At 40.6% G+C, this 243,793-nt stretch overlaps 1 protein-coding gene and 1 non-coding gene across 7 annotated transcripts; both read left to right on the top strand.

The window, feature by feature from the left end:
• The first annotated feature begins 252 nt into the window (after nt 1-252).
• COL12A1 (collagen type XII alpha 1 chain) lies at nt 253-170,884 on the top strand. Of its 6 annotated transcripts, none has more exons than XM_061623145.1 (64): nt 253-632; nt 7,083-7,190; nt 17,628-17,744; nt 21,622-21,765; nt 24,792-24,851; nt 25,971-26,234; nt 27,580-27,744; nt 28,654-28,827; nt 28,941-29,231; nt 31,222-31,824; nt 34,427-34,699; nt 36,828-37,100; nt 38,053-38,325; nt 56,202-56,471; nt 57,846-58,112; nt 60,556-60,748; nt 61,588-61,709; nt 64,717-64,866; nt 64,941-65,060; nt 65,909-66,073; nt 66,214-66,360; nt 67,446-67,588; nt 71,485-71,614; nt 73,021-73,160; nt 73,982-74,111; nt 79,924-80,063; nt 81,478-81,610; nt 81,714-81,737; nt 85,815-85,957; nt 87,132-87,261; nt 89,488-89,627; nt 90,908-91,037; nt 91,889-92,031; nt 94,096-94,225; nt 95,855-95,997; nt 99,187-99,316; nt 100,731-100,850; nt 101,960-102,106; nt 102,475-102,591; nt 106,206-106,352; nt 107,581-107,655; nt 108,091-108,230; nt 110,718-110,841; nt 111,571-111,714; nt 115,832-115,996; nt 122,535-122,573; nt 122,687-122,825; nt 124,570-124,712; nt 127,237-127,346; nt 141,489-141,638; nt 145,369-145,446; nt 146,876-146,962; nt 147,605-147,658; nt 148,689-148,784; nt 150,520-150,573; nt 151,639-151,692; nt 153,247-153,300; nt 156,517-156,588; nt 164,046-164,081; nt 164,190-164,259; nt 165,208-165,396; nt 165,657-165,725; nt 166,642-166,812; nt 169,801-170,884. In XM_061623145.1, the coding sequence occupies exons 2-64, from the start codon at nt 7,118-7,120 to the stop codon at nt 169,980-169,982; spliced, it is 9,099 nt and encodes a 3,032-aa protein (XP_061479129.1). In that variant the 5' UTR covers nt 253-632; nt 7,083-7,117; the 3' UTR covers nt 169,983-170,884. The 6 variants fall into 6 exon arrangements, with proteins under 6 accessions (XP_061479129.1, XP_061479123.1, XP_061479127.1 ...); XM_061623139.1 differs by lacking the exon at nt 169,801-170,884 and adding an exon at nt 168,084-168,600; XM_061623143.1 differs by lacking the exon at nt 169,801-170,884 and adding an exon at nt 167,208-168,600.
• A 45,639-nt stretch (nt 170,885-216,523) lies between these two features.
• TRNAA-UGC (transfer RNA alanine (anticodon UGC)) lies at nt 216,524-216,595 on the top strand. The gene has a single exon. It is a non-coding gene; the product is annotated as a tRNA-Ala (tRNA).
• The last annotated feature ends 27,198 nt before the right edge of the window (nt 216,596-243,793 follow it).

The following is a 243,793-nucleotide window of genomic DNA, read 5'->3' as shown; positions in this document are numbered from 1 at the left end:
TGCCTCAGCCAAGCGCCTGCCGCGCCGGCTGCTGCTTGGCTCCGGAGTAGAGGAGCCCAGAGAGCTATGTGTGTTCTTGGCTAGGCGGCCACTGCCCCCTCACGGCTTTCTCTATTCCCCCCTCCCCCCCTCCCCCCCTCCCTTCCTCTCCTCTGTCCTGCTAGCTCTTCTGCGGCGGACTGTTTGTTGCGCTCGCCGGGACTCCTCATGCCTCAGGAATGCTGAGAGGTATGCGCAACTTTCCAGAAGGCGAGCTGCCTCTTTCCCTAGCCCTGCTGGAGAGGAGAAAGGAGCACATAGATCATCCCGTGGCAGCCTTCCACCTTTCCCGCCGTCGTTTCGTAACCGCTTACAAGAGACAAGTTGAGGATTGGGAACAGCCCTCTATTAAGTAGCAAGACTGGGGAGAGGCTCTTCCCACTTGGAGAAAGCAAGGCTTCCCTGACAGAACGACCCCTCGCGACGGCAGTCTCACCAGCCATCCTAGGCGTCTCCTCTCGCGGCCGCTACTGCTACTGGCCGCACCCTTCTCCAAGGTGCCTTGGACCTCTTTCAGCTGCTGCCTCCTTCCTTAGTCCTCCAGCTGCGGGGCGCCGGCTCAGCCTCGGTTCCCGGTAGTCCTGCCGTCAAAGGTCTGTGCGCGCGGTGGAGAGGGAATCCTTTCCTTCTGCAGGCAAATCCCTTACAGCCTGGCTGCCAAGCACAAGGCCGGCTGCGATGATAGATATTGTGCACTTAGTTCTCTCTCTCTCCCTCTCCCTCCTCTCCCTCCCTCTCTCTCTCTCTCTGTGACCGAGCTAGCGAGGGCTCTCTGTGGTTAGCATCCTAAGTGCAGAAGCTTGAACTGGAACCTTGGATTTTATTAGCTGCGGAGCGTGAAATGCTGAAATCTTTGGTGGAATCGGATTTGATAATCGGAAATTATTGTTGAGGATTTATTTTGTCTGCTCCCCCGTGCAATCTATAAAAGAACAGACAATTTTGAGGGTGGAAGAAATAAACACCAGCGTGGCATCCGACGGCTTCTTACCAGGGCGTATCTCGTTCTGTTGCTTCTGCAGTTAAAATAGTGTGGCTGCGGAAAGCCTGCACAGAAATAATTTTTATTTTTTCTTTGCTGTCTTAATTTCCTTTGGCGATTGCGTGTAATCAAAGAAGAATTTAAAACAAAAGTGGGCATGGTTTGACACTGGAGTTCTTCAAACGTGATTAATCTTCCCCTCTCCATTTTATTATGCTGAGCGGTTGGGGTGGGTATATCCATGATCACTATTGTACAACTCTATCCATACTGGCTTGGCGTCGGAAGCGCTTTCCTTCCCCCCTCCCCTCCTCCCTTCCCCTTTTCTGACTGTGCAACAGCTCCATATATGTAAGTTTCTCTTCATTTCCAGTCGTTTAGTTGATAGGAAAAATGCTCACGTTTGCTCATTTCAGAGAGTTCTGACTCTTTTTTTGTGTGCCTTGGAGCTATGCATTGCCGTGCAAGCGGAACCTTTTGTTTTCATTGTCTGCGAAATGATTTTCTGGCCGGAATCAACGCGTCTGACAGATCTGCCTTTTTGTCTGGGTGACAGTGCAAATAAAACAAAATAAAACAAATCCAGTGTTTCTTCGCCGCTGTCAAGTAAAGAAAGACAACTCATAAATTGTGCAGCTGAAAGCAGAAAAGTCAGTGAAACTGTTGCTAAGGAATCAGATAAGCGTTTTGCCAAATTAAAAACAAAAACATTTTTGAAGGGTGTTGATGGTGGGAATTCCAGTTTGAAAGTAGCAGGGAGGGGGGAAAGCCCCCAAATATATTTCTAACCGCGCAGCTCGAGGTTGTTGGTTTTTTTTGCAGGGTGGCGCTGCTGCTTCTGCTCGAAAGGTGGCGCTCTTAACTCAGACAAAACATGCCAGACACAAGCAGCGTCTTTCCCCGTCGTCTTTAAAGTACCCTGCTTTAAATGTCTGTTTTAAGCAAACGTGCCGAGGCGTGGACGCATTTCAAGAACGTTCGTTCTTGCCCGCGCCTCAAGATTGGGGCGCTTGAGAGGAGAACGTAAATGTGCATATGTATGTATGGGTGTAGGCAGGCTGCGATTAAAAAAATTGCTCTCGTGGCTGACGGTTTTGATATCAAAGCAAGATGTATGTATTTTTGTGTAAAAAAAACCCAGTTCGTTATACGGCAGTCAGACGTGTGTATGTGTGTGTGCCTGCGCGTGCTTCGGTTGAGTGTCAGCTCTTGGGCAGGAACTAGGAAGGTATTGTCGAGTCTTGTCAGTTTCGTATGGTAATTAAAGATCCCTTCTCTCTGTGTGTTTAAAAAACCCCATAGCACATAACTATTTCTTCCCTTGAGCTGTTAGTCGCCTAATGATTTATGCCAACTGTTTTGCTTTGTGGCAGCGCTTTGCAGTGATTAAAGTCTATTGCTTATACTTGAGCATTTCTTTCTCTCTGGATCTTATCAGTCATGCAGAAGCTGGGTGTTTTTTTTTTTTAAAAAATCAAAATCTAAAGCACTTTTACACGGGAGACTAACTTCTCCCCTCTTAATTAGAGATATTCAAGAACCTGGTAGTCTAGGCTTTGGTACCCTTTCAAGTTTAATTCCTCCCCCCCCTTTTATTAGCTTCCTTGTATTATCAGAGTGAAGAGGACACTGGGAAGTCTTAAAAAGCTGGTTCAAAACTTCACAAGACCACTGAAATTAATTAGGTTTGCCTATCATGACAATGAACTTTGGCTGAAGGCCCACAATTCAGTGCACAATTAGGAATACCACCAGCTTGATCCAATAAATGGGACTTATTCCCAAATAAGTGTGCATTGGTTTGCAGCATTAATCACTGGGAATTAAGAGTGCCTAAATCTGTGATGGATCTTGGCCAAAAAGTCTTGAGCAAGTAGATTACTTAAAAGCACCCGCATAACTTTTCTGAATAGGTACTAAGATCTTCTTGATGCCAAAAGGTATCTTTTACCACTACCACTGCTTTTTATCATGTATAAAATTGTAAAATATTCTAGGTGCTGCCCAGTCTAGATTAGATTGATAAATCAGGGACTGACAATGAAAAGGGATGATAAAAATAAAAACAAATTTTTGTCGGTGTACAGTATGGGTTGCTTTGGTGCAGAATTTTGAGTTCTGCGGACTGTATAAATTACGGAAATGTAATATTTACATAGATTTTTTTTGCTTTGAATATGTGTTTGAATATGTCACATGAGGAAGAGCAACAAAGTATGATCCTATTAAGCCTTTCTCCCCCCCTTCCATCAATTTAGATTTTACCTGACCATGGGACCCACACTTCCATGTTTATAATTAATGCCAAAAGAACAAAAAAACAACAACCCCCTTTCTTTTGTTAAAAGTGAAACCTGAGGTTTTTAAGGCTTCTGAATTCTATGCCCTGTAACTAAATTCCACACATTTCTTGTGCTTGCTTGGAATGCACCCAGACCGCTGCCTTTACAATGAGTAGTGCTAATTAATAAGTTGTTTCAGAACAGTTCAAAGAAATTCAGTAGAATTACACCAGACTAGGTGGTTTGTAGATTTGCAGCCAAGTATGCATATTTCTAGACTGTTGTCCACCTGCGTTTTAGAGTTCTCCTCTCTCTGAGTGTCTGTGAACAAAATGATCTGGCTACATCAGAGGGTACTAGATGTAGGCGTCAGGTTTCAGTGGTATGTTACATCCTCTTGTGTATAATTTGTTTCAGACCTTATTGAAGGTGGGGGACAGGACTGAGGAGCCACATATTTGTAGGCAGAGTGTTTTTATTACAGTTTCCAAACTACCTCAAGACTTCTAAAGTCATCCTTAACTAAGTGTTTCAACAGTTGTGAAAAAGGAGAAATCACAGCTGAAAGAGTCACTGGAGTTGATTCAGTGAAAAGAGGGAAGGGCTCAATAGAGAAGGAACTTCTAAATTAGATATCACTAGAGCTCAGTGCTGGCTGGCTTCTGCTTTTCCTTTGGGACGGGTGGGAAGGAGGATGAGGATGGAATCCCCCACCACTTCCGCGATCTATTATTTCACACATGCCACTTGAGGTGCTTTTGACTATCTCTTCTGTTGTTGATGTGTATGTGTGAAAGGCAAAAATGCAGCTTTAAATACCCTTTTAAAAGTCAGTTTTTAAAAAAATCTATAGATGGCCACAACAGGAACTTGGATTAACAATTGCATTTCAACTTTCCTGGGATACTTATGTCAACTGCAAAGCACATTACAAAAGAAAAGAGAAAAGAAAAAAAGTTGTGTTCACCTGGGAATGACTGTTAACATGTCTCCCATTTAATAGCGTCTTTGGTCACTCTCTTTTAGCAAGGGTTGCATTTTAAAAGTTAGAAATTTTTGCCACTATTCTTATGACTCTGTAACAATGAACTCCACTGCAACCATTCTAGGTGGCAAAGCTTTTGGAAGGGAGGGAAAAGGAAAAACAAACACCCTGCTGTGAGGTACCCCTGCCCCTGAAGAATATACTCCCCTCCACACATACACACTGCTCCCTAAAGGATACTGAAAGGATAGGGAACCTTTTTCTGTTAAGGGTTGCATTTTCCTGGGAGTAATCTGTTGGGGGGCTTGGTTGGGGTGGCAGAGCCAAAACTGGGTGGAGCCCCCCTCCATCTTCCCATGACCTACTGGGCTGCCAGGGAGGGGACGCACGCACGGACGCACGCACGCACGCACGCACGCACGCACACACACACACACACACACACAGTTTTTCCTCTTCTATCACTCAATCTGTTTTGGCTTTCCCCATTTTTTCCCCTCCCACACTCCTTCTCTCCTCCTAGCTCTCCCCTCCTGCCTGAAATCTGGCCCTGGAGCTATAGGTTGCTAGCCTCTGATCTATCTAGTGCATCCATCAATCATTCATCATGTAGCTTGAAACCAATTCAGTTAACTGTCTGCAGACCTTCTTCCTTCTGTCCCCCTCCAGGTATCCAGACATTTTAAACACTTCGTTTTGTTTATTTTACTTATTTATTTATTTATTAAATTTATAACCAGCCCTTCCTCCCAGTAGGAGCTCAGGGTGGTTTATAAAAGACTGTGCATATCAAGCATTGTATAAGTAAAACTGACTTGAATTCTTTCCTTGTATACAAGGCAATTACTTTGTCCTGGGGCCTATTTAAATGCCCAAAAAATCTGCATCCACTGCTTTTTGCAGATCCTTTTAATTTGGACCATTTACTTGACGTTTTACCCAACACATGTGCATTCTACTGCTTTTGCCTTTAACTCCGGATTAAATGGATGCTACAAAACCTAGCATTTTCTTTTAAAATCTGCACCTGCTTCTACCGTGTATTACCTTCTAAGCGCCTTTTCTGGCTGCGCAATTTCTTTACCATAAGATCCTCCCCTTTCTCCGCCCCTTTCCCTGTCTTGGAGCATCATTTTGTTTCCTGCGGTTGATGAAGCAACTTCCGGTTGCTCTTGCCTTTCTTTCTCCCGTTTACTCCTGCTTCCCCCCCAATACATTTCCTCCCCCGCTCCTTTAAACAAAATCACATTCCCCACCCCTTCATTGAGGGTAGCAGGGCTGGAGCTCGTAAAATTCCTTCCTCGGAGCTGTGGTTTTGGTGCTGTTGTTTACATCTAGCGTGTGTGTGTGCGAGAGAGAGTGTGTGAGGAAGTGTGTGTGTGGAGGACCTCTTCTGCCTCGTAGCATCCCTCCGCTCCCCCCCAAAGCTGGATCTCTCCCCCCCCCGGGCTGATGCATGTGCCCTTTCCGCAGCCACGGCCAGAGGAGGCTGGCAAAGGCACCGCTGGGGTAATTTATAAGCGCCCAAAAGTGCAGGGGAAAGGTGAGCTGCCTTGGCGTCTCATCCCAGCATCTGCTCCACTCACGGAGAGTGATAATATTAAACGGTCAATGCTTCCTTTAGTAGCTGCTTTTAATGTGTCTCTAAAGATAATTGTTTGGGGTTTTTTATGTTTCCCAGAACGCATGCTGAGGCTTGTCCTGGGGTGCCAAAGGCACACCAATCTCACGCTGGAACAGCCTAACAGCCACAGATGGGAGTGATTCCCTTTCTTTCAAGCGCCTATTCCTTCATTTAGGGAAACACCACCCCTTCCCCACCTCTGCAGTTAACATGCTAATGTGTGGACGCGGCAACAAGGAAATGCTGATAGCAATAAATGCACACGTGTGTGAATGCTACAAAGAAAAAAGTCAATTTATTCGTAATGAGGGCGGAAGTATGTGAACTGTCAAAATCAATTGCGATGGAAAAAGCAGCATTTTTAATGTGGATCTGGGGTCCCATGTAAACAAGCCCCTGGTTTTGGCAGATGTGGTGGAGTTGGCAAGTGAAGTGGAAGGGCAAAGAGTTTTTTCCCCAATGCAAACTGCAAGCGTGGGACCCCAGTCTGGATCAGAACGGCAAGAGGGGGTAAACGGACCACCTACCCCTTCAGAATTATAAGAAAAAAGAACATAAGAAGAGCCCTGTTGGTTCAGACCAAAGGCCCATCTAATCCAGTATCCTGTTTTCACAGTGGTTAACCAGATGCCTGGGGGAAGCCAGCAAGCAGGGCATGCATGCAATAGCCCTGTCCCCATGTGCGATTCCCACATCTGGCATTCAGAGACATATATAACCATCATGGGTCAGCACCCCTGCCTGACATTTTTTTGGAAATACCCTGTACTTAAGGACACAGATACATAGCTAATGTATGCTCTAGTTTGACTCTGAATCCAAGACTAGTCAGCAAGGTGCTATGGACAGCATGCAGCGATATCTGGGATGGGTGGGTGGGGAACATGATGTGAACAGTGGTAACATGCATGAAACAGTGGAAGATTCCCAACTAATAATTAAAGCAATTTTAAATGGAGATATGATTCATGTATTTGTCTCCTGTTTAACATTGGGTTTTTAATATATATTTGGCCCTTGATGGGAAGAAACTGTGGTGCAAATAGTAGCTTAATGCAAAAATAGCTCTAGAGCTTCTCCAATGTGACATGATTTTGTCCTCTCCTCTCCATCCACTTACAATAATAAAGTAAATCTATGCTGATTCTCTGCCTCTTTTTCTTCTCATAGATTCATTCATGTGGTTGTGATCCAGACCAACAGCAATGAAGATAAGGCTCTCTGCAGTAGTTGCTGCCCTGGGTGCAGCTCTTTTCCTCTGCTCGACAGAGGCTGAAGGTAAGGCATTCCTTCCTTTACTCCTTGAAAGTGATGGTGCAGAATTTAACAAGGCAACAATTTCTCTCTGAATGTAACTTCTTCCCCATGCACTTTTTCCTTTCCTTCCCTCCCTTCCCTTCCTTTTTGTGGTTTGTTTACTTCCAGAGAGCAACTCCAGCTGAGTAGCTCTGCTGTCCTTCCTCTTTGTTGTCTTTCTAGTGTGCTGTCCACACTGGATGTCCCTTGCAACCAGAAGCTGGTGTCTGTCCTCCTGTGACCTCCTTTTCTCCTTCCCTCTCTGTTGGAGGCTGAAACTCAGGGAAAAGGAGGACACCTGCGCCAACTTGAATCTTCTCCTTAATAAGCAGGAGAAACCCTGGAGCATTCACACATGCCCTCTAGATGCTTAATTGCCTTGCTTTGTACTGTGAATACATGATAGACACATGCACTGTTTTCCCCCCTTCTTTTTGAAAAAACCCTCTTTATAAAATAAAACACTCCAACAAAATCTGGCTGCCTTTGTATTTTGTTTAGAATGGGGGTGGGTGGGAGGAGGAGGAGGAGGAGGAGGACAGCCTTCCTGAAAGAGGTAATCATGAGGGACAGGGCAGAAAAAGAGCAGACCCTATGGTGTACACGTGACTGTCCTATCATTCCTTCTCAGACAGAGACTGGCCCTCAGCAAGGCTGACCAAGCCATTTTGCCATCTGAGACAAGGCAGGAGGTTCCACCATTTTGCCCACAATGCCAGCAATAGCTATTGACTGCAGGTGCTGCAGAGAAGCCCAAGTCTCATGAGGCCTAACCAAAGAGCCAGGCCAGGCAGCTGCTAGCACCAGGAGCTCACATAGCATGGAAGTGTCTGGAAAGGGTCATGCTTACTCTGGTGGTCTAGCAGGGTCTTGGGCATGTGAAGTGGTGTGTGTCTCATTATGCTGCACCTTCCAAACTGCCACAAGGAAGTTGACCCTGACCCTCAGTCTGTGTTGTCAGATTTGTAGTCTGGAATCTTTGTGCCAGAGAGTTAGGATTCTCGGTTCTAGTGTAGAATGTGTGCTCATAAGTGAGAAAGATACTCTCTAGCCTGTGATTTCCCTTTCTCATTTCAAGCAGCATTGAGTGACCCCTAGCATATCTGTTGTCCCAGGGGTGCCTAACCTGTGGCCCTCCAGATTATGGGAATTGTATTCAAACCACATTTGGAGAGCCACTGGTTCCCCATCCCAATGCTATCACCACACCTAAAGTACATTAAATGGGTGAAGAGTTTTCCCTTCTCTGCTGTCACCATTAAACACCCCCCCAATACTCTACTTTTCTCCAGTGGCAACGCCAGAGCAAGGCAGCCCATATCCAGCTAAACTAGGAATAGAGAACCTGTGGCTCTCCACGTTTTTTCTGGACTCCAGCTCCCATCAGCCCTAGCTACATGTCCAATTATCAGAGATATGGAATAACAGCTGGAGGGTCACAGGTTTTTCACCCCTGGTCTCAATGAAGGGGGGGAAGCCCCCACCCCACACTTTGCTGCTGTGGAGGAGGAGATATTCAGCTAAAGCAGCCTTTTCCAACCTTTGGGTCCCCAGAAGTTGCTGGATTACAGTTCCCATAATTCCTGTCCATTGGCCATGCTGACTGGGGCTGATGGGAGTTGTAGTCCAACAACATCTGGGGACCCAATGGTTGGGAAAAGCTGAGCTAAAGCATATGCTCAGCAAACCACATCTGGTCAGGGAAATAGAAAGAGCAGAGAAAATCTCTTCTCTCTGCATCTATCACATTCTTAAGAATGTAAGAAGGGTCCTGCTGGATCAGGCCAATGGCCCATCTAGTCCAGCATCCTGTTCTCACAGTGGCCAGCCATATGCATGGGGGAAGCCTGCAAGAAGGACCAGAGTGCAACAGCACTCTCTTCTCCTGGGGTTTCCAGCAAGTGGTATTCATGTGGCCTCTGACAGTGGAAGTAGAACATAGCCATCATGGTCACTGCACTCAAGCTCTTCTTTAAAACTTGTTAACCACAACAGAGATGCTGCCAAGGCTAGTGTCCTCCTGAGCAGCACCAAATGTTAATGTATTTGCATGTGAGACTGCAAATGCAATCTGGTAACTTGAATGGACCCTCTTGATTCTTGTATGCATATGAGGATCTTTGTTCATCCATCCTTAATCAACAGAGCTCAGGAAGGAAGCTACACACTATTGCTGCTCCATCCATAGGGAGGTGGTAGCTAATTCCTCCACCTTACAGGATGGCAGAAAATAAATATATCCAGTGTCCACCCCTTTTTCTCAACAGGTGTCACTTCCCTTCCTTTTATCCACCTGTATGAATTCTACACGCGGGGGGAGAGGGGACCGGCAAATCCCACTTACCTCAGCTACTTTTCATGTTTGCTGGTTTAGGGTGACAATCAAGTATTTTGAGTCACAATGTACAGTACACTTTTTGTGTGTGGGAGCATTCTCCTGGTAACTTGTAATGTTGATGTAAGAGTGCCAGAAGTGTTGAGGAAAGTGCCAGGCATTCACTTATTTGGTTCTATGTGAAAATTTCAGCAGGTTTTAACTGGACAGGTAAACATAGTCAAGAAGTCTGATATTGGAGTTGTGTCATATTGTGACACATGTTTTACTTTTTCTTTTTAAAAATGTTTATTATTTATTACATTTATATCCCGCCTTTCTTTCATCATAGAACCCAAGGTGGCATACATGTGGTTCCTTGGTGGTCTTCCATCAAGGCACTAACCAGACCCAGACCTGATTAGCTTCAGCAAGGTGGTGGCCTCATGTTCCTTCAGACCATAGCCTGGGACTGACACATGTTTTTCTGACTATCAGGTTGCATAGCAAATATTTTTCATATGATGAAGTTCACTTTGATGCTATTATCCCCACCACCATTGCCATCACTGTGGATTTGGGTTGGATCAGTCTTTTCCAGGACCTGACACTGTCCTGACTGCAATTTGCTATATCCAGGTTCAATTCAGTTTTCGAAGCTATACATCTGCTAAAATTCTAGTCCATTCTTTGGTTATCTCTCATATTGACAATTGCACCCTTCTTCCTTGCAACATTTCAGTGCCCTCGCCATTATCCAAAAGTCTGTTGCCTCTGATTTCTCCCTAGTATTAGATTTTGTTTTCCTGTAAGCACATTGGGGCATGTACCTATCCTTTTGTTCTGTGTGCTTATGCTATAAAATACTAAGTTTGTTGATGGTGCTCAATAAATGATGACATAAATGAAGTTTCTAGGATGTGACCAGTAGCAATCTGTGCAGCATATTTGTCCTGGCAGTCCCCATTAGTAGTGTTTAAAGAAGGAGATACATTAGATTCTGAAGAGGCTTAGAGGAAATAGTATATATGTGTTATATTGACAAAATCTGGTGAGGGGTATGCATGCCCTCCCATGGTGGATATATTTCAAGACAACTCTTTGATATGCTGGAGCAGATTTCAGACCTTTTGCTTGCTCTGTTCATTCTTCACATTCCATGGAGGAAAGTGGCAGTCATACTATGCCACTTCCCCATTGGTTTGTTGGGGGAGGTCCTGCTGGTGACTTGGGCTCCATAACATTGTCCTGGCTACAGCTGCAGTCACAAAGTAAAGGACTGCTTGTGGGCACAGCACCACAATGATGTCATGGCATGCAAGAGTACAAAATGAATTTATGCAGCTTGGGAGCAGCATGCACCACTCTCATGGATATGCATCAAGTATGTATGAGGATAACATTTATTTGTCTTGTTCAGTTGCTTGGGAGCTTTTGGAAATCTGTATTCAAGGACAAGATGTGATTTAACTCAATGTGTTGAAACCCAAACCAAAATTCCAAACCATACATGGCCTCAAATATCTGACATGTAATGGTTGATTCTAACCAAAGGCTACAATTCCTAAATTACTGACCACAGAAGTCAGTGAGACTGGTCCAGAGCAAGTGGCTTGAGTAAAAAAACAACAAAAATTGCATTCAGATCTGATTAGTACTTTTCAGCTTCTAGCTAGCTCCTGTTTTTATTAGAGATTGCAACAAAACCAAACATTTGGTATCCCATAAACAACACTGACATTTGAATTTTTGCCTGCTATAGTCTTACACTGGTTTAAAAGCAATTTCCCCCCCAAGGAAACCTAGAAGCTGTAGTTCTTTAGGGAAAACTATGATTGTTAATGAGTTTAAAACTGATAGAAGCTTGTTCAGATATACAGTACCTCCTAGAAGCCCAAAGCATTGTAATTTGTTAAAAGGTGTAACTCCTCCCAGCCAAACCCAGATCAGTTTACTTGTTTCTATAAGGCAGTGATTTTGAAATGTTTTCAGCACCCCTCTACCCCCTCATTCTAAAATTATATTGCCTTCTCTTGCCTGCAACATAGATCCAACAATGGATTCTACAGGTAAGCATGAAGATATCCTTCTGTGCAGTTGTGTGCCTTTTGGTACACACGATGATCTCTAGATTGGGTTCTGATCTGGTAGAAGGGCACTAAATAGCATATTTCTCTCCCCCTCCTAAAGCCAGAGAAAAGTCCATAAGAAGGAAGCAGCAGCTTTTTATGAACTCTCTTCTTTCCAGATCACTTTGGGATGATAGGAGGGTGGAGTTATTCCCATGAAATCTGATGACTATCAGTGAGGCCCCTCTGCCAGGGTTTGGTTTCTATATGTAGGAATATTTTCTCTCTCCATGTAGGAGTATTCCATCATGTGAGTTTTCAACTGAAGCATGTAATGGTATACCCCAGATACCGGTCCAGCTCTCAATGAGATGTTAAACCTAAGAAAAGCCCTTTCAGTTATCTGCCATGTGAACATAATCAAACAGAAGAACAGAGTGGGCCTCTGCCTACTGCCCACTGTTATGGCTCTACCTCCCCTCAAGCTATCTGTGCTTTTTTTGGGGGGGGGATATCTGAAGATACACGTAGTGTGTAGGCTCACTCTGTGATATAGAACTCTGTTTGTATGGAGAAGAGAACCTGAAGGGGGTTACAGAATATCGGGAGCAGCGGAGGGCAGTGTGATGGGGCAGAGGCGCTTACCTGACCACTTGGCAGATGAATAGTTGCTGCTTACCAGGAGAGGGTGATATCAGGGTGGTGCAAATGCACTGGTGGAGCCAATCTGGTGCTGTTCCCAATGTATTTGCACCACACCACCCTCCCTGCCACTTTGCCTCTTCCCCTCTCCTTCTTGATAAGAAGCAGCGACTCACCTGCCAGGAGGTCAGGTAAGTGCCTCTGGCCCACCACACAGTCTGCTGCTGATAAGGAATGGGCTCTCACTCACTCACCTGCTCATGCACTCTCTCTCTCTAGGAAATATGAAAAAATTTTGTACATTGCCCTCTGGGGAGGTATTCATACAATAGAACTTAAACTTAGCACTGGTATTTATTATTCAAAATATATAGTCTTTTGAGTATTATAGGGAAGAAATTCTGTCTAGTGACTTGAAAAGCTCCTCATTTCTGCTGAACTATCCTCTTTTCTTCACTTTCATTTTACTTGCAAAATATATTGTCAAAATATCTTAGTACCACATACCCTTTTTTAGTTAGTTCTTCCCTCAGATACTGGGAAGAAAAACTTGGTAGCTTTCCCAAAAGATTTCCACCTACAATCCCTGGCTTAACTGGATTTTTTCTTCATGTTCTGCTTTGTTTGTTCTTACTTCTCTTTTTATTCTTTTTGTTTACAGGATTCCTTACAATATATTGCATTCTTTACAATTATACATCTTTAATCTACTACCCATGGATTGTGCTATGTTGTCAGCTATGACTCTGCCACTCTGAGCTCCTGCTGGAAGGGCGGGATATAAATCAAATAATAAATCAAATAATTAATAAATCTAGCTCTTAGTTGTATGCAATTATCTTGCTATTTTTTCTTCTGATAGTTTTCATTAGTTTTTATTCGTTTGTCTTCATTCATGAAATGCAGGATGAAAACATCCTTCAAGCGAAAGTGACTATTAGTAGTCCAAAATCCAAACCACGTTGACTTGAATATATGTTGATTTAGGATTTCAAGTACTTAGAATCTGCTAATGAAATGACTGTCCCTTATATTTATCTCATAGCCAACTAGATTTGCTGTAGGCAGCAGGATAACTGTGAACATTCCTCACCCCTCCCCATAAAACCAGCCACCGACAGTGTGTATGTGTGCAATTTTGAGAAGACTAGTGATGCTTGAGGAGGGAGATTTTAACACATTCCCCGGTATCATTTTCCTGATCAAAAACTGCCTCTGTAGGCTGCTAATCCTACTGGGGAACAAAAATATCCAGGTACCTAGCACCTATGAAGGCAGGGCAGTTTTGTTCAGGAAAATAACATGGGGAGAAAGATTAACTTCCATCACTTAGTACCACTGCCCCAATTAAATATTTTTTATTTTTTTTAAGAAAAATTGTATTTATGTTCTTACATTTGTATCCTGCCTGTATTCCATCATGGAATCCAAGGTGATAACTTATCCCCAGGCAGTTTCCCATTCAGGCCCTGTCCTGATCTAGATCTTCTGAGCTTCTGCTAGGATGTGGCCTCATGTACCTTCAGACTTGGCTTAATGAACACCCCTGAGGTGGCTGTTTTAAGGGGGGGAAAGCATAGATCACTGGCATCACATCTGATCTGTTCCTCATTTTTTACTCTAAGAAGTTCAGGGTAACTTTATGTAAGGCTATTATTAGAGCAACAGTGAGGTATGGTAGGCTGAAAAACAGTAACTTGGCCAAGCCTACTAAGGGCAGCTATACCTGTAATATGTAATTGCTGTATGTGCTGCTGTGTGGGCTGCATACATGGCAAATTACCTCTTCTTTATTACTTCAGCATTATGAAAGAATAGGTTTAAAACGAACACACACACAACAATGGACATAATCCACAGAACATTTCTTTTGTGGCATAGAACAGTGCTTGGCAGCTTGAATCCAGCCTTCTTTTAAGTATTGCTTTTCTATCATTAGATATTCACAGGGACTTCTTATTAACCAAATTCTGTAAAAATGCTATCTGTGGATTTATTTTTCTTGGATACGAAACCCAAAATTATATTGTATTCCTCATCTTAACTAGTCAGCATATGTTTATAGTGCAAACAGTTGTGTAAATTCAATATATAGAGACTATCGATTGCTTATCTTTATTTTGGTGGGAGAAATATTGGGGAAATAATATAATTCACATCCCTGTTCTTAGCTTGAACCACAATACCTTCAGTGGTATAGGATAATTTGTGAGGGGACTGAAACTGCAATCCTATACACACTTGGGAATAAGTCTCATTGAACTCTGTAGGATTAACTTGCATAGGATTGCATTGTGGGCTCTTTCAACATATTTTAAAGTCTTGTATAGATATCTGAGTACAAACAGTCACACACTCAGGAAGGGCTCAGAAGACTCATCACAATGAGAAACGCATAATCTAAATTGGCCTAGGGGGTAATGTTTTATTAGTATAACTTTTATTTTCTTTCAATATTTTGAACCCTGCTTTCATTAATAGTCCATGTTACTGAGATTAAAAGATAGGTTGGGATCCAAAAAATTTATTTATGCATGATGAAGAGCTTGTGCATGTCTATTAGGCTTCAGAAAAACAAAAGCAGACCACCTATGCCATATCAGAAACTGCTTTAGAAACACCCCTGTGTTACAAAAGTGGCTTGCTATATGATGCATAGGGGAATGCTGTTTGAGAAATACAAACTCTAAAGCCTTTTTGGCTGCACAGAAATAGTTGCATGGTTCTTTGAATCTGGCCAGAGGCTACAAAACTATCCTTTTATGAGAAACTAGTAGGTACTAGATTCATTGGCAAGTCTGAAGTCAAAAACAGTTTGTTCTTTGTGTAAATTGCAGAAGTATAGGTTGCATTCCTATCAGTCTTTAACTTGGAAGCAAGTGCTATTGAACTTGGTTATTGAACTTGGATTTTCTTTGGAATAAACACATGTATGATCAGGTTGTTTACTGTGGCCAGTCATGCATCAAGTCCCAATTACTGGCCTCCAGTACATTTTCTATTGACTCTTATAGAAATAAATAGTGCTTGTGCTGTTGAATTTGGTGCAGATAACCAGATAATCTTATATGAGCGTTACATTCGAACTATATTTTCTTAAAGATGCCAAGTGCCACATCTGGGTCTTCATAAAGCAAATTACAATCCTTTAAAATGCTAAAGACTTTTCCCCACAGTTAGTTTTTTCAGTTTATCTGGAATCCGGTCATTTGGATATCATCAAGGTGGGCTGCTGCTGTCCTTCAGCAGTTACAGCCTAAGGCCTCTGCTGCTTCAGGTCAATTTATCTTCAAGGTTGGTGGTGCTATTTTTTCCCATGTACTGATTATTATTATTTTTAAAAAGAGCATGCTCAGGTCAGTTGTCTCTGCCTTTGCATTAAATTTGTCCTGAGCCATTGCTTTGGAAACAATATTTTATAATGGTATTCTTTAAAATGTTAATGTATTCTACTATTAACATCTATTGCATGATTTTAGTACTATATATATATATATATGTATATATGCTCAAATGTTGACTGCAGAAGTGTGACTGCCTTACATAGAATGAAGGATCAATTGTGCATGCTGATTAATATTCTAATCTCACTGCCTGTGTATGGACAATAGGAAAAAATAACATGTGTTCTAGTACTACTGTATCTATTGTAGCCACAGCACAAAGCCATATTATCCTATTTTCATTGGAAATGACCATACATTAAAAGAAATGTAATATTTATTCAAGATCTCAAGTTTACCATATACAGTTTTATCAAATTTTAATATACATTTTTAGCAGCGAATTGTAGTGTATACTGATGCACTGTGTTTGTAGTCAATGGAACTACATTGCTATAGAGAATCAGTGAATTATCTCACTGGGAGTAGTTAATATTTTGTTATTAATTGCTCAGAGGTCCACTCTTAAGTAAGAGGTATTTTTTTAAAAAAATACTAAATTAAGCAAAGATGGACATCTTCCAAGAAAACCGCAAGATATGGCTCATCTACAATGCTCGCCAAACAATCTGAAATATTAAGGAAAGTATGGCTGAATTTCATTTGCCTTTGTTAGACCTGTTTAAATAGTTATTTATAGTATACCTACCATGCACTGACAGTGAATCAGCAAAATACTGCATGACTCAGCATGAATAGCTTAACCTGAGAATATCATTATAAAATATTATTATGAAACGTCTTTGTGTAATGATCCTTGTACATGGAAGCTTTCGTCCATTGTGGGAAGCTAAACAAAAATAATAAAATTGACTTTTCATATACATACATGCATGATGCTGCAAGATAGCATATGTAAACTATTCCTTTCTGTACTGTCCCGTTCATCGTCTCATTAGCTCCTACAAGTTTATTTGCAGTCATTTGTTTGGATCATTGGTGCCCTCTTCCTTGTCCCTTCCCCATACATTCTATAAATAAATGTCTATAAATATACCTTGATGTTGTCTTTCCATAATTAACCATTGTTGTGTAAACACCATACTGGCATTTTGTGTTAAAATGCCATTGCTTAGTATGGGTACACCTGCTGCAAAGGGAACATGATAAAAATATATAAAAGTTTACACCTCAGGAATAGTATAGCAAAATGGTGTAAACAGCTAGAAGACTTTTTTTTAAAGTTACATATAGTAGTTTAAATGTGATAAAAATAATTTATAATGTGTTAACCCCTTCATTCCCAATTTTATGTATAGTCATATACAAGATAAGCCACTTGGGTGGCTTCTTGGAACTAAGGGGTTAAACTCCAAGAATAAATATATTCATTACATGTGATATAAATTGAGCACTGAACCACTCAAATCTTTATTGCATTTTCAAAGTACGCATTTCTCTTTTTTCTCTGCCAAACTTATTCTATAAAAAAAGATTCAAATGTGCAGAGACAGTCTTTAAAAAGACTGATCAATTCTTTGATGTCTTCTTGAAAGGGATATTGTGTCATTGTCAGATGATTTTGTGATGTTGTAAGCAGGTTGTGATTTGGCATGCTTTTACGAATTGCACCCAGCATGTTAAAAACATTCTTTTAATTGTTATGTGAAATGTTTGCATATGTGGTTATTATCTGTGAACTCATTGTACATGTATCCAAATGTGTTTTCTATTGTGCTTGATTTTGCTGGCCATTCTTGAATGACTTGGCAATTCAAGAAATAAATGTTCTGTGCTGTCCTCTGTAATGCGTATTCTCTTTGATGTGTTTTGTCATATTTCATCAGCTTGTATCCTTCCTTTGCCAACAGCATATCTTCATATGTGTTGGAAACAAATTTATGCAAAGACATATTTTAGCAAGCTTTGCTTAACATATTTTTAAAAATTAATAAGATATTAATTTGTTCAACATTTAAATATACTATTGTTTGGTATAAATCTTTTGCAGTTAATCCGCCGTCAGACTTGAATTTTCACATTGTAGATGAAAATACTGTTCAAATGTCATGGACAAGGCCATCTGATGCAATAGAAGGTTACAGGATAACGGTGACCCCTGCAGCTGGTAAGGTTTAGTGTTCTAATAAACCAAAACCCAAAATAATGCAGTCTTGTTTAATTGCATTCACTTTTCGTAGCTCTTTTTTTTGGTATGTCCAAATACAATATGAAAATAGATACCAGGGACATATTTAATTTTTTTAAAATGATCTCTGGTAACCACGTTCAGCATGGATCCACTGACCATTTGTGGAACATTTGATGGCGTGAGGCTGAAACAAACTACAAGCAGTAAACCAATAACAAAGCTTAGCTATAGCTTGTGGTTTGATTAGATGTAACACTAAGCCAGACCATGGCTTACTATCCAGCAGTGTGGCAGCAGCAGGATCGGGGAAGGAGTGAAGCATCCACAGTTTCAGTAGAGTGCACTAGCACACTGCATGTTCACCTTTAAATCACAGTCTAATTCCACTATGGTTTGTGATGTGTGAACCAATTCATTATGTATTATCTTGCTTTCCCTGCATAAGAATAATTCCCAAGTTCTAGCTGCTACTCCTCATGCCTATGCCTAAGCAACACCAAAATGGTCAGATGCAATGCATTTTTTAGCTGCTAGTATAAGCAGGTGTTTGTTAATCTTGCATAGTTCATTTTCTTTCTAAGTATGATGAATACAAAAAAGAAATCACGCATACAAGCTACAAGTTTCCTGGGATTTCCTGGAAACCATGGCTTCCTGGGAACTGCACCTAAGTAATATTGGGCCCACCCATGTAGCCGGCCATGCTCTCGACCTTGTGTTTGTCCTGGGAGAGGAGAGAAGTGGTCTGAAGTTGGGAGTGGTTTATGCCACTCCTGTGTCATGGTCAGATCACTACCTGGTAAATATGGACTTCTCGTTGCCATGCCCCCTCTGCAGGGGTGAAGGAATGGTCCGCCCCAGGCGCCTGATGGATCCGGATGGATTCCTGACTGCGCTAGGGGAATTGGAACCTTCTGAAGGTCGCCCGGTCGAAACCCTGGTGAAGGAGTGGAATGAGGGGATCACCAGGGCATTAGACCGGGTGGCTCCGAAACGTCCTCTCCCCCTGAATAGAACTCAGCTAGCACCATGGTATACACCACGGTTGCGTAGTCTGAGACACGAGGTGAGACGACTAGAACGCCGGTGGCGGAAATCCCGCTCCGAAGATGTCCGGACACAGGTTAGAGCAGCAGTAGCTGCCTACCAAGTGGCAATAAAGGCAGGAAAGAAGGCTTTCTTTGCTGCCTCTATTGCGTCTGTGGAGTGCTGTCCCAGGAGGCTGTTCCAGGTGGTCCGAAGCCTGGTCGGTCCAGTTGCTCAGGAACCCTTGGAACAGTCAAAGGCCTCCTGTGACTTATTAGCAAAGCACTTCGCTGATAAAATCGAACACTTACGGAGCTCGATCCCGTGCGCCGTGGATACAGTGGATGAACCAGAGTTGGCCAGTTGCATGCCGGTAAGTTGGGATCGGTTTCAGCTTCTCCCTTCTGAGGAAGTGGACAAGGTGCTTTCGTCTGTGAAGCCTACCACTTGCCTTACTGATCCTTGCCCTTCGTGCCTCCTTATGAGCTGCAGAGAGAAATTGGGCGAGGGGATCAAAGCGGTGGTAAACGCATCCTTGAAAGAGGGTGTGATGCCATCAGCCTTCAAGGAGGCAATTGTAAAGCCCATCCTAAAGAAGCCCTCCTTGGATCCCCAAGTTTTCAATAACTTCCGCCCAATTTCGAACCTACCATTTTTGGGCAAGGTCATTGAGCGAGTGGTGGCCAACCAGTTGTCAGCACACTTGGATGAAACGGATTACTTGGATCCATACCAATCGGGTTTCAGGACTGGTCACGGAACTGAAACAGCCTTGGTCGCTCTGGTAGATGATTTGAGGAGGGCATTAGATAGGGGAGAATTCACCTTTCTTGTCCTCCTCGATCTCTCAGCGGCTTTTGATACTGTTGACCACAGTATCCTTTTACTTCGCCTGGAGGGATTGGGAATTGGAGGCACTGTATTACAGTGGTTCCGTTCCTTTGTCTCCGACAGGTACCAACAGGTAGCATTGGGGGAGGAGGTTTCAGACCCTTGGCCTCTCAATTGTGGTGTGCCACAGGGTTCTATCCTCTCTCCCATGCTATTTAACATTTATATGAAGCCGCTGGGGACAATCATTAGGAGATTTGGGCTGCAGTGTCACCAATATGCGGATGACACTCAGCTCTATCTCTCGTTTAAATCTTCGCCAGAGTTGGCTGTGGAGACCTTGTCCAAGTGCCTGGAATCCGTGAGTGGATGGATGGGAAGGAACAAGCTGAAGCTAAACCCTGATAAGACCGAGGTGCTGCTCATGGGGGACAAAAGGAGGTTGGGAGATGTTGACTTGAAGTTCAGTGGGGTGAGTCTACCCCTGAAGGACCAGGTCCGCAGACTTGGGGTTGTACTTGATTCCAGGCTGTCCATGGAGGCTCAGATTTCGGCAGTGAGCCGGGCAGCCTGATATCAACTACACCTCATACGAAGGCTGCAACCCTACCTTCCTGTTCATCAGCTCCCACTGGTAGTACACGCCCTGGTCACCTCTCGTTTGGATTACTGTAATGCGCTCTACGTGGGGTTACCCTTGAAAACGGTCCGGAAATTACAACTTGTACAAAATGCGGCGGCTCGACTACTTACGAACAGTCGCCGCCGGGATCACATCACACCAGTGTTGTTCGATCTACACTGGCTTCCAGTTGTTTTCCGGGCCCAATTCAAGGTGTTGGTATTAACCTTTAAATCCCTAAACGGTTTTGGCCCAGTTTATCTTACGGAGCGCCTTCAACGCCACCAATTATGCCGCCCGACAAGATCGGCCACACAGGGCCTTCTCTTAATCCCGCCAACTAAAACAGCTAGATTGGCGGGTACTAGAGAGAGGGCATTCTCAGTGGCGGCCCCCACCCTCTGGAACTCCCTCCCACAAGATCTCCGGCACGCCTCTTCCCTAAATGTATTTCGGAAAGCCTTAAAGACCTGGCTCTTTCAACAGGCCTTCGGGATCTCCGCGGAGGGTTAATTGCCATGACTGAAATGCCTCCTGCCCTGTTTTAATATTGTTGTTCCAGCTGTATTGCTTTTATACTGTTTTTATATTGTATTACTGTATTTTATCATATTGTGTTTTAACGATTTTGTACGTCGCCTAGAGTGGCCATTGGCCAGATAGGCGACACAGAAATTAAATTTATTAAATTTATTATTATTATTAAGTTCTCTCTCACTCTCTGTGACCAAGACAATTCATTATAAGGTTCTAGATCAATGGCACCAGGATCCAGAATTAGGGGCATGTAAGGTCACTAGTGGAAGTTGACTTCCCCACTTCCTCCATGGCAGTGCCTCCCAATGTTTCATTTAGGGCCGGGAGACTTTGGTGTGGCATGGGGTGACTGAGGAGTAAAGGGAATTGGGTAGATGCACTTTCTACCAGTGTTATCTCCTGTTCACAGAACCATTTTTTGGGCACCTTCCCCTCTCCCCTCTACACATGCTTAACTCTGGATTCATCTCAGTGTCTATAGGCACTACTTTTGCAGTTTAATTCTAAACAAGCTATTCATTGACTTTAAGGTTATCTCAATCCCCCTTAGCACAGCTGTTTAGCTCTAGGCTGCCTAGTCCCTCTGTAGACAGAAGGGCCATGACAGCTCTGCCTGCACAGTCACATGCTGGTATCAGAGTAATTCCGTTTCTTGCTGCTGGATGGTGTTTAGTGTACCATGAACATATTGCTATACCTATTTCAGGAAAAGAAATGAGCATGAAGTTCCCACATTTCTTTCATGGTATAGAGACAAAAGTTCCTTTTTACTGTTTTGAATGATAATTTGCTACGATGAGATATTTATGAAACTGTTCTACATATGTTGAATTGCAGATGGAGCTACTAGAGAATTTACCCTAGCACAGAGTGCTACCCAAACATTATTAACAGATCTTATACCTGATACTGAATATGTTGTAACAATAAGTTCATATGATGACACAGAAGAGAGTATATCTGTCTCTGGACAACTTACAAGTAAGTTTGCATATTTAATCTAGATTTAATTTGGGATGGAGATAGTCACAGAGGCAGCACCAAATTCATGTGAAGTCTTCATAGGATTCTTGTTTTTACCATTTGCGTTTGACCGCAGTTTTTTTTCATTGTATCAATAAAGATTAAATATAAGCTTAAGTGGGTGAAAAAAACCCAGGATTTTGCCATGTGATGAACACCATTCTCCCATTTAGCATCCACCACAGGTTTTCTTTTCTATTTATAATCTTTCAAAAACCTGAAGGCATGTAAGAAAATTGTTACTTGCAATGAGGTTATTAAGTAAATGGAGTATATTGTTGTGCGCCTCCCCAATCTCTGAGCGGTGAGATTTCCGGGGTCCCTGCACTCATCCAGGGTTTGGTTTCCTTTGGGAAGAAGGTCAGCGGAGACTGTGGCGTCTTTATGAAATATGGTTTATTTATTTACACACATTCCAACCTGAGCTTAAGATGGAGGGGGTTCAAGGCATCAGCAGTCCAATATCTAGCTAAAACTACAAGCCTCTCCTGGGCTCCAGGGGGTGTGTGCTCTCCTGAAGAGTTTCAGTGACAAAAAGGGTCTTCCTGGCCCTTTCACCAGTTGCTGGGCAACCAATAATCCCATCATCCTACCAGGCCACTCTATTTGTTTAACAAAGGAGAGACTCATCTGACCAGCAGAGCGAGTTTCTTTCCCCCCAGGTGCAAGTCTCCAAATGAGAGGCTGGAAGGGGACCCACAGGGATCATCCATTCCAACACCCCCCAAACTCATAACACTATAAATCCACATGTATCAGTATGTTGTCTGAATCCACCCATGCTATGACTTTGTAAGGCTTTCTCCACATGCTGACTTTTGTAATAACTCTGTGCCCATCAATTCTTTTTTTTAACATTAATTTTTATTCAAATTTTCAAAAAACAAAGAGAAAAAGAACAAATTAATAACTAATACAATAAAAACTATTGACTTCCGATTTATCATAGATCAGCTATAAGTCTATAATATATAACAAACCTGTCTCTTAATAGATTATAAAATCACCTTCCTCCAGTGGTTATCTTAATTGGTATCAAATCACATTAACATCATATCATTTTATTCTTTCAACAAAAAGTCAAAGAGAAGCTTCCAATCCTTGAGATATATATCCATCAATTTTTCTCTAAATAGGCATGTCAATTAATCCATCTCTTCAAGTCTACTAAATCCAGTAATTTCAATAGCTCTTCTTCCATTATCCGTGTTGATTCCATCGTCCATCTTCCATCTTTGCGCACCCAATAATCTTGCTGTCGTAGTCATATAATAAGAGTCTGATAGGAATTTCCTTCATCATAAATATTTCCTTGCCATCAATTCCGAACGTATCACTGAGATATTGTTGCAAAGCCGCATCTCTGTTCCTCTTTTTTACAGAATGCACTAGCACATCTCTTGAAAGTTTTTCCATTGTCACAAATCTGGAATTAATTCTGTAAACTTTCTCCATTTCAAGTTCCATCAAATACTTCCAGTCCAGGAATTTTTTCGAACTGATGATATCTTTATCTCCAATCTCTTCACCAATTCCTTCAGGGACAGCGCTGAGTTCCAAACAGTAATATTTGTCTCCAGGATCCATCACAGCCATAAAATCCAAATCTTTTTCCAAGTCCATATTTAATAATTCTATTCCAATCTCCAGGGCTTGAACCTTCCCTTTAATTTTTCTTTCATCTCCTTTTATTTGTCCAGTTATATCTTTGGTCCCATCTACCTCCATTCTCGTAGAATCCTCTATTTCTGTCAGCTCCTGTCTCATTCTGCCAAATTCAATTTTCATCTCTTGTCTGCTCTGTCTCATCTCTTGTTTGATTAGCTTAATCTCATTCATTATTTTCTGAAACATATCTAGAGAGGAAATCCCTTCCTGTACATCCATGGTCTCAGCCACCTTCTTGATTGTCATTCTTAAAACCCAAAGAACAAAACACCTTCAATTTCCAATTATAGCCACTATTCCCAAGCAAAGAACAGTTTATTTCTTTTTCCAGTCACAAAGGAGTTAATCTTCCAAACCTGATGACATCAGTCCTCTAGACAGCACAAACTGCCTTATCTCTTATGTGTCCAAAAGTGCAAAACAAGTTTAGTTCACAGCATCCAAATAATTAGTGGCATAAAGAATAAGCAGATTCGTTAAAAAGAAGTAGACCAGAAAAAATAGTCCCAGACATATAAAATTCAAATATCAAATAAATCAAATTTTCTCTCTTCAAATCAGATGCCCCTCATCTGTTTATATCTTTATAATGCCCAATTCCATGCCAGCTTTTTGCAATAAAAACAAAGATAGGTTTTTTCGATTTTCTTCCTCCTAGTTCCGAGTGTAGAAGAGAAAGTTATAACTCACCCAGGAATTCTTGTGGCTAATTCCTTGACAAATCTCTTTTGCTATAACGATTTAAGCTAGATAATAATAGACAGAAGAATGCTTGCCTGTTAGAACGTTTTTCTTTGAAGAAAAAAAACAGTCTCGCTTAATCAGTTTGAGCTTGTTGTAATCCCTAGCTCCGTCTTGCTGGCTAGACCTTCATTCGTAGATGATCCTGATGAATTCCAGCCCCCAACAAACACCATGGAACTTCTGTGGATAATCTCTACGTTTCTCCCTTGCCTGGGAGAAAATTTTCCCAGTCAAAAAAAACCTTCTGACTGGTTTTAAAAACTGAAAAAGCTTCCTCTGAGACGAGAGCTCGTCCTAGAGGCAAGCACAAGCGGAGCGATCCTCCTGGGAAGTCCTGTGCCCATCAATTCTGAATTTGAGGGAGAATAACTGGATGTGAATTGCTGGAGAACTCCAACCTATTAGTAGTGGTATTATTATTATGTATTTTGGCCCTGTTTACAAGCTCACCTCCCACCACAAGGGGATTGTAGGTGTCACTCTGTAGTGGGGAAAAAGCAGTCATAAAATCCATCCTTAGATTCTGATAAGGGATACTTCCTGATCCTATGTTTTTTTTGTTGTTGTTTCAGTTCAAACAGGTGGTTTAGTGACAATAGGGGAAAAGAAAATTGAAGAAGTTCAGGTGCAAAGTAAGTAATTTTGCAATTTTTAAAATCAGTTAAAAGGATGTTAAGAGTGGAAGTCATTCCTTTCTAAGTCACCACAGACATTTATGTAGAGAGCTGTGCAAACTGTTTCCTGCTGTGGAGGCTGGTCCATTAGGGCAAGTGTGGCACTGCCCCACCAAGATCAGTCTGTCTTTAGGCAGCCCTCAGTTGCCTGCCTTACTTACAACCAATCCAGGGAGTGTACTGGCTGTTAGCCCACTATTTCTTAGTCTCAGTGTTGCCTTTGTAGAACTCAAAAGTGTGGAGAACTGAGACAAAAGCAGAATGAGTAGGTTCCACCTCTCATTTACTCTGGCTCCATCTACTGTTGGCCTCCCTGCCTTCCATCCCATCAATCCTAATGAGCACCAACCTCTAGTGGTTTTGTGCTCTTTTCTCATCATGTATTTCTGCTGGACAAGGAGTGTTCTGTCCCACCCTCCCCCTGTCCCTATCACTGTATTACAGACACGTGCGTGTATCACTCCTTGTGTTGACTGCTAGGTCTGGTAGCCAAGAAGGCCAACTCTTTTTTGGGCGGCTAGCTTTTGTTTCCCACCCTCTAGAAACCTTAAAACATGCTCATTCTTCTCTCTTCCTTTTTTGATCTGCCTTTCTCCAACTATAAACAAAAATGAGTTCAACCTGATGAGCTACCTGCCTTTGCTTTATTCAGCAAGCTTTACAACCATTTTAATTTTGGTTCAGAGGACCCTGTTAAAGTACCTATAAATGAACAAGGACTTGATTCTAACTGTGAAGTGCCAACAAATCAATTACCTTTAGTCATATCTTGTCTGTGTAGTAAGATACCTTATATATGTTACAGGTTGTATCCAGAGATCCTGTGGGTGGAGTTTCACTCATGGAACCTCCTGCTCATGGAAGGAGAGGGAAGACTATAATTGCTGATTCCTCCTATTGAAAATCTGCCCCTCCAGAACAGCATGGAAGGTGGCACAGGAGGCAGTGAAAATTGCTTTCTTTATGAGCATTGCCCACCCTTTTGTTGAAAAGCTACTCTGGATTCTAGCCTATATGTTGTGTTATTTGTGTGGGTTTATATAAATGATTATTAATTTGGTAAACATTATATTTCAGGGTGTTCCCTTAGTGCTGTTACAGATCTAATTTTTCTTGTGGATGGTTCTTGGAGTGTGGGCAGAAATAATTTTAAATATATATTGGACTTCATTATTACCCTTGTATCGGCTTTTGATATTGGAGAAGACAAGACAAGAGTTGGAGTAGTTCAATACAGTTCTGATACAAGGACTGAGTTCAACTTAAATCAGTATTTGAATAAGAGAGATCTCATTGAGGCAATACAAAGAATACCATACAAAGGAGGCAACACAATGACAGGTATGGCTTTTTATTAATAATGTAGAAAATAGGAGTGTGGACCAGCCACAAGATTCATCTTGTATCTGTAGTGTTGGGAAGCAACCTGATCTGCTTTGGATCCTCCAATTTGAGTTGTTGTTTGGTTCTGAATCAGATCTGTTAAAAATGAAGCTCAGATTCCCTCTCATTGACTATAACGAAGAATCTAGAAACTGCTATATTTCCCTTTTCACAAAAATTGATAAATTTGCATCCAAAGTAACCCCTCCAGAGTCTGTCAGGCAGACCCATCCAGGTTTTTTGTGTGTGCAGGAAACCTTTAAAATTTATTTTATTATTTTAAAAAGTGTCTAACTTTTTATTTCTGCTAGAAGTGGATTAAATTTGCAGCCATGATTGCCCCATCTGTGGGGATGAAGCCTGACAGTGTTCAGAATAATAGGTGCAGTAGTTCTTCAACAAAGGGAGACTTCATCATTTTGGTGTGGGTAAAATAGAAATAATTTCGTATTCCTTAGGGTTTTGTGAGCAATCAGATTGAAATGGATGGGAATGAGACTACTGGGAGCTTACTTAAGGAACAAGCAGGCTTATTAGCAGAGTGGAGAGGGGAGGGGAGACAACTTTAGTAAAAATATGAATACTATTGGACAGCAAGAATTCAAGGAAATGAAATCACAGGTACTCTAAAACTGAACAAAGAAGGATAAAACTTTGAACAAGCAAACTAAGACCAGGAGAAAAAACAATCGGAAAGGAATAAAAAGCAACAAATAAATACACAGATATAACCTTGGGGGTGGGGACCTCAAGAGACATTTGCATAAACCTAAGGAAAAATAAGAGTAAACAATCCAAATGAAAAACAAATAAAATAGGAGTTTCTTGTTGGATAACAGAAAGTGAATAGACTAACAATGAATGAATAAACCACACCAAAAGATTTACAACTTAACTGGAAAAATGGAAAGTGGGATGACCATAAACTGGGATGTGTGTATGTGTGTGGAAAAAACCCAGCAGAATGAAAACAAATTGATTGAAGTATTGATTTTAAATTTTGTAAGAAAACAGAAAGTGATTGGGAAGGATGACAATATCCCTCCCTCAAGTCACTGTGACTGGAGTGTGCTGTGGAAATAATCACTGTGATTGAAGTCCAGATTTGTCCACCCAAATGAAAGATTCTCCTACCCTTCTACCCCTCCCTACTCTTCCCCCTATACTCCCTCCCAACTCAAGTTCATGGTGTTTCCTGAATCAGCTTAGTTTCACTTTTAAAAAATGCAGTGGCCACTGTATTATAAATGGCAAAATGCAGTGTCATGGATTAGAAAATCACAATCCATTTTGTAAATTTTAGGCGAAGCTATAGATTATCTGATTAAGAATACGTTCACTGAATCTTCTGGAGCAAGAAAAGGCTTTCCCAAAGTGGCAATCATAATTACAGATGGAAAATCTCAAGATGAAGTAGAAATTCCTGCAAGAGAACTTCAGAGCATAGGAGTTGAAGTGTTTTCCTTGGGTATGTTAACTTTTTTTGCAGCATTTGTTTTCAGGGGGAACAATTGTGCTTGCTATAGAAATCCAACTCTCCTCCCCAGTGCAAGTTACTTTTGATTAGATTTATTTCTCTAGTCCATTGCCAACATTTAGACAGATAACCAGTAGTCCCAAACTTTGTTAGAATGTTGTATTATAGTCACCCAAATAACTTTTATGTGTGTCTTCTCTAGGGAGTTTGTCTTTGTCTAAGTGAGGAGTAGACAACCATTTTGCACCACATGCAGCAGTGGGTGGTTAATTGGGGGCGCCATGTCAGTGGGCAGGGCTGGACCTAGTAGAGGTGGCATCCCCTTGTTCTGTTTCACTTCTACCCTCTCCCACTCATGCATACAGACACACACATCCTTTCCCCTCACTTACACAGAAAGACACAGGCGCACAATCTCCCCATCCCCACTTTCATACCCACCCACCCACATACCTAAGCAAGAGCAGAGAATAACATATTTTCAACTACTGTTATGTAATCTACTGACAACTGAGACAAAAAAAACCCAGCTTTGTAGAGCTAAAACCTCCTTCTAAGCTACTGTGGACAGCAGAGCTTAAAATATCAATACAAATATTTTATAACAATATTAAAATGATGTGAAAAGACCTAGAAAAATTAAAAAGGTATTTTCCTAGCAGTGAAAGGATATCAAAGAAGCCACCAGGTAAACCTCTCTAGGGAGGTAGTTGCACAACCAGGAGTGGGAGCCACTGCTGGAAAGGTGCTCTCCCTTGTCTCCATCCTCCACATCTCATATTGTGCAGGACACATGAAGGAGGGTCTCAGCTGATTATCTTGGGTCCTGGATAGGTACAATGCAATCTGCAACATGTGTATCCTTGAGCATCGTGTTCACATATTGTTATTTTTTTTAAGGAATCAAAGCTGCTGATGCCAAAGAATTGAAGTTAATAGCGTCTCAGCCCTCACTTAAGCATGTTTTTAATGTGGCCAACTTTGACGGCATTGTGGATATACAGAATGAAATTGCCTCACAGGTGTGCTCAGGAGTTGATGAACAATTGGGTGAACTGGTCAGTGGAGAAGAAGGTGAGAAATCTTTTCAAGTTTCACAGTAACTAGACTATTTGTGTAGGTAATCAAGCACTCCTTGCTCTTGAAAAACATGTTTATAACTGATTTTTTGTTTTTAATCTTTTCAGCTATAGAGCCTGCCTCAAACCTTGTAGCTACACAAATCTCATCAAGATCCATTAGAATCACTTGGTATCCATCTCCTAGTGAAATAACTGGCTACAAGGTGGACCTCATTCCAATGATAGCTGGTGCCAAACAATATTCGTTGAGTGTAGGACCTCAAACTACTGCTTTTAATGTAAAAGATCTTTCACCAGACACAGAATACCAAATTAATGTGTATGCAATGAAAGGGCTGACTCCTAGTGAGCCAGTGACTATTATGGAAAAAACACAGCCAATAAAAGTTCAAGTGGGTAAGTTATTGGCTAGTAAAACTGTATGTGGATGTTTGAATTGAATAAAGGAAAAATGTTCCTGGAAAAAGACAGTTAAAGATATAAAAGATAAATCCATAATTTTCTTTCTTTTTTAGCTGTGTCTTTTAGATAACAGAAAAGCATTGGGGTCTGGCATTACGGGGCACAAAAATGTTTCTATTGATTTCTCCAAAATATTTAGATACAAAGAAAGGAAGAAATTGAGGACATGGGCTCATATCCTATACATATTATTATTATTTATTTAATTTGTATCCCGCCCTTCCTCCCAGCAGGAGCCCAGGGTGGGAAACAAGGCACTAAAAACACTTTAAAACATCATAAAAACAAATTTTAAAATACATTAAGACAAAACAGTGTTGAAAACATTTAAAAAACTTTTAGAAAAGGGTTAAGAACATTATTAAAAACATATTAAACAAATCTGACACAGACACAGACTGGGATAGCTCTCAACTTAAAAGGCTTGTTGAAAAAGAAAAGTCTTCAAAAGGCGCTGAAAAGATAGCAGAGACGGTGCCTGCCTAATATTCAAAGTGAGGGAATTCCACAGGGTAGGTGCTGCCACACTAAAGGTCCATTTCCTATATTGTGCAGAACGAACCTCCTGATTAGATGGTCTCTGCAGGAGGCCCTCACCTGCAGAGCGCAGTGATCGACTGGGTATGTAAGGGATAAGATGGTCTTTCAGGTATCCTGGTCTTGAGCTGTATAGGGCTTTGTACACCAAGACTAGAACCTTGGCCCGGTAGCAAATGGGCAGCCAGTGCAATTCTTTCAGTAGTGGGGTGACATGTTGGCGATACCCTGCTCCAGCGAGCTGTCTCGCTGCCGCATTTTGCATTAGCTGCAGCTTCCGGACCAACCTCAAGGGCAGCCCCACATAGAGCGCATTACAGTAATCCAGCCTGGAGGTTACCAGTGCGTGGACAACAGTGGAGTTAGTTCCACTCAACTTACTTTGGAGTTAGTTCCACTCAACAATAGGACATGAGTAAACATAATGTAGGATTGCAATACACATCTTTTACATGAAGGGTCCTTTGCCTAATCCAACAGGAATGTTGGATTTGTTCTTATGAACAACAGACCCAACAATAGCAGTCACAGCAGGAGCCACAGCAACAACAATGTATATGTCACTTTTCCAAAAGATTCAAAGTGGTTTACATATGAAAAGAAATAGTTTCAAAGTACATAATAATATTAATACAATGTTGGCAACAGCATGTGAACAGCAATAGGAAACAGTATTTTTAATCAGAATCCTGGTGGAACAGGTACATCTTGCACCCTGTCTGCATTTTGGAATAATTACAGTAAAAAAAACCAAACAGAACCCTGAGGGTTGTATCCTGCATAGTACCAAGTCTCAGTCCTGTCAGCACAAGGACTTCCACTTGTGCGACAGGACTTTGTTCTTTCTCCCTCCCCCCCGTATGCCCCCTAAATATATTCTTGGAGTTTCCCTAAACCTCTGGAGCAGATTTGGAGAGGATGGGAGCATGGAGGAGAGGGAGTGCAAGTTCCATTGCACAAGCAGAAATCCTTGTGCTGATGGGGCAAGTTAGTTGAATACTACCCAGACTTCACTTTACCACTGTCCAACTTGTCGCAAATATGTTGTGGATGATATCGCCTGCTTACAAGGTCATTATTTGGGGATTTTTTTTCCTAATCATTCTTTTTTCCACCAGAAGAACACATTTGCCCTGCCATTCCTGAAATATGAAACTTGTTTGACTGCCCTTTTGGTAGGATATATCAGCGCTAGTGTAGCTTAGTGGCTAAGAGAATGTGAATCTCTGGTTCAAATCTTGCCATCCCTGTGAACTCAGCAGGCAAGCCGCTATCTCTCAGCCTCATCACTACCCTTGAAATATGGAAGATGATTATGATATGAAGTGCTTTGAACACTCTGAAGTGCTCTATAAATTATTTTTTTAATTTTTTTTTCTTTTTACAGAATGCTCACAAGGTGTGGATGTAAAAGCTGATATTGTGTTTTTGGTTGATGGCTCCTACAGTATTGGCATCGGCAATTTTGTTAAAGTAAGAGCATTTTTGGAAGTATTAGTTAAAAGCTTTGAGATTTCACCAGAAAAAGTCCAAATAAGCCTTGTCCAGTACAGCAGGGATCCTCACACAGAGTTTACTTTGAACAAATACAACCAAATTGAAGATGTACTTCAGGCTATTCATACCTTCCCCTACAGAGGTGGATCTACAAACACAGGCAAAGCAATGACCTTTGTAAGGGAGAAAGTCTTTGTTCAAAGCAGAGGTGCAAGACCAAATGTCCCAAGGGTCATGATTCTTATTACTGATGGGAAATCATCAGATGCCTTTAAAGATCCTGCCATAAAACTGCGAAACTCAGATGTAGAAATATTCACAGTTGGTGTTAAAGATGCAGTACGGACAGAGTTGGAAGCAATTGCTACACCCCCTGCAGAAACCCATGTATACACAGTGGAAGACTTCGATGCTTTTCAAAGGATATCATTTGAGCTTACACAGTCTGTCTGCTTACGAATTGAACAGGAACTTGAAGAGATTAAGAGGAAATGTAAGTAATCCTTGTCATGCAGAATGTGTTTATTTATTTATTAAACTTGTGTACTGCTACATATTTCAACAAAAATTTCTAAAGAATCAATATAAAAATGCAATACAAAACTAAAAGTAAGTCATATACAAAACATCAAAATACAGTATCAAAATGCAACATCATTACAGTACATATCATTAGTCTCATAAATATTACAACAGCCCCCCCAAATATAATAATATAATAACCAAAATTATTCACACACACATTCATACTACAAAAACTAATCTAAATACACACCCCACAAATCCATGTTTTTCATTCACATGCCTGCCCCACAGAGCTTGGAAAAGTTACTTTTTTGAACTACAACTCCCATCAGCCCCAGCCAGCATGACCACTGGATTGGGCTGATGGGAGTTGTAGTTCAAAAAAGTAACTTTTCCAAGCTCTGCCCATTAATATATAGTGTTAGGAGTGGTGGTCTAATTTTAATGTCAAAAAGGGTTGTGCATGTGAGGGGAGCTGAAACCTCTGACTCCTTACCTTCCTGAGTTCCTTTACCCCAATTTTTTTATCTCAGTCTAATTCATTGCTATTACTGGAGCCAGTCTCTTGTAGATCAGTTCAGACAAGAGTTTGGAAGTAATTCGTTACAAGTAATGAATTACTTGTAATTCATTACTTTTTTGAGGAATGAGTGGGTAATTCCTTTACATTTTGATTGTAATAGAACTAGGAGTAATTTTATTACTTTTGTGGAGTAATTGTAATGTTTCTAGCATTATTTGGGGGCATTACGTGTGGGGAAGCAGGGTAAGTTTTCTGCTCCTCTGATTTGTGGAAGAAAATCATGTGCCTCAAACTGGGCTTCTGCACAGTGTTGCACTTCCCTCATGCTCTGTGGGTGAGTAGGAGGCAACGAGGGAGGAGGTGGAGAGTGAGACGGGATGGAGTGGAGAAAACAATTGTTTCAAAAATGTATGGTGGTGGTGAAGAATAGAGTGGAGGGAAAAAGGAGCCGGAGGGCAAGAACATGGATAAAGGAGGAGAAGGAGGTGGCAGCAGCAGAATAGAGATAAAGAACTGTGGAGGTGAAAGATGACGTGTGTGTGTGTGTGTGTGTGTGTTGTGTTTGCACCTGGCAGACAAAGTGGCCTCCACCACCCTCTCTGGCTACTGTGCTGCATTTGCAGTATTTGAACTTTTTTGCATCTTGGGAAGATGTTTGCTTGGATGAGTGTCCCTTAGTTGGTGGCAGAGCAGGGTCCGGGAGGTGGTTAAGTGAGAGAGATTATGCTTGCTGGCTGGTAGGGAGGTTGCACTTGGTTTGACGTGCAAAGATCTGAGTAGTAGTCTCTTCCTCCCTTCCCATCTCCCTTACCAGCAGAGAGACCACCATTGGTATCTTATGGATAAAAAGAATTATTCTATTACCTCTGTATGTGTGTGTTTATTTTTAATGTTGTTTTAGGCTACTTAGATGTGCAGCAGCAAAGGCCAACACCTTGTTTTATATTGTTTTACATTTTTAAATTGTGTTTTAAATTGTTTTTTAAAAAGATGTATTTTAAATTGTATTTGTTTTTAGTTACTGTAAACCGCCCAGGGAGCTTCGGCTTTGGGGCGGTATACAAGTATAATAAATAAATAAATAAAATTGTAGGCATTTTTTTAAAAGAGCAACTGAAATGTAATTGTAGTGATTACTTTTGAGAAAAAGTAATCAGTTACTTTCAGAGCAATTGTAACGGTAATTACTACTTTCTTGGGCCATGCAATTGTAACTGGAATTTATTACTTTTAAAAGTAATATTCCAAGCTCTGGTTCAGACTAGGTATTTTGTGCATGAATAATCTGTTCCAAATATGGGGCATATTTTCCAGATCTTGACCATGGTAATTTGATTGTTTTATGCTACCCCTCTCTAATCGTTAATAGTTTAGTGGAATTCATTTGGAGGATTAATATTATCTTAGCCATGCCAGAATAACAATATCAAAACAGGAGAAACTTTATGATTGTTTACATCTTCACTGCTTTCCTTCCTACCTCCTATTTGGATGAAATAATGAAAATCAGGCTAGCTTTAGTCTTACATAGTATCCTATTAATGGCAGGGCTGGATACATATAAATGAGAAGGCATACTGTGTTATTGTTAACTATTCGTGAAGGTTACAAGTAGGTATTCCCACTTTGACTATCCAACTTCATTACTGAAGACTGTAGATTCAGCAATTTTTTCCATGGAAAACCAGAAAGATGGAATTTAGTTGGAATCTCTGATCATTGTTAGAGGAAGATTATTCTTTCAGTGCTCTCTTCCACTTCCATTCTCTCTCAGCTTTAAGGCAGGGGTAGGGAGCCAGTGGGCTTTCCAAGTGTTGATTGGCTCTGTTTTCCACTAGCCACACTCATGGCCAAGGAACAGGAATGATGAGAGTTCCTGTCCAGAAACATTTGGAAGGCCACAGGTTCCCTGTAGGTAAAGCAAGACCAGTGAGACATATTCAGCATCCAATTGTCTTTATAAATGTACATATTTTTATACATATTTCTTAAATTTATAAATCTTTATGTAATAATGTTTTGCTCACTATGTATTTGTTTTCAACAGCTTACTTACCGGCAAGGAATCTGGAGTTTTCAGAAGAGACTTCTAACAGCTTCAAAGTGAGCTGGTCTCCAGCAGGTCCTAATGTTTTGTCTTACCTTGTCAAGTATAAGGTGGCTATTGGTGAAGATGAATTTATTGTTTCTGTACCAGCACCAGTTACTAACACAGTTCTTATTAATTTATTACCGCGAACCACATATGCTGTCAGTGTGATTGCAGAATATGAAGACAGTGATGGACCATCCTTGGATGGGGAACAAACAACTTTAGAAGGTATTTTTCCTATTGCCCTGCATGATTTACTCCCTCCTGAAAACCAAGACAGAGGCCTTATATATGTCTTACCATAGTGATGTGGTTGCTGTCCCTCCCCAAATGGCTCCAAGGTTTTGGTAACAACCAAGTTCCCATGGTTACATACGAAGTAGCATGTACTGAATTCACATAATAGCTATCTAAGAGAGAGCTGTGTGTGAGGACCACACAGAGAGGTTAACTATTAATAAATGAGAAAATGGAACTAATCTCTCATAGCCTTCTGGACATGAGAGAGAACTGCAGCAATAAAGAATGGATTTTTATTTAGTTTTTGTGTTCAAGATAGTATTGGAATTGGAACAGCAGTGATCATACAGTTTGTAACTTGAGTTAGTTCTGTTAGCATTAAAGCCAACTAGCCAAGAGGGTGATAGGTGGAGGTGTTGCCTAGCAGCTAGGCAGAGTGGCATGATCTTCACTGAGGTAGCACATGCTCTGATTGGCTGTGTAGTTCTGAGGGAGTTTTTCTAAGTATGTTTGATTAAATGTCTCCCTGATATATACAAGGCCTGAGGCAAAACCTCTCTGTCCTTTTCTCCTCAGCTTATACACTGTGGGGTTTTTTTTTGTTCAGTTTGCTAAGTAAAGTGTTATCAGGACTTTTCTCTTTGGACTCAGTTTGCATTACATAAGTGACTTTGCTAACAGATAGTGTATGTCCATGTATTTAATACCAGTAGCAGTTGGTGAAGGGCAAAGTGGGGCAGTATTGCATACTTGGCATGGGGAGTAAGGCATAGTATGGGTGGGGTGGTTGAGCCAATCTGCCACTCTTGCTGTTGTGCCGCCACCGTAACTGCACTGCCCCTCACTCCCTGCTCCTCCCCCTCTTGGTAAGCAGCAGCCATGCTTGGGTTGGTATTCAATGCTAGTCCCATTCAGAGTAGACTCACTGAAATTAATAGACATGGCTAACGTCTGTTCATTAATATCAGTGGGCCTCAGAGTAAGACTTAGTTGTATACTTAGCTTCTAGCATTGTATTTAACACTGCCCCACCAATCTCCACAATATAATACTCATAGAAGAAATTACTTTAGCTTAAATAGTTTGCAGTTAGAAAGTACAAGATTGCAACACATATTTACTACTTTAACAAGATATATTAAAAACCTTATCATTTGAGCTTCTTGGGTCAACTTCCCTGTGTTTTCTAGATACACAGAAAACTGGGCTCCTGCTGGGAGGAAGGGTGGGATATAAATAAAATGATAAAATGAATGAATAAATAAATAATAGATATAAGTTATCTATTGTATCTTCCTGTACTGTATACGTATCTTTCTTTGGAAATTCAGACATTCTTGTATTGTAGACCAATTTGACCTTCCTGAAGTGGCAGGACAAAGAAGGATAATTTCAAAAATAGCCCCCATATTGCAGCTGAAGCCAATTCTCGAGCATTTCCAGAGCTTAGAAAAGTTACTTTTTTAAACTACAACTCCCATCAGCCCAATCCAGTGGCCATGCTGGCTGGGGCTGATGGGAGTTGTAGTTTAAAAAAGTAACTTTTCCAAGCTTTGGCATTTCCAACGGATTAAATTTCATATTTAAGGGAAATCCCACTTGCCTCCCATATAATTTCTTTTCATTAGTCCTGCATGTTGATAATAATATTTAATACTATTGCTATATAAAGTAGGGATTTTATTGCACTAAGTTTGGTTAGAATCCCAAATGAATGTCGAGGAACATTTTCAGAATGTGCTGATCTCAGTTTTGGTAAAAGGAATAACTTAATATAGTAGTTTACCCCCCTTCCAAAAAAGATGAACTGACTAAAACTAAATTTACGTTTGCTAAAAATTGTATCCTCCCTTTCCATCAAACGGCACTCAAGGTGGCTAACAAGAATAATGTTGCTGTTTTGTATTATATAAGCTGTTTGAGTGTTATTTTTCTAGAAAAGTGAGGTATACATATTAAATCCTATCTAACAATAATGTCAGTGCAAAACAATAAAACAGCAATAAAATAGAAGTAAAAATAAGAAGTAAAATAAAATAATAAAGATAAATGTTAAAAATAATTTAAAAAAACCAGTTAAAACCAATTTCATTTATTCTTTGCTTTTTTTTTTAAGTCAGGGGACCACCACGAAACTTAAGAGTAACTGATGAGACAACGGATAGTTTTAAGGTTGGATGGTCAGCTGCTCCAGGCAATGTTCTCAGATACAGAGTTGGATATAGTCCAGTTACTGGTGGGGAAAGAAGACAAATAACAGTCTCAGCAAATGAAAGAGCAACTACACTACAGAATCTGAAACCAGATACTAGATATGAAGTCTCTGTTACAGCTGAGTACAAGTCTGGGGCTGGAAATCCATTGAGTGGACATGGAAAAACTGAAGAAGGTAGGCAGCCAATGAAATGCCTGTTGGGTCTCTTCCCACAGAGCACAGCAGCAAAGATGTGTTGACTCCAGATTTAAATGTGATGGGAAGCTATGAGAAATCCAGCTGACTCCCTGGTGCATGTATCTATGCAATGCATAGGGTTCCAAATATGTTTTAGGCATTATGCATATATTAGACCTTTCTATGTAAAACTTCATTGTGTGAAGTGGGTCTAAGCTGACACCTCCACATGGAAAAAAGAGAGTATCTAGCTACTTTTACCCCTGCAGCAAAGCCTCCCCAGAGTCCTTTTTCTAGAGCAGGAATGGGGAACATGTGGTCCTCCCAATTCTGTTGGCCTCTAACTCCCATAATTTCTTTCATGGGTCATGCTGGCTGGGGCTGATGGCAATTGGAGGTCACAGTTTCCCCATCCCTAGTCTATAGGTTGAGACAGATTAGTCTTTAGATGGGAATTTCCCACCCTGTCTCCCAGATTTCATTCCAAGAGCCAACTCTTTCCAAATGGGCAGTTGTTCTGCTTTCTCTCTGTTAAAAAGCAATCTTCAGATTTTCAGGCTGCTTTAGGACGTGTTTCTCCTGGATTGGTTGCCCACATTTAAATGCTATCCTGTGTCAATTGATTAACTTTTCTAAATGCTAGTGATTAATAGAGCCAGTGTGGTGTAGTGGTTAAGGTGTTGGACTACGACCTGGGAGACCAGGGTTCGAATCCCCACTAGCCATGAAGCTCACTGGGTGACCTTGGGCCAGTCACTGCCTCTCAGCCTCATGAAAACCCTATTCGTTGGGTCATCATAAGTCGGAATTGACTTGAAGGGAGTACATTTACATTTAGTGATTAATAGTTTACATTACACATCTTTCACAGAGGCCTTAAATATGCCAAATTATTCTTTCCAGAAAGTTCATTGTATATTTCTCTCTATATATTTTTAATCATATGCAGTTCTGGGAAGACCAAGAGATTTGAAAGTTTCTGATGCTACAACATCCTCAATGAAATTATCTTGGAATTCAGCACCTGGCAAAGTACAACGATACCTTGTAACATATACTCCAGGGACAGGAGGTGAAACTAAAGAAGTAACCTTAAGGGAAGATACTACTTCTACAATTCTTAGAGACTTGGAACCAGGCACAAGATATGATTTAGATGTGACTGCCCTGTATGCATCTGGAGCAGGGGATGCTGTTTCTGGACAAGGAGTCACTCTTGAAGGTAAAAAGAGAAGACTCTCACATGTTGCTGTTATTACTGAAGATATATTTGTGAATATATATCCCTCTTTTGCATGGTAGCAAACAATTAAACTGCAATAATAATGCTAAGGTAGAATGCAGATAGCCCAAGATTAATAATGGAAAGAAAGGAGCTGTGTTTCTGGATGGAGAATATCCCTTATAGTGTTTAAACCTAGTGGCATGATGGATTATGCTACTTGGAGACTTAGGAATGCTTTTGTGATAGCCAGTTTCTGTGGCTTCTGTGCAGGCCTTTTTATCACCATTAATGTTGACATGGTTGAGACTGGAGACATCCTTACCCTTTACCTGTATGGGGGCATGATTCTCACATTGAGTATGAAGTAGTCCTAGGTCTATTTCTGAGAAACTCCATGCTTCTTGGGGAAAAGTTGAGGCACACCTTAGGGGAAGGGGCCATAATTAGGTGAAAAGAGAAAATGCTTTATATGTATAAGGCTCCCTTCACTTAGCACTTCATATGCATCAGGCTCCTAGCATCTCTGGAAAAGAACTGGAAACCTTGGGGAGCAGCTGCCAGGAAGGATATACAAGATTGTACAAGATGAAACCATGATAAGACATAATTATGAAGGCAGTTTCGTATATTTATATTGCAGTGCTCACATCATTTTTCAGAGTAGTGTGGAAGTTCCAGGATGCAATGGGTACCCAGGTTTGGTTTCCTTTGGAAGGTGTTTGTTGGAAGTTTATGGTGCTTTTGTAATACTTGAGTTTATTTACAAATATACAGGTTGAGCACAGCTTAAACATTCCAGCAGACAGCCAGATCAACTATCCCATTTCAGCATTCACAGACAGAGGAAGGCAGTTTTTCCCACCTTGCTTCCAGAACACTCTCACGTAGCTCTCTTGGTTTTCTCTGTCATATCTCCGATTCAAGCTGTAGTTTCTATTGTTCTTTTTCACATACTTCCATATCACCCTTACCTAGGATGTGGGGGGAGGGGCAAAGATAGGCATGCCCCCCCTTCAGGTATCTCCTAACCATTCAGAAGACTTGAGGAAGATCCAGTTACTGAGAGCAGTCCAGCCAATCTCCCTAGCAAAAGGGATACTTGGGAACTTTGACATAACAGGGCTATTAAGGAAACCTCTAGCTATACTGGTGGCTCCATTAACCCTCTCCTAGAGAAACCCTGCTTGAGAGCCAGTGTGGGATAGTGGTTAGAGTGTTGGACTATGACCTGGGAAACCAGGGTTCGAATCCCTACACAGCCATGAAGCTCACTGGGTGACCTTGGGCCAGTCACTGCCTCTCAGCCTCATGAAAACCCTATTCATAGGTCGCCATAAGTGGAATCGACTTGAAGGCAGTATATTTACATTTAGAGAAACGCTTTCAAGTCTTAACAACAATTTGTTCTGCTACAATCCAAACAGAATTACTGTTGTTGGTTTTATGTCACTGATTAGCAGAGATTGGGTGGGGAGGGGAGCCATATAGCTTGGCTCTGCTTAACATTGTACTGCTTAAACAACTTTATTTCCCTTTATTTGCCATCACAGTTTTGCACTGATACTAGGGAAACACTGATTTTGATTTTTTTTCAAGTAACGTGTTACAAACAAAATGATAGCACAGCTATTTACATCATTATGGTGCGTTGTGCAGCTTACCGCACAGGATGAGAGTTCTCAGTTATGATGTTCTCAGTGTTCATTATTTCAGCAATATAATGAATGATCGTCTTACCCCTTACATACGCAGTGGATCACTGCGCTCTGCAGGTGAGGACTTCCTGCAAATACCATCTTATCAGGAGGTCCGCTCTGCATAACTTAAGAAGACAACCATTAGTGTTGTGGCACCTACCCTTTGGAATTCCCTCCTTTTAAATATTAGGTGTCATCTCGGTTATGTTTTCAACACCTGCTGAAGACCTTCGTCTTTCAACAAGCTTTTTAAGTAGAGACCTTATCCCAACTTGTGTCAGTTTTGGAATTGCTTTAAAAGATTTTTTTTACAGATTTTTAAATGATGTTTTAAAATGTTTTTGAGATGCTTTAATATATTTTTATTGTTTTGTCCTTTGTTCCCTGGGCTCTTTCTGGGAGGAAGAGCAGGATAGAAATTTAATTGATGATGATGATGATGTCAAGTGAGCTCTTCAGGTCAGAAGTGGGCCATATCGGCTAAATGAGTTATAACCTTATCTTCCATGGCCCTATGCCAGCAGGAGGAAGACTTTGCTTGCAGTGGCCTTTCTAAATGAAATGTTTCTGCTTGTGAAAGGGTGGCCTGATGTGAAAACAGAAGTGGTTGATTACAGCTCTGTCCTGTAGTAGTAACTCCAGACATCCTGCATGCCATTTATTACAAATGAACATTTTTATTCCATCATGAGCAAGTCCCTCTTTGTGTTCCCACACATTTTTTGGAGAGCCCTGCCTTAAAGAGAGTAACTTCACACAAGACAAGATTTCTTAAACAGAGGTCATGCGGGCTTGGTGACAGGTACCATCATGGTATGGGTGTCTGCATTGTACCAGAAACAAAGCAGGTACTTGGTGTATCAAAACATTGTATAATGCATTGCATACCGCATTACATGCTGGATCTGGCCAAAGACCCACCTAGTCCAGCATCCTGTTCTCATAGTGGCCAACCAGATGCCTGTGGGAAGCCCGCAAGCAGGACCTGAGCACAACAGTGCTCTCCCCACTCGTGTTTGCTAGCAACTGTTATTCAGAGACATAATGCCTATGACAGTGGAGGTAGAGCATAGCCATCATAGTTAGCAGCTGTTTGTAGTCTTATCCCCTGTGAATTTGACTAATCCTCTTTTAAAGCCATCCAAGCTGGTGACCATTACTACTTCTTATGAGAGCGAATTCCATAGTTTAACTATGTGCTGCTTACAGAGGACTGTTTCTTCTATTCCCATTTTATGGGGTAAAGTGCTATGCAGGCACACCCCTAAAGATGCTTCCACATGCCACTCCAGCTAGTGAGAGGAATGTAGAGAAACAGGAACTGTGGTAGTCAATAGAAATAAATAGATACTCATTATGAGGACAAGAATTCCAATAAAATCTGACATAGTATGTCAGAAGTTCCGAACACAATAAAATAAACACATTCCAGTAATAAAACAGCAGCAGTGTGGCCTGAGTTTCCTGTCACAGTCCTTTTCCCCCTGTATTAAAGAAGCTAGCAAAAATGTAAACTTATTTGTCCCTAATATATTCATATGCTGGGTCCAAAAAGTTTGTGCATATGCACAAAGCACTTCCATACATGCGTTGGGGTGCATAGATTTTATTTATGGGTATATCTTATCGACTGCTGTGCTGGAGGGTCCCCGACCTCTGGGGCAGCTTTTCAGATAGTACAGTGGGGTAGCTACTGTAAGGGAGAATGAGGTTGAACTCCTTCCCCACACTTTGTATTGTGCTAGATTGCTCAGAGCCATTTGGATCCTGACCTGATGATGGTACTACTACTGCTATTATTACTACAACAACATCATCATTGTCGTTGTCATTTTATTAATTTATATAGTGATCAATGCCAAAATCCTGTTTACAAAATATAAAAACCAATTACACAGTATTACATAATTAAAAATACACAGTAAAACAATCCCATTAAAATATAAACATCCATAATTAAAATATGCACTAAAACAACCCCATTAAAACAACACAGTGATGATGATGATGATGATTAAATTTATTTATACCCAAAGGGCCTCAAGGCAGCTTACAAAGAAAAATAAACACAAGTATAAAAATACATCAGTGAAAGCAATACAATTTACAAAAATTAAACTAAATAACAAATAACATTATTAAGAAAAAAATGTCCAGGAAAAAACCTCAGACTTGAAGACCTTGCTTAAAAAGACATCCATCCTTTTTCCCGCAGTGTTTTGCATCTCAGTGTCACAATTCCCAATTCCCTGAAGCCTCTCCAAACTGAAGGCGGTGGCGGCTCCATGGTCTTTTTGGTGGCGCCAGCTCCTGCAGCTTGAGTACCGATGCCTGCCAGCAGCGTGTCATGGGAGCCAGCGAGCATGAAGCTGTGGCTGGGGGTGTACACAGGGCTGCTGGGGGAGGAACGTGGCACTGTGGGCACAGGCTGCACCGCCGAGGAAGAGGAGGTGGGGTTAGTGGGGGTGGCAGCTCCCGAGAGGCAGAAGGGTGACTCTGGGCACTCGGCGGGTTCCAGCAGCCCGTCAAGTTCCACACTCCTCACTTTGAGCAGCTGCTTCTGCCTCCAGTCTCAGCACAGCTCCCTACTGCTGCCGCCCGAGTCTCTTGCCAGAAGCCCTCCAACAACGCTGCCGCCACTGCCTCCAGCTCTCCAAGTCCCGCTGGTCCTCACAGACTTGGGGCTCCGGGTGGCAGCTGTGGCTGTGGTGGACAAAATGGAGCAGGTAGAGGTGGTGGCGGCGGCTTCCTTACCCGAAGATAATCCCACTGAAGAGGAGACACAACCTGCAGCAGCGGCAGCCGCAGCCACCGCCATTCCTCCTTCCGCCATCTTTAAAACAGGAGATTCAAGCCAAGAGATCAAGGGAGTAAATAAAAAAAGTATCCTTGATGCCATAATCATTTATTCAACAAATACTGACTTAAAAACAACTTCCACATGTTAACTTTTTAATATATGCATTAATACAGATTTATAACCCTGTTGAAAAACCTTTCCTTCTCCTTCCAATCCCACAATCTTTCTTTAACTTGTTCTGTACTCATGCGTAACGTAACTATTAAGTTTTAAAGATAAAGCACACAAGTATACATCCTTCTACATATATTTGGATCTGTAAAATTTGATCATGCTTCAAGTATGTAATCAAGGGCTACTAGCCTGCCACAAAATTTTCTCTCCCCTCTCCCCACCCTGCCCTGTCTTTCAAACTTAAATCTTATGTGTTAACTTATACATTATCAAAATATAACTTGGCAATCAAATCTGTCTCTTTCAGAGGCAGAGACAATGAATTCTGTAATTTCTCCAAATTGTTTCTAAAATGTTCATCCTCTGGAATGTGTTTACTCTTCAGCTGGATAGGAAAGCTATGCAAATACGTTGTAGCTAGCTGAATGTTTGGAGCTCTTGAGAAGCTTTTGCTCCTGGACTGTTTTATGATGAAAAGTGAACAGAGCTCTGTCTGAGCACAAGAAAGAAAAAGAAAGAAAGAAAGAAAGAAAGAAAGAAAGAAAGAAAGAAAGAAAGAAAGAAAGAAAGAAAGAAAGATATATGGACTGCCAGAGGAGACAAGGCAGCATTTTTAATGGGTCATTATTACAATTTACAGCAGAAATTGAGCAGGTTCTCTCCCCAGCCACCCTGAATACTCCTAGAAGAAGCTGGCTCCTGCAGGTGTGATGAAAGAACTATAGGTTTATTGTGTGCGCGAGAACAAAGTTACAAGATGGACTTGAAAGAACAAGGGGTAGAAAGCAGAGAGTACTCTGAGAATATAAGGTTAGGATGTATTGTCATAAACGGCCAATTCTTAAAACTCTTACTGATGAGAGCTTGGTGATATAAGTAAGTGGGAAGGCCATGTGCCTTTCTTTTCAGAAGACAGTCTTCTATTTAAGGGTTGGCCAGTCCAAGTCTGGTTTAAATATAAAGAGGCATCGGGAGGTAGAGCAGGGACCTTGAAGTTGCCCACCAGCTCTTGAGACCTGGATAGCACTCTGTTAGCATGCAGGTCACCTCGGCACAGTCTTCCCTGCTATGGTGAGATATTATTTCTAAATTTGATTCTATACTTATTAGCATATGTAATTTTTTGCATGTTTGTATAATCTCTTGTCCTCTTTTTTTGACAATGCAATTCCCTTTTTTATTTTTTATGGTGATCTATAAGTGGCCAGCCTATGCATAAGAGATGCGCAGTGAGCAAAGGTGTCATTTATGGAGTTGGGAGGCCCTTGCTGTCGTTCTGCCCCACTAGGTGAGCTGCTCCTCCAGGAAGCTGCCACTGGTGCCAATGGGAACTTTCCTCTGATGCACACAGCAGCTCTGGCGGGAGCAATTTTTGTAGGGACCATGGCAGATAGGGGAAAGTGTTAACTTGCTTCTCTGTCCACAGTAGTCTACATCCTGATTTGTCCATCACACAGTTCTGTTAAAGACCATAATTCCGGGTTCTTGAGACAGGTGAAAATTACCGATGCCCACAAAATGGTTTAGAGGCAGAGCAAGACACAAAATGCTTATCCAGACTCTCTAAGTGGAGCCTTTTTCTTTTATATTACCCCTTTCCATCTCCTGTAATTTTTTCTCCCATTCTCCTTTCATACTCCACTAGTAACTTATTCCCCATCACTGCTACCTCCCCAACCAGTTTCCTTCATCCCTAATCCTTTCACAGCCATTCCTTCCTCCTTTAACAGCTTTTCTCTCTTATTCCATTCCTTTCTATTCACAGTTATTGTTTATTTATTTATTATAAATAAATAACAAAAATATTAACTTTTTATTTCACTTTCTAATTTCTGTGAACATCTCTGTTTCCCCCCCCCCCTTAGAGCCTGGTCCATTAGGGCAAGTACTGCTTTTCATTGCTTTATGGTGCCAGATCAATTTCCCATTATGGCATAGTAAGCTTTAAAAAATGAATTGGAATATTTCACCTCATAATTCTCCTTCCTATGTTCTAAACCCCCTTGGTGTTTTCCATTTGCATTTTTTTAAAAAAACAATCTGAGCCAAACTCATGGTTCAGATATAATGGTAAACACAGCAATTGTTAATGAGTGGAAATCCAGTACAGTAGGGCCCCACTTATACAGCGGGTTAGGGACCAGGCCCCTGCCGTAAAGTGGAAATCACTGTAAAGCGGAACCCATAGACCATAATGGGGCCGTCGCGCAAAAATGACGCGAAAATGTTGCAAAATGCTGCAAAATTGCAAAATCGGCTTTTAAAGGGGGAATTTCCCACCGCCGCATTAGCGGAACACTGGAATGCGAGGCGCCGGTAAGCGGGGGCCTACTGTAGATGGCTAACTATCAACTTTTCCTGAGAGCTACTGTTTTTCTAATCTGTTTTTCCCATGGAGAGGAGATGGTAAGAGCTGATCTGGAAAGAGATATTTTGTTTGCTTTGCGATATTATGTCAAATGACAAGAACATGCTGTATATTGTCTGTTAAACAGTTTAATTTAAGATGAATATAGGATTATTATTACTATTCCAATTTTGGTCTGGCAGACAGTGTAGGTGTTTTTAACTGTAATTTACATAATTCCTTGAAACATGTCAACTAACCTCTGTCTGGAAATAAGAATCTTCTGGCTCTGTCTTCAAGATATTACATGTGTTGAGTATCAAGGCCTCAGAAGAACTGATGAAAGCAGAACTTTTACGATTCAAAGTATGCCTTTCAAAGCAATTCAGCAGGACAGACATGCACAACCTTTAATATTTGTTTAGCAAACAACTGCATTAGATTCTGAACACAAATTACACTGCAGTAATTCACTGTATAGTTAATGCACAGTTTAGTCATTGTAAGTAAAAGTTAACATGGTTTGAGCCAGTTTATTCTAGGAGATTATGTGGTCTAGTTTTTAAAAATACCTTTGTTAATCTGACTTTAGAAACTCAGAATGATAAAGTTATAAGAAAACAATGTCTCTCACTATATGTAGAAGAATTCTTCCTTTTCCCTCTTAAAATTGGATAACGATTTCTCCTAATTCCAAAGGAAGAATCATCCTTCTTTTTAAATGATACAGACATATTTCTTTTTCAATAAATTGTAACAGATGCAACACTCAAAGACTCTTACTGTTTTTTCAAAGATTTCATCACGTGATGTTTTTAATTTCAGAAACGTTTGCACAGCATGTCTTTAAATAGTAGAGAGGTGTTTTTAAGAAAAAAAGTAGATAGTGTTCTCCCTCCCTCCTTCCCTCTCTGTCTCTTGATAGTGCTTTTCTGATGTTCTCAAAGTTAACTAAAAATGTTTTAGAGATTGTGCACCTCCTACAGATTGAATCAGTACCAACATAAGTGACTTTTCTTTACAATGAAGTTTTTAGAATAACATAGGAACATTATGGACATGTTTTGAGTTGCAAAGTGCTTGTACCATACAAAGAGATCCTGTGTCTGCCCAGAAGATATAGTGCTGTCTCATGCATTATTTAAATGATACATTCTTAGTTTTTTTAATACTGACATTTTCAAGAGACTTTGCCAGTTGTCAAACAATCATGTCACTTGTCCTTTCTGTGGGAATGCCATATTCCTAGGAAAAAACAAATCAGCTGAGAGGAAGTGATCCACTCTACAAAAAAGTGTAACTGGCTTCTTATAAATACATCTAGAATAGAATAGCCTATTGCATAACTGCTGGAATATTATGTTGTATGGAAATGGAGGCATTTCCATGTTACCTAAATGGCCATAACCAGCAAAATGATAATGAAGACATTCATTTTGGACCAGACTCCTCTCCTTCTATCTGTTGCACAAATATAGATTATAGGCAACCTCTACTCAACATGAGAGGTACCTATAGCTTCCAGAGGATGCACAACATCCTCTCTGTAACTTTTCCAGCTTGTGCTGTGATTGGACTAGGAGGCAGAGTGCTGACCAACCTCTGGTCCATCAGTTCAGTGCTAGGAATCAATCCTGTAATGCTCCATTGTTTCCCCTTAAGTTTCTTGTGGATACACCACAGCATCCCTTTTTAACGTCCTTGTTCCTAGAGTGAGGACAACAGTCGGAAGTGCCAGATATACAATTTCTTCTTGTTTTAATTATGTTAGGGCGATTCCTTGATTGTTGCATGTGTGGTTTAAGCAGGTTCACTAAGACAAAAGGTTATATCCGCCTAAGTCATACTCAAAGTAAACCCATTGTAATTAATGGGTTTAAGTTAGTCATGTCCATTGATTCTAGTGTATCTATTCTAAGTATGCATTAGATACAGCCCATAGTGTTAGGGAAGCTACATTATAAAAATGGATATGCAGTAAGTTAATTTGCCCAATCCATTCTAATGACAATATTTGGGGTTGTGTGTATGGAGATTAACAGTTCAATTCCTATGCATGTCATAAGTCCCACTATATTTAATGAGGCTTACTCTTAGGCCTTTAGGACTGAACCTTGAAAGAAAGAGGAGAAGCATGAGCCAGGTGGGGCTATAAGGAATGGGGTTGCAGAGAATTTTGGCAGAAGAGACAAGGAGCTGTGTAGGGAACAGAGGATGTCCTGTTGGTGGATCCATTGAGGACTTCTTTGCACATTTCTGTGGTTTCTGAGCCTTTCACAGATACTGCCTCCACATTATTCCCCCCAATGAAAACAAAGCAGAATTTCCCAAAGATGTTATATTTTCACAGATATTATGATGGTCTTGATGCCCAGAAATTGCCAGCTCCCTAATTAGTGAATATCTAATTGTTGTTGTTATGTGCCTTCAAGTTGATTACGACTTATGGCGACCCTATGAACCAGCTATCTCCAACAGCATCTGTCATGAACCACCCTGTTCAGATCTTGTAAGTTCAGGTCTGTGGCTTCCTTTATGGAATCAATCCATCTCTTGTTTGGTTGTCCTCATTTTCTCTTCCCTCTTGTTTTTCCCAGCATTATTGTCTTTTCTAGTGAATCATGTCTTCTCATTATGTGTCCAAAGTATGATAACCTCAGTTTCATCATTTTAGCTTCTAATGATAGTTCTGGTTTAATTTGTTCTAACACCCAATTATTTGTCTTTTTTGAGGTCCACTATCTGCAAAGCTCTCCTCCAACACCACATTTCAAATGAGTTGATTTTTCTCTTATCCTCTTTTTTCACTGTCCAGCTTTCACATCCATACATAGAGATAGGGAATACCATGGTCTGAATGATCCTGACTTTAGTGTTCAGTGATCAGAGCTTGGAAAAGTTACTTTTTTGAACTACAACTCCCATCAGCCCAATCTAGTGATCATGCTGGCTGGGGTTGATGGGAGCTGTAGTTCAAAAAAGTAACTTTTCCGAGCTCTGTCAGTGATGCATTTGAGGACATTTTCTAGTTCTGTCATAGCTGCCCTCCCCAGTCCTAGCCTTCTTCTGATTTCTTGACTATGGTCTCCATTTTGGTTAATGACTATGCCAAGGTATTGATAATCCTTGACAAGTTCAATGTCCTCATTGTTAACTTTAGTTACATAAATCTTCTGTCATTACTTTAGTCTTTTTCACGTTCAGCTGTAGTCCTGCTTTTGTGCTTTCCTCTTTAAGTTTTATCAGCATTCATTTCAAATCATTACTGATTTCTGCTAGTAGTATGGTATCATCTGCATTTCTTAAATTACTGATATTTCTCCCTCCAATTTTCACACCTTCTTAGTCACCGGTTAATTATACGTTGTGCCAACCCACATTTCCCCATATTAAAACAGGCTAAATGAAAGCTAATTATAATTACCTTTTCCAATTATAAGAATATAGGGAAAGGTAATTATTGGAAAAATGTAATTATTTGCTTTGGTTTAGCCTATTTTAATAGGGGGAATTTTGCATGTGGACAATATGTATCATTTATTTCAAATCAAAGGTAATTGGTAGGCTAATGAGTTTAACAGGTAAATTTGCTGTGGTTTGCTTGCAATGATTTCATAGTATTTCAAAACTGGTTTTTAATAAGTGCTCAGAAATATTTGTGGTCAGTGTGGACCATAAACAAATTATATTAGTTCTTGGAAATTAGTGGGGAAAATGCTAAGTTTACAGAACTTTTGTTGAAACCAGTAGGGTGATCTATGGTCATGTCTCAAGAGTTTTCTAGAGGGATTTAGTTCTAGTGAACATTTGAAGCTGAACTTGTTCACAAACCTATGTTTTTAGTACTAACCATTATTCTTTTAGTAATAAGAAGATGGGAGCCAAATATAGGAAAACAACTTAAAGTTATTGTTTGTGGCTCAGTACAGTCTAAGACATGGAAATGCAATTTTGGAAACATTCATATCTAGCTAGAGCTAGGCCTTTATAAAGTGCCCCAAATGGTTTCCATATCTTAGTGAACGCATGCTGCGGCAGAGCTGGAACATTAATGACTTTTTATCATATGAATAATGGACACTTGGACTGCTCCTGGAGTGATTTGACACATTAATTCAACATTAATAGTATGCCTTGGCCATTTTGCTTGCGTCGCAAAGGAATGGTTTATAATGTTGATAACACCTGTGAATTCTGTCATTTATTTATTTATTTTTGAAACATATATGCTGATGTTCTGGCAAAAATAGACCCTCAAGGCAACTTTGCCTTGAGAGAGGAGGCTGCAGGGGTGGAGGGATACATCTTTGCATTTGAGGAATGGGAAGTCCATTCATTTGGAGAAAATTCTAATATGCCTTTGCCTCAGTCTCATAGTGTATCTCAGATTTCCTAGGAACATTAAGGGCAAGGATGGAAACATCTGGCATGTTTTTAAGAAATAGCCTATATTTTGGACAATTTATAAGAATTATTGTGAAGAAAAAAATACTGGCGAATATGTTAGGAGTGTGCACTGACCACAAGATTTGGTTTGGACCCCAATTTGGTGTTTCAGAAACACCCAACCTTGATTCAGTCTTAACTGTTTCAGAGGTTATCCAGCTCATCTCAGGGTCTGAAGCTGAGTCCTAGTTCAGAAAAACAAACCTTCATGCCTCCCCTATTCACTGTTATGAGGAATTGAAAGAATGGCTACAACGTTTTCCCCCATTTTGACAGAAATGGGTAAAATTTGCAGACATAGTAGCCCCTCCTGATTGAATAAAACCTGCCAAAGTAGAGACAAACAGGTCCAGGATTTTTTGTTCTGGACATCAGTTTTTTTCAAAAACAAAATAAAAACATTCTCATAACTTTGATTTTTTTGGCAGAATTGGATTAAATTTGCAGGCGCAGTGACCCCTTCTGAAGAGATGAATCCTGCCACATTTCAGAAGGACAACTGCAGTTATATTGCTGCAAGGGCATCCACTGCAGTTTGGGATGGTTAAAAAGCATTCTTTTAATCTCCCTCTTGTTTTATGGGCAATTGTTTTGAAAATAGTATAGATCACAGCAGTACCCCTGGGTCAGAAACCTGCCAAATTACAGACAAATAAGTCAAGGTGGTTTTTTTTGTGCTTCTTCTTGTTGTTATGTGCCTTCATGTCGATTTTGACATATGGCAACCCTATGAATTAGCGACCTCCAAGAGCATCTGTCATGAACCACCCTGTTCAGATCTTATAAGTTCAGGTCTGTGGCTTCCTTTATGGAATCAATCCATCTCTTCTTTGACCTTCTTCTTCTACTCTCTTTCGTTTTTCTTAGCATTATTGTCTTTTCTAGTGAATCATGTCTTCTTATTATGTGTCCAAAGTATGATCATTTTAGCTTCTAGTGATAATTCTGGTTTAATTTGTTCTAACACTCAATTATTGGTCTTTTTCACAGTCCATGGTATGCGCAAAGCTCTCCTCCAACACCACATTTCAAATTAGTTGATTTTTCTCTTATCTGCTTTTTTCACTGTTGAACTTTCACATCCATACATAGAGATTGGGAATACCATGGTCTGAATGATCCTGACTTTAGAGTTCAGCGTCCCCAGTCCTAGCCTTCTTCTGATTTCTTGACTATTGTCTCCATTTTGGTTAATGACTGTGCCAAGGAATTGATAATCCCTGACAAGTTCAATGTCCTCATTGTCAGCTTTAAAGTTACATAAATCTTCTGTAGTCATTACTTTAGTTTTCTTGACGTTCAGCTGTAGTCCTGCTTTTGTGCTTTCCTCTTTAACTTTCATCAGCATTCATTTCAAATCATTACTGGTTTCTGCTAGTAGTATGGTATCGTCTGCATATCTTAAATTATTGATATGTCTCCCTCCAGGTTTCACGCCTCCTTCTTCTTGGTCCAATCCTGCTTTCTGTATGATATGTTCTGCATATAGATTAAACAAATAGGGTGATAAAATACACCCATGTCTCACACCCTTTCCTTTTTTGTGCTAGGTGCCTCTAAAATTGATTTTTTTGGGGTAGAGATTTGCTTCCTTCCCTGAGGTTCTGTAGGTAACAATTCTTTATGAAAATTGAATACATCATAGAAGTGTCCCTAGAAAAGTAACCTGAAAAATTTCAGAAGGATGGGTGCAGGTGCAAGGGAGCTATGATGATTTAAAAAAGGAGAGCGATTCAGGCTTGTGTTCAGTTGGCACCAAAAGCCATATAAGCTAAGACTGTGTCCAGACAGGGGTGTTATCTTGCAAACAGGCTGTTCAGATCTGAATTTTCTTTATGCATGATTGACCCATGAGGGTCCACACACTCCTGTTTTTTCAGTCACCATATTCATTGCTATGCCATTGCTTGCTATACCAGTGCCTCTTCCTGCTGTTTTCCCCAAACCTCTCCAATAGCTCTGTCTATCAGGGCTTCCCCCCTTTGCAGGAGTAGTGTGCAAAAACAGCAAGAAGCTCAGGACTGCCTTGATTTGCTTCCTCCATCTCAGGAACATGATGGGATTCCTGGATGTTTTATACTGAAGCTGAACATCACTTGGAGAAGGCTGGGAGAGAGGAATTTACAGACAGATTGGCACACACATACTTGCCCTTCTCAGAGCATTAAGTAGTCCGAAGCATTTATTTTTATTATTACAGATCTTGTGCAAATCTTCTCATAAGAGGCACAAATGGACTAGGGGTGTTGCAATAAAGGCTACCCATTAAAATGCCGTGTAATAGGCAGTCTCCCCAAAGTGCTAAGAAGCTTCCACATCTTATTAGCATGAGCAGCAATGAATTTCTGATCACAATTAAGCTGATTTGACAGGAATGAATGTCTAGGCATTAGTACAGACGCAGAAAGACTTGAATTTTTAGTATTTTCCAAGCACTGTCAGCAGAACTAGCACAAACCATAGAACAGACAAGAACAAGGTGATATATTATATCAGTATCCCTTTCCAAATTGTGATTGGAGAATCCTAGTGTATTGCCAAATGACTACCTTAACAGGCACAAGACAAGTAAGTTTGAGATTTCAACAGGCAATGAACACTTCTGGTAGTGAAGAAGTTAAACGGTTTATTAGACCAAGCTGTTTACATTGTTTGCAAGCAATAAAATGCTAAAATGAAACTAATGGCTACCAGGTCTCTGCCTTCCCCCCTTCCTGTGCTCCTGTCTTACGTTTCTCACTGGCTGGAAACCTTCCAAACAGCACAGCAAAGATTCTCTTGTCTGGGAGGAGTTATGGCTCCTTCTTTATTCAAGCTTGTCTCTCTTCAAGGCGGTGTTGAGGCTGGTGGGGGCTTTCAAGACCCCTGGAGTCTTAATTTCCCTGTTCTAGGGGTTCTTTATTTATACCCAAAAGACCCTCTGGGAGGGGGCACTTTATTCCTATTAGGTATAGATCATTATCTTCCCAGCATCTAGGTTGCTGGTTTTCCCCTCAGGTGACTTTTGTTGATCTCTCCTGACCTTGTATTCGTGATACCTTGGGCTGGGAATGTAGCTGCACTCTCAACCTTCCCTTCATAGGCATAACTACTTGTTTTGACTATCAAGAGGCTTGTTTACATAAGCAGAGTGAGAACATTTATAAACCAGTTCAGCTCACTGTCTGTCTTCAGCTTGGAAAAGTTATAAACAAGCAGAGCAGGAGTGTTAGACGAGGTGGATTGCTTTGGTTACTTAAGCAAAGTTTTCCAAACTCTGTGTTTCTGAACACAGACAGAGTGAAAAGCTTCTTTCTTAGCTTATTACAGCCAATGTCAGAAAGCCTGTGCTTTAAGCTCTGCAGCTTCCAATACAGTGCAGTTACATTGTGCAAAGCAATAAGCACCCCAATGCATCAGGGGTAGGAGGCATGAATTATGGGACAGGGCCATGCACAGACCATTTTAAGCCTCCTCATTGTACATCTAGATTCTTCCAGAAATATGTCGCAATATACCTGGTAAAATAATTCCCTCTGATTAGAAGAAAGCTTGTCAGTCACAAAATAGATCTTCCTCCCACTTTTCTCGACCTTGATGTTTTCCTTATATTCCAAGCATGGGAAGAAATGTTTCAGTTTTTGAAGATACATTGACTGCAGCATTTTTGAAATGTTTGAAGCTGTCAAGCATTTCAGGAAGTTCTCATTTTGGCTTGGACAAGCCCCAGACTCTGTCTGAAGAGTCCTGATATGATTCGTCATTTCGGATTCATCTGAATCCACTGCATACTCTTAACACATGCTTTCTTATTAAATTGCTCTTGCATGTTGAAATTAAAATCTGTCTCTTACTGTATTTATCTTGTTCGTTGTGTACTCGTACTTTTCAATGCCTGAAGTTAGGGGGTATTTCAACATAAAATCTGTTTAGGATCAGGGTTCTATTCAATGTGTTATTATCTGACTTGAAGTGCAAGTCAACTTTCTTAGGAAAGGTATCTTGTCAGCAGTTCCCAGTTATCTGAGGCTAGCATTTTCCACTTAGTCTTTGAGGCTTGCTTGGAAACACAAAGTACTATTTCATTCAACAAAAACATGATATCTTGAAAACCACAGAACATATTAGGACCTCAGAATTCATATTTTTTTAGTAATTGATATAGATGATACTTCACTGCAAATAAATCACTTTTCTATCTAGTGGTACATATCCTACTTAAGTTGATAATTGGTTTAAACATACAATCATTTTTGCAGGGTTTCCAGTATATAGGTGTAGTCATGCAGATTTCCAGACTTAATTATTGAAAATGTATTATAACTGCAGATAGTTCAATCCTGAAATCATGCTGTGGCAGAGGCTTGAAGTTAAGTAGCCAATGTAAAGTGGCTTATGTATTTATATTACATTATACTATGGAAAGAAAAGCCTTTTATATGGAGACATCTGTACATTATATCAAGACAGTTTTTCTATTTTTTTTCCATTTGGACTGCATTCATATTCTTTATTTGAACGAAAAAGCCACATTTTGAGAGCAGAAGCTTTACAGCAGAAGGTAACAAATAAAATAAAAAGATGGTGTAAGTTACTTTTGAAATCCAGCCCCTTTCAGTCTTCTAGGAAAGTTGTTCTCTTGGGGTTTGCTTTTGCTTTTTTAAAAGTTCATTTAACTCAGTTAATTCAATAGGATTTCCAGGGTGTAAATCAGGCAAAATAAACTGAACTATCAGTTTTTATCAGGGAAACTTAATATTGATTATTGCTGTGAAATTGTATACCCCTTGTGAGTATATATCACATCTAACCTTATTATAACATTTCTTCTTTATATCCTAGGGTTAATTTATACTGATTTAAATAGACCAGGTAGGAATATGAATAGTAAGAGCGGGATATGAAAATTGCATTCTAATGTCAAGTACAGTTATGATGTCTTTTTGTTCTGAAGTCCTTGCTCAAAATGCCTATCAAAAATAGCAATGTTGTAGCAGCAATTTATATAGCAATTTAACAGTATCTTGAATGGCAATGTCTGAATATTCCCCAGAAGCAGCTCATGTATAATGTATATCAGTAGTCTAATCTGGAAGTTATTAGAATTTTATTAGCTGTGACTGGGATACCTCTGTCCAGGGCAGGGTGTGTGTGTTGCAGGTGACACAACACTATAAACTGAAAGAAAACACTTCCATGCCACAGTGACCACCTGAACCTCCTGATAAAGCTATCTAGGAGCACTCCCAAGTTGTGAATCTTCTTCTTTCTAATGAAAGCAATCCAATCCGGTGCAGGTTGAACACTACCTTCCTGGGCAGCCAAACCACCAAACAGATTAATCTGTTTTATCTGGATTGATCCTCAGTAATAAGGTCTCTGGCATCTCTTGGTAGGGTTGGGAAAGATCTCTACCTGAAACCCTAGGGAAACCCTAGGGAACCCCTGTCAGTCATTGTCAATAATATTGATTTAGAAAGGTCACTGGTTCAACTTCAGCAGTTCTGAATTCACACTTTGGAAGGAAATTTAGGAATTGACCAATGGCAATAAGAGGCACAATGACTTTCCACATAACTGACAGCAGGTTTGCACATTCAGATTATTAAGTAGTAATAAAAATAAAATGGATTGTATCCAGTGCTATCCATGCGTGAATGGAATGGACTTCTGCTCATGTAACAGAACTTCACTCCTTTTCCTTCCCCCTTCAGACCCTCTGGAGCAACTTTTAGGCCTGTATGGGGGCCTGCAAAGGAGGAGAAGGGGTCTGTTTGAGCAGAGGTTCACTCACAGAACATTGGATTCCACTCATTGTGAACTGAACTATAAGCTATTTTTGAAAATGGGAACTGAATTTCAAAGTCTATGATCTTCAGAATATTTGTACTGCCAAGTTATAACTGCCGAATTTGTTTGTACTGAATAATACAGAGGATTCCTATAATTTGTATGTTCTATTTCAGAGCCATAGTTTATTGCTGGTATTGCAGTATCTGTGATAGTCACTAGATTTATACCCCTGGGGCAAAGCTTGGAAAAGTTACTATTTTGAACTACAACTCCCATCAGCCCCAGCAAGCATGGCCACTGGATTGGGCTGATGGGAGTTGTAGTTCAAAAAGTAACTTTTCCAAGCTCTGCCCTGGGGATGTATGGGGTCTGCTCTGAGATCAGTAAACAAGTTAAAATGGACTTTAATATGATATGACGCTATATTATGCATGTTCATTTAGCATGTGCAAAAGTTTTCTCTAGATTTTAGGCACCTAGAAATTGATTCCTAAAATAATGAATGCATTTTATATACATCAGTTGTATTGAGTTTCTATTTTATTTAATGATCATTTGCCTTTGCTGTTCTTGTTTTAGTGCAGCATTTATCATTTGCATCTTAAACAACATTTTCACAGTTTTTCCTTCCTTGCAGACCGTGGTTCTCCTCGTGACTTAGTGACTAGAGACATAACTGATAGTACTATTGGAGTGTCATGGACAGCAGCTCCAGGATCAGTTCATCATTATAGGATTGTATGGAAATCGCTTTATGATGATCAGTCTGGAGAGAAAACGGTTCCTGGAAATGTAATAAATTCTATACTAGAAAACCTTCAGCCTGAAACTAGATATAAGATTTCAGTCTTAGCTTCATACAGGAGTGGAGAAGGAGCTCCTCTAGAGGGAGAAGCTACAACTGAAGGTAGATAAAATATAGAATCACTTGTAACAAAGATCCCAAAGTTCTCACTTTATTATTATTATTAATGGGTGATATCCAATATTGTGTTAGCAGATGTGTTGAGACTTCCCTTTTCCATCTTCCCTCCTGCACCCCCAATCTACCTAGGTGGTTCCCCAACCCTCAAGAGCAGATTTTGGGAGTGCAAGGGGTTTGCAGGGGAGAGAAGTGGGGGGTTACATTGTGCAGGTGGACTGACAACAATGGATGTCACCCAATGCACCTACCAGTGGTAGCAGCCATACAAGGAGTAAAACAGACAGGCCCTGCCTGAACTGTGATCTGTGCATTTAATTCTTTAATAACTACTTATTAGTTATACCTTAATTCTGGGCCAATACATAATTCTGGATCTTGAACACTTTGCATTCAAGTGAGGAATATGAAATGATCAATGCTGAGTTTCAATGCAAGGAATGGAGGAAAAAGACATAAGGGTCTCAGATGAGCTCCCATAGATTTTTGTCTTAAACTTGAACTGAGCTAATACCTTTGGTTTGGTTGTGGTCATAGTTCAATGGGATTAGGAGATGGGGTGTATGTGGGCAGGGCTATCACCTTCTCTTATTGGACAGTTCTTGCATTCATGATAGCAGAGAGGTTGTTCCTTTTGCTTCCTTTCATTACCTGCCAGAAGCTACAAATTGAAAACTTCAAGTTTGTGCAGATTTTGCTGCTGCACCACCAAACATCAAAGCCATGCAGAAGAGGTTGACTTGCCCAGCAAAGCTGGGGTAATTAACAGGCTTCTTTTATTGTTTTGAATCAACCACCAGGAAACAGTATTCAGTGTGGTATAAAAACAGAAGTTTCAAACATCCTGAGAAACAGTATACCCTGTGTAAAACTAGAATTGTTTATTTAGAGCACTGAGAGAGCCATTGTTGCAGCATTTTTGTTATATATGAGTGAAAATTCTGTGGTCATAAGAAGCTCAGAAGGCATGGTCTTTCCAGAGCCAAATGCAAATATGGAGGAACACTTGGATTTTCTGAATATTGAGAGCACATCCCCCAAATTTGGGAAACTGTTGATTTTAAAGGGATATTTACCAACATTCACATGGTGAGGTGGTATAAACTAGTGCTAATCTGGGATGAAATTTTGAGGCTTTTCTAAAGCTCAGCTTACTTTCCCATCAACAGTCCTAATATTTTTTTAAACAAAAACTTTGTGAAAGGGAAGCCACACACATGTGGATGCAAGTTATAGAGGCTTGTAGTTGCAGAATTAAGATATTTTGCTGTCTTATTTTAGTGCATATTTTATAAGGACAAACTAAGTTTATATTTAAAAAACAATATGTTTGCTTCCATTTTATTTTACACTGAAAAGTGTCTCCTAGCTCCAGGACTGTGAGAGTGGATGAAGAGCAAGAGACCACAATGAGAGTTACTTGGCAGCCTGCACCTGGAAAAGTCATCAGTTATCGTGTAGTTTACCGACCCCACAGGGGAGGAAGACAAATGGTCACAAAAGTGCCACCTTCCACCACTACAGTAGTACTGAAACGCCTCCAGCCATTGACCACTTACGACATCTCTGTCATTCCTGTGTATAGAACTGGTGAAGGAAAACACAGACAAGGCGAAGGAACAACAGGTACAGATGTTGCTACACTGAATGCATGTAGAGAAGGGGGAAAATCAGCTCTGCAACATGTCTGAACATTAGTTAGGTTGCCAAAAACAATAGCTGCTAGTGTAAGAGACTGTAATATTTTGTCATCAGTTTGTGGTTTGTTTGGTTTTTTACTTATTATTCTGCTCTTAAATATGCTCCCTATCTGCTGCTGCGGTGGCACTTCTCCAACCAAGGTCATGGTAGGGCCAACCTGGTCAGATGTGGGGTAAGCCACCTGTTACCTGCAAGCCATACAAGGACCATGCTGATCCCTGTGTTAATTCTTAGTTAATCCTAATGACAGAAAGGGGGATTAGTGAAGTGGCACAGATCACACAGAACAAACAAGGAAGTGATATGGGATTCTCCTGGCACAAATTATGCAGCTTTATATTTTCTTTCAAATTACTGGTTCCTGTGTATCTCATACAGCAGTGTTGCTTTGTGGCAATTAGAAATTAGTTACTTGAATTGGTTTCTATTTTGTATTGGATGTTTGTGAGGCTCATGGTTTAATGTGAGCCAGAATTCAGCAGCAGTTAGTCCCAGGAATATTTTCACTTCCAGGGCTCAACCAAGGAATATGTATAAATTATTAATAAAGAGCAGGTTACTTTTGAATAGATTCTCCTAATATTCAACACTTACACTTCTGGAGAAAGTACGTTACACTTATTGGACAGTGCAACTTCTGCAGTGACTTGAACCCTCACATCTCTGATCTTAGCAATTAAGCAGTAGTGATACTAAGCTTCTATTTAGTCCCGTGTAAAGTAATCAAACTAAAATAAATATTTTTAGATGGCTTTCACCTTTAATTTTAAAGGTTGTGGCACAAATCATTTATAGTCATATCACAACTTGAACGATGTGAGTTTTTCTGTATTCCCATGTAGGTGAATTGTAATCGGTTGTTGGAAGTTTGGCTCAAGTCCTCCTGTTTAGGGTGACCTTATACTCATTGCAAAAAGGAAAGAGAAGAAAAGAGGATACAGATTGGCAAAAAAACATGCATATGCTAATTTTATGTATAGTTGCAAATTTAGAAATAATGACTATATTGAAGTAGATATAGAAAACATCTTACCATATCAGAGAAGAAACACCAGGTGACATATGCATGCTCAGTCTGCTGTCTGGGTGCTAATTGTTATTAGGCAACTTCAGGGTCCCTGCTCTACTTTCTTTATCTTTAAATAAAGATAAGGATTGGATAGCCTTTCAAGTAGAGGACACCTTCAAATAGAGGACTGTCTTCTGTAAAGAAGGACACATGGCCACACTACTCTTGTTAGAATAGAGAACTAGGTTTGATGCTCTTCTTTGAGGCTCCAGTTATGATCATAGGATGTTTTAATAGTGTGATCCTGTTCCAGTAACAGTGGTGTGAAAGGTAGTTATATTTATGTTTTGCTATCAGCAGTCAATGAAGTGGGCTCATATTATCTTCTCCCCTAAGATCCTGAGAATTGAGAGTTTAAAAGACAAGAATGTGCGTGTTTCATCCCCTACTAAAATCCTTGGCTTTTGCTCTTTGAGATCAGATTGCTGCCTTTTAAGTGAAAAACAACAAACTTCATATGAGATAGCATTCAAACCAGAAAATAAAATTGGCTCAGGAACGAGCATATTGTCTGCTAAACCAGTAGCATATTTTTCCAGTGCTCTGTAATCTGCATTGGCTGCACTTCTTGCTTGCTAGTTTCCAGATACAGTGTAAAATTGGTGTTGAGTGTTGGCTAGCTTTAAGGTGCTCTAAACGGCTTGGGTTTCTTGGGCTTTAGAGACTGGTTCTCTGTTCCTTTTTCTATTATTATTATTACATGTGATTTGAATTACTTCAAGAGTGAGAACAATTAAGAGTTTTGTGGCATCTTACAGATGAACAGGTGGCATAAAATTTTATGGATTAGAGCCCACTGCATCAAATGCCTAGAATGATTCACACTGAAACACATATATATAGGGAGAAGGAAATAGAACAAAATTGTAAACAGTGGGCCCGAAAGTCTGTGAAATGTAAGAGGTACAGTCTGACATTTCAATGTAAACCTAAAGTGTATACAATATAAGTATAATTTACTGTTCATAACAACTGTATGATGGTGGTAACACCAGCTCCATAGCTTTGCTATCTAATTTAACAATTGAAATGTGAAGAAATGCCTTCAATTGAAGGTGAAAAAACACATTCAGTGTGCGCATGCAAGGGTGTTTGATCCAGCAAAGGCATCTGCTAGCAGGAGAGGAGGGAGAATGATTTTTACCAATTCCACTTTGTCCTGTACGAACTGATTTTCTGGGGGTACTGGTGTAAAACATATAGGTACCATAATATATTGAAAAAATTAACCTGAAACCAGGTTTTCACTGTTGAATATAGCAAACACTTAATTTCTTGGATATTGTTTGATTGTTGCAGCTTCCCCATTTAAACCTCCCAGAAATCTGAAGACTTCTGATTCTACGATGTCAAGCTTCCGAGTAACCTGGGAGCCAGCCCCTGGGGAAGTGAAGGGTTACAAAGTAACTTTCCACCCAACTGAAGAAAACAGGCGCCTTGGAGAATTAATAGTTGGGCCATATGATAGCACAGTTGTATTGGAAGAGCTCAGGTATTGCTGCTCATAATTACCTTCCATATCAGTATTTATCAGTAGGTATTATTCATTCAAACTCACCAAAGGCAGTAAGGCAGGATAGATATATTTTAAATAAATGAATAAACAAATGAAAATACGACTCTATAGAAAAGTAAAAACCTGCTGGACCTCTAATGGTTGATGTAGTGGCTTATGTTATTGGCTGTCTTGATGGTCTAGGTTGGCTGAAAGCTATGAGATAGTTATAGATAATAGATATACACAATGCTTTTTTTGGTAAAAAAAACGAGGTGCCAGTCCTGATGCCTAGATAACAGTGCTGTGGGTGCTGGCACCCAATGGTTGCCATTGGCAACTAAAAAAGAGTTGCCAGCACTCCATACCAGTGAGTACCATCTCTCTCTCTCACACACACACACAAAAAGCCCTGGCTGTAGATAACAGATAAAGATATTCAGGTGTAATGAAAATCTCCTGCTCCAATAATACTCTTCTACCCACTTTAGTGATGTTGGGTACATGAAAAACACCTAAAAACTTATTCTGTTTAAAAATCCTTGGAAGGAATAACCACTGTAGAGTAGTGGCTAGAGCATATGGAGTAGGACCAGGAAGACCCATGTTTAAATCCTTACTGAGACAGAGAGCTTTCTTGGTGATCTTGGGCCAGTCACTATATCTAACCTACCTGTAGAGTTGCTGTGAAGATAAAATGGGTAAGGAGAGAACCATGTATTCTGCCCTGAGCTCCTTTGAGAAATGGCAGGATAATAAACAGAGTGAATGAATCTACTTAGTGAATCATCCACCCACAATATCATTTGATTTATATATGCATTTAAATTATGCAGGGCTGGCACTTCCTACAAAGTCAATGTTTTTGGAATGTTTGAAGGAGGTGAAAGTGCACCACTGATTGGAGAAGAAATGACTACCCTTTTGGATGCTACTGTAGTGCCCATTTTACCTAGAGGTAAATATGGTTTTAATGAGAAGTCTGTTTCTTATTTGGGCATTTTTGCTGTAGATACTACTTTTCAAAACTTGTACAGCAAACTGTTTTTAACACAATTAACTGATACAGTTATTTACTTACAGGAGTACTTGCATAATAAAGAGGTTGCTTTTCATGAAGACCACCCCTTGGTCTTTAGTGGCTACTTTTAAAGCCAGCCCACCCCCCGCAGTTAATATTCACCTTTATGAAAATGCTGTATGAAGGATTTTGAAATATATAATTCTATTTAACAGAATTGTAGGGTGAAAAACTTTTGGCCAGGATCCAGACAGCTACTTTAGAAGTGTCCAAGGACTTGAGTACACCCAGTGATTTGTTTTTACTTTTCTTTAAAAGACAGACATCCATAGCAATTGACATATTGCTTTTGAACATCCTTAAATTTTAAGAGGTTTACCCTATGGCAAGCGTGTGTGCACTGTTTGAAAAATGCAATTCTCAGCAAACATGGGCATCTGGAATTAGTTGTGCATTTCTTTGGATCCAAGCCTACATCTACATTTGAATGCTTGAGTTCAGCCCTAAATATGTTTACTAGAGTAAGCTCCTTACACACAGTGCAACTTCTGAGTAAACTTACATAGGATTGATCTGTACAGGAATTCACAGGCCATTATCGAAACACAACCAGGAGGTATATAATGTTGTGAGCGAAATGGAAAACAGTAGTTAACTTGTCCATATGGACAATAGGTGCTGTGCTGTACCTTTGCAAAAAAATTTCCATCAAGAGTGGGTGGGGGCAAAATAAAGATGCCTTCAAAAAAAGGGAGATGGAGGGTAGAACTTGAAATTCCTAGGGCAGGCACGTGTCCCAGGCTGAAAGGCAGTTTGTAAGAGCTCAGTGCCATTGCACATGAGTATGGGGATTTCCTAAAAAAGTTCAAAGCAAAAAAATGGACCAGACCCCATTGGGCATCTGGCTAACATGACAAGCTTTTATTTATTTATTTATTTATTGTGTTTATATACCATCCTTCTGCCAAGGTCCAAAACGCTTTACAATGTTATAATACTAAAACAAATAAATTGTATAAACCCCCACCCCTGTCCTATGTTTGTTTGTTTTGCAAGGTTCTTTTGCTCCCTCTGAAACAGGCAGAAAAATAGTGCTTCTTTCTTTTGCAAGGGAGAAAGCAGAGGGTTTGGCACAGCACCAGAAAATAATTCTCCCAAAGATACTGAGTTATTCTGGGTTCTAACGGAGGAAAGATTCCTTCTGATGATGGAAGACTCTTGGGATCTCATACAGTGGGTACAATCTAGCTAAAATGAGGTGCTTTTCAGTCCCATTGATTCTAATGGATGCACATGCTTAACTCTCTCCCATTGAAATCAGTGAGCCTTGAAAAGTGCTTAATGTTGACTGGATAATATGTCATGTTTCTGTTACTGCAATTTTCATTGTTCCTATGACCTAATTACTTTTCTTTCTTTCATTTTTAAATACATGAGGTAAAGTTGCAGCCTTTATGGAAAAACTATGCTGATAAGAATCCATATGCTACGATGTGCTTATGTACAGTACTGCATTAAAACATGTAGCCTATCTGGCATGGGTTTTAGCTGGGAGACTAAATACACAAAATTCTAAATGAGTTGATGGCATTGATTCTCCAACTTTTCAACTTAAGGCCACAGTCCAAATAGCTACATGTGTTGCTCTGCATTCACAGCAAGGCTTTCTGCAGACCCTACCCCTCTCTTCCAGAGAGTTTAGACATGCAGCATGGCATGTGGGTGGGAATGCAGCTGGGAAACTGAGAAGTCACCTGAGGTGTGCACAGTGACATAGTTTCCTCTCACACAGGACTGTTTGAATCCTGACCAGTGTTAGTAAGTGCTTGAACTTTGCTATAAACTCTACTTCATGATTTATAATTGTGTTGATTAAAGACTAGTATTGTATTTTCCATGCAGAAGAGGATCATGCTTTTAAATCCTCAGGTACCTGGAATAGTTCTATTCTTGAACCTACAGTACTGGATCAATTATATGGAACATAGATGAGATCACTCTTTCTTTCAACTCTGATGAGTGGGCCTGATTTTACTCAATGGGATTTCTTCCGTGTAAAGACCAGAAGCTATGATGGCATGAAGCCAGAAAGTTTTGCAGCTGGTAACATGATGTCCAGAGGAAAAAGGAGGAAGAGTACATTTGTTTCATTCAAATGGCTGATGCAAGGATCATTTAAATACTTGTGTCTTTCTGCTTTGTATAAATACACTGTGATTTACAATATGTGGAAAATGATTTTTATCCCATAAATGGAAGGTCCCAAATATTATTTGCTTTCTTTCTGAAGCATTTAAAACTTTCTATAAATGTTTGTGTTCGTCACTTCTGATTCTTTTGTGTGTGTTTGTGTGTTTCCGTATCTTATTCATGTTGTGCACTTTCTCTTGTAGTGTTAAATGTGCAAACATCTGCACCATCTTCATGAATTGACCATATACTTGTCATTTATCCCCACATATTAAACAAATGCACTAATTTCTGAAGATACTTGTTTAGCATTCATCATCAGGTTTTATAAATTCATTAATGAGAAGATATACAATAATGAAGTAGTCTGTGATTGGCTACCTGATTTAAGTTTTTTTATTTGTCCATGAATTTTGCTGTGAAGTTAATTCTCACTGCACTTAGGCCTAAACAAGGTAAAGTCATTAGAGAAGGAATATTCTAAAAAATCAAGTCAGTGTATGTAACAAGGGCAGTCAGTGCTTATAAACATATTAATCATAGCATATCTTTTAAAGTAAATAATAATAAATAATAACAATATTGGAAGTGCTTTCACATTATTGGTTGGACTGTGAAATACTCACTTTAAAGTTCCACTGTATATAGTCAGTTAATTAGCTTATGGGTCATGGACAATATAAAAGGGGTCAGGACAGAAAACAGCTGTTAGTTTGCTGCAACTAACATGCTTTTATTCTGATTTCTATGACAGCCATGGAATGTCAAACCAGAGCAGAAGCAGATATTGTGTTGCTGGTGGATGGCTCATGGAGTATTGGTCGACTAAATTTTAAAACAATCCGAAGCTTCATTGCTCGCATTGTTGAAGTATTTGATATTGGTCCAGACAAAGTGCAGATTGGTAAGTTTTGAAGATACTGGAATAATTTTGGGTCTTTCAGGACATTTTGTAACTAAGTGATATTTCTTCCTCAGCTCTTGCACAATATAGTGGAGATCCTAGAACAGAATGGGACCTCAATGCACATACAACCAAACAGACTTTATTGGATGCTGTCGCCAACTTGCCATATAAAGGAGGCAACACCCTAACAGGTAACATTCTGCTACTGATTTCCTCATAAGATACAGTGGAAAACACTCACAATATTATATGGTCTGGAAATATTTGCTTTGCAGATATTGTACCCTATAAATTGAAGATATTGCACCATAGAATTATCTTTATTATAATAAATATATTTATATGGTGGACAAATAAGTCTTTCCGTTTTCTCCTTGGTTTCTCTTTTGTCTCTCAGACTCTTCAAACAATTCTCCTCAGAATCTCTTCAGAACTCTTCCCCAATTTCCTCAGACAAAATCCTTTCAGTCTCCTATAGCAGACCCTAAGGGACAAAAAGGACTGTGCTCCTGGCATCCCACAGGGACCCTCACTGTATGGTGTTATCTTGTATAAATGATCTCCATACAGGAGAGTAGTCTGTGGTTATTAGGCTGAAAGTTTGGTTTTTGTCACTTCCAAAGAATAAGTACTTGTATTTTTTTTTAATTCTATGGAGAAAACATTAGCTAGGTGCCATTTTGATTTGGAAAATGGCTCAAAAGAGAGGGTTAAACACCCTACTCCTACTACTGCTCTAAACAAATTGGCACCTCTTCTCAGCTGTATTTCCATCTTTTCAAAAAGTCAATCACCAATCTCCCATGTAATATGTAATTTAGCTTAAGGGAATAGAAATTCCTTTCACTTCTGAAAAGAAGTGGTGGATGGCTTACCTCACGGTTGATAACCATGACAGCTGAACAGAAGTGACTAGATGGAGCAAAACCTATCTGAATCCTAATGAATGTACCTACCTATCCTACTTTTGGGAGGCCTATCCTCTAGGCTGGAATGAATGGCTAATAAATAATGAGTACCTGTTCTTGTGTGATTTCAGGAACAGCTTTGGATTTCATCCGAAACAAATCCTTTACAACAAAAGCTGGCATGAGGCCTGGAGCTCGCAAAATTGCTGTCCTCATCACAGATGGCAAATCACAGGATGATATAGTTGCGCCATCTCAGAACCTGAGAGATGCGGGAGTGGAGCTTTATGCTGTTGGTAAGTACCATGTGTAGAGGCAGTAAATATAGAAACTGGTTGAAAGACCAAATTGCTCATTCTTGTTTATATGAATCATAAAATAGCACCCAACAAATGCTCCTAGGTTATCTAAAATGTTTTACTTGTGATATTTTAAGGTATCAAAAATGCTGATGAAAATGAACTGAAGCAGATTGCAACAGACCCAGATGACACTCATGTTTACAATGTTGGCGATTTCACCCTCCTTGTTAATATTATTGATGACCTTACTATTAATTTGTGCAATAGTGTAAAAGGTCCAGGTATGTTTCCCTTTCCAGTTTTATTTTCAACTTTTTTTTTGCCTTTTATATGCTGTCTGTTTATTTTTCCTAAATTACTCACCTGGAACTTTGTCAAACATGGCTGCTGGAAATCAATGCGGTGTGCAGAACATCTGCGCTGTTCACCTCTGTTATGTGTAAACTTGTAATGCAGTCTTTTCACAAACTGATTGTTTTTCCTTAGGCAGAAAGTGCCTAAAAGACATCTCAAGTCTGAAGATATAATGCATATTGCACTTTGACTTATCTCAGAACAATAGTGTATTTTAAGGTCCCTTCTTGCAGTATCCTCATAGTGTGGTAGCTGTTGAAGCCCAGTTTCTTTTTGCAGCTCTCAGATAGCATCTGAAGCCCTGGGTCATGTGGGAAGTACCAATGTGGCAGCCCTTCCCACATACCAACATTACGCTACTTTCTGGTAGGGGGGTATTGCTGGGGTGAGAACAAGTCAAAGTATGGAATCCTCTCATGTGACCCAAGTTTCTGATCTTACCTTCACAATGTAGGAAGGAGATTGGCTGCACTGGTGTCTACACCACAAAGCAACATGAGAAAATGTCCTCAGGAAGGGATATCTTCCGTGGCAGTTTTAGGACAGATACTCATGAGCATCTGTTGGCATATTAATTGAACAAGATAAAGGGCAAATTCAAACATTAAAACAATTCATCCACAGAAGAACATAACATGAAATAACGTGCCCTCAGCATGTAGATTATCAGTTTTGATGATTGCAAATTGATGTTTTTTTGCTAGGAAGCTGCTACTGGCTACAGCTTCTCAGTGCATGGACTTAGGTTTACCATGGCAACTTAAGGGTGATCACCACAGATAACAATATGTATTATATTTTAGTATAAATTCTTTTATACATCTGGATCATATACATCCCAGTTCAATAGTGATAGTTATTCAGTAGTTTCAAAACTTGAGTAAAAACAATAAATGCATTATAGGAAAGAAGAGGGCATTCTATAGTAATTAAAAAACCCCAGTTCTAGTTGTTTTGCATTTCTGTTGTCTCCCAATTAAGATTTTACAACACTATTTCTTTTGAATCACAGGTGATTTGTCACTACCACCAACTAATCTAGTTACCTCTGAGGTGACACCTCGTTCCTTCAGAGTATCTTGGACTGCACCTACTGAGAGTGTTGATAGATACAGGGTTGAATATTATCCTGCTTCTGGTGGCTCATCAAAGGAGGTCAGAACTGGACACTCAATTTTATTTTTTATTTATGTTTGGGTATATTACTAGCTTCATAAATTTTGGAATCGTTTTACAAAAGCATGTTTATTATACACTGACTGTAATACTAGGTTCTAGAATGTATTAATCATAATTGTGTTTTGGAATGTTTTTAGTATGTTTTTCTTTTTCCTGTTAATTTCTTTTATGTTTGCCGCCCTGGGCTCCTTCGGGAGGAAGGGAGGGATGATAACAACCAGAGCTTGGAAAAGTTACTTTTTTTGAACTACAACTCCCATCAGCCCAATCCAGTGGCCATACTGGCTGGGGCTGATGGGAGTTGTAGTTTAAAAAAGTAACTTTTTCAAGCTCTGATAACAACAGTAGCAGCAGCAGTAAATAATAATAATAATAATACTATCCAATGATGTTGTGAATGTGTAGATCAACCTTTTCAAATTAATCATCAGAGAGAATTTCCATATGTTCTAATATCAGCTCAAACACATTGGTACTGTTCAGTGGCAACAAGTCACATAGATGACTGGGGACAGCAAGTGATAAGTGCAGGCTTTCTCAGAGATCCAGAAAGGCCCGGGTCATTTCCAGCTTTTGAGGCTCCTAGCTATATTAATTTTTTCTAAAAAAAATGACATATCAAAGCAGAATAAGGCACAAAAAAGTGAATGGTTTGTTTATACAATCAGCTGATCTGAGAGGACACATTCATCATGGTTTAATCTTGTGCCATCAGATCAGACGTATTTTTATTAATATTTATGAACATTTAAAACTATTTAATAATTTATTTATTTATTTATTTATTTCAATTTTTATACCGCCCATAGCAAAGCTCTCTGGGTGGTGTACATCAAGTAAAAACATTTTACATTCAATTTAAAACCACCTGGTCATCAAATCGACAATTTAAACATACAGCAAAAACTAAGATTAACATAATTAAACCCATTAAATAAAAGTCAAAAAGTAATTAGAAAAAGATGAACATATAACTATCTTTACAACATTAAATACAAAATACTAAAATATTAAAATACTAAGAATACTAAAAATACTAAAACGACTGGGTAAAGAGGAAGGTTTTCACCTGGCGCCGAAAGGATAGTAATGTAGGCGCCAGGCGTACCTCATCAGGAAGGGTGTTCCATAGTTCGTGGGCCGCTACCGAGAAGGCCCTCTTTCTTGTAGTCACCTTCCGGGCGTCTTTCTGAGTAGGCACCCGGAGGAGGGCCTTCGATGTTGAGCGCAGTGTACGGGTAGGTTCATATCGGGAGAGACGTTCCATCAGGTATTGCGGGCCCATGCCGTGTAAGTCTTTATAGGTTAAAACCAGCACCTTGAATCGAGCCCGGAAACATATAGGCAGCCAGTGCAAGTGGGCCAGAATCGGTGTCACATGTTCCGACCGCTTGGTCCCAGTTATTAATCTGGCCGCTGCATTCTGCACAAGCTGCAGTTTCCGAACCGTCTTCAAGGGCAGCCCCACGTATAGTGCATTGCAGTAGTCCAATTTCAAGGTTACCAGAGCATGAACAACTGAAGCAAGATGTTCCCTGTCCAGATACGGGCGTAGCTGGGCTACCAGCCTAAGTTGGTAAAAAGCACTCCGTGCCACCGAGGCCACCTGCGCCTCAAGTGACAAGGACGGGTCCAAAAGGACTCCCAAGCTGCGCACCTGCTCCTTCAGGGGGAGTGTAACCTCATCCAGAACAGGTCGAACATCCATCTGGTCAGGGGATCCATTTTCTAACAGCATCTCAGTCTTGTCTGGATTGAGCTTCAATTTGTTCACTCTCATCCAGTCCATTATCGCGGCCAAGCATCGGTTTAGCACCTTGACGGCCTCACCTGAAGAAGATGAAAAGAAGTAGAGCTGTGTATCATCAGCGTACTGATGAGAACACACTCCAAAACTCCTGATGACAGCACCCAGCGGCTTCATATAGATGTTAAAGAGCATGGGGGACAGAACTGATCCCTGCGGAACTCCATATTGGAGCGCCCAGGGTATCGAGTAGTGCTCCCCAAGCACTACTTTCTGGAGACAACCTGCCAGATAGGAGCGGAACCACTGCCAAGCAGTACCTCCAACTCCCAAATCCGCAAGCCTCCCCAGAAGGATGCCATGGTCGATGGTATCAAAAGCCGCTGAGAGATCAAGGAGAATCAACAGGGTTCCACTCCCCCTGTCTTTCTCCCGACAAAGGTCATCATACAGGGCGACCAAGGCCGTCTCCGTGCCAAAACCGGGCCTGAAACCCGATCGAAATGGATCCAGACAATCGGTCTCATCCAAGAGTGCCTGGAGCTGGGATGCAACCACCCTTTCCAGAACCTTGCCCAGGAATGGCACATTTGCTACCGGCCTATAGTTATTCAAATTATCTGGGTCCAGGGAAGATTTCTTCAAAAGTGGTCTCACCACCACCGCCTTAAGGCAGTTCGGGACTACTCCCTCACATAGTGAGGCATTAATCACTTCCCTGGCCCAGCCGGCAGTGCCATCCCTGCTAGCTTTTATTAGCCATGAGGGGCAAGGATCTAACACAGAAGTGGTTGCACAAAATCTGTGTCAGTTAACAAACAAAGGCCTGTCAGCTCAGAGTGTGTTCTGGTCCAATGTGCATCAAAACAAGTTGCGAAACATCAAATGTCAAAAAAATAACAGGTGTCTAAATCTGAGGTCCCCTTGAGCTTGAAGCACAGGCCAAACGGCCCTCCTGCCCCTCCCTCCTCAATTGGGTCTGAATAAATGTGTATATGTGAACTAGTTCTTAGACCCTTGGATACAGACATAACACAGCTGGTTACAAGTAGCTGCAGCATACGCGGTGAGGTGTTGTGCAACTTTCCTTGCTGCAGCAGGTCTACCTGTTGTCATTGGCACCAGGATGGGCTGGGGCAGTGCAGTGTTGAAGGGGGGTATGAGTGTTGAAGCATCTGCCCCTGCAGCTCCTGGTCCTTACCCTGCCCTCAACACCGCCCCATTCCTGTCCCAGCAGTCCTGGTGAGCTGTAGTGTAGCTGCAGCCAGGAACATGGCATAGCTGCAATGCCCCACCTCATGCACCATGACTGGCTACGTGGTGTAACTCTATATAAGTTTGAGCCATGTATTCTAAGAGGATGCTTCATTTGCAGGAACCAAAGTACTCTTCCTCCACCCCCCCTCCCAAATCAGTTTATAGGAATAAATAATATATTACAAACCAAGTAGTTATCATAAAGCATTTCCTAGTAAATTTTGATTATTCTTCTAAAACTTCATATGTCGATCACAGAAAAGTGTGTGTCAGTAAGCCTCAGCTCCACATGCACACCAGATTTTTCTCCTAGGTTTTCCTTTGCTGCACTTCACAGCATAGCTTTGAGTGTACCAGTTCACAGGAGGGAGTTATCCAAAGAGTTGCTCACGTTTACAGAAGTGGCTTGAACTAATCCAGTAGAATTTTGACTCCCCCGCCCTTTGAACAGTTGACTCACACTCCTATGACACATCACAAACTATTTTTAAACCCAGTGAAATTTCAGAGATAGTTTGCAATGTGGTATGGGGGATAAATGTTTGAGGGATTCCACCTCCCCCCGAAAAAGCTCCTTTGATCTCAGAGAACTTGTTTCATGGTACTTTGAATCCTGGCCAGTATACTTAGGGTTGCCAGATCAAGCAACACAGAATCCTGAGGCAAGCTTAGTGTAGAATAATGCTAAAGGCTTACTTTAACAGTGAGTTCCTTAACATTGCTGTAGATAAAATTAAATCTGTAGTACAATTGCATTACATTTTTACTAGAAGTTTCTTTTCTTGTAGTAAGGGCAAGAGCAGAAATAACAACAGCAGTGGAAAGGTTTATGTACAATTATCTCTTACCATTTCTTGTTTTTACGCAGGTGTTTGTAAGTCGTTCAGAGACTACTACAGTTCTGACTGGCCTCAAGCCTGAAACAGAGTATGTTGTGAATGTGTTTTCTGTGGTAGAAGGTATTAATAGTGAACCTCTAAAGGGCACCGAAACAACTTGTAAGTGATAATTCCAATGCAATTAAGGTATTTAATAATTCATAAGACTTGCAGATAATTTCCAAACCAACTTTTTAACAAAGTTCTGCTCCGATTGTGTGTAGGAATATGGATGGAGGAGGAGAACTCCAAGCATATAAAAGCTTCCATGAATATTGTTAAAGATAGTAATGGCCTGTTCGGTATGCATTGCCTTACTGTAAAGCAAAAGGATTCCGTGACAAGCAGAGCAGTCTCAAATAGAGGAAGCCAGCATAATTTCCACCAGCCTAAGTTTAGTGTCTGCAACTTACTGCTATTCCAAACTCAGTTCAGGAATGGGGTTACTGCAAGTTGAGCTGGTCCAAGCCTGACAGAGGAGGAAACCCCTTTAAAATAGAGTTTGACTTACACCATCCTTTTTGTTGGAATGTGTACCGCCAGGTTGTCAGGTCATGTGGCTGAGCTGAAAGAAGTTTGGAATAGGTGTTTGCCTTCCTTGCCACATGCTCCTGCCCTGTCCCCACCACACCTCTTTTTGAGGACTTATGTTGGCGTAAACTCCAGCTTAAGTTCCAGTGGTTGAGCCTCAGCTGAGCCAGGATAGCCCCAGCTGAGCTGGTTGAAGGACTTATGTCAGCATTTCTCTGACTGAGCTGGGAAGCATCTTAAAGATAAACTTACTGTCTCCAGACTGATATATAATGTAAATTCCTGGTTTTCAGGAAACCTGGTTCTTACTGACTCCAGGCGGGTATCATAAACTTTGTTAGGGGTGCACTATTGTTAATTTGAAAGAGAAATCCTCTGGCAATATCAATTTCTAAAATTCCTTAGCTCATCTATTTGATCAGGAAGTCTGTTTTTATTCCCTTCAAAGCCACAAACACCCAAAAGTTCACTGAAGGGGCTGTTTCCCAGACTTTACTGCAACTTGAGCTCCTTTAACCTACTCCATTAAGATGAACAAAATTATAGGAAACCTCTAAAATGTGTGTGTGCCCTTTTCATTCCCCAAAGATGTTCTGGAAAATGCTCATACCATGTAGTTCTTCAAAGGCAGCCTACAGATATGTTCATGTAGCAAAGGCTTACTAGAAACAGATGATAGTCCCCCACCTCCTGAGAATTAGAGGTTGCTGTTAGAATGGCCATTGCTCATAGTATTTGTCTTGCTTATTTTTGTCTTGGGTAAACAGGTCTTGCAGGTTTTTGTATTGTTCAATAACTTGTAAAATCTGTTTTTTAAAAAATACTACCTTCAGCTTCTTGGAAGCCAATTTTACATAGACAACTTAAAGCAGTTCTTGCTTCAATTCATTTTTAATATAAATGGACCAGAATGTTTAAAGACAGAGTTTGCCAAAATATAAACTATTTTGGGGAATAGCATTACATAGTCTTGCTGATGTCTGATTGTGTTACAGTACCTTTAAGTGGAGCAAAAAGCCTAAGAATAAGAGATATTACTCACAGCAGCATGAGAGTCATTTGGGAACGTGCTCCAGGGAATGTTCATAAATACATACTGAGATACAAAGCAGCTGAAGAAGCTGAAGTAAAAGAGGTAGGTGAACTTTAGCTAATGTGTGAAGATAGCTTAAGTGGAGTATTTAAACACGATCACCTACAGGAGTGCCATTAAAAAGCAATGGGAAACCTGAGCTCATAATCTGTAAGTTTAATTTCCCTCTTAAACAAATGTAGTTTCTTTGGTTTCCATGGTACTGAACCATTATATATGTGCTGTTCTCTCTCCCCCCCCCCGAAGTTAGTACTGTTAAGCAACAGGATTCTTACTGAGAATCATAGAATAGTAGAGTTGGAAGGGGCCTATAAATCCAAGTAATAGGAGAGTGATAATGACTTGTTGCAAAAGGAATAATCATGTTTTTAAATAAACAACCAGGGAGTGTGGTAAAAGATATGTAAAGCAGGGTAGCATGAGGATACCAGGCTAAATAGCTGTGAATACTGGACCACAGCAGGTTTGCTAAAGCGGGGGGGGGGAAGTACCACCAAAATTGATTATTTAGAAAAGTTCAGGGCTTTGTCCTTACAGTAACCTTTCCTAACCTGGTGTTTTTGGACAACAACTCCTGTTAGCCCCAGCCAGCACAGCCATTGATGCCTTATAGTGACTGCCTTATAGCATTGGGAAAAATCAAAGAAGATATCTTCAGGTTAACACACTTTGGTGCAGTTCATTTGTAAACAAACAGATCAGTATAAAGTTCACCATAAGTTTCCAGTGATCTTTCTCCAGCAGCAGCGGCTTTGTGAAAATTGCCCTGAACTTTCCACATATACTGTAGAAAACAAAAGTATGAAACTGATGATGCCAGGAGGAAAGTGACATTGTAATAAAGCTGTTTTGTTTATGTCTAGGTGGAAGTGGATCCATCTCAGACAAGCACGGTTCTGCCTGATCTTTTTTCCAAAACACGTTATAATGTTGAGCTTGTTGCAATATATGATGAAGGACCCTCTGTGCCAGTAGTTGCAGAAGCCACCACTTGTATGTCCACTCTATTATTTAATATTTTCTTTAAATTGTTAAACAAATGTATGATTTGAAAGTTTTGTAAAGAGCAATGTCCTAGGCACCTTAGGGTAGTTTTATTTGCCAACTATGCATATGAAAAAATATGTTTGAAGATGTTTTAATGGTGATTCCTGATGATCTTATGATCAGGCCAGGATGAAGTCTATAAGAGACTCAGGTTGCTCTGCTAGTCATCATCTTAGGTAGGAAGTTCCTGATCAGTGCAAAAGAAAAATATGAAAAGTTAACGCAGCAACTTCCACCTCCACAGCACTTGTAGCAACCACAAAATCTGAGAGCAACAAACACATTTCCAACAACCTGTACCCTCAGGAACTGTAACTACCTGAACTCCTGCTGGGATATAAATCAAATAATAAATAAATAAAAATGAATAAATACCTCATATACCAATGAGGTCACTAATTCTGAACCAGGCAGCATCCCTGACAACAGCTCCTATCAGATACACTGCCAGGAATTGCATTGTAGCAGTTGTAATGAAAAAAATGAATGTAGCAATGTTTACTGTACTTAGCATCTCTGGCCTCTTTGGCAGAGTACCAGAATTGGTGTATTGCCCACTGTAGTGGCAAAGCAGTATCATTGGCACAGCTACTCTTGATGGGAATACTGCCTTTGGGTTTCACGGGGAGAGCTGGGAAGGATGACCCTGTTCATTTGCCAGTTCATGCCATTGCCCACAGACGTGGCAGACTCACAGAACAGTAGGAAACCCACACAACATTTTGTAGGGCACAGACGGCATGGCAATTTGTAACCCTAGGCCACTTCAAGATCACATATAGTACTCATGAGGAACGGGGGAAAGAAAGCACAAAGTTGGATGTGCAACATGGGGACAGCAGAAAGACAAATCATGGCCATACCATAGATAAGGACCAGAAGCCTGAAAAGTTTAATAAATGCAGGGAAGGAGGCAAAAGGAGACAGCATGGAATTGCCCAGCTCTCAGCCCAATCTAATGATGGCGCTTGTTTCTATGACCATCCATAACTGGAAGCAATTACAAATGAAGACTTCATCACTGGCACACTCATAGGAGACAGATGTTGGTCTTAGACAAGTGCATTGCGAAATTTAAAAAGGACATTGATGTCCCTAATGTCCATTTTGCTTTGGGGACAAATGGAAGGTTGAACTGTGTGACAGGAAAAATCCATGTATTTAAAATAATGTAGTATTACTTGGGTTATGCACCCCTAATATGTATTTAAAAACCTTTTCTTTTTTGTCCATTTCCTTCATTTTTTTTGTAAGTGAAATTTCCTCATTTTTGAAGGGCTTAATATTTTGCATTTAAAGAATTCCAGTGAGAGATAATGATTAACCATCCTTCTAATGATGTGTCTCTGTGCCAGTTATTAATATAGTAAAATGCAGGCACACACACATATAAGGTAGCATTTTTTCATCATACTCAGGGCTCTGAAGGTATGCAGAAAAATATCACTCTGGGTGCTTCTTGAGGGGGGCTTAATACTGTAAATGCGTCACTGAGATAGCGCAAACAGATTGTATTTTTTTAAAAAACCTACTGGATTTCCCCTGTAAAGGGAAAATCCAGACTAAAGGCTAGGTCCAGTTTCAAGTTGGCAATGACTGTGATGTCATGTGGATGCTGCAAAAAACTTGTATGCATGAGGAGCACCAATTGCCAGTAAGCACCTATCTGGAAGTACCTTCTATAAAATGTCAAAAATCCTTTCCTGATTGGCTTTCTGCATGCACAAAGCCCTCCTGTAAGAACCAAATATTAGAACAGGAGAAAAGGGCCTCGGGGGGAGGGGGTCCTCCCCACTCCAGTAAAGAAATAAAATGACTCTCTCAGGCAGTGTAGGAAGATAGCAGGAAACACCTCTTAGATTTCAGCTAACTGTGCAGCATGCTGTGTATCCAGTTCCAAACCTCTCCTATGCAGCAGGGAGGGGGTTAGCCTTCCTCCCATCTTCTAAAGTATTCAGTTGCTCAGGGCAAACTAAAGAATGCATTCTGCATATCTGGGATCTTTTTTTCCCAAGCAGTAGTGAGTTCAATCAGCAGTGGGATTGTGACATGCAGGGATGGGAGAATTAACCCCTTCTCTCTGCACCATGTTGTTTTTGTTACGTGCCTTCAAGTCGATTACGACTTATGGCGACCCTATGAATCAACGACCTCCAATACCATCTGTCATGGACCACCCTGTTCAGATCTTGTAAGTTCCGGTCTGTGGCTTCCTTTATGGAATCGATCCATCTCTCCTTTGGCCTTCCTCTTTTTCTACTCCCTTCTGTTTTTCCCAGCATTATCGTCTTTTCTAGTGAATCATGTCTTCTTATTGTGTGTCCAAAGTATGATAACCTCAGTTTCATCATTTTAGCTTCTAGTGATAGTTCTGGTTTAATTTGTTCTAACACCTAATTATTGGACTTTTTCGCAGTCCATGGTATGCACAAAGCTCTCCTCCAACACCACATTTCAAATGAGTTGATTCTTCTCTTCCCTACTTGTTTCACTGTCGAACTTTCACACCTGGGCTCCTGCTGGGAAGAAGGGCAGGATACAAATAAAATAATAAATAAAATAAATAAATAAATCTGTACATAGAGATCAGGAATACCATGGTCTGAATGATCCTGACTTTAGTATTCAGTGATACATCTTTGCATTTGAGAACCTTTTCTAGTTCTGTCATAGCTGCCCTCCCCAGTCCTAACCTTCTTCTGATTTCTTGACTATTGTCTCCATTTTGGTTAATGATTGTGCTGAGGTATTGATAATCCTTGACGTTCAATGTTCTCGTTGTCTGCATATAGATTAAACAAGTAGGGTGATAAAATACAACCCTGTCTCACACCCTTTCCGATGGGGAACCAATCGGTTTCTCCATATTCTATCCTTACAGTAGCCTCTTGTCCAGAGTATAGGTTGCACATCAGAACAATCAGATGCTGTGGCACCCCCATTTCCTTTAAGGCATTCCATAGTTTTTCATGATCTACACAATCAAAGGCTTTGCTGTAATATATAAAGCACAGGGTGATTTCCTTCTGAAATTCCTTGGTCCATTCCATTTTCCAATGTATGTTTGCAGTATGATCTCTGGTGCCTCTTCCCTTTCTAAATCCACCTTGGATGTCTGGCATTTCTCGCTCCATATATGGTAAGAGCCTTTGTTGTAGAATCTGGAGCATAACTGTACTTGTAATGGGATATTAAGGCAATAGTTCGATAATTACTGCATTTCCTGGGATCCCCTTTCTTTGGAATTGGGATGTATATTGAATGCTTCCAGTCTGTGGGCCATTGTTTAGTTTTCCATATTTCTTGACAGATTTTTGTCAAAATTTGGACAGACTCTGCCTCAGTAGCTTGTAGCAACTCTATTGGTATGCCATCTGTTCCTGGTGATTTGTTTCTTTCAAGTATTTTAAGAGCAGCTTTCAACTCGCATTCTAAAATTCCTGGTTCTTCATCATACAGTTTCTCCATGAATGAATCTGTCATCCTTGCATCTCTTTTATAGAGTTCTTCATTTTATTGCTTCCATCTTCCTTTTATTCCATCTCAGTCAGTCAGTGTGCTCCCCTGTTGATTATTCAACATTCCTACCCTTGGTTTAAATTTCTGTGTAATTTATCTAATCTTTTGAAATAGGGCTCTTGTTCTGTCCTTTTTGTTGTCCTCTTCTATTTCTATACAATAACCATTGTAATAGTTCTCTTTGTCCCTACATACTAGTTGCTGTATTGTTGCATTTAGGGTTCTGACCGTGTTTCTATCTCCTTTTGCTTTTGCTTTCCTTCTCTCCTTAACCACTTTAAGAGTTTCTTCAGTCGTCCATTGAGGTCTTTCTCTCTTTTTAACAAGAGGTATTTTGAGAGCCAGTGTGGTGTAGTGGTTAACGTGTTGGACTATGACCTGGGAGACCAGGGTTCGAATCCCCACACAGCCATGAAGCTCACTGGGTGACCTTGGGCCAGTCACTGCCTCTTAGCCTCAGAGGAAGGCAATAGTAAACCGCCTCTGAATACCACTTACTTTGAAAACCCTATTCATAGGGTCGCCATAAGTCAGGATCGACTTGAAGTCAGTCCATTTCATTTCACTGTCTTTTTGAATTTTTTCCTGATAATGTCTCTGACTTCACTCCATAGTTCTTCTGGTTCTCTGTCAACTATGTTTAAAGCCTCAAATCTGTTCCTTATTTGATCTTTATATTCTTCTGGGATGTTATTTAAATTGCATTTTGGCATTATGACTGCTTTGTTCTTCTTTAGCTTTACTCCGCGTTTCAATATGACCAGTTCATGATCTGTACCGCAGTCTGCTCCTGGTCTTGTTTTCACAGAAAGTATGGAACTTCTCCATCTTCTGCTACCAGTTATATAATCAATTTGATTCCTATATTGACCATTGGTGATGTCCACATGTACAGTCATCTCAATAAAAAACCATATCCCCCAAAATAGCTGCTATTAATTCTGGATGGAAAATTCTATTGGTGCTAATGGAAGCTTTTCTGTAGGGACTGATTGCAGCTGCAGGATTGGGGACAACTTTTTGGGGGGACCATGATTGGAAAGGAAAGGGTTAAAACTTTCCATGGATGGTAGTTTCAATGAAAATCGCCCTGTCCCATGCCTGCTATTCGTTTTTTTTATTATTAAAACAACAGCAACACTCGTTTGGAGTTCTAAAGATTTGTTTAGTAGCACATCCAGTTCAGCAGGAGCATATTTGCTTGCAGGAATGCATACTATAGGATGTAAGCCATAATATTCACTAGTTTACTTTTTCTTTTTCCTGAAACTTTTCCATCACTGACACAAGGTTGGACTGCAGGTGGGTCATATTATATTGAATATTATAAGCAGTGCTTTTTTCATTATGGTACTCACCAGTATTTAGTACCGGCACTTCATTTTTGGCTCCCATGACAATCATTTTGTGCTGGCACCCACAGCACTTTTGTCAAGGTATGAGTACTAGCACATCCTTTTTTTTAACCCCCAAAGCACTGGTTATGAGTACTGTACAACCTAAAGCAATTTTCCAGATTTTGCAATGCAATTATCTAGCCAAGTAATGTGTTCAAAAATGAATATACAGGGGAAAATGTGCATAGAAGGACATTATGTTAGTGAAAATATATACAAAAATGCATTATATTTGGGGAAACTGCTTTGAAAATATGTGCATATTAGGTCAAATTGCATACAATAACACAGCCTTTCCCAAACTTTGGGTTCCCAGATTTTGCTGGGCTACATCTCACGTCAGTCCCAGTCAGCATGGCAAATGGTCAGTAATTATGGGAAGTGCACTCCAGCAACATCTGGGGACCCAAAGGCTGGGAAAAGCTTCAATAACACACATGTATTAGGAGAAATTCACACTAAAATGATGATGAATTTTCAGGAGGATTTTTAATGAAAAAATCACAACTGATGTGGAAATATGGAGAACTGAACTTAAGATTGAAAAAATGAGAAACTGTGAGAAACCAAAATGCTCAGATTCACCCCATCCCTTGGGCTAACAATTCTACTGCAGTAAATCTATGCTGCTGTAAACAAATTAAGGACTTTATCCTATGAGTACATGGCATGTAAGCTGTTCTTTACATTTCCCTTGTGCCCAAGACCTGAATGTCATATGCAGCTTCAGATACCTTATGCGTTGGATTACTCTGTGGATGTAACCTTGCATTTCTAGTGATTATTTTCCAGGCTTTTCCCCTTGAAAGGCAATTTCTCACTTCTTTTATTCTTCCCGATAGTACCTGTACCAGCACCACAAAATCTAAACATTGACCAGATAACCAGGACTAGTTTCAGAGGTACCTGGGACCATGGAGCACCTGATGTAGCTCTATACAGAGTAATGTGGGGGCTTTATGGTGGAACTGAAAAACTGGAGGTAGGAATTTTTCGATTCTCAGAAATTAATAACGTCAAAACTTACTTAGTATATAAAGCTGTCTGCCTGAAATATTAGGCTGATCACTGTGTTTCCCAAACTTTTGATATCTGGGGAACCAGTTTTCTTCTTCATTGAAGTCTGGAAATACATGTATCTATTTGCATATAAAAGTGTCAAATATGTTTTCTCAGTCATTTCCCAGAACAGGGTTCGTCCTTGCAACTGTAGAATAGCTGTTGCCTCCTGGCATCCCATCTTAACTTTTGACCAGTAACTGAGAGTTCAGGGGGTAGCATTGTGCTTTCTGGGCAAAGCTCCATTATAGGATCCATGATAGGCAATAGCAGATGGTGTGGTTGGGGCTGCACCACTCATTTGACCTACCTCTGGCTGAGTTAATACTGCATACTGGGAGGAAGAGGATGGGCAGGGTGGTAATGAGGTTGACATGCTGCCACAGCCAATCTGGCATCCCTGTATATGTCTTTACACCCCATTGACCTCATTGCTGTCTCGACCCTTCCTCTCTCTGTTCTGGTATGTTGTTGTGACTTAGTTGGAGGGTGATCAGGTGAGCACTGCAGGCCTACTGTGCCATCTGCTACTGATGATAGACTGCCAAAAACTCCCAGTTTGTTTTCCTTAAATGTATCTTTCATGGTGATGTCACTGGGTATATAAAAAAAGTTCATTCTCTCATGATGCTGGTCATAAAATCATGGTTGGGGAAATTAGCCCGTGCACACGTTGCATCCTGGTGCATGCACAGCTCAAGCACTCTCCATTTTACCCAGTCTTCCTCGAGTGGGGAAACAAATGACAGAGTGGCTGGTTTAATATTATGTGTGAACCAGTGCTTGTGGTTTCTTTCTCTCTGAATAGACTGCAATCAGAAACCAGGGTTTGTTCATGCATAGGCTAGTAATTTCCCCAAGGATGGTTTATGGTAAGTATTGTATCCATTGATAGAGGTGGGTGAGACCAATGCTTTATAGCAGCCTTTCCCAACCTTTGGGTCCCCAGATGTTGCTGGACTACAACTCCCATCAGCCCCATCCAGCATGGCCAATGGTCAGGAATTATGGGAACTGTAGTTCAGCAACATCTGGGGACCCAAAGGTTGGGAAAGGCTGCTTTATAGGATGGTGCCCTCTCTGCAATGAGAGGCATAGAGCGGTAGATCCATCGAACAATGTGGCTTAATTTTTCAAGTATGCTACAGCCCCTTCTTGCAACACACAGATATTTGGAAATCAGTGTGTTACATCAATTGATTATAGATGGATTTGTGTATGTAAAGAACCTAAAAGATCTGTTCCAGTCCATTTTTTAAAAAATGTTAATTTATGAATGGATTGCCTCAGTGGGTAACTTCATTCCTTTATTTTTCCATCCCTTGTCACTTCTGAAGACAATTCTAAATGGTGATGAAAATACTCTAGTTTTTGAAAATTTGACTCCAGACACACTGTATGACATCTCAGTTACTGCAATTTATCCTGATGAATCAGAGAGCGATGAACTGATTGGCAGTGAGCGCACACGTAAGAAATTCTGAAATGTATTTATGCATGAATTATAATTTGTAACAATAGTATTCAAATGAAAAGCATGTTTTTAATACTGTTTGTGCTTTTTTCTATATAGGGCCTATTGCGCCTGTAACACCAGGTAAGAGCCTGAATTCATGAATAGCACTTTATATATAAAGTGTTACCTGTTATCTTTTCGGCACTTATTGAAGATCTTCCTCTTTCAACAAGTCTTTTAAGTTAAGACCTTATCCCAGTCTGCTTCTGTGTTGGAATTGCATTTTAATATGTTTTTAAACCTTTTTTTTAAAAAAAAACAATGTGTTTTCTTAACCCTGTTTTAAGATGTCTTCAGAGCTTTTTAAAAATATGTTTTTAAAGTTGTTTTGTTTTAATGTGTTTTAAAGTCTGTTTTTATGATGTTTTAAAGTTTTTTTAGTGCTTTTGTTTGCTGCCCTGGGCTCCTGCTGGGAAGTAGGTTGGGATATAACTCAAATAATAAATAAATAAATATATTAGGATTATACAGAAACTATAAGCTAGAGCTAGACCAATCCAAGCCAGAATGCAGATAAGCCCTTGTTTCTACATAAGCAACTTAGTGGTGGCTCATAAAAGGGGAGGGGGGTAAACAGATGCAGTGGTGTCCTCCCTGCAGTAGCAGCACTTAACTTGTCAGGACAGGGATGAGGCAAAGCAGGCAGGGGGCAGAGAGGTTGAGGAAGCTCTGGGTTTGTGGCAGTAGCTCCGCAGGTGTGCATGCACTGCGGGGCTACTACCATCCTGGAGATTCCCCTGAACTCACCACTGCCACCTTGCTCCACCCTGACAAGGCACACCTCCACCACTGGGAGGATATCTGCCTTCATCCCCCTTAATGAGCCACTGCTGAAAATACTTTTGTGTGTATACGGGCTTTGCCTTTTCTAGCGACACTCTCATGCCTTGTGGGATATTGCTCTGGAGGTTTGCCTGAACTTCACCAGGCTTTTTAGAGGGCACAAGAAAGAGCTGCACTGGGACTACACCATAGGAGGGTTACTGCCACTCCCATCTCCTTTGTATTCTTAACAGTATACAGCAAATGACCTTTAGGGAGCACTGCTACATTGCACAGAAGACACAAAGCACAACAGCTATTGGTGTGGTGATCTCATCAGAACCTTAGATAGTGATCCAAGTAGTTGAATACTAGAGCTCAAGTTCAGGTGCTTGGGCTATGCACTGTATTCCACATGTGCACAAGAGATGGAACAGAGCTTGGAAAAGTTACTTTTTTGAACTACAACTCCCATCAGCCCCAGCAAACATGGCAACTGGATTGGGGTGATGGGAGTTGTAGTTCAAAAAAGTAACTTTTCCAAGCTCTGAGATGGAAGTAGCTCTAAAGCCTCCTGTAGTGCTTCCCTGAACATTAGAGTTGCAGAGACTTGTGCAAACCTCACTTGTAGTTGTTTTGTGGGTGATAATCCCTCTTCTTTATTTTTGTCAAGAACAGGATTCTGTAGTTTCTGCGGTAATTTTTTTTAACACCACAGCAGTATTTTTGGCACAGTACAATCAGCCTGCTTACTGATCCTAAGCACATTAATTTGAAAATATCTCCAGCTTTAATCAGTGGAACTTTCTTCCCCCCAAAATTTTTAGAATCAGGGTTCCAATAATCTACAGTATAATTGCACTCACCAGCTTATTTAGGTATTGTATACTGCTTTATATTTCAAGGAATCTCTAGTGGTATACACTGCAACAAAAATAAATATATATTATATAAAACAACAAATTTCACAACCAATATGACTACAACTGCTAATATTGATGATATTAAAGTTCTGCATTTCAGGTAACATAATTAAGCAATAAATCTCTCTACACAATATACATAAGTACATGAGAAAAATAAATACATACAAAAGTGAACCATATACAAACAACAAATACATCAAGATGCATCATTGGACTACAAAACTAGGCACCCTTCTTGCTGAACTTCAGGTGCATGACAGACTTTCTTATTCTAGAAGGCATTTTAAGGTCATTGTTGGGTTTTTGATGGGCTTTATGATAATTTTATTGTTTTATTCTGTATGGTTTATTTTATGTACACTGTTTAGAAATGCAAATGGTTAAGTGGTATATAACCATCCTAAATAAATAAATAAATAAAATACATTCCACTCATGCATGGGGCAGCTTTGGATGCTTACCTCTGTCTTTAAAAGAAATACTACAACAAAGGCTCTTACCATATATGGAGCGTGAAATGCCGGAGGTCCAAGCTGGATTTAGAAAGGGAAGAGGCACCAGAGATCATATCGCAAACATACGTTGGATAATGGAATGGACCAAGGAATTCCAGAAGAAAATCACCCTGTGCTTTATAGATTACAGCAAAGCTTTTGATTGTGTACTGTAGATCATGAAAAACTATGGAATGCTTTAAAAGAAATGGGGGTGTCACAGCATCTAATTGTCCTGATGCACTCTGGACAAGAGGCTACTATAATGACAGAATATGGAGAAATCAATTGGTTCCCCTTTGGAAAGGGTGTGAGACAGGGGTGTATTTTATCACCTTACTTGTTTAATCTATATGCAGAACATATCATACGGAAAGCAGGATTGGACCAAGATGAAGGAGGTGTGAAATCTGGAGGGAGACATATCAATAATGTAAGATATGCAGACAATACCATACTGCTAGCAGAAACCACTAATGATTTGAAATAAATGCTGATGAAAGTTAAAGAGGAAAGCACAAAAGCATGACTACAGCTGAACATTAAGAAGACTAAAGTAATGACAACAGATGATTTATGTAACTTTAAAGTCGACAATGAGAACATTGAACTTGTCAAGGATTATCAATACCTTGGCACAGTCATTTACCAAAATGGAGATAATAGTCAAGAAATCAGAAGAAGGCTAGGACTGCGGAAGACAGCTATGAGAGAACTAGAAAAGATCCTGAAATGCAAAGACGTATCTCTGAACATTAAAGTCAGGATCATAAAGACCATGGTATTCCCTATCTCTATGTATGGATGTGAAAGTTGGACAGTGAAAAAAGCGGATAAGAGAAAAGTCAACTCATTTGAAATGTGTTGGAGGAGAGCTTTGCAGATACCATGGACCGTGAAAAAGACAAATAATTGCATGTTAGAACAAATAATAATAATAATAAACTTTAATTTATAGGCCGCCTATCTGGCCAATGGCCACTCTAGGCGGTGTACAATAAAGCACGATAAAATACATGGTACAATATGATACAATAAAAACAATATAACCAGTACAGCACAATGCAAAATTACAATATTTAGTAGAGTTGTCAGTAATACAATTCTGAAGCTAGTTCACCTTAGAAGTCTCAAGTTCATAAAGGCCTGATGGAAAAGCCAAGTCTTCAGGCCTCGGCGAAATATATATAAGGAAGGGGCATGTCGAAGATCTATTGGGAGGGAGTTCCAAATCGTGGGGGCCGCCACAGAGAAGGCCCTCTCCCGAGTCCTCACCAACCCAATCACTTTAGTTGACGGGACTGAGAGGAGGCCCTGAGTGGCAGATCTTGTAGGGCGGCACAATTGTACAATTAAACCAGACCTATCATTAGAAGCTAGAACGATGAAACTGAGGTTATCATACTTTGGACACGTAATGAGAAAACATGCTTCACTAGAAAAGACAATAATGCTAGGAAAAACAAAAGATAGTAGAAAAAGAAGGCCAAAGAAGAGATGGATTGATTCCATAAAGGAAGCCGCAGACCTGAATTTACAAGGTCTGAACAGGGTGGTTTATAACAGATGCTCTTGGAGGTCGCTGATTCATAGGGTTGCCATAAGTCATAATCGTCTTGAAGGCACATAACAACATTTTGTGTATTTGGTAATGTTCTCCTTCCCTTAATTTATGTATAGCATTGTACAACATTTCTATTCAGTTCTCCTTTTCTTCTCATTATATAAGACATTCTCATATCATCCTGATCAGATTTTGCACTTGGATGGATTTACATTGTTCTAGGCAGGTCCCTATACATGCATAGTTATTCCACGTTTTATTTTCAATCTTTGTTTTTAAAAAAATTGAATTAATTTTCTCACTAGAGAAGTGACAGTCGCAGTATAGATTTTTCGCACAATATAGAATGACTGTTTATACATTAACTGTTAATAATTCTTTACTAAACAACTGTTTAATATTTTCATATCAGTCCCAACGAGCGGCCCACGAAACCTTCAGGTATACAATGCAACATCCAATAGCTTGACTGTCAAATGGGATCCTGCTACTGGACGAGTGCAGCGGTACAGGATTGTTTATCAACCTGAAACTGGGGATGGCCCTGAACAATCGGTAACCAAATCTGAAACTTATGTCTAGGGGGGGAAGCGTTACATTCCCAAACAAATACCTGTTTTTTTAAACATGAACTTGTCAGATCAATTTATTAGAACATTGCAGATTTTATCATTTTCCATAAAGGTATGAATATTACATCATAAAAATTGGATTTGCTGCCTGTATAAGTAGAATCCACAAGATGACCCATGGTGGTCTTTCAGATGTCATCTGGTAAACATCAGTTTCTCAAAGTATGGTACACAAGTGCAAAACCAGGAGACTTTTTTTTTTTGAGGGGAAAAAGACAAAAGGTTGCCAGGAAATGCTTTTTACTGCATATGTTATCCAAAAACTCCTTCAAATATTGCAGATGTTTTACATAGTCTTTCAAGATGTAAAAGCATTCAGGGTGTGTATAGATTGTCATATGTCACTATTGTGTACAATCTGATTGCCCATTGCAGGAATAGAATACTGGACTAGAAGGACATTTGGTCTGATCCAACAGGGCTCTTCTTATGTTCTTACTTTGCTATGTATGTTCAATAGGATTGGCCACAGCTTCTTAGTGTGTTTATATTATGTATTCATGCAGGAAGCCAGATGAATGTGTAGTCATCACAAGTTATCTTCTACAAACAGTTCATATGCCTTTCTCTATATGGAAATGCTTTTCATGCAGGAATTTTGTCATGTCTGGGCTTCATAATTGTCCAGTTGGCTACAACAGAAGTCAAACATAGAACTTTGGAGCAAATGAATATTTGAGCATTGAGATCACAGGAATTGTGGGAATCATCATGCTTTGCTGTTCCAATAATGCCAAGATTAATTTTCTTTGGAAAGCAAAATTGCCCTTAAATGCCCTTCAGTTGTAGGGTGGGGTCTGGGAGAATTGTACACAGTAAGTTACTATCTTTCTTATTTCTACATATGTAGAAATAAGAAAGATAGTCCATATAGACTTTGTCATATTAAAAACAATTCAGAATTTAATATTTGATTCTTGGGTCTAATAAATGACTTAAGTAGAGCTAGTATTTTTTTCTTCAAAACGGCAGATTATATTGTCTGGCCCATAACTAGAAAACAGAAACCTGTAATATATACAAGATGTATTATTTCAGCATCTCTGTAATCTAGCTCCCTGCTCCTTCAATTTACATTTCATTCCATTGTATTCTAGACCACAGTAGGAGTGAGGCAGAACAGTGTTGTACTCCAGAAGCTGCAACCTGATACTCCTTACAGTGTTACCGTTTCATCCATATATGCAGATGGTGAAGGAGGACAGATGACAGGCAGTGGCAAAACCAGTAAGTAAAGCTACTTTGGTTTTCTGATTTGTGAAGAGTTATGCAAGAGAAATGTTAAATCACTTATGAAGTCAGCAGGTTTTGAGTTTCTTTTGTTCAAGTCCCCACAGACATTTCTTTGTGTCCATCCCCATTTAAAAAGAAAAGAAACTTGTTCTAAAAGTGAACACATCTTCATTTTAGATAGGTAATTCTTAGCTCATAAGTTTGGAGGGGGCTTATCTTTTTTTGTTTCTTTGTGTCTACGTGAGATAGACTTTCCAGATGTGTATTTTATTGCATGAGCATTGCACAATTCTCATCTGCGGTGCAGCCTTCCAGACTTCTTTCTTCAAGGCACAGCTTTTGTCATGGGGTCCCAAAACAAGTACATTCATTGCAGTTTGGAGTGCTAAATGCATTCACACAATTGTCATGGAAACCTGTTGGCCAGTAACCTTGCTGTAATAGGTGACAGAGTTCTCACCTCAATCTTATTTTTGTATTACTTATGGAGAGGATGAATGTCCCCCTGAGCTGTGTCACTCAGACTGGGAACACTCATGGACCATGTTAAAGCCAATGAAAGAATCAACAAATACGCTCCAGCAATATATTTTATTTCACTGTCTGGAAGGACCCTTAGTGCCAACATTCTGTGACTGGTTATTTTGGATCTTTATTATTGTTTTTAGTGTTTTGTTGCTTGTTTGCCCTGGGCTTTTTCTGGGAATAAGGGTGGGATATAAATTTATAAAATAAGTAATAAATAAACATATTGTTCATTGGATTTCACCCAAAGATAATAAATTCTAGATTAGAATATTGTTTATTGCACTCAGTTTGTGTACGTATTCTTCAAAAACAATGCTTTTGATTCACTGTCACAATTATCTTTTGAAATTTTCAAATGTTGAAACATTCTGAATTAAATCCGACATGGTTGACATTGTTCACTAGAGTAAGAAAGATGAGTTTTATTAAGATAAATTTCACTTCATGGTTATCTAGAACAGAAACAACTTTTTCTTAACAGTGGTAGAGATGTGAACACATATGCTAGCCCAAAGAGTTGAAGGCAACATTGGAGGGATAGTTTAAGAGTGTAATAAAGGGCACTATATTGTTGAGAGTAGGGAAGAATGTTAGTTTCATTTTAACTCTGTCTCTCCACTATGGCATCTCATTCTGCCCCTTGGGACTCTCCTTAAGCTATTCCCTCTCCCCAGGCCATGTTTCTCACTGGCCCTGCTCCATGCCTTCCTCAAATGTTTTTGCCTGGCTGGAATGTGTCCTTGAACAATGATAATGCCTCTTGTTTGCCTGCACGGAGGGTCAGAGATATGTGTGTGCATAGAACCCTCTGATTTTTGCATGGCTAGAATGTAGCATATTGTACAAAAGTAAGAGTCTTATCCATTATTCTGCCTGCTTTTGCGTGTGGTCTGAAAAAAGTTCCCCATCCCTGCATTTTGGAGTCAGATCTATATTTTAACTTAACAAGAGCCTTGACATGTAGTTTAGGCTAAAAGAATATTGCCAGTCCCTGTTCCCTACTTATTGTTGATGGTTGTGGGCGCCTTTGCTCCAATCCTTGAAAGTGAGGTCATGAGACAAGTGGAAACTCATTTATGCTGACTGTTGGGGGTGGAAGGGCCAGAGAGCTGTCAAAACAGCTGCTCTTTCCTTCCCAAGCCTCCATGTGAGGAGGAGGAGGAGGAAGAGGAGCAGCAGCAGCAGCAGCAGCAAACTGCATTCCCTGAAACAACTTTGTTGAGCATGTTTTCAAATATTAATTTCCTTTGTATTAGAAAGCACTGGGGGCTTAGGTTGTCTGTGTAATAATCAGTTTGTTTACAAGTGAACAGCTGGAGTAAATATTGCAGAGGTTCAAAGGCCATAGCAGAGTCATAGAATCATAGAGTTGGAACAGATCTCCAAGGTCATCTAGTCCAACCCCAAGGCAATGCAGGAAATCCACTACTACAGCATCCCTGAGAAGTGGCTTTATAGCAGCATCAGTCCAGTTTCCCACACCCAGGCTGTCCTCTTTTTCAGCCCTCTTCATGCTCAGCAGGGCAGTGCAGCTTCATCTTAACACTTGTTTGTAAGCCACAACAGTGGTCTTTGGACACAGGGCTGCTTAATTATCCATCAACATTTCTTGTCACTGAACCAGACTAGATATAGTAACTTTGCACAATGATAACATTTTCAGAGCCTAACAGTGCATTCTGTGTATTTCAGAACCTCTCAACACTGTAAAGAACCTCAGAGTTTATGAACCAACTACCAGCACACTGAATGTTCGATGGGATCATGCTGAAGGGAATCCTCGTCAGTACAAGTTATTTTATGCACCAGTGGCAGGAGGTGTAGATGAACTGGTATGTATGTATGTATGTATGTATGTATGTATTTTACGTCTGTATACCTCATACCTGCTCAGAACTTGCTTCTGTTTTTTGCTAGAGGTGGCTACATCATTGGTTGGGGCAGCACTTAGGGCTGATCTGTCCCTTCAGAAAACGCACATGGTGCATCCCTCTTGGGGCTATACTACTTGAAAGTACAAGTGACAAATTCATATTTTTGAATACTGCTGTATGAGCAAAGAAAACTGGCAAGTCAAGGAGCAGGCTAGGGTACAATCCTTCTTGTTGAGACCTGGCTAGGCAGATGAAAACAGGCAATGCCCCTTTTCCTGCATGCCAGATGCGGCTTGCTGGAGCGGACAGGGCTGCTGTGCTAGCTTCCCAATGGGTGGGTCACTATTGCTTACTGGAAAGAAGAGGGGGAGGGGGGAGGTGTCAGGGAGGTCAGTGTAGGTGCAGACATGCTGAGAGGAGTGCTAGATATGTTCTGCTGGTGCATTTGTACCATGCCAACCTCCCCACTGCCTCACCCCTCCCACTCTCTCTCCCAGTAAGCAAGTGTGACCTACCTGCTCGGAAGCAAGATAGTGGCACTGCCTCACCCTGCTAGCTGCTTCTCCTGCATATAGAAATGGCATAATTCTAGAAATTCTAGGAATGCTCCTTTGAACATGAAGATCAGCCCTTATATGGTGGGAAAATATTCTAATAGAACCATTTTGATTAGGCTTCATCTTGAGTTATGTTCTGGACACTGCACTTTAAGAAGGATGCAGACAAACTGGAACAGGTTCAGAAGAGGGCAGCAAGGATGATCAGGGGACTAAAAACAAAGCCCTATGAGGAGAGACTGAAAGAACTGGGCATGTTTAGTCTTGAGAAGAGAAGACTGAGGGGAGATATGATAGCACTCTTCAAGTACTTGAAAGGTTGTCACACAGAGGAAGGCCCGGATCTCTTCTTGATCGTCCCAGAGTACAGAACACGGAATAATGGGCTCAAGTTGCAGGAAGCCAGATTTTGATTGAACATCAGGAAAAACTACCTGTTAGAGAGCGGTACATCAATGGAACCAATTACCTAGAGAGGTGGTGGGCACTCCAACACTGGAGGCCTTCAAGAGACAGCTGGACAGCCACCTGTCGGGTATGCTTTAATTTGGATTCCTGCATTGAGCAGGGGATTGGACTCCATGGCCTTATAGGCCCCTTCCAACTCTATGATTCTATGATTAATTTGTCACATGACTGATTTTCCCTCTACCTTTTTAAAAAAAAATTTAAACCCAACAGGCAACTGTCCCAGGGAATACAAATTATGCTGTTCTAAGAAATCTCCAGCCTGATACACAATATAAAGTAACTGTGATTCCTGTTTACCCAGAAGGAGATGGAGGGCGCATGTCTCATACTGGGAAAACTTGTAAGTAAAATTACATTGTTTCTTCTTCTTCTTCCTCCTCCTCCTCCTCCCCATCATCATATCATCAGCAGCAGCAGCATGAAATATTGGGTCTTTGGGCCACAATGCAGTGCTGAGCTAGGTGCATGTAAAGCCATTGATTTTCATTAGCTGAGTTAACTACACCTTATTAGGCCATTGTACAGATAGCTGAGACCAACCCTTTAGAGCCCCTTTTGTGCATATTGCCCTCTGTTGGCAGGGATGCATGGGATAGCATTCTCTGGTTCTCCTATGCTGAGTACAACGAGAACATGAACACTGATCCTTCTGAGTGATAATGGAACTGCCACTATGTTATGAGCTTTCAGTGCAATTTTAGGCATGTCTAATTAGAAGTAAGCCCCACTGTCAGTGGAGGGTGCTCTCAGATTAAATGTCTATAGGATTTTAATCTTCTATGTGCCAGCTCTATCCATGTATAATTGCAAGTAAGGGCAACTTTATTTAATGAAACTTATTTCCAAGTAACTACACATAGGACTGCATAGAAAATTACACTACAGTAGGGTCATATACTATAGTAGGGATGGGAAACCTCTGGCCCTTCAAATGTTGCTGGAGTAAACCTCTCATCATCCCTTAAACACTAGCCATACTGGCTGGAACTGATAGAATTTGGAGTCAAACAACATCTGGAGGGCCACTGGTTCCCCACTTCTGTGCAGTAACATACTTGGCATAGTCAAGTCCTGCACATTGTTCTCATCAGACTTTTGCCCCCAAGCAATTTTATATCCACTCTGTGCTGCTCTCTGACTCTAAGGAGTTATTATTTTGTCCAAAATTAACTTACTTTATTTTTGATTCAGTGGTGAGAGGAGCGCCAGGAAACATCCAAGTTTACAACCCAACAACAAACAGCCTTAATGTCCAATGGGAACCTGCACCAGGGCCAGTGCAGCAATACAGAGTTGTCTATGCTCCATTGGTTGGCACACGGCCATCAGAATCTGTAAGTAATTTAACCTCCTGGGTCTTTCCTTATATGAATTCTTGGGGATAAATGCTTCCCACAATGATTTCTGTCTGGTGAAAGAAAAGCAACCCCTGTCCTATTCCATCCTACCGTTCTGAACATCATTTTATATTTGCTCTACATATTTTAATTTAGCAGTAAACATCAGCAGAACAAAATTAGAGTATGTCATTGTTAAATGCAAGGCCAGGGTTATTTGCTGGAAGGAAGGGCGGGGTACAAACAAACAAACAAATAAATTAAATTACTAAACAGCCAGTTCTGTTTTCAGCCCTTGCTGAAAGTCAGCTTATTATGGGAAGTAAACCAATATGGCCAACTGATAGGTCCCTCAGATGACTGCTTGGCTGCACACCAAGCTATAATGTACACTGAATTTGCAGCATGGCCTGGGGTAATTTCCTCTTACATGAATTGGTGGTTAAAGAACACATTTTCACATATAAAATATTTGTACATTTTTGTCACGCATCTCACTCTTACAATATCAATGTACAGGTACTTAATGTTGAGCAGACACTCTGTCACATAGCCTTCCCCAGCCTCGTGCCCCCAGATGTTGTTGGACTACAGCTCCTACAATCCCTGAACATTGGCCATGCTAGCTGGAGCTGATGGAAATGGGAGTCCAAAACATCAGTAGGATATCATGTTGGGGACGTCTGCAAGATTTAGTATCCCAAGACAACTTCACAAATTATAGTAGCCTTGTAAAGGTTGGTTAGAAATTCTTGTGAATGATGGTGGATCCATGCAAGAGTGTGTGAAAGCAGCTTACTGATTGGATTGGCTAGAAATGTGAAGGCCTAGAAAAAATCAGAATTTTTTCCCCCCAAATCCTTTTTTGTTTTTTAAAATTGGGGGGGACTGGAAAAAATATGAAAAAACATTGGATTGGATTTGGTGGAGAGTATGCGTGGGGGAACCCATGGCCCTCCAGATGGCCCTGGGTTACAGCTCCCCTCATCCCTGACCACTGGCCATCCTGGCTGGGGCTGATGAGAGGCAGAATCCAGCAACATCTAGAGGGCTGCAGGCTCCCCCATTCCTGGTGCAGAGTGTCTCTGACCTATGTCACTGGCTTCCAAGAATGTACAGCACATGTACACTTTCCATGTGTGAAAGAACTAAATTAAAGAGGATGTCACCTCCATGGATTACTTCTGCTGAATGGAAGTGTTTTTAGCAGCTTCCACGTGGCTGCTGTAACATGAGGAACAACTTACAGATTGTATTGTAGAAGCCAAAGAGCTATATTTAGTGGGTAAATATCATTACTAATACAAATCCAGAATACACACAACCATCGAGCATAGAAAAAAGAGGTACAGCTTATGATGATTAGAATCTCTGGTCTGCCATTGAATATAGTGTGTGTGTGGGGGGGAAGCTACACCCATTCATGTACCATATTATAAGCAGTTTGGGTTGTTTGATCCAGGGGCTTACCTCTGAATAGGGATGTAATCAATGGTAAGAAATCTTCTATATGTCTCTTAGACCTGAATTGTTCCAGCAGAGTTACTTTCAGAGCTGACATCAGCACCTGGCATCTTCAGGCAGCTGCCTGCACCTCAGTGCCCTGGCAGGGCCTACTGCTGATGCTGGCCATGCCTCCACCCTGCACCAAGTGGCTGGGTCTGAAAGGCATCTGCCATTTGAATTACCCACAATGACCCCAACACAGTGGTGCTCTGGGGCATTGTGGGCAATTAAATGGCAAGCAGATCACAGTGATCCCTGTTAACTGCTGTCAGCGGCCAGCAAGAAAGCCCACTGGCAACCAGAGGGAACTTTACCAGGTGGCCATCTCCAAAGTGTCCTTAGTTAATTTAGTCAGAATAATAGAAGAATAAAGAGAAGGAGATTAAAAAAACCCTTCTCTGTTCCTTTCAGAAATTACCGAAAAAAGAAAAGGCAATTCAAGTGCAAGGAAATAGAGGAAGAGGGTGAAGAGTGCAAGAAGCTTTCTTCTCACACTGTTAAGATTAGGGTTTTTTTTAAATGTCATTTTAAACTTCAGTATTGCTTTCTTTCTAGGTTGTGGTACCAGGCAACACCCGCAATATTCTGCTAGAGCGTCTGAGTCCTGACACTCCCTATTCTGTAAGTGTTAGCGCTTTATATGCTGATGGAGAAGGAAATCCAAGTTCTGGACAGAGAAGGACATGTAAGCAGAAGATACATGTTTTATTGCTAAGCTATATTTGTGTGCTGTGAATTACCCCCATCCAAGATCTGCCACTGCTCATCAGTTGTCACTTTTCCATCTTAGACATTACTTGCAGATCATCAGTCACTATTTCCCTTTTCATGACTGTGGAATGAAGAATGCATGTGAGAGCAGGGATGTCAGCTCTGCATCCCTCTGCATGGAGAGAGCCCTCCATATATTCTAAAATATTGGTGTGCATGCATGTGTGAAGCCTGCCACTCTTTGAATACATGAGAAGGGCTTATGTCAAGAATGTTCTGAGGATATAGTTGAGACAACTCATTTATTTATTTATTATTTATTAAATTTATATCCCGCCCTTCCTCCCAGTAGGAGCCCAGGGCGGCAAACAAAAACACTAAAAACTCTCTAAAAATCATAAAAACAGACTTTAAAGTTGTAATATGGATTCAACAAGCTGTATCTAATTTATATTTTTCTTGGTTTAAGCCTATACTTTAATTAAAGCTGCAAGCCTCAAGGTGGGATAGATTGGTTTAATACTATCATTAAATCATATAAATCAGGAGTGGGGAACCTTTGGCCCTTCAGATGATACTGAACTACAGTAGGGCCCCTCTTTTCAGTGGTCTGCTTTCCGGCATTCTGCTAATACGGCGGCTTTCAATTAGAGTAAGACCCCACTCATACAGCGCTTGTTCCGCTTTTACGGCATTTTTTGGGCGTCGGGCACCATTCTATTGAATGAGTTCCGCTTTTCAGTGGGTTTCGCTTTTAGGCGGGGGTCTAGAACATAACCTGCCGTATGAGTGGGGCCCTACTGTACAACTCTAGCAAGCATGGCCAATGGCCATGTTGTACTTCAGCAACATCTGGAGGGCCAAAGGTTCCCCACACCTGATATAAATCAACACTTACAGTATATCTCTTACTGCTGGATTTTTAATATGTGTGTGTGTGAGATCACTCTGTCACTATTTCTTGTAAAACAGATTAATATGTGCAGAATTTGCTGCTGGGAGAAGAGTATAAAATTACATATTTTATTTGGACTTGTGTGTGTGTATGATTGTGCAAAATTTGGTGAATGTTGTTGACATTCATATATAAATGTCCAGAAAGGCAGTGACACAGTGGTGTATGCTGAGGTCACACAAATTTGATTGATAGCATTCATTTGTGTATGTGTGAAAACTCGATGTTCATGAATTTGTCTCCAAATGTCAGTTTTAACATGTGTGGGTCCAAATTCACCTTTTGGTTGATGCAAAGTTATCACAAGACTATTCGAAGTTAAAATAATAAATATCACTTGGCTATAAAGTACAGATAACAAGTCACACCTAGCCAATAGATTGTAGTCTCCAATTCTGTCTGTATATTTCCTTTTTTTATTTCTCTACCATTGGCCCCAACATTTCCAGAATCGACACATGCAAATTAAGATATTAGGGTCAGCTAATGGGTCTCATTGAGCTTTGTTAGGGAGCTCAGTCTGTGTATTTCGTGGCAGCAGCCTGTTGAAACAACTTTTGAAAGATACTGCAGGGCACCATACTGTAGGAGGGCTACTTTCTGGACCTTTATTGTCTAAATTCCACCTCATTTTTTTTCTTATTTTAGTGCCTCGCAGTGGGCCCAGGAACATAAGAGTCTTTGACCCTACTACAGATAGCCTTTCTGTTCAGTGGGACCATGCTGATGGGCCTGTGCAGCAATACAGAATCATATATTCTCCCACTGTTGGAGACCCCATAGATGAATATGTAAGTGTTCTAATGAAGATGTGTTAGAAATATATTACTGTTTATTTACTTCTGTTTCAGCTTCAGAGAAGGTCCCATTTATCAGGGTTTCTGCATGTTCACATTTCTAATGAACTATTTTGTTTTTGTTTTTAAGCTTGTATTTTCTTGTCTCACAGTTGTAATGGAAAATGTCACATTACCTTTTTGCCATTTGCATAGTTAAAATATAGGTATATACAACCATCCAAACCAATGGATATATAAGATGGTGTGCAGACAAAAGCTGTTTGGAGCCTTGGAGGCAGTGTTGTGTTTTACCCTCAGCGTACATAGTCTTTTTTTTTTAATCAAAGGAAGAGCTCTGATCAAACCAATTTGGCAAGCTTTAGTAATGCTGCAAACTGTTTCAAAGAAAAGACAAAATCAGTCTCCTGAAATATGACTGCTATGCATACATCTTGTGAGGTCCTGTTGGAAACTTTAGAACTATTTTAAGGGAGTTTAGTACAGGGGTGGGCTTGTGGGATCTACTTTGTCTTTATTAAAGCCCCAAGATCTACCAACCAGAGCCATCTGCAAAAGACATACATTCAGAATTACAGAATCCTGAGCCCCAGGAATTTGTTTTGAGTACCAGAACTGAGCTCAGAGTCCTTCCACAGAAAATCAATTCCTGATTACTGTGTCCCCCAGCTATCTTAATTTCAGCAGTGTAATATAGCAGGGGAGGGTCATTTTGTTTTTCTTGTTGCTACTACTAAATGAGGAGAGTCAGAAATCCTTGCTGAGCTACACTCAACAGTCTACTTTTTGGCTGCATAAGCACTCACATAATTCATGTTTTTTTTAAAAAAGACAAAATAATATATGGCTGCCTGCTCACTCACAGTGAAGCTACCCATTTAAAGAAAATTACCCCCCCCAAAAAATGTTCTTTTTTGGATGGAGTACACTCCCCCTCTCTAAATATTTTCTCAAAATATTCCTAGAAAAATAAATGCACAGATTTCTTATGCTGCCGCAGTGCTCCCCTTTTTCCTTTGGTATTTTTTGTATAGGTACCAAACCACTGAATTGGAGCTAGTGCTACCATAGCAGAAAGTGGTAAATTTTATCCTAAGCAACATATGTCTGTACAGATCTGACAGTAGCTAAGTATAATCTGGGTTTCCTTTGGTAATTTTTAACTGGGTTTAAAAACACATTCCTTTTTGGGGGGAGATATATATTTCTGTGAACCTATTTTATCCAGTTGAAGAGATCAGTAGTACAGGCAGCGAACAGTTAATTGCCATCTGTGTTTAATGACCATCACATTTCTGTCTGTTATATGTATCAGTGACGTTAGCTGACTATGTCTTTAATTTTTTATTTTATTTCTGGAGTTCTGCCAAAGTTTCTGCAATTTGCATCCAAACTTCCTTCTCCTTATTTGGCAGATTAACTTTCTGCCTGCAGAATTCTCTTAGAGTGCATAACATAGCCAAATTATTTTCCCATAGGGAGGGTGATGGCATAACTTCTCCTGACTTCTGTGGAAACATTGTTCAGCCCATAAAAACACCTCATAATTGGTCATGATTGTTACTTATTTCTGAATGATGATATATCTTTCTACATCTCGGCACTTTGCTAAAAACACATTGTACTGAAAATGGTGTTCATGAAATGTAAAATGGTTCTCTCCATTTCATTATGGGAATTACACTTACTTTGGCATAAAAGAAATTAATGATAGATCTGCCCAGAACTGTGAAGAAATAAAGATGAATTATCCAGATGACAATGTAACCATTACACTTAAATATTATTATTTGCAAAAGGTTTCTACAATTCTCAACTTTTCTGAAGCTATATCTAGTTTCTTCCATGGCTGGCTCTGGCTTACACACCTGAATCAAATGTACATCTAGTTTAGTTCTAGGAAAGAAGGTGCAGATCTAGGAAAGTGGTCTGTACATGGAAATCAACTTCATTAGTTGGTTCACATCTATTTCACCTCTGCATGGTCTTTCCGCCTTTATTCTGGTGAATATGCATATCAGTTGTAAGTCATATTCCTGATTTTCTGTACAATCCTGTTGTTTCAATCATTTTTTTCCACATAAATGAAGCATCTGTAGTTATATATATTGGAGGGTCACTGCACCATCCAAAGGAGTTTCTTTTTGTCTCCCTCTGCTTTCTAGCAGCTGCTGTTTTGTCTCCAATTCCTTCTGTAAATACACATGTACAAACAGTAGTATTTCCCCACCCCTACCCCATACACACTTTGTCCACATAGACAAATATTGGTTTTTTCTCCCACACCCACAAAGAAGACTAATGAGACACAAACATTGGAATAATGGTTGTACGGTATGTATTAATATAAGAATTTGAAGGAATTAAGTGAATTCAAAAGTATGGGCAGGTGAGGATTTTAACTAATTCTGGTAGGGATGCATCCCCCAGACTGCTGGGCATATGCTACAGCAGCTGGCTGTGGCTCCCCAGCAAAGGATTGGGAAGAAATTACTCCCTCCTTACTCATCCCCTCCAGAGTCAACTTTGATGAAGGGAGAGATAAGGGCAAACCTGCCCCCAATTCAAGAGTGGGAACAACATTCCTAGAAAGTATGGTTTTTGGTTTCCTGGATGTGCCCTGGACATATTTGGCAATATACTTGAATCTTGCCAGATGCAGCTCTTAAAAAAATCCAAGGGGTAACACACATCACCTTACCCATATTACAATGGTATTTTAAAAATATAAATATCATTAATTAATATCCTATCTATTCTGTAGACTCTAGGCAGCCTACATTGATTGGGCCAAAATTATCTGAAAATGATTTTTTTTTAATGCATAGGTTTGGATCCAGAGTTTCCCTTCATTTATGATCCTGCAGAAGCTTCTGCTGGTGAGGGGCTGGTAGTGATAGAAGTGATTTTCTCCAGTTTTCCCTTTACCCTGTGCCACCTTCCACACTCCACACTGGAGGAACCCTCCCAACCCTCTGCACAAGTTGCTCCATAATCTACCCCTTCCACCAGCAGGAGTGTCTCAAGAGTGCAACCCTGCCGATGGGAACTTTGGACCCCATGCCATTGAGTAAAAGTATATCTGCTTGTCCGTTGTTGTTTTTAACACTCCAAGTTGTACTACTACAGCTTTGAGCAGTTTATAGTACTACAGTGTTTACCTGATTTCCCCTTATGTTCTAGACTATGGTACCTGGTAGAAGAAATAATGTGTTGCTACAGCCTTTGCAGCCAGATACACCCTACAAAATTACAATTGTGGCAGTTTATGAAGATGGAGAAGGTGGACAATTGACAGGAAATGGAAAAACAGGTACATTTGCAAACAACTGAGGTGGAAATGGTCCTTAACAACAAGAGCAATAATGTCTAACAACCAAAATCAGAGTTAAGGGGGAAAGTGTATACAAAAATACAGAGTTCTTTATTCCAATAAAATAAAATAATGATCATGTATACAAACTTATTATCAGATTTTATTATTAACAATTTATTGTCAATCTTTTGTAGGCCAAATCCTGTTCAGTATATTTCAATGTATGTCAATTGCATTTCAACACAAAGGTCTTCATCAGTGGCTAAACATAAGAGCAGAGAAACTAAACATGACAAATAATTTTTTAAAAAAATAGAGAGAGAGCAGTTGTCAGGAGAAAGTAGTTAGCAGGACAAGAATTTATCAGACACAGTGTGCAGGCCACAACTCTAATGCAGTTAACACTCCAACAACTTCCAGAACCAAATGCAGCCTTTATGCACTAATTTCTGAAAGCCCTAGTACCAGTGATGATGAGCAGCTCCTTAAAGGGACAGTGCTCTTGCTTGGAGACTAACACTTGTATGGTATTCTGTGGTTTTTTGGGGTGGTGGAGTGGTTGGGTAGTATTTAATAGAAAAAAAGACTAAATGTATGTGGCATCCTGGAGGAGGGAGTTTCTAAAGCGTTGTGGGGAGGAATGTTCAGACACAAGAATGCTCTTGTGGACTGGACTGCAGCACTTACGCCATTTGGTCAGGTTTCTCCCTAGGCTAATCTGCTCTAGTCTAGGCTGTTGGTTCAGGGCCATGTAGAACTTGTAACATCGTGTTTTTAGGTCAGTATTGGAATGTGGACAGATATGGTTCTACCATCTGCTCTGTGTTGATGTAGGAATGGCTGGAAGGAGCAATACAGTCCTCCACAAGCCTTCTTTTCAGAACAAGCCCAATCTGTCCTGTGCTGAGGTTGTTGTTCTTTTAAGTTCAGTGATTAAGAAGCAGTGGTGGATAAGATGCTGTCATGGCTGATATGCGCCAAACCTTCATTTGAGGTCCTTTCTCAGTGTTCCTCAAATGTCTGATAGCTGAAGTATCTTTTTTCTGAATTAAGTCACATTTACACCTGAAATAATTTATTGTTAAGATGCCTCCCCTGGAGGAGGACGGTTCTTTAATTTTCCATGTAGGGAAAGGTTAAATGACCCAGATTTGCATTATCCATCTTCCTGTGTGAATTCTTTGAGCTTCCAGGTTCTTTGTTATTTGTTTTGTTTGCTTGCTTATTTCTCAAGGCACACCACTTGGGAACTACAGTATTTTCCTGGGCCCTTTATGAACACCTTGAGTTATTCAACCACTGGCACTGGACCTCCCTTCATCAGCTAGGAACCTAGTCTGATAGACATCATACAGACATAAACCTAAATTTATTTTTTCTCTGTTTTAACTTTATAATCCTTTTTTGTCAGTTGGACTACTTTCTCCTCGGAACATACGCATTTCAGATGAATGGTACACACGGTTCAGAGTTGCCTGGGACCCTGCACCATCTCCTGTTCTTGGGTACAAAATTGTGTACAAACCTGTAGGTAAGGCTGGGAATAGTGAGCTTAAGGTATACAAGTACTGTATACATTTAGTATTGTTTAATGTCAGTTTGTTTCAAGACCCTGGACTCCTTTGGGAGGAAAGGCAGGATACAGATGCTATTTTACTGTGCATGCATTGATATGAATGTGAAAGTGAGTCCTCTGCCAGAGCCCTTTGAGAACTCAAGCCAGTGAGAGTAGACAGTTCTAGGAGTAGCTGGCATGCTGGTTCTGTTATGCAGAACTGCCCTCCCAACACTGGGGTCATTGTGGCAGTAAGGTCAGGGCTTTGCAGGTGTACCAGTGGAGCCAATCCTTGGATGGGCTAATGGTCTGACTTGGTATAAACTAGCATCTTGGAGTCCTATTCAATAGGAGTACTAACTTGCAACCCACAGAAGACATCTGCCCCCCAACAGATTTTGAGGCCTGCCAATAGTTTGACTGTAAAAAGTTTTTTTAAAAAAACTGTTCTACTCTGATGTCCCCAAGGCTTCCCAGCTATACTGCTGAGATGTTTCTGTCTCCTGTCTCCCTGCCCTGCCCTTCAAATATTGGGTACCTCTGTTTCAGTTTACTTCATAAAAGTGCTTCTTACCTTCTGGTGTGGTGCTGTTTTAAGAAGGAGTTAGTGCTGAGGAAACTGGAGCTAAAAAACTATCCTGCAGTAGTGACCATTGGTAAGATTCCTTCCTGTTTCTGAACATTAAGACCTACTTAAGATGGTGCTGAACCAGAGGGAGAAGATGTACCTTTATAAGGGAAATGGAGGGCTTCTCTCCCCATCACAGAATTGGGCAGGAAAGACCTCCTGTTCCTCTGCAGGTTGGCAGAAGAGCAGGATGAGGCTGTCTAAATGTGTATGTATGTGTGATGAGTGTGTGGTCTGTGTGTATATGCATGCTATACATGTCGTGTGTGTGTGCGTGTATAGATGGATGCTTGTATGCAAGGGAGTGGGCATTGGCTTTTAGCAACAGGAGCAGTTAGCATGCAGTCATCAGAGGATTGACAAACCCTTAGTGCAACTCTCAGGCTAAAATGTTTAGCCATCCTGGCTATACAAGATTGCAAATGAAAATTCCTTATTTCATTCCTTTTCTTTTAAGGTACTGATGCGCCTATGGAGGTATTTGTTGGAGAGGTGACTTCATATACGTTGAGCAATCTGTCTCCTAGTACTTCCTATGATGTAAATGTTTATGCTCAGTATGATTCTGGACTCAGTGTACCACTGGTTGATCAAGGCACTACATGTAAGACAAAGTGTTCTGTGTTTTTTATTATATATCAACACAAAGGACTATCTTTTGATGTAGAAACTCTTCTGGGCTAGTAAGTGTGACAAAAAAAGCAAATATTAGCACTCCTATGGCATCCATTTTGTAATGGTGCCCACAACAGTAATGCATTTGGTTGAATGTGAATGAACCTATAAGGCCTGAGTTTGGAGAAATGTACAACATTGTACCTAAATAGTGCTTTCCCTTACTTGAATTTTAAAAATGTCACAATCATTATCTCATGACCAGTGTTGATTTTTAAAATAATTTGTCATAATTTCATAGTTTATGTTTAGTTTTTCTTATGTAGTTCATGGAACTTTTTCTTTTAATCTTTGTAGTGTACTTAAATGTGACTGACCTAAAAAGTTATAATGTGGGATGGGACACTTTCTGCATCAGATGGGCAGCTCATCGGTCAGCTTCTTCTTACAGATTAAAGCTTAATCCAGCTGATGGTAAATATATATTGGATTTTGCATTACATTTTGTAATGTAATACATCTACATCTAATATGAAGGCTGTAACGTGTTTCTGTCCAAATCTTGAACAGCAAGGCCTCTCCCTTCAACATGTCTCCTACAGACCACTAGTGCCATTTCTCAAACTTTTCATGCTTTTTCCTTGTATTCCCAGGTTGGTGTTAGTGGTTTGTGGTGGAGAGCAGGGAAATAAATAAATTCTGCATAATAAAATTAAATGCATTACCTATTAATTCTGTTAAGTATTATGAAAACATTAGGTAGAAGAACTGCAAACACCACCATATTCTCAAGTATTCCTGGTTGGCATGTTTATTTTTTTTTTATGGATCTGCCTGAAACAGACTAGACATGATTGTAGTGCCCAGCAGACTAACAGTAAAATATCTGCAGATGTCTCAAATGCTCTTAACCTTTCTAGAGAATGCACAGTTATTAGGAAATGCATCCTGTTTTAGAACTTTCCTATTGCATTGGTTAGATGAAAGGATACTTAGCATATCCCTTTGCTCCTTCCTCTGGAAATGGATAGCTCTGACGGGTAGGTTGTGTTCCTGACTAGGGATGTAGCAGATGATCTGATTAGAGCTCTTGATCAGTGAAGGACTGGAGGCAGCAGAAGGTTTGTGTTCCTCCCACTGGCCGAGAGCTCCAATCATATTATCTACTTCTGGAAAAATACAGATTCTTTGTTGAGCCTCTGAGCTCTTAAATTATGGGTTCCATTTATTTCCTTTCTATATTACCTAGATTTCCTCTATGCTGTTTGCTCTATTTGAAGTTCTGAGGTTGAGATTATGATTTTAGGTTTACCTAGACTGGGAGGGGAGAGGATTTAGCTTTTGCAAGCCCCTGTTTTTTGAAAGATAACCCACATTTTGGACAAATACCCATACCTCTCCATAAAACAATGCCGTTGTTTCATTGCACATAGAAAGTGTTATGTTTCTCTGTGTCCCTCATTTCAACATACTTTGTCCCAGATTTGACATCATTTAAATACTCTTTGGGCTCATCTATATGGTAGTTTAGTGTGTGTTTGGTGCTACTCGCATCTCCTTTTAATTTGCATGGTTCACATGACGTTACTGGCAAACGGAGGCTATCAAACAGTTGTCCCCCTGTAAATCTGTACTAACCCAATCCTCTGATAATATGAAAAGGGATGGAGAAACCATCTCAACTGCACTGCACTCCTCTTTGTAGGCACTTTGCTCAGATGCTTTTAGGTGGGTGTGTCAACCATTCCCCTCCCATGCCCACTCCCCCTCCTCCCTTCGTTCATTTTGTTTCCTGAGGGGTGAGATGGAACTTGCAGCTGCTCAGCAACAATCAGCCCCTATCTAATGTGATTGATCCCAGTGTAAATAGAAAACAGTGTGTTTGGAGCTGGAATTGAGCCCTTACTGAGGATGGTGCAAATTGAAAATGGAGGTTAAAAAAGGTGTATTTTACATGAACTAATGCTTCCGTGTGGATAAGCCCTATGTTCCTCGTGGTATAGCTCAGTAGTTGAGCAGTATGGATAACATTTTTCCCATTATTATACATCCCCCTCCTGTTTGTTGCAGAATATGAATATATAATTTTGTAACAGTTACTCCCACAGTGTCTCTGCTACAAAACCAGAAAAGTTATTTTATTCCCATTAAGAAACTCTTGGGCAGATCAAAGAAGGGGTTGAACTTAAATCTCCAGCATCACAAGCAAGCATGTTGCCTGCTAAGCATTCTTCTTCTCTGCTGTTTTGGAGACCAGTTGTTCCACACCTTTCCCCTTTCATATCCTGGTACCGCTATGCACATGCCTGCAACCCAGATGCTTTAAACCTTTTCCCAAGAGCTCTAGAAGCTAAGGACAACACTCCATTGAAGCAAATCTTATGTACTTTCGTTTTCTGCTTTCTAATATTAATTGAACACCTGCAGTGCCTTGCAGAAGTAATCAGACCCCTGACCAATGTTCTCATATTACTGAATTACAAATGGTACATTGCAATTTCATTCTGTATGATATTTTATGTTGAAACACTGAAACTCAAAATTAATTATGGTATGGTGACATTGGTTTTATGTTGGGAAATGCTTGTAAGAAACATAAAAAATGGAGACGTTGCTTGCATAAGTATTCAGTCCCCACACATTAATGTTTGGTAGAGCCACCTTTTGCTGCAATAACAGTGTTAAGTTTTTTGGGGTAGGTATGTACCAGCTTTGCACGTGGTGTTGGAGGGATTTTGGTTCATTCTTCTTGGCAGATTTGTTCCACGTCGTTTAGGTTGGTTGGATGTCGCTTGTGAAGTGCAATTTTCAAAGAGTGCCACAGATTCTCAATGGGATTGAGATCAGGACTTTGACTGGGACACTGTAGGACATTCTCTTTTTCGTTCTTGAGCCATTCCAATGTTGCTTTGGCCTTGTGCTTGGGATCATTGTCCTGCTGAAAAGTGAATTTCCTCCCAACCTTCAGTTTTTTAGTAGACTGAAGCAGGTTCTCTTGCAGTATTTCCCTGTAATTTGCTCCATCCGTTCTTCCTTCAGTTTTAACAAGATGCCCAGTCCCTGCTGATAAGAAGCATCCCCACAGCATGATGCTGCCACCACCATACTTCACCATAGGGATGGTGTGTCTTGAGACATGGGCAGTGTTAGATTTACACCACACATAGCACTTTGAGGTTTGGCCAAAAAGCTCTATTTTGGTCTCATCTGACCACAAAACCTTTTTGCACATCGCAGCTGGGGCACTCTCATGCTTTCTGGCAAACTTCAGATGTGCTTTCAGATGGTACTTTTTGAGTAATGGCTTCTTTCTTGCCACCTTCCCATACAGGCCAGTGTTATGCAGAGCTCTTGATGTGGTTGACTGGTGCACCATGACTCCACTCCCAGCCACTGAACTCTGTAGCTTCTTCAAAGTGATTGTTGGTGTCTCTGTGGCTTCTCTCACAAGTCTCCTGCTTGTTTGAGTGCTGAGTTTTGAGGGACGGCCTTTTCTTGGCAGTGCCTGGGTGGTGTGATGCAGCTTCCACTTCCTGATTATTGATCCAACTGTGCTCACTGGAATATCCAAACATGTGGATATTATTTTGTACCCCTTTCCTAATCTTTGCATTTGTATTACATTATCTCTCACTTCTGTAGAATGCTCTTTGGTCTTCATTTTTCTTCAGATCCACAGCCTGATCCTTCAACAGTGGTGTTTTTATCCTGGCAATGTGCCAGCAACTTTCATGGGTCACAGGTGGAGGCCAATGGTAAGGTAATTGTGTCCTCGATGGGGCAATTTCTTTCATCTGTGTAAACTGGGAGCTTCCACAGCACAGGGGTTGAATACTTATGCAAGCAGCATGTCTCAGTTTTTTATGTTTCTTACAAACATTTCCCAACATAAAACCAATATCACCTTACAATAATTGATTTTGAGTTTCAGGGTTTCAAAATAAAATATCATACATAATGAAATTACAATGTACCATCTGTAATTCAGTAATATGAGAACGTAGGTCAGGGTTCTGAGTACGTTTGCAAGGCACTGTATAAGGTTTTACATTTTAAGCATTTTTTCTAATTAATTTATCTATTTACAGGATCCAGAGGGCAAGAAATTACAGTGCGTGGAACAGAAACCAGTCATTGTTTCACTGGCCTTTCACCAGACACTGAATATAACGCTACCATCTTTGTTCAGACTCCAAACCTTGAGGGGCCTCCAGTGTCCACAAGAGAACGAACAGGTAGGTGACAGCAGCCGTGCTAGTAGTAAAATAATATTTTTAAAGTACATTGGAGAAATGTGGTTAAAATAATTGTGCTTGAAGATATTGTCATTCTTGAACCTATAAAAATATTGTAGTATTTTAAAGGAATAATATTTTCATCTGTTCCCCATCTGTGGGATTTCATGCATGGATTGGGCAACATATACATTTTCCATGTATTGGGAGGATCTTGGAAAACATTTGGATTCTAATCTTCACTTGCTGCTTTCAAGTCACAAAGGTTTAAAATCTTTCACGTGACAATCATAACACAATGCATGCTCCTTTAATTGAAGGCGAGGGGTTTAGACAGCAATGCACACCTATTTGAGACTAAGTCTCACTGAGCTCAGTAAACCAATACAGGATTGCACTGTTAATCTGCTTAAAATCAGCAGTCCCTTACCATTGAAATGCTAACTTTCCTGCACAATGTGTGACCCACTGAGCTAGGAAGCAGCCGACCAATCGTGTATTATTGCCAGCCAAGTGCTTGGCACTTCTTGACCTCCTGCTAGGATTTTGTAGCCCATGGTAGAATGATTAGAGTTCTGCAGCTATGGTAGGTGAATTACCAATTGTTTTGAAACATCACTTCTCTTTCTCCTATGAAAGCATATGAATACTGATAATATAAGTATGTTTTCTTAAATATTTTGCACATATTAACAAAAAGTGGAAACACACTTACTGTTCTGCTGGTTGCAGTGCATCTCCACTTCTATTTTCTGAAAATGGAGGCACATGATGCTAGTCAAACTCCACCCCTTTTTACTGTAAAGGTGGGAGCTGCTTGAGTGTGTGTGTGTGTGTATGTGTGTGTGTGTGTATATTTGTATGTTGGCAGTTGATGAAGGTGGAAGCTGAAATGTTTTGCTAATATAATAAAAACCTCTGTTTGGTTAATCACAATTACGTTTATATATATCTATATATTATATATAGATATATATAAATAAATAAAACAGCTTCAAAGAGATTTCACATCTGATGGTCAGATCAACTTGTTCCCCCTCTAGGTGTGGCTAATGGAAACACTTTGATCTGGCTACTAGTGTGTTTACAACCAAAGGTCCAATAAACTGGTCAACCGAATGAACTTTTATCAATTGAATTGCTCTGCAATAGGATGCTAGCAATGGCAACTAACAAAGTCAAGAATATTTAACATGTAAAACATTTTAATATAATATTTTTGTTTTAGTAATCAAGCCTACAGAACCACCAACTGCACCACCAACTCCTCCTCCACCACCAACAATCCCACCTGCTCGAGATGGTATGTATTTGTATATGGTTTTGTCTTATTTGTGCCATGTCTGTGAAATCAGGGCTTTGAAAGTATCATTGACTAAAAGTCCTGATGTCTTCTGTGGGGATTTATATTACTGTAATTTAGAGTGATCATAATAGCTTGTGAACAGTGAAGTAAGTTCTGTTAAAAGTGGTGTTTGACTTTCCCCCTATATTCCTTCCCTTTAAGCTTACAGCGCATTCATTTTGATGTTTGTCATTTGAGTTCTATAAACATGTTTGGTGCATTTGAGTCTCTGAATGTATTTTTCATAAATTCTAACAGGGAAAAATGCTTTTCAGATGTATTCTATATGTCACACTGAAAAGCTTGATAGATGCTGTTCTTCAAATTACCATCTCAGTGCCCTTATTGTACTCTGCCTCCTGGCTGTGTAACTGAATCCAATGTATCTTTCAGTATGCAAGGGTGCCAAAGCAGATATAGTCTTCTTGACTGATGCTTCCTGGAGTATTGGAGATGACAATTTCAACAAAGTAGTGAAATTTGTTTTTAACACGGTTGGAGCCTTTGACCTAATCAACCCTGCTGGAATTCAGGTTTGTCTATTCTTTAAATCTAATAATAAACAAAAGAAGTTGAGACTCTAAAGATTCTTGAAAGAAGCTATTAGATTCTATCCCAGCCAGAGCTATAAATGTGCTACAGTTTATAGCCCATGCTCTTAGATTCTGTCTTCATGCTTGCTCTGTGTATTGCTTCATCCTCTTCCACTTATACTTCCTTAGCAGCAGCAGCAGCAGCAGCAATAGGGGTAGTCAACATGGCACCCTCCAGATGTTTTGGTCTGCAATTCCCATTAGCTTCAGCCAGCATTCCAATAGTCAGAAATGATGGGAGTTATGGTTCTCAGCATCTGGACGGCACCATATTGACTGCCCTAGCATTAGACAATTCACTAGACATTTACTTCCACCCCCCCAACAAATGACAAAATTGGCTGGAGGCAAAAATGATTCAGACCCCTACAGAATAGTCAGAACTTTATTGTATATAGACATAGGCCTTAACAATGTATACAAAGTATTGCTTAAAAGACTCTTCTTACTGAAAGCTTTTATTAAAATGAAACATCCGTTAAAAGGCTAAACACTCGGGCCTTAAAGATAAAATTTTATAATACCGCATAATTCTTAATATGGAGAGCCCTCAACTTCCTAGCTGCCAATGTAAACTGGGCTACCGAATATGTGATATATAAATATTTGTCAGCTAAAAGTTCCACTACCATTCCTTGGGGCGTTTGATCAGAGAACATCCAAATAATATCTGACAGGAATTTTTCCCTGGGATCCACATACAAAGGACAGTACAGCAGGTAATGGATTATATCTTCAATCTGATTACACCCATAAATACAGTTCCGTTCTGTGACTGGGATTCTAAGGTATCTCCCATCGAGATATGCAGAGGGCATCTGCTGGAACCTGAGTTCTGTAAATGCCCTTCTGAGCTAGGGAAAAGTGAGAACCTCAAAATAAAGAGCTCTTGCACGATTATACTTAAATTGAGGATACCATGGAGAAAAGCATGCAACAGTAATGGCTGCTGTATCTTGAGCGGCATCATTGTCGAAAATCCAGTTCCTGAGAGCTAGTGGACTAAAATTTAAAAGGTTTTCCATGGAAAGATTGTACCCTTCGAGCTTGTCCTGACACTGCCTTGCCCTACCTCCAGATCTTAATTGCTCAAACCAGCAAAGTTTAGTAAAAGAGAGGTCCTCCATCCCATTTAGTCTATGCCAATATCTAAAATAAGAAAGGTCTATTCTTGCAGATATTGATGGGAGCCCGAGCTCAGATCTAAGGTGGGCAGATGGGTCCCTGGTGGAAGCCCCAACAACTGTCTCATAAATTTATTTTGAAGAACTTCCAGTGCATGCTTAGATGTTTGTCCCCATAATTCTGCCCCAAAAAGCATTTGGGGTACAATTTTAGCAGCATAGACCTTAAGGGTGGGACTAATTAGTTGGCTCCCTTTAGTATGGAAGAAAAGCTGACCAACAGATCTAAGCTGACCAACAGATCTAGCACACAGTAATTTGATAGCTTCTAAGTGTTGTTTCCAAGACAGTTTCTCATTAAAATGTAAACCTAGATATTTAAACGAGTGGACCTGCTCCAGAGGGAACCCATCAAGTGCCCATTTGGACTTTGGTGCCCTTTTGCCAAATGCCATAATCTTGGTTTTTGAGTAGTTGACTGTCAGCTGCTCCACTTTGCAGATCTCCCTGAATTTGGCTAACATCCTTTTAAGGCCAGTTTTGTTCAAGGATAGTAATACTAAATCATCAGCGTAAAGCAAGACTGAAATCTTGTGTGTGCCAACTGAAGGGGGGGGGGAAGAAGGAGAAGCCATTCTGGGAATGAGATCGTTGATATACACATTAAATAGGAAGAACGCTAAAACACAACCTTGTTTCACCCCTCGGTTGATATGGATAGCTTGAGACAGAGCGCCTTGTAGGCCAGTTCGCACCTGCAATAAATTATTCTGATGGAGTAGTTGTAATAACCAGGGTAATCTTTTATCAATATTACTCTTGGCCAATTTATGCCATAGGCGCTGTCTATCTATTAAATCAAACGCTGAAGCGAAATCTACAAAGGCTGCATAAATAGACTTATTTGGTCCCCTTATAGTTTTGTGAATTAAATGATGTAACACATAGGCCTGATCTGTAGGACTCCTACCCTTCCTAAAACCCACCTGTTCATCATGAACAATAGATTGATTACTATCCCATTCAAGCAGTTTACTTAGAAGATATTGTAAATAGAGTTTAGAGGCGACATCTAAAAGGCTAATAGGTCTATAATTACGAGGGTCAGCTCTGTCACCCTTCTTAAAGATGGGCACAACAATACTCGAACACCACCCTAGGGGGAGTTTGCCAGTGTACGCTGCAAAATCCTTCATTAATGATCACATTTTCTTCCTGTGTTGTTGAACAAGATTACAAAGCCAGCATCGCTGGAGTGTTCTTTCCAATAATATAAGCATTAACTTTCTCTATTCCATATCAGGTTTCCTTTGTACAATATAGTGATGATCCAAAGTCTGAGTTTAATTTGAATACATATGATGATAAGGCACCGGCACTTGGAGCACTTCAGAATATTCGGTATAGAGGAGGGAACACGAAAACAGGTAAGCAATCTTTGGGAGATTGCTCTGTGCTAAACTGAACTTTTTCTGTGTGAAAATGATGATCTCTGCACTGAACAGTCTTGGAGTTGTATCCAATGTCAGTCTTACTTGGAGTAGACTAGGGATAGGTAAAAAAATGAATTCAATTTGCATTTCAAGCTGAATCTATCAAATTCACCCTTTCCGAAACAATATGAGAACCACAACACAGCCATCCTTCAAAATTGGCACTGTTTTGAATTTTGCAATGCAGTTCATCAATCAATGTTTACAAAAATGCATATATTTGGGGACAGTGTGCATAAAAATAAATAAATGAGTGCAAATAACATACAAATATGCATTATATGATGAGAAATTGCTTGCAAAAATGTGTACATTAGTCAAAACTGCCTACAAAAATGTGTTTATTGGGAGAAATTTGCACTAAAAGGCTGCAGATTTTGTTTAAAAAAATTACAAATTGATGCATAAATGTGGAGAACAGAATTTAAGCTTTGAAAAATGAGAAACGGAGAGAACTGAACTTAACCAATCTTTCCATCTCTAGACTCACTGAAAATAATGGATTTGAGTAACTTAGACCCATTAATTTCAGTGGATCTACTTTGAATATAACTTGGTTGGATACAACCTCCTAATTTTATTCCACTGTCAATGCCTGTGTGCTGCTAAAATGGTGGATCTTTAGGTGGATCAGCCAACTGAATTCTGTTTCACGATTCACAGGCAAAGCACTTACATTTATCAAAGATAAGGTCTTAACATGGGAAAGTGGCATGAGGAAAGGAGTTCCCAAGGTACTTGTTGTTGTAACCGACGGTCGGTCACAGGATGAAGTGAGGAAAGCCGCAGCTGTCATACAACATTCTGGTAAGAAACTTTTATGTCATATAACTTAGTAGGATGATAACTCTGAAATCTTCATCAAATGTTTTTCTATGTTATATGTTATTAGGCAGACTGGAATATATGAAATATATTCAGCTGAAATAATAAGTGAGCATGGAAGAGCCAGTGAGGCTTGAACTAGTGCATGGCTTAGGACTAAGATATTTGAAGGACTGCCTATTTCCATAGGTACTTTATCCTTACGTTAAAGTTAAGTGCTTCCTGCAAGTGCCCTCACTATCTGAGGTGAGGCAGATGACTGTCAAACAGATTATTGTATCAGTCTTGACATCCAAATTGTGAAGCACTCTTCACAAAGAGATCTGCCTGGCACTTACCTTGTTGTTCATTCAGTGCCAGGTAGAGAGCTTTTTATTTTCTCCAGCTTTTACTGATGACTTTATGCTGCTTTATGATTTTGTGTCCTTCAGCTTATTTGTTTTTGCATTTACATTTTAATTGTTATATTCTTTTTTCCCTTTTTTTAAACCACACTTAGTAATTCATGGATGGTATAAAAATACAATAAATACACTAACAATAGTGCCACATTTCTTTTTCTTTGAGAAACTTTTATGACATATAGTGAACCATTTAAGGATGAATTCCTTTTACTGTAACATAACCATCCTTCTGTTTTTCATATGTGGCAGAAAGGTAATGATAGGAAAAAATGAAATGGGTGTGAGGTTGTTGGCTGGGTTGTGATTAAAGTGAAGAGAAAATGTGACCAGAGACAGAGAGTTCCAGAATGGTAGAATCCAGAGTCACAGAAGAGATAAATTTTGATATAAAATGAAAAGTCAGGGAGTTGATTGCAATAGAAGAGCCACCTAGATAGCTTATTATAGGAAATGACATGTATTTTTTTATTTTGGTAATGACATGAATTATTATTATTATTATTATTATTATTATTAAATTTATTTATACCCCGCCTTTTGACCAAAGGCCCTCAAGGCAGCTTACAAAGAAAAATAAACACAAGTATAAAAATACATCAATAAAATAGTAATAGTAAAATAGTAATTGAAGTGACCAGAAATTTTGTATAACAGCAAAGAACAGAAATGATTCATATGATTATTTGAAATAAGGATAGTATATGGTAAAAATCTATAATGCGATCGAGAACAGAGAGAGAATATTATCTGATAAAGTTTTTTTATACAAATGACTACATTGAGTGCTGTCCAACAGCACTGAAACAGAAGAGTTTCAGAAAGGAGATTAATGTTATAGCTATGTTGAGTTTGGTTGGCAATGGGGAATTCAGAGGCCTGATACAAGATACAGCAAAGTTAGAACAGCATAATAACTTTTTTAAAGCCAGCTGCTGAACATTTAAGCTATTAAGGCTGCAATCCTAGCCCTGCCAGGAGTAATCCCCATTGAATTTAATAGGACTTGCTTCTGAATAGACATCATAAGGGTTGTAAGTAATAGCAGCTTAATTATAAAGAAACCACTAGATAAAGTGGTACAAATACAAGGAAAATTGGGAGTTAAAATTAAAGTAATTTTGAGGAAAATAATAACGGATTCATTGATGAAGGGTTTTTTCCTTTCTTTTATTAACTTATATTGGCATCAACTAAGAAGTTTTATTTTTTAAAATTTGTTTTCCAATCTTCCCCTTTTCTTAAAATATTTTAATCTGCAGTGAGATTATAATCATTGCATTGTAGATTAAAGAAAGCATTCATTGTTATAGTTTAAGATATCTATAAATCTCTTTATTCAGTATCACATCTCAGTGGACTGAATCCAATGGTATCTGTACCAAAGAACAGACTTCCACTCACACAACAGGACTTCCCCTTCTCCAGGGGGATCCTCTGGAAACAATTTGGGGGAAATTCTGCAGGGGGAGAAAGAGGAAGACTTCTGCACATGCAACATTGGATTTCACCCAATGCAAATGTTGTTGTATGTGTAAGCTTTTCATATGAACATTTATTTATAAACATTTCTTCCCATCTTTCTGATGCCCATGCACCACATATTTAGTCACTTTCCCTCTTCAGGTAATATGTTTTCTTTTTCTTAAATCAAGGAAACTCAAAATGTGAACATACACACTTTACATATTTCCCTTAAGAGTTGTATGTAACTTTGTGGATTTATCTTCATATAATAGATTGTTTAGCAGCTTGTCTAGAACAACATGTAGAAATATACCTTTATTTTATTTATTTATTTATTTATTTATTTATTTATTATCATGCCCTTCCTCCCAGAAGGAGCCCAACGTGGCCAACAAATACACTAAAAACACTCTAAAACATCTTAAAAACAAACGACTTTAAAACATATTAAAACAAAACATCTTTTTAAAAAAACATTTTAAAACTTCTAAAAAAGTAATTCTAACACACATGCAGACTGAGATAAGGTCTCTACTCAAAAGGCTTGTTGAAAGAAGAAAGTCTTCAGTAGGTGCAAAAAAGATAACTGTGATGTTGCCTGTCTAATACTTAAGGGAGGGAATTCCAAAGGGTAGGTGCCACAACACTAAAGGTCCACTTCCTATGTCGTGTGGAGCGGACTTCCTGATAAGATGGTATCTGCAGGAGGCCCCTCACCTTCAGAGGGCAGTGATAGACTGGGTATATAAGGGATAAGTTGAACCTTCAGTTATCCTGGTCCCAAGCTGCATAGGGCTTTGTACACCAAAACCAGAACCTTGACCTGGTAGCTAATGGGCAGCCAGTAACATCAGCAAGGGGCTAACATGTTGGCAATACCCTGCCCCAGTGAACAGTTGCTCCACCACATTTTGCACCAGCTGCAGCTTCCGGATCAACCTCCATGGCAGCCCCACATAGAGCGCATTACAGTAATCTAACCTGGAGGTTACCAGTGTGTTGACAACAGTGGTAAGGCTATCCTGGTACAGAAAGGGCTGCAGCTGTCTTACCAGCTGAAGCTGGTAAACAGCACTCCTAGCCACTAGACTACGAACTTACTCTTTCAGAGGGAGTATGACCCTATCCAAAACAGGCAATTGACCAATTACCTGAACTTAACAACCGCCAAACCACAGTGCCTCTGTCTTGCTAGGATTCAGACTCAGTTTATTTACCCTTATTCAGCCCACCACTGAGTCCAGGCACTGGTCCAGGACTTGCATGGCCTCTCCCAATTCAGATGTTACAGAGAAATAGAGCTGGGTATTGTCAGCATACTGCTGACACCTTGCCTCAAGTCTCCTGATGACTGCTCCCAAGGGCTTCATATAGATGTTAAATAGCATTGGTACCCTGCGGCACCCCACAGCATAACTGCCAGGGGGCTGAAATGCCCTTGAGGTAGGATCTGAACCACTGTAAAACAGTGCCTGCGATACCCATCTCACCAAGTCAGCTCAGAAGGATACCATGGTCAATGGTATCAAAAGCTGCTGAAAGATCAAGAATAATAAGGTTGCATTCCCCCTGTCCTTCTCCCAATAAAGGCCATCCATGAGGATGACCAAGGCCAATGCAGTCCCATAACCAGGCCTGAACCCAGATTGGAATAGGTCAAGATAATCTGATTCATCCATGAGTACTTGCAATTACTGCACCACTACCGTCTTGGTCACCTTCCCTAAACAAGGGGTATTTGTGACTGGGTGGTAGTTGTCACAAACCACTGAATCCAGGGTGGGCTTTTTTGGAGTGATCAGATCACCACCTCTTTCAGGGTGGCTGGGACCACTCCCTCCCACAAAGACACAATGACCACAGCTTGGATCGATTTGATCATACCCCCTTGACAAGCTTTAATAAGCCAAGAAGAGCAAGGGTCAAGAGGACATGTTGCTGACCGCATAGTCAAAAGTATCTTGTCCACGTCATCAGGCCACATCAGTTAAAATTGATGCCGTGAAGCAGCAGACATTGCATTGGACACCTCATTGGGAACTATAATAGATGTGGATGGGGCATCAAGATTGCTACGGAGGTGAGCAGCTTTACCCTCAAAGCGCCTTGCAAACAATTCACAGTGGACCTGCAAAGGGTCTAAACCTGAATTTCTTGGAGTTGATGCCAACAGACTGTGACAATATGAAAAACATATAGTGATATTAACTCAATCAATATTGCATTTCCAGGTTTCAGTATCTTTGTTGTTGGTGTGGCTGATGTTGATTACCATGAACTGGCCAAAATGGCCAGCAAACCCAGTGAACGTCATGTCTTTATAGTTGATGACTTTGATGCTTTTGAAAAGATTGAGGATAACCTTATCACCTTTGTTTGTGAGACTGCTACCTCAAGTAAGTAAAATATCTCCTCTCTCCAATCTTTTCAAAATTAGTTTACATATTTGACTCTATTGTGTATCATTGTTATATCAAACATATCCTATTTAGCATGTTATTAAAGAAACAAAATATTTACACAAATATCTGCACACTTTTGATTAAAAGGGAAGGACCATGGCTCAGTACTTTACATGCAGAAGGTGCCACATTCAGTCCCTGATATACCCAGGTGGATCTTGGAATGTCCCCCATCTGAAACCCTGTAGAGCCACTGTAATTCAGTATGCACAATACTGAGCTTAATCTTCATGCATGAACCACCCCGTACAGTCCCATAACTCAATTCCCATACCCAGGGCAATTGATCCTGGCAAGGCACACCCTGTGCCTCACCTTACTAAGGCTGAGTAAACCAACAACACTGTAAGGTAGGTTGACGTCACCACCCTTTAACCTGGTCAACCAGTCTGGGCCAAGGGGAAACCCACAGTGCCAGAAATAGATCTGCCAAGGATTCCAACAGACAAGAGCCAAAGGTGCACTCCTTGTCTTGGAGGCTTAGGCAAAATATCCAAATTATATGGTAGTCTGTGGTCAAATGGCCAAAGTACTGGATTCAGGGCCACACTACTCCTGCAATGAACACACACTGGTAAATTAGAAGTAGCTTTATTAAATAAAATATTAGTGCACAGATATAGCAGCAAATTGGTTCCTTAAAACCCACACCCCTGAGGGCCAGGTAAAATACAGAGAGTTGCAGACACAGACAAAAATAACAAAACTGTTTAGCCTAGTCTAAACTTAAAAAGAGGTGAACAGCAAAATAGCTTCATGGTTCCACATCTCCCCAGAGATGTATAGCCTTGATAGCAGATGTAAAGATGGAACCCCACTCAGGTAGCATCAGCAACCCCTGAGGGACATTGGGGAACAAAGACCTAAGGTCTGATTCCTGTTCTTATGGGAAAATGCCCAGTAACAGCTAGGGATTAATTAGCCAATCAGGGGGCTTTCAGATGGTGAAATGCTTCTGGAGTTTTTGCACCTAATGGTCACATACTCCCCAACCTTCCCAGGCCTGTGGCCTTGATACCAGTCTGCTGATAAGCAGGTTTTCTTGCTTGGGCCTTCAGCTGTGGAAGTTGCAAAGTCATGCCTCTCAGAGGCCCCATCTCAGATAAGATGTCTTTCCCCAGAATTCTTTGCCTCTGAGCCATTTTAGAAATCAGGTGTTCTTGACAGACCCAGCAAAAAACAAACACACACACAAAAAACCCCACACTGGCTAACCTTTGTGTATATAATTTAGTCCCACCACTAACAGAAGGCTCTTTGATCCAGCAGAGGCTTTTGTGAGTAGGAAGGAGGGGAGATGATTTTTGCAAATTCTCCCTTTCTCCTGCACCTTCATGCCACCTCCCATGCTATTTCAAAGGATCTCCCAATCCTCAGTTGAAGATGGGAGGTACACAGGGCTGCATCAAAAATCATTTCCCTTTCAGATCATAGAAACTCCCACTTGATCAAAGAGCCTTCCACGTTTCTCTCCAAAACATGCTCATAATGAAGTGGGTGTCCAAATTTTCTTCTGGTGCAGTCTGATAGGCTACACTATAAAGGTGAAATCAGCAGACTGTCCTGTGCGTAAAACAGCTTTTTAGGTGCAGGCATGAAACAATTAGAATCCTAGTCAAAGCATCTGCAATATTATAATGGGAAGACCCAGATAATGGCTTAAATATGCATATAATGTGCTGAAAACATTTACACATGCTTAGGTATGCTAAGAAGATGCTTAAGAATTATTGAACTAGTGTATAAAGTCTGCTGTAGGTATAAGAGCCAAACAGTAAAACAGGAGTAGTTTGAAACTGCCCCCCTTTTTTCTCCTGACTAAAGCTGTAATTTTCCTGAGAAACAACTGGAATAGACAAAGCAAAGAAGTTGAGTATGGCACAACATAACAGGTCTGGGCAGACAGCCAGTGTGCCATATGGACTGTAAATATGAAGGAAGAGGAAATCCATATATGGTGAAGTTAAGCTGACTAGTTGAGAAATAAAGACTCTTTTCGAGCATCTGAGCCTGATTAGAAGTAGCAAAAAACAGATAAAACCATGGGAACACGCTTTTCCATAGAAAAGAAAGTGTATAGGAAAGCCAGGTTTCATAGTACTCAGGACCCCTTGGCTCTGTTAGTGTGTGTGTGGGGGGGTGTCGAAGAAAGCAGGAGAACTATTCATCTGTTCCATCCATAACATCTGATGGGTGATGTATCATGACATGTATTTCTGTGTCCTTTGTACTTTGGCTCTGTGATATGACTTAGAGTTTAACTCAATCCTTTGCCTATTGTAACTTGTTAAGATGTGGCTTCAGAGTCTTATACTTTGATGTTATCCAGAAATTTCTTTTATGCTGATATATATATTTCTATTTTTCTGTTTTCTGTTTCTGCAATGATGGCTAAGGCCACCTAGAATGCATAAATATGCATAAATGTATATGCACATATATGCATATAAGAATAAATAGTATATATTATAAAGACTGTTCTGCTGTCTGAAGTTTGACTCCCAAACAGAATATGTCTGGTACCTCCCAAGTGAAATAGTCCGAACTTCTTTTGCGCCTATGGAAACTCGCAACAGAAGCATCTCAGGACTATGAGAAATCAGGGTAAAAAAGCACACTTAGTCTTGTCAAAACCAGTAAATGAATAAATCAAAATTAACAACACAAAACCCAGGGTTATTAAGTAATATATCCTTATACAGACTAGGTATCTTAACACACACATATATATAGAATAGAATGACGGGAGCTCAGATAAGACTCGGAATAAAACTCAGCAATTAGGCAAACTGACAGCAGCATGACCAGTCCATTAGACTGGTAAACAACTGCATTTGTGATCTCTCTTTATTGTCTCCCATCTCTAGATCATCTGATGTGCAACAACATCATATTTCCATTCCCACAGCCTTTTCTCACAAATAAATCCCCACAGACTTGTCATAAATGTTCTCATGGGACAGTCATACACTCTCACCTTTCCATCTTTCCATTCTCATAGACATTCTATTTCATAAACAGCTTCCCAGAGGTGTATATTAATTCATAGGTGAGTTGGCACTGCAAGCCATTTGGAAAATCCTAATAAACTATTTCCTGTTCCCTTCAACTGTTTATATTTTAACTCAGACTTGTTGATTTAGAAGCTACTATCTTTGTTATACGCCCAGACATTCTGGAGGGGGAGAATGGGTTCAGGAACGCTTGTCTTTAAAAAATGCATTTTCTCCAACTCTGAAGGGGGGCAAACTTCCAAACATTCTGATTCTAAAATCTTATATAAAACATATATTATTTAAATGGGCCTACTACAACCCCCCACTTTGCACCCTGAGGAGTGTTATCAAGTCAGCAAAAACAATTATTCATTACATGAAGTCAAGCAGCTGTATCTTTGGTATAACTTGACACACGGCTCCTCTGGCAGATTCTTCATCTTTCCTATTCTCTTCAATATTTTCTGCTTCAGCCTCCACTAACACAATCCAATCCAAAAGGCTATCTTCTTCTGGATATAAATCACTGAAGGATATGATGTCATCCGGTTGCCAATGGGTTTGAGTGATCACATTGCACATAGCTGTTACCTGTGGAAATAGAGGCTGCAAGCTTCGTAATTCAGCTGTATTTATACAACACCTTCAAGGGTCCAATTAGGATTTCTTCCTAAAAATAGAGTTTCATATCCTTGTCATATCCTAATCAAATGCAAAGTTTGGGAAATTGCTTATATTGGTAATACAAGAACAACAGGGGACATGGAAACATATCAGGACAGCTTTATGTATGGCATTCATCTTTGTGAAGGAAAATCAGATGTGACTTCACACATTATTTCATAAGGGGCCCAGCCAGAATAGCAATCATGATGAAATCCTTCACTGCATATTACCATAGTAGTTAAGGACATAAAAGAATTTATGACAATCACAATTTCCCCAACATTATATAGGTATGGTTGCAGGTAGGAGATATGAGTTGCATTCTCCATGGTATGCCATACCACATTTCTTCCAAAGAGTTGAATCAACTGGACCGTGGTATTCACAACTTGATCTCTATCTTCTGGTAATTCTGTTCTGCCCAATGGAACCAATCCCCTATTATTTACAGGTAGGAGCACAGGATTCTTACTGGCAGTTAATGCTTGAATCCAGGGCCAGTTTCTTTGATGAAGCAGGTACTCTGGACATAAAAGGTACTCCTGCTGAATAAAAAAGAGACAAATTAAAGACTTGGTAAGAGTCTGACTTAATCAGGGCTCCTCCGTACTGTCTCTTTACAATGGTAAACTCTTTAATAACAACATTCGTTCAGTACCTGGTCATTTCTGTCCATTGTGGTCTCTTAAACACTCGTTTGTAGTTAATAGTCTCTTCCAACAAGCACTTCTGCATCTCTTATCCCAAACTTACTGCACAGCTGGTTAGATTTTATATCTCCAGGGCCGGTCCCAGGTTGGGCCCTGGCTGAGGGCCCCTGGAGCCACAGAAGCCTCTGAGGGGCCTCTTGATAGGGTGGGGGAGGAGTAGCACTCTTTTATCGTGAACCGAAGCAAAGTAGCTGCCTGCCCATTTGCTGGTTCCACCTACCCGTCTCTCCTGTCTTTTGCGGCTGCATGGGCTGCGCGTGCAGGATTGCCATTAACCAAGATGGTGGCCAAGATTTCCCTAAGGGGCTGAAGACTCCATCACCATCTTCGTTGATGGCAGCGATGTGCGTGCGTAGCAGCCTGCACAGCCACAAAAGACAGGAGAGATAGAGCCAGCGAATGGGCAGGTGGAAGAAGCTCCCTCCCTGTGAGAGACACGTAGTTGCACATTTGTGTGTGTGTGTGCGTGCGCCGGGGCCTGGGGCAAGCTGGTGCCGGCCCTATATTCCAGTATCCTGTTAACCAATCTCCATTTGGCATTTCAAAGACCATATATTCATTATCTGCAGACTCTCTTTCACCAGCTCTACAAAAGGCAGCTAAAAAGCCTTCTCTATCAGCAAATGCTTGTGCCATGATTGAAGTTTGTATCTTTCCAAGACTTTTTCTGTCTTGGAGTACAGGTATACATGTATAGCCTGCCTCCCAGCTCTGTCTGGCTGAGGAAACATGAGTTTTCTATACTTGGCCTAATGGTTTTTCAACCTATTAGAGCAAAATTTAGGAAATCAGATTTCACTACAGTTCATCTGACTCCTCTTTAGGTCACGTCTCCTGCTAGCGACTCCTGGCTGGCTTGCCACCTGAAATAGTTTGTAACTACTTCATTTTCACCTGTGCACAGATTCAAGTGTTCTTCACTTGTCCCTTAAGCCTAAAGCTGTATAGAGTCCTTGTATGAAGCAACCACTCTCGCCTAGACTTATGCCGTGCCTCAGCAGTAAATCTAAACAGGCAGAGTTTTAAGAGGAAACTCCCACCAGAAGCCTAGGGACAAATCAGAATAAAAAAGCATCCTTAGTCAAAACCAGTAAATGAATAAATCCAAATTAACAACGCAAAACCCAAGGTTCTTAAGTAATGCATCCTTATACAGACTAGATATCTTAACACACATATGTAGAATAGAATGACAATTTAAATCTCACACACTGTGACTCAGATAAGACTCAGAATAAAACTCAGCAATTAGGCAAACTGACAGCAGCATGGCCAGTCCATTAGACCAGTAAACAACTGCATTTGTGATCTCTCTTTATAGTCTCCCATCTCTAGATCATCTGAACTGCCACAACATCATATTTCCATTCCCACAGTCTTTTCTCATAAATAAATTCCCACAGACTTGACATAAATGTTCTCATGGACAGTCTTACAAACAATCACCTCCCCATTCTCAGTCATTCTGTTTCATAAACAGCCCCACAGAGCTTTCCAAAGATGTATATCAATTCATAGGTGAGTTGACACTGCCGGCCATTTGGAAAATCTTAATAAGGTATTTCCCATTCTCTTCAACTGTTTACATTTTAACTCAGACTTGTTGATTTAGAAGGTACTATCTTGGCTGTACACCTAGACTTCCTGGAGCGGGCGAATGGGTACAGGAACGTTTGCCTTTTAAAAATGCATTTTCTCCAACTCTGAAGGGGGGCAAACTTCCAAACACTCTGACTATAAACTTATATAAAACACATTATTTAAATGGGCCTACTACAACAGACTCAAGAAATCTTGAATGGAGTCTCCTCTATTCTCCGCCTTGACGAGACAACTGCTGTTGATAACCTGTGAGCTTAGGTGGCCTAACATTCAGCATACAAAGACTCTATGTAGACATGGAGGAAGGGGAAAAGCAAGAACCCTCAACCCTATGCATACACTGGCAAGGGGCTAGTCTTGCTGGCAACAATATATAAGCCTGTGTAGCCTCTCTTTGAAAACCTTCAAAGGAAGAGATTCTTCAGTTACCCTGTGCACCTACTAACAATAATACTGTTCTTTCATTATTTCATCTGACATGTTTTTCTTCTGTTTCAGCTTGCCCTCTCATGTACTTGGATGGGTACACTGCCCCTGGTAAGAAGTTAATATACAAATATTCTAGCCTAGTAAAGTCTTACTTCACTTTTTCTAAATTCCACCACTCTCACTTTCTCTCTCTTGTTAAAATGTTCTCCCCTATGATACAGGCTTCAGAATGCTGGAATCTTACAACTTAACAGAGAAATATTTTGCTTCGGTACCAGGAGTTTCCTTACAGTCAGGATCGTTCCCCAGTTACGTGGCGTATAGGCTTCATAAAAATGCCTTTGTCAGCCAGCCCACAATGTAAGCTGTGTTACCTTTTTTTTTTTAACTGGGGAAAGTTGCCTGCATGTGGTTACATGGAACATGTATGTGTTTGCTGTCCTGGGCTTCTTCAGCAGAAGGGAGGGATAGAAATCCAGTTCATCAATCTTGCTGGAACAAAAGGTGATACTTGCTTATTCTACAGCATGAAGAATTGTGCTCAAAAGAAAGTGCAACAGCTTTCTTAAATAATTTATTATTGTTGTTGTTTCTTAATATATTTAGCATTTCCAGCCCTGTTTTGGTTTTTTTATGCTCTACATAGGCTTTTGTTGACATGGCAATTGAAATCTGCTGTGTTGCAGTTATTTCGTTCCAAACTCAGCTTGAGGAAACTCTTAGCTACAGAGGCTATTTGATAGTTGCTGTATAGCATAGAGATACAGTTACTGTTCTGCTGGTTCCAATACATCCCCATCTCTCTTTTCTGAAAACGGGGACTCTAATCAAAACCCACTCCTTTTTACTGTAAAACCTGGTGGGATCAGCTTGAGCGTGTGTGTTTTTTTAATTCACTTCAAAGGGATTTTGCAACTGATTGACAGATCAACCCATTCCCCATCCAGGTGTGACCAATGAAAAAACTTTACTGTAGATTACTAGTGTGCTCACAGCCATATATTGCTAGCTATTACTGCTTCATTCCTAATTAGAGAGGATATTCTTTGTCCAGGCTCAACAACTCATTTGCCAATAAGAGAGGGATTCAGAAGAAGCATTAGCATTAGAAAAAGCTGTACAGTTTGGAGACACAAACTCCTAAGCCCAAGAACAACATACCAACATTCTATTTATAGTCAAGATAAAGCCACAGTTTTGAGGAGGAGCCATAGTGGCAATGGTACAAACTCTAGCATCTGCATTTCAAAAAAAGGATCTCAAAAAATAACCTCTGATTTGAGATATTAGAGAACTGCTGTCAGATTGTACTAGGTGAGAGGAACTCATAGCTTTATTTACTTCTCATGCCCTTCTGCATTGCTTTTCTTTTGAATTGCCTCCCAAAAGTTATTATTGGCCTCTTATTCCTGGCTAGTTCCTTCACAATATTTCTCCTGCCACTCTGTTCCCTCTCCATGCAAATATCACTGTTCTCACATAGCCCTTTGCCTTACCACTTTTGTTCCTCTTTTCTCTTCTGTCCTTTTTGAAAGTCTAAGGTCTGTTGCTTAATGACTTGAAGATTAGCTATCACCATTGCCTCTTAGTCCTTACAGGCTCTACAATCCAAGCAACTGTATCTGTTGGATGCTGTAATTTTAGAACAGAACACAGTTCTTATGGAAGATTTAGAATAAAATTATTTACCATTCCCCAACAGTTCAGATTTGTATCACTTTTCACTAGTATGGGAAGGAAAAACACCCAAATAGGCAAACTGAAGAATATTGGAAGATTTAAATTACCCTTTCCTCCCTTTCTGGTGAGAGCGTCTTTAAGTCTCAAATGCAAAGCAGGCATTCAAATTCGTTTTGAATCTTCTTCACTATATTAGTCTATTAGTTTCTTTAGTGGAGTGCGTGATCAGCTGCTGAGCAAGGATCTGTGTCTTTTGGATCTTGAGTGAACCACAACTTTGTTATCTTGTGAATTATCTAATGCAATTAAACAGTTAACACACTGACATTTTCCTACAGTCCTTTTGTGTGTTTTAGATGAAAAAAAATGTGATAGCTGTTTTCTTGCATTTTTGATGATCAATAATTTATGTTTTCCTTAATAGGGAAATGCATCCAGATGGATTACCAAAGGCTTACACTATCATACTTTTATTCCGACTTCTCCCGGAAACCCCCTCTGAACCGTTTGCAATTTGGCAGATAACAGACAGAAATTCCAAACCACAAGTTGGAGTTGTTCTTGATCGTAAGAATATTTTCTCCCTTATAGTTTGAATAGAATCTCTAAATGGAAATGCACAGCTAAGTTTCCATTCTTTCTTTTCCAATCCTTCAAGCTGAAAATGTTCTCAAAATATTTATTATTGTAATCCAAGAGTTGGAAATTTGGTCAGTACTAGAGATCAGCTGGGAAGAAAATTTTGAGGCAGACTGAAACTAATATGCATAATTATATGCAATTTGCATAATATTTGCATGGAGTCTGTGTTTGCAAAGCCGCAGCTGATTGTGAAATCATCTCTTTGTATGAAATCATCAAGGCAATGTTTTAGTCTGTAGCTTAAAAATAGGATATGGAAGATCATCCATTAATTTGGAGAAACAACTCACCATTATTTGTGATCTGAGATTATACTTTAAAAGCTATAGCAATGAAAATACTGCTCACAAAAGTACACCAACTGGAAGAATGTTAACTGAATGTTGTGTCAAATTTCCCCATATTAGCTTAACCAAAGGCTAGCCAGAGTTCCAATAGTATATATACTGTTTGTTGGTCAGCATTTGTGAGCAGTCAGCTAATGCCAGATGTTTCTCTAGTTCATCTTATTCTGGTGGCATGTTAAAAGAATAAGTAAATACCAGGAAGTTTTACTTTTATCTTTATACTGAGAGAACCTCCCTTTAGAGTATAACTGCCATAAATCCTGCTACTTCCATGTGGTGTCTGAGTTCAAAGGGAGGAAACTGGCAAGTTGGGAATTGCCCCTAATCTTTCATGCTCCAGGGCGGTGAGTAAACAAATATCTAAAAACCAAAATATCAGTGGTCTGCGAAAGAGAACCTCAAAAAAGAGCAAAAATGTTAAAAACCCTAAACCTCTACGATATAGGAAAATGAGATTTAATCAACTCTTTAAACTGCTAGATGGGACTTTGCCTCAGAACCTAGAATTAAAACCCACGAAGGATCCCAAAAAGGAAGTAAGGCATAAAGTAGCATGCAGCGATCCCGCCCCTCCCTGGTCCATTTTAGGTGCTTCCCCTCTATTTCCCCCTCTGCCACAACCATCCTTGGAGCAGCCCCTAGAGGTACTAGTCCAAGACCCCTGGCCTCTACCCCCGCCAACAGAACACCTATAGCAGAAAAGCCCAAAAACCACAAACTGGAACCTAGTATTGAACCGGCGTAAGCTGGTTTTAGTGAATTATCCCAAACCTGAAGGTTTCTTACCCCAACACAAGCGCAAACTCCACCTGTTAGAATCCCTGGAGGCAGCACTACCTGGCTAGTTACACACATCAAACATCATTCGTGTCGACTAATTGTTTAATAACTACATGACCGCGTGTGCAGTGGTCACCTTCAGGGACGGGACCCTCGCCAGATTGGTGTACAACAGCAGAAATGCCGTCATTGCGAGTGGGATCGCAGTCTCAAGATTCTTTGAGAATGTAGCGCCTCCACTGGCTCTGGGCCCTTCTCATCCTCCTCACAAAAAAAATGAGGGGGAAAGTGACTCCATCGCCCCAATTAACTCGACAGATCTTGACACCTCTATAGGCCTTGTCTTTCCACCCCAGGGTGGTGATGGACCTCTAATACCCCACCTGAGAAGGTGCCCTACAAAAGAGGGGTGTGGGTCACTTGAACTTGAAGAGATCCAGCTTGTAGAATCCTTTTGAGCTCTGCCCACAGCCAACCAAAACGAAATTGTGACAAAGTTGGACCTGCTTAAAACCCTAATCTTTCAGCCACTTGCAGCAAGCATTAGCACCAGGTGTTTTAATCCAGTGTGTGGTTCATTTCAAAGCATTATTTCTACTTACCTGGAGAGGTCAAGTAAGTGACTTGCATTCTGTGCCAGTGAACATTATTGTAACTTATCCATGTAACTTTTGATAATTAGGTCAAAATTAATTTAGGCCCCAAGACTTCTAATAATATACTTTACCATGTGGAATGAACATGGTGTTATCATCAAACTTTGAAATGATCCAAAAGCTTGAAACAAACTTTTAATGAGTATTTCAATTAATTATTATTAAAACTGAGTCAAGGGCAAGGGCAGATTTATAGGTACACATAGAAGTTGGGTCTCATATGGCTGAGCCCCACCCTGGGTTATTAGTATATAGCGTTAACTAGGAGGATACCTTTGAAATTTTACTACAAATAATGATTTTCCATTGTTGAATTCTAGTATTGTAGTTTGTTGTGTTGTTTCCACTCTTCATTTCTCCTACTCTCTTATTAAAGTGTAGTGGCTGTTTCATAATATAATAGTGAAGATGAACTAATAGGGCCCTCTCAAAAGGGCTGCACACAGTGTACTGTGGACCATAAATCCACCACTTGTCAAATGGGTTGTAAATATTAACAAATTAGGATCTATTAAAATGGTCCTAGTAATCCATGCTTTGCTTCTTGTGACAAATTTCATCAAATTAAACTATATGCAATGCTATTTTTCTTTCATTACAAAACTATTGATAATCAACCATCCATATCGTCAATAAAATCTCTCTCTCCCTCCCCCACCTCTGCAGCCTCCAGCAAAGTATTATCGTTCTTTAACAAGGACACAAGAGGAGAACTTCAGACAGTAACATTTGAAGGTGATGAAGTTAAGAAACTCTTTCATGGAAGTTTCCACAAGGTAAATGCTGACAAATGTGAGCAAATCGTTATGAACAAAAGTTTTTTTTAAGAACAAACAAAAGCCCTACCGCTTGGTCAGTAGATGTAGATAGATGTAATGATTTAAAAATAAATTCAAGCAAATATTCTTGAGCTCTTATTATTAATATAGATTGAATACTTACAACAGGATAACATATTGACCATGTCCAGTGCAATATGCATATTTACTTAGAAATAAATTCCATTCTTTTCAGTGGAGCTTACTTTCAAGTAAGTGACCTTAGGATTGCAGCTAAAAGGTAGTAAATGCAATTGTATGGGCCAGCTATAATTCCACAAGTAAATGTGGAATTGTATTGGTTTTCAGAAGTAGGAGACTGGACACTTCATTAGAAAGAACATTTAAAAGCTAAAGAGAGGGAACCCTCACAGCTGACCTAGACTTGCACTTATCACATAGATCCAGCACCCCATATCAAGTTTATGTCTTCTGGTTATTATGTGTAGCACAACTCAGCACATAAGTTAGTGCTATTATTCACTGATAGGCAAAAAACCTTGCGGTTTAAGAATGTACCTATAGCCAACACATATTTCTATCAAACTTTAAAAAGTAGGGAAATTAGGCAGCTATAGTGAATGCACCAGGGGAGCAGGAGACCTGACCTCCTCTCTGAGATATTGTACTGCTCTACAAATTTGCCAAAATGCAATTTGGCTTGGTCTTTCACAGTCCAATCCACTTGCTGTGTAGCTTGGAAGAATTTGGTAACATGTGCCTCTGAGCATATGGTGAGTGGTGGCAACACCTGCCATCTCCAAAGATGGAGAATTATATTTTTGTATGTTTGTTGGTGTTCTTCTTACTTTGCTTCTTTCCTGTGTTACTAATGTTTCTACAGAGAATCTAACCTAGAAAATTACATTTCTCTCATTATTCATTGTAGAAATCTGTGTCAAATGTATTTTTTATTAATTTCAAAGCCTTTTTATTGGTCGATGTCATATGATGGTGAAGACAGCCTTTTGTGTTTCAAATTGGAGGTTATGTTCTATTTCTATTTTGGGTGTATTAACAGTTGAATCTGAAACTGCAGTTTGATGTAAAATCAGACTGATTCCAATATGTTGCTACTTCAGCAATGACTCTAGCTGTTGGAAAAAAGAGGATGCATGTTTTCAGCCTGCTGTGTTTAAACCACTTTATTTAAGGCACGGTGGGCACGGTCAATTAAAAACATGGAGCACACCTATAATTTTGCTAGAATATATTTCACCTCCCACCTTTTTATCTTGTGCAAACTGAGGGAAAGGAGGGGAAAAGCAGGCCTGGTCATTTGCATGCTTATTGAGTTCAGTGGGATTTACTCCTATGCAGTCATGGTTAGGATAGGAAAAACTGACCATGGGGGAGGAGGGGGCAGGGAGAAAGGGAAGGAGCGTATTGGAGGGGGGCAAAGGGAGGGGGAGGGGAGGGCAGGTTTGATCATTTGCATGCTTATAGAGTTCAATGGTATTTACTTCCATGCAATCATGCTTAAGATAGGTAAAAATGACCATGAGGAGGAGGAAGGGGAGGAGGAATGCCCAACATAATTGGGTTCCAGCCAAACTTTCTTAAATTAATTAAAAATCAGCCAGGCATTTTTTAAACTTTTAAACTGCAGAAGATGAAGGTCAGAGTGCAGGGCAAGGTCAATAATAGGATTATAGGTACTCGGTGAACATGGCTTATTTTTAATGAACATTGCGGAATGCGAAAAATCCATGCTGGCTATAGTATACAGCCATTCTCGTGGCTGTATAATTTAATGATTTACTGTGCCCCAACTCCATATCATTGGCAACTGGTGGCATGGCAGTGGCAGGGAACCTCAGTATATCATGGTGCTGAAAGTATATCATGGTGCTGAGTACGTCATGGTTTATGCATTGAGTTCATCAAAACAATATGGTCTAGATCCACACTTAGTTATATTTAGAGTAGACCCATTGAAATCAGTGGACAAATTAGTCATGACTAACATTAGGTGAGATCCAATATAGTATAACTGGGCATCTGCTCATGCAGCAGTGATTTTCCTTTCCTTACTCCCATTGCAGCTCCTGCGCACCCCAAAATCTGTTCTGGGGATGCAGCGGGGAAAAGAGAGACAGGATTTTCTGATGCACAAAAGGATATCCATTACACAAGTGCAGGGTGTTTCTCCATTGGCCTCACTCCTTTAAAGTAAAACAAAACCTGAACAGAAAGACTGGGGTGACAGAGGACTCAGACGGGAGAGAGAATGGGAAAAGCACATTGAGGGCATTCCTGCTATAACACTGGAGCCCTCCCCCTGCTGCTACCAAGACCTTGCCACTTTGCCTGCAGCAGAGCGTGACTTGCAAAGAAGCCTCCTCTACCTCCTTTGCTCCTCCATCATCCAACCTGGCTCAGAGCTGCTACTGCTGTAGCATCCACTTTTTCCTTCCACCTTTCTGCTGGAGGGCATTTAAAGGATTAATACCATAGATTAATACCACAAGATCTGAACAGGGTGGTTCATGACAGATGCTCTTGGAGGTCACTGATTCATAGGGTCGCCATAAGTCATAGTCAACTTGGAGGCACATAACAACCATCACCATAGAGATTAGGAGGCAGCCACCCTAGCTAATCTCTTCAACACTGGTATTGAGTGAGACAGTGGCCAAGTTGAGGATATTCTCTGGGCTCAGCTTTTCATCTCTATGGTATTAACCCCTCAATTTTCCTTCCACTCTTGCAAATCAGATAAAAAAAGAAGTTAGTGGGGGGGGGGAAACACACTTCTGTCAGAATAGGATTTGGTTGGCAACAAACAGCAGATCCCATCCCACTATGACCAGTGAGAAACCCCTCTGTGCTCCTAGGCTTTCAGCCAGTGCTTCACCTGGACCACTGTTGGAGACCACTGTTGCCCCAGTGGGTGGACATAATTGGATGTCACCTTTTAGTCCCATTGATTTCAGTAGGCCTACTTTGACTAAGTGTAGATCCAAGCCTATGACTGGGGGTAGGGAAAACTACAACATATGAGACTATGACTAACCTAGTTGAGAGCACTGTTTGTTCTAAAGTGTGCATATAGACTCTGCATTCCACCTATGCAAAAGTCAATGCATTTCTATACCCATTCACACATCTCTCCATCCTCCATTCAGGCAAGCAAGAGGCATTACCACAACTCAAAGACATATTCCAGCTTGGCAAAAGCACTTTCAGACAGAGTGGAGGAGGGTGGTGAAGGGAATGGCTTGGGGAGAGAGTGTGGGGCCTAGGGACAGCCCCAAGGGCTAGATAGAGAGTTCTGTGGGGCAGTGTTCTGCGTTGGTTCCCAACCCCTAATATAGAACATCCGTACACATGGTCTTCCTTGTTTAATCTCAAATAAGGACAAGTCCATTCCCTTGCATGTATGGTTTCATGTCTCAATTGAGATGAATTGGGGCAAGCTGTTGTAGACAGAGCCTGTGTGTATATCAGAGTTCTTGTGCTTGAAGCAAACAACTGGCTCAAAGAGTAAAGCTGCATACAAACTCACCAGGGACCTCTCAAAAATGTATGTCTCTCAATACTGAGAATACATATATATTAGTCTGTGTTAGAATTGCTTGTTAATATTTTTTTATGTTTTTAACCCTTTTAAAAAATATGTTTTTAAAGCCTTTAAAAAAAATGTTTTTAACGTTTTGTTTAAATGTATTTTAAGGTTTGTTTTTATGATGTTTTAAAGTGTTTTTAGAGCTTCTATTTGCCACCCTGGGCTCCTGCTGGGAGGAAGGGTGGAATATAAATCAAATAATAAATAAATAAATATATACAAGAGTGAGGTGTGTGTGTGTGTGTGTGTGTGTGTGTGTGTGTGTGTGTGAGAGAGAGAGAGAGAGAGAGAGAGAGAGAGAGAAATAAGTGACCTGCCCAGCAAAAAAGAAAAAATTGCAACAGATTTTGAAAGGTAATTTTGTTTATTTTTAAAAAATTACCCTGTTACGAATATGCGAAACTTTTAAAAAAGTGGATTGAAACCTCTCAAAATATGAAATATTTTTGAGGTGTTCATTGAATGAGTTATGTATTTGTTCACTGAAAAAAGCTAACTTAATCTTAGCTGTTTGTGGAAATATGCCATAGTGTTAGCGGATGGATCTAGCAAGTCCCTTCAGGCAAATGTTGGCTTAGTTATACAGCAATTAAAATAATGTCAAAGAACTCGTATAGAAATATATTTTTTCTTTGTCTTGCCACTAAGTACCAAACTACATGTGATAGAAAGTTCCATGATCCTCTCTTGCAACACTTTTTTGCAAAGGAAAAGCTGCCATAGCAAGTTGAAATTGGGATCAAAGAACTGACAGAAGGGAGGAGCTCCTTAACCCTTTCCTTTTCTGCTCTTTACATGCTGAAAATTGCCCGTTGCAGCTACTATCCCACCTATGGTTGCCAGGTTCAGGGCCTGAGACTGATCCTGTATGTTTAGGAGAAGAGAAAGTCAGCCAAGTGCAGGTGTTCTTGCAACCCTGTAATGGGAAAAACCACAAGGTGGAATCCTCCCTCCTCCCTGCACAACTTTTAAAGATCCAAAAGAACTTTTGGAGGCTGGGCCTGGCAACCAAGAGGTCTTCTGTATCTTTAAAAGTTGTGCGGGGGAAAGGGAGAATTCCACCTTGTGGTTTTTCCCATTACAGGGTTGCAAGAATACCTGCACTTGGCTGACTTTCTCTTCTCCTAAACATACAGGATCAGTCTCAGGCTCTGAACCTGGCAACCCTAATCCCACCCATGGGGGAAAAGATATGGGTTCCTCGTATCTTTTCCTTTTCCAGGAGAAAAATATGGTGGGGGCTACACAAAGAACAGGAGCAGAAAGGGAGAGGGTCATGCAGCTTTCCCCCCCTCAGCCAGTCCTCAGTCTCTCACAGCTGCTTTTTGTTTTAAATAGAAGAAATCAATATAAATGCCTCTAATGTATAGTAATTTGGCTCTCATACTTTGCCTCAACGTCTAGTATTTTACTGTTAGATTATACAGCCACAACAGTGGCTGTATACTATAGACAGCATGGATTTTTCACATTCTGCATTGTTCAATTGAAAATACCCCCATGCCCTTCTAATGTTTCCCAGCTCATTTCAAAACAAAACCTCACGAAATTTATAGTCCTGAACTCATAAACGCTTGCTTAACACCCCTCTCAATCTTCATGGCGATACACAAAACAGTCAGAGAGAACAGAGAGTTCAAAGTCTAAAAAGAGAGAGAGAAACCTCAGAGCCCTTTTCTTTCTGTCAGAGTTCTCATAATCTGTTGAGATTCATTAAAAATCAGCCATGTTCACAGAGTACCTGTAATCCTGTCAATGAACTTGCCCCATACTCTGACCTTCATCTTCTGCAGTGTAAAAGATAGAAAAATGCCTGGCTGATTTTTAATTAATTTAAGAAATTTTGGCTTGAACTCAATGATAATGTCGGGCATGCTCAGTAAGAACCAATGGTCAGTGTTCTAAAAGCCAAACTCCCAGCTGCTGGGCTTGCCTAATCAGGGGGCCACACTCACGCCAGACTTTGATTTCACTTGAGATAATCATGGCTTCCCCAAGAGAATCCTGGGAAGTGTAGTTTGTGCAGGGTGCTGAGAGGAGACTCCTATTCCCCTGACAGAACTGCAGCGGCCAGACTGGTTTAACAGCACCCTTCACTAACTACATTTCCCAGGATTCTTTGGGAGAAGCCATAACTGCCTAAAGTGAAATAACAGTCTGGTGTGGATGTGGCCAGGGACAGCTTTAGTTTAAATTTGGGTGGGAGGCTACATGTGCCTGGTGTAGAATAAAAAAGGGGGGGAAACCCTGAAAAAGAATGATACTGTTCACAATGTTTTTCTTTTGGAAAAGAAAGGGGCTTCCCCTCTGCTCAGTGCCCACCCACCCAATCTCCTCCCCCTCCCTTCCCCTTCCTGCCCTCCTCCTCCCCCCCTCCCCCAGGGCAGTTTCACCTATCCTAAGCATGATTGCACCGGAGTAAATCCCACTGAACTCAAAAAGCATGCAAATGATCAAACCTGCCCTCCCTTCCTCCTTGCTCCTATCCCCTCCCACTTGCCCCTTCCCTCTCCCTTCCTTCACCCTCCTGCCTCCCCATCCCTTTCCAATCCCCTCCTTCTCCCTCCTCCTCCTCCCCCCTCCCCTATGGTCAGTTTTACCTATCCTAGGACTACGACCTGGGAGACTAGGGTTCAAATCTCCACACAGCCATGATGCTCACTAGGTGACCTTGGGCTTGTCACTGCCTCTCAGCTTCAGAGGAAGGCAATGGTAAACCCCCCTCTGAATACCGCTTACCATGAAAACCCTATTCATAGGGTCGCCATAAGTCAGAAATGACTTAAAGGCAGTCCATTTCATTTTCAAGCATGATTTCAGAGGAGTAAATCCCATTGAACTGAATAAGTATGCAAATGATCACTCCTTCTGCTCCCCTCTCCCCCTTCTTCATTCCCTCTACTCTCCCCTCCCCCTCCTCCTTCCCCATGGTCAGTTTTACCTATCCTAGCCGTGATTGCACAGGTGGAAATCCCATTGAACTCAATAAGCATACTAATGATCAGACCTTCCTTTCCCCTCCTTCCTCTCTCCTCTCCCTTCCTCCTCACTCCTTCCTCTCCTTCCCTCTTCTTTCTTCCTCCTCCCCTCCCCACTCCAAGCTTCCCTCCCCATGGTCATTTTTACCTATCCTAAGCATGATTGCAGGGGAGTAAATCCCACTGAACTCAATAAGCATGGAAATGATCAATTTATTCTCAGCAAACTTGCACAGCATCCCATTTCTTACCTCCCAAACTAAAAAGCAGGGAAATTCATTAATAGGCAAAAAACCTTGCAGTTTAAGAATGTACCTGTACTCACAGGTATTTCTTTCAAACATTAAAAATCAGGGAAATTGGGCAGCTATAGTGAATGCACCAGGGGAGCAGGAGACCTGACCTCCTCTCTGAGATATTGTACTGCCCTACAAATTGGTCAAAATGCAAACACCATTTGGGTTGGTCTTTCACAGTCCAATCCATTTCCTGTGTAGCTTGGAAGAATTTGGTAACATGTGCCTCTGAGCATATGGTGAGTGGTGGCAACACCTGCAATCAGCCCAAATAACAGAAAGAAGACATGTGCTGTCCTGATCTTGTTTTAGCAGGGAGGAAGCAACTATATTAAAACAGTTGATATCGTTCAGATGGTCACTTAAAATACCTTTGATTTACTTTGCAATTTTAGTGAAGTTAATAAATCATTCTCTTTTACTTCTGTTTCTGTGAATATGTGAACTACAGCAACACTTTGCAACACTAAAAAAAAAAGTTCCAAAAACAATTGTGGAATAATGGCATTGACTGTTCTGCAGAATAGTTTCCAATGGACATGAGAAGTGTGTCAGTTTGCACAAGATAAAACAGTGGGAGGTGAAATATATAGTAGGGCCCCACTCTTATGGTGGGTTACGTTCCAACCCCCCGCCTAAAAGCGAAACCTGCCAAAAAGTGGAACTCATTCAACAAAATGCCGCCCAATGCCTGAAAAACACTGTAAAAGCAGAACAAGCACCGTATGAGTGGGGCCTTACTCTAACTGAAAGCCGCCATATTAGTGGAACGCCAAAAAGTGGGCCGTCAAAAAGCGGAGCCCTACTGTATTCTAGCAAAATTCTAGGTGTGTTCTATGTTTTTAATTGACCATGCCCACCTTTCCTTAAGTGGAGTAGTTTAAGCATAGCAGGCTGAAAACATGCATCTTGGGCAGCCCAAGTTTGTTTTTTCCAACAGCTAGTGTCATTGCTTAAGTAGCAACATATTGTAATCAGTCTGATTTTACATCAAACTGCAGTTTCAGATTCAACTGTTAATGCACCCAAAATAGAAATAGAGCATAACCTCCAGTTTGAAACAAAAAAGGCTGTCTTCACCATCATATGACATCGACCAATAAAAAGGCTTTGAAATTGATAAAAATACATTTGACACAGATTTTTACAATGAATAATGAGAGAAATATAATTTTCTAGATTAGATTCTCTGTAGATACAGTAGTAACACAGAAAAGAAAGTAAGAAGAACACCAACAAACTTACAAAAATGTAATTCTCCATCTTTGGAGATGGCAGGTGTTGCCACCACTCACCATATGCTCACAGGCACATGTTACTAAATTCTTTCAAGCTACACAGGAAGTGGATTGGACTGTGAAAAACCAACCCAAATTGTGTTGGCAGTTTTACAAATTTGTAGGGCAGTACAATATCTCAGAGAGGAGGTCAGGTCTCCTGCTCCCCGGTGCATTCACTATAGCTGCCCAGTTTCCCTGCTTTTTAAAGTTTGATAGAAATACCTGTTGGCTATGGGTACATTCTTAAATTGCAAGGTTTTTTGTCTATTAGTGAATAAGCATATGCCCACTTTTATAAATGATATTAAGTTTAGTGCTATCTGCTATGGGTGACACAGGGAGTGCCTGAAAATGTAATCGTGATGTCAGGTGCTTACTCCTAATGTGGGCAGAGAGGGAAGGGTCTTTAGTTCACTGGAAGAGCGCATGCTTTGCATGTAAAAGGTCTCAGGTTCAATCCTTGGCATCTCCATATAGGTCTAGGAAAAAATCTGTCTGAACTTGCTTTTATTTTTTTTACTTCTTCACATCACTGTTTTTACAAGACTTCCAACCAAAACAACCATTCTCACTTAATTCAGCCCCAACCAGACAGAAGCCAAAGTATTGCCCCTGTGTGGAACAGAGTATGGGTTAAAACTAGGCCACAACTTTATTGGTTACATCTGTTAAGCAGGGTTGGCATGGCACAGAGCAAGGATCAGAATTCGAATAACACATCTGCAGTTCAAAATCATGCCCCTCCCATCAGCTAGGCACACCCATGGGAGTTACCAGCATACTGGTCCCCATTGTGGTACAGGAAAAGGTAACCTACCAATATGAAGCAAGTGACATCGGGCTCCCCCCACCTTGTGAACTAGGGCTGTGGCCTGGACAACACTTCCTTAAATTGATGATCCTGCCCAATGCCATTTTCTGCCCAAGTTGTGACAAAATGAAATGGCAACACTGCCTAACAATAACAAATGGTCTGACCGAGGGAAAGGTGGAAACCTCACAACCCAGGTCCAATTGTGGTTTTGAGTAATCAACAGCCAATAAAGTCCTCAATAAGTAGGGTTGCCATATTGCCCGGATAGCCGGGTTTTACCCGGATTCTATGCATGCCACCCGGCGCCCGGCTAGCCCCTTAGGTGGCCCGGATTCTCAGCTTTAATTTTAAAAAAAAATTAAGTTTCTAGGTGGTCCGGTTCTCGAGATATACATAAAAACGTCAGCCACCCCCCTCGACTGTTAAATCTTTCTTTAAACAGTACTGTACTATAGCACTTTGTAGCTTTAACCCCGCCCGTTCAGTATTGCAGCCAATCAGGCATTGTGTTTCAGTTTCATTGACCTAGTGTCTAGAAAACAAAATGGTGGTTTCACCCAACCACCCCCGTTTATCTGAAAATCTCATAAATTGGATAAGTATATACATTTCAGGTTTTTTTCCTCTTGTGTGCAGGAGTCAGAGCTTGGGCAGTGTTTTGAAAACCTTCCCAATACTTGCTTTTTGTAAAAGCGATGCTAATCCCATATGCCCAAAGTAAATCCCATTTAATTCAATAGGACTTACTTTGAGTAGACATGGTTATGAATGTGCTGAAAATCAATGGGACTTCGGAGTGAATGTAAAAAAGAATTGTGTTTGTGTTCAAACTCTTTCTGTCTCCAGTCCAATTTTAAAGCAAGTAGGCAGGGCTTACTTAGGTATTACAGTTTTTATTCTGTAGGAAATTTTTAAAACTAATACTGATTTTTCTGCAGTGACCAACTGGTTTGACAATAAACTATTATATGGGCTGTATGTATTTATACATCTGCTGTGTGTGCGTGTGAGGTAGGGTTGGAAACCAGTGCAGCTCACAACAAGAAATAAAGCCATTTAAAATCCAATGACCATAAAACAAGTATAAACAGTTGAAAAACAGCATAAAGTGGCATGATTCGGAATTTTGGGTTGTGTGAATGAAGTTGCTTATCACTTGAGGTTGCAGTTTTGTCCCTGTTTGAGTAAGCCCCACTGAATACGCTGGGACTCGCTTCTGAATAAATAAACCTAGGATTGCACTATAAATATCTTTACAGTTTGTGTAAATAATAAATATATTTGATAGTCATGCTTATATACATATTTCTTCATTTATCATATTTTTGGTTTTTTGGTTAGGAATCCTGAGTGGTTGTGAGATGCTTAGTTTTTTGCCTTACTCATAGGAATCTTGTTGTGGTTGGTATGGTATTACATTTAGGAAGTGTTACTGCCTTCTGTGTTTTTTTTTCCTATTTGCATTTCACTTATCTTTAACACTCGGTTACAGCCATTGAAGCAACAGCAGCATATGCAAGATAATTAACTCCCATTAGTGATAAGAACAAGAATTTATAATTATTATTTCAATTAAAACAAGAGGCTTCTCAATACTTTGAAGAGGACCAGATATTTATTTTGTTTCTGAGCCCAGGACTGGGTCTTTCATGATGCCCGGTGTGTGTGGGGGAGCAGGAGAGTAGTCGATAAGACAGACATCCTGGCATTGGTAATCTAATTAGCAAGGTATGTGTGGGGTTGTTGCACACTTCCAGGCCCAGTTTCATTTTGAGTATGGAGGTGGAACCTGTGTAGATGTGGTTGAGAAATTTTGAGTTAAGCAAAGCTCTGCTTTTATAAAACCTAAGAAACATACAGATACTTTGAATGTCTGAGTGCCTGCACCAGTGGAATACTGGAGAAACTTGTAAAACTTGCTGCAACAGTATTTAGAACTGAGCATGTGGTGTGAAAGACTCGTTTTCCTAACATTTTGGCTTGTTTTTCTCCACCCACCACATCTCTGAAATATATTGTATATGTTATGGTTAACCGTGCTGCTGCCCTGACTTACTTTATGTTTGTTGCTATTTTATGTTTTTATTATGTTTTTATATTGATTGTGTATTTTTATTGTTTTTATTATATTTGTAAGCTGTGCTGAGCTCTGTTTTTAACAGCAAAAGGGCAGGATATAAATTCTCTTAATCAATAAGTACTCCATAGTGTTGGAAACTAGAGTCTAGGCATTTAAGGCTGAAAATGTTGCTTTAAAAAAAAAGATTTCTCACATCTTTCCCCAGTTTTTGGTGGTAATTCCTAGGCACAAAAACAAAACAACTGGACAATCCAAATATTAATATGCAAATATCTGCATATTATGCAAATAATTTGCAAATAATTTGCATAATATGCAAATTAACCTGCCTGGATTTGTGGAACTGGAATATGGCAACCCTATCAATAAGAACCTTAAAAATGAGGGGTGGTGATGGTGGTGGGAAAGCTCTTGCAAAAGAAGCTATTCCAGGCCGCAGCTGCTTTTATGCATGCTTTCTGCCCCATCCCCAATAATGCTCTTATGAGATCTGTGCAGGGAGAAGCTCATTCTCCCACTGTTGGGAGCTGCAGTGCTTGCTGCAAAAAGCAGTCCTGCTGCAGAGGTGCAAAGAGGAACTGTAAGTTCTTTCCTTAGCAAGTCATAACCATCTCCTTTACTCACTTCAGACTAAAGTCTGTTCAGCAGTTAATTCACCCACCGTATAAAAAAGGATGTACTGTAAGATACTATCTATAAAATCTAGCAGCATGGTTTATTGAAGTGTAGGTTTCATCTGTGTTTATTTGCATTCATTAGTGTGGTGTAGTGGTTAAGGTGTTGGACTACGAATCCCCACATAGCCATGAAGCTCACTGGGTGACCTTGGGCCAGTCGCTGCCTCTCAGCCTCAGAGGAAGGCAATGGTAAACCCCCTCTGAATACTGCTTACCATGAACACCCTATTCATAGGGTTGCCATAAGTCGGAATCAACTTGAACGTGGTACATTTACATTTTTAAATAAATTTGCCCTAGCATTTTATTGTTGCGTACATATAAATTTGGTTGTGTAATTTATTTTATAGTGTACCCCACCCTGGCGTGAGCATTGATAAAGGATGGGGTACAATTTTTTAAAATAAATAAATAGTAGAACACAAGTTAAGTGGTATGACACCTTACACACACACACACACACACACACACACACACACGCACAGAGTTTCTTGTAGCAATTTAGTGCTAGATATAGCAACAAACATTTAGGGTAATGGGACTTAATTCTGGGTAAACATGTGAAGGGTTGCACTTTTTATTTGAAATTGTGAAGAACATGCATGTTAAAGAAATCATAAATATATATCTATAGGTATACAGTTTTCTTTCCTGCCAAACATGTCTTAATGTGGCTATAGGCACCTGGTTGGCCACTGTGAGAACAGGATGCTGGACTAGATGGGCCACTGGCCTGATCCAGCAGGCTCTTCTTATGTTCTTATAGAAATAACATAATTACAAGCAAACTAAAACAGAAAAAGGGCTCTGAAATACATATCCAGATCTTGAAGTGGCAAAATGACAGTGAACTCTTGATGAGCTTTTAAGCAATTGAGTAGGGAACTGTATTAAACTTCTGTTTGGAGGCTGAGCACAACTTTGGAGCAGTTTCCCATTTCTCATAGATTTGTGGTTCAAATGTATTACTCAGGTTTTGGCCCATGCACAATAATATTTTGTTATATATGTATTCCAAGAGAAGCATATCCCTTTTGTCCAAACAAGGCCTCTACTAGATATTCTTTCATTCCAAAGTATATAAAACAAACAGTATCGAGATTGCTGCTGTTACAAAACTTGTAGAAATAGAGTATTAGTCATTTTGATATTTTTATTTAAATTGGATAATAGAAATATCCTGCATAATTATAATTAGTCAATCCACTGTGCTTCATTGTGTTTTTTTTGGTATATCACTTGTAAAATGCTATTATGTGATAGTACCACAGTATTCCCAAAGTCTATGAATAAGTAAATCTAATGTTTCAGATTCTGAGTCTAGTCTTGTACAATCACCTCTATTCTATTCCCTCCACTCAGAAGACAAACAGACCTTTGGAACTGTTGCTCATACAAACTACTAGCTGTAGCTAAATCCAAGACAACGGGCCACTACAGAAGTAATGCTAAACCATATTTGAGCCACTATAAGAATATTTAGCATTATGAGAATGAGTCTAGCATTCACCAAGGCCTGTGTGCTCCTCCTACTCCAGTGCCATGGACATGAGAAGGAATCTGGAAGCCTTCACATCCATTTTTTATTAACCATAGTTTGTCTTGATGCCCAAATATAAACAAACTGGTTAATATTAGCTATAGTTAGTGGAATGCCAATTTCAAACAATGGTTGATGAAGTAGTCTTCTTTTCATTAGCCATAGTTAAAATAAACTACAGTTTAGGGTTTGAACACTCTACTAAACTGCAGTTAATCTAAAAACAGAAGCGGAAGCTGTGCAGAGGAGGAGAGAAGTGAGCAAGTCCACAGTCCCATTATGTTTACATGCAAATAATATTGTGTGGAAAAGAAAAAAATAGAAAAATGAAGGGTTGTATCCAGCCAAATCCTGCTAATGGCAGACCTACTGAAATTAATGAACATAAGTTCACCATGTTTCAGTGAGTGTGCTCTGAGTCAGACTGGCATTGAAACCACTCAACCTTCTGGGACAAGTAACAAAAACTCCCTCACTTAATTTTTCTGTCTTTATCACTGGTGGATGTTTTACTTATATTGCCATAGTTATTCTTGGCCCACCTCAACCATTTGTATAAATAGTTACATACCCTGATCCGGACCTCAGTGTCCAGACCAGTGCTTACAGAAGTCCCCACTTACTTGGGCTCACTTCACTACATTTAAGTGGAGGAAACAACTTTGTATATGGAGCTGTCATCTTTCTTAAGAAAGAAGCCTTGGCATGTGGAGGACTCGTGTGCATATCAGTGACCCTACATCTCCAGTGCAGTGAACAACTTCAGTATGCACTTAATTGCATTTTAAATGGAAATTATTCCTGAAGTTATATATATATAAAGTATGGTCATTTGGTTATACCTCTTCTAAATATTTTTTTCTATAGGTTCACATTGTTATAACACCCACAAATGCTAAGATTTACATTGACTGTTTTGAAATCATGGAAAAACCAATTAAAGAAGGTGGAAATATCACAGCTGATGGGGATGAAATACTAGGTAAACTACAGAAAGGTGACAAGAAAACTGCAACAGTAAGTAACAAACTTTATTTATTTATCAATTTAAAGCACATCCAAAGTAAAATTCAAAAACCTTATTAAGAAGCTTTTTACATCTATGATAAACTGCTGTTTCTATGAACTGTGACAAATTGACAATGTTTAGGGTGTACTTAATGACAACCAAGAGTCTAGTGGCATCATAAAAACCAATATATTTGACATGAGTTTTCACAGTGATACCCTACTGCACCAGATGCATGAAGACAATGCTCTTTGGATTATGTAGAAAACATTACCACATATCACAACATCTATACATTAACCTAGCTCTAGACCAATTTAATGCCATGAAATAATTTCATTTTTTATTAGCTTAGGATACATGTTTAGTCCAAAGTGGATGAGACTGGTTGCTCTTCTTCACAGTGTAAATGGTGAGTTTCAGTCAGAGTTTCCATGTGACCCAAAAAACTGTAGCTTTGACACGTCGGCCAGAGTATTCTAAGGCCAAAATCTAAATGTAAATGGACAAACTATAGATTGCTGGTCTCTATCAAAACCCTCCAATATTCATCAATGCCCTTCATCAACATTTGTTCTAGAATAGAAATTGGATTTCTGATCTACTAGCCTCAACATCTGAGTCAACAGTAGCATGACTCAGTCATAAGAGGGCTTGAGTCACGTAGTCTTTGGCTGGGAAAATATTTATATTGTTTGAACAACTTTCTCCCACTGCTATGTTTAAGACATTTATTGCATAAAACACATCTTGTGTGCTTTTCAAAATATGATTGCCACCACACCAAAGAAGACTCGTGACACCAAAACTGGAATAATGTTATATTTATTAAAATATAACACCTATTAAACTCAATCCAATTTCTTCCCATTAACCAGATTTAAACTTCTTCGGGCAGGTGAGGATAAACCTAACTGGTAGGGATCATTTCCTCCAGCCCCCTGGGTATGTCATTCTCCACTGACTGTGACTCTCCAGCCAAGGATGGGGAAAAGCTTGTCCCTCCTTGCTAGTAGAGCCAAGTATGTGGTTCCAACCTCTGCATCATGGCCCTGCTGTACTGGCATTCACCATGATGTGCAAGTTGGTGCCCACAAGGACACCCCTCAGATCCCCACCAGTAAATCAGCACTGGTAGTTCCTTAGAGAGTGCCCTTTACAAAACAGCCTCAATCTACCACAATTTACCCCCTCCTTCCTCATCTGTCCGAATTCAATGCCAGCCAAATCAAGCTAACCACAACCCCCCCGAAGGCCAATTGAATTAACCCAAGCAGTATGGAGCAGGCAAAATGAAAGGGATTCTGAAATCAGGACCCCCCCCCCCAAAAAAATTCCTACTCAGCCCCATCTGGTGACTAGCAAAGCCCATACTGATAAGGGAGGGTGGGTGCCGCGAGGCAAAAGAGAGGTAAGTTTGAAGGAGCGGGCTTTTATACCTGCTCATCCTCCCAATCCGATTGGCCAACCAACCCACCTGACTAACCCCCCCTCAATGCTTCAGGAACGTTCCCAAATCTTCTCTTTTTTCAATTAATTTTTATTCTAATTTTCAAAACCAAAATAATACAAAAAGAAAACAACACAAATCAATAACTAATACAATACTAAAAAAAAATACATATATATAAAAATATTGACTTCCGATTTGTCATAGTTCAGCTATAAATCTATAATATATAACAAACCTATCTCTTAATAGATTATAAAATCACCTTCCTCCAGCGGTTATCTTAGTTGGTTTCAAATCTCATTAACATCATATCATTTTAATATTCCACAAAAAGTCAAAGAGAAGTTTCCAATCCTTGAGATATATATCAATCAATTTTTTTCTAAATAAACATGCCATTTAATCCGGCTCATCAAATCTACTAAATCCAGTAATTTCAAAACACTATAATTCAACTATAAATCTATAATATGTAACAGACCTATCTCTTAATAGATTATAAAATCACCTTCCTCCAACAGTTATCTTAGTTGGTTTCAAATCTCATTAACATCATATCATTTTAATCTTCCACAAGAAGTCAAAGAGAAGTTTCCAATCCTTGAGATATATGTCAATCATTTTTTTTTCTAAATAAACATGCCAATTAATCCAACTCATCAAATCTACTAAGTCCAGTGATTTTAAATCGCTCTTCTGTCATTATCCATATTGGGTCCATCTTCCATCTTCCATCTTTACGCACCCGAAAATCTTGCTGTCATAGTCATATAATAAAAGTCTGGTAGGAATTTCCTCCATCACAGATATTTTCTTGCCATCAAATCCAAACATATCACTGAAGTATTGTTGCAAAGCCGCATCTCTGTTCCTCTTTTCCACATGATACGCTAGTACATCTCTTGAAGGTTTTTCCATTGACACAAGACAGGGATTAATTCTGTTAACTTTCTCCATTTCAAGTTCCATCAAATCCTTCCAGTCCAAGAATTTTTTTGAACCGATAATATCTTTATCTCCAATCTCTTCAATTCCTTCAGGGACAGCGCTGAATTCCAAACTGTAATATTTGTCTCCAGGATCCATCACAGCCAGGAAATCCAAATCTTTTTTCATGTCCATAATTAAGCCAGTCTCCTTAGTTTGAACCTTGCCTTTAATTTCTCTTTCATCTTTTTTTTGTTTTCCAGATCTATCTTTATTCTCCTTTCTCATAGAATCCTGAGTTTCTTTCAGCTCCTGTCTCATTTCGTAAAATTCAATTCTCCACGCTTGTCTATTATTTCTCAGTTCTTGTTTTATTGAGTTAATCCCATTCATTATTTTCTGAAACATGTCTAGAGATAAAGTCCCTTGTACATCCATGGTCTTCTTAATTGTCATTCTTAAAGCCAAAGGAACAAAACTCCTTCAATTTTCAATGTCCCAAACAAAGAGCAGCTTATTTCTTTAACCAGTTACAAAGGAGTTAATTTTTCCAACAAACTAACGTCACACGCTAGACAGCCCTTATCTCTTATCTGCCTGAAAGTGTAAGAACAGCTTTAGTTCACAGCGTCGAAATAGCTAGTAGCAGAGAGAATGAGCAGATTCGTCAAAAAAAAAGTAGATCAGGAAAAATAATCCCAACCATAGATCAAAAAGATTTCTTATCTCCTTCAATCAGAAATCTCTCGCCCGTTGTAATCTTTAGAATGCCATTTTCCATGTCAGCTTTTTGCAATAAAAAAAAAAAGATAAGCTATTTATATTTTCTTCCCCCCTAGCTCCGCGAACAAAAAAAGGAAAGTCTTACCTCACCTAGGTTATCTCAATTGCTGTTACTTTGACAAATCTCTTTAGCTGTATAGATAAGAAAATGATGAATGTAGACAGGAGGATGTTTGCCTGTTAATCCGTATAAAAAAAAACGGGTCACTTATCCAGCTGAGCTAGCATAAAAATCCTCGCTCTGTCTGAGCTGCTGGAAGACAGACAATTCTGACGAATTCCAGACTCCAACAATCAAAACAAAGCTAAAGTGGGAAATCTCACGTTTCTTCTTTAACCGGAAGAAATTATTCCCAGTCAGAAAAGAGCCTTCTGACTGGATTTAACCTGGATAAGTTTCATCCAAGGCGGGAGCCCGTCTCGGAGGCTGCACAGGCGTAGGGATCCTCCTGGGAAGTCCAGGAACATTCCCAAATCTTCTCGATATAAATGGGGCGGCAGCAAACACGCCCCCGCACAAGGTGTGAACACCATTGTTATATAATATTGAAGACATTTGTGTTTTTGTTTTACAGTTGGAGATTCAGAGTTTTGACATTGTATGCAATGCAGTTTGGACTAGCAGAGATAGATGCTGTGACATTCCTTCTAGGGTAAATATTAATGAAGCATCATGACATTTTTAATGCCTCATGTCAACAGTCTGAGCCAGTCCTACTCAGAGGACAATGTGGAATAATAGATTGGAAAGGTCCCTTTTGGGAATAACAAATTACATATGCGATTCTATGGATCATTCTGAGACTCACAGGGCAACAATGCAGATACTTTATCAGGGTCATATTCTAAATGCTGCTATTTTGAACTTAGGTATGCCAGATGAAATTTCACTCCAGTATATATGCTTCCCATACTTATGTGCAGAATTCAGGGCTTTAGTTTTTAAATAAGCACTAAATTTACCCTACTCACACACTTCCTCAAAAATTTGATATATATATTTTAAAATGAGTGTATGTGTGTCTCAGAATTGAGATGGAATAATGAAGTGGTTAGGTTGTAGAAGGCTATGGGATGGTGACATAGTCAGGTTTTAGTTACTGCTAGTGTAAATTAGCAGGCAAAAACCAACAGGGTGAATTTGCCCTAATCTGTAACGGGCCAAATTTACTGTAAAGGGGAAGAAAAGTTTAAATAATTAAAAGAGAAGGGTTGGGCAATGGCCAGGCAGAGGGGTGAGGGGTGAGGCCTTTGCCCAGAGAGAGGAGAAAAGAGAGATGTTCCTCTCTGAATAACTCACCAAACTGAACTCTTGTGCCCCTGAGAAATGTTTCTACTAAAATGCATTGGGCAATTTACTATTTTATTAATGCTTCCTACAATTTTTCTGAGTACCATTTTGAGGTTCTTTTGTTGCTCTTTTTGGCTTCTGTGCAAAAGTTTACATTTTTAAAGGAAACTTAATATCCTTCTGCCCTTGGAAGGGGAGTGGAAATGGTGATAGATCTCAGGATATGGTATGGTATATGTATCCTCCTTACTTTAATGGAGGACATCTAATGTTGCCATCCTGTTTGTAGAGCAGCTTTTGATGCAGTGGAGGCATCCACTATTGGAAGGCGGGGGGAAGACATTTTTCTTTGATATTACATTCCTTCTGGATCCAATAGCCCTGAAAATCTGTTCCAGAAGGTTGGGGAACCTCCAGAAGTTGCCAGGAGACAGGAGCATCAGAGAATATTGCCTTGCCTTCTCCACTATTATCAGATGCTGCTGTTATTGCTATTGTTATACTATAAAAAAAACACCACTGTGATCACCATTTTTTAATTACAGTAGGGCCCTACTCATACGGCGAGTTATGTTCCAGATCTCCGCTGAAAAGCGAAACCCGCTGAAAAGCAGAACCCTGTCAATAAAATGGCGCCCGACTCCCGAAAAACACAATTTAAAAGCGGAACAAGCGCCGTATGAGTGGGGCCTTACTCTAATTGAAAACCGCCATATTAGCAGAATGCCAAAAAGCGGGGCCCTACTGTACTTTGGTAGGAAAATGATAAATGATTGTGCTTTGATTTTCAGAGGGATGAAGCCAAATGTCCATCATTGCCAAATGCTTGCACATGCACACAGGACAGCGTGGGACCCCAGGGACCTCCAGGACCTGGTGTAAGCAAAATTAATACATTTCAATTATCATCCATATGGCTATATACAGTATCTCAGAGCTCCATAAATTCAGGCACCAGGGACCCATATCAAGTGATGGCAACAACCTCTTCTTTCACACTGGCATTGGGAACTTTAGCTACAGAACTGGTGTAGCAGCAGCCTCTGGCTATTGATGCTGTAGCAGAGGGGTGGGGAACTGGATCTGGCTTGCAAAGAGCCCTGTATGGTGCTTTGAAGTCCTGATCATCAGTGCTTCAGAAGCCTGACACTTGGGGCTTCTGAAGCACCACCAATCAGCTGATTTTCAGTGCTTCAGAAGCCAGGTGTGCAGTGCTTCTGAAGCACTGCTGATCAGTTGATTGTTGAAAAAAATTCATCTATGGACACTAGACTGCATAGCCTTCGTAATTTTTAATATTTTTATCATCTGTTCACTCCTGATAGGCTTATAGTGTGCAATTTGCAGTCCATAGGCCTTTATTTGTGGTCCTAAAGTTTGTCAGTCCCTATATGTGCATTGGATGCTTCGTCCTTCAGCTATTTGTGGGAAGGAATAATTTTATGTATATATAATTTGGAATATTTTGGATTTCCATGTCTAAATATCTATATTTGTTATTTGCATGGTGTTTTTTTTAGGGAGCCCCAGGTGTTAAGGGTCCAAGAGGCGAATCAGGCTTGAGTGGGCCACCTGTGAGTATCTATCTAAAATATGCACTTGCATGGGAGTAAGTCCCATTGAACTTAGTGAGGCTTACTTCTGAGCAGACATGTATGTGAATGCACTGTAATTGTTTTGCATTCTCCCTTGGGGTTTTTGAAGACTTCTACAAACTAATATATTTAAAGGTGAAAGTTTAAGTATCTGTATTATGTATTTAGATCTGTATGTTACAGCCACTTCACACATTACATTTTTAGGTATACATCTTAAAAATGTGAATACAAGAAAAATGTTTGCAAACATCTGCACCATATAGACATATTCATCAGGCAATTGTAATCTTGTTGAGAGTTCTTTCTGTGGCAGATCCTGTTTTCCCTCTGCATAATGTTTGAAATCACCCTTATTTATGTCAAATGATAAATATGTATGTCACTTTTCTTCTCATCTGTCACCTTCAATTTCTAGCATTAGTGAACCCATTGTATATGTGGGGAATAAAGGGGATGTCAGATCTGGTGCATTGTTCTTCCCTTTTCAAGAAAGTTATGTGGGGGTTAGTTCATCAAGTAGATTCTGAGGAGGAACCACTGAGACTAGATGAATTTCATGGAAAAGTGAGGCAGTATTATTTATATCAAATAATGCCAGCAAGCAATAATGCTGATGTCCCTGACTTCCCATCCATTCCATCTGTATATTTTACACAGCTTTTTGATAACCCAGTGATAATAATAATAATAATAATAATAATAAAATTTTATTTGTGAGTCGCCTATCTGGCCGAATTAACGGCCACTCTAGGCGACGTTAAGCTCATCACCAAGGCAATCTTTTACCTCAGCTGATGGCTACCATTGTTGCTGCATGCATTAAAAAGAGTGTCAGCCAGAAAGCCAAAATGCAATGGAACCCTCACTTTTCTAGAGAGGCTTTTTATAAATGCAGTCACCATGTGAAAAGATATGATATGAATCCATCTTTTACACATGTTTGTTAAGGTAATGGTTTTGGGAGAATCAAAGACTAACAAATTGGCATCTCTTTTTCTACTTTAAGGGGCCACCTGGTTCCCATGGAGCTGTAGGACCTCCAGGCAATCAAGGACCACCAGGACCACAGGGGCCAACTGGACTTTCCATTACAGGAGAACCAGTAAGTAACAAAGTATTTTGCCTGTTTGAAGAAAATAGGATAGTGTGCATAGCATAATTAGTGCTGTCAGATAGTTTTCTCTACTACATTTTGACATACTTATTCCCAGTATTTTCCAACATCTGCTTTATGGGACAATTTAACACACTGCAGTATTGACAGATTACACACACAACAAAATAGATACATTGCAGTGATATAGATGGAACATTGCTATGCCTACCTGTGTTTTCAGAGAAATGCCTAAGGTTTCAAAAGGTTAGGCATTTATCTGGCATTCACTGAAAGTTTAGTATTGTGTTCTGAGAAACTAAACCAAGAGGTGAAGACTCTGTAGGTTGGATCCAGATATAAACGCACCAAAGGGGGGCTGGTGGAAGCAGCCTTTCATGCTCATCCTCCCCCAGCAGTCCCCACATCCTCTCCTGAGGATTGAGAGAATTTGTTGAATGAGGTGGGCTGTACTGTGTGGGTCTGTGAGGGAAAGGAATGTCATTCCAAGTCTCTCCAGCCCAGATCTTGTGATAGTGGGGCATTCTAACCCTTGCAATATTTTCTCATCCGTTAAACTTGTCCAAAATGCAGCAGCCAGATTACTGGCTGGGGTTTCCTTCAGATCTCATATAACCCATTTTAAAAAAGGCTGCATTGATTGTCAGTTTGTTTCTGGGCCCAATTCAAGATGCTCACACTAGTGTTTAAATCCCTAAACAACTTTGGTCCCAAATATCTGAAAGACCACCTCCTTCTCTACAAACCCTCTTGGGTGTTGAGATCAGCAAAGGGGGCCCTTTTGGGAGTTCCACCACCATTGGAAACTCGGGGGTGGTGGCCCGGGAGCGCATTCTCTGTGACGGCCCCTAAGTTGTGGAACTCCTTCCCCACCAAGGTGCATCTGGCAACTTCGCTGTGCAGTTTTAGGTAAATGTTGAAGACATACGTCTTTACCCTGGCCTTTGACACCTGAGACATGTATTTTTATGACCTACCCTATTTGGGGATTTTAGGTTGTTTTTAAATTGTTTTTAATTGTTGTAACCCACCCTGGGACCTTTGGGTGAAGGGTGGGCAATAAATGATGATGATAACAAAAATGGGTGTTAAATATAGCATTCAATATGCTACTACAATGTACAATTGGTGCCATCTCATTATTACTGTGGGTGAGTAGAGATTTAAGCGGTAATCCTAAATAGACTAGCTGAGGAGTAAGTCTCATTGAACACAGTCTTACTTCTGCATTTATTTATTTATTTATTATTTTGTTGCATTTATATAACGCCCATAGCAAGTAGCTCTCAGGGCGGTAAACAGAATAGAATAAAATACATACATCATAATAATAAAATCACAAAACATATAAGACACAATGAAAACAAAATACAATTAAACAAAATATAAGATGATAAAAGGATTAGTATTACAAGATTAAAAAGATAAAAAGATTAAAATGATTAAAATGCCTGGGAGCATAAGAAGGTCTTTACCTGGCGCCGGAAACATGTATAGGACTGAACTGGCAGACACTCATTCTTACCTTTTTTTTCATGGTTTCAAACAAAGCAAATAGTTTTCTTAAAACTAATAATAACTAGCAGTTTGCATATCAAGGACTTAAATTGTTGTTTGTTTCAATATGTTTTGTGGTTTAAATGTAGCCCATTTAATTATTAATTATGTCAATGGCTTATGTGCAAAGAATAACCATTCACTCTTTCTTTGTTACCAATTTTAGGGCCGTCAAGGGATGAAAGGTGATGCTGGAGAGCCAGGCCTACCAGGTCGATCAGTAAGTTTATTTCTATAATATGGCCATGCTTCTTATGTTCCCATAAGCTTCCCATTAGTGCTAACGTAAATTATGTTCTCACTTGTAGCCTGGTATGGATAAGTTTCTATTTAGGTGCACTTGCTCTTCAATAGATAGGACAAAACAGTTCAAAAGAATAAAAGAGAGCACACACAGATTCAAATCCATGTCATGTGTCAGCTATGCACATGTATATACAATTGAATCAATACCGAGAAATGGAAGAAGGTTTTAAGGAAACAAAGAAGCCATCAAACCCCAGAGTATCCAGAAAAATAGGACAATACAATTAAACTTGTCACATTTTCCCAGTTACTAATAGGTTTTCTCACACACTGTAATAATTGTTTTATGGTTAGCTCTTATCTGATAGCAACATCGGAAAGACGTCTGGAAACAGTATGATAAACTACTCTTTTATAATAGGGAAAAACACAAATAAAGTACAAATAAAGTAAAAATATAGATTGAAAGCAGAAGGTGACTCGGTTGAACAGGGGCAGGGAACCTCAAGCTTTGGGGCCAAATGTGGCCCTCCAGGCCTCTCTATCTGGCCCTTGGGACCCTCCCCAGGCCATGCCCCTCTCTGGCCCTGCTCCAAGCTCTCCTTGAGTGTTTTTGCCTGGCTGAAATGTGTCCATATCCTGCATCTTGCTTGCCTGGATGGAGATATGTGTGTATTTAAAAACCTCTGATTTTTGTATGGCTGCAATGTAGTCTATTGCTCAAAGATAGGAATGCCTCCATTGCTCCACCTACTTTTGGCCCTGGCCTACCCCATTACTGGCATGTCCCCCCTCCTGGGAAAACCTTCAGGCTGCAAAAGGGTTTCCCATCCCTGATTTATTCAAGATTAATTTATTATTTGATTTATATAAGATGCTGATGTTATTAGTAAAGTGTGTGTGTGTTGTGGGGTTTTCTGTGTCTTCTCCATGCTGCCAAAAAGCAATATGGAATAACTCAGGAGTTTAGAATAAATATGTATGCCTTGTATTGCATAGCTCAATAATTCTCTGATTAAATATTTTTCTTATTCTGTAGGGATCTCCGGGCTTATCTGGTCCCCCTGGCCCAATGGGACCTCCAGGTGACAGGGTAAGTATTTCTGTTTTATAACTGGTGGTGAGCACAGGTACAGGTCTAGGGCTGTATCATGGGTGGATGGAGGGTCCAATTTCCTATGTGGAGGTTTCCTAGCTTGGAACAGGAAAATTGTTTGGAACAGGAAAATTTTCATTCTTGAGTATGAAAAGTATGTAAAGTGGGGACACTGTTTCAGAGCTTGCACATGAAGTGTAGAAATGTCTTGATTAGCACTGGGTCCCTTCTTTATGTATTCATAGCAAAACAGATACATAAGTGTCACTGTTTTCTTTGACAGTATATGTGCAGTAAACACATATTTTTCCTACTTGGAAATGATTTTCATTAGAGGCCACTGTAAGGAGAGGCTGCCTCTCTGAACTGTAGGAATGGCATATGATGAAATTTACTTAGCATGGCTTCACAGGCTCAGGGTGAACAAATTAAGAGAGCCTGCCAAAACTATAAAAAGAATGGGTGGATAGGTGGGAAACCGCAGTTTAAAATGCTTATAGCATCAACCAAAAATGTAAGGCTGGTTTTCAGTAGCAGTGGGCAGGGCAGTGTGGGGCTGTACTGCTTACTTGGATCCCCAATGTGGGGGTTACTACCTGTTACCAAGAGGGGAAGGGGCAAGGCAGTGGGGGAGGCAGTGCAGGTGCAGCGGTAGAGCCCATTCAGTACTTCCACCACTGCACTCACATTGTGCCGATCTCCCTGCTGCCTTGCCTTTGCCTGCCTTCCTCTTGGTAACTGTCAGCGATCCCAGTGGTGGGAAGATAGATAATTAGTGCAGCCCCACTCCACCTTGTCCTGCCAACTGCTCCTGCTAGCTATGACAGTCGATACTATGTGAAGAATCAAGCTATCCATACAATCAGACTAAACACTCTGATCAAACTGACCATATATGTTGTGTTTGCCATCTGAGACCATTCTCCATGTGGTCACTCCAAGGGAGGTGCAGAGGATGGCAACATGAGAACAGGTCTCTTCAGTGGTGGGTCCTGCTTCTGAAATGCTGTCCCCAGGGAGGCACACCTGGTGCCATCATTATCTATTTTTAGGTGCAAGGAAAAATGTTTCTTTTCATCCAGGTTTTTTATCCTTAATTTGGAGGGAGTTAGGTATACTTATGGCCTCTTTTTCTTCATCTCTTAGTGGGTTGTGTTGTGTTATACCTGACTGTCTCTCTATATATATTATGGATGTGTTTTTAGGTTTTCAATTTGTTCTTGCTTTTTGTATTTGGTTTTAACATTTGTATCATTCTATAAGTCACTTTGGGTCACTAAAAAGGGATTAATAAATGGAATAAATAATAGTAGTAGTAAGTGAACTTCAGTAGTCAGCAAGAATTATTAAGCAGAGCAGACGTTTGTATATTCAAGTAATAACTAGTTGGTGTAAATGAGTAACCCATAGCTTCTGGAAGACAGAAGAAGATAGTGCATGGTTTTGCAATATTTTTTTAAATAGTTAAGGAAGATTAGCTTAAACCAGTTGCTATACAATTAGCTTATTTTAAAAACAAAACTAATACATAAACCTTCACTTTTCAAACAGGGCTTCACTGGAAAAGACGGACCAACAGGACCAAGAGGACCCCCTGGACCCGTAGTAAGTGTTAGTTTAACTGTTTGAGGAACAATTTGGGCCTTTGATGTTGGGAAGGGATTTGTATTTGCCAATTATATTAGTCTTGTATCAAAAAGTCAATTTGCTGCCTTGCTCATTCCCCTACTTCAAGGCTTGCATAAGTACAAAAAAAAGACCTTCAGAGGGGAAAAAAAACCCTAAGGGAAACTCCCCACAAACAACCCAATGACTAGTGAGCATACTCAGTGACTATGGAATGCTTGCTGATTCTTGGAGGGGAAAACAGATGACCAGGGGAGGAGGAAAAGAATGGAGTATCTTGGAAAACGCCATGGCTGGCTGGCTGGCTGGAACACTTCACATTTTGTTGCAGGTCCCATTGGTTTGACTTAATTTTGCATATTAAATAATGCCAAATCTTGTCATGTCACTTGGGCAATATATGGAGCCTTTCAACTCTCCCCACCCTCACTTTGCATTCTATTCCTATAAATTTTGCATTGTTTCTTGTTCAGTGAGAAGATTTGATGACTATAGATGGTTATGCTGAAGTTTGTTTTTTCTAAAAATCTGACTGCATCTAATGTGGTCTGCACATGTTCGTTATGCTGGAAAATAGTCAAGAGGAAACCAATGAGTACAGTTAAGCTTTGGGAATACTAGAAGCTTTATAATATTTTGAGAGACTTGAAAATTTATCTTATGGAATTTGTGCCTTTGATGTGATTAGGAAGATGCAACTGTTAAGAAATCTTGGGTTGTGCGGCTGCTTGGAAAACCTGTTAAAATAAAATTAATTGGTTTCTGGAATAAAAACAATTGCTAGGCTAACCATTAGAAATGATTTGCTTATAATGTTGCTATTTAAATATGAAGTTCCATACTAAGTATTAATTCATTAAGTAAGTAAGTAATTTTGGGACCAATCCTACACTCCCTGGGAGGATGCATGAAAGGCATGAGATGCTGTGAGCCTTCCTCTCCATTGACAGTGACAGAGTTCTGTGGGTGGAGAGGAGACAGAGGTCCACTGCTAAAGTGGAAAACTCTGCCACTGCTGTACTGCTGCTGGTGGGACCAGAAATGGGGCATATGGGGGGAGGGGTCAGGAGAGGCTGTGGATCTACAGGATCCTAAATCCCATTATTCCCTTGACACACCCCAGAATAGATTATGAAAAATCACTCCTCTTCTCTTTAGGCCAGAGCATGTTGGCAGGGTTTAGGGAGTGGTATGTCCACCATGGGATCTCCCTGAACATCACTTGCCTATTGCATGGGCAGTTGTTTATTACTAGCAGCCTTTTACCCAACATTGTTTGGGAATTTTAAGAAATTAAAAAATCAGTACAAATTTAGTCACCCATCTTGATTCAAAGTGGTGTCCAATTGTATCTAATCAAAAATGAAAACCTGCTCCTTGATCTCAGCAACCATCATACAAAATGTGGTTGTTATATCTTAAGAGATGTCCAGATGCATAGCAAACAAACAACTTTCCAAAATACATAGTAGATGATATTGATATGCCACCCCATAACGATAGTTCTCTGTCTAGCTTTTAATACAGTTTGATGGTAAATGTACAAATATAGTGTGAAATCAAGCAACATGGGATAAATCAACAACAGCAAAATTCACAAACAGCACCAATAGTCTCAAAACTTTAAAAGCTTTAAAAATCCCTTTAAAATTGAGGTGGTAATGAAAAGAAAGTCTTCCACTAGCACCAAAAAATATAAAGTGGAAGCCACACAGGCCTTTCAGGGTAGGACATTGCATAATCAAAGTGTTGCCACTGAGTAGGCCCTTTCTCTGGTAGCTATCTCCTGTAGTTAACTTGGTGGGGGCACCCAAAAATAGTTATCTGAAAATGACTTCATTCTCCAGTCAGGTTTATGTGGGAGGAGATGACCCTTCAAGTAACTTGGTCCTAAGCCTTTAGGGATTTGAACTGTGACCAGAAACAGACTGAAAGCCATTGGTGGCAAAGCACTATCATAATATGATTGAATTGTTCACTCCCATTGGTAACCATGTTGCTCCCATTTTAGACTAACTGAAGTTTCTGCACTGTTTTCAGAGGCAGTCCCACATAAAATGCATTACACTACCTAACCACGAGATTACAAGAGCATAAAAAGTTGTAGCATTCTAAAATCTAAATGAGACAGAAGTGTGTAATCGTGCAAATAGATGTGGGAAGAGAGAGGGGATTTGTCTACTTGCTGCTGAGGTCACAAAAGTAGTGAAATCTGTATGCTCAAACAACCGTGTCTGTTTCACCTGTGCTGGCAGAAAAGGTATTGTATGAAACCTAATAGGAAGTGGTTATGTTTGGGGAACCTGTAATTTTTTTGAGTTGGAAGAAAGCATCCTGCTTTCCCCAAGAAATGGCAGTGGGGGAAATCGCAGCAAGGCTATCTTGAATATACAGTTTTCAGTTCCTTTTGACCTGAATATCCAAGATAAATCCCCTGTTCCTTCATCCATTGGCATGATTACAAATCCCTGTCTCTAACTGACAAGAAGATGCTATGCATTATATACTCCTATATCAAAAGGTTGTGTAGGAAGTTGTAACTCTCTAGGAAGAAGAACAAACAGTGGAAAGGTACTCATCACAGCAAAGAAGAAGGAAGCAAACTTCCAGGTGCAATATACATACGGCTCAGTGCAATTCAAGCTGAGTTATTCCTCAGAGGAACTCTTGAACAACCAATTTCAGTCCTGTTCTTTTCACACTGTTGCAGAATAATTCAGAGATCATGACTGAAATTGGTCGTTCCAGAGTTTCCTTGAGGAATAACTCAGTTCAAAATACATTGGGCTCTATAAACTTTTTTTCTTGTGCACCCAGAAGTTTCCTTCTTTCCTTTTTCTGACTGTACCTCTGTCTAATCCTTCAACATCTGCTGGGACCTAAAACCAGTTCAGCACTTCCCCTCCAGTACTGATGGGGGGGGGATGGCCAGAAAAACAGAGGGCATTTATTAGGCAAACTACCAAATGCAAGCATGATTTGTTCATGGAGCATAAAAGAGAAAATGGAGAGGCTCACTGTTTATGTTGAAAGATGTGTCAAATTGTGAGCAAATGAAAGTGAGTAGTAGGGAAAGTTTCCACATGCATTCTCTGCTTCTGGTGGGTATGTCACTAGTTGGATGCCACATGGTTGATTTTTCAGACTATAATTATGTACCTCCTTAGTATACCTTTTCAATGTACATCTTTACAGGGTGCCCCAGGAGTGCCTGGAGTTGCTGGCCCAACTGGAAAACCGGGAAAACCAGGAGATCGTGGGTCACCAGTAAGATAATCAATTATTGGTATTTAGTGCATCTGTTGTTAAAGACACCCCTAAAAGTTCAGAGACTTGTTAGCCTCATTGGTTTTCAGAGGAACAAGTTAATCTCTCAAAAGTGAGATTGCAAGTCTAATTTTCAACAGTTTCACTCTTCACAATACATCTTTTTCTTTTCCTTTTTTGCAATTTAAGAGTCAGGTCTGGAAACTGTGGTCAGAGGTTTCCATAAAATGAGAGCCCAAGCTGCACATGCCAAGGCTTATATTTCTGCGCTGTGTAAACATCTCAGAGCTGAATCAGCAGAATTACTGAAATTACTCATTGTTTTTTAAGCATAGGCAAATATGACATTCTGCCCTAGTGGAATTTTTTATATGTAGTATTCTGAGAGCTGCTAATTTGAAAAAAAAATCGAATATTTACAGTGTAGCTTCAGTCTTGTATTCTGGGTTCGGCATGTAGAGTTTTACACCTGATACCAGGTTAGAGAACAAGAAGGACCAGGAGATTGTCTTAGTAGCATTGCCAGAGCCATTCTGTCTGATTTAGCCAAGGCTGCTATGAGAAAGTTATGGTGTTTGGTATAAAAGGTTGCAACATTTGCATCTACTCCATCAGTCACTGTGGAAAAGGAACATGCAATGAAGGCTAGTCTTGAAAAGGATAGAGAGGAATTTGGATAATGGCACTGATATCAATGTATTATATGGCCTCAGATAAGTCACATCAGGGTTTTGTTTTTCTCCTTTTTAAAATGCTATGCCACTGTTTTCATCTAGTAGCTGTGATCAAGAGATCCTATAGTCACATCCTGGGATTAAATTAGTCACACTAGCCTCTCCCATTGATTTCAATATGTCTTAATTGTTAGGTTCTGTGGATTGAGGTATCTTCTTAGCACTTCTCATGAATGCTGTCTTAGTAAGAGGATAGGGTTGCCAACTGGCCAGGAAAAAAAGTCCTGGTCTGCTTCTGTGTCTAATAGCACATAGATATGCAGACATAAGCAAATGAATCTTTCACATATTGAAAAGCATGGACATTTCTTCTAATGTATCCACATCAGTAGTGAACAGCATGGTGGAGCTGCGCCACTCACATGACCCCCTTCTAGCTGAATCACTGCTGCATACCAGCATGAAGAGAGGGAGGGGGAGGCAGCAGTGAGGTCAACCAAGTGCAAATGCACTGACAAGAGCACTGGATTGGCTCTGCCAGTGTGTTTGCACTGCACCAACCTTGCAGCCGCCTCGTCCCTTCCCTTCTTTGTTCTGGTATGCAGCAGTGGCTCAGCTGCTGGGGGGTGATAGTGAGCAATGCAACCCCATCACACTGTCTGCTACTGTTAAAAGGCAGATGAACAGCGGCCAGTTAAAAGTGGCCTGCACTTGCTTGAGAGTACTATATTTACTGATAACTTCTAATCAAGACTATAAAATATTTTATTTATTTATTTGTTTGTTTGTTTATTACATTTATATACCGCCCCATAGCGAAAGCTCTCAGGGCGGTTTACAAAAATTAAAAACATTGAACATTAAAAACAAATATACAATTTTAAAACCATACAACATTTAAAACCATGAAACACAGATAAACAAGTTAAAAGACCTGGTGTCAGAGTTCAGCACATGCTGTTAGAATGCCTGGGAGAAAAGAAAAGTCTTGATCTGGCGCCAAAAAGATAACAATGTTGGCACCAGGCGAACTTCATTGGGGAGATCATTCCAGAATTTGGGGGCCACCACTGAGAAGGACCTCTCCCTTGTTGCCAGATCCCCCAGCTTCCCTTGGAGTAGGCACCCAGAGGAGGACCTTTGATGTTGAGCATAGTGTATGGGTGGGTTCATGTCAGGAGAGGTGTTTCATCAGGTATTGTGGTCCCAAGCTGTGTAAAGCTCTATAGGTTAAAACCAGCACCTTGAATCGGGCTCAGAAACATATAGGCAGCCAATGCAAGTGGGCCAGAATCGGTTTTATATGTTCAAACCATTTGGTCCCTGTTACCAATCTGACTGCTGCATTTTGCACAAGTTGCAGTTTCTGAACCATCTTCAAAGGCAGCCCCACGTAGAGCGCATTGCAGTAATCTAATTTGGAGGTTACCAGAGCATGGACAACCGAAGCCAGGCTATCCCTGTCCAGTTAGAGGTGTAGCTGGGCCACCAACTGAAGTTGATAGAAGGCACTCCATGCCACCGAGGCTACCTGAGCCTCAAGTGACAAACATGGTTCTAGGAGTACCCCCAAACTATGAACCTGCTCCTTCAGGGGGAGTGCAACCCCATCCAGAACAGGTTGGACATCCACCATCTGGTCAGAAGAACCACCCACTAGGAGCATCTCAGTCTTGTCTGGATTGAGTCTCAGTTTATTAGCCCTCATCCAGTCCATTGTCGCAGCCAGGCACCAGTTCAGCACATTGACAGCCTCACCTGAAGAAGATGAAAAGGAGAAACAGAGCTGCGTATCATCAGCATACTGATGGCAACGCACTCCAATACTCTGGATGACTGTACCCAATGGTTTCATGTAGATGTTGAACAGCATGGGGGACAGAACCGACCCTTTTGGAACCCCATACTGGAAAATCCATGGGGCCGAGCAGTGTTCCCCAAGCACCACCTTCTGGAATTGACCCGCCAAGTAGGAACAGAACCACCGCCATGCAGTCACTCCCACTCCCAACTCAGCCAGTCATCCCGGAAGGATTGACGGGGAATTTTAGGAGTCCAATGGACTGGAGGGCCTGAATAAATTGAAGACACATTCTTGTAGCAAAAAGGTAGGCCTTTATTTAGTAAGGAAACTTACAGGTGGTCAGTTTCCCATGATGTTCGATGGAGCTCTGCCACATGGCACTGATGTTCACAATTTTATACCCTCCAAAGCAGGCAGGCACAGATCATATTTTATATGATCGTGCTATTTCTACTTTAAATGAACCTATGCAACATTTTCAAAGTGCATACTGTAATTTACTTCAGTTGGCCCACTTCCCTACCTACCTGACATCACATTTGTTGTTCCTTAGGTTTTCAGACCACATCTCAGCAGGAACTCTGGCATGCAGTCTGTGCAGATGTTTTGTCAGATTCATGAGGCAAATGGGCTTTCAGCACCTATATTTATGCTATCAAGAAATGCCAAAGGGGCAACCCAAGACTATATGTGCAACCAGTGGGCCAAATGTAGCCTGCAGACTTCTAAAGGTCATCCAGGCTTTTCCTGTAGCTGCATAGCCCTGTTCCAAAGTAAAATGTCTTCATGCAGTTGTACATTATTGCATGTAATAATTTGACCGTCTATGCATCTTAGCACTTGTAACACAAAGATCCAAATCATATAGTTTTAATCCAAGCATGGAAAAATAATCTCATGGTCACAGATACTAAACACAGTCATTTCAACATGAGCATGTCTCCAAAAATATTAGGTAATCCTGTTCAATAGTGTTAATGAACAGAGTGAATTCCTGAGTTCATTGGCCCATAACTTTCTAATTCAGTGCATTTTGGAGCATCTCTTGAGAATTCCAAGTTGGTGGTGATAAACAAAAACTTTGTTTTGTACACATTGACACAACTATTTGTTTAGAATACATTCATTCATTTATTCAGACAGACACTCTGAGAATGAAACAATATCTTAATCTGTTTGGAGCTTTGCTTTCCGTGGGGACAAACTTGATTATTTGTTAATAGCTACCTCCAAAGAAGCCTGCTGTTTAGACAAAGATGGTTATAGCACAATAGACTAATTCAATAAGGAAGTAACTATTTTATTTATTTATTTTATTCGATTTCTATACCGCCCACAGCCAAAAGGCTCTCAGGGCGGTGCACAACAGGGAATAAAATACAATAGAATCACAAGAAACAGTAAAAACATACATATTAAACAATTAAACAACCTGGTATACAATAAAAGCTAAAAATAGATTAAAATAATAGATTAAAATGCCTAAGCAAACAGTGGTGTCTGTTAACTTTTTAGAATCAACAAGGACAAATGATCTATCTAGACCTCATAGACACCAGTATTGGTAAAGCAGCCTTCCTTAGGAACTCCCATTTTATAACTATATCTGAACTGTTTCACACATGTGGTTAACATTACTTCTGAAAAGTAAATGGTGCCTCAGGCTAAGATAACCTCAATGTCATATTCTGTGTGACGCAGGTCAAAAAATAAGTGAGAGAAGATGTGAATTACTTAACTGATCTACTTATTTGGCAGTTCTGTACAAATGATAACACTGTGGTTTTGTAGAGTTAGAAGACCCCTTTTCTTTCATGCACTTTCTCTGACAACCCAAGTGAAGGATTTAGGAACATTGTTCTTATGTTCAAGATGACTCTTAAAACTCAATTGAGATAATGCTTCACATTGAATAAAGAGAGGAATGGGGAGAAGCAGCTTGGGTTTGGAAGCAGAAGTTATATCCACGGGGTGAAATAATGTGGTGTCTCTCATTCTCCTCTGAAACCATTAGAAAGTATAAAAGATAAAACTAATTTCCCTCTCTGCGGAGTGATAGGTTTTACAATTACCATAATTTCCTAGATAAATTTGGTCATAGCTCCATGAGCACAGGGTTCCTTTATTTGTAAGAAGAGTTGTTGACTTCATTCTACGTATTCTGGAGGATAACAAATAACTATGAAAATAGAGGGCAGATGTGCTCCCAGAGCCATATGTAAACAGCCAGGATTTTTTGCATTTTTGACTGCACCCTGGGTCACTGCGACCATAGTTCAGTGCATCTGAAGATGTCCCAAGTGTAAACGTTTCACTTCCTCCAATTAAATGTTCATGATCTCAGTACAAGATTGTGGAAGTATCCAGTTACGACCATATCCAGTTATGTTTTAGTCCTAAAGATTCATTTATTAGTGTGTTACTAAGAGAGAGTTTGAGAGTGCACTGAGATTTTTTTTTAAAGGAACCACTTGCTGCTAGATTTAGTGATTACTTTTGTTGTGCTGATGACTGAGTATTAGGCATGATTAAGTAACAATTCACCTCTGGGACACTACCAGTGAAAATATATTCGGTTTTATAGTGATTTCTCTTTTTTCCCAGATGCACAGAATTTCAACACATTTTTGACACCCATTCTCAAAATTTGGGGCCCCCTCAAAAGGCAATGGGAAGGGAATTTAAAGGCAATTTAGGGTATAATCCAAATCACATTTACACCAGACTGAGGAGAGTTAGATGCAATAGATAGCCAGCTAAGTTGGCTGGGCCCCAGCTCAGATGGACTGGGCTACCCTGGGCTACGTTCCTCAGTGCCAGCCCAGCCTGGCATAAGTCCCAAAAAAGGAGTCTTCCGGGGGCATGTTAGGGCCATGTCAGGGGAGGGGGCGAAGTGAGGGGACTTAGGCCACACCCAACTCATGTTTGGGGCACTCCTGCAGGTCCCAATTCAGGCAAAAGTTAGGCTGGGAAAAATAGAAGTCAGTGGAGAGGGCTTACTCCCCAGTAGGGGTATTTGGGAGAGCAGGCTTTTACTTTCTGGTCTCTGCATGCATCTCCTGGCTAAGCGGGCATTCAACCAACCCAGAGGCTTCTGAACAGCAATTGGCAGAACTTTACGCTGGTGTCTCTTGTGTTGGCAGTATAAGAGCAAGGAAGGAAGCACCTAAAAACGCTCCAGCCAGAGAGAGGGGGGCCCTCAAGGTGCCGAACCAGTGAACAGCAGAGAGTAAAAAATGAGAACTTTTTATTGCAGCCCAATGCATTTCAGGTGTTGGTACAACCATTTGTCAAGAGCAATCTTGTGCAAATAACTAGCTGGTGTCTCATCAATGTAACAATGAGTTTGTTACGTTGATGAGATAACAGTTTGTTATTTCTCATTTTTAACTCTCTGCTGTTTGCTGGTTTGGCACCTTGAGGGTGCCCCTCTCTCTGGCTGGAGCTTCTCTTGCCCTGGCACCACTTCTGCCAGCTTCCCTTGAGTTGGATTGCTCTGTTAGCAGTTGTGGTTCTAGTATTATTGATATGGATACATTATCATAATCGTGGCTTTAATATGAGCAATCTGAGCTGATGTAAATCACCTTCAATCATTTTGTACAACAAAAGTGGAGGAGGATGTTACTGTGGATGGTGTACTAGAAGTATAGGGGAAAGCATCTAAAACATCTCTGGCTCTAAACATTTATTGTTTCTAGAGAGACTGACAGAATTCATTCAGATGGCTAATATTGACTAGGCTGGGTTAATGTCTGCCTGATAATAGTCCAATAGTTCAGGCAACATTATGTCTTCCTTTTCGGATGATTTTAAACAGGGAATTCCATGTTGCTGACAGACAAAACAATATTAACTAGTTTCAAATGGGCAATAAATATATCCATGCGTGATAATTGTAACGCAAATTTGAAAATCTACAAAATACAGCTTAAATACACTAATTTGATTTCTTGAGGAAAATATGTGAGGAGCTTTCTTGGCTTTTCCATTTGCTAACAAAGAAATGTAAACAGTGAGGACTGGGCTATGTGTGAATATTCCCAGAACACTGTTTTTGGGTCTCCATAATGCTAAGTACATAAAACTGCACAGCAACTCACTATTCTCTTTGAATGGTTAATCCTGGCTAACTCCTTCTTTAGCATTGCTTTTAAATAAGGTTGGATAACAACCAAGTGGTCATTTAAAAAAAATGTTTACCCCTCTCATAGTTAATGAGGTGCCCAGGCAATTTTTTTTATTATCAAGTCTCATTATCAAGAAGTTAAGTTACTGCTTTTGCAGCAAGCACTGAGAGAAATAGGGTTTTTCTTAGGAAGCATTGCTTGGAGATGTTCCAGTAACATATGCAATAAAAATATTAATGTAGTTTATGCCTTTATTCTTCATTGGATGCTATTTTGGTATCCTTAGAAAGCTATTACTGATGGTCCCAAAGAGACCAATTTTTAGCAGACTGACAATCACAGTCACTGAAACATTCATACTGCCTGATTCCTTCCTTAGTATTCCATATAAATAAAAGCTAAATTTGCACAAACATCAAGATGGTTTTTTTGTTTTTGCTTTGGCAGTTTAGGGATAGGTTGTTGTAGCCCAGTGGTAGAGTAAATGTTCCCAGTTCATTCCCTGACATATCCAGGAAAGTCTAGGAAAGACACCTGTCTGAAATTCTGGAGATTCACTGCCAGTCAGTGTAAACCATACTGAGCTAAGTGGACCAATGGTCTGATTCAATATAAGGCAGCTTTCTAGCATTCAAATATGGCACTTTTGGTTGCAGTCTAGAGTGGAACAGCCCAGTTTACCACCTTTGAATTCTGCTATCTCTTTTCCTGGCTAAGGGCTAAGTCTAAGCTTCATGAGCTTCCTAGATCAAGCACTGGAGTTCCTGAACAACTCTTCACTCATTCCTGTTATTTTTCCCCAATACCATCTCTTTGTGATACATCCTGATGGAGTCTCATTTGTTATAGGGTCCAGCAGGACAGAAAGGTGAAAAAGGTGACAGAGTAAGTACAACCTTAAAATGAACTGATTTACATTTTCTAATGTATTAAATACAATTTCCTACAAAAAGGCAAATCATATTTAATATGTGTCTTGTTGTACTTATTAAGGGAGACATCACTTCTTCCCAGAATATGATGCGAGCTGTTGCAAGACAAGTCTGTGAACAAATGATGAACGGTAAACAATATGCAACACATATTTCTGCATATTGTGTTGTCAGACTATATTGTGAACTTTAAGTTTATATTAACTTATATGTTTAACTTAAGTTGGATGTACAGATGGTTATTGTATCCTTAATGATGGTGGTTTTTAGTACTATGTATTATTTCTTTTATTTATCTATGTATTGATTTGTTATCTGTTTCCTTTTTTTCCTTTTCACTCCTTTTGTTAAATTTGCAAAAAACTTTTAAAAAAAAACACACATAGTCGTAGAATCATAGAATAGTAGATGGCCTATAAGGCCATCGAGACCAAGCCCACATCGAGTCATGTGGATTAAGTCTTTATCAGGTTGTAGTGGGTAATACGCCAAGTGTGTGGTCTCTTGCCTAGCTCAGTGAGTTGAAATTAGTCTTTTCTGTGTGACACACTCCTAGAAAAGACGTTATTGATATATGTGTTATTCTAGGACGGTTAGCTGTAATTTATAATGGCATCTCCTGCCAAAACTTCCCTTTGTCAATTAATTCTATTGGTTGGATCCAGAGTTGCACTGAGTGGAACTTCACAAACTCGATGCTCCTATGGGTGGAAAGGAGGGGAGGCGATTTTTGCTAATTCACTCTCCTGTGCAGCCACCTGTGCCTTCCCATCTGGTCTGGAGGCTTTGGGGACCCTTCAGAATAGCATGGGAGGTGGTGTAAGGGGCTGCATGGGGAAAACTGCCTTCTCTCTGTGGAAGCATCCATTTGTAGAGTGGGAGATTCTACTGTATCTGACTCACTTCTGCAAATGGATGCAACCCTGTGAGTTTATCCCATCTATTAATATTAAACTAGAGTTGTGTACCAATTAACCAACAGTAGTCTGGAAGAAGCTTGTAAGATCAAGGAGCAGTATTCTGATTTTTTTCCTCACAATAAAGAAAATGCTTTAGTTAAGCTGTTTTATTTTCCCAAGGCCAAATGTCCCGATTTAACCAGATGCTGAATCAAATTCCAAATGATTACAATTCAAATCGTAAAGAGCCTGGACCACCAGGCCCACCAGGCCCCCCTGGAACTTCTGGGGAAAGAGGAGAAGCTGGTCCTGGAGGCAGACCAGGGTTCCCAGGCACACCTGGCTTGCAAGGACCACCTGGAGAAAGAGGTGAGTTGTATCTTGAGTTGTATAGGTCAGCTGCTATGAAGCAGATGAATGCTTTGCTAATGTTTTAGTACTAATAACATCTGCAGGACAGCCATTACACCAGATAGCATGTTTAAATTGAAGCTCAGTAGAATAAAAATGGTTTGACATGACATCTTCTAAGTAGCTTCTTGGATCACTCAGGGCAGTATCACAAGCATGGACAATTATTTCTGTGGCATTGCTTTCATAATATTTTCCTTTTTGTTTATGTGCTTTAGGGCTACCTGGCGAAAAAGGTGAAAGAGGGATTGGATCCCAGGGACCACGAGGTTTGCCTGGGCCACCAGGTGAATTTTCTGCATCTAATTCACATCACAATCCAGCAAAAATGAATACTATATATGTTAGAAGACAATATCAGCAAGCTTTATTATGTTTTTGTTCCAGCAAACGTCCATGTGATGCAAGTAGTGTCTGATGAAAATGCAGATTTTCTTAACTTGTATCCAGCCTGACATTCTACATTTCTCTCTTCTATAACAATTGAAATAAAATGTTAGGTTAGCCTTTTGACTCAAAATTAGGTTTTGTTCACAATTATCACTCGCTCACTCTCTTTTAATTTGTAAATTACTCCATAGTATAGAGAGTTACAATTAAGTATAGAATACCTTCACAGTTCCTTTTGCTATCACTACAATTTTGAAAGTTTACTGATGTTCTGGCAAGGGCAGCCAGACTGTGTCATTGCTTCTGCCTTTAATTTTCTAGTTGAAATAGTTTTTTATTACAAAATCCATAAGAAGCTTGCAACAAACATTAGCTCCACTTGGTTAAAGCTCTATGTTTCTGTTAACCATGAATATAACATGTTCCAAAGGAAACATTATTTCGTCCATTCTAAAGCTGTAGTGTGGCAAAGCTAAAGCAGTCCTACACTTTAATTGAAAACTAGTGTGCTTGTCTAATGCAGAAGTGCCCCTTGAGATCTCTGTACCTTGTTCAGAATAGATACAAACCACAAATCTTGCCAAAGCAGTGTCTATGAATAAAGACCTTAAAATTTGGGAAGCAACTAATGACAAGTTACTTCTTGGGTTCCGTGTAGTTGTTTTATTGACACGATATGTAGAAACCAATTGAAAACATTTCTTAACTATATGCCTGAGTGCAGTCTAGACTTCAGTTTTGCCAATCACTTTATCAGACTGCTTCATATTGAATTATATGGATATATTATCTGCCTTTTTCTTCTAAAATTAGGTCCACAAGGAGAATCCAGAATTGGCCCACCAGGTTCTACAGGCTCACGGGGACCACCTGGGCCACCTGGCCGTCCTGGTAATGGAGGAATCAGAGGTCCCCCTGGGCCTCCTGGATACTGTGATTCATCCCAATGTGCTAGCATTGCTTACAATGGTCAAGGATATCCAGGTAGGTTACTGAGAACGTAAACTTAATTGAGTACTTCACTGAAATGCTTGTTCAGTTTGAATTGCTTTAAGATCTTATTGTGATGATATAATGAACAGAATTCAGCTTAGTTGCTCAATCATCTAGGCTTTCTAACCGAACTAGATCTAGAAATAACTGTTCATCTTAGTATTAAAATGTACCTTTACGGTTTTTGTTGAACAGCCCCAATTTGAAATATGTTTTTGTGTTTTAAGCAGAAAATATTTGTTACATTTCAGAACCAGTTTACTTCTATTAAGTGTAGTGTTAAGAGAATGTTAACTTTGCTTAAAGGATTTAAATGACCATTTTCTTCTTCTTCTCCTCCTCCTCCTCATTCTCCTCTTCCCACCAAACTGCTTCTTCTGAACAAGGCTGACCTCTCCATCTAAAGTAAAAAGAACACAGTTGTTTGCCATTTCTACTTGCATCGTGATTAATGTGGGATTATCTATACAGAAATAGTACCTGAAATCTAATTTTCCAAGACCAAATGGCCATTCTATGATACAGTGCAGACAACTGAAAAAAGTCACCATATCACAATTTAGTGTTAGGCTAAATTCCATGGCATCCATTCCATTGTATTACTGAATGACGCACACTCCTTCTAAGAAGCAGTTTCAGACAATGGACTGCCAAAGGAACAAAAATGCTAGATAGCTGTGGTCCCTGGGGCCCTTGCGAAGCAATCCTATACACGTCTACTCAGAAATAAGCCTCACTGAGTTCATTGGGACTTACTCCCAGGTAAGTGTGTATAGGATTGCAGCCCAAGTCTCTAAAAACTGGGAAGAGAGCAATACCCAAAACTGTGTGAGCCATATACATTTAGGGCATCTCTCAAGAAAGGATTGAAAATTAGTTTGTTGTGTGCACTGTAGCACCTTATAATTCATAAACATGATATTGCTGTTGGATATGTTGTTTGCCTCTATCATAATGTGCATGAATACATGACTATATATATATATATGTACACACAAATTCATGGACTTCGAGCCAATGGGTAGAACAAATTTTATAGAGCAAAGTAATAATGCAGAATTTACATAAGATCAACGATTAATCTGAATTAAAAGTAAATGGGAAATAATATTGCAGTGCTATTCTTCCAGGCAGAAGCCTATTATACATATATAGATATATACATATAATTTAACCCTCATAGACGGATTTTGCTGAATGAAACTATATTTTTGCACAGCTGTTTGACCTTGAAAACTAATACCATCTTTGACCTGTTTCAGGTTCCGGCTAACACATTTTCTAAGTCGCCAGTGCTGCTTACAGTTTGAATACAGTGAAAATCCTGTTTCTGAGATGTTTGTGCACGTGCTTATTAGGAAGTGAATCTGTATGGATATTTCACCATAGATAATGGTTAACTGAACAGAGTTGGCCTCATAAGATTGAGAAATTCTTTTGTACATACTTACTAACAAGTCTTCTTGAATGCGGTAAAGAATAACTGTATGTTGCATTTGGTAAAGTAAGAGAGGGAAAACCCATCACCATATCCTTACTCTCTTCTCCAACCCCATACCTAAAAGAAGTCATTAGAAATCTCAGTGGCAATGGAGACTTATAAAACTACTAACTGGTGGATATCAGACCATGATACATTTAACTTTGTGAAAGACAAATGATTTAATGTAAATAGTAAACTAATTGTGGCTTGTAAATGATTTGTATGGGATCATGTCTTCTAAAATTAGTTAACATCATTATATCGTGCATTTGCATTAAAGGCTGCTGCTGTTGCTACTGCTGCTGTGTTTCACTGTATGCTATCATAACCTTGACACTTTTTGAAATCTTTCTCTCTGTTGCTTGTCTTCATTATCTTATCTGGTTCAGTGCATGGGGCTTTTTTGTATATGTAATCTTCTTACAAATACTCAAAAATATAATTAATTTTGCTTCTGGTTTTCCTGCAGTGTTCAGTGTTCCTCCAGCACAGCTGTAGCTTAATCTAATATAAGGAACACTGTTAGAAAATAATATTTACTGAATATTACCATCACTGGTGATAACTTCATGTAGATGTCTACCATTTTAGAAAACTTTTCTTTAAAAAAAATGAATGCTACGTGTGTGAATTGTCCCTCTTTACCCAAACATCTGGCAACTTCATTAATTAGCTTCCAATTAAGCACTAATGCTAAGGATTACTAAAATGTATACTAAGATCCTGATTCAACTAAAGTTAGTTGTCTCAGAGTCTCATTGCAATGAACAAAACAAGTTAGCTGTGATTAACATTTCCCATTGCTTTCAATGGAACTTAGTTAAGACTTGAGTAAAACTGGATTGAAGCTTAAATCCTTCTTTAAAATGTTTTCCAAATTTCAAAATTATTTTTCTTTTCAGCATTATATATCTGAGACTCACATAGCCTTTTACAGCAATTTTCCTTTTCTTTTATAACTTTATCCTGTCCCCCAAAGAAACTAAAAAATATTTTCAATGATTGTATGTACATCATGTGTAATTAATGGTAGAGACTAAATTGCAGTCCTGTGCTGTCTTATTTGGTATTGAGTTCTTTTGAACTCTGGGGACTTATTTCTGAGTAAATATGCATAGGCAATATGCATTTCAACACTCTGCCTCGAGTTCTGAGCGCTATGTGTTCTCTAGTGTGCAGTTAAGGGAGATCCAGCACAAGGCTTCCCCATTCACTTCAATGGCAAGGGCAGTTCCACAAACAGTTCCTTGTCTGGAGGGGGAATTTGTATGTGTATAAGAGTTTCTGCATTAATCACTGGCTTAGGATAATTTACTTGGAAATAAGTTGATTTCAATGGAAACTCACTTCCAAGTAAATGCAGTTAGGGCCATAGAACTAAATATCTACACTCCAGCATCACTAAAATGAAAACACCTTTTTTTGAAAAACAAAACCTGTGGATTCAAAGACATGTGATAACTATAATGTTCAATCAGACAACTATTTTCAACCAGAGCCATATGCACCTGAAAGTGGACCCTATCGGCCTGAAAGTGACCCATACATAGTACCAGTGGAATCAGAAAGAAGAGATGACGAATATGAGGACTATGGAGCTGACATGCACTCACCTGGATACCCTGAACACATGCGCTGGAAAAGATCATTATCAAGAAAAGCAAAAACAAAACCATAAATGATTGACTTCCTTATTTCCCTTTCCCCTCTTTTTGGTTGGTTGTTTTTGTTGTTGCTATTCTTGCATATATAGATACATACAGATTGGTTGGGTGTACCTATTTCTCCACCATTGTTTCTAAAGCAGAAGTACATTTGGTTCTTCTGAGGGTATCAGGCTTATGTGAGTATAGCAATAAATGGTTATAGATTTCACTCTTGCTCTTCAAATGCTTGTAAAATACTTTAGCTTACAGCGGCTGCATAAAACTTTTAACAAATGCATTAAAATTATCACAGAGCTGCATTTTCTTTAAGCAAATTAAATTTTTTAAAAAAACCTTCACAGGTGCTGCCAGTGATCTAAAGGCTGGATGCTTCAGTAACGGAGCTTGCTTTACACTCCCCCATACTCATCCATTACTTAACTCACAGTTCAGTTGCATTACAAATCTGCATTGTCAAGTGAAACAAGAAACACTGCTTTCCACATGTCCAATTTCTCTTATCTTTGCTCACATCTTGCAGGGCATATACTGCTCTTATACATCTCTTTAACAACCACAAACCTTAAATAATGTAGCCGACATCATTGTATCAACTGGATACAGGTTTTTAAAATAATAATAATAATGGCTTAAATTTCCTTGTTTTAAAGACATTAACATTTATGCCAAATTGCAGTCAATCCTGCAGAGATGGAATTGCATGCTTGTGTTGTATATTTAGTATGATTCCCCTCCCCCCAGAATATAATGTTTTGTAGTTATAAAAAAAAAAAAGCAGTTGGAAATGGTTTGCAAGACTATGGATATAGAATTGCTGCTTTTATATTTTAACTGCAAATTGTGAATTTCACTGCCTTATATTATTTATTTCTGAAAAAAAGAGGCATTTTTCAATAAAACTACTGAAAATTTATATTGGCTTTGAGTATTATTGATGGGAGGCTTCCAAATTTCAGAGGTTTTATTGTGATGGAAAATAAATCAACTGAAACATTAAACTACTTTCAGAAGAACCTTTTTTAATATAAAATTTGCAGCACATTGCAGTTTAGAATGCTGAACAATGAATACTAGGTTGTATCTACAGGATGAGGTCAGCGTTACATTTCAGGCACTAGTTTCCATACTCTGAAGGTACGGTACTTTATTTCACTGCTGTACAGGGGCACCAACAACGCTAGAGTTAGGATACTGGTTCCAAACTCAGTGGGCTATTTACATTTTTCAAATAGTCTGTGAACCCATTATGACCTCTGTATGATATTCTCATGTTGCCACTTTTGTAGCCAGATTGTCCAAGACAATCTTTTAAAAAATTGTACGCAGGTAAAAAGTGGCAGGGGAGAAGGAGAAGCTAGAGTCCAAAAGAGGCAGGGGTAAAAAATTAAATACTTTCTCCTTTTTTGTGGCATCTTTATTGAAAATTACCCCCTTTTGAAACTGCTTTTCCTTAATTGTCATATTCCAGTAATGCTCTGAGATGGGTTTTTGAAAGGGTCAGACATAATCGTAGACAGTCTTCTTGAAGAAATGCTCCATTACTTCACATGCTACATAAGCACATGGAATTCACTGTAACAAGTGGTGATGGCTTTTTAAAAAAATATTAAAAATAATAAGGTGATTTGAGCCACAACAGATTTTTGACTTGGACATTCTATGTAACTCTGATGGGGATGGCAGACAAACCCACCTAATTCATGCCTCCTGAACCAATACGTGAACCACAGCACAGCTATCCTTTGAAATTTGCACTTCTCAAATTGGCGATGCAGTTCACCAATAAAAAATGCATACAAAAATGTGTATATTAGTGAAAGTAATATACAAAACTACATTATATTCAGAAAAATAGCTTGCGAAAATGCATATATTAGGCAACATTATTTACGCAAATGTGCATGTTAGGAAAAATGTGCATGAAAATGCATACAAACATTTATATAGGCTTTTAAAAAACTAATGATCACAGACTGATGCAGAAATGGGGCAAATCAAAAATAATATTGAACAAATTAGAAACAAAGAGAAACCAAAATGTACACAATCTTCCATCTGTAATATACCAGATGCTGGGGGCCACCAAGAAAGAGGGCTATGGCACTTGTGTCCTGTTTGCAATCTTTCTAGAGGTATCTGGCTGATGACTATCAGAAACAGAAGGCTGGACTAGAATGCTTTTTCTCTGTGGACTCAGTTATGGACTACTGTAATGACAATGTAGTTCTTCCCGATAAGCACAGGGAACCACTGCTCACTTCTGTGTGGAGCTTTTTGGATTCCAGATGTCCCCATGCAAGAGCATATAAGAGACAGAGTCTTATGTTAGAACTAAGTATAGCAAGAAACACATTTTATACTACTAAAAGCAGCTGCCCTTTCTATGGGGCAGTATATAAATACAATAAATAAATAAATAAATAAATAAACATGGAGGATTAAATAAAACTGCGCACAAAGCAAGACAAAGGGCATGGGCAGAGCTTGGAAGATTACTTTTAAAAAGTAATAAATTACAGTTACAATTACATGGCGCAAAAAGTAGTAATTACCATTACAATTGCTCTGAATGGGAAAAAGTAATCACTACAATTACATTTCAGTTACCTTTTAAAAAAATGCCTACAAGGTGCTGGCCTTGGCTGCTGCACATCTAGGTAACCTAAAACAACATTAAAAATAAACACATACCAAGGTAGTAGAATAATTCTTTTTATCCATAAGATACCAATGGTGGTCTCTCCGCTGGTAAGGGAGGTGGGGAGGGAGGCAGAGGCCACTACTCAGATCTTTGCATGTCAAACCAAGTGCAACCTCCCACTCAGCCAGCAAGCATAATCTCTCTCACTTAACCACCTCCTGGACCCTGCCCTGCCACCAACTAAGGGACACCTACCCAAGCAAACATCTTCCCCTGAGATGCAAAAAAGTTAAAATACTGCAAATGCAGCACAGTAGGCAGAGAGGGTGGTGGAGGCCACTTTGTCTGCCATGTGCAAACACAGTACACACACACACACACACACACACACACGTTGTCATCTTTCACCACAGTTCTTTATCTCCATTCTGCTGCTGCCTCCTTCTCCTCCTTTATCCATGTTCTTGCCCTCTGGCTCCTTTTTCCCTCCACTCCATTCTTCACCACCATCCACTTTTTAAAACAATTGTTTTCTCCACTCCACCCCGTCTCACTCCCCACCTCCTCCCTTGTTGCCTCCTACTCACCCACAGAGCATGAGGGAAGGGCGACGCTGCGCAGAAGCCTAGTTTGAGGCACATAATTTTCTTCCACAAATCAGAGGAGCAGAAGACTTCCCCTGCTTCCCCCCAAAATAATGCCCCCAAATAATTACTCCACAAAAGTAATAAAATTACTCCTAGTTCTATTACAATCAAAATGTAAAGGAATTACCCACTCGTTCCTCAATAAAGTAATGAATTACATCCAAGCTCTGGGCATGTGTCACATATTTTCCTTTACAACTGTTGGATGTAGGTGGCTGAGGCATTCTCAACACCATTCTGCCTTAAGAGGCTGCACTCCTAAGTGCATTTACTGTTCTATTTGGGACATTTATAGACTGCTAAACGCTTAACAATACTATAGTGGTATGCAAAACAAAATATAATAAAACATATAAAATGCAGTTTTCATAAAATACTATACCCTAATACTCTCAGTGAATAGAATCAGCACTCTGGGAAAAACTGCAGGGGAAGAAGTGCTCAGTACACAATAGAAAGCCGTGATTGTCAATTCCCTTGTGATCTCTATGGGGGAAAGTGTTCCACAGAGCAGGTACTGCTGTGCTAAAGGCCTGGGCCCTACAGGCATGGACCATTTGCATGGTCACCCCTGATTCAAATGTCACAGAGAAATACAGAGCCTTATTACTGAGCGACATTAAACTTACGCCTTTTAGCAAAATATTAGCATTTGTTAAAATGTAGTGCAATACACATAGGTAGTTGATTTTAAATGGTGGCCTATTAGCAAAAATTTTTAAGGCTGTGTTGAAATAACAGTTTACTGTCAAGTAAGTTCACTCAATGAATAGCAATGTGTATTTAAGAAATCTAGCCACAGGGGAATGATTCTTAGGGTGTGTTAGACGGTATTAAATCTTCTAAGCTTTACATTCTGGGAATGTTGTAATAAAATGTATGACAAATGTTAACAAAATTTAGATCCTGCATATCTTGAGCTTCACAGCCAACTAAGCACTGTAGTTAATTTTCCCATTTTAAGTAAGGAAGCTAGAGACAAAATCAATAAGTATATGTAGCAATTAGTGAACCAAGCTGAATTCTAAGGCACTCCAAACCAAAACGTTCAGCTTTGAAACATCAAAGGTTGTTTATGAATACAGTACTGCAATAGAATGTAGCATTTTGTCTACCTCAGTAGTTACTGAGCCGTTGTCCTTAAATAATAGCCTTTTGGCTCAAAACACAAGGTTTATTAAAAATGCTTCAAGTCCTTGTGATTTTACCTCCTGTATTATTTTTCTGTGCTGTTGCTGCATGTCTGTTTCAATTCATAACATTGCCCAAATTAAGGACTTTGTTCTGATTTCAGACATGGTGCTCTGCAGTTTACAGCAGGGAAAGGGAACAAATGACCCTCCAGATGTTGTTGGATTCCAACTTCCATCAGCCCCAGCCAGCAAAGGCAGCAGTGAGGGACAGTGGAGTTGTAGTTCAACAACATCTGAAGGGTTACAGCTTCCTCTTCCCTGGTTCACAGTGACTACAATTAAAATATATCAATTGTCTAATTATATAGATATATGTGAGCTTTCTGCCAGCAGCATACTGCACTTTGAATTCATGTACAGTGTCTGAGATCAAGTGATGGAAATCAATGAACGCATACATGAACACTATCTGAACAATAGTAAATATTCTTCAGCCAACCAGCCAGTGTGGTGTGGTGATTAGAGTCTTGGACTACAACCTGGGAGACCAGGATTCATATCCCTTTGCAGCTAAGAAGCTTGCTGTGTGAACCTGGGCCAGTCATGGTGTCTCAGCCTAACCTATCTTACAGGGTTGTTGTGAAGATAAAATGGGTAGGGGAAAGCCATGTATGCCACCTTCAGCTCCTTGGAAGAAAGACAGGTTATAAATGACATGAAATGAAATAAAGAGTGTGTGTATAGCTTGGGTGATAAACCAGTGGCTCTGTGGAGTAGATACAAATGAACAGTGGGCACATCACAACATAACAGCTTCTGTTCCCCCCCCCACTTTTGCAGTGATATCTGATGTATCCATTGAATATCCAAAATTACCTATTGATTTCAATGGGTATACTTTGAATATGACTTAGTTATCATCCATGGTTCCTCTATAAGCATAAAGGAAAGCCTATCTCAAATCTGAGAGAGGTTGCCCAGCTAGCATGGAGATGCTTTGGATGTATGCAAGGCAGGGATTGGGGAAAATCTGGGAGTACAAGTGACTTCTTTCAAGAAAAACTCCTCATAAACAACATCCCTGCTCTATTCTAAATAACTCATAATGCATCTTACATAGACATGCCTTTCTCCCAGCTCACTCTTCCCCTATCCATGAAGACAAGATGTCACATATTGGGGCCCTGGCATGCCTTGAACTGTAGCCATGAATGAGCAGGACATGTCTATATATAATGGCCCAGTTCCAGAGACACTCAGGATTTCCTTGAGCATCCCTAGATAGCAATCCAACTGATGGTTGAAACTGTCAGATGTGAAAATGCTGGTCAGCTATTTGGGAAGATGAGGAGCTGGTTGCTCTTACAGATCTGCCTGCATCAAATGTGATTGACACTCTTTTGCTTGCATACAGCTTCTGATTCATCCATTACTATGCAATTGCTGGATTGGGTACATATGTGTGTAATCAGAGCCATTAGATAATGCATTGCTCTGGAACTTTGGCTTCTGAGGTTTGTTGCTGAGTTTCCTCCAATAAGGCTTGGAGCTTTATGTCTTTGCTGTGTTGTTCTTGTTTTATCTTGTAGTGATTAAAGCCCAGACAGTTATACCTGATATCTTCATGCCAAATTACACCTTAGCTGTAGGCAATGAAACTGGTCCTCTTCCAAATATTAGAAACACATATCTGGGGAACATATAAGGCTGTCCAAAAGTCAAGGTATTAGCTCCACTGTAATGAATAAAACTGGTTGCCCCAACCCAGTAAACACAATCAACATATGGAAGCAGATTTCAGTAAAATCTGAATAGTAGTGACTGAGCTTACTTACTGTGAAAACCCACATGAAATTATACAGCCATGGGAGTGGCTGTTATACTACACCCAGCATGGATTTTTCACATTCTGCCAAGTTAAATTGAAAATACCCCCATGCGATTCTGCTGCTTCCCATAAGCTCATTTCAAAACAAAATCTTACAAAACTTATAGTCCTGAACTCAGAAATACTTGCTTAACAACCCTCTATGTTTTCATGGAGTTACACAAAACACTCAAGAGAGAATCCAGAGTTCAAAGGGTAACACAAGAGAAAAAAATATCCAGGCCCCTATTGGACTTTTTTCTGTCAAGGATCTCATAATTTGCTGAAATTAATTAAAAATTATCCATGTTCACAGAGTACCTGTAATCCTGTTAATGACCTTGCCCCATATTCTGTCCTTCACCTTCTGCAGTTTAAAAGTTTTAAAAATGCATGGCTGATTTTTAATTAATTTAAGAAATTTAACATTGGAGTCTAAGATAGTGCAAGTATGCTCAGTAAGAACCAACTGTCAGTGTTCTAAAAGCCAGACTAACAGCTGTTTGTCTTGGATAATTAGGGGGCCACACCCATGCCAGACATTTATCCCACTTTAGACAGTCATGGCTTCCCTCAAAAAATCCTGGGAAGTATAGTTTGTGAAGGATGCTGAGAGTTAGAAAACTCCTATTACCCCGACAGAGCTCCAGTGGCCAGAGTGGTTTGGCAGTCAGCCCCACTTCTGGGGATTGTAGCTCTGTGTCAGGAAGAGGGCATCTTCTAACAACTCTAAGAACATAAGAACATAAGAAGAGCCTGCTGGATCAGGCCAGTGGCCCATCTAGTCCAGCATCCTGTTCTCACAGTGGCCAACCAGGTGCCTGGGGGAAGCCCGCAAGCAGGACCCGAGTGCAAGAACACTCTCCCCTCCTGAGGCTTCCAGCAACTGGTTTTCAGAAGCATGCTGCCTCTGACTAGGGTGGCAGAGCACAGCTATCACGGCTAGTAGCCATTGATAGCCCTGTCCTCCATGAATTTGTCTAATCTTCTTTTAAAGCCATCCAAGCTGGTGGCCATTACTGCATCTTGTGGGAGCAAATTCCATAGTTTAACTATGCGCTGAGTAAAGAAGTACTTCCTTTTGTCTGTCCTGAATCTTCCAACATTCAGCTTCTTTGAATGTCCACGAGTTCTAGTATTATGAGAGAGGGAGAAGAACTTTTCTCTATCCACTTTCTCAATGCCATGCATAATTTTATACACTTCTATCATGTCTCCTCTGACCCGCCTTTTCTCTAAACTAAAAAGCCCCAAATGCTGCAACCTTTCCTCGTAAGGGAGTCGCTCCATCCCCTTGATCATTCTGGTTGCCCTCTTCTGAACCTTTTCCAACTCTATAATATCCTTTTTGAGATGAGGCGACCAGAACTGTACACAGTATTCCAAATGCGGCCGCACCATAGATTTATACAACGGCATGATGATATCGACTGTTTTATTTTCAATACCTTTCCTAATTATCGCTAGCATGGAATTTGCCTTTTTCACAGCTGCCGCACACTGGGTCAACATTTTCATCGTGCTGTCCACTACAACCCCGAGGTCTCTCTCCTGGTCGGTCACCGCCAGTTCAGACCCCATGAGCGTATATGTGAAATTCAGATTTTTTGCTCCAATATGCATAATTTTACACTTGTTTATATTGAATTGCATTTGCCATTTTTCTGCCCATTCACTCAGTTTGGAGAGGTCTTTTTGGAGCTCTTCGCAATCCCTTTTTGTTTTAACAACCCTGAACAATTTAGTGTCGTCAGCAAACCGGGCCACTTCACTGCTCACTCCTAATTCTAGGTCATTAATGAACAAGTTGAAAAGTACAGGTCCCAATACCGATCCTTGAGGGACTCCACTTGCTACAGCCCTCCATTGGGAGAACTGTCCGTTTATTCCTACTCTCTGCTTTCTGCTTCTTAACCAATTCCTTATCCACAAGAGGACCTCTCCTCTTATTCCATGACTGCTAAGCTTCCTCAGAAGCCTTTGGTGAGGTACCTTGTCAAATGCTTTTTGAAAGTCTAAGTACACTATGTCCACTGGATCACCTCTATCTATATGCTTGTTGACACTCTCAAAGAATTCTAATAGGTTACTGAGACAGGGCTTTCCCTTGCAGAAGCCATGCTGGCTCTGCTTCAGCAAGGCTTGTTCTTCTATGTGCTTAGTTAATCTAGCTTTAATAATACTTTCTACCAGTTTTCCAGGGACAGAAGTTAAGCTAACTGGCCTGTAATTTCCGGGATCCCCTCTGGATCCCTTTTTGAAGATTGGCATTACATTTGCCACTTTCCAGTCCTCAGGCACGGAGGAGGACCCAAGGGACAAGTTACATATTTTAGTTAGCAGATCAGCAATTTCACCTTTGAGTTCTTTGAGAACTCTCGGGTGGATGCCATCCGGGCCCGGTGATTTGTCAGTTTTTATATTGTCCATTAAGCCTAGAACTTCCTCTCTCGTTACCACTATTTGTCTCAGTTCCTCAGAATCCCTTCCTGCAAATGTTAGTTCAGGTTCAGGGATCTGCCCTATATCTTCCACTGTGAAGACAGATGCAAAGAATTCATTTAGCTTCTCTGCAATCTCCTTATCGTTCTTTAGTACACCTTTGACTCCCTTATCATCCAAGGGTCCAATTGTCTCCCTAGATGGACTCGGTGTTCCCTTCACAAACTACACTTCCCTGGATTCTTTGGCAGAAGCCATGACTGTTCAAAGTGGAATAAATGTCTGGTGTGGATGTGGCCAGGGACAGCTTTAGTTTAAATTTTGGTGGGAGACTACATGTGTCTGTTGTAGAATAAAAAGTTGGGGGAAACCCTGAAAAACAATGATACTGTTCACAATGTTTCCTTTTAGAAAGGAAAGGGGCTTTCCCTCTGCCCAGTGCCCACCCACCCCATCTCTTCCTCCTCTCCCTCCCCTACTCTTTCCCCTTCCTCCAACCTCCCCCTCCCTGCCCCTCCCCCAGGTCAGTTTCACCTATCCTAAGCATGATAGCACATGAGTAAATCCCACTGAACTCAATAAACATGCAAATGATCAAACCTCCCCCTTCCCCTCCTTCCTATCCCTTCCTTGTTCTCCCTCCCCTTCTTTCACCCTCCCCTCCCCTTCCTTCTCTCATCCCTTCCCCCTCTCCCTTTCCTTCTTCCTCTCCTCTCCCCTCCTCCTCTCCCCTCCTCCTCCCTCCCTCCTCCTCTCTCCCGTCTTTCTCCCTCTTTCCTTCCCCTCCACTCCTTTCCCCCGTCCTCTCCCATTCTCCTTCCTAGGGCTGGCACCAGGCGTGACTGGCCCTGAACGGTGGCAAATCTGCAATCAGGACTGCATCTCCAAAGATGGAGAATTAGTTTTTTTGTATGTTTGTTGGTGTTCTTACTTTGCTTATTTCCTGTGTTACTACTGTTTCTACAAGGAATCTAACCTGGAAAATTATATTTTACTCATTATTCATTCTAGAAATCTGTGTCAAATTTATTTTTATTAATTTCAAAGCCTTTTTATTGGTCAATGGCATACAATGGTGAAGACAGCCTTCTGTGTTTCAAACTGGAGATTATGCTCTGTTTCTGTTTTAGGTGCATTAACAGTTGAATCTGAAACTGCAGTTTGATGTAAAATTAGACTGTTTACGGTATGTTGCTACCATGAAGAAAAATGGGAGCGTTTTTATTTATGCTCATCACAAAAAGAACCTTGCTGGAGTCTCTATGCTTTTCACTTCTAGATTCAAACGTGCATGCCAGAAACTTTCATTAGTGAACTTCAAAATACAGCAAAGACAGATATATAGGATAGGATATATATGACTTTTAAAACAAAAAAAAGCCTTGTTTTTGAAAAATATATGTTTGCTAATTTTGGAGAAATGTAATCACTGTCCCCCCTGCAGTTACTAAGTCAAACACAGATGTATGGGAATCAGCTTTAACACACAGGCCACCTTTCTGACTCAAGTGATATATTCACATAAGAATGCTGCAAAGGGTCAGAGAGAAAAATCTCAAACTGAGTATCCACAAGTTTTGATCCTGATAAAGATATATTTGTGTACAAGCATAAGCTGGATATACCCTAAAGGTGTTCACATGTTACTTTCAGCTAGTGTACAAGTTCTGCTCCTTCCTATATACATATAGTTGAGCTGTATAAATGAACAAGAGCCAGTGTGGTGTAGTGGTTAAGGTGTTGAACTATGACCTGGGAGACCAGGGTTCGAATCCCCACATAGCCATGAAGCTCACTGGGTGACCTTGGGCCAGTCACTGCCTCTCAGCCTCATGAAAACCCTATTCGTAGGGTCGCCATAAGTCAGATTCGACTTCAAGGCAATACACATAAATGAACAAATGTAGACTTTCATGCAAATACTTGCATAGGAACATAGGAAGCTGCCATTCTGAGTCACTGGTCCATCTAGTCTAGACTGGTCCATCTAGCTCAGTATTGCCTACACTGACTGGTAGCAGTTCTCCAGAGTTTCATCACAAACTTGCTGTTGAAGCATATTTACAGTGGCATTGTTTGGGCTACTTGAGCCAACTTTTAAGTTGAAACAGTGAAGAGCAATCATGACTGGAGAGGCACTCGAGCAAATGCAGCATAGCCCACCTGTGATAGTCCACATTCTCACTATGCCACTTTGGTTTTGTCTTGTCTAAAAAGGAACTTCTTAAGCAAAGGAGTCCTAAGCTGTAGTTTAAGGGCTAGCTGCCTTTTATAACCATAGAAATGTTGGTGCTGAAAGTCTAATGAGTTGCCCATGTGGAAAGTTAGCTTGTACCTGTATTCAGTGTAATGTGTGAAAAAATGGACAGATCAGTTTATTTCCATCCCTTGTTAGTTTTGCATGCGGTCAATAATAAGTCTGTTCTGTCTCATTTTAGTTGATTTTCTTAAAAAGCACAGAAATTGCATTTAAATTGTACGCACTTTTTCCTGAAGTATTCATTTTGTCACATTCTTCCACTAAAGCATGCAGTTTGTATCATTTCAATGCATTTCTTCCTAAAATATGCATTTTTGTACACATTTTTCCCATAATTGTTTCGTGCACATTTTAAAAACTGGTTATTTTTCTGTCCAGAAACCCTGAAAAGGCCTCATGCTGAGCTGCACATATTGGGCAAATCAGAAATTAGGCATGAGTTACAGCCTGTCCAGCTAGTCAGCTAGCTAGCTAATTGTAGTATACACAGACAAATTCCCCCCAAAATGGGGGGGGAAGGACAGCTCTAGGGGGCAGTGCCTTCATTTGCCCCCCCCTTCAGGCCTGGGCATGAGGGCAAAGGGAGGTAGGGGAAATGGGAAGAGGGTGGGAGGAGGAAATAAGGGATCATACTGCTACTGTAACAATGTGAAAACCCTAATAAACTATACATAAAAAATAAAAAAGTCCTCACAAAAATTCATCAGCATTATAGTATGCATATGTATGATTTTATATGCAATTTTGCCTAATATATACTTGTTTTGGACACACTTGCTCCAGTCTTGCAATTACTGGCTGTTAAATGTTTCCTACTCCATAATCAGAGCACAATCAGAGAAACATTTTTGAAAGAAATTTTTCCTAATATAAGCCATTTATTTATTTATTATTTAATTTGTATCCCGCCCTTCCTCCCAGCAGGAGCCCAGGGCAGCAAACAAAAGCACTAAAAACACTTTAAAACATCATAAAAACAGACATTAAAATACATTAAAACAAAACAACTTTAAAAACATTTTTTAAAAAGCTTTGAAGATTTTTTTTAAAAAGGTTAAAAACGTTTTTTTTTAAAAAAAAAAGGTTTAAAAACATATTAAAAAGCAATTCCAACACAGACGCAGACTGGGATAGGTCTCAACTTAAAAGGCTCGTTGAAAGAGGAAAGTCTTCAATAGGTGCCGAAAAGATAACAGAGATGGCACCTTTCTAATATTTAAGGGTAGGGAGTTCCATTTTGGTACGTTATTTTCACTAATATGTGCATTTTCTACATTTTTGGGAGGGAAGGTGGAGAACTGCATTGCAAAATTTGGATGTGCAAATTTCAAAGGATAGCTGTGCTTCAGTTTGCAAATTGTTTCCAAAAGTGTGAATTAGGTAGGTTTGCATTGAAATGAAAACCACACCAAATTTCTTCCCCACCCCTACTGTAGAGTCATTTGGGCAGTTGATCAGCAATCATTCATTAAACAGAAACACAGTAGTGGAAGAATCCATTTTATTTACGGTTACAACTTTTCTGAAGCAACCTTGCACACAGAAATGTAGCAGGACAATGATTTCTCTCTCTTCCAGGGAAAGCTTCACTTCTTGCATTTCTATGTGTTGGGTGGTTATTCAAAGCACAGGAAGGAGCAGGGCCAGCAAAAACAAGAGAAAACAAATCAAATGGCAGCTGAATATCCTGCTGTAGTCCAGTTCACCTTCCTTTCAAGTTCTGTAAGAAGAGAGTCAGACTGTATGCCTTGCATGATGGCAGGGCCTATCTCAGTGCTCTTATGGACCCATCTAAAATGTTTTCTCTTCTCCCATAGTAAACCAGGTCAGCTTCAGAAAAAGCAGTATCCCAAGGCTACATTTCTTAGCTTCATTCTCATATATGACAATGATTAAACCACAAACAGCTCCATTATCCATACGATGTAGCAATTTGATTCAAGAATGGTTGATAATTCTTTCCTGGGGCTTTAGGAGCATGCATTTCCTGTCAGAGAGAGAAAGATATATAATTCAGTCAAATGCTCAGGGCACTTGGGTGCTTTGATGAGAAGGGTGGTTTGCCGCTATAACAACCAAGTCCAAGGTTGCTTCAACTTGATTCGGTGGGATGTAATCTAGTAGTTACTCCTTTGCCCAGGTGCAGAACAATCCCTTCCCAGGTCAACATGAGCACATTAAATAGTTACTCCTTTTCCAGGTCATTAAGATGAGCAAAGTTCCAGCCTCATCCCTGCCTGCCTATTTATGGAAGGTGGTATTAAACTGTCAGTTGCTCACCTCATCTTACCTTTGCAAATGCAGTGCAAAAGGGGTGTATGTGTGTAAAGAAAGGTGACAGTGGTGGAATAGTTCAAGACAAATTATGTCACATCTAAACAAGAGGATTATCTGCTGCATTTCTTGCCAAATATAGTTGCCCCAATCCAGTTACTTGTAAGAGCTTGTAGATCTTGCCCAAAAGATGATTTGCAGGAGGGAAGAAGGACATGTCTGCATCAGGTTTTCCCTCAGTGGTAGAAAATAGTTGGGGCTTGATTAGTGCAGCTCGATGCTGGACAGGTGCTGTGAACATACTGAAGACTCAGCTTCTCCTTGTTCATGCCTGTGCTTCTCTACAGCTGAACTACAGATGATGGGATTCTGGAAAGGGAAGGCATGGAATGGATGAGAGGCAGCTGCTGCTCACCTCTTTGGTAAGAGCATAAGCACTGCTAGATCAGGCCAAAAGCCTGTTTAGTCTAGCATCCGGTTCTCATAGTGGCCAGCCTGACGCCTATGGGAAGCTCCCAAACAGGATCTGAGTGCAACATGAATCTCCTCATGTGTGATTCCTAGCAACATGGCAGCTCTGCTCAACACCAAAGTAGACTTTATACAGCTTGATCAGCCAAAATTAAGCTCTTTTGCAGTGCAATCCAGATAAAGCTTTGCCAGCTGATTTTGCAGTACATATGACACTAGAGAGTGATGGAATCCTAGGGCTGATATATGAGAGAGGGGGGTATGTGTACAAGCTTTCAATTAGTTTTGACAATAAATGCAGTTTTCAAGGCTACAATCAGTGTTCCCATCAGGGTAAAATATATGGGATGTAAATTATCATCTTCTACAATACAAAACAGGGCAGCATTTTTAAATAGAGAACCAAACCTTACATGAAATGAGGACAGATTGCATTTCAGACAGACCTATGCACATAGGTGGCTGCATTTTACTCAGATTTCATTAATTCAATGTGCTACTCTTACCTTAATCATCATGAATGAGTAATCATGAATGGAAAATTAATCTGAGGTTCTGAGGTTCAGATATTTGTAACAAGTTTACTTCTTGCATTTTTTTGTTTTTGGAACTGAGGCATAAACAAATACTTGGGAGTACTTTTAACCACCAACTTTCTTGAAGTGGTTCACCCTGTCGCTTGCAAAAGAATTGCCATTGAAAACAGCAGTCCCAGCTGTGTTTATGACGCTGTTACAGGATTCCTTGAATAAATATGATTTATACTGTGCCCTTTCTGTTTTGGAATGAGTCATTGGATATGTGATGTGGTATCTCTCCTTTAATCTAATATGATTAAATTACTCTTATTTTCACCATCTCACTTTGAAGCTGAACTAAGTCACTCTTAAACCATTTTGTTTTTCTGTTCCTATTGCTGAAGCCTGACTTTTTCCTCCATATATTCACCTCAAAAGGTTGTACTAAGAAAACTCCCTGAATCCACAAGGACGTGTGTCATCAGGGTATTAACAGGGTTATCCTGCCTCCCAATGGCATAAAATGCTGTGAATTTTTTATGCAGGAATGTCTTTTGTGCACAGAAGACAGATTTTTATGAACCTAAAATTATTTATGAGGTCCTCAAAAAGTTATGTGATGAAGAAAGGTCAAACTTTCCTTGCCAATAAGAGGCATCCTATTTCTATACCATTTGCAATGGAACACAATATTGCTTCATGTCACTGAAGTGATTTCTTTTTATTAGAAGACTGAGCCCTGGTATTTTCAGGGTGGTATTTTCAGGACCAATCCTTCCATGAGGCAAAACAAGGCAAGTGCCTCCGGTGGCAGAGGCTAGGGCCAGCAAATTACCACAGAATGCACTCCTAGTCATTATCCTCATCATCTGGCAGTGCTGCTTTTTCACAGGCCACCCACCTGCCAAAGTCCTACCTCTGGAGCTCTCCCGAGCATCTATCCTACTCCTATGTCTCACTCTGAGGAAGGGGGGATCCATCCTCAGAGCAAGATACTCTGGGTAAAGTGGCCTCAGAGTAGGGATGGAAGGATCTGTCATTAGGGTTTTTTCGGTTTCTCATTTTTCCAAAATTCAATTCTCCACATTTCTCCAGCAATTTGTGTATTTGGGGGGGGGGTCCTCATGAAAATTCTTCAGCATTTTAGTGCAAATTCCTCCAAATACACCCATTTTTGTAAGTAATTTCTCCTAATATAATGCATTTTATATGTTATTTTCACTAACATATACACACTGTCCCCTAATATATACATTTATGTACATATGGTTTGACTGGAGAACTGCATTGCAAAATGTGGCTAAGTGCAAATTTTGAAGGATGACACTGTTTCAGTTAAGGATATCAGGCCAATGGCCCATCTAGTCCAGCATCCTGTTTTCACAGTGGCCAACCAGATGCCCATGGGAAGCCTGCAAGCAACCTGCTGCCTCCAACACTAGAGGCAGAGCATAGACACCATGGCTAGTAGCTACTGATAGCCTTATCTTCCATATGTTTGTCTAATCCTCTTTTAAAGCTATCCAAGTTTATGGCTATCACTGCCTCCTGTGGCAGCAAATTCCATAGCTTTAACTATGCACTGTGTGAAGAAGTATTTTCTTTTGTTTGTCCTGAATCTCCCAACACTCAGTTTCATTGGATGTCCATACGTTCTAGTGTAATGAGAGAGGGAGGAAAGACATGTTCTCATATATTGTTTCAGAAAGCGCAGATTGGATAGATTCATCTGTAAATGTAAACTGAATCTGATTTCTCCCTCATCCCTACCTGGGTGACAGCCTGCACTGCTGCTCCTTTTCCACAGTGACCTGAAATTCTTGTTCCCTATTATTTACCAGCCCATGTCTTAAGATCTGCAGGATCTTATTCAAATATCAGAAAAAGCAAAAACATAGTAACACATTTTGAAAACATCATAAGAATCGGAGATTGCTGCCCTCTTTGGCAATCCCTTGCCATGGCACATCCTGGCTTGGCTCACAATGTTATTTATTTATTTATTTCCCACCCTCCTCCCAAAGGAGCCCACGGCAGCAAAATATATAACATTTATCAATCCAACCCATACACATCACACCCAAATTCTGTCTTACATCTTCACAAACCACACAGTACCTACTATTCTTCCAGTATCAGTCATCCTATTCGATTCCCACACCTCAGACCCATCCACCAATATACACAAACACCACCTAATCACTTCAATATCGCCTTCTCAGTAACCAGGCACCTGTTCATCACTCCTTCCATTCTACTACAAATGTACTGCAGCAACAACAGGAGACAATGAAACAATTCACTGACAGAACCATAAACAATATCAGAAGAAATTGGCACCCATCAGTCACATGTACTGCTCCTGATAGCAATCTGACTCTCACCCAAGTTTCTATCTTCCACTCAAGGCTGTCATACAAATATGGGTGGAAGGGCACACATCCCTCTCTGGTACTCCTTCCGCTCAACAAGGAGTACCTGCAGACATTTCAACACACACAAGAGGCACTGCACCCCAAAGCAAAACAAAAACTTGAAGAACACCTGCATTGCAGTCCTGAGCCCCCTTCAGGGATGTGCCTTAGCAGGGCTGGTTTTGTAGTGCTAGGGCGATAATCATCATCAACTGGTTCCACTCACATCCTCCACAGTCCCCTAACAAGACAACATCCAGAGCAGGCAGGGCTATCAGGGAACATCTTATATCTGTTCCTTGTCTCTTGCCCTTTACTACGTGGTCTAGCAGTCTTCCAATCAGTGTCTCCTTGGGGAAAGCAAATCTCAACAGTGCTGTTTTTAAAGTTCTCTACCTAGACAGCAATCATCAGCAATAACTTGTTCCACTCACTTCCTCCACAGTTTTGCTCCAGCAAAATGACACCTGGGCTGGAAAAAGCTAGAAGGGGAGGATAATTCAAACAATTAAAAACACCGCCATATGCAAAAACAGTTAAATACCATTTGTTTTCTAAATGCAATGATACCTACTAGATCATAATATTGGTATGAGGGAAGTTTTAAAAGTCTATAGAAATAAGTTTTCAACTGTGAGAGAAGAGTAACTTGCACCATTCTGGACATTTTTCAACATGCCATGGCAAATGCCAACATTTGAAGGAAATGAGGGCAAACTGGGTAATTCATTTTCAAACAGACTTGGTGGCTCTTGAGATTATGCTGTTTGTGTCATGAGGCATCTTTTCAACTTTTCAGCTTGCCATAGTAAATATTATCATTCACCTGGAAATGTTAATCATCAGGATGAAATATGGCTGTTAGCCAAATGTGGGGGAGGGCTGTAGCGCAGCAGTGGAATGCATCCAGAAGTTCCAATCCCTGGCATCTTCAAGTAAGGCTGGGAAAGATCAAAACCTGAAACCCTGGAGATCAGCTGCCAGTCAAAGAAGACAATATTTGGAAGGATGAGCAAATAGTCTGCCTAGGTATGAGGTAACTTCCTATAGTGATCGTTGACTGGAGATGAGAGTTAACAGTCATTTTCTGACATGTTATCTCAAAACCCCATGGGCATCTCCCAAATATTAACATTTTTGAAACAGAAAAAAAAGAATCAGAGTTCACCATACTTTGCCTTCACATATTTATTCTAAACGTTTTAAGTTCTTCTTACTTTTATTTTGTATGGGCCTTCTGCCTGTAGTGTCAGTTTGTTCCAGTTTGAAGTTCTCCTGTCAGTCACATCTGACTATGTTTTCCATATCCATTTTTCCAGAGCTCGATCTACCTAAGAGAGTTCCAAATGATATGCCTGTTTGAAACAGCTTGGATCAATTCATGTTTGGCAAAATGAATTCATACCTCTAATTTCTCTTCTCATTAGTGACACTGTGCCCAGACTTATCCAGAATACTTTGGGATGTGATAGACTTTATCTGCACTGTGATTTCACTAGCAGCACAGGCAACCCCCTTTTTAAACATAATTATACAAAAGAGACTTACTCATGAGATAATTCCCACCATGACCACATTAAAAAGGAAAGAAAACAGTTGCCTTCACTCTTTTATCAACTGAGCTCTTTTGAAAATCTGAGCCATATTTGGCTTTATATACCGTACAATAAGTCTCCCCACCTCACCCACCCTGGAAACTGCTCTGCACTGAAGATCAGACATAAGATTTCACTTCTATTTGAAGGGAAAGGGTTTTAGTTGTAATCTTGAGGCAGGTATGTATCCTAGTGTGTGAGTGGGCAGGAAAGGGGGGCTGTGTTCAGACAGGTAGGTGTCTTCCAACATCTCACTGTTGAAATTAGGAATGTACTACAGTATATAAATATAAAATGACTACTTATTATTAAAATGTTCATTTTATTGGTATTTTTAATTGAATATTTTATGTAAACTACTACTACTACCTCTGCTTACTACTAGCATTCTGCACTAGCTGCAGCCTCTGGACCATCTTTAAAGGGCAGCCCCACATACAGCTAAGTACAGGGGTCCAGATGGGAAGTCACTGGAGCATGGACAACTGAGGCCAGGCTATCCCAGACCAGAAATGTCTGTAGCTGGTGAATCAGCCAAAGATAGGCATAAGCACACATAGCCACAGAAACCACTTGGGACTCCACTGATAGGTTGGAGTCCAGGAACACTCCCAGACTATGAACCTCCCAGAACAGGTCATACACCTAATTCCTGGACATGGGAACCACCCATCCACAGCACTTCTGTCTTATCAGGATTCAGCCTCTGTTTGTTGACCCCCATCACTGCCTCCAGATACCTTTCCAACCTTCACAGCCTCTCCTGAATAGAGAGATAGAGCTGTGTGTCATCAGCATACTGATGGCACCATGCTCCAAATCTCCAGATGACAGCTGCCAAACAAGGAAAAAATGTGAGATTGTTTCTTTTATACATACTAAGGCTTGGTGGCAGGGTCAGTTGCAGTGGAACTGGCATACTCCAGCATGGAGTGGAATATCTCTACACTGTAAACTTTGTGAGAGATAGTTAATCTTAATTGAAGACTAGAAATGCAAAGAAATTATGCAACTTCAGTGAGTCCTCAGATTGTCATTTTTTAATGGACTGTGTTTAGCAGAGCAAGGGTCCATAAAACTGCTCATCTTCCTCTACTTTCCTAGTGTGCTATGTAATTCTTGGGTCACAGCTGAGTTTTCTAGCCAATGATGACTCAGTGGAAAAGGAGAAACTGGCCAAGTGTTATTGGAGGTGTCACCTAGTTTATTCATGCACAGTGATTCATTTTTCATTCACTCCTCACTCTCTTGATTTATTGGCACACATAAACATTATAAGGACATCTCTTAAAACATAAACCCACACACCTTTTCAAATTGGCAGTCCCTTCAGGAAACACAAAATTGAGTCATAATCTCATGCAACATCTTTTCTGCAGAAATTCACTAGTCTATAGCACACTTTTTCAAGCTTTCAAACCCTTGTTCCAAAAGCTTAGGGTGATTTTATTAGCAATAGATGGGTGCCTACAGCATTTGACATCTTGCCAGTCTAGTCAGCTCCCACACTTTCCATGGTAAACTTGTGGGGGGGAAATTACATGAATACTTTCCTAGGTTTTCAAATATTCTGATGTGACTCACACAGTTTTGTTGGGCTTCCATCAAAGTAGACAGAAGAAATGCTAGGGCTCAAAAAGAAATCCACAGAAAAGCCTTCTTTAAAATGAAACACACAAATGGGTTTAAATGACTGCTATTGGATTTGGATAAGGACAGAAAGATGGAAAGTACCTAGGCGTATGCAGTAGCAGTTCTTCATGAGGTTCCAAAGACCAAATGATCCTTCAGCCAGGAAGCTCATTGTGTGGTCTTGGACAAGTCACTGTCTCTCAGCCTTTTCTATGTCACAGTGTTTCTGTAAGAGTCATTTGGCTACCTAAGGCAAAGGACAAGCTGGAACATTCCCCATTCCCCCTAGAGAAGCTGATCAGACAGGCAGTTGACTCTTAGGTGGCATCTGCACCATACATTTGAAACATTATTGTACCACTTTAACAGTCATGGCTTCTCCTAAATAATCCTGGGAACTGTAGTTTGTTAAGGGTGCTGAGAATTGATGTGAGACCCCCAATTTCCCTCATAGAGTTCCAATTCTCAGACTTCCCTTAAGCCACTCTAGGAATTGTAGCTCTGTGAGGGAAAAAGGGATCTCCTAAGTCTCAGCACCCTGAACAAACTATACTTCCCAGGATTCCTGGGGGAAGCCATGAGTGTTAAAAGGGTATGATAGTGCTTTAAATGTAAGGTATGGATGTGATTTTACTTGAACAGTAGTGATGGGACAGTGTCTACCACGACACCTGAGGGAAGCTGGTAGAGGGTGCAGAGATACACAGCTCTGTCCTTTGAACACCTCACTGGGCAAATGTTACTAGAGATGTCACCCAGTTTATTTTCACCTCTTCCCCACCCCCGCTTCCTGAGGCCTCAGTCCAGTTCACTCTGCCTAATGATAGTAGTAGGCCTGGCCCTGTGTGAGAAAAAATGGGTAAGATGCATGTATGCAAATCCAAGTTCCCTGGTAGAAGGGCAGGCTACACATTTGATAATTACTTAAATACACAACACAAATCATTCATTGCTATCCAGAACAAGGCATTTCACAGAAAGGTTACATGAGCATTGGGTGGTGTTACTGATATTTTGGGGACATATTACCACCATTGTTATGATAATCATTAGTCATTGGTTGTCTTGAATGTGTTCATACTGACAAAAAACCCTGAATGGTGGGCTATTCTTGTTCCTGTTTTGAACATGGGAAGCTGAAGTTGAGATAAAAACCATTTATTCTATGTAGAGCTTACATAGCATACGTAAGCACATAACATAATCAATAAAAATGCAAGTACAACAACCAATTTTAAAAGCAAAAACCAAAACAAAACCTGATACACAAAATACAAAGAACACTTAAAACTAAAGCACAGGCCTAATTGCAGTGAGAGTAAAACCTGTTAAAAGTAAAAGGACAGAATATGGAGAAACCGATCGGTTCCCAAACAGAAAGAGTGTGAGACAGGTGTATTTTATCACCCTATTTGTTTAATCTGTATGCGGAACATATCATCGGAAAGTGGGATTGGACCAAGATGAAGGAGGTGTGAAAGCTGGAGGGAGAAATACCACTAATTTAAGATATGCAGACGATACCATACTACTAGCAGAAACCAGTAATGATTTGAAATGAATGCTGATGAAAGTCAAAGAGGAAAGCACAAAAGCAGGACTACTGCTGAAAGTCAAAAAGACTAAAGTAATGGCAACAGAAGAGTTATGTAACTTTAAAGTTGACAATGAGGACATTGAACTTGTCAAGGATTATCAATACCTTGGCACGGACATTAATCAAAGTGGAGACAATAGTCAAAAAATCAGAAGGCGGCTAGGACTGGGGAGGGCAGCTATGACAGAACTAGAAAAGGTCCTCAAATGCAAAGATGTATCACTGAACACCAAAGTCAGGATCATTCAGACCATGGTGTTCCCAATCTCTATGTATGGATGTGAAAGTTGGACAGTGAAAAAAACAGATAAGAGAATAATCAACTCATTTGAAATGTGGTGTTGGAGGAGAGCTTTGCACATACCATGGACTGCAAAAAAGACAAATAATTGGGTGTTAGAACAAATTAACCCAGAACTATCACTAGAAGCTAAAATGATGAAACTGAGGTTATCATACTTTGGACACATAATGAGAAGACATGATTCACTAGAAGAGACAATAATGCTGAGGAAAGCAGATGGGAGTAGAAAAAGAGGAAGGCCAAACAAGAGATGGATTGATTCCGTAAAGGAAGCCACAGACCTGAACTTACAAGATCTGAACAGGGTGGTTCAGGACAGATGCTTCTGGAGGTCACTGATTCATAGGGTCGCCATAAGTCGTAATCGACCTGGAGGCACATAACAACAACAAAACCTGTTCTACATTAGAACTGGCAGCAAGAAAACTACATGTTTCACATCCAAAGCATGGGGTAATTTGAAATATTTCAAATTTATATTGAAATATAAATGTGTTCAGTTTCTCATGGAAGACACACAACATATAGACATTACAAAGGATGGGGTGATATCCACAAAGAAGTTCCATGACACAAGGATTTCCATTTGTTCAATTAAACTTCCCCTTCTTCTCTTCTCCCTGCACCCCTGCCATCCTCAAATTTGCATGTTAGCCTCCATTCACCACCTTTTGGGTCCAGACACGAACAGAACCATTGAAGAGCAGTATCACATATACCCATCCCAGCCAGATGTTCAATGGTTTTGAATGCTGCGGAGAGATCTGAATAATCAGCAAGGTATCAGTTACTCTGTTCATCTCCTGGCACAGGTTATCCACTAGGGTAACCAAGGCAGTTTCCATTCCAAAACCGGGCCTAAAACCAGATTGGAATAGATACAAGCAATGACTTTCATTCAGACCACCCTGGTGCTGAGATGCAACCAATATCATCAAGTAATTCAGTAGCTAGTCTTGACTGGTATTCCAAATCTATTACTGTATCCAGTAGTAGGGCAAAGTGTGAAAATACAGAGTCCTTAGCCCCATGTTTGATTTAATGCTGAGGTCCAGCTAAACAGTTTTCATTGTCCTCTTACTTAGGGCCACTTGACTTATACCCTGGCATATACATCCTATACTTCCATCAGAATTTAATTCTTCAAACCATTTTTAAAAATGTTTTGTGGCCTAAATGATAGGCATTTTAAGATGTTCAACTGGGTTAGAGGCAGGTGGTATCATGGTAGTAGGCGCTACCCCAACCTATATTTTTGTTAGAAAGTCAGAAGAGAGTGTAGAGACACTTCACACCATTAGGAACAAAGAGAGTTCTATATGTGTAAATTTGTTCAGGTTAAGGCTCCCTTCAGACCTTCAAACAAATGCACACAGGTTAGGTGTGGATCCTGCTGTTATAATCCAGCTGCTCTGCACATTCCTTCTACCCAAATTGAACATCTGAATAGTCATTATGTCATTGTTCTTTATTGGCAGGGTCAGTGTCAGCATTTGGTCTTCTTGGGCAGCTGCTAAGCCCCATTAGGGCCTTTCACTGATGCTTGCCCTCCCTCTCCTCTTTCCAACTCTCTGATAAGCAGCAGCCAGCTTGGAGTCATCATTTAAAATTACCTACAATGCCCTGGCATTTTAGAAAATTTAAATGGTGACTTCCATTGGCTGGTCCCACATACTTGACTTTATTTATTGGTGTTGCCCACTATTACTCTGACCCTGGAATCTTGTGTGTTGCTTGGATGTGCCAGTGATGCTCCCATTCAGACAGGCTGCCCCATTCACATAAATCAGGGATGGGGAAATGCTGGCCCTGCAGATGTTATTGGACTCCAACTTTCACAGTCATTCATGGCCAGTTGTGTTGGGAGTTCTTGTCCAGCAGCCTCTCAAGGGCTATGGGTTCCCCACCTCTGCTCGAATAGCCAGTCAGTTAGTGGTGATAACTCCTGACTGAGTAAGATTGTCTCCAAAATATTGGAAGACACCTGTGTGTGAATTTATTTTATTTGGGGAGATCGGCGCACAATGATCAACACACAATCTTGACAGAAAAAGGCTTTGATCCAATGGCATGGATACTACGATGACTGGAAATCTTTTGTCTGCTGCAGTCTTCATCTGCCTTCACAGCCATTGTAGCATACACATTGTTATCCTCTGCCTGTTCTGCCATTGAGGACATTCTTGTATTGTTCTTTGTCTGGTTCCTCTCCCTTGACCTTACCGCCATGGGTGACCCTGCTGGGAGTACATGACTCCCGATGGCATCGCTCACAGGGTTCACTGGAGCACGCAAGCCCACTCACCACAGCAAGGTGACGATCCAGTGAGTGGGGCTGCTCTAATAATGCACCCTTTGACATCTGCAGGTGTGTCCTCCATTCAAGTGGCAGTCGTATCAAAGACACTTAGATCCCTTCACTGGGGCACATTGCATCTTAGCTTTTTGCAAAGCTACTTGAAAGCTTTAACTAGTTTTCCATTTCTAACAACGTGCCAACTTGATAGGGTTGCATTACTGTTATTGTATTTCAGTTGTTGCGTGGTTCAATTTCCTGCTGTCTTGGCCTCTCTTTTTGCCTGAAGGATTCTGGATTGTTTCTATTGTTCATTATTCACATCTTTCCACTTTCATTTTATAAACACTTGCCCTCTTAATCTAAGGTTTCTCCCCACCACCAGCAGCTTTTCATTTTTGCCAATTTGGTGGGGACATGTTGTGCTGAAGGTCTGTCTTTGGCTACTCTTTCTCAAAACTTAAAATTTCAGTGGCAAAGTTTTCATTAGCAAAGACAGCAGCATCATACAACAAAGACTTAACACTAGATTCAAACATTTGGGGCACAATCCAGCCACATTTTAGTATTTTTAGATCCCATTTATTTCAGTGGAAGACAGTAAAGCATGTCTCTAGAATTCAAGCATGTATCTTGAATTCAATGGGATATTAAGGAAGTTTAATTTTGGCTGGATTGTGCTGTTGAAATTTTGTTTGGAGACTGACACCCTGACCAGGCCTTTGCAAGTGAACACCCACTTCTGCCTGATTCTGCTATAAATATCTTACAGGTTGTGTAAATAATAAACATCTTTGACATTCATTCTTATATAAATATTTATTTGTACTATATCTCATATGTATCTGATTTCACATTATGGTTGTACATTATTATTTCCTCTACATTTTAAGTACTTCTTTCTTGAGGTGGTCATGGTCTCCCTCTGTTGTTTTCACCCTCACCAACAGATTAGGCTAAGAGATGGCAAGTAGCCCATGGTCACCAAGTAAACTTTGGAGCTGATTTCCATTTTAAAAATTCATTAAAATGCTTTATATGCAGGCATTATCTATGAAGAAATGCAGATCCACATAGTACAGTTAAAGTGCATCCAACTTGTATTTAAAGCATGTGACTTCCCCCAAAGAATCCTGGGGAGTGTAGTTTCCCCCTGACAGTTATAGATTGACCACCCTTAACAAACTACAGATCCCATGATTCTGTGGTGGGATTATGTGGTGGGATGGTGTGGGTCTTCCCAAGGTATGCTGCACATTCATTAGTGAATTGAAAAGAACAATTTTAAAAGATACATTTATTATTATTATTATTATTATTATTATTATTATTATTGCATTTATATACCACCCCATAGCCGAAGCTCTCTGGGTGGTTTACAACAATTACAAACATTAAAAACAAATATGCAAATTTAAAACCACATTTTAAAAAAGCAATTTAAAAACACATGCTAAAATGCCTGGGAGAAGAGGAAAGTCTTGACCTGGTGCCAAAAAGATAACAGTGTTGGTGCCAGGTGCACTTTATCAGGCAGATCATTCCATAATTTGGGTGCCACCACTGAGAAGGCCCTCTCCATTGTTGCCATCCTCTGAGCTTCCCTCAGAGTAGGCACCTGGAGGAGGGCGTTTGATGTTGAGCATAGAGTGCATCCGTCCACTTAGGATACTGATGGAGCAAAAGTAAAACCCATGAATATTAATCAGGGTGGGACCCCTTACCTGAAAGCTGTCCTCCAGATCTGGGTTTTTCCCCCTTCTGAAAACCCTTAAACCCCTCAGCTCTAGAGCAGCTGGTAAAAGGATGGGAGCCAGTGCAGATGGAACACTCATGTCTAAATTTACACAGGTTCCTGTTGCAAAAGCCCTTAGCACTGAACTCCCAACAGAGCAGGCAGGATTGAATCCCCTGCTCCATGGACCCACAGGAAGACGCCACAGTGACAGACTGACCCAGTAAATGCCCACTATCTGCCTTATCCCCTTGCACGGGTCGAGCTACAGTCATGAACTGCAACCACAACCCAGGTCCTTTCTATCCCACTGTAGGTTTATACCAATGCCACTCTCATCCTAAAGATTCATCATAGGCCAGCCATGCTAACCGCATGAATTCTGTATGTGCCCTAAATATTATGTCCAGGTGTTTCACCAAAGCTGCTGCCCTCATAGGGTGGCGCTGAATCACCACCCCCATATAAATTAAAATTCCTGCCTTTCAATTACTCCAGGTCCTATCCACCATTTCCTTTTACATTTCTCATTGTCTCTCTCCTCCTGCTTATCCTTTTTATAACAGAAAAACACATCCATGCATTCTCCCTTCCAAATATGCTCCCTTGTTGCCAACAGCAAACGGGCCCCCAGAGGAGCTAACGTCTCCCCAAATGGAACTGCACCAACCTGGACAGAAGACAACAGATTGGCAGTGAGGTAGGCTGCCCCTGCATCACTCATAGGCTGCTGCTCGGCAGAAGGAGAAACACCCCTTCCATATCCAGCAAGTACTGCCCATGAATATGCAGATACAACATCAGGGCTCTAATCCACAGAGGTTGACATGCCCTGAGGTGAAGGAGGCCACTGCTGAGCAGGCCACTTTGGGGCCTTGCCCTTCTCCCTAGGACACCCGCACCCTTCTTTGGAGGCATGGTCCACAACCCAGATGGCTACTACCTAAAAATTACCTTACCAAAATGGCCACCTGCAAAAGACCTTACCAAAATGGCCACCCTCCAGAAGACCCTACCAAAATGGCTACCATCCAGATGACCTTACCAAAATGGCTACCTTCCAGATGACCTTATCAAAATGGCCACCTATGACAACCTTCCCAAAATGGCTGCCTCACAGAAAGTCTGCCAAAATGGCCACCAGGCAAAGAAAGGCCCAGTCACATGGCCCCAAACTACCACCCATGCTCCAATACTGTAGGCCCCAAACAGTCCCAGTCCTCCAGGCCCTTAACAAGCCAGCCAGGCCACTCAGGAGGCCTCCAAATGAAGCAGGTCTGCCAGGCCTCGGAGAGACTCTCCCTGCCCCGACTTCAAACCTTGCAATGCCAGCCCTACAGGCCCTTAACAGGCCAGCCAGGCCACACAGGAGGCTGCCAAATGAAGCAGGCCTGCCAGGCCTAGCAGAGACTCTCCCTGCCCTGACTCCAAACCTTGCAATCCCAGCCCTCTGGGCCCTTAACAGGCCAGCCAGGCTGCCTTGCAGGCCCCTAAGGGGCAGGGGTTTCTTTAAGGAGCTGACACCCCCACTGCCATCTTGGCTGATAGCAGGCATGCAAGCTATGCACGCATATCATTCACATGACACCAAAGGTAGGTTGGATGCATGGGTGGGCTTATTAGCCCTGCACCACCTGTATGGGGTGTGTATTGGGCTACGGCACTGAGCGTACGCATGGCAGGCTGGTGCCCAAGAGCCCAGTCATGCCTGGTGCTGGCCCAGATTGTGCTTGGTAATAGCAGGTGACAACTGTTATATATACTGCTGCATCACCCTTTTCTGAATAATTCTCAAGAGCAGTCGTATTATATCAATGAACCTAGTGAATAATGAATACAGGCAGTAATGTGAGTAAGAAGAAAAGTGGTATCGAAATGATTGTATTGGGGGGCTGGGATCAGTTCTGGAAGGGATCATCTGGGAAAGGAAGCTAAGCAGTATCCGACTAGTTTCAGTTTCGTATATACTGTAGCTTGGTAGCAGGACACTTCTAGTCCAGTCTCTGTGGATCATTTATAATCTTGCAAATGCTACACAGGCCTCCTTAAAATATCACATTCATTCATTTACTCCAAATATGCTCAAAATTCATTTTGGATATCATGGAAACTTGTCCCTTAAGGCAAGTTGGATTTCTTCTGAAGGAACATTCTTCATATTTTTTCTAAGATGTTTGTGGTATTGATGACCTAGATTGAATGTCCCTGCCCATTGCATTCCCAATTACTGCAAGCTATACATACCTTTATGAGGTTGTTTTATATAATCTTGGGTGCCTGAGGCATATCTCTGTCAGGAAGTGCAAATATTTATCAATAGGAATGTTCCTTTTGATCTTCTCTATGGTGGTGTTTTCTGACATTGTGGCAGTGTTTCTTTGGCACTCCATCACATGCAGAGGCTTCATTTTCTTTGCTATGTTGACCTGGGACTGCAGAGCTGGAGGGAAGCATGCGTTGGCCCCTGTCATACTTTGGCTAGGGGAACAAGAGCCACTGGGAAATTGTACAACTTGCCTGCCAGGATGAACATCATGGCAAAGAGGAAACTAAACTGGCCTCATCCATCAACCTGAGAAGGAACAGCTGCAGGGAGCTTGTTTCCACATCATAAAGAATACTTAGCTCTCAACTGCAAGTTGCACTAGGACTGCACAGCTGAAAGAAAATGCACTCTGGCTTCTATCATCTATCATAGGACTGTTAGGTTGAGTGTCTGCATGTTTGCAAAGGGGTGTTCACACATCACCGTCAACAAGTGTACAATCTGTATACCTTTGTGCACAGACAGTTGAACTGTACACTCACTGCTATTCACATGTAATTATAGCCAGGGTGGATTTTTCACATTCTGCAATGTCAAATTGAAAATACCCCCATGCCATTCTGATGCTTCCCAGAAGCTCATTTCAAAACAAAACCTTACAAAACGTACAGTCCTGAACTCAGAAACGCTTGCTTAACAACCCTCTAAATTTTTGTGGTGATACACAAAACAGTCAGAGAGAATCGAGAGTTCAAAGTATAAAAAGAGAAAACCACAGATCCCTTTTGGACTTTTTTCTGTCAGAGTTCTCATGATATGTTGAAATTCATTCAAAATCAGCCATGTTCACAGAGTACCTGTAATGCTATTACTGACCTTGCCCCATACTCTGACCTTCATCTTCTGCAGTTTAAAAGCTAAAAAAATGCCTGGCTGAGTTTTAATAAATTTAATAAATTTTGCCTTGAGCTGAATGATAGTGTTGGGCATGCTCAGTAAGAACCAACTGTCAGTGTTCTATAAGCCAGACTCACAGCTGCTTGGCTTGGCTAATCAGGGGGCCACACTCACACCAGATTTTGATTTCACTTGAAACAGTCATGGCTTCCCTCAGATAATCCTGGGAAGTGTAGCTTGTGAAGGGTGCTGAGAGGAGACTCCTATTCCACTGACAGAGCTTTAGTGGCCAGAGTGGTTTGAATTCCCACACAGCTGTGAAGCTCACTGGGTGATCTTGGGCCAGTCACTGCCTCTCAGTCTCAGAGGAAGGCAATGGTAAACAATCTCCGAATACAGCTTACCATGAAAACCCTATTCATAGGTTGCTACAAATTGAGATCGACTTGAAGGCAATCCATTTCCATTTTCAAACATGATTGTACAGAAATAAATCCCATTGAACTCTCTAAGCACGCAAATGATCAAACCTACCTTTCCCTCCCCCTTCTTTTGCCCCCTTCAATCTGCTCCTTCCTCTTCCCTCTCCCTCTCCTCCTCGCCCATGGTCAGTTTTGCCTATCCTAACCATGATTGCATAGCAGTAAATCCCATTGAACTCAATAAGCGTAGAATAATCAGAGCTACCTTTCCCCTCCTTCCCCTGTCCTCTCCCTCCCCTCTCCTCTTCCTTCTTCCTCCTCCCCTGCCCACTCCCTCCCCCCAGTCAGTTTTACCTATCCTAAGCATAATTGCACAGGAGTAAATCGCACTGAACTCAATAAACATGCAAATGATCAAACCTGTCCTCCTCCCCTCCCCCTCCTGCCTGCTTCCATCCCCCTCCTGCCCTCTGCCCTTCCTCCCTTCCCTCCTCCTCCTCCCCTCCTCCTCCCCTGTGATCATTCACCTGTGATTGCAGGGGAGTAAATCTCGCTGAACTCAATAAGCATGCAAATGATCAATCCATTCTCAGTAAACTTGCACAAGATCCCATTTCTTACCTCCCGGATTAAAAAGCAGAGAAATTCACTAATAGGCAAAAATCTTGTGGTTTAAGAATGTACCTATAGCCCACAGATATTTCTATCAACCTTTAAAAAGCAGGGAGATTGGGCAGCTATAGGGAATGCACCAGGGGAGCAGGAGACCTGACCTCCTCTCTGCGATATTGTACTGCCCTACAAATTGGTCAAAATGCAAACACAATTTGGGTTGGTCTTTCACAGTGCAATCCACTTCCTGTGTAGCTTGGAAGAATTTGGTAATATGTGGGCTATAGGTACATTGCCTATTAGTGAATATTTAATGAGTGGACAGTCTGAGTTATACAATCAACACCTTTTCAGTTTGTCATGCAAACACTGGTACTTGTGCAGAGACAGTTTGTACCTGTGCTCAGTGAAATGTGTGAACAAGCTTATGTTTATGTGTACCTGTTATTACAGTCTGTCGCAAGCCACCTTGAGGATCATTTGATTGGAGGGTGAGATATAAATCTTCTAAATAAAATAAAATAAATATGTACAGAGTAATATGGATAATCTTCATTTTCATAGAAAGCATTTCCTTTCCTAGAAGAAAGCAGGAAGCCCCTTTGCATGTAGACCTGGAATAATATCCTTAGATTTAAAAATTATTTTTTTAAAAAAGATCCTACTTAGAGAAAGTAGAAAGCAAACAGTGTGAAAATCAATGCCGGGAAAACTTAATGGCATATTTCTCGCTGGTGAAATCAGCAGTTCTAAGATGGAGATGGCTATAAATAGCCATGTGGTCTTGTGGTTACTGAATGGAGGAACAGTCATTTTAGGGGAGAAGGGGAGGGATGCTTTGTCTTGGCAAATGTAAGGGAACTTTATTGCATTTTAAGAAATGTTAAAAGAACTGTGTTTCTAAAGTGCAGCGAATGTTTCCACTTGCAGACTGTTCTTCAGCATCTCCTTCATCTTGGGGAAGGGCTGCAGCTCAGTGGTAGAGCATCTGCCTTGCATACAGAGGGTCCCAGGTTCAATCCTTGGCATCTCCAGGTAGGGCTGGGAGAGACTCCTGCCTGAAACTCTGGAGAACTGCTGCCAGTCAGTGTAGGCAATACTGAGCTAGATGGACCAGTCTAGACCAGTGACTAGATGGACCAGTGACTCAGAATGACAGCTTCCTATGTTCCTATGCACAAGTGTTTGTGCGAAAGACTGTACATTTGTTCATTTGTACAGCTCAATTTTCTGTACACAGGAAGGAGGAGAGCTTGAACATTCAGGGCTGAATGTAACATGTGAACAGCTTATATCCAGCTTATCCTTATACACAAATATATCTGGATCAGGATTCTATGTTCCTATATTCCTGTGCAAAAGCAGGGGTGGGGAACTTGTGCTGTGACCCTCAAATGTGGTTTGGCTCTAGCCAGCATGGCCAATAATCAAGGGGTGGAATCCAATGTAGTACTAAGTCTCTCATTCTGTCAGCACAAGGATTTCTTCTTGAGCAACAGAACATTCTCCCCCCGACCCCTTAAGCTGTTCTATGGGTTCCCTCCAAAGTTCTGCAGAGGGCATGGATTGCAGACATGGAGGAGAGGGGTGAAGTCCTGTTGCACAAGCAGAAATCCCTTCACTTGACAGGACACAGTAGTTGAATACTGCCCAAGGATAATGGATGTCATAGTCCAGCAACATCTGGTGGCCCACAGGTTCCCCACTCAATATATATAACTGCACTTGATGGCCTTATAGGCCTCTTCCAACTCAATTTCAATTTTTGAAATTGGGGGAATGGAGCAACCCAAATTGTGTTTGCATTTTTACAAATCTGTAGGGCAGTACAGCAATGGAGCTTTCCCACCATTTCCATACAGGAATCATGGGGGAACAGAAGTGCACATGTGCAGAAAGGGTGGAGAAGTAGCAACATATCCATGTCATTCATTATTGTGTCACACCACAGCCACTGGTGTGAATTAAATTTAGAGCAACATGGCAGTGTATCGGTCAAAAAGCTATAGTTCCATAATGCAACAGGTCATTCATTCATTGGCGATCACTTGTGGCCGAGTAAGATTGTCTTCCAGGGTAAGGTCTTTAACCGTGGGTCTGTAAGTGACTGTGGAGGCCAATTCTGGATCCACACAGCCTCCCACAGTGAGGACATAGGTTTCCAGATGGAAGATGGTCACCATGAGGATTTGCTTGACATGCCTTCCGCTTAGCTCATTTGTCCCTTTCGACCTGTACTCGTGCTTCTTCAAAGTCCATAGCACCTTTGATAATGGCCGACCTCCAATTGTCATCCAGCGTCGCACCATTAAGCTGGATTGATGGTGCTATAGAGGGATTGGTTCACACTTGCTGATGAAGCACTTCGGGGGGTTTTATGTTAAGCGAGAGGCCAAGCTTTTCATATGCTTCTGCAAAGACATTTAGGATAGTTTGAAGGTCTTCCTCTGAATGTGCAGAGACTACATTATTATCAGCATATTGAAGTTCTATGACAGAGGTTGTAATTACCTTACTTTTTGCTTTCAGCCTACTGAGATTAAAAAGCTTTCCATCTGTTCGATATGTGATTTCCACACCAGTGGGAAGATTCCCCTCAAGAAAGTGTAGAATCATGGCGATGAAAATAGCAAATAAGGTTGGAGCAATGACATATCCCTGTTTGATGCCTGATCCCACTTTGAATGGATCACTTTGAGAGCCATTGTTATCCAAAATTGTTGCCGTCATGTTGTCATGGAGGAGTTGCAAAATATTCACAAATTTATCAGGGCATCCAATTTTCAGAAGGATGGTCCAGAGAGCAGTTCGATTTACAGTATCAAAGGCCTTAGTCAGATCAATAAACGCCATATACAGAGGTAGATTTTGCTCCCTGAATTTTTCTTGAAGCTGTTGTGTAGTGAAGATCATGTCCACTGTCCCTCTGGAAGGGCGGAAACCATTTTGGGATTCAGGGAGGATGTCTTCTGAGATAGGTAGGAGACGATTTGCAAGGATCCTTGCAAGGATTTTACCTGCGGTAGCTAGAAGAGAAATGCCTCGGTAGTTCCCACAATCTGTTCTATCACCCTTCTTGAAAAGAGTAATAATTATGGCATCCCTAAAGTCTTCTGGGATCTCCTCCCTCATCCAGACTTTTTCGATGAGCTTATGAAGTTGTTGTGTAAGTTCAGACCCACCTTCTTTAAAGACTTCAGCAGGACTCCCATCAGGTCCACTAGCTTTGTTATTCATTTGATTAATGGCTTTACTGACTTCATCCAAATTAGGGGATACTGCAAGCTCATCTCTAATTTGTTGTTGTGGGATTTGCGAGAAGACCTCATCAGCCACAATAGAGTTACGATTAAGGAGGTCGTGGTAATGCTGTTTCCAATGCAGTGCAATAGGCTCTTTGTCCTTTAGAAGTTTGGTACCATCTATTGAATGTAAGGGATTTGTACTATAATTTGTTGGTCCGTAGATGGCTTTTGTGGCATTAAAAAAGCCTTGTGCATTGTGAGTATCTGCAAAATGCTGGATTTCTTGAGCTTTCTTTATCCACCAGGCGTTCTTAAGTTCTCTCGTTCTTCTTTGGACCTCAGTCTTTGCACTGGCATAGATTTTTTTCTTAGCAGCACAGTTAATGACTTTTTGCCATATCTGGAAGGCTTTCCTTTTCTTGTCAATGATATGTTCAGTCTCACTATCATTCTCATCAAACCAGTCCTGATGTTTCTTAGTTTGGTATCCAATAGTTTGTTCACATGCTGCAATAATGGAAGTCTTCAGTTTAATCCAGTGTTCCTCAACGTTTTCAGGGAGTTCCGTAGGTAGATGCTTCTTGAGAGTTGTTTGAAAGCAAGCTCGCTTATAAGATCTTGAAGGGCGTGGATGTTCATTTTATGCCTTGGTTTTCTTCCTTGGAGCCTACGTTGAGGAACAGTATTAATGGCCATAGTGGATCAAATTGTCCCGCAGTCATCAGCACTCGTCATGTCCCTGGTGAGGAGTACATCATGATGATCTCTGGCACGGAGAATTACGTAATCCAGGAGATGCCAGTGCTTCAACCGAGGGTGCTTCCATGATGTTTTAAATTTATCTTTCTGGCGAAAGAGTGTGTTTGTAATAACAATATTATGCTCAGCACATTTAGTCAGAAGTAGAATTCCATTCAGGTTGCTATTGCCAACTCCTTCTTTCCCAATGGTTTCTGGCCATAAATCAAGACCAACTCTTGCACTGAAATCGCCCAGGAGGATAATTTTATCCTCCTTAGGTATCTCTGATAAGATGGTGTCCAGCTGGGTATAAAATTTTTCCTTGATGTCTTCATCAGCATCTAATGTTGGTGCATAAGCACTTAGAATAGTTGCCTGCTGGTTTTTGGCGAGTTTTAATCGGAGAGCTGAGAGTCGTTCATTAATGCCAGTAGGAACTTCTGACAAGAGCTTCACAATATCATTTTTAATAGCAAAGCCTACTCCATGTATTTGTCGTTCTTGTTCAGGCAGTCCTTTCCAGAAGAAGGTGTAACCTCCTTTTTCTTCCTTCAATTGTCCCTCTCCTGCTCTTCAAGTTTCTTGGAGTGCTGCTATGTCAATATTAAAATGTCTCAACTCCCTCGCAATGATGGCAGTACTGCATTCAGGATGTTCACTATCTGTATTGTCCAGCAATGTCCGTATATTCCACGTTCCAAAGTTCATTTGTCTTTTGCGACTGCTAAGTGGTGACCCCACTGGACGTGGTGATCCAGTCAGGGAGAGAGATGAGGCAGACTATGTTTAGGGCACCTTTTCTGGCCCCCTCCCCATACAGGGTGAGCAGAGTGGATCCTGAATAGGACTCCTCAGTCATGGATATAGCTGCTGGACTACTCAACTGCCTTGGTCCTTGAGCCAGGACAACTGAGTCTGTATCCACCACCCATGTGCTGGTCCATGACAAGGGACTTCCGGATTTCACAGTCCTGCCCCCATTGCCATTTGCCAATCACCATGGACTTTTGGTTTGGTTTGGTTTGGTTGGAAGACACCTGTGTGTGAATATGTTTTATGTGGGGAGATCGATGCACAACTATCAAAACACAATCTTGACAGAAAAAGGCTTTGATCCAATGACATGGATACCACGGAGATTGGAAGTCTTTTATCTGCTGCAGCCTTCATCCACCTTCACAGCCGTTGTAACATACACATTGTTATCCTCCGCCTGTTCTGCCGTTGAGGACATTCTCGGATCGTTCTTTGTCTGGTTCCTCTCCCTTGATCTTACTGCCATGGATGACCCTGCTGGGAATACATGACTCCCAGCGGCATCACTCACAGGGTTCATTGGAACACGCAAGCCCACTCACCACTGCAAGGTGACGATCCAGCGAGGGGAAGGTGACGATCCATCCATGCAACAGGTATTGCAGTCTGACAGGAACATCAGAAATCGGACAGAAACACTACCATTATGATCAGTAAAACTAACACAATAAACCCCATCTCTGATTGCAACCTAAAAGAATAAGAAGGCCTTTGTCTGGCACCAAAAATACATTAAAGTAGACTTCAGGTGGGGCTTTTTAGGGAGACCATTCCACAAATGGGGGGTATCATTGATATTTATCTACTTTCTAGTTTCCCACCCTTAACCTTTCCCCAATCGTATATCTTGTAATTTGGTTGAATCACTGATAAATCCCACTGAGTGCACTGATTTCCTAAAATTCTATTGCATGTGAATTGTTGCTGTCTGAAAAATCAGCATAAAAATTCCAACGGAATAAGAGACTAATTAAGGGGAAAAACATTCTTGAGAGATGGCTGTTTCCTTCTTGTTTGGGAAGATGTGAGAAGGTTTGTTGTTTGGCACTTTATCTTCTGGTCATGGCTTAATACCAGAAGTGCAGAAGCAAGAAAGAATTTGACTCAATGAAAACAAATTAACTAAGAGTTATAACCTAAAAATACTTGTTGATGTGTACAAAATCAACAGACAAAATCAGATAAATGGCAGTGGAATGTCTAATTTAATATGATCCTCTTTAACAACTACAAATGGTGCATTTTCAGAAGTTGTTTCACAGACTATATTGCCATATATTTGATAAACAATGATAGGCATATCCTTGGAATCCGTTGGAACAAAAAGGTTACAATAAGGGTCCAGAAAATGTATTATTTGCAAAAGACTTATATATGTTTTGGGCTATATAGCCTTGCTTTAGGGTAGCCTTTCCCAACCTTTGGATCCTCAGATGCTGCGTGGCTAATGTCCAGGGATTATGGAAACTAGTCCAGCAACATCTGAGGAACCAAAGGTTGGGAAAGGCTGCTTTAGGGGAAATGCTTTCACTGTGTTTTAAATTTAAAGATATAGCCACTGAGTTCTATTTTGATGAGAAGTGACTATTCCCCTGTTCTCCTAGGCTTTAAAGCTTCAAGTATTTCTATAATGAATAATTCATTATTCAGCATTTAGTATAATACCATTATGTGTTCAGTTAGGAGTTCCAAGAACAATGATATGGGATTTAGTTTCCTTTGCAGAAAAGAGCACTGGAAACTTATGACATCTTTTTAATATTCACTAATAGGCAAAAACCCCTTGCGGTTTAAGAAGGTACCTATAGCCAACAGATATTTCTATCAAACTTTAAAAAGCAGGGAAATTGGGCAGCTATAGGCAATGCACCAGGGGAGCAGGAGACCTGACCTCCTCTCTGAGATATTGTACTGTCTTACAAATGTGTAAAATGCAAACACCATTTGGGTTGGTCTTTCACAGTCCAATCCACTTCCTGTGTAGCTTGGCAGACTTTGGTAATATGTGCCTCTCAGCATATGGTGAGTGGTGGCAACACTGGCCATCTCCAAAGATGGAGAATTACATTTTTGTAAGTTTTTTGGCGTTCTTCTTACTTTGCTTCTTTCACGTTACTACTGTTTCTACAGAGAATCAAACCTAGAAAATTATATTTCATCATCTTAGAAATCTGTGTCAGAATTATTTTTGTCAATTTCAAAGCCTTTTTCAATATAGCCTTTTGTGTTTCAAACTGGAGGTGATGTTCTACTTCTACTTTGGATGTATTAACAGTTGAATCTGAAACTGCAGTTTGATGTAAAATCAGACTGATTACAATATGTTGCTACTTCAGCAGTGAATCTAGCTGTTGGGGAAAAAACAAAGTTGGCCTGCTCAAGATGCATAGCATTCAGCCTGCTATGCTTAAACCACTCCACTTAAGGAAGTGTGGGCATGGTCAATTAAAAACATAGAACACACCTAGAAATTTGCTAGAATATATTTCACCTCCAAATGTTTTATCTTGTGCAAACTGAGACACTCCTCATGTCCATTGGAGACTATTCTGCAGAATAGTCAGTGCCATCATTCCACAATTGTTTGTGGAGGGTTTTTTTAGTGTAAATTATGCAAAGTGTTTCTGTACTTCACATATTCACCGAAACAGAAGCAAAAGAAAATGATTACTATAGGAAACTTCACTAAAATTGCAAAGTAAATCAAACATATTTAAAATGACTATCTGAACTATATTAACTGTCTTAATAGTGTTGCTTCTTCCCTGCTAAACATGATCAGCACAGTGCACGTCTTCTTTCTGTTATTTGAGCTGATTGCAGGTATTGCCACCACTCATCATATGCTAAGAGGCACATTACCAAATTCTTCCAAGCTACACAGGAAGTGGATTGGACTGTGAAAGACCAACCCATATTGTGTTTGCATTTTGACACATTTGTAGGGCAGTCCAATATCTCAGAGAGGAGGTTAGTCTCCTGCTCCCCTGGTGCATTTCCTATAGCTGCCCAATTTCCCTGCTTTTAAAAGTTTGATAGAAATATCTGTTGGCTATAGGTAAGTCCTTAAACTACAAGGTTTTTTTTGCCTATTAGTGAATTTCTCTGCTTTTTAATCTGAGAGGCAAGAAATGGGATAATGTATAAGTTTGCTGAGAATGGATTGATGATTTGCATGTTTATTGAGCTCAATGGGATTTACTGCCTTGCAATCTTGCTGAGGACGGGTGAAACTGACCACGGGGGAGGGAAGGAGGAGGAAGGGCAGGGGTAGGGGGGAAGGAGAGAGGGAAGGGCAGAGGGGAGAAGGGGGATGGGAGCAGGCAGGAGGGCGAAGGGAGGAGAAAGGCAGGTTTGATCAGTTGCATGCTAATTGAGTTCAGTGGGATTTACTCCTGTGCAATCATGTTTAGGATAGGTGAAACTGAACATGGGAAAGGAGGAGAAGAGGGAGGGATGGGGGAAAGACGGAGAGGCCAGGGAAAGAGGAAGAAGGAAAAAGGGAGGAGCAGAAGAAAGGAGGAGGAGGGAGATGGGAGGGGAAGAAGAGGAAAGAGGTGGAAGGGAACGTGAAAAGCAGGTCTGATCATATGCATGCTTATTGAGTTCAAGGGGGTTTACTCCCATGCAATCATGCTTAGGATAGATAAATCTGACTGGGGGAGAGGAGGAGGAGGGAAGAGGGGAGGGGATTCAAAAGGGAGGGGAGGGGTGGGAAGGGCAATGGAATGGGGAGGGAAGGGGCAAGAGGGAGGGGATAGGGGGAAGGAGGAGGGGAGGGATGGTGTTTTTTTCATTGGCATGCCTTTTGAGTTCAGTGGGATTTGTTGTTGTTATGTGGGTCCAAGTCGGCTACAACTTATGGCGACCCTATGAATCAGTGACCTCTAAGAGCATTTGTCCTGAACCACCCTGTTCAGATCTTGTAAGTTCAGGTCTGCGGCTTCCTTTATGGAATCAATCCATCTCTTGTTTGGCCTTCCTCTTTTTCTACTCCCTTCTGTTTTCCCCAGCATTATTATCTTTTCTAATTAATCATGTCTTCTCATGATGTGTCCAAAGTATGATAACCTCAGTTTCATCATTTTAGCTTCTAGTGATAGTTCTGGTTTAATTTGTTCAAACACCCAATTTTTTGTCTTTTTCGCAGTCCATGGTATCCACAAAGCTCTTCTACAACACCACATTTCAAATGAGTTGATTTTTCTCTAATCTGCTTTTTCACTGTCCAACTTTCACATCCATATATAGAGACTGGAAATACCATGGTTTGAATGATCCTGACTTTAGTGTTCAGTGATACATCTTTACATTTGAGGACCTTTTCTAGTTCTCTCACAGCTGCCCTCCCCAGTCCTAGCCTTCTTCTGATTCCTTGACTATTGTCTCCATTTCGGTTAATGACTGTGCCAAGGTATTGATAATCCTTGACAAGTTCAATGTCCTCATTGTCAACTGTAAAGTTGCATAAATCTTCTGTTGTCATTACTTTAGTCTTTTTGACGTTCAGTGGTAGTCCTGCTTTTGTGCTTTCCTCTTTAACTTTCATCAGAATTCGTTTCAAATCATTACTGGTTTCTGCTAGTAGTATGGTATCGTCTGCATATCTTAAATTATTGATATTTCTCCCTCCAATTTCCACACCTCCTTCATCTTGGTCCAGTCCTGCTTTCCGTATGATATGTTCTGCGTATAGATTAAATAGATAAATTACACCCCTGTCTCATACCCTTTTCGATGGGGAACCAATCGGTTTCTCCATATTCTGTCCTTACAGTAGCCTCTTGTGCAGTGTATAGGTTGCACATCAGGACAATCAGATGCTGTGGCACCTCCATTTCTTTTAAAGAATTCCATAGTTTGTTTGTTTGTTTATTTATTTATTTATTGCACTTGTATACTGCCCCATAGCCGAAGCTCTCTGGGCGGTTTACAGCAACCAAAAACATTAATACAAATATACAATTTAAAACACATATTTTAAAAACAATTTAAAACACAATTTAAAAATTTAAAACAATATAAAATAATTTCAAACACATGCTAAAATGCCTGGGAGAAGAGGAAAGTCTTGACCTGGCACCTCGTGAGGAAGATCATTCCATAATTTGGGGGCCACCACTGAGAAGGCCCTCTCCCTTGTTGCTATCCTCCGAGCTACCCTTGGAGTAGGCACCTGGAGGAGGACCATTGATCTTAAACATAGTGTACGGGTGGGTTCGTACTGGAAGAGGCCTTCCATCAGGTAGTGTGGTCCCAAGCCGTGCAAGGCTTTATAGGTCAAAACCAGCACCTTGAATTGAGCTCGGAAACATACAGGCAGCCAATGCAAGCGGGCCAGAATCGGTTTTATATGTTTGGACCGTCTGGTCCCTGTTACCAATCTGGCTGCTGCATTTTGCACAAGCTGCAGTTTCTGAACCGTCTTCAAAGGCAGCCCCACATAGAGTGCATTGCATTAATCTAATTTGGAGGTTACCAGAGCATGGACAACTGAAGCCAGGTTATCCCTGTCCAGATAGGAATGTAGTTGGGCCACCAACCAAAGTTGGCAGAAGGCACTCCGTGCCACCAAGGTTACCTGAGCCTCAAGTGACAGAGATGGTTCTAGGAGAACCCCCAAGCTACGAACCTGCTCTTTCAGGGGGAGTGCAACCCCATCCAGGACAGGTTGGACATCCACCATCTGGTCAGAAGAACCACCCACTAGGAGCATCTCAGTCTTGTCTGGATTGAGACTCAGTTTATTAGTCCTCATCCAGTCCATTGTCACAGCCAAGCACCGGTTCAGCACATTAACAGCCTCACCTGAAGAAGATGAAAAGGAGAAATAGAGCTGCGTGTCATCAGCATACTGATGGCAACACACTCCAAAGCTCCGGATGACCGCACCCAATGGTTTCATGTAGATGTTGAACAGCATGGGGGACAGAACTGACCCCTGCAGAACCTCATACTGGAGAGTCTAGGGTGCCGAGGAATGTTCCCCAAGCACCACCTTCTGGAGGCGACCTGCCAAGTAGGAGAGGAACCACCACAATGCAGTACCTCCCACTCCTAACTCACCAGTCTCCCCAGAAGGATACCATGGTCGATGGTATCGAAAGCCACTGAGAGATCAAGGAGAATCAACAGAATCACACTCCCCCTGTCTCTCTCCCAACAAAGGTCATTATACAGGGCGACCAAGGCTGTTTCCGTGCCAAAACCAGGCCTGAAACCCGACTGAAATGGATCCAGATAATCGGTCTCATCCAAGAGTGTCTGGAGCTGGCCTGCAACCACTCGTTCCAGGACCTTGCCCAGGAATGGAACATTTGCTACCGGTCTATAGTTATTAAGATTTTCTGGGTCCAGGGATGGCCTCTTCAGGAGTGGTCTCACTACTGCCTCTTTCAGTTTTTCATGATCTACACAGTCAAAGGCTTTGCTCTAATCTATAAAGCACAGGGTGATTTTCTTCTGAAATTCCTTGGTCCATTCCATTATCTAACGTATGTTTGCGATATGATCCCTGGTACCTCTTCCCTTTCTAAATCCAGCTTGGACGTCTGGCATTTCTCGCTCCATATATGGTAAGAGCCTTTGTTGTAGAATCTGGAGCATTACTTTACTTGTGTGGGATATTAAGGAAATAGTTCAATAATTACTGCATTCCCTGGGATCCCCTTTCTTTGGAATTGGGATGTATATAGAACACTTCCAGTCTGTGGGCCATTGTTTAGTTTTCAATATTTCTTGACAGATTTTACTCAAAATTTGGACAGATTCAGTCTCAGTAGCTTGTAGCAACTCTATTGGTATGCCATCTATTCCTGGTGATTTTTTTCTTCCAAGTATTTTAAGAGCAGCTTTCACCTCGCATTCTAAAATTTCTGGTTCTTCATCATACTGTTCCTCTGTGAATGAATCTGTCACCCTGGCATCTCTTTTATAGAGTTCTTCAGTGCATTGTTTCTATCTTCCTTTTATTTCATCTTGGTCAGTCAGTGTGTTCCCCTGTTGATTATTCAAGATCCCTACTCTTGGTTTAAATTTCCCTTTCACTTCTCTAATCTTTTGGGACAGGGCTCTTGTTCTGCCCTTTTTGTTGTCCTCTTCTATTTCTGTACAGTAACTATTGTAATAGTTCTCTTTGTCCCTACATACTAGTCGCTGTATTGTTGCATTTAGGGTTCTGACTGTGTTTCTATCTCCTTTTCCTTTTCCTTTCCTTCTCTCTTTAACCATTTTAAGAGTTTATTCAGTCATCCATTGAGGTCTTTCTCTCTTTTTAACTAGAGCTATTGTCTTTTTGCATTCTTCCCTGATAACGTCTCTGACTTCATTCCATAGTTCTTCTGGTTCTCTGTCAACTAAGTTTAAAGCCTCAAACCTGTTCCTTATTTGATCTTTATATGCTTCTGGGATGTTATTTAAATTGTATTTTGGCATTATGATTGCTTTGTTCTTCTTCTTTAGCTTTACTCTGATTTTCGATATGACCAGTTCATGATCTGTACCGCAGTCTGCTCCTGGTCTTGTTTTCACAGAAAGTATGGAACTTCTTCATCTTCTTCTACCAATTATATAATCAATTTGATTCCTATATTGACCATTTGGTGATGTCCACATGTACAGTCGTGTTTTTGGTTGTTCAAAAAATGTGTTCGCAAGAAACAAATCATTGGCTTCACAGAATTCAATAAGTCTTTCTCCTGCTTCATTTCTGTCACCTAAGCCCCATTTCCCCACAATTCTTACTTCTTCTCTTTTCCTACTTTTGCATTCCAATCCCCCATGATTATCAGCATATCTTGTTTTGGTGTGTGATCAATTTCTTCCTGTACTTCTGCGTAAAATCTCTCCAAGTCCTCTTCTTCTCCGTTTGCTGTCAGAGCATAGACTTGGATGATGGTTATGCTGATAGGTTTCCTGTTTAATCTCATTGATATAACTCGTTCAGACCTTGCGTTGTAGCTCCTAATTGCTGTTGCTACATCACTTCTCACTATTAAAGCAACCCCATTTGTTCTTAATTTCTCATTTCCTGCATAAAATATTTTGTAGTTGCCTGATTGAAAATGTCCCATTCCCGTCCATTTTAGTTCGCTTACACTACGTATTGTAATGTTGATGAGTTCCATTTCTTGCTTGACAATTTCTAACTTTCCCTGGTTCATGCTTCTCACATTCCATGTTCCTATTGTGTGTGTCGTACAACTCCAGACTCTCCTTTCACATCTGTGCACATCAGCCCCTGGGCTTCCTTTCGGCTTTGACCCAGCTGCGTCATTAGTCACAGTGCTACTCATACTTGTCCTTTGTTCTTACCCAGTAGCTTGGTGAGTGCCTTCTGACCTGGGGGTCTCATCTTCTAGCACTATCTCTTGTTGCATTTTGGATACTCTGTTCATAGGGTTTTTGTGGTAAGAGCTATTCAGAGGTGGTTTACCATTGCCTTCCTCTGAGTTTGGATGCATCTTAGTCTGGTGTTTCAGCTTTGACCATTCCACCTTGGGTGTCCCTGCTAGGAGTCTAGCCTCTTGGTCTAGACTCCTGACGGCATTGCTCTTAGCTTCTTCAACACTCTCAAACCCCTTAACCACATTAAGGTGTGCATCCTAGAGGGGGCAGTGTGATTTACTACTGTACAATCATGCTTAAGAAAGGTGAAACGGACCTTGGGGAGGGGCAGGAAGGGGAAGAGAAGGGGAGGAAGGGGAGGGTGGGTGATCACTGGGCAGAGGGAAAGCCCCTTTCCTTTCCAAAAGGAAAACATTGTGAACAGTATCATTGTTTTCAAGGTTTCCCCCAACGTTTTTATTCTACAGGAGGCACTTATAGTTACTCACAGAAATTCAAACTAAAGCTGTCACTGGCCACATCCACACTTGACCTTTATTTCACTTTATACAGTCATGGCTTCCCCCAAAGAATCCTGGGAAGTGCAGTTAGTGAAGGGTGCTGAGAGTTGCTAGGAGACACCCTATTCCCCTCACAGAGCTACAATCCCCAGAAGAGGGGCTGACTGTTAAACCAGTCTGGCCACTGAAGCTCTGTTTCAACAAATTATGAGACCACTGCAGAAAAAAAGTCCAACAGGGATCTGGATTTCTCTCCCCCCCCCAGCTTTACACTTTGAATTCTCTTGTGTTACCCTTTGAACTCTGGATTCTCTCTGAGTGTTTTGTGTATCACCATGAAAACTTAGAGGGTTATTAAGCAAGCATTTCTGAGTTCAGGAGTATAGGGCTCCTGCTGGGAGGAAGGGTGGGATATAAGTCAAATAATAAATAAATAAATGTTATGAGATTTCGTTTTGAAATAAGCTTATGAGCAGCAAAATGGCATAAGGGGTATTTTCAATTTAACATTGTGGAATGTGAAAAATACTGTCTGGCTATAGTATACAGCCACTCTTGTGGCTGTATAATCATCAGAATTTTCAAATATACATAATGGAAACAGACATACACTCCTGTGGCAGGTAGCTGATTCCCAGAGACTGTACTCCAGAACTTGAGTCATGGGAGTTTCTTCCAGCAAATCTTAGCAGATATTACAAGATGCTCAGGGTTAGTCACCACTATGGGAAGAAACATTACAAAGCACTCATGTGTTCTAAAAATAAATAAATCCAGAACCAACACAGTTATTTGATTTTTAAAATCCTATTATCTGAAAAATGAAAAGTCTGTATGAATGGTTGTCGGGTTGTTTGTTTCAGTGGCAGCTAAACAGCTGGTACTAGAGTCTACAAAGGATGTTCTGGTACTCCAAGAATGTTCTGAGGCAAAATGAGGAAAAACAACTATGTTGCAACACAATTCCTGTAGCAAATGTTTGCCGCAAAGTTAGCTAGAAAAGATACAACTGTCTTAGTTTGCAGCTGCTTTGGCCACTTGCCATACTCTTTTCTCTTCAGATGACAGTGTGTGTGTGTGTGTGGTGTGTATATACCTGGTTAAGTATACTTGCTTGAAACCCTTTGTATCTTCTTTCCCACAATGTTCCTCATTGTTTTCCTGGCTCTTTGAGTCATAAAACCCAGCAAAACAAACACACATTGGAAACCAATTACACCAGGCTGGAAAACAGAAAGAAAACAAGTTTTTTGTTTTTTGTTTAAAGTAGACCCAGGTAACTCAAGGAAACTGACATGTTGTTTGAAGCAGCTTTTTTGGAAGAACCATAGCTCATGTTGTAGATCATGCTAAATGACTTGGTCCCTGCATATAGAATTAAGGATCTCAGGTGGCAGAACTTGAAAAAATGGAGGGACACTGTAAGCAATCCCCAAACTACACAAACTCAATCTGAGTGACTTGACTACACAGACTGGTGTGACTCTGTATGATATCATACTATGTGAAGAGCACATTAGTGCAAAATACAGAACAGATTTTTTGGTTTATATTAATTTATACCAGGGTGAGAACTTCAGGCTCAGGGGCCAAATGTGGCTGTCTGGGCCTCTCTCTCTAGCCCTTGGAATACCCCTCAGGCCACACCCCCACTCCACAGCCCTCTTCTCAGGCCACATCCCTCACTGGCCCTGCTTCAACCCTCTTTGAGTGTGTTTTGCCTGGCTAGAATGCGTCTTGAATTTTGATAATGCCTCTTGCTTATTTGGATGGAGGATAGAGAGGCTTGTGAGAGTGTGCAGAAACTAGCCTGGAAGGTAAAATTTACATTATCCACTATTGCCTCTGGCCGTACCCACCGCTGGTATATGGCCCTCAGAAGGTTGCCCTTGGGCTGAAATATTCCCCACCCATGATGATGATCATTTTAATTTATTACCCACCCTTCAACCTAATGCCCCAGGGCGGGTCACAATAATTTAAAATACATCCTTCAAAACAATCTAAAACAATAATAAAATTAGGGCAGATCCTAAAAATATCCATCTCAGATGTCAAAGGCCAGGATAAAGAGGTGTATCTTCAGCCTTCACATTTAGACCATATTGCAAGACTCAACAATATCTCTCTCTGCAGGTGGCAAAGGTATCCAGGGATAATCAATATGTGGATGGAGGAGTGAAACTATGTGTGTTGGCCCTACTGCCAACTTTCATTGTTGAACTGACAATAGCCCCTTTCACACATGGCCAGTAGTAAGATTCCACTCTCATGTCATCATCTGGACCCCCTTCATGAATGGAACACAGGGATGGCTAACACCAGTGGCATGCCAGATGTTGCTGATCTACACTTCACATCATTCCAGACCATTGACCATGCTAGCTAGGACTGATGGGAGATGTAGTTCAGCAACATCTGAAGGGCCACAGATCAGCCACCCCTGATGTAACACATGAAGAGGGGTCATCGGAACAGAACCTACATGCACACTCTGCTGATGTAGACTCACTGTGCTCTGTCTGTATCCTGTGTAGAAGATAGTTTCCTAATCTTAATAATGAGCTTTGCAGAATGGAAGAAAATGAATCAGAAGATGAACCAGAAAGAGGAGCTGAACTGTTGGCTCTATCCTTGACATCTATGCATTGAGCAAGGATTTTTCTTTTCTTCTGAGTCAACCAAATGGCTCTAAAAGAGGCCATGCTAGTGTGTAAGCCAGTTGCTTCCAATCTACCTATTACACTTTCACCTCTTGGAGAATTTTTTGATCAAGAGGTTTATAAATTTTCTAAATAAAAATAAATAAGTACTACCCAATCCCCCAACTGTAGCCTTTTAGCCCTGTTTGCACATTATCGAAAGCAATGGTCTTAGGGGAAGAGACGTAGCTCAGTGGTAGAGCATCTGCTTTGCATGCAGAAGGTCCCAGGTTCAATTCCTGGCATCTCCAGGTAGAACTGGAAATATACCCTGTATGGAATCCTAGAGAGCTGCTGCCAGTCAGTGTAGGCAATACTGAGCTGGATCAACCAATGGTATGACTCAGTATAAGGCAGCTTCCTATGTCTGACAATGGTTGAAAATAGTTGGTGTTTGTGCCTTGATAAACTTTTGCTCATCTTTCAGATATAATAATAGTGTGGTCATGTTGTCTGCTCTGCTGTGAAGGACTGTCTGGTCCAAGTCTAGTTTAAAGATAAGGAACTCTAAGAAGAGACAGCAGGGACCTTGAATTTACCCATCAACATTCATTCATTCATTGGCAATCACTCATGGCCGAGTAAGATTGTCTTCCATGATAAGGTCTTTAACAGTGGGTCCGTAAGTGACTGTGGAGGCCAATTCTAGATCCACACGGCCTTCCACAATGAGGACATAGGCTTCCAGATGAAAGATAGTCGTGATGAGGATTTGTTTGATGTGCCTTCCACTTGACTTGTTTGTCCTGTTCACCCTGTATTCGTGCTTCTTCGAAGTCCACAGTGTGATGTTCCTGTATTAATGTATATATGGTAAGTGCTGTTTGTACAGAAGATACATGGTAAGTGGAATGAAAGAGGAGGGGGAAGTAAATGAGCAGTAGAATGCTGGATGATTGGCTGAGTGTTTGGATGGCTGAGAGTATAAATGGAAGGATGACAGTTGAATCTGGGTGGACGTTGGTGGGTTTTAGAGGTGTTTGAGAGGTGTTTGGAGCTGGGTGTTTGGAGGTGGATGTGGGGAGAGTGTGGAGTTCGGATTAATACTAAGACAAGTATCACAGGAATAGATGAAACCATATGCTTATGTGCCTTTATAAAGTAATCTTGTTATTTCTAATATTTAATAAACACTATTTTGGTTTACCAGAGGCCTGATCCTTGGCTGGGGAATATACAGACCAGAGGGGAGGGCAAGGTACTTACCAAGGCTGAAGGGAAACTGTAACAATTGGTGGCAGTGGTGAAGGGAAGAATATAACACCACAAGTATCCAGAGCAACCCAGAATTATAGGCATTCTATATAGATCAAAGGGATTGGGACAGCTTAAGCACGCAGTCACAGAGGTAACCTGATTGAGAGAGACTCAGGCAGAGTCTCTGGGAATACTGGTTATAGGACGTGACTGGTGGTGCTGCCTAGCAGGGGGATCTGGTGAGGTCTGTGCTAGAGCGGAGAGAGAAACCATAAAAAAGGACAGTCCGGACTGGTGGAGTCCCTGGTGGTGCCTAGTGACAGGCAGTAGCCACGAGCAGGTAGGAACCTGACAGGGAGAGCCAGGGAAGGGCGTCACACACAGCACCTTTGATAATAGCTGACCTCCATTTGAGACGTTCGTGGGCCAAGATTTCCCAGTTCTCAATGTTTATGTTACATTTTTTTAGATTCACTTTAAGAGCATCTTTAAACCACTTTTGCTGTCCACCGATGCTCTGTTTTCCATCCTTAAGTTGGGAGTAAAGTAGCTGCTTTGGAAGACGGTGATCAGGCATTCGAACAACATGAAATGGAGCAAAAGTGGTTGACATCCAAAATAGCAGGAAAAAGGGGGAGAAAAACCAGGATGTCAAGAGGCAAATGTAGGTGAATCAAAGTCTGGAGATTTATTGTAAAAATATTTTTAAAAGGTATGCCCAATGCGTTTCGGCTGGAGAACTTCTCATGAGAACTTTATTGTTTATGCATTGTTCTAATTAGCAACTTGTGCAAATAGTTGTACGTGATCTGACTTTCCACATTATTTGCCCCTGATGAAGGCAGGAGTTTTTCCAGCCAAAATGCATTGGGTATACCTTTTAAAAATATTTTTACAATAAATCTCCAGACTTTGATTCACCCACATTCGAACAACATGGCCAGTCCAGCGAAGTTGATGTTGAAGGATCATTGTTTCAACACTGGTAGTCTTTACTTCTTCCAAAACGCTAACATTAGTCGGTCTGTCTTACCAAGTAATTTGCAGAATTTTCTGGAGGCAGCATTGGTGGAATCTTTCAAGAGGCTGGGAGTGGCATTTATAGATGGTCCATGTTTCACAGGCGTACAGTAAGGTCGGTAGTACAATGGCTTTGTAAATAAGCATTTTGGTCTCCCTGCGAATATCCCAATCCTCGAACACTCTACGCTTCATTCGGGAGAATGTGGCACTCGCAGAGCTCAGACAATGTTGAATTTCAGCATCGATATCAGCTTTTACAGAACTGGCACCATACAGCAGACTGAACGGGCATGCACACTGGCCACCTGGTCACAGTCTTCCCCATTTTGGTGTATTGTATTCTATTTCTCTTATGCAAATCTGGGTCCTCTTGTCCTCTTTATTTGATAATGCATTTCTTCTTTTTGGCAATGTGTAGTCACCCTAGGTATTGTATGAACAATTTCAAATAAGCTTCCTTTGAGATGACACTGACATTAACTACAATTGCTTCCAAAATTAAGGATTCAAGCTAGATCTTTTTTTGATCTCTGAAATTCTACTTGTGTCAAGGAGCCAAACATTTCCATGAGCCATCTAACCTTAGTCTTCACTACATTCCATTGGAAACAATGGTATACATTCATTTTTACTAACTTAAATTCCATAGCTTTCAATGGACTTTGTCTCAGTTAATTTTAGCTGGACCAGAGCCTGTATTTTTACAGCACAAGAATAAGGAATTCTGTGTCTCAAGTTTTTTTTCCACCATGAAGAAAAGTACAAGTTGATATTATTGGCAGCTGGCTTCATGTATTCAATGCTTTTATTCTGACTTACGAACTTGGAACATATCACTTTTTGGTCATGAACATTAAAGTAAAAGGATGAAGCATGCGCTATTTGAACGGCTATGTACATGGGTGGATAATTTGCATGGCCTTTTTGTGACATGAAGAATCTCAAAGTCAGAAAGTGCAATCTGTTAAGGGGTCCTTAGATCTCTTGGGATGACTGGAAGAATAAAGAGCCATGACACAGTATTGCATTTGGATGATAGTCTGGAGAACTACCGTACGTCTTCCTAACAAGTGGTTGAGAGCACATCATAGAGGTCCCCATAGGACTTCTAAGGAGTCCAAAAATGCAGGCATCTATGTTAATCCATTATTATACACAGCCACACTAAAGAACAGCTGCACATAGCAGAACCCCCAATTTGTTAGGAGCAGCATGATTACAATAAGCTCCATTGACAGTGCGGCTTACTGTTGGCTGGACAGGTTCAGCTTGTGAAATGCATTTGAACAAAAGATCTTCCGTTAGTTGAAAGTTAAACAACAATGTGTTATGTAAGAGAGTTTCTCCTTAAAGTCCCCAAAATATCAGAAACTTGCTCCATAGTGGCCTGGAGCAGGAATTTCAATGTAGTTGCCCTTGTTGTGTGGAATAGCATCCCAGGTGAGATATGACAAGTGCCCACTATGTGCATTTTCAAGAAACAACTGAAGACATTTTTGTTTCAACAAGCTTTTCCAGCTGGATGAAAAACTCTCTGCCTTGTCTATGTTTTGTATTGGTTTTCCTGCTATCTTCAGCTGATTTGGGTACTTGAGACGCATGTGAAAGGTGGTAAATAGACAAATGATTTTGCTGACAGAGGCAAAGAACAGGATGCCTCCATTCCACATACAGACTGGGAGCTGAATCTTCTTACTTTAATGCTGGTTACAGGACATCATCCTCCAGTGCTCCTGAGAACAGCAGGCTAGCTCCATCACCTTGCTATTGTTCTGCACCCTGCAAGCATCTGCTGCATACGGAGCCTGCCATACTCTGCCTGATGGTAAGTCGGGCCATGTCTGACTTCTTTTATGCCAATCTGTCACAAGAAAACTTGAAAACATCATTATCGTGTCATTCATTTGCAGAGCAAGGAAGGTCAGTCAAGTCCCCTGGTGCTCCAACAGATAATGCCATTGCTCCTGCTCTGAGAAAAGCCCTGGAGCTTGTTCCCCTCCCTTCCCCCATGACACAATTGTTCCTAACTTCATCAGGCCCTGTCTTGCACATAGCCTACAATTATGTGGATAAAGACACTCATGAAAATATGATCTTCTGCAATTCAACAATATTTTAAAATAACAAGCATCTTTTAAAAAAGAAAGTCATTGTTGAGTGACTCAGAAATGTATGAGCATTACAAAACAAACAGGAAGGCTATGTTAGCCACGTGTTCAGGGCTTGGGTTTGAGGAAATTATAGCACTACAGAAATTTCAGCAGTGTTGTTAACTAATAACTACCATCAAAGATGTGAGTAAAAGGTTCAAGTGGTACAGCAGTTATTAGTGGTAGATGTAATCGGTGTGCTTCCATAATCATTTCCATGTCAACCATAACCAATGGGATGGAAAGCAGTATTCATAGAAATTGTGTTGTTGCCCAGCATCTCTTAATTTTCACCTGTGGCATTCAACTCCTAGTTACTCCTGTTACTCTAGCTTAATTATTTACTACTGTGGAAACAAGAAAGAACCACATTGTGAGAGAATTTTCCTTCCACCAGTTAATGAGTTATATCTGGTGCCTCATCAGGAGTGAAAACATTGCTTTCAGAATAATACATATTTGAAATCCCTTGCTATTTATTTTATTTAACAAGAATTATATACCACTTTAAAAACTCTAAGCAGTTCACTTAAAATAGTATAAAATGTTCATAAGAAAATACCAATAAAATCAACAGACATTCGAGTAGACATCATAAAATTATCAAAACATGCTGGTCATTGACCATAACAATAAATATTATTATTATAAAATTATCAAAATATACATAAAATCATCATTTTTGATTTAGCCTTAAAGTTGAGGCTTAAAGGCTTAAAGTTGAAAAGAAAATGAGCTCAGAGGTCACACGTCCTCAGGCATGTGTCTTCAGACCCTAAGCCCCCCGTCCAGATATTCTTTATTTATCTGAAATATTTTTAAACTGCTAAACATTGAACAATATCAGAGCAGAATACACAATAAAAGTAAAACAAAATAAAACAGGTGAAACACAAGTACTCAAACAGTGCCAGCATAAATACTGCCTTCAGATAAGTCATCCTTCTGAGAAGGTCTGCATGAATGTGCCAGCATACAGGCTCCTGGAGAGGAGATTACAGCCACTTTGCTGCTCCCTGGTTTTGCTGCTGTGCCTGACTGAGCTAAGCCATGGTTTGACTTTGTGTGTTGCCCAAAACCATGCTCATGGTTGAGCACTCCCCAGATTAACTATGAGCTCTAACAAAGGTTTGTCCTTCTGTTTATAGCTTGTGGTTCATTCAGGAGGGCTAAACCATAAATCCAAGTTTGGATGACAAATTAAGCCAAACCATGACTTAGCTCAGTGAGGCACAGTAGCAAAGTAACAGGGGAAGAGTAAAGCAGGTGCAGTCTCCTGTCCCAGAGCCTGTATCTTTTGGCTTAACACAGTGATGGGGAACCATTTTCAGCTTGAAGGCTGCATTCCATTCTTGGCAGACTTCTGGGGGTCACATGTCAGTGCTGGGTGGGGCCAGAGGCAAAAGTGAGCAGAGCAACCAATGTGAATTTGTGTACACACACTCACACTCCATCCAGGCAAGCAAGATGCATGATCAGCGCTCAAGGACACAATCTACACAGGCAAAAACACTCAAGGATGGTGCAAAGCCAGGCCAGTGAGAGATGTGAATTGGGGAGAGGATGGTAGCTGGGGAAGTGGTGTAGGAAGAGTCCAGAGGGCCAGATAGAAAAGCCTGGAGGACTGATCACTAAAGGGACTTTCCAGCTTGAGCAAGAGTATTTGCAGTGGATGCCCTGGTTCTATGGAGCTAGGAACCCTAATCCAACAAAAAAGATTTCTATACAGAAGCAAGCTGAATTGCCTTATGCTGGATCAGAAATTGTGGTAAATCAGGTATGCATCTGAATGCAGATGTAGTCTAATTATGCTGCACTGCTTTCAGTGAATGAGTACTCAGATCTGCATCAAAATGTGAAACCCTATCTACATCAGGACATGCATTTTGATGCACATCTAAGGATGCACCCCTTGAAAACAATGGATAGATAGCATCTGAACTCTGATACACATCTGACTGATGTCTAAACTTCGAGATGCAGAATGCGATAGGTGTGTTCTTGGGCACAAATCTCCTTAAAGCTTTCAATACTGTTTGTTCCTGCAAATGTTTGGGGGTGATCAGACTGCTTCATTTCCAATCATTGCGTATCCCATAACATCCTGCTGAAATTCCATAACTTTTTATACCACAATTGTTCTGGTTTATTTTTGTCCCGCTTTTGTTGCTCTATACCTTCCCCCTCACCCCACCCGAGATAGCAATAATGTTGTGGCATTGGGGAAGCATCACATAACAAACTTAAGGCAGAATAAATCCACCACTAATGCACCATTATTGAGTCAAGAATATCCTGCGAAGTACACCCTCAATAAAACACCAGTCTGGACGGGCCTCTAGCCTTGGTAATTGCATACTTTAATTCCTGGTGTTGCTGCACTGATAGAAATTCCCAATTTATCTTTCCCTTTGATCAATACATACTTGGACAAAGAAAGGGAGTGAGACTCTCAAATGGAACATAAGAAAGCGCCGGCTGGATCAGGCCAGGGGCCCATCCAGTCCAGCCTCCTGTTCCCACAGTGGCCAACCAGATACCGATGGGATGCCTACAGACAAACCCCATTACCACTTTTGCTTCATCACCTTGAATGTGAAGCAACATGTCAAAAACCAACTTTTGTAGCTTCTGGAGTTTGCAGCTACACGTTTGCCCAGAGCTTTGTGACCCCATCACGCAACACTGTGTGAAGTTTTTCAGTGTCTGTAAAACACATTTAGAACAAACATTTGTTTTGTTTTTGACTACATGGACAAAAATGGGAGTTTGGAGAATGAGCCTCTCTGAAGTTGGAAGCCCCAGAGCATTTGAAGTGAAATGTTCCCAGTAAATCTTGCCAGATTTGTGGCAAGATTAATTAATGGTAGTCTGAACTTTTCTGCGTGTCCTTTTGTCCTCCTCTTGTCCTGGCCTGGCTGCCTTTTAGCACTCTGCTCTGCTATATTAGGAAGGGGAAAATATGATTGAGGGGGAAGGGATGCACAATGGATGGGTGCCCATGAGATGGCTGCCACTGCATCCGCTACTTTCAAAGAGCGGAGGAAATGAAGCAAAATGGGACTCTTAAAATCAAGACAGAAAATGGAAGAAAGTAAACACAGCTCTGTTTCAAACACCACACTGCAAGCTAGCTGCAGCTGCGGTCCATTTCTTTCCAGTTCCCAGTAGCAATTCCGGCATCCTCTGGTGTACTTCACTTGGCATTCATTCTCCTTAAGAAGAAGCTGCAGCCTAAAAATGTCTGCTAATGATGTCCTATAAATGGCAGTCTGGAATCAGGATTGCAATATGAAGTTAGATTCTACTGCACATACTGTACGTGTGTGTGTGTGAGGGGGGTGTAGAATCAGACAGCTGGTAAAAATCTCCAGGCCTGTCTAAATTAAGCTGCATCCAGCAGAATGCCTGGTGGGGAATGTCCAGGCCTCTCTGTCCAGTCCTGGGGGCTCTTCCAGTCTGTGCTCCTCTCTCCACAGACTACCCTCCTCGTCAGCCCTGTTCTCCCCTCTCTCTGAGTGTTTTTGCCTGGCTGGAACAAATCCTTGAACTTTAAAAATGCCTCTTGCTTGCCTGGATTGAAAGGTGTGCATGCACGTGTGGAGTACAGACAATTTTGTGTGGCAGGAATGTAGTGTATTGCAGTGGGTCCCAAACATTATTTTCCCACAGACCACTTGAAAATTACTGAGGCAGACTACTTAATGATACTTCTGCTTGGATTTCTCCATAGAATTCAATGAAAATGGAAATGGGCTGACTTCAAGTCGACCCCGCCTTATGGCTACCCTAGGAATAGGGTTTTCATGGTAATTGGTATTCAGAGGGGGTTTACCATTGCCTCCCTCTGAGGCTAGTCCTCCCCAGCTGGCTAGGGCCTGCTCAGCTTGCCACAGCTGCACAAGCCAGCCCCTTCCTTGTCTGCAACTGCCAGCTGTGGGGCAACTGGGCTCCTTGGGACTATGCAGCTTGCCCACGGCTGCACAAGTAGCAAGGCATGTAACCCCTCACTGTGGGAGTGATCTTTAGCTGTTCCTTGACTCCCAGGAGACATGAGTGGGGATTTGAACTCACAGACTCTGGACTCCCAGCCAGGCTCTCCTCCTCACTGTGCTATACCAGTTGTTATAGAATTAAATACAAATATTTAATGCAATGGATGTGCTGTCTCTCATCTTCAACCACAAATCCACAGACAGCTGTGGACCACCTGAATGAAGCTCGCAGACCACTGGTGGTTCATGGATTACAGTTTGGGAACCCTCAGTCTATTGTATGAAAGGTAAAAGACACATCAATTTGCTGCATCATTTTTTTCTCTCTGGCTTGGGCTGTTTTTTCTTCTGGCCCTGCCCACCACTGACATTCAGTCCCCAGAAGCTTGCCCATGAGGGGATGTGACCTAGTACACAAAAATATTCCCTATCCCTAACCTATATAACTTTTTTCTTGCTAGTCATTCCAGGAGATGCTTCTTCATTTTCCATTCCTCATGGACATGTCTTGAAAAAGTCATCTGAGATATTCATTTAACACAAAATCTTCCACATGCATTGCCCCAAATATTAAGGAAACACGTTATATCATAACCTGCCCCCCCCATATTTCTCCACTGTAGCTATATCTCAACCCAATGTAAAATTTATTTACATGCACTGAATGTCTTTGAGAATGCATGGAGCAATAATGTTCTACATTAAATATATTTATATTTCTTATTGTTTTTAAATGTTTAAAATATGTTTTTATTTTATTTTAATTGTATTGTTTTACTACTTTGTTGTTTGTTGTCTTGAGCTCCTTTGGGAGGAAGGGCAGGATAGAAAATTAATAGCAGCAGCAGCAACAACATTCACCAAAAAGTCTGGAACAATGTAAAATACAACATTGAAAACAAATTACAATCACACTAGAGTGGGTCCTAAAATATATAAATCTCAAACACCAAAGATCAGTGTAAAGAGGTGCATCTTTAGTATATGACAAAAACTGTACAATGAAGGTGTCAGACCCACCTCTGTGAGGAGACAATTCCACAACTTAGGGGGTGCCATAGAGAATGCTGTTTCCCAGGCACACACATCCCAGCTTCTGAGGGCAGAGGAATTACAAAGAGGACCCCTCTGCTGATTTTAACACCTAAAACGATCTGTAAGGAAGGAGGTGATCTTGTAGATGCTGATGCTGATGCTGTGTGCATTCTTGCTTGACTCTAAACTATAGTTAGTGTGATCTACACACTCATACAGTCATCTTCATATAAATACATCCTAGCAACTTAAAATGGAAATGGAGGAACCTTTTCTTCATCTGCCATGTCTATGGCATACGTCAGCAACTGGAAGACTCTGAGGTCCAGCCATTGTACAATTCTTCCTAGAATTAGTCTTCTTCCTCAAGTTGCTTCAGTGGTTTCATGCAACACTTGTGTGAAACAGGAGGCACAAATGGTTGTTATCAACATGTTGGTAAACTATGTCCTCACATTCTATAGTTTATATCCTTTTATCTTGCAAGAACAGCAGAGAGGAAGCGAAAGGAGGGAGAGACACAGGGAGGGGAGAGTGGTGATGTTGGAGGAATAGCCAACTAGCAAGAAGCTGTAAGCCGTTGGACTTCCCTGCCTTCTCACAATTGCCTGCCAATGAACCTACTAGTTGCTGAAAAAAGGACCAGCAGTTCCTACAGCAGGACAGGAGCTACTTTCAGAGGCCCACTTTGTTGGAGAAACCATGCCTTCTTCTTTGGCCTTATGCAATTATTTTGCTACAGGTTTCTTGGGAAAAGCACAAATGAGACTGGGTCATAACTACATGGATTTCAACTCCTTCCAGTGTTTTACTTGACAGAATACTTATGGAGAAATAAGTCCCACTGAAATGAATGGGTTTTGCTTCAAAGGGACTATGGTTCTTTTTGGCATCAGAACTAAGAGGAAATGTCTTCTTCATGTTTTCCCCTGACAGGAGAAATGTGGATGCAATTCCTGCTGCTGTACGCCACTATGAGAAACCAGAGGTTAGGGATGAGGGAGAAATTAGATTTGGTTCACATTTAAAGCTGAGTTTATCGAATCTGTACTTTTCAAAACAATATGAGAACTGAAACACAGCCATCCTTTGAAATCCACACAGATCTGAAATTCGAAGAGCTTTCTCTAAACTATGTTTGCAAATATGCATATATTAGGGGTTCTGCTCCTCTGTGGATTAACTCAATACATATTATTGATTCATTCATATATTAGGAGAAAATGTGCATAAAATTAACATACTAGTTAAAGTAACATACAAAATACTTTATATTAGGAGAAATTGCATGCAAAATGTGTAATTACTATATACAAAAATGTATTTAGTTGAAGAAATTTTCATTAAAATGCTTAAGACTTTTCATGAGGATTTTAAAATATATATTCACAAATTGCTGCAGAACTGAATTTAAGTTTGGAAAAATGAGAAGCTGAGAGAATTGAAATTGACAGCTATTTCTATCCCTAATTAGAGATACATTCACAGCTTTTATATGTGGTGCCTTATCTGACATTCTGCCATAAGAACAGCCAGCTAGATCATCTAGTCCAGTCCAGTTTTCACCATGGCCAACCAGATGCCCATAGGAAGCCATATCTTGTTGGGTTTTTCCTTCTTATTAAGCTGTATAATGACATAAACTTGTTGATCATTTCATTGGTTTCAGATCACATAGGTGCTTTTCTCTCTTTTCATTGATCTTCTCTGGCATTGCTGAAAACAACAAACAATCTGCTAAATTTATGGGCTTTCATCCTGTACCAAATAAGCTTGTTCTTATCAATGCCCTAAAGGGTCACTGTCCTTATCTACAGTATGAGTCCACCTTATCCGTGCCCCAAGTGTTATTAGATGCAGGCCATCTCTCTCTTGCTGGGTGGTCACGTTTGTTCATTTCAGTGCATTTCAGCAGTCTCTCCAGATGAAGCAACTCCAAAATGTGACAATACAAATGATAAATTTAACGAATACTGTGGCATTCCTTAGATATGGAGAAATCCCATTCAAGAAAGGAAATCTTTTCCAGAAATGAAGAAGAGACCTCCCAAAGGGCTGAAATGACAAATAAGCAAATTCATTTAATGAATCCCATGTGTTTGTTATCACTGCCTTTAGAGGGATTTGCTACTGATGGAGAGCAACGGTCAGCAGGAAGTCATGACATACTGAGCAAAGTCAATAAATGTAAGTGAAGGAGAGGAATGGGTGTTAGTTCTCATCCTTTGAAGTTTAAATTCCACATTTGAGTAGCTAACAAGGTATTTTCTGCATTCTGATTTTCTAAGGGTTCAGTTTATGCTGGATGATATATTTGTGTTTTTGGCCAAGGGAGCAAACAACGATAAGTGAAGCATAAGCAAGTGAAAACTAATTTTCAAACAATGGCTACCATACACCTGACAAATGAGTAGCTGTCTATCACACACAGAAAAAACTAAAAACGAAAACAATAAAAGGCACTCCTGCTGTATTTGCTGTAACCATAATGCAGTGACAGGTCGAAATCAGGACTTCACAGGATGCTTCCCACCTCCACTATGGTTGACCCAGTTTGCATATTACGAGTGTTGTCATATGTCTACTTCTTAACCAAGAAAGGCAGGCAGACAGTTATCAGGTTACTCTGTCTCAGTCAAATTTCATGCAACGTTACTCTCCACAAATAATTACATGAAATAATATAACATGCAACAAATAATTATATTCTATGGCCTTCCTGCTAATGCTCATAAAATGTGCTGACTTATATGGTTTTATAAAAGCAAAAAGGTTATTGTGGTAACATTAGCTCAGTACAAATGCTACATTTAGTTTCCATGTGCTAATACAATCTAAAAAAAAAAGCAACCACCCCCCAGTGCTTCCTCTAGGATTTCTTTGTATTCAGCAAAAAGTGCTTGTTTGTTTTTACATCCACACAAAGGTGCATTGGCATGGGAGAAAGAATACATGTTAACAGTGGGATATAACTTTGGACTTGGTGTTGGGGAAGACACTGTTCCCGGCCAGGGAGACAGCTGCAGCACAAGACCACATTGTTTTGAGCAACAGTCCTAAGCAGGAGGGAATCTCTCCCAAAGAAGGTCCACAAACCTTTCCAGCTTCAATTCCTCTGTATTTGTTATGGGTTCCATGTACGCTCCATGCTTTCTGTACCCAAAATCTTATTCAGTACATGGAAAGAATGCAGGTGGGCAGGTCAGGAGTGCAAAAGACATAGTACACACAGACCTTCTTTGGTCAAAATTCTCACTTGCATTACAAATGTCCCTTGGCTTTGTCTCCTGCCTGAGCAATGATCATGTGTCAATGTATTGTAAATAACATGAGAGCTCACAGATTATAAATTCATAGAAGTGGAAGTTAAAGGTCATGTAGTTTGGGAGTGGGCAGACATTATGTTTGCGAAATCTAGAACTCCAAGATCTACCAACCAAAGACAGTTAACTGTACATTAATTCATTTAAGAACAAGGTGTCTCTGAGCATATTCTGAGCCTAGGGATTTGCTTTAAGTACCAGAACTGAACTGAGCTCACAGTCCTTACACACGAAAGTCCATCACATCTACACCATACCTTTAAAGCACATGGCTTCCTCCAAAGAATCCTGGGATCTGTAGTTTTTAAGGTGCTGGGAACTGTAGCTCTGTGAGGGTAAACTAGGCTCCTTTGGAAGGACGGGTGTGATATAAATTTAATAAATAAAAATAAATAAACAACAGTTCCCAGGATTCTTTGGGGGAAGCCATGTGCTTTAAAGATATGTCTAACTTAGATGGGAAATTTCTTTGTGTGTGTTACTATCTGTTATCATAAACCCTTGTCAAGCTACTGTAAATCAGCCAGAGACCTACCAGTAAATCCAGATCAACCTTCTGACTGCTCCTGATCTAGTTCAACTCCCTGATGATACAGGAAACCCACTACTTACAGCATCAAGTGGCCATCCAGCCTTTGTACTAATGAAGGAGAGTCCACCACTTTCTGAGGCAGTCCGTTCAAGAATTGAACAGCTTGTTCCATAAGGAATTTCTTCCTAATGTTTAGTCTAAATCAGCCCTTGCCAACCTGGTGGCTTCCAAATGCTGTGCTGGCCAGGCAGGGCTGATGGGAGTTGTAGTCCAAACATCTGGAAAGTATCAGGTTGGCAAAAGCTAGTCACAGTCCTTTTTCTTGTAATTTGAACTTATCAGTTTGGGTCCACCCTCTGGGATCAAAGAAAACACATTTGCTGATTATTTAAACCTCTCTTGTAAAGACAGCCTTACCTTTCAAATATCATCTTATTTACATCCAAACTGACAAAATAAGCAGGTCAGATTAACCTAAAGATTAAACAATTAAATACAAGTTTGCTCATGTCAGATTCCCCCCTATTCAGATGTATAACCGGTTCAACCCTTCCATTTGCAATCTCCTCAAATATAATGGCAATGGCTGAATGCCTCTCCCCATGTGCATACCTTACGTGCTCTTTTTCCTGAGCTCCTTCGTTCCTTAAATGTTCCCTGGAATTTCTCTGCCATGCCCTGCCCTTACATGTAGTGTCTGCATTCAGTTCTTTTCCCCCCATCACATGTGTTTTGACAAGACATGTGTTCTCAATGCATTTCCCTTGTGCATAATCTGGAACAACCTGTCTCGTACAGGCACATGACTTGACTAAACCTTTCCCATTTCTCAATTGCTCTGGATTTGTTATGGGCATCCTGAACATTCCCCACTTTCCCCAAAATTTCCTCCAGTACATAAAGATGTGAAGGCCAGGCATAAGAGGCAGGGCCAGCGTCAGAGGGTGGCCCAGTTGGTAGGGTTGCCATATTGCCCGGTTAGCTGGGTTTTACCCGGATTCTATGCATGCCACCCGGCGCCCGGCTACCCCTTAGGTGGCCCGGATTCTCAGCTTTAATTTAAAAAAAAATTAAGTTTCTAGGTGGTCCGGTTCTCGAGATATGCATAAAAACGTCAGCCCCCCGACTGTTAAATCTTTCTTTAAACAGTACTGTATACTATAGCACTTCGTAGCTTTAACCCTGCCCGTTCAGGATTGCAGCCAATCAGGCATTGTGTTTCAGTTTCATTGACCTGAGGCAGTGTCTAGAAAACAAAATGGTGGTTTCACCCCCTGTTTATCTGAAAATCTCATAAATTGGGTAAGTATATACATTTCAGTTTTTTTTCCTCTTGTGTGCAGGAGTCAGATCTTGGGCAGTGTTTTGAAAACCTTCCCAATGCTTGCTTTTTGTAAAAGCAATGCTAATCCCATATGCCCAAAGTAAATCCCATTGAATTCAATAGGACTTACTTTTGAGTAGACATGGTTATGAATGTGCTCAAAATCAATGGGACTTTGGAGTGAATGTAAAAATGAATTGTGTTTGTGTTCTAACTCTTTCTGCCCCCTTCTCCAGTCCTATTTTAAAGCAAGTAGGCAGGGCTTACTTAAGTATTACAGTTTTTATTCTGTTGGAAAGTAATACTGATTTTTTTAAACTAATACTGATTTTTCTGCAATGCCCAACTGGTTTGACAATAAACTATTATATGGGCTGTATGTATTTATACATCTGCAGTGTGTGCGTGTGTGTGTATGGAGTCTTTCCAACACCCCTGTGAGGTAGGGTTGTTGGAAACCAAGGCAGCTCACAACAAGAAATAAAGCCATTTAAAATCCAATAACCATAAAAACAAGTATAAACAGTTGCAAAACAGCGTAAAGTGGCATGATTCGGAATTTTGGGTTGTGTGAATGAAGTTGCTTATCACTTGAGGTTCAAATCAAATCAAATCAGTTTATTTTACGGTCATTGACCCGTCTTGTTATAAGCATAAAATACAAAGGGGAAGTAAAACGACAGTATTATCTTACATATATACATAAAATAAAAATATAGAAATGCTTATCCTAGAAGATCTTAAGGCAGATTCGTTGTGCTGCATAAGAGTCATCAAATAAACATTTGCGGTGTACGGGGCAAGTTTCACAAAAAACTTAGAATGAAATTTGAGACATGTCTCTTACCAGATCTGTTAGTGTATCTGTAGCACATACATGCATGTGAACCCATATCTTTCATGTATGTTCATGGAAAATGCTGATTTCAGAAATTAGCAATAATACTATAGGCAGGATTTCATTGGCTATGATGATCTTGCTTACTTTGAGAGATTTAGAAATTGCCAATGACAAGCAGTATTTATGTGCTTGCTCTGGAAAGCCTGTACTCACCACACTGTGACTGTGGCTATGATCTTTTTGAGTGAAATAATAAAATTATATAGAGGTAAGAATAATGGCATGCCTCAGTGGGAAGATTTCTGATCAAAGGATAACTTGGAGCCCCTGTTATGTACAGTAATGAAGCCCAGAACCTGACTAGATCTGGAGATGAGGAAGAGTTGGGACTCTCGGACCAGGTGGCAGGGGTCATCCATGCAGCAGGAAAGTTCAGCCTCAAAAGCTGAATGGATCACATACAATAGAGATAAGCAGATCTGAAGAAGAGTAACATGGATCAGCCTTCTGGTGTGGTCTCAAAAAGCTTGAGTGATACTAGATTACTATGCGAAGAAGAAGATTGTCAGTTTTCATCGGCATCCGTTTGAATTAAAGTATCCCAAGATGAATTTGGTCTGCAAACATTTGAGTATCTCGGAAGCATGTTGCTCACAGAGTTCTTCAGACTTATTGACTGTATTTTAGGCGGCGATCCCAGTTCATAAGGCTCCAGATAACTAGAACCGGTTCTTCTGGCCCTTAATTTGTTTAACAAATGTTGTAGCTTATCAATTACCTCAGTCTGTTCAGCATCCTCGAAGGAGGGGAAACTATTTATCAGTTCTTCCTCCCCCTCACTTGAGGTTGCATTTCTGTCCCTGTTTGAGTAAGCTCCACTGAATACACTGGGACTTGCTTCTGAATAAATAAACCTAGGATTGCACTATAAATATCTTTACAGTTTGTGTAAATAATAAATATATTTGATAGTCATGCTTATATAAATATTTCTTCATTTATCATATTTTTGGTTTTTGGTTAGGAATCCTGACTGGTTGTGAGATGCTTAGTTTTTTGCCTTACTCATAGGAATCTTGTTGTGGTTGGTATGGTATTACATTTAGGAAAGTGTTACTGCCTTCTGTGTTTTTTTTTCCTATTTGCATTTCACTTATCTTTAACCTTACTCCGTTACAGCCATAGAAGCAACAGCAGCATATGCAAGATAATTAACTCCCATTAGTGATAAGAACAAGAATTTATAATTATTATTTCAATTAAAACAAGAGGCTTATCAATACTTTGAAGAGGACCAGATATTTATTTTGTTTCTGAGCCCAGGACTGGGTCTTTCATGATGCCTGGGGGGGGGGGGAAGAGAGCAGGAGAGTAGTCGATAAGACAGACATCCTGGCATTGGTAATCTAATTAGCAAGGTATGTGTGGGGTTGTTGCACACTTCCAGGCCCAGTTTCATTTTGAGTATGGAGGTGGAACCTGTGTAGATGTGGTTGATCAAAGGGGGAAGAAATTTTGAGTTAAGCAAAGCTCTGCTTTTATAAAACCTAAGAAACATACAGATACTTTGAATGTCTGAGTGCCTGCACCAGTGGAATACTGGAGGAACTTGTAAAACTTGCTGCAACAGTATTTAGAACTGAGTATGTGGTGTGAAAGACTCCTTTTCCTAACGTTTTGGCTTCTTGTTTTTCTCCACCCACCACATCTTTGAAATATATCGTATATGGTTAACCGTACTGCTGCCCTGACTTACTTTATGTTTGTTGCTATTTTGTGTTTTTATTATGTTTTTATATTTTGTGTATTTTTATTGTTTTTATTATATTTGTAAGCTGTGCTGAGCTCTGTTTTTAACAGCAAAAGGGCAGGATATAAATTCTCTTAATCAATCAATAAATACTCCATAGTGTTGGAAACTAGAGTCTAGGCATTTAAGGCTGAAAATGTTGCTTTTAAAAAAAAGATTTCTCACATCTTTCCCCAGCTTTTGGTGGTAATTCCTAGGCACAAAAACAAAACAACTGGACAATCCAAATATTAATATGCAAATATTTGCATAATATCCAAATAATATGCAAATAATTTGCATAATATGCAAATACTTTACATAATATGCAAATTAGCCTGCCTGGATTTGTGGAACTGGAATATGGCAACCCTACCGGTTGGGCCCTGATTGAAGGTCCCTGGATCCTGAGGCCCTTGTAGGGTCCCTCCTTAGGGTGTGTGGGTAACGTTCCCTTCCATGATCCGCAGCAGCATCAGCTCCCGACCCTGCCACAATCACAAAGAGGGAGCTCCCAAGCACCCTCTATCATTGCACAGGCCTGTGATGCCCACCTGCATGCCACACTCACCTTTCCCTTGAAGTAAACGCTAGCCACTCTGTGGGCACATGCCTGCCATCAACTAAGATGGCATCCAAGGCTTCCCCAAGGGGCTGATGCCCCTGCTGCCATCTTGGTTGATGGAAGGCATGCGTGCACAGTGCGGCCAGCATTCACTTCAAGGGAAAGGTAGGTGGGGCATGCAGGTGCATGCTGGGGCCTGGAGCAGGCTGGTGCCCAAGGGCCCCAGCATGCCTGGCGCCATCCCTGATGAGAGGTGTGTGGAAAACACAGCAAAAGATATGACATTCATGGAGGGGAAAACTGGTGTGGTAATGGGGAGAAATGAACTTGTGACTAGAAATATGAGAATCATCCATCCCAAAATGATGCCCAATACCCTCTCTTCCCTGGCCAGGAATCTTTAGGTTGCAACATTTAGCCATCCTCTACCACTAAAAAAGACAATTGGGGTGTAAAAATGGGCTCTGGAGACTGGTCTCAGAGTAAGGATGGGATCTGCTAGCCGGTGCTGGTTCAAAAGCAGTCCATTGAGCTAACAAGCCATTATTGAATCAAATTCATTCTTTGTCCACTAGCTTCTGCTTTTACCAATGTTTTTCCCCCTCGCTAAAAACATTGATGTGAATATTCATATTTTGAAAGAAAATATTGATACAACTATCATTCTTAATATCAATATTTTAGAGGCAGATTTTTTTTAAAAAAAATCAGTTTTTGAAAATAGCAGCAGAAAATTGCTACATAAAAATCCGATCCCCAATGACAGAGGATAAGCAAATTAATGCAAACTCTGGTAGCAAATCCAAACTGGGCAGAATTCTAGCACATCCCTCTTGGGAGCCTTTCAGCAGCAAAGGGGCAGATACTCTTGAACACTGCACACAATCATACACAGGTACCTTCACACCCAAATCTTCTGTACACCCAAATCTGTACTTCACATTTCTGAGGAGTTTAGTTCACGTGTTTACTTTTAAATTCACCACGCGTATGTAAATCACACCAACATCTGTACATCTGTCCAGACTCCTCGTACTTATGTACATGTGAACAGCCCTTCTTTCACTGCTGAAAGGAGCTGCTGCAGGGAGGTGCACATACTCAAGGCACGATTCCTCCTTCCTTCATAATTCTTTCTGTGCCCAAAAAGGAGAGAAATAGTATTTGTGCATTGCCTTGTCTTGCCACCAGGTATATATCCAGTAGCCTGAGGGAAGCATGTATGTGCAGCTCTTGCCTGCTGTGGGGTTTTTGTGGGGGCGGGGGCAGGGTGGAAGTGGGTTATTTTGACCCAACACTTTGTTTCCCTTGCAGCAGTAGAGTGTTTCTACTGTAGGGGTAGAGACTCTCTCACACCATACTTAGACTCTCACATAGTTTCTCTCCGTCAGTCTGCATGGGAACACTGCTTTTGGAAACAGATCCATCTCGTTGTTTGGCTAAGACCTCTGACAGTCTTCTTGGAGATTTTAAAACATTTACAGGCAACCGTGGTAAGGTAGCTGGAAAGAGAAAAGGAGATGTTGAAAGCCTTGCCGAGGGCTAATTCCAGTTGGTTGGTTTGCTACCAGTGGGAACTATAGCCAAGTGGCTGACATTTTAGAGTTGTTTCTACAGCTTGTTATAGCGATTCTATTAAAGGACTCAAAGAAGTGACAAGAACAGAGCTGGACGGTACACAGAAAGGGCTGGCTCAAGGTGAAGGAGAAGATGACACCCTTGTAGATCAAAGGAACCTGTGGCACTCCAGATATTGCCAGGACAGCCAATGGACAGGCATGATGGGAGCTATAGTCCAACAATATCTGGAGGCCAACTCTTTCCCCATCCCTGCCATATATAGAAGCCACCTGGCAGGGCAGCAAGCAGCAGGCTTTCTTAAGGGGTGCAGGCCAAGCTGCCTGGCACACACATTTCTGTCCAGCACTCCACTGCTGCTCCTTGCCTCATCTGTATAAATATGATTGATTGTTTATGAAGGAAAGAGCACCAAACAGAATGTGAATGCTGGCCTCTGTTTAGCTAATGTTACCAAAAGCCCAAGGCTGATCTTTCACAGCTTCTTTCACTCTGATAATGTTTGGAAAATTTCTCACTCGTTGAGGATAAGCTAATCGCACAGAGTTGTCAGCAGCTGTACATGGTTTTCCTTAAAGGCCTCGTGATTTCTTGATGCTTATTTTTTTTCATCTCTCATGTTTTTTTAAACACCTCTCTCACACACACTCATGCATCCTAAGAGCAAGCATTTATGCTGGAATGGTCATAGCTGGTGTACTAGCTGAACTAAGTAGAAGGTGCTCCTGGCCACTAGGGCTACTTAGGGCTCTATTGACAAAGATGGGTACAGGTTAGGGTTGCCAGGTTCCTGGCTTGAGACTGATCCTGTATCTTTAGGAGAAGAGAAAGTCAGCCAAGTGCAGGTGTTCTTGCAACTCTGTAATGGCAAAAACCACAAGGTAGAATTCTCCCTTCCGCCTGCACAACTTTTAAAGATACAGAAGACCTCTTAGAGGCCGGGCCTGGCAACCAAGAGGTCTTCTGTATCTTTAAAAGTTGTGCAGGGGGAAGGGAGATTTCCACCTTGTGGTTTTTCCCATTACAGAGTTGCAAGAAAACCTGCACTTGGTTGACTTTCTCTTCTCCTAAAGATACAGGATTAGTCTCAGGCCAGGAACCTGGCAACCCTAGTCCAGGTACAGCCAAAGCTTGGAAAAGTTACTTTTTTAAAACTACAACTCCCATCAGCCCCAGCCAGCATGGCCACTGGATTGGGCTGATGGGAGTTGTAGTTCAAAAAAGTAACTTTTCCAAGCTCTGGGTACAGCCCTAAGTTAAACATCTGATATGTGTGCATTCTTGTCCAGAACAGGCAACTAACCCATCTCTGGATATGGGAACCACACATTCACACATTCATCTTGGCACGATTCAGCTTCAGTTGATTAGCTTTCATCGAGCCTACTATAGCATCCAGGCACCAGTTTAAGACTTGTATGGCCTGCCCTGATTCAGATGTTACAAAGTAATGGAGCTGGGTGTAATCAGAATGCTGGCAACACCTTGTTCTTAATTCCCCACTATCTGTGCCTAACGGCATCATGTACATGTTAAACAGGAACCCCACAGCACACTTGGCATGGGGCTATCAATTACCCAATGCCATTCTTTGAAACTGGCCTCCGAGATGGGAATGGAATCAATGCAACACAATGCCTCCTACTCCCATCCCATAGTGCTGATCCAGGAGACTATCATGGTCAATGATATCAAAAAACTGCTGAGAGATTGAGTAACAGCAATAAGGTCCCACTCCCCCTGCCCATTTCTCAATAAAAGTCATCCATCAGGGTGGCCAAGGCTGTTTCAGTCCCCAAACTAGGCCTGAACCCAGATTGGAATGGGTCAGGGTAATATGTACCATCCAAGAATGCCTGCAGCTGTGCCACTGCTACATTCTCAACCACCTCCCCCCCATCAGACTGAGATGCTGTTGGTGGATGGTTTTTCCAATCAGATGGTGGATACATATCCTGTCCTGGATGGGGTTACACTCCCCCTAAAGGAACAGGTTCGTAGTCTGGGAGTCGTTCTAGACTCTTCCCTGTCACTTGAGGCTCATGTAGCCTCGGTGGCACGGAATGCGTTCTACCAACTTCGATTGGTAGCCCAGCTACGTCCCTACCTGAGTAAGGAGGATCTTACATCAGTAGTACATGCTCTGGTAACCTCACGTTTGGATTACTGTAATGCGCTCTACGTAGGGCTACCTCTGAAGACGGTTCGGAAGCTACAGCTGGTGCAAAATGCGGCGGCCAGACTGCTAACAAGAACGAAGCGGTCTGACCATATAACACCTGTTTTGGCCCGCTTGCACTGGCTTCCAATACGCTTCCGGGCCAAATTCAAAGTGTTGGTATTAACCTATAAAGCCTTATACGGCACGGGACCTCAATATCTGTTGGAATGCCTCTCCCGCTATGAACCGGCTCGTACACTACGGTCTGCTACGAAGGCCCTCCTCCAGGTCCCGACTCATAGGGAGGCCCGGAGGGCAGTGACAAGATCAAGGGCCTTCTCAGTGGTGGCCCCCGAACTATGGAATAGTCTCCCCGAGGAGGTTCGCCTGGCGCCGACACTATCATCCTTTCGGCGCCAGGTTAAAACCTTTCTCTACTCCAAGGCATTTTAATTTTTTGTTAATGATTGTAATGTTCGTAATTTGATTTTAGCCTTTGCTGTTTTTAGACTGTGAAATTTGATTTTAGACTGATGTTTTGTATTATATTGTATTTTATTGTATCTATGTTCACCGCCCAGAGAGCTATTGCTAGTCGGGCGGTATATAAGTTTTAAAAATAAATAAATAAATAAAATGTGGGATTAGAAACCTGTTGGTAGTTGTCAAATACCATTGGATCCAAGGTGGGTTTCTATGGTCTCCATACATTGATGTGAAGCGCTAAATGGAGCCTACACATGTAAAAGATAAACATGAACATTTTGTTATAAATCTGGTGTGTGACCCTGATAGTAGTATTTTAGAGAAGTGATATAATCCGAAACACATTTATTAGGTGGGGGGTAAGCCCTGTTGCATTCAGTGGGATTTACTTCTGAATAAACATATGTGAAACTGCACTGTATGTATCATTACAGAATAATGTTTAAAATAGTACATTCCATTCCGCAGGCTGTATTAATTTATATTTGACATTGATGTTCATTTTTATGATGCATCTAAGTTTTTAAGATATGAGTTTTTTAATATGGGTGTCTCATCATTGATTTGCTAATAGATTGCTTACAAAAGTTGCATTTATAGATGTCTTTGAGGAAGATTCATAAAACTTAAAATGTATTGGATTAAGAAATTATTCACTTTAGAGTTTTCCTCTCCATTTTTTAAAAAAAGCATCTGGGCTGCCCTCAGCTCAGAGTGTCTCAGGTCGTCCATGCTGGGAAAGAAAAACCAAATGCACAAATATAAGACAAGGGATAACAGGTTAGGTACCTGCATCCAAGAGACTATTTTAAATGGGAGATATCCAAGGAATGTAAACCCATTACCAATATCTAGTATCAGCCTTGTAGTATGACCCTCAGATAAAAGTGACTTGGCTTCCTCTTCTTTCCTTGGGCTGTTTTGTTCTCCAAACATGCACATGAGCTGCCAAGCTTAGAGTACAGGGGATGAGGACAATGAGGCCCTTTCACCCTACTGAAGCTGCTCAGAAGAGGAAGACAGACAAGGCATTTCCGCCTTCCAGTGATGAAGTAGAGGCTGGTGCCCATTGGGCTGGTGGGGTTGGAGGCAGGGCGGCCAGACAGTAAGTGGAGCCAAAGTCAATGATCAGCAGAACCATCTAATGCTACTATTGTCCCCATCCTCCTCCCTGCTGCATTTTACAAAGGCAAAAACAGAGACTAAGCAGGAGGAAGCAGACAGACAGGGCCACCCCCTGGACTGGTTGTAAGTAAGAAGACAGGCAGGTGGGGGCGGGCTGAGGGAAAACTGAGGTTGGTGGGGCAGCACCCTACTTGCCCTAGTGGACCAGCCTCCATTGCAGTGATGCCTGATGCCCATTGGAATTGGTAGGGCAACCAACAGTAGATGGAGCCAGAGAGCCAATGAAAAGAAGAGCCACCCCCTGATTGGTTGTAAGTAAGAAGGCAGGCAGATGGGAGCTGGCTGAAGGCAGACTGAGGTTGGTGGGGCAGTGCTTCATTTGCCCTAATAGACCAGCATTCTCTGTCGCCTGCACATTGTCCTCAGTATGGCCAGGGAAAGTCTATCCTCCACTGCCCAGATTAGGAAGCCAGCTATTGCTGTCTAGATTATCCATCTGACGTATAGATCACCCATCTGTTTGCAGATTTCAGTGTTCTTTTTGTAAGGGAGATAACTTCATATAAGGATTAGGGCACTATTTATAGCAACCTCATCTCTTGGAAGCATATTAAAGCACTTTATCTGTTTCCCAGCTATCTGAATCTTGAAGAAAGGGTTGGAACATATTTATTTATCCCAACAGTACCCCATAGCTGAAATGGAAGCACAAGGTTACATTGCTCTCCTTGCAGTCTGCAAGTTTAGTGTCGAGGCACAATGCATAGTGGGCAGGCATTTTCAGAAATGTTGGAGATATACTGAGAAACAGCCAAGGCCTGGAAGGAACAGTGTTAAAAATTTTCTTGGAGAAATGAGGGATGGTGGCAATCTTTAAAAGAGTGCTCATTTGAAAGGCTGTAGAAACTGAAAAGTTGCTGATGAAGCAAAGTATCTGTGCTACGTTCCAAGTGGTGGGATTTATATTGGAAACCTGAGCTATTATCCTATAATATAAAGATTGTTGGGCTAAGACTCATGTCTGCCTCCAGGATGGGTTAAGGATTTCCTTCATGTGTAAGGTTTGCTGGCTTTCGCAGCCCTGTGAAGACTGCCACCTAGTGAGTCTGGAAGAAATCTGTTTCGTTTCCTTGGAACTGAGATTTGCTATGGAAGAGGTGACTGCTAAAATGAATGGCAGCTGTGTGGGTTTCCACATCACTGTTCTTATCTTGAAACTTAAAGCTTGAGTTATATAAAAGTGGGCTACATTTGAAAGCAGAAATGCCATCCACATGATATTGCAAAGGCATTTCAAACAGTTGTCTTCTCCAAATGTGGCAACAAGAGGTAAAGACATCTAGTGTTACATTGTGTAATAAAAACATAAGAGCCCTGCTGGATCAGACCAAAGGCCCATCCAGTTCAGCGTTCTATTCCCACAGTGGTCAATCAGATGCCTCTAGAACAGGGGTAGGGAACCTTATTCACTTTGAGAGCCACATTCCCTTCTGGGCAACCCTCGGGGGGGCACATACCAGTTGTAGCCAGGACCAGAGGCAAAAATGGCCTCCATACAGTAGGCTACTTTCTACACATATTCACACATCCTTCTCTGTCCTCCATCCTGGCGAGCAAGAATCAATATCAGAGTTCAAGGACCCATTGCATCCAGGGGAGAGATCCAAGGGCAGACAGAGGACCACATTCAGCCTTTGGGCCTGAGGTTCCTTATTACTGCTCTAGGAAGTCCACCAGGGGGATGAGATAAGCTCGCCTAGTGGGGCAAAGCCACAGCACCCATACAGACCTGAGCTCATTGCCACCTTGCCCCTCCCAGCAAATGGCAGTGATGCTACTGCTGGAAGATTATCGCTGCAGCTCCAGTCCACTGGGTAAGGTCCTCCTAGTGCAACTGCATTCTCCCACTTGTAATCCTCAGTAACTGGTATTCAGAGTCATACTGCTTCTGACACTGGAGGTAATATATAAGCTATCACAACTAGTATCAATAAAAGAGCTGTTTTCTTTTTTGCTGTAATCACCTGATCAGCTCATGAGACATAAGACTGTGTGAAACTTTCTGGATTTGCACTCCATTTTAAAAAAAATTGAAATAATCTTCATAGTAATTTATGCAAGCCTATTTAATCTACACTACAGGTTAAGTATATGGAGACCCTTATTTTTGCTTCCTCCCACACTATTCTGATTGGATCACATGGACAATAACATGAAACACTCTCCTAGCCTGTTGTGAATGGTGTGTACAATTTATCCCACATATATTGTTTTGTGTAGTTGCTGTTAAAACAATTGCAACAGCAGCTTTCTAAAGAATACTTTGTGTGGTTGCAGGAAACAAACAGGCAGAAAACCAGGGCAGTTGACAAATTCATGAAAAATGTAAAGGCAACCATAATAATTCCTCAAATATGTTTTACTAAAGCAGTCATTTTGTAAGCTTTAGCCAATGTTCCAAGTTCCAACCAAGCCTCACTCAGCTGTGGAGAGAATGAATGTGTCTGCTCCCAGAGATTGATAATAACCTATTGGAAAGAATGTGCAAGAACTTGTTATGGAGCCAGTCATGTTTCAGTTAAGGTTGTTGAATCTGAAGAATGTGGTTGGATCAGCTGAAGTCAAGGGAACAGAACTAAGGACCTACTCAACTCCAACTCCTTGACTTAATCAGGACCTTCATGGGGAGATTTTTCCCCCCAAGCAAAAAAGCATGATGACCCGTAAACATAGCAATGATAGCTTTTCTAATGAATTGTAAGTGGCTTCCTAAACCCAGCTAGGCATGGACTCAACAGTTATTCCAGTAACAGATAGCTGACTCATATGTCAGAAATGTCTGTGAGTCATTTGAAAGTGTCCCTACTGCTATTTGTCTGATGGTTCAATAGCTTATGGAGAATTCACAGAAGGGGAAACAAATGAGTATGTTTTTCTGAAAAAAGAAATTTTGTTGGCTTTGTAACCCAAAACTGCTCCATTGTGTTCCCTCCCACATCAGTGTACATAACATATGTGTTCCAGATACTTCAGTGCCAAGTGGTTTATATTACTTTGCTACGATAGCTTTGGCTTTTAAATTTAAATTTTATTTTTTCCCCTTGAATCTTTTCCATACATTCTTCCTCCTCATTCTTCATCTGATTCTTTTCTGAAGGAACATCATGTACCTAATCCATTAAATATTTTGCTACATTTGTACTACTGCTGATAGGAAAAAAGCTGAACACACAGATAGCTGGGATTCCTCTTTTTGTGTGTGTGTGCATCTAAAGTGGACAATGAAGAGGTGAGGCACAGAAACATGGATTGAACTAGGACCACATTTCCTGTTAGAGATGATAATAACAGTCTGGGGCAATCTAAATGCAAACTGTCTTGGGGAAGTCATCCTGCCCTGGTCAGGAGGCCTGACAATGTCATAGCCCCTCCTGAGCTAGACCCTTAAGGTGTTTAGGGAGGCTTTTCATACCACACTCCAAGGCCACACAACTCTGGTTGGGTAAAGCCAATCCACCTCAAAGATGCTCCATATCCATCCCACAGGTTGCACAGCCTGGAGCGAATGGTCTCCAGAAATGTCCATCATCTCCCAAAGGTGCCTATGGGTGCTCACCTAATCACCTAAACTCCATTCCATCCCCATGCCTACCTGCCAAACAGAGCTTGGAAAAGTTACTTTTTTGAACTACAGCTCCCATCAGCCCAATCCAGTGGCCATGCTGGCTGGGGCTGATGGGAGTTGTAGTTCAAAAAAGTAACTTTTCCAAGCTCTGCTGCCAAAGGTGACCAGATTAACCTATTTAAGGACACAAACTAACTAGCCCCAATCTTCCCAAAGGTAAACAGTACAGAGTAGGTAATACTAGGGTGAAGTGTACATGAAAACATAAAAATGTATTTTATTAGTGAGAAATGTATATATTAGGCAAAACTGCATTCAGACATATGTATATTGGGAGAAAAATGCTGATGAATTTTCATTAGAACTTTAAAAACAAACAAACAAATTGCACACTGATGTGGAAATATGGAGAATTGAACTTAAGATTGAAAAAATGAGAATTTGGGAGAAACTGACATTTTTTGATAAGAGAGAATGATGCCCTTACAAACACAATGCTTATAGCCAGAGCCATACTTTATTATAGCTCATCTTCATGGAATTTTGATGCTATCTTTTTGTGTGTGTATCTAACTCACCCCACTATAAACGGCTTTTCCAATAAAACATGTTCTAGGCTGTGCTGAATATTCTTTAATTTCAGTATTCGCTTCAAAAGCAGCTAATGCATTACACAACAACCCCACCTTGCCAAATATTT

This window comes from Rhineura floridana, chromosome 4 (assembly GCF_030035675.1).
Source record: "Rhineura floridana isolate rRhiFlo1 chromosome 4, rRhiFlo1.hap2, whole genome shotgun sequence".
NCBI classification, from domain to species: Eukaryota; Metazoa; Chordata; class Lepidosauria; order Squamata; family Rhineuridae; genus Rhineura; species Rhineura floridana.
This window is presented reverse-complemented; position numbering and strand designations above follow the sequence as displayed.

Coding starts and splice junctions, on each gene's coding strand:
- COL12A1 (XM_061623145.1), top strand. CDS start 7,118: ATGAAGATAAGGCTCTCTGCAGTAGTTGCTGCCCTGGGTGCAGCTCTT. Junction 71,615..73,020: donor AAAGGGCACCGAAACAACTT/GTAAGTGATAAT, acceptor ATTGTGTTACAG/TACCTTTAAGTGGAGCAAAA. Junction 145,447..146,875: donor GCTGTGACATTCCTTCTAGG/GTAAATATTAAT, acceptor TTTGATTTTCAG/AGGGATGAAGCCAAATGTCC.